General features: G+C 41.0%; 2 protein-coding genes and 1 long non-coding RNA gene across 13 annotated transcripts; 1 reads left to right on the top strand and 2 right to left on the bottom strand.

The window, feature by feature from the left end:
- Positions 1-97,629: 97,629 nt before the first annotated feature.
- On the bottom strand, positions 97,630-190,090 carry PHF2 (PHD finger protein 2). Of its 6 annotated transcripts, none has more exons than XM_075096668.1 (23): positions 189,986-190,090; positions 189,407-189,599; positions 144,593-144,678; positions 139,399-139,513; positions 136,273-136,433; positions 133,858-133,999; positions 130,852-131,038; positions 130,106-130,268; positions 128,664-128,751; positions 127,953-128,059; positions 126,656-126,747; positions 125,299-125,388; positions 123,652-124,023; positions 122,608-122,727; positions 121,126-121,244; positions 120,336-120,514; positions 120,036-120,109; positions 118,160-118,317; positions 105,475-105,752; positions 103,645-103,740; positions 102,612-102,721; positions 101,136-101,397; positions 97,630-98,581 (listed from the first exon to the last, which is right to left on the bottom strand). In XM_075096668.1, exons 2-23 carry the CDS (start codon positions 189,502-189,504, stop codon positions 98,493-98,495), a joined length of 3,186 nt encoding a protein of 1,061 aa, XP_074952769.1. In that variant the 5' UTR covers positions 189,505-189,599; positions 189,986-190,090; the 3' UTR covers positions 97,630-98,492. The 6 variants fall into 6 exon arrangements, with proteins under 6 accessions (XP_074952769.1, XP_074952770.1, XP_074952768.1 ...); XM_075096669.1 differs by lacking the exon at positions 189,986-190,090 and adding an exon at positions 189,737-189,964; XM_075096667.1 differs by lacking the exons at positions 189,407-189,599; positions 189,986-190,090 and adding an exon at positions 187,678-188,202 and having other exon boundaries at positions 103,645-103,719.
- A 13,271-nt stretch (positions 190,091-203,361) lies between these two features.
- FAM120A (family with sequence similarity 120 member A) lies at positions 203,362-258,630 on the bottom strand. Of its 3 annotated transcripts, XM_075096663.1 has the most exons (18): positions 257,596-258,626; positions 251,608-251,854; positions 246,715-246,797; positions 237,747-237,875; positions 237,162-237,258; positions 236,007-236,107; positions 235,435-235,718; positions 233,923-234,010; positions 230,389-230,613; positions 227,594-227,768; positions 221,724-221,973; positions 220,228-220,342; positions 215,879-216,088; positions 214,604-214,787; positions 213,485-213,622; positions 211,862-212,003; positions 207,985-208,081; positions 203,362-205,260 (listed from the first exon to the last, which is right to left on the bottom strand). In XM_075096663.1, exons 1-18 carry the CDS (start codon positions 258,067-258,069, stop codon positions 204,949-204,951), a joined length of 3,351 nt encoding a protein of 1,116 aa, XP_074952764.1. In that variant the 5' UTR covers positions 258,070-258,626; the 3' UTR covers positions 203,362-204,948. The 3 variants fall into 3 exon arrangements, with proteins under 3 accessions (XP_074952764.1, XP_074952765.1, XP_074952766.1); XM_075096664.1 differs by lacking the exon at positions 213,485-213,622; XM_075096665.1 differs by lacking the exons at positions 203,362-205,260; positions 207,985-208,081; positions 213,485-213,622 and having other exon boundaries at positions 211,858-212,003; positions 257,596-258,630.
- Positions 258,631-258,717: 87 nt separating this feature from the next.
- Positions 258,718-281,962, top strand: LOC142058808 (uncharacterized). Of its 4 annotated transcripts, none has more exons than XR_012661114.1 (4): positions 258,718-268,943; positions 277,207-277,339; positions 278,648-279,011; positions 280,121-281,962. It is a non-coding gene; the product is annotated as an uncharacterized LOC142058808 (long non-coding RNA). The 4 variants fall into 4 exon arrangements; XR_012661115.1 differs by having other exon boundaries at positions 278,648-279,637; XR_012661112.1 differs by having other exon boundaries at positions 278,648-281,962.
- The last annotated feature ends 6,396 nt before the right edge of the window (positions 281,963-288,358 follow it).

Raw genomic sequence — 288,358 nt, 5'->3', positions numbered from 1 at the left:
CAATTCCTAAATCTTCAGAAGACAGAAAAAAAATCAGGTGCTATAGATTTTTTCAAGTAGAAATAATTTACATTAAGAAAAAGGGCAAACCCATATTTAATTTTGAAAATAGTCCAGATAGTTAACTTTTTTCAGTTAAATAATAATTTTTTCTTTTACACAAATAATTGTACAGTATTTATAGAACAAACAAGATACCAAGTGCTGATCAGTTTTTGTAACTACTAAAGAAACCATTTCATTTCAGGGGTTGCAAAACATTCATAAATGGGCTGGACATAGTCACAAATTGCTTTTAAGTTGTGATTAGCCTTTTCTAATGAATTTGGACTTCCTAAAACTTCTCAAATTGAGTTTGTATGCATAATGTTTCTATGAACTTCTCAAATTCTCACAAATAATTACACTTGGCAATGGATCCTTTGAAAAAGGATTGTATTACCTTTTAGAAAAACTTGACTTGAACTATGCAAACTTATTGCTGAAGTAAGTAATGGTCCTACACAAGATTTTGTTTCTTGAGAATCTCGGCCTTCTGGTATTCAAACTTGTGATGTAAGTTTTCACTTTGGGTACCTCTCTGCAGCTAGCCTTTGTGAAACTAATGGTATATTTTTGATTTAGAGAAGTTTACAAATCACAGAAAAGGTTCTACCACCACCTTCCAGATTCTTTATTATATACTGCTCTTAGGTGAGCGGTACTCTGTGGAACTACAAAAAATAACTCATCATCAGCCTTCTCTCTGTTTCAAGGACTGGATGACTTGCTTCATACTTACCTTAGTGCTCTCAAAATAATATCCTTGCATACTGCTATGTTTCAGATTATTCCGCTCTGGTTGACCTTTTAGTAATTTATTTGAATAAAACAGAAAGCATTTAAATAACAGAATAGAATAAATATGCCTTCTGTTACTGTGCCATCTTTTAGGAGAAGACAGTGTGGTGGTGGAGGGTCTGAGAAGACTGTCTTTCTTATTGACCACCAGTTGGGCTGAAAACTGTCTGCGAGGCACATTCCTCTAATAGATTGGCTTAGAATATACTAGATTAAATGTTAAATAAATTGATATTAAATCCTTGCAGTATACTTGCCATATTAAATACTGTATCCTCATCTCTGGGCATTAACAAATTCAGTAGCTTAAGCTAAAGACGTTCTGTAAATACACCCCATAAATTACACATGGGCTTTTGAGAATAATCCAGACTGCACTGTGGGATACACTGCCAGTCAGGGATGGTCAACGTGTGGCTTTTCTATTGCCTGTGGATCTTGGGAATGCTCTCAGGTATGTGTCTGAGGCCGGGGCTCCATCATCCTGCGGGCATGTGCTGGCCTGGGGGCCATCCAAAGTTCTCGTTCTCCTGATTTTTCAGTCCTTACAGCTTTCTTTTTACTGATGTACCATAGCAGAGGTAAAATCTTTCTTTCTTATCATTAATCCTGAGCATGCATTTCTTCATGAGGACCACCTTCATTCTCTGCTGCCAACGTCTTGGTATGTCTTTTCTACACTGAGTTGCATCACCAAGGACTGTGCCACTACAAAGAGGATTCAGGAATCAAGAAACAATTTTAAATATTAAATTGGGAAAGCCTGCTCTAATAAAGCAGCATGTCGCTTTTTCCCCTCTCCTTTCTAATATAACTAAATTCAAACTAATGCTCTCAACTTACTGTATGTTGGCATAGCTTACATAATGGATAAATATCAATCTTCATTCAGTGTTGTGATTCGATATACATTGCCACATGCATGTGCTACACATTATGAATAAAGCTTTAAAAAGCCTCCTTTTATAGCTGTTTATGTTATGTGATTGAGTTCTTGCAGAGAGAAAATTTGCCAGGACTAAAGGTTATTACTGGCTGTTCTGCCACTAGTATTGCCTAGAACTAAAGCAATTAGGCTTGACAAAATATGAGCTGCTTAAAAAAATGCACTTTTGAAAGTTGGGTTTGTAATGGAACTTGATTTAATACATGCTACTGACATTAAGATTTTAATTAAAAGAAAGAAAAATATCTGCTCTGCTAAGATGGGAAGTTAAGAGAGATTGTTCTGCAGGTGACTAGATTGGAGGTAGCTTTGTAGCAAAATGCTATATAAACCCTGAGGGGATAGGATGGATGTTAGAGCATGAATGTATTCTGAATTGAACAGTAATGATTAACATAAAATTGTGAAAAATAACCTGTTTTGTCATTGCATTTTTCCCTCCTAGGACACCATAAATGTTCTTTTTTAGTGGATTACCTTTATTATGTGTAGCAAATCCTAGAGGTTTTAGCCATGAGTTGTTGCCATGCATCAAGAAATATTAATTTCCATGCTTTATTACATGGCTGTCAAAAAGAAGGTGAAAAAAATCCTGTAGGATTGTCCAGAAGATTCTCACTCATCATTCTGCAAATAAGCAGACCTTTTTGATTACACCAGCTGTATCTAAAATACAGATGTGTGAATACTTTATTCTTTTGATTTTCTGGCCAAGCCCAAAAATTTTGGGCCAAGTTGGATCATTCTGAGACATCATAAAATGAAATCCATTTTGTTTTCTCAGCAAAATGAATAACAAAACAAAAAAACATGAATCAAACCAAACCAGAATGCTTAGTTCAAAAAAATAACACAATCAGATTACATTTAAATTTTTTTAATTTTAAATTAAATAAACTTAGTCTTGAGACATTGTGCTGAAACAAAAACCAGTACTTGACTAAGCATGCTTCCTGGCCCACCACCACCACCACCCAGCTCCCCCACCCCTATGCCACCCCAAATTCTGGAGGCTTTTATTTTTGGCACAAACTGTTGCTTGAGTTTTGTAATCCTTCTATCTGGCTTAAGATTTGGAAGGATTTTGCCAGCTCCATTGACACAATGGGGGGATATTCCCTCATTAAGGTGTTCCATATTGGTGGTGGTATTTTTGAAATTATATTTTACCGGTGTTATTTTTTCTTGTGATTCTCTCAGTCCTCTGGGATTTAATTTTCAGTCATCAGCCACTGATAAACTGGGGCAGATTCAATATTTCTGATTGTCTATTTTTTTTCTATGCTGTGAATAAGCCAAATGTGGTCTTAGAAATAAGTATTAGTTTAAGTGCTTTGAGTTCTACATTCTCCATTAGAAGGTAATTTAGCACAGCTAGATTAAATGCAATTGCAATATAGTTGTACTTATCTATGTAGAGTCTATTTATTAATTTACTGATCAGAAGTTTTGTGTGGAAGTGGCTTCTTTATGTATTCAGTGAGAAGCAAAACTATGACTGTTCACATCTCAAAAAAAAAACCCCTCAGTTATTGAATATCTGTGATTAGCCCATAAAGAAAAAGTACTGACAGGTTGACTTTTTTCCATGCATCTTTGAGTCTTTATTGGAAAAATGCCATTCAACTTAATGATGTAAGACTATCCTAATGGTTAATAAATGCTAATAAATCTATGTATACATAGACTAATACATATATTAATAAATACTGACCTGGGGAGGAAAACAATGGACCAAAAGCAACTAAAAACTCACGTACACTGAATAAAATTTAAAAGAGTGGAGATGTCTTAAGAGTAACATAACCAAGGAAACTGTAAAATATCAAAGCGAGTCTTGTAGAACCTTCTCAATATTTTCTGCTCTGACACATTTTGTGATTTTTGTATTTCAGGGTTTTCAATCAAATATAGCTGTTTAACAACAACAAAAAGCATTATATATACACTGTTAAATAATATTGCTGTGAGATGTTTCTAGGAAAAACTTTATTTAGAATACCTGTCACAATTGCCTATGGAGATTGCCCATATAATGATGAAAAAATCTAGTTTACTTAAAGTATTTTAAAGTGTTTGACAGACACTTCCAAAAAGTTGGAAGACTGAAAATAATGTGAATTACTTCACAGGAGGAAGGCCATAGAAAGCTTCAAGTTTTTTTAAATTTAGAATTCTAGTGAAGCATAAAGAGTAGAATTATTTTTATTTTTCTGCATTTTCTATACTGCATAATACAGTCATTCTTCTAGATCTTAAAGTTGTAATTTTACAGTACAGTTCAGGACTGCAGTGGTAACATATTTTCCAAAGGTCAGTTTTCCAATTATAATCCAAAATTTGACATTAATATTTTTTCTTATAGCCATGTTGTAACCACATTCTGTTAATTTCATAAAGATACCATTTAGCTGAGGTAGGTGGTATTCTGGGCATGCGAACAGTCACCTAATGTCAACAGCAAGCAGTAAGTGTAACTACTGACTTCCCATCATTTGCAAAAAAATATTTTCCCAAAAATTATAGCATGTAGAACTAGACAGCATTCAAGTCTCTCACTGGGAAATGACAGAGATTTTCTTATTGCTTTATATACTCCAGGTTACTTTTAAGTCTCATTAGATTTTGCAGGCAAACTTATATGCTCTTCAGTTAGTATCTGACATAAACTTGTTTGCCAAGTCCTAAAAACTGAAGCTAGTAGCAACTGTTTAATATTTTTGTTTATTTCCTTTACATCTTTCTGAACTAAAGACTACCTTCAGATAGGGTCAAAATAGCTAATGTAAATATTAGAATTGGAATAAAATATAGTACTTCTTATTGTTGTTTTTCAGGTTCTTCTGTTTTCTTTACATTGTTTGGAATAAACTCATTATTTATACACTTTGGTATATTTAAATATAAGCTTCCATGCTACATGCCCAAAACCACCAAGATGCAACCCAGGCACAAGAGAAAATTCCATAATCGGCTTTGGGATAAGGAAAGATACCAAAAGCTTTCTTGTTCTCCTTGGTTTTTATTTGGTTTTAAAGCACAACCTATAAGATCCTGCTCTTTCATATTGTCCTAAAGCCAGTGCCCATAAACTGAACAAAGGTAGGCACCGTTTTGTTCCGTGATAAAGCAGGCAAACTAGCTGACACCTCTGTGGTCTATACAAGGCAAGAGTTAGTTTTACACTAGTAAAATATGCATCATGTTTCCCTCACTATAAATAAACAGGCAGTTGCTCAAACACATTTCAGCTGAAAGGTTTGCTTTCTTGCAGATTTTAGGGGAGTTAAATTCAAATTAACAAATATTTGCAGAAACAAATATTTAGGAGGGAAGGAGGCAGGTGAGAGTAGCCAACCGTCTCACAGAGAAGTGGAAAGCATCCTGTTGTATAGGCACTCCTCATGTCAGTTGTGTTAGTCACTGAAAAAAAAAAATCACCAAAGAACCTTTAATTGCTTGGTTTATTTTTCCAGTTTTGAACCACTCTGATATTGGAGAGAAAGAATAAAGAATGGTGAAGGGTGGAGAAAGTCTTAGGAATTTTTGTCTTTTTGGTCACTTGCTTAAGCATATTTTAAATGTACCACAGAAGGCTGCAGGAGAATTTAGGTGTATTTGTTCTTAAGGGGAGTCAAATGCCTCTCTGGCCCCTCCATGCCATATGTCTGAGAGCAGAATTTTCAAGAATTAAATGTTTCAAAAGAATTCAGTTCTGTTGTTTTGTTTGACCTTCACATAATTTATTTTAGTAATTCCAATAAATTTCTGAATTTCAGGAGAAGTAATTACTTTCTGGTAATTTCATCTGGTATAATCTCATATTTCAGATGTAACTAGTGTCTGACAAGGAAGAAAAAAATCCTTAATCCTGTCCAGTTACCCAGTATTTAATTTGAGTACCGGGATTTTTAAAGAAATATATTTTCAATAGGTATATAACCTAACATTTTTACATTAATTCTTATTTTTAATACATACTCTACAGCTGTTTCTTGAAACACTTTTTAACAAAAAAAAGACTGGTTTCCTCTTTGCTTGTTATATCTTCTATCAGTTTGGAGTAATAAAGACTCTCATGGAAAATGTGACAAAATAAAATTATTCCAATGAAACCCCAAGCTCAATGAAATTAATGAAAAAGCTAAAGTGAAAACACTTCAGTCAGAGCTTCGCCTTTTGATTTTTTTTTACATTTTAAAAGTACCTTTTCAAAGATACTCTGAAAAACCTGAGCATTTCAGCTGCCAAAACATTTCCAAAATCTTCTGAAAACAAGCAGAATCTTACAAAAAGCAATACTTCTCCTACAAAAGCATGATTTATTTACTTGCTAATTAATAGGGTAGAGATTCATGGTGATGAGATACGTGAGCCTGGTACCCCTATGAGATCTATTGGCAGAGCAGGGCAAGTGCTAATGTTTTCCCACATACTCCCGCCGGCACACCGCAGAGCTGACCTGCAGCATTCCAGCTAGCTCAGCTCTGCTCTTCGGAGCAAAAACATTCAATGGAGCAGACATGTGCCAAATTACGCGGTGGTTTTGTAGCATACGGACAAATGTGTTTTGCTTTGAGACCACCAAACTCATTTTCACTTGTGACTTGAACTAAATTTGAACCCAGGCCTCCTGAAGGAGAGAAGGAATATATTAACCCCCTCAGCCCCTGCTATATTTAATGTCAGTGGCACTATGTCATCATAAACATACAAATATCATATGTCTGCCATAAGTAATAATGTATTCCAGAAAATATTTTTATGTGAACACCTATGTAAAATTGTAATAAGTACTGAAGTAATGACATGTCAGTTTAACATTTATTTTGCTTCTCAAATGGTGTCATTTCTCATTTTATACCTGCAGGTAGGTACTGTTTCTTTTCAAGTAATATTTTGAGAGAGAGTTACACATCGAAATGTTAAATTCTTTCTCTTGATATGCACTGACAAAGCTTCTTCTAATATGTTAACAACTTCTGCATTGTATTTAGTAAATAAATATTTGACTCGGTAGGCCAAATTCCATTTCCCACCATACTCTGTGTTTTCATTTATCCTACAGCCAAATGAACATAAAAAGTGACTAGCCTGAAATAGTAATCACTGGAACCAAGTACATCTGATACAAGAAAGGGGTGTGGAGTTCTTTCATTTGTGCAGTGCATGACAAATCCTGCATATAATTGCAGAAATTATAGATAAATAAATGACTACTTTTAAGTAAGAAACAGTGCATTCAATAGTGAAATATTGAATATTACGCTTACAAGCATTTCAGAAAAATAATTCTGAATCAACACATAACAGAAATTTTTAAAGGTAGTATAGCCTATATTTTATACATTCATCCTTCCTAACTTTACTCAGTCATATAATAAAATACAACTTTCATTTAATTTCTGCTGATATTCAGCTGTGGTTTCCAAAAGCTGTTAAGATTTTTACAAAATAAATTACCATGTGCTTTCTGCATAATTGATTTTCAGTCTTCCATGACTGTTAAATGCAATCCTGGGTAAATAGAATTGAGTAAAGGAGAGGTTTCTTAAGGACCTAATTTTACACTTTCACTCTCACGATCCTAGAAATTGTCTGCAAATCACAACTGAAAAGTTGGCACCTGCATTTTAATTTTAGCTACTTTGTTCATGTGATGTTATTTCAGCAGCTGTTATCAGCTGTTATCAGGCAGCAGAGCTGCCTGAGATAATGTAATTATAGGAGCATTCTAGAGTTAGAATTTCTGAAATGCTTGCTATTGCAAGAATTTTTGTTTAACACGAGGTTTATGTGGTTCAGAATTTATTACAAGGAGGAACTACCTTTTTATCCACTAGGACACACCCATTGGTTGAAACAGTGTGAGAGGCAGTAACTACTGCTGCCTTTACAGGGGGAACTTAATTCCTGAAAGCTAAAATGAGAGCTACATCTTCCCTGATATGACAAAAAAGTAAACTATCCAGGAAGATGTTCTAGATCAATGCTTGCAGTTTGACAGTGGTTATTTTGTTTGTTTGTTTTAGCCACATAACTGTGCATCTGACACCAGTGCAGGTTGTCCTGTGCCCTGATTTCATGCCTAGCTGGGATTAAGTGTGAAGATGGTAGATGTCTGCTACTGGGAGTGGGGAACCCTCCTTCACTATCAAATCAAACCTGGCAGAAAATAAAAGCTCCTGACAGAAGAGGTTCTCACCTCTTTTTGACCCTCATCAATTATGCTCTCAAGTTCTTTTACCCATCAGTCAAGCTCGTGTTTGCTCTCTGCCCTTGCCATTAACCCCTCAGACTGGTGTGTATTTCTGATGCCCCCTCGGTTCTCCATGCGGGCACTGTTCACTCAGAAATGGCACTTGGTGGTTCAGCCAACTCTGTTCTGCCAGACAGTGTCCATCTCCTGCTAAGCAAGCTTGCTATCCATCTCTGCCAGCTTCAAGAGCGATAAGCAATTCCCCATGAGACTGATCCTAAGAAAGTATTGTGGTACTGCTGTTATGGTGGTGCATTTTGAATTCCTGGTATAAGGCATTGCCGCATCCAACTGCAAAGTGGTTGTGGTGAAAATTGTCTGAGCATAACTACACAAAGAAAGCTAAATATATGGATGGAAATATCTTTTTCGCCTCAAAATAATGGATTTTATAGATTTGCTATCAGCTCAAAAAAAGACCTTTTGAAGTCTGCAAGATTCAGTCACTACTAAGCGTCAGTGAGCATACACAGACCAGAAATTTTTATTAAAAATGGTTTCTCTACTCAGGTTCCTGAAGATGAAGAATAAGAGGAATTCCAGAGAGCAACTCAGTGATTACTGGCAAAGAGAAATCTTGTCAGGAAGATGTATTCATGCTAAAGTCTTCAAGAACATTTTTTAGGTCTAACTGGGTTTTGAACAACAGGAAGCAATAAAATAGTGGTCTGATTCGTCTAATTTCTTAAGTATGCTATTTAAAAAGAAAGCTGTGAGGTGTTCAGATAGGCTTGTGAAATCAAGTTAATTTGTCACCATCAATAATACTTTTTTAAAAGCCAAGGAAATACATTTCTCTTTAGGTTTTCAGAAGACAAACAAAAGCAAACCCCTTCATCTTCAGGATATATCCACACAAAACCTTTCTAGCATTCTTCCTGATCAGCTCAGCAATCAGCAGTGTTGCTAAAAAAGCTACTCTGCATTGGCCAGCGTCAACCTGCACTTACGAGTTGCTAATTAATCCAGCACACATCGATATTTCCAGTCAGGTTGGTTTGCAGCTAGTCACTGTCAAACAGGCTTGTATATGTAATACATATTTTGAATGATCATAAGCAGAATAATTAAAATCGATGTGTGGACTCTAATACAACATTGCTTATTGGTGGCTGTTGTGTTGTTTGTTAATGCTGTGTTATTATACATCATGTCACTTGCTCATGAGTGATACAAGGACACATGTACATGTATATGGGTTTATGTCTGTAAATTGTACGCAAATAATCCTTAATACAATTGTTACTTTTGTAGCGCTCAGATTCTGGCAAATGTAACAAACTTAGCTAAATATTTCTTACACGTGTTGTCAGATAATTGGAAAGTCTGACTTATAATATTATAAGAAATATTATAATAAGCAACATGACATATTATGAGAAATATTATAATAAACAATATCTAAATATAAAAATAAATAATAAAAACTGTACATTAGGTAGAGGTATCTTCAGTATATTTTGAAAGTTAAAACTAGTAGAATAAGGGAATCTGAGAATTTGAACACCATGTGTTATACTCCATACAGGAAATTTAACTGCGGGTTTAACAACTAATCTAGTAAAACCAATTAAAGAAATTGGACACTTAAGTTCATCCCCTGGATTTTCATTGGATTCTTTCCCTCTGCACTCTGTTCTAGAAAGCTGCCTGCTACCCTGCAAAATGAAAGAAAACCCAGAGCTTCTGAGCAGGTTCCCTGCAAAGGTGAAAATGTGCTATGGTATCAATTCAAGGGAAGAAATGCCAACGCTGTTAAAAGATGGCTGGAAGGTTAACGTTTTGCTCACAGAGTGACTGTGGGAGAGACAATGTGGCAAAAGTAGTTGAGCTTTGCTTTGCTTTGTTGGTCTGACAGAGATTCTGTTAATTGCTTTTGGACAGACAGTAACTGCCATCATAGGATGAAGCCATCTGTCACAGGTCTGCTAACGAATAGGAATCCATGAGCAAATACAGGTGTAAATCCCAAATAGATTTCTCTGGTTTAGTTCTTTCATAAGGGTCATTATTCTTATAAAAGCCAAATTATGTACATTCCTTTGACATTATTTGCTAATAAAGAACTATATGGTGATTCCAAAGCATATTATATGTGGTTTGAGGTAAGGGCCATTAATCTTTTCCTAGAAATAGTTCAGGAGGAGAGAGGTGTCTACAAATTTCAATAGATTTGAATTTTAATCCTTGATAAACAGCCCTCTATTTCATTTAAGTTTTGTTAAAAATTACCATTGTACTACTTTTGTCCCAGTAGTATGAAAAGACCTCAAACAGCTTAAAGTAATTTATAATCTGCACTAAATTGAGAATACTTGCATACCTGTGAATAACAAAGAAAAGATCCTGCTTGAAAACGTGTCTGTAAAAGTTATTTGTATTCTATATTTTTATTACTAAATGGAAGGGTGTGTTTAATAGATGTAAATTAATTAAGACATGAATGCATTGCAATAATTACTAATATAATAATGACATTAGTAATATTTATGAACAATAATGCTAATAAGTAATAATAAATAATTACAATACCCACAAGATTTAACAGAATGTGTCAATTGAATAAAAATTTTGGTCTACATTGACAGTATGTCAGAACGCTTATGTGAACAGAATTTGTTGCCCTCTGCAGAGCATGTCTGCCTCTTTTTGAGCGTAATTAGCACCTTTGCAACCAAATGTTCTCAAAGTGTTTCAATATAGTGTTAAGAACAGCAATGAAGAGGAAGGCAACTGGGATCTTATACATTTACAAAATTTGTCAATTAGCATATGGCTGTACAGCTACAGATGGCATAGGAACATCATATGTTTTCATTTCACTGCCAAAACACATAGTAAATAAGTAACTGGCATTGCCAAATTCAGCTGAGAATCACAAATCTAGGCTTTGAGTGGGCAAGCGAAAAATATTGTGTTTTCCTCTCTGAAATAACTACACAGAAAGCCTACTTCTGTCGCATGGAAGTGTGGATCAATCTTAGCATTTTGGTTTTAATAAATACAGAATTCTAGAAACACAAGGTAATGCTGCACAACAGCATCACTCACGCACTACATCAACATACATTTGCTTTATTTTTGTCAACATTGTTTTGCACATTTTCTCCCATAAGCTCTACTGTACCTGTCTGGCAGATCTCTAGGTGACCAAAACTTTGTCTGTGTGTCTGGATTTGTCTGCTGGGCAAGTTTGTGTTAAGTTTGCAAAGAATGGCTAAGCAAAGTATTGCCACAGCTTTCTCTATAGGCCAACAACTTGCAAAGGAGCTTTCAAAGTCTTGCTAAAACATTTTCTTCATCCATTTGTTTGATGCTAATAGACAGGAGAATGTAACTAATAATTCCCTAATTTGGAAATTCATCAGATTCCACAGACATAAATTTGTGCCCATTGTGAAGGAGCAATTCATTTGGATTTCCTTCATGGCTGAAAATGAGTCCTCGATTACTGTTCTGGAAGTAACCTGGGAAGTAAAGGCTGCTCTAGCCATTACTGGAGTCATCAGCTGTAGTAATAGCATAATTGTAGCCTGCTGGTAGCATTTCAGAGGGCTTTACTCTAGTTATGTCCGTCCCCATCTATTTTCCCTGCCAGTTGAATTCCAGTGAATACCACTAAGCTACAAAACAGAAACGCAACCCCTGTCATTGCAGATAGCATCAATTTTATATGTCTAACAATTTCTTCACAAGATAGAATAATAACAGACCTGAGTGACTGGAATGAATGTGCAATGCTAAACGTCCTCCCACTCATTCAAGGTGTCCAAGTCATTTCAAAGCGTGTTGGACTGTTATAAAAGCATCCCATGAGAATAGTTTTCTGGTACTACTGGCTTCTGATAGAGTTGACCTTGTGACTTAAACCTGAAAAACTGCATATCTTATTAGAAATCATTTGAGTCATTGAAACGCGTGGGTTTTGTTTGTTTGTTTTAATTAGGAGGATTATAGACAAGTTTAGTTCTAGAAACATTTGAAGAAAGTTTAACATATTAAATCCAGAATAATTTCTCAATTTATTTAGTGGTAGACATTCCATTTATCCATAAGGCTGTTGAATATCAATGGGAATTCTATACAAAATATGGCTACAATATGCAGGTCACAGTATTGAATAAACCTTAAGCATAACATGCTTCTGATAAAAATATTTTTAAAATAAAATACAAAATTGAAATTCTTTTCTGAAGTTACAAACTTTATCTGGAATGGTAACTGCTTGATTTGACAACTCAGCAATGTGTTGGATTCAAAATACCACCAAAAACTCTCCAGAAATCTCCAAGGGAGAGCTAATTACCGCAAAAATATGTTGGAGTTGTATAAACAGTAGGGTGCAATGGGTGGAGAGGTGCACAATTCATTCTTGGTTTTCTTAATCAAGAATTAACAATATATTACAGCTGAACTCCAGGGAGCCCCACAGCCTGTGAGGGCTGCAAGCAGCCCGAAAATATTACCTGGAGCCTGGAAAGAGCTCCTATGATTCTGTGTTAGATTCTGACACCTAATTCCATGTCTAAAATCATGAAACATTATTTCCAGACTCAGAGGACAAAGACCAGGTATATAAATATATAAAGTTTTTGAGGCAGGGGTGGGAGAGAGAGCTTGTCCCTCTGTTTGTGTCTTACTTTTTTTTTTTAGCATACCTTCAAAATGATAGTCCAGCACTACAGATACTCTAACAGTCTCCTCCAAAGTTAGTTGCAGTTATCTGAAAAAATCAAGGTTTCACCTGAGATAAATCACTGAAATGCCAGTTAACCAATAAAGTTCATATTTGCTGATAGTCTGGTCCACAAAAAAAGTCTGTGAATGAATTATGCAGTTCCACTAGAGAATAGGAAATGGACCCTATACAGTAGTATGCCAGTGTATGTTTTGGTTGCATCTGCTGCTCATTTCACAGGAAAAGTGATGATTAAAATTATGGAATTATGTTAAGGTATTGGCTCTGCAGCATGAGCTTACTGAAGAAAACACTAGCGAAAGAGAAAACAAAAAGAAAACTTCCTTGTTGTTGTTTCTTCTTGTTAAACAAGCAAACAGTGAACAGGCATTGATAATATTGTCAGTGATTTATGTTGTTCAGGCATTAAAGCCTGACCTTGACTATGAACTAGCTGAAAAAAATGCATGGTAGGGGAAAAATATGTATTAAGTTTTAGAAACCTTTGAATGATTTGCCTTTCCTTTGTCCACAGACAAGTAGAGTTCCTTTGCTTCAGTAGCTTAAAGAGGGATTTAACGCTGAGAAATGTATGCAGGAGGGGCATGGCATGAAGATGATTTCATGTGAAAAAGTGACTGGCTTTCCCACAGAACCCCCGAAACAGAGATAGGCAAGGCACAGGTTGGTGTGGTAAGCAGGCAGAGTGTGAAGTCCTGATTGAAACCGTATTGCAGTGGTCCCTGAGCTGTTTGTGTGCTGACAAGGGCTGTGGAGATAGGAGGCTGATCTGGGGTGCATTCTTCCTCCCCCTCTCTCTCACTTGTCCCACAAAAAGAAGTTAAGTGTCTTAAATAGATAGCACCTCTTGTCCTGGGTGTGTAAATAATGCAAGTATGGGATGTGTTGTCCCTGTTTCCAATAGATTAGTTGTAAACCAATGCCTCGTACCTTGTTTATTAACTTGGAATGATGTTGTGAGGATTAGAAAGGATTTTGTGGAGTACTATAAATTAAATTGTTTGGTTCAGCTGGCTTTGCTAAAACTGTGCTTTAAATCATGCATATAATACATCTGAAGTTACCACAAAGTTTGTATTTGGAGTTAATATTATCTATGCCTATATTAACATCGAGACGGCTTTAGTTAAGCCAGTGAGAATACTTAGATTTAATTAAAAAAAATATTATGAGAGCTATAGTTTTTGATTCCTTGTTCTAAAAATAAATAAAAAGTCCTTCATCACCCATGTAGCACTGAAGACAAATCAAGAGTTTCTTGATTAGCTTTTAGTCACTGCCATATGCTTTTTTCCTTAGCAAAGGGCAGTAGGAAATAATTGCATTATACAAGTGGAATTCAAAATGTTGCTGATGTACTTAAGGATGCTCTTTCCTGAGAAGAATCATTATGTATGACCATGTTCTTTAAAAATGTGATTACAACAGTTGAGCAGATGGTAGACACTTGGGGTCAACTCTAAGGAGATCTGTATTTACAGTGTATTAATAATGGTTTAAACTTTCTCATAAATAGATGTTGATTAATTTTAAATCCATTTGTAGAAACCTAGCATTGCCAGACTATTTCCTGAAACCACAATACAAAGTATGATAAACACCATCCGTTAATCCAGACTAATGTACTCCACACTTTAAAAAAATTCACTAAAAGGATTAATGTAACTTTTCAAATATAAAAAAAACAGATTGTATATTTCATATGTACTTTGTGTGCTGAATTTTTGACAGTCAGCTCTTTTCGTTGATAGAATTATGTGGTTTTATCTTTTGCTCTAACATACCTTCAAATAATTTATACTTAATTTTATATTCTGTTTGGGATTTCTTTTCACTTTGTCACACAGCTATTTCATACCATTGAGTGGAAAATAGATTAATCCAATCAGGTGAAACAACAGGAGGAAAATTTAGGAAAAGCCTATTTTAAAGGCAAGGTGCCATAATTTTGCTGGAAATAAATAGCATTAAACAGTGATTCTTAATTTTTGGCATGTTTTGACCCTGTATTCTGGTTTTGGACCATATAACAGTATAGGGTCCTTCTACAATGCTGACACCTGTTTGGAAGCTCCAACCTAAAAGTTGATGGGCTGAAATCTTGATCAGTTGATGTCAGTAAGAGTTTTGTCATGCTTTCAAGGGAGTGAAGAGGTGCAGCGTCTATAGGTATCTAAAATATCTATGTACATACATAGATACTTATGTAGTTTGGATCTAGAATATAAATACATACAGGGCATGTATATAAGTTTTTATGCCTGTGTATGCAGCATGCAAGCAAGCAAATGCAGGAGCATGCAATGACTTTAACTTTCTGAAATTTAAAAGCAATTATGTTAAAAATTCAACCAACAGCTGATACCACTTCATAATCAACAAAAATATAAAAACAGGGTCATTTTATTTTCTTCATAAAAGCTTATTTAAGAGAGATACTCCTCATCGTAGCAAATGTAAGCACTGGAGAATTTATAGGCCAAAAAGAAAAAATAAGTTGAACTTCAATTGGTATGAGTCAGTTATCACAGTCTTGAAATTTGATGCTGTGACATGTGTTAATACTGGAGCTAGAGGGTGAAGAATTTATGTTGAGCTTTCAGCTTGGCTTGCATCTACAAACTTTTGTGCATAATTTTTTGCATAAAGATGTATAATTGCAGATAAAACCTAGAAATTGCCCTTAGAGCAGCAAATGTAGGAACTACAAATTTTGGCATGAGATGTTTTCACAAAGGCCATAGAATTGTGGCACCTTTACCAAGATCCTTTAAGCAGCGAGAAAATTATTCTTTTCCATGTTTGGTTGAAATCTTTGTAATTGTGGACTGGATTTAATGTTCCAAGATCACATGTAAACTTTTATCATATGTGTGTCCTCCTACTGAAATGGATAAAACCTAAGAATGAGGGAAAGCTCAAAATGTGTGTAAATATCATGGCATAGTTCAAAGAAAGCAGCCGTAGATGCCAAAAAAGTCTAAGGCCGACAGGAAGACCAAACCTTTGTCATTGTGAAGCTATTGCTTTTATGCTGTAGAACATATTAATCCCAATCAGTAAGCATCTAAGGCACATTTTAAAATCCCACTGAACTTAAGAACATGCATAGTTCAAATAGGGTGGACTTCAGATTATGTTTACGTCCTTTTGCTGCGTTAGGGAGAAAGGGCTGGTTATGATATTCTTGTGAGGTGACTTCATTTTTCTGCCCATGGTCCAGTCTGTTTTTCAGCTCAGCATGCTTTAACTTGCTACTCTGATCTTTGTCTTCGATTTCTACATGCTTATGCATACTCTTTTTTGGATGGCTAATGTAACTCATCTGAATTTGGATGCTTTGAAGAAATTGCCATTCTGATATCAATAATTCCTCCTACTTTTCAAATTCTTTATAAATTGAACAAAATTCTGGCAATCTTTGCACCCTGCACACCTCAAAAAATAAATGGTGTGTATACCTCATAATGTAGTCGTACTTTCTAAAGCATGATTTTATAAGCTCTACGAAAGGTTTGCAATGCCCCAATATTCTTCCTTATATCTTAGCAGGATTTTTTTTACTAATGTCTCTCCGTGTCACTAATGACACTCCATTGTCTTACCCATGCATTGCTAGCATAATAGCCCTTTCCCCATCTCTCTCTTCACTATCCAGTTGTCCTTTCTCAAAATGTTTTCCTACATTGTTGCCAAAAATTTCCTTCTGTTTTCTGGCCATTGCTCTTTGTCTGCTTTATCTTCTGTATCTATAACTGAGAATCTGCCAGCTGACCAGCTTCTGAGCCCATGATGCCATAGCAGAAAAAGGACCGCTTCCTGAGTCAGTAAGTTATTTGGGACAGGCAAGCAGCAATAATCAGTATCTTTGAGGTACATTTAAGGTCTTCAAAATTCTTTTTGAATTGGGAAAGTTGAACTCTTCCTGTCTCACTGTCATGAGACTTGTTCTTTGTATCCAGTCTTCTAAAAGTTTCTCTAGAAACTAGAACTGTGAACTGCCTTGCACATCCAATAAATGCCTTTTGCAATACTGGCTTTATACTTCATATAGATGAGTTCTTTGTGATATATGCAAGAGAAAGACTGCTTTGGGTTCATTCCCAGACATGCCATGTGTAAATACTGAGAGTTCCTATTTACCCAAATATGCTATTTCCTAATACTCCCAACTTCATTTTTCCCCCAAGCCTGTGCTTACTTAGCAGTCCAAATTGTCTTTTTTTAAAAACTGTACTTAATTTATACATAGAACCCACTGCCCTAAACCTTTTAGGTTAAATTTGAGTAGATAAGTTGGAAGTCAGTTTTTCAGTCCTTATAAAACCGAAATTATTTTTACACTTTGTAAGGATATTCATATCCTCTTAAATATTTTGTGAAATATTTAGAATGGTTTTAGCGTTTCAAGAAATGTCTTATTTTGAACACTTTCTGAATGCTTTGCCTTAAGTGATTCTATTCCTTTTTTTTAACCAATTACTAATCACAATGCTGGCCTTTCTGTTTGATTTATCAACTGACACGCTAAAACACATTCCCATACTTTAATTTTCCCAGAATGTTTTGGTGTTCTGCACAGTATCTTCATTATTGCTTGATATTCCTAAGTTCATTACTACATAAACCAGTTATATTAAAACAGTGTGATTTTATTTTTGGAAGCAAAGAAAAAGAGCGTCAAGTACACTAGTGAAACACTTCATAATGACTGCTGTTATACTTCTTTTGGATCCATTAAATCTGTTCTTGCATAATAATAGAATAGAATAATAGGCAGCCCATGGTAGCTCAGAATATGCTTGATGCTAAAGAAATTCATTTGCACCTGTCCTTGAACCTTGACTGCTTATTGGCTGATGGTACTAAGAAGTCCTTGACTGAAGTGTCCATCTGTTGTTCATGTTTATAAAGTAGATATTTTAGCAGTGCTGAGGAGCACTTACTCTTGCTTTCTCAATGTAAGAGTAGCAAGAGCGTGAGAAGTTTCAGTAATTCGCATCTGCTGCAGTAAAAAGGAAATGTTTGACTTTCTGCCCAGCATTGCTAAATACAGAAACCTGGAAAATAGGAATGTAAAAATAGTCTTTTCCCTGAAAATGGTCTGTGATGATATTTCCCAGGATATATGGGTTGATTTTTTATTTTAATAACACGGGGATGGGATTTTCTTTGTGCTAAAATATATGCGTGTTAGAATTGTTTCATTTAGTCAGATGTAAATTGTAACTAGGAAGTGCAGAGACTTGGGTAACTTCCTGGAGACCCAGCAATTCGAGAGTGCCATAAAGGTATTTTGATCTTAGTTTGTGTTCCCTACTTTCTTAATTCACAAAATTTTGGTGAACATGTCTTTCTAGACCTTTAGAATGCTGAATATTACAGATATCCTAAGTAACATCTTATGCTGGCTGTTTAATGCAGTAAGCAAAAATTACATTTTCATGGACTTAGGCTTCAGTTCAGCAAAACCCTTCAGTTCCTTTTTAACTTGATTCACATGATAAAATACTCTCTATATCAAATCAAGAGTAAGGGTAATACATTTTGAGGGAATGCACAGTGACTGAATTATATGTCTGAGTCAACTCTGTATTTCAGCTAAGTTATTAAACTTTACTAAAATATTTCAGTAATGTTATTGAAATTTTAAACATTTGTGAGTCATGCTATAATCGCATGTCATAACACTGAGTAATTGTGCTGGTCTGGGGTTACCCGCACCACCCTTCACCAATAAGGGTCAGTAAATTCCCCATAAACAAGGTGGAAATGTCATAGTCTGAGTAAAGGACAACTGAGAATAACTTGAACAGTCCTTAAGTGGTATGCACCAGGTTCTTGTGTCTTCTGTTTTTTAATCATGGTCGGTATTATGGGTGTTCTCAAACCCTGTAGGTATCTATAACTTTTTAAAGTTATACTGCTCAGTCTGCTATTTAACATGTGATAGAGGTGTATGGCTGCATGCTGTGTTTGGGGATGAGGTCAGGACTGTGGCATAAAGCCGGCGCTGCGTTATACAGGATTTTTTTCTGTATTTCTTTGAGCCCCAAAACTGAGTCAGGAAGCATTTAAGCATTTGTCACTTCTGAAGACCTGAGCTTCATATTGTCACAAAATAGTTTGGTGTGGTTCCTATTCATGTGTGTGTGTTAGGAAACCTCTGATTCAATAGAAAGGAACATCTTTGTAGGGAGGGTCTATAGACAAGAAAAGTAATGCTGCACATCTGCAAAGTCTACAGGGCATAAGTAGCAATTCTCCTTGTCTAATAACTGGCTGTTCGGTGCTACCTTTGGTTTTTATAGCAAATAAGCTTTGGCAGAATAAAGTTGGCTGCTCTGTGGTAGTATACACACATACTATATATAGCACAGTTCTTTTAGTTGCTCATTAGTAATTTCCTGCATGGTAGATGCAGCATTCGGATGAAACTAAGGCACATAAATCTGACTCTGATCACTTGCTTTATTAGGATAGGAAAAATCCCGAGTATGTTGTAGCAGAAATTCCACCTAATGCAGGTAACAGCTGAAAGTGTTCTTTAAACTCCATGGAGATTTGTTTTTTAGAACAATTTTGGGGGGATCAGAGGACCATGTAGTCTGAAAGCAAAGGCAAAGTATATGAGTGCCTTCATTGTTGGCCTAGATGGCATGACTTAATTAAATAAAATATCTGTGCTGCTTATGTGTTGATGTCTGACACTAGCCCTGGGCCAGGCTTGCAAATAACTGTGGTTTGCTAACGTGTGGCTTTTCAAACAAAATCTATATTAGCACTCATGAACCATGAGTAGTAATGTGGCCTGGGCTTGAGGCACAAGCAGGGTACTGAGCAATGAACAGAGCGAGGCTTGAAGGAAGAATTAAACAGCCTTTCAGAGACAGTACATTTGGGATGGAATGTGCTTACCCTGAAATCCTAGAAATCAGCCTGATGAAAAAAATTGAGTGTCGTTGGTAATTGTTTTTAACTTCTTTCAGGTATACTAAGAGCTTGGTTACCAGCTGTTCTGTTTCAGTGGGGAGCACAGGACAAGAGAAAGGTAGGAATAAGCTAACCTTGTCCTTCAGCAGTCTTAGTACCAAGGTGGGTGGGTGTGTAGGGTACAAAGGTGGCACCAAGGCACCCTTCCACCTCCGGCCTCCAGGTTTGCCTCAAACTCCTGACTTCACTGTGCTACTGCAGCTCCCAGCAGGACCCTGCTGTCACTCAGAGAAAGCATTCCAGCCTCCCTCATTTCTGGTGTCTGTGAGGGATTGCTAGAAGTTTCTCACTGGGAGCTGCTGAGGAAATTTCTCTGCTCTACTGCAATATGATGTCTTCTTCCCTACAGTGGCATTCCTTGGTGGCAAATGCTGCTGTGTCTGTGGCCCCTTGTTCACCACCAGAATTTGGGAATTCTGCACCCAGGGAAGCAGAGACTTGGACTGCCAAAGTGGTGGTGTGTTTTCCTCCATTCCCCCAATGGTAAATATCGAGGCTCCACTTTCAGCTATAATGTGTGAAGTTTCTGTGAAAAGATGCTGTCTAAGAAGCAAAAACAGACAGTGTATTCGTGTCTAGACTAAAGCATGTGCAAGTTTCCAGGATGCAAAAAGGGTCCAAAGAAAAGTGCTGAAAGAAGACTAAGTAAAAGTTATCCTTCCCAGTTGAGAACTTGAATGATGTACCTAGAGCAGATGGGGGTGGGAAGAAGTCCATGGAGGGGAGGTAGAAGAATGGGTAGGTGAAGTCAGTCACCACAGACAGCAACTGGGATCCAGCTGTGATTCCTGGAGAGGTTTGTTTTCCCATGGAACTATTATATCTATGTTTTTATTAGAGCAAATAATTTTAGGTAATAAATGGGGTTATAATCTTGAGTTAGCAGAGATACATTGGCTGTTACTAGAATGGCTTTTGGCTTTGCAAATTAATCTTTTATCAGGCATACATCCTTGCAACAAAAAGATGTGGAAAAAAGTCCTTTACATTCAGTTTGTTTTTTTCACATTTTGGTTTCCTTCATATTAACTCCAAGAAAGGCTTTATCTTTCCATTAACTCTGCAGAACTGAAACTTGGCCTATCAGTACTTGCAGATGTATCCTTGCAAACTGAAGGACAAGCATACCTGTGGTTCAGAATGGATTTTGCTAATAGATCTGACCTAAATACTTATAATATTTGCTAGGTGGCTTTCTATATCTCTTGGGGAATATGAGTAGGCAGATATCTGACCTATCCAAACTGAGTCAAAAGTCTAAAAACACTCTTTCATTTAAAGTAATCTAATATAAAGTGCTGGTGCATGTTGTTTCAACAGTATCCTTAAGGGATGTCTCTGAATTTTAATTTCTACTTAAAAGTTGTACATATCTTTCATTAAACAGAGATGATTGCCATCATGCCTTCTGGAAATTCAGACATTATTCTTTGGTACTCCAGCATTTATATAATTTGTAAAGAATATTGAAAAATCTAGAATATTTCATCCTTCAGTACATTACCCTCTTAGCTAATAATGCCCTTTTATTCAGACAAATAAATAAATATCTGGTTACATTTTGTAGTTGATAAAAAATAAAAAACCCAGGTCTTCAGTTGGGAGAGAAAACAGCATTTACGATGGGTTTTCCTGCACTCTTCCCAGCTTTGCCCATTTTCACCGAAGGTCACTCAAATTGCAGTCTCTCATTGAGTAAAGCCTGGACACATGTACCCAGCTTAACATGTTTGCCTAAGTTGCGTTTACTTAAATAATGTTTAACTCTAGACTTAAAGGACTATTAAAGTTGTTTGGGGTTTTTTTGTTTGGGTTTTGTTGTGTTTTTTTTAACAATATACTTCTAACCTTAGAATCAATTAAGGAAGAAATGGGTTATGCTTCAGTGCTTAAACTATGTGGATTAAGAAGAAATTCTGACATAGAGGAAAACACGCAAGTGAAGGCTACCCTGAGGCAGCCTTAATGTAAAAGCTGACAAGTCTATGCATACTTTCTTACTTACTAATTTACTTTTTTCAGCAAAAAGGCAACTCCCTTATCACACAGCATACATGGATAATCTTGTGAATAAAATAAAATATGCCTTGTCCTCCTGCACTTTTTGTCAACTCTAGTTCCTGAAAAAATGAGTAATGAAGTGTTTTATAGCAGTGCATATCTCCTCATTGTTAGTTAATGGCAGTAAAATGGAATCTAGTTTAGCAGTATTGAAGAGGTAGCGCAAGTATCCTGTAGTGATGTGTGCCATATATAAGAACGTACTATACTAAAGATGTAATAGTAGCATCTCTAAATACTCTGTAAATAATTACAAAAGGGTCTGTGCATACAGAAGTTTATCCACTTTTTCCACCTGAGTTTGGTTTACTTTCTTCTCTACAAACTCTGTCCCTGTCATTCTTTTCTAACTAGTACAGCTACAGCATCCACTATTTCACTCTAGTCCCAATAATATTGAAACTTGGTGAAAGAAGGACACCAGTGGGATTTTACATGGATTGGTAGCCATTTATTCTTCCATTTAAGTATGTGGATAGTATTACTCTGATCATTTTGAAAGTTAAAGAGAAAATAAATAGCTGAACTGATAGAAAAAAACTCCTGCACTTCACATTTTATATTATTAAATTTGTAATGTAATATTACATAGTTCAGCTGAGCCAGAATAGTACCTTGTTTCTGCTATGAGGCTTTGACAATAATTATAACACTATCATATCTCTGCTTAACAAAGAATGAGCAAGATACTGTGAGACCGCTCTGGACATTTTTTGCAGGGAAAGAACCTGCTAGCATCAGATGCAGATCATCAGGGTACCAGGAGCTACCTATCTACATCTTCAGAAGACCAGTGAACTGCTAAAACAATTCTCACCAAAGATTTTGCAGTCTGGAAACCCAATCTCTAAACACATAAACTGGCTTTTTTTTCTTTTTTTTCTTTCTTTTATATTTTTGGGTTTTTTTCCCCCAGAGATATCAAGGTAGTGCGGTATGGTTCTATTTAACTACTGAGGGGTGGAAACTGGCTGTCAAAATCAGTGAACTGCCATTTCATGCATAGTAATCTCCAGAATTTTAGCTGCATAAAAGTAGATTTCATCACGCTTCTGAAGCCTGTTTCCATGACATTGAGCTACAAAGGTCTTCAAGTATTCAGCAAGTGAGGGTAGGTGGTATATTGCATGTAACTAGTAGTGCTAGTAGTGAAAAATTCTGCAGAGTTTGGGAAGTGATAGGGGTTTGGCTTTTTTTGCCTGGTCATCTTTGATGTTTAGTAAGAAATATTGAAAAGAGGCCCAACATTAACTAGATTATTCTAGAAAAATAGTAATGTGCAAACAGAAGCTTGCAGCATGGAAAGAATACAGCAGAGAAGAAATAGAAGCACTGAACCCAGAACTAGTTTTCTTTGTTTGGTCTAAAACACTAACTAATGAATATATTTGCAATATGGTTAACAGGATAGTGACTCAGATTTGGATCTGCTCCAAGGGTGCAGTTGTAGGGCATGTATCTAGATTATAGCTCATCTGCCCCAGCCTGGGTACTTACGTACCAAAAGCAGTGTCACTTTGGAGCGCAAGGTCTGGTGTGGACTGTACAAACACAGGAGGGACCATGGATGACTAGCCTGTGTGTGCTGCTGCACTGACACTGCTGTGGACACTAGACCTAGTAAAATGAAAGCTGGTTTGTACTTGATTAAAGCAAGCTCAGATTTGTTGCGGTTGCACAATTTATTTCAGTGTTGACATGGAAACCTTTGCTTTTAAGGATCGTTGTTTCAGCTAGCTCTGAGATGGCTTATCAATTTGGGAGCAGCTTGTGATAGTCTTCCATTTTATTAAACTTCAGAAAAAGCTTTATTGACTTTGATGCATCTTTTTGCCCTCTTCAGACTAAATAAGGCTATCTCAGTTAGACCCGTACTGACAGAAGTTATTAAAGCCCTTCTAAAGCTGTAATAGGCCTGGTGGGGACTCTTCCTGTTTTCTTCGTAGCTGCCAGCTTAGCCCTGGCAATGACAGTTTAATCACATATACCCACCAATGCCACCACCTTGTTTAGCCAGACCAAGAAACTATAACTATGGTCATTATATTCATTGCTCTTCATAATAAAACATTTGTACTCAAGCTGTCAGTAAATGTTTCTGTTTAACAAGTGATTTAGTGTCCTAGATTATGGTGAAAATACTTTGAACTGATGGTTTTCTTAAAAGGCCAAACTGCTTCTTACATTGCATCCAGTATTACTTTGAATACACTGGGAAGACTTATCCAGCACTGAATGTTTCTGCAGACTTCTAATAATACGTTGGGAACAAACTCAGAGAATGAAAAATTGCTTTGAAAGTTCTCACATATGAGGGAAGACAAAGTAGATATTATTATCCTTCCTCAGGATTAACAGTGCCCTTAATAGCAGTGGATATCCCTATGTGAAAGCAAGGAGAGCCTGTCTCTTAGCAAGTATTTACTTGCTTTTTAGGAAACATTTTCCAGGAGATTTGTGGAGTTTTCACAATGTGCTTTCCATTAATCTTGGGGTGAGTGTTGTGCAAATCCCTAGTCAGCACTTTGAATATCTCCAATTATTTTTTAAAAGCACAGAATTCTTAGTAACTAGAGCTGTACTACGTGGTAGAAAATAATTTATTTATGCTAATTGTGAAGAAATGTCTTAATTCTCAGAAAACAGATCCCAAAATATTTATACAAAGTAATATTTTATTGCTATTTACCACCATCACCACCTCCCCCCCCCCAAAAAAAAAAAAAAAAAAAAAAAACACAAAGAAATATTCCCATCTCTTTTAGAACAAGTATAGGTAATGTGGGCATCCAGCTCTGGGAACCTTTTCCTCAAAAAAATGTACCAGATTTTAATTCATGAAAGGTCTGTACTGCTCCACTCACTGCAGCCTATTGATGACCATTTGCATTTTATAAAAATACACATATTTGTCCAAATACTACAGGAGCAGATTCTACTGTAAAGCAACATAGAAATGGAAAGTGCATCTTCTAAAGACTGATAGTTGAAGATTAGACTTCATTATTGTTGACATTCTTAAGAGATAAATATTCTGCAAATTATTAAATGTTCTGAAAAGGAACTGTTTTCATTAGCAAGCAACTGCTGGGAGCCAGGTTTTCTGACTGTGAAGTTGCCATTAAGATGAAGACACTAGTAGGGTTTGAAAGTATTGGGAAGTCCCAGCTTTAGATGTGTTAGAGAATAAACCCAAACTGTCTAAAGATGCAGATTAGTACCTAGTGTCCCAGGAAATTACTGTGTTTGACTAGGTTTCAATAAATTCACTTATGTGATTAAAGTATTTAGGCATTTCTGAAAAGTCCTGCTACACTTCAGTCTACAGCTTTAGGTATAGGTGCTGTATTTAGGTCCAAATACTCTTGGCATTTTTCACCTGAGGCCTTGATTTTGCATTCTTCTACAGAAAATCAGCCTACATAGCATATCAAACTTGTCTTTCATTTCAGATGGCTGGAAACAAGAGCTAATTAAATAAGAAGAGTAGCTGATTATGGTTTCTTGGTATGTGAGTTTAGTAACGACCCAAAGGTTATTCAAATTGTTAAGTTTTTGTCTTGAGCTTGCTGTGCTTTAGGTCCAGGTCCTAATATCTTCATGGATATATGTGATCATCATAAAGTGCTGGTCCAGTTCAAAAGTTGTATCTAGAAAGACTTTGAAATGCTGTTGTTTATATTGTTGCTTCAAGGTTGTTCAGAAGACTGAAGATACATGCCCCGAAGCAGTATTTTATACTGCTAAAGGACTTCCTCAGAAAGAGATTCCTGGCACTATCTGCAAAAATATGAGAGATAATAAGAGAGATTTCAAATACAAATGATTCTTAAAAAATTCCCTTTAGAGAACAGTTAGTGGATATGACATGCTTCTTTATTCCCCTAAATGGTTTTATAAATGTGGGTTTACTTTAGAATTTGTTATTTTTGATGTGTTTGCATGTGTAGCTCTAATCCCAAGCAAAATTTCAGCAGTAATGAAAACAAAAATTGAAATAACCTGAGTACTAATTCTAACTGTGAAACGGAAAACTTCTAAAGGCTACTTGTATAACACAGTATAAGCATTTTATTAGTCTTTCCTTTATATCACTTGTTGCAAAACTTTGCGTGTAAATTAATTGGTTGTTCATAGTGTAGGCTGCAGTGATAAAAAATCACATCTGGAATTTTGGTAAATGTGAAATGTATGCTTTGCTACTTAAGACCTGTTCTTGCAGTCTGCAGATGATACCAGGGCTTCTAATAATAGCAATAACAGAACTGCTCAGAAATCAAAGAATTATCTATTTCAAACTGTTTTATGAAGACAAAAACTGTCAAATATCTAGCAGGTTCTGCTGTATTTTACTGCTCCTTCTCCCGGGATACTTGCACTTAAGTAATTTATTCAGTTCCCAAATTATAATAAACCCTTATTGTATCATGAAACAGTATTTGTAACTCCTTCTCAAGAAATACATGGAGCACCACAAAAGGAAAGCTCTTGGGTTTGGTACTGTTACAACAAATGCTTCACCAACACAACATATGTAAAATCAATATTACTTCTTTTTCACTATGCATTGCCATCTAGTGGCATGCAGCACCTCTTGTGTCTCAGCAGACAGGGTCTAACCATGGAAATCAGCTAACTCTTGAAGGTCATTTGTTCTGGTTGCATTTTTATTTATTATTTTCTTTACAGAAAATGGAGGCCCGGTTGCAAGGATCTGCTAATTAAATTGGCTATCATGTGCCTATGCTCTAACATTTCCCCTTCCTTTATTTTGAATAAAGATTCATGGGGTGAAAAGAACTTGGGGGAAATGCAGGGTTGAGCTATGAGCAGAGCCATTGGCTTTCAGTTGCTGTATGGTAACCCACTCGGTTCAATCAGTGAAAAGAGAAATATTTGCTGCAGGGTTTGCATGTTGGCATGATTTCCTTCCAAGTACAGTAAAAGATTATCAAGGATTGGATCACAATTCTTGGCCAAAATTCCTTCTACTGGAAGCTCAGATGACACCATGTCTTGGTCGGTATTAGTGCTGATTGAATGTTCCCTATGACCTGTGGAGTAGTGATAGCCAGTTTGTTCCTGGAGCTATCCTTTGTGTTAACATGGACCAAATCATGCTTCCTTGCACCGATGAAAGTCCAAAGTAACTACACCAACCTCAGTGAAATTCCTCTGCATTTTTATTGGTATCACCAAGAATTGGCCATTTGTTTAATTTCCACCATACTTTGTACCCAAATGTTCATATTTTCCAATAAAGAGAAATTAAGTTAATAGCAGCTGTAGCAGTGCTCCAAGGGGGTGGCAGTTCATTGGAGATCATGTAAGTGGAGTACCACCTTCCAATTACATGGGAATCTGGACAAATTTTTTCAAAACTCTCCATCATTTCCTTCAGTACAAGTCAGTAATTAAATCCTTCAGTCATTTATGAAGTTATTATACCAAATTATTTCCCACAAAGCTCTATTTAGGCTAACAGGTATATTTAATTTTTGCCCACGTATATATTGGAAAGAAAAAGCTACTGAAGTGCAATTTTTCTTAAGCTCATTAAAAGTAATTGCAACAGTGACGGTTCAAAAATATTTCTGAAACACATTTGCTTAAAAATTCAGCCATACACAATTGTCTTACCTTTCTACCATTACAAAAGCTGTTCTAAAAAACCCAAATGTTTACATTTTATTGTTTTCTCATACTGAAATAAGAGTGTTGAAATCCTCTTTGTGCCATGCCTTTCCATCATTATATTGCATACTTCACAACTTGACGGCTGTTTTTTGAGAAGTACTAATGCTGTTGCTCTCAACAGTGTTTTCTGTGTCTCCATCAGGATTTTGGTGTAGGCTATCAAGGTGAGATGAAGGTAGAAGAAAATGCAGCCTTACTGGTGTGAAGTAGCAAATGTTGGGTGATTTTAGAGCTGTATATTGTGGTGATTTCTAACAGTAAAGTGTGTATGTATAGAAGAACCTCAAGGAGGATCATTGCCAGAAATTTTTAAAAAATATTGAAAAGTAGTAATAACATTAATGGGAGATAAATGTATAAGAGGCAAAGACAAATTTAGTTTTCAGCTATGTTACTCTATTAATTTTAGGTAGCTTTTTGGTCTTCTATTCAGCTTGATTTCATCACTAAGCAGGAGAAAACAAAAGAAAAAAATATACATAAAAAGAGATTTGAAGAATTCATTAATAAACTATACCTATCCATACAGAAGCATATACTGGCAGTGAAAATACAGAAGCTGTTTCAAACAGAAACCATTAGAAACAAAAAAATATGCTTTATTGCCATCAAAACAAAACTCTATGTTCTGATCTTGGCTGTAGTTCAGCATGTATTTTCACTAACTGAGGATTTTACTTTCTGACTAACCAAAGAAAACCTTTTAAATGAATATTCTGCAAGTCTTGTATTATAGAGTGAGTAAATATTGAGCATTTGAGACTTAACAGAAGAAAAACCCAAAAGCTGGAGATAGTAACGGAGAGGTTGTCATTAACAAGTAATGGATTCTCTAACCTCTGTATGTTTTAAGAGTAGGTATTTTACATTAGCTGCTGAACTGCTGTAGCTAAGGGTTTCATATTTTAAATTTTTAGTTTCAGAAATGATATAAAAATTGACATAATTTTCTGCTCACCTAAAGTTGAACGTGTGCTATCAGCAAAGGCAGAAATCTGAGTATTTAAATGTTGAACTAGGTTTTGGAAATATAAGAGTGGAAAGCTGATCCAAGCATCTGTCATTTAAAAGGCTTACATTTTTTTTCGGCAACTTTTATATTTGAATCAGACTTTTGTGGAAAACATCAGTGTAATTGCAGTGAAGTTATGACTTTATAGTAGTAGTATGTAGTAAACCTCTTACTTTAAACTAAACCAGTTGGTAGATGAGGTCTGATTTCTTTAAAATATAATTACTTTCTTAACTGACCAATCATGCAAACTAAAGCATCCCAACTTCGTCATTTAAATGTATGTATGTTACATATTTCTGGGTATTCTGCTCATGAAGTGACAAGCGTATTTGTGCTAACAGCAGCTCACGACAACAGTTGGGGTAGTTCAAAGAGATGATGTTGTAGTTCTGCTTGCACAACAGGATGTAAACTGGGCTAATCTTGTTTAAGGTTCATAATATTTTGTTGCTTGTGTCTTGGGCTCATTCGGCACTGCTCACGTATGTAAAAATTGTGGCTCTTGGAGAATAACCTTGATTGTGCTCTACACCTGCTTGCACTTAGGAAAAGAAACATTTGTCACTCTTATTTACGTAATTGCTTAAATTGCATTTTAATTTTAACAGCTTAAGTATGTTGGTGGAGTAAAATGTTTTCTGAATGAAAGTTTGATCAAATGCCCAGCCGGTGCAAGCCTTTCCTTTGACTCAAGAGATTTTGTTTCAGGCATTTTAAACAATACTCCTCTCAACCATACCGGAGTAAAGTTACATGCTTTTCTTTAAAAAAAACAAAAGAACAAAAATGTTTCAAAATTCAATATTTAATATAATGTTTTAAGGAAAATTACTGAAAATTAAATCTTTCTCTTTTATATTTTGAAGCCATTTTAAAATGTAAAGTTATTTCTTAAAAAAGCAATATATTTGCTTAAGTATTACAAAACTCAATTTCTTCTTGCTAAAATGGAAATTGGATTAGATTCTGTTGGAGTAAACTCAACAATTGCTTAACTTCTTTTGTGTTATTCTTCATTCCCATTAATAGAAATAACATGATACCTATACTCAGCTATTCCCATCACTGTGGTCTCTTAAACAAACATTAGGAAATATTAATCTCCATGTTAAAGACTCCATTTAGCACACTGCCCGACTATGCATTTTATATTTTCAAGTAGGAATGGCAGTCCAGATTTTTTTTGACTACTCATTACACTAATGCTTGCAGGCTTTCCTGGCAAGAGCTGAGCAGGTTCAAAATGTATCAGGAGGCCTTATCACTCAAAGTAAACATTCAAAGCATATTTCCCCTTTGCTGAAAGACTTATATTAGTTCCCTGTTAGACAGCATATCACTTACAGTGCTGCATTTCCTACATGTCGTAGGTAGGAGCTTCCCCCTTTCTGTCACCCCAACTGAAGTTTCAAGTACAGATCCCATAAAAGGAGGATCTGGCTACATTTATTTAACAAAACTCTTGTAGGTGAAATCTTACAGGTATTAAATCACACCCATGTTGTCATTCTGAGACGCAGGCTTTGATGTATTTGGTTGTGCCAAACAGCACAGTACACTATAAACTTTTCTGAAGACTTCATCGGTGCTACTGTGTAAACAGCACTTAGCTGATCTGATAAAGTCTGTCTGCTTTGTCTGTCCCTGAGGTACGTAATCCTGAGCTAATCTGAGTAATAATTCAGGCAATATGTTTACTGATGAGTGAGTGTGGAGGGAAGTTACATTTTAGATAGTTCATTCTCCAAAGAGTGAGTCTCAGCAGCAATTGCCCTGCTGTGTGTATCAGCAAGAATTGCTTCGCAGCTCCAGAATGTAACTGTGAACCCCGGGCTCCCTTCAGCTGGCACCAGCAGCCAAGGCGCTGTCTGCATGGGAATGTACAGGGAGGGTCATACACAGAATGGGGCTGAATGGATTTCAAACGCTGCAAATCCAGCATGAATGCTCTGTTTTATGTATGATGCAGCTTTAGATAAATGCACCATTAAACTTAATGTCTCTTTGTCAAATCTGTACTTGATTAATTCACATCACCCAGCTGAACACAGAAACATTGGTAATTTCTAGTGATATTAGATAAAACCACAGTTTTTGGTCCATGGACATTTTGTGGTTAGTTTTGTAGGTAAAAAAAAAAAGGAAAGAAGACTTCAGCAACCAAAATTTTAACTAAGACAAAAAAAGTTACTGTTAACACAAAGTTGCTATCCATTCTGTACTTATATTCCATACTTCCCAGCAAAGATTTCCTTGTTGCCCCATCTATTTATAAGCCATGATATTATATTTTTTATTCAGATAAGTTATAACAGGAACCAGATTATTCTAGACATCATGAAAAATAAAACACAATTAGGAATGAGAAAACAGAGTATGCTGAGAAAAAGCTGCTTGGGAAGTTGTCCTAGGGAAAGAGGAATCTTGTTTAGCAAGGGGCAAGATTCTTTCCCCTTTGTCAAACGCGGCATTTTCTCCAAATTCACTACTGGAAATATCCATTGCCTGTATATATAGTGATTTTTTAATTTGAAATACTTGCATGAAGACCGTCCATTTTTCTAACAGATGTGTTAGAAACAGATGTGAACAAAAGTTGTGTTCAGGTGATTAAAGTGTTAGAGGAAGTTCTATGAGAAAATTAAGTTCGATATAAGTAAGTCCTATATAAGAAGTAAGAAGGAAGTAAAAATAGATCATTGTAATGGTCCTTTCTTGTTTTAGCATCTGTGTCTCTGTTTTCTTCTTGTAATTTGCTTTGAGGATTCTAAAATAAAGACTTTTTATTACTCTATATATTCAAAGAAGTAGGATTTAGTTATATAGAAGTATGTAAGTTTACAAAAGTGCCTGTGTACATGGCTGATCATTATATGTTTTGCAGAGATGAATACAAAGGAACAAACCTAAAAGTATAAAGCCAGTGCAAGCATATCATGTGAACCTCTTTCAGCGGAACTGAAGTAGACCTAGTGCATGACTGAGTTAATCATTAGAGGGCTAAAAGTTTAGAGTAATTAATTTATTGAAAAGTCATATTTTTTTCCGCTCAGAGATGTTCCTAAATCTTGAAAAAAATCCAGTTTTTCTTTGAATGTAAAATAGAAGATTATTTTGAAACCTTAGCCCTTAGTCACCATGGGTTTTCTGGGTTTTTATGGGTACCAGAATCTTGTCTGTGTTGCTTGAAATTTAGTGTTCCATTTCAGTTTTCATTAATGTTATATGATCACCATTATTCTTATTAGAGAAAGATTAAAAAATGAGTGCTTGTACAATTAGACATTCCCACACAGCTATCTGTGCGCCTTAAGCCATTTATAAAACTGAGGCTCATAGGAAGAAGTAGGATAAAACCCATCAAAAGCAATTTCTTCCTGTGGCAGAATGTAATTTGTCACAAATAAACAAGTGGTGTGGGCAGGATGAGGATGACGAAACATGGACCAGTCCCCAGGACAACACTGTGATGAAAAGATGAGACAAGCCTCACAGTCTGTCCTGGCAGACATAAAGTGGTTCCTGCCAGACCGTGACTGTCTTGTCCGAAGTCCAATTCCACATGGAACAATTTTAAATGTATTCCAACTATTAAAGGACTGTAGTCCTTTAACTATTCAGTGAATTGAGAGTTTCTGTACTCTGTGTTTTGGAGTTCCCTGCTTTATAGCCTTTAAAATTCCCATTCTCTGTACTAAGCAAGTCTGCCACATTTTAAATAGCTGCTGTTTAAAATTCCAGTCAGTTGACTTTTGACATGATATTTTTGCTATGAAATTCCAGAATATAACTACTAACTGCATTTTATCAAGTAAATGCTCACTAGGCACTTCAAACCTACTAATTTTGATCTACTTTAATCAAAATTTCTGTCTAATCTGTCCAGTGCTTTGACAAATGCTGCAGCCAGCTATACTGATATGTTAATGTATGCTGTATGTGATGCTGTCCTAGTTTAGGATCTTCAAGAAAAATACAGGAAATAAACTGTGTGGTCTGACTTCTGTCTGTATTTTAACTCTGCTGGCTTCACTGAGGTTATCAGGCCAGGGTAGAAAACAGAATTTGTGCAAAGGGGAGTGGTGGCATAATACAAAATTTCACTTCTACAAAGATGGATAACAGAATGCTCCCCTGTGAAGCATCCATATATGAAAGAAATATGCCTAATTTTCACTCTTGGTTGTTCAGAAAGACCTCAAACAAGTTATTTTTGCAGGGATTTTGCCACTTTTACAAAGTCTGGAGATCTCTCAGAACAGAATACAGAAAGCATGAAACATGGAAGGGAATGGTATGCTTACATAGCAGGAAACACATTCAATTTTCACTCAGCTCATCATAGAAAACCTTGCAGACCCAGGTGCTATATACTTGCCAAAAGTGGTTTTGCGTTTCGTAATTCTTAAGTATGGATGTTTTATTGTCTATATACAAAGCTGTAAAAGATCCTAGTGGGGATTTTTTGGTTTGTTTTAGGGTTTTTTTTTTTGTAGTTTGGTTGTCTTTGGTTTCTGGTTTTTGGTTGTTTTTTTTTTTTTCCTTAAATGAGAACAAGTGCTTCTATTTGAAGTTCTGGATTAAATGTAAATCTTAGTCCAGTATTTTCCATTTTGACAAGTAATGATGTGACAGTGTAGTGTCTGCAGTATTCATATCTCAGGTGCCAACTGAACATTCATGGAATTAACCCCAGTTTGGGGCTGAATTAATTTTTCGTGTTGATAGCTATCTGCCACTTGAAAATATTTGTGTTGTAACAATTTGGCTTTAGCAAAATCTGAGTTAATAAAACTACAACATGACATTTTGGATTACAAGGACAGTTGTGAAAATATTTATTTCCATTTAGCTCTTCTGACATCAGACCCTGGGCTTAGCAGCAAAACATCTAATTGATTTTAAAAGGAGCAGGATTTTACCCTTGCAAATACACTTGGTCTTTCAATAAGCACATATTGAAGATAACCTTTTAATGTTGCTTTTGTTTATAGCATTCACTATGTTTCTGTGGCTGGTGAGCCATTGGGCCTAGTCTCTCAGAAGGTGTTGCAGAAATCGGAAGTCCTTTCTTCCAGTGGAGGTAGTGTCTAGCAAAATTTCGTTTAATTCGTGGCAGGCTGATTTATGGCAGCTGTTTTTTTCTCATTGTTGATTTTGGTAAAATTAAATGATGCATCATTGTTTATTATAGCTGTGTTATTTTTACTAATATCTGCAATTATTTCCTGTAAATCTTTGTACTTGCCTTTTGCTTTACTGTTATTTTTCTTGTACAGCAGTAGTGACCTTTAGTCACAGCTGACAGGGCAGATTTTTTACAAGAATAACATAACTAGTGTTCAAACCATATATGAGTACTTCTGTCAGGTGACACACAGTTAAAATTCTGTTTGCAAAAGCCATATTATATGGTATTGGTGATTCCTATACTGTAAACACGCTTCTTACGGGCAATAGGAGATTGAATGTGTTGCCCTGCTTATACTTGATGTAATTGTGAGCTAAAACCTTCAGATCCCTGAGTAGCAGGTTTGCCAGCAATGCTTAGAAATAGATGCCAGTATAGAAAGAGAATATTTGAGTTTTCAGCTTCCTGGTTGTACAGCAAAAATGTACACTCTGACAGTAAAAGCCAGCTGTTAGAAACACAGCATGAGAGGTGCTTCATCAGTATGAAGCAGAGATCCTACTAAATACAATTTGATTGTTTCATTACATGTAAACCATTGAGTATACTGTTTTAGTAAGAAACCATTCTGCAAAAGTCTATTCTTTCCTCACTGCTGAGGAGTGAGTGGAAATGATTCGATGAGATATGAAAAATGTTATTTAATGTTTTATTTATCATCCTATACATACATATACATGTACATATGTTTTGCATACTTGCTTAAAGAATCAGTCTGCATGAAACTAATATTTCATACGTTTGTGTAAAAATGCAGCCTCTTAGAGATGTTTACATTCTGTCAGGTAATAAACTGCTCTCTTATTTCCAGCTCTGCCATTTTATCCCAAGTGCACTTATGTGCAGCTTGTGTTTGCTTTTACATGAATTTGTTCATGCAAAAAAAATGGTAAAAAGTCACTCATTCATTTCCAGAGTCTGAAAACTTTTCCCATTAGCAGCAAAAAAAAGAACAATGCTGATACTTTCTTCACAGTGAATTCTGGGAGAGACTTAAAAATGTAAATTTAGATTAAACAGTCAGAACTTGTATAACTTGCTTATGTTCTCTGTCATAGCATAAAGGCCAAATATATCTGTGCTTTAATGGCTTTGAATGTGACTGCTTGGAACAAGGGATATATTTGGTCCAGTGACTGCATAAATGAAAAATCATGGATATGCAAGTTTTTCCTTTAATCCCTCATGCAAACCATTCCTAAAAACGTTTTATAGTACATGTCAGCCAATAAAGCAGTAATGTAATATACTGAGTAAAAGAATCTAGTCAGTACTTTGGGCTGGAACTGGCTTGTGTTAGATTTCACAGACTTCAGGGAAGCTTGCATTCTTATTACTAAAGATTTTGCATGTGATAAGCCAAATTCTCTTAATCAGATAATCACATCACAGATTTCAGTTAGTCAGCTCCCCTGATGAAGTCTAGCTAGTTTTTGGCACGTGGAGGGCTTTTCTGGTTATGAAAAGCAACAGCCTTAATATGACACAGCACTGGATTCCAGTTCGCAAAGGAGAGGAAGAAATGGACACAATAATACTTGGGTGTCTCAGCAGTGCTATTAGTAAGTGCTTTAAGATGTGAAAGTGTGAACTTGGAAACCAGGCCACCACATACTCAAATATAGACATGGATTTAATACAGCTCATTTATAACCAGTGATTGTTTAGAGGCATCATGGACAAAATCCTTAATGTAAGAGGAAAATGTGTAGGCTGTCACTTTCAGTTCCAGACTTTAATTTCAGTTCTATGAGCAGGAGCAGCTGCACATTGCTATCAGGCATATGAAGTTTTTAGTGCTAAAAAAGCAGCTGGACTGGAAATACCCCAGAAGTACATATCCATTTGTCTGGTTAACTTCAGCACTTAGACTATCAATCAGTTCAGCCTAAAGAAAAATGAATGACATCAGTCAAAACAATAGGATAGCTCTGTGCAGTGATTAGGTCCATGTAGTACAAAAACTTAAATAATTTGTTCTTTGAAAATGTGATGATTGATTGGCTTCCATTAGGCTTGGATTTTAAAACATTCCATGAACTCTCAGATAAAATGGCACTAAAATGTTATTGCAATAACCAAATAAATCATATTAGACTATAGTGTATATAAGTACTTTAAAACATTATAGATACTAGAATTCTGTGTATAATAAAAAGGTGAAGAATGTAATCCATGAATTTTTTTTATGCTCTCATCTCACACAAGCATTATCATGGGCTTTTTTCAAGGATAATGTTACTGAGGATACAAGTTTCTGGTTTTGTTTTAATATACTATATATACATATGTAGAAGATACACAGTTCTGCATATGTGTGGTCAAAGGGAGGTATTTTAAAGCTATCACAGTGCAGAACTTATCTAGGCTTTTGATGCTGATGCTGGCCATTTTAATTTGATCTCAGCCTTGCAATCAGCTTGCGGTTGAGAAATACACAGTTACCATTTAAACATGGTGCATTTTCCCTATTAGGTTTGTGGTTCAGTTCATGGTCTTGTAGTTCTGGCCAGAGAATCCCTGACATATAATAATGTTTAGCCTTGAATCTCATGTAGAGGAATAAAACAAGATCTTGGCCTGATATATAGGGTGGCAGTATGATTAACACTTGTAATTTATGTTCGTTCTCCTAATATTTCACTTTTGCCTAATGACCCAGTCTCTGCAGGCAAATAATTCTGTGAATCATCTCTTACTTGTAAACAAACTCTAGGACCAATGCATGCAAGGTTGCATAAATATGGTAAGCCCTATGGATCATAAATGAGAAGACAAGGAAAATAATCCCATCAAAAATGTTTTATTTCATGACTTTAGGATTTCACTCATGCATTTTAAGAATGGTGTTGAGCTTAAGTAATTGCTGACATTGTAAATCTTCAGAGAACCAAAGGCAAACAGCATGCATGCAGCATGCATGTGATTACCTTCGAAGTCGATTGGAAGTTCATGGCTTTTATACTGTTGACCAATGCTATTTTGTAATTTGTTTTCTAATGAGAGAAATTTTAGTGTAATGAGACAGTCCAGATATCTTCAAAATAGTCTTTGGAGGATTTATATTTTTGATTACATTGACTGTTGTCTAAACAATACACCTGTGAGCTAGGGTATTGCTTCATACTGGAAGTACTAATCACAGATTATCACATTTCTGCAATTAATGACAGGCTTCAGTGAAAGCATCTTGTTTGGGACTTTGTCTCACACTCCAGAGCCAAAGAAAGCTTTAGGTAGGTAGTGAAATAGCCATGGGTAAGATCTCAGGTCCATCTATACGCATTTATAAGTCATTGTTATTAAACAAACAGGTCAATTCAGCTTCCAGTTTCTGAATTTTGAGAAGGGAAGGCTCAGGGGGATCTCAGCAGTGCATGTAAACACCTGAAGGGACACAGTAAAAAATACGGAACCAGGCTTTTCTTGGTGGTGCTCAGTAACAGTGGTGCCAGTGACATGGGCATATGTTGAAATGGTGGAGATTTGGAATGGGAAAGGTCAGACACCGGAACAGGTTGCCCAAGGGGTCATGGGGTCTCGTCCTTGGAGATAATCAAAACCTGATTGGATGCATCCTTGAGCAACCTACTCAAGCAAAGCGTTTGGGCTGAATGATCTCCAGAGGTGCCTCAACAATTCTGTGATTATAATGTAGAAATTCTACTGAAATTATATCTTCAACAACAGATGACTAATTACTAGTGATTAACAGCTCTATGCATTTCCTGATTTAGACATATACAATGTGTACCATTACCAAGGTGGACATTTCTGTCTTTGTTTCATAAAATCATAATCAATATTTATTATTAGGCTGTCTGAATTAGGCTTGGATTGTCACCTGGGCATCAGGTTTAGAATTTGTACTAATATAAAAAGCAAGCACAAAGGCTGTATTGTCAAATTAGGTTGAAGTGGGATGTAATTGATGCATAGCCTCAACATTATATAGTAAAGTATTGTATTCTGAATTCACACTGTTAATTGAAAGGAGTAGATAAAATGTTAGCTCCTGTTTTAGAGCACCAATTTGGAGACAAATCTATATGTTATAAAAGTTAAAGAGTTTGGGGTTTTTTTTCAGTCTTTGTGAAATAGTCTATGTGGAAAAATGCTTGAATTTCTAGAAGGTGGTAAGGTCAAAGCTAGTGCTGGGCTGTGTTGAATTTCCTGGTGATGCCTGCTAATAACATCTATTGCTGCTGGACTACTTTTCAGATTTTTTTTCTTGGTAGATTATTTGCAATTGGGTGCTTTGAAGGGAAACAAGGGATTTGCTTGTGTATTTATCCAGTGCCTCACTCCATGAGGCTGCTGTGTCACGAACAGGCTTCCAGCACACTGGCTGGCTGCTCCTACCAATGGATCTCATTGCTTGTGGCTTAAGCAAAAAGCAGACTTTGGCTCCTGCTTGGAAAAAGATAGAGGAATGATTCTAACGCCTTGATAATCGGGCTGCCTCCTACCTTTCTCATCCAATTCTCAACCCCTCTTTACAGCAAACTTCCACTCTTCATATCTTACAGCAGAGTCAGGAATGCATTTATAAAGCAGTTCTTAAAAGCATCAATAAAAACCATGTGGATAATTACACTTGAAATATATTTGTAAGTGAAATTCTTCCTAGATAAATTTGCATCGCTATTTAGGCCCCAGTCTAAAGTTTAGTGTCAGGCCTACTGTCCATTTTACTATTTATCTGCAGACTGCCTCTTAGCATTTGGGCTGGGAGTCCAGGAGCCATGCAGATGGTATGTCCCTGGGAAGATGCCCAGACAGGAGCACAGGGGTCCTGGGCAGGGCACTCTACGGAGAGTGATGGGCAGCAGTTGTCATGTGTCTTTTGCTGCTTGCCCATACTTAGATTTAATGCATTCCAGTGCAAAGTAAATAGGCTTGTGTTAAGTGCTGACTTTTTGTTAATGTGTTTTATTTTGCAAACACACATATAGAGTTGAGAGGCAGATGAAGGACCCACTTCCTGTTAGGTGGTAGCTATTCCTTTCTGCTGTGGCCATGTGATAAATGACATTTTGCTCTAAGGTGGCAGTGAAGCTAGTTTAACCTAACTGTGCATTGGAATAGAGGAGGGTTGCTCACATTAGCATTACTGTACATCCACAAAGAGGGACTAACATCTGAAAGCCAAAAATAGCCTAAGCCCAAACTCTTTTACAAAGCTGAACCTGCTGAGGTATAACCCTGAAAAATTCTTTGTCGTAGAATTGCTGCTACAGGATATACCTGGGTGATTGCTTCTAGCTCCCCAGTTGACCTCCAACCCCACAGACTGCTGCACTGCCAGGTGGGATCAGCTACTGCAACAGGGCATGGCAGAGCTGCTTCAAGCACACCAGAGACTGCAAGCGCACTGTTGAATCTTTCCAGCCGAATGATTCAGGAATGCCTTCAAAGGGCTATGTGCATCATTTCTTCTGAGGGCAACCAGGGGGGCTTCTGTGCAGAGGGGACAGGATGCCAGACTTACTTCTTTGGAACATATGTAGGACTAGGCTTGACAAATCTTGATTCTTGAATGAGAAAAGTACATTTCAAGCAGTTTGCAAGAAAAAAAAATATAGAAAATTGATCTTGATTACAACCTGCTGATATAGAATACATGTACCAGAAAAATGTACTATTTTAAAATATACATTAAATCATTAGTTGCAAGTCATGCTGGTGGCATCTTAGCTTGCAGTTCAGTGTATTTCTGAGTGAGACATCCTCTTGGGTTGGTCACAAAAATATCATTGCTTATCCAGAAGAGATGCTGGTTATGCATCTGTTGTGCAAGAAATAAATATCATCTGAGATATGTTACTAAATTCTAAAGTAAGTCAGGACTTCTTTTTTCCCTGCATGAAAAGTATTTTTAGCTATAAAAAATGTACTACTTTAAAATTGACAACCTGGTGTTCAGATTCTATTACTAGCTTTCTTGTTATCTCAGGAATCACTCTACATAATTGTAGTCTGCCAAATGGCTGAAGTTCAGGGAAGTTTATATTTGGGTTTTCACTATTATCTTCCATTTTCTCATGCTTCATCTTTCTTCAAATATGTAACTCCTTTGGGATGAAAACGTTCATGTTTGTTCACAATGCAGAATGTTTGTGGGAGAGGTTGAAGGAGTATGGCAGCTTGTTCTAGCAGCCCTCAAATGTGAAGACTTTTTCTTCTTTATTATAGCATTTTACTTTTCCTAAAAGCTATTTCTCTATTAAATATATTAATATAATTTATGCCTTTACTTAGTGACCTTTAGAATTACTTTAATATCCTCCTTTTGTGATTAAGTAGATACGCAGTCTATTAAAAACTCCAAACTAACAAATTTGATTGTGTTTAATTGCATTGAACCTTTTTTGGTTTTATTTCTTTTGTATTCATATTTATATTCCACCACTCATTTCTATCCTAGGTTTGTGACTGAAAAAATGTATTTTTCTCTGGCACCCTTCTGGTCAATCTTTTAACTTCCATTTTTCCTTGTATGCTAAGGAAATTGTACTGAGTGAAGTATATTGTGCTAGACAGAAATATGACTCTAAATTTTTCTTATTAATCAACCTTTTTATTTCTAAAGTTATACCAATGCAGAAAGATTGGCTAAAAAGTTTGTAGCAAGCTACAAGAAGAATTAAAAAAAATCAAAAAAGCATCTATTCTTTTTCTTTCTGCTGAGTCCATTTTCTGCTTGACCTTTTCAATGTTGGCTTCTACAGTGTACTTTAACAGAAAGCATTTTGGTGATGTTGTCCTCCTGAACTAAATCCTGTATTACTTACAAAGGTGAATTCTTCTTTCATCCCTCTGATATACCCACATGGATACCACAAGCAATGCTCCTATCTAGAGTACTGCTTTGTAGCATAACCTCAATTTTGTGCTGGCCCTTGCACTTCAGCATGGTGAAGCCGACAGTCCCTTCATTTCTGAGCAGGAAGAAAATATCAAATGAAATGTATTTCCATTCCAGTCATTTGAGTTAGTCACAGATGATCATGTATGTGCTTCTGGATGTGGTTTTAGTTATCTCATTGACTTCAACAGCTCTGGAAATTATCCCTGTAGTGTCTTACCTGTTGAGACAGAGGTCCAACTTCTAGAAAGTTACTCCTGGACCACCTTCTGCAGTGCTCTTTCCAGTATGCAACTGGGACAGAAGAGCGGGATTTCAATGCATGGCATCTGCACAGCAGGGCAAAGTCCTGAGATGTACTTAGTTATGTATATGTGGCTGTTCAGGGTTTCACTTTACTATCTAATGCTTTTTTTCTAATGTGGCACTCTGTTGCTTGGTCTTATTCAAACCAATGAAAACTCCTAACATATGACTGTCCTACGCAGAAAAAAGGGTACTGAAATAAGACACAAAGCACTATATGATTCTTTGCAGTAACGTGTGTTTGGCTAGCGTGGCAAATTTATTTCATTAAAGCCCCTCTACCCATTTACATTGCATCATTTATTGCTGCTTGACTGCCCATTAACTACACAGCAGTTGTTAAAGGCTTATGCGAATCTTAGCCGGCTTTCATATGAGGTGTTTAGAACCTGCTGCATCTCTAAGCCCACTTCAGTTGGCGTCAAAGCACTATCAACCTTTTGTTTTGATGGAAAAACAATTTTGGGTTTGTCATATGGTTTTCTTCACTTACTGTGTTAATGTCTTGTAGATATTGCAAACAGAGTAAGAGGTTTGTTCTGTGACTTGTATACCTAAGTTTCCTGGACTAGACTCCAAAATCACCTAAATCATTGAGCTGTTTCTGGAACTTTTACCTGGAGAAAGAGTTATCTCACAACAGCATCAGCTTAGCTGCCTAGCCAACAGGTGGTTTCTGCTCCTGCTGAAATAGTTGAAATTGCCCATGAAGGAGTGGAAGCGTGGAAGACCTCAGTATTGCAAAGTCTTTTGCATGAAACCTCAGAATCTTTATTTTCCTCCAGTGACAAAGCGGCAAAGAAGAAAACCTGGAACAAACTCCAGAGCTGCCTAGCAAAATACTTCCCAAAAGCTCAGGTGGATAAGAAAGGGGTAAGAAACAGGAGGATTTTTATGCATTTTAGATTTGTTACATTATCTGTGTGTCCAATTCCATGCCTGAGCTTACAGAGGTACTCGGAATTTCAGCATAAAATTGTATGAGATTTGTCAGTAGTTAGTATTTAGCAGAACAGCTGGAAATTGTTTTTCACATTAAGGAACCCTGTTGCCCTTCAAGGGCAAGTGTTTTGTTTTCTATAGCAACCACAGACTTTCAAGATTTTCTTATGTACTCCTCTTTGTATTAGGACAGTAATGCAATCTAGTGAATTTGTTGGCCCTGACCTGATTAATCTGGGTAAAGAACCCTGCATAAGCATAATAATGGCTTTCCACCTCTGTCTTATTTTACCTAGAAGGAGAATCTAACTAATCCCAAGGTAAAGATGGAACCTGTTAAAGTACTGGGTAGGTTACTTTCTCAAGGAAATAGGAGCTCTTCTACAGATGAGGAAAAATTATACCAGTGATTACACATTTCCTCAAAAAGTTCACATTCTGCTATGGCTGTGGTTAGGTTACTATGAAGTTCATCAGAGGAGCCTGTTAGTATTTTGGTCGTGATGGACCAAGGCTGTCTACACAAAGTACACAGTATATAAGATAGTCGCAAATTCTGCTGAAATAATTTTTAAGAGTGAAAAAGTAAAATACTGGCCAAGCTGTTGGGGAGACAGAAATCAAAGAAACAAAACAGACTTGGGCAAGTCCTTCTGCATGCCTTCACATAAGAAAATTCACCTGGGATATCCACAGGTACTGATCTGTTCAATATCAGTCCTATAATTATCCCTTCTAAGGCTTTTCTTCCACTAAAGGCAGCTTCAACAAATGTAACAGCTTGGTTTTGCTGTGAGTTCTTTCCTGCTGGAGGGAGAGGTACAGTTTTTATATTAAACAGCATGCCAGCATACTTCATCACAACTTCAGGAAGAGTGTTATTCAGGAGTATGTAGCACAAATAGTACATGAAATACATTATACGTGGTAATATAAGGCAATAGTATAAGCAGATAATAATGTGCAGTACATTGTTACTTGAAAGTGAACACCCTTTATAAAAAACAATAGTGATAGAAACAACATTGCTTCTTAGTTCTTTGTGGTTTTCTTTACAGGATCTTTGTTTCTGTTTTAAATGATATGTGAATATTCTCCATTACTGTCGGTCTACTGGAGGCTGTGTCTTAAAGCTAAGTAATACACCACTTCTGCTTGGAATTAGCCAAATCTGTTCATAACAGATTACCATCGATAGCTTTTATAGAGGCGGTTATCAATTCCAATTGTCTGCCAAGTAGCATTAGGTTTAGTGTTTCCATCCGCCTAGTCATTAAGCACATGTCAAACTGAAAGTAACTGGTAATTTCTGCAATTAAGGCCACCATTATTGTTTCCTTTACTTAAACAGGGAGTCCAAATTACATGTTTAAGTATAACCACAGGTTGTTCCCACACACACTTAAGATCTGTGTTGCAGAATAGTGTTAATCCTATGAGAATACACAATTAATAAATTAACTGTAGATTAAGTTTGCTACAGTGAGCTCAAACCTTAAAAGATCACATCCTGCTGAAGGCATCTACTTTGAGGAAAAACCCAGAAAGCAGTCAAAGGAATGGCTTGGAACCTTAAGGACAGATAAATATAAGTTTAAAACTGTTGCTTAAAGTTATGTGTATGTGCAAGGATATAGAAATAGGATGAAATAGTTGCATACAGCCAGATCAAAACCCTTTTTTGTAGCTGTTGATATGAGGAACTCAATTTCTTATTTGAAAAAATGAAGAAGGATTCATTAGTATGCTCTGTGGGGAACAAGAAAAGCTGAGGAAAAACATTATAGGATGCTGCTGAGCAGGAAAGGGACAAAAACCATCTGAGAATTCCCTGGTCAGTTCTTACAGGACCTGACCCAAAGTCCATTTGCCTCCTACAGAAGGATTTCATACTGATTCTTTCATTAGCCTAGATTTTATTTCAGGTACTTAATTCTTACATTTGTGAGTGTTGGTGGTAGATGAAACCTATCACTGTAAAGGCATTCATCTGAAATGGCCCAGTTCCTCTGTCACCTTGCACAGTGAGTGAGGATGGACGGTAACAGGATAACTGATATTCCATTTACCGCTGGCTACCATTAATTAGGATGAATATTTGCAGAGGATAAATCACCTCAGAGACTGATAACTGTTTAATAACTTCTAAAATAAGTTCCATATTGTTTCACAACTCCAAGCATGGAAGTCTAATACAAAAAATGTGGTACTCGGAGCCAAGTGTTAGCAATGCAAAGCCACAGAGACTCCCAAAGTAAAATTGGTAAATTGTTTCTTTTTAACAGTGGTGCCCTTCTTTTTATAAAATAGGACTAGGAAGGAAGGTGGTATCGCTCCCTCGCTGCAACCTTTTCTGCTTGTTGGTTTAAGCCCAGCTGCAATGTTATTTAGATGTTGGTTTCTGGATTTGATTGAATGTGCCTTTATTGAGAGAAGCAATGTTCTTATATGATTGTGACACAGGGGGTTTTTTCCAAGGAAAAACAAACCTATTCAAGTCACTTAAAGAAAAGTACAAAAGCTACAGTGAATTTCATTTAATCTGAGTGTATGTTTAATCACCTTTAAGGCACTTAAGGGATTTTGTTGTTTTATGTATTTATTAACAGGAGTTCTTTTAGATCCTGCTCCACGAATATACAACCCCTTCAAATTAAGAATACTGTTTTGGGTCTATTCTCCTCTCTTTCGCAAAATCTAGTAATTCCTAGAATGGGCCATACAGCACATGTAAACTGATAAAGCACATGTAAAACTGATAAACCCTGCAGAGCTAGAAAATCACTGGGTAGGTAAAAATAGGACACCAAAATGGGAGGTGAAGTGTATTTACTTGGCTAGAGCAGAGCCATTTAAGGTTGAGCGGTTTATTCTCATTAGCCCGTGCCAATTAGCCTGTGCACCCTGCTTTCCTTCCCTCTCTAAGCACCTCTTTCCCACAGGAGCACTTGTTGTTCCTCCTTTCTCGCGATGCTATGGAGTTATAAATTTAGGTAGTGCTGTCTTCCACCAGGTGGACATTTTTTGAAGGATATAGATCACATTTTCAGCTGAATCTAGGCAATGTAATTTATTTCATTCAAGCATAGGTACGCACTCTTTAGCTTCCTATTTATAAGGAAAAAACCTAAAAACTCTATTACCTTCAAAGGAAAAAACCTAAAAAAGGAAAAAACCTAAAAACCCTATTACCTCCAAAATTTTGAAAATACATACTGGTTGTGTCCCTGCAACATGGCTGTCCAAAGCAGATATATTTCAAGGTAGTTCAAAGATTTATTCCAAACTTAAACCCTAAAGTTGTTCTGAAGCAGAGGAAAGATAACTGAACACAAACACCCACACTGTGCACACAGTCATCATTAACAGATGTCATGGGCCTGAGGTGGTCCTGTGAACAACTAGCATCTCCAGGTTTAAGCAAATTAAGGTATTTTAGACTTTAATTTGGTTTTACTGGTAATCTTGCCCGGTCCGATGCATCTGCGAGCAGTGTTAAGACATGAAAGAGGCTAGCGGTCTCCAAGTGAAGTGTACAGGGACCTCACTAATGTGCTTGTGCTCCACCTGAGGTAGATGGAACAAAGATGCTCCCACTGAAAGGGAGAATTTCTTCCAGTGAATTCTGCAGGAATTGGGAAAGCTGTCCTTGAAGAGGGATGAAATGCAGTCCCCTTGGCTTCGTAAAATACCCCTCTTCAGAACCAAGAGCTCATCTGATGTGATCAGATGAGCTATCAATCCCTGTGAGAGGAAAGAGCAGGCCCAGAAATGTCTCCACAGAAGTGAACCCAGCTTTACCAAGATATGAGCTAGGAAATGGTCCCTTTCCTCCCCACCTACCACCACAAGGTCTCATTTCCCCCTGAAATCACTGTTACATCTCTTTATCTTGGGGATAAATACTGATAAAGATGCTGTGTCAAGTAGAGCTGCATAAGGGAGCAGGAGCAGGCCACGTGAGAGCCATCCAGGCCCCTGACAAACCCCAGACATGGTGGCCCACTCAGGCACTTGTTACAAGCACATAAACACTTGCTGTTTCAAGATATGGGAGAAGGGCAGCAGCTGAAAACAAGCTAAATCAGAGGGTCTGTGTGACTCTGCTATTTATCAACTCCTAATTAACTGTTAATTTGCTGGTCTTTAGGTTCAAGCACAGCCTTAATTCATCACAGGCAGCAATGACAGTGTCAGGGGCTACTGGAAGGTGCTCTCCATAGCAGTTAAGTACTCTTCTCATTAACAAAAAAACATGACATGAAGCAATTCATACTGATGCCTGCAGCAGAGATAAGGCTTGTTGTAAAATTCAGGACTATTTTGAGGCAGATTGCACAGAACTGAAGCACCTGTGAGGTGGCTGCTACTGATGGGACTGCCACTGCGACCAGGGCAGTGGCCTCTGCTCTGCCATACCAGCCCTTGCAGGAGTGCAGAATGAGGGGGAACAGGCTGGGAAGTCTCCTAGTAATTTTAAACTACCATTTCTGGTTGTACCAGGAATTAGGAACCAAAGCAGTCTGTAAGAATTGCTATAAAATATTTGGCCCTAGCAGAGTGTTGGTTATTTTTCTTTATTCTTGCATTTTTATACATAGAAAATGGTAGGGCCAACTTCTACATGATTACAATCTTATCACATCATCTTTAACACATTATGTCTCCATCAAAATCATCTCTCAAACTCTCTCTCACACACACACTGTCCTTTTCTTTCTAGAAATGTTTCTCTTGTGATCTAATACAATCTCAGTATGGCTCCATTGCAGGGCTCTCTCTGTTGATACCTGCCTATAACAAAGTGTTAAGTACAGGGACTAGCTTCATTTGGGTGATGGGTTCAAGACTGGCTGGATTGGCTTTACAGCCCCCCAACCCTACAGACATTAATCCTTGGGAATAGTCCCATGGATTTAACAAGTGCATAAAGTTAAGAACATGCTTAAACATGAGGCTGTAAATGCTGGTGATAGGAAGCAGGGTTTTTGTTGTATCTCAAACCCTTGTGGCACTCTGTAAACAACTTTTAATAGTAATACATGTTTGCTTTTTGTTATTGTGCTACGTACTCCGTGTTTCTCCTCAGTGCTGTGATCTGTGCTGCCATCCCCACAAACCCGCCAGCATACATGCCGCTGAAGTAATCATTTTCATTCGTGTTATCAAAATATTTTAAAAGAAGCAGCAGCAGAAGGAAAATATTTTACCCAGCGGAGTTAAGAAGAGGAAGACTTTTAACATAGAGGCCTCATAGAGAGCTCATGACATTTACACAGTTTGTGCCACTTCATATCCCCTTGTTGTAACACCTAATTAAGGTTTTCACTTTATGGTCTTTCAGGCATAGAGCACCTTATTAATGTCAGGTCTCCAGCTCTCCCTGGCCAGGCTTGGCTGCTGTCTGCTTAAACGAGCCCTGCCTTCCAGGGAAAAATTATTTTGGGGGGGTGCCTTGAATTAAAGTTAAGGGGCAAGTTACACTAGTCAAGAGTGCTTTTTGTGCTCTGATAATAGAAAATGCTTTTTTGTTTACAGTGAAATTTGGCAGGAATCTCAAGTATTTATTACAATCTTGGGAGCTGGAGTGTTGCTTGGCAAAACCAGCTGCTTTATTAACACTTAAAAATTGCCTGCTGCACAACAGTAGCTTTTCACTGGGATTTCAGTAAACTCATCTGCATTAAGAGGTGACCTGCAAACACAACACCTCCCTTTTCTCTCTACTGACTCTTGGATTTGGGAAAAATGGCTCTAAGTCTAAATAGTCTAGCTTATGCTCAAATTTGCAGCCGGACTGGTTGCGAGCAAATACAAATGACTGGATCAAAAAGGGCGTTACTTCAGGATCAGAAGACTCAAAGGCAAAAATATTTCACGTAGGATTGACGGGGCTAATTCAGAAGGAAGGAGAGTCAGGGGTGTTGATTCATAAAGGCAAACAGAGAAAAGTAGGATGATTTTATGATTTACTGAATCACTTGGAATTATCCTCATCCTTTATTATATTTATTGTTTTTGAAGTATGGATGAATTGCATGCAAGGATCCCAGAAGTGCTGAGTTTTTTCAGCCTTGTGTATATAGCCTATTACTCATTGTGTGCTGGTCTGATTAGCATGATAAAGATATAATAATTGCATATATCAATTTCCTTAGGCTTCTGTTGAATTATTGTTTTTCATGTCATGTTCTTTTTTTTTTCTAGATTAGGGTAGTTTCTTAGGCCTAGCAGGTTGCATTCATTCCGCAACCAAAAGCACAAAATTAATTTCATAAATGCAGCCACATTCAGAAATGCAGACAGGTCTGAAGGCTGCAAAACACTGCAAAATGCATCAATTCAGCATTTTCTGCAACACTCCACAGCATCCAGATTGTACTGCTGAATGGTCCTGAGCTCTATGAAAGATGAGGTGGCACTGGCAGAGCACTGAGCTCTTGTCACCACACTGTGCACACAAACTTAAGGGTAATAGATGGGTAAGGGCTATAGGACTATGACTGATAGAGAAAAATCCTGTTCTCTCAGGTATTGTTTCCATATGGTGGTGTTGGTGAGCTCAGCCACAAGTTACTGAACAAGCAATTAAACTGTGCTAAGAGGTGGACCAATTTAGTAAGAAAAACTAGAAGGACAGTGTTGACTTATTTTTGTGATAGCATACGAGATACTTCCACTCAAGCCTTGTTATAGCTTTGTCTTCAAATCTCTGAAGTCAGAACGATTGAACTGAACTGCCCCACTTTCTACACAGGGAATTCACATTTTCAACACACAGCTGGTTGTATTAAGAAAAGTATGTGGGTGTTTTGTACTCTCATGAAAATGATGAACGGCTTTTCACCTTCACAGGAAGGAAATGTATTGCCTTTGTGGGATCACAGTCCTACAGCAAATTGCCAATGAGCTGTGAAGGTGAATACTTGTCCCCTGAGCTTGCAGACAGTACAGAGGCTGCTCTTTACCCATTCTGGGTGCTGCAATGTTTTACATTGATATAGTCAGTGAAGCTCAGCATTTTGGGACCAAAATGAACAAAGATATATATTCACCTAATAGGCACTTCCTCTTCTTGCGCCTCACCCCTCTTTCTTGCTAGTAAAATACCCACAGAAAATAAACCACTTTTTTCTCTGCTACGTTCTAAAATATTCATTATTCAAGCCTTAAAAATAAGTTTAAAATATGCATTTATTTCTTCTAAGTAGGCACCTTTCTCATGATCTTACTGTGTACTTGGGCATCTAGAGGGGAGATTCAAGCCAACACAGGGCAGCAGAAAATTTCCTGGTAAACATGAAACCTTTTTGGACAGTTTCCTTGATTTTGGTCCATCAAAGGAGGCAGGTAGCACACAGCGCTATTAACAGCAGTTGTGGGGGGAAGGACACCTGGACCCCAGGCAACCCATCCCCTTCTTTGCTGGTCCCTGTGTGAGCAATGCTTGCAGTAATTATTGCACATCTCCTTTGCTGGCGGCCTTGGGAAGAGCAGCAAGGTTTTCTTGTACTTGTAGAGTGCTGTCAAAGGTCCCTTGGCAGTGTTTCACCAATGAGCCCTGGGATATGGGTGTTTCTTCAGACTGTACTGTGAGACCGCTCACAGCTAATGCAGCTAATGTATTTGCATTTCCCAGCTACGTTTTATTAGCATGCCAGATAGACAATTGCCAGCAGAATATAAAATGCAACCATGGCCAAATGAGCCTGTAAGTAATTTTGATGACAGCTTCCATCCCTGTAATGGGTGCAGCCCTCTTTATGCAGCTGTTGACAACCATTATGAGAAGTGTAGAAACAACATGACTTCTGTGTCTTTTCATGTTCTATGAGAAAAATTCTTCATTCTCCCTCTCCCCTTCCACATGATATGTACGAAGATATCCTTCCCTGAAATAAATATTTGCATGAAGGCAAAAGATGTTAATGAATTCCTAGTTAATGAGTTTCAAGTGAAATGTTATGGGGTTTTCTCTATACAGTAGTGCCTCAACTATGTGCGTGTATCCTGAGGAATACTCTCTTCTGAAAAAGTACATGTAAAAAGAAATTTGTGTTCCCCTGTGTTCCCCTAAGCCTTGTATCTCTGTGATTTATGTCAGAAGATATGAAATTCAAACCTCAAATAGAACAGCACGATGTACTTTCTTTTGAGAATCATCTCAACTGAAATAATTATTTCAATTATTAGAGATGGAGACTGGCCCAAAAAGGGACTCTGGAGTCTGGATTCAGCTCTGGTATATGACTGGTTTGCTCCCCTGCAGCATCCCAGATGATCCTCTTGTTCCTGCTGTTCACTGTGGTAGCTGTGAAGGAGCATCTCTGCTCTCCTCCTGCCCCTCAGAGATTCAGCTGTCTGCCTGGCGATCCCATAAGCATCTCAGACAAACACCACACACCACTTACATAGAATATCAGTGTGTTTAATGCCCACCATACCTCAGCTAGGGACTTTGGGTACTACCATAATGCTGACTCCAGTGTTACTGTTGTAACTGGATCATATTCTGGTGCTGGAGTCCACATATCAAGCTCTGTCCTATGACAGAGACGAGGGAAGGACTTTGCTTCCCTTAGCAGGGGAAGCACCAGAGTCTCCACAACTGTTTGTAGATTCCTGGTTAAGCAGGACTTAACTCTCCCTGACCCTGTGACACTGTTCTGCCTGTGGAAAATAATATGCTTTTTATGAGACTCCTCCGTGAGAGAAATTAAATAATAAAACTGGATAAATAACAATCAAACAAAAGCTCTGTCACTTAAATGAACAATATAAAATGGACCCTTTAAAGTGATGAAAATTTTTACTGGAAAATCTACATATCCAACTGACATATTGCATCTTCAAATTCGTCTGATTATTTTGACTGATACTTTGTTTTCTCTCTACATCTCCAGATCTTCTTTAGAGTGACACTTAAATACATCAAAATGATGTAAGACCTACTTCATCACCACATTATCCCTTCCCTTTGACCAGAGCTGGAGCCTTTACTGCTAATTCATTCGTCTGCTGCAGGAGAGGAAGAGTCCCCTTAAGCTTCCTTATCTTTCCTTTCAAGTTGTCCTGAGACTAATCTAGACTTCCCAAAGGCCCTCTTTGTATATATGTACTCTATCTGGCTCTGTGATGTTCATGGGTTGTGAGTTGTTGAACACTGTAATTAGCAGACTCAGTTAACAGTGACTTGAAGATGTTAATCATCTTTACAGGATTGATCACTAACATTGGGAACAGAAAGGTGGCTTCTCCTAAATCACAAAATGCCTGTTTCCTTTAACTGTAGATAAAGTCAGGCATTTTCATCTGTGTTTTGGACAGCAAGAAGTTCAATCTTTGAGAGGCTGTTAGCTATGGCATGAGGTAGACTTCGATGACCTAAACTAGGTTGCTCTTCTTCCCTCTTCCTTTTCATGCCTGATTTCTTTCCGTATCAAGGTCAGAAGCCTTTGCTTTCTTTATCAAATTATATTCTGTATTGCTGGCAGGTAAGAAATTCAGTATGATGTGATCGCTTTTGACTACCCTGGAATTTGAACTGATACGTGGGAGTGTGGGAACTAGTGTGTCCTAAATCCAAGCAAGGTCTGTACCGCTTTGACTCTCAAGAACTGGGGAGCAAATACTGGTACATTTTGAACAGGGGTGAAGACCACATTGATTTTCTAGTTTTCATTAGCAAGCATGGGAAACAAAATAAATGGTAACAGGGTGTTAATCAGTACCTCCTTGAGCACAGTCCTAGTGTTCAGGCAGAGTTGTTCAACGGATGCTGCTGCCCATTTCATGTGCCATCCAAAGCAGCTTGTGTAACTGTAGCCTGGGACACCCGGGCCAAACTCATGCTTTGGTTTTGCTTTGTAGGTGTTTACTGAGGGCCAGTCGTAAGGGCAGGAGGAGTGACACTTCAGTAGCTTTGGTTAGTGCTTGTGAGCCTTTCCCCGGTGGGTTTATGTGGAAGAAAGACTGAGAAATCTGTAAAAGGATGATGCAGGGTGTAAAAGGATGAGGCATAAGTTTCTAGCGCCATTCTTGTCAGGCCTCCATATGCTGCCTAGAAGGGCACAGGGGTCCCGGTCTGTGCCTCCCTGGGGCAGCTCTGTAGCTGTATCAGGCTTCCTCTGGATTAGTGGAAATTAAGAGCTGCACCTGTGGGTGACTGATGTGTGTCCTGAAGGAACATCACCTGCAAAACACCCAAGTATAACAAGCAGGGCTTCTTCTGCCACTGTGTCTATTTTTCTCCTGTTACTGTAGCCTTTGGAAAAGAAAGAGACTAGGAAATGTTATATAAAAGAACTGACTCTTGAACCAAGGTGCTACAGGCAAATCTAGCTTGACTCAGGGGATGCTGGTTTGACTGATTCATGATGTGTTCTGCCTCTGTGGACTATGTAAAGCCCAGATCAGAGAGAAGGAGGGAGAAACATTTTATTTTAATTGCCTAGTTACACCTTTCTCCCCAGCCCAAGAAAGTCCTCTTAAATCTGTACGTCATGAGAAAACTGGAGGAGAAAACAGAATTTTCACCTGCCTTTCTCCAAAACCACACAATGCATCTGCAAAACTCTTCTTCCACCTATGTACCATGACAACTGTAAGCTTGGGACTCTGTGCTGCACAGCTCCAAATTTGAATAAGGGCATTGTGTCTGCATATGTGAAGTGTATTTAAAAACTATTGTTAGTAGGATCAGATTAGCAGTAATTTAATTTTAATGGGGATGTTTATGCTGAAACATCTACAAGTACAAAAAGCCACAAATCATATCTGCCTTTAGTTAATTCTCTTGATAAATCAGTTTCTCAGACTGCACCAAATTACCTTAATGAGGAAAAAGCCATGTTTATATCAACAACATTTAGCCAAATGTGGAATGTTTATAGCAATAATTCAACAATGTCCTTCAAGGAGCACAAACAACAATGATGAATGTTCAGGTTGTGCTGCTCTTTCTGTTCTCTTCCCTCCCATCAAATAAATAATATGTTTGATTTAAAAATAAATTAAGACATTTTGGGTAAGCAGTAGTATTGCTGAAGGGGAAATGGGCTAAATTATAGCACTAAATTATTTGCTTAGGTAGGTGAAGGTCCCACCTAGTTTGAAATAGGCTGTGCACAGACTGTATAAATCAGACTCACCCTGAAGTTTGGCTTTACGTTAGGGACAATTTGGTTAGTTTGTTACTTTAAAAACAAAGTAAACTTTGGGTAAAGCTTGATGGGTCTGAGGAATTCCCTCTCTCTTCCAGCACCACTTAAATGACCCCTTCCCCACTAGATACACCTGCTGGCACCAGGCAGCAGGCACTCCCCGTGGGTTTCCTGCACGGGCTCCTTGTAGTTATACGGGATCCACAGAAAAGACTGGAAGATTTAACCTGAGTTTTAGTATGTGCAACTGCCTTCATCCTCCAGGTCCTCAGTGCTGTTGCCTTTCCTAGAAAGGTTTAAAGTGTGCGTTGTGTGCAGCCTGCAATGGCAGCACCCAGGCAAATCAGTGGCTGCCAGATGAGATGGACACAAGGAGGTGGGCACCATGTGATGAAACACAACAGCTTTGCTGCCATGCTGTTGCTGGTGAAGTGCTGGTGTTTCTGGCTTATCCAAGTGCTGAATATGCTTTCAAGAGTGCATCAGGGCTGTTGGTCAAGATGTAACATTTCTGATGCTGAGCACAATGTTTTGCCCCCCTCCAGGCACAGATTTTCCTAAATTCAGTGACAACTCAGATTAGGGACAGAGCAGCAGGAAGATGCTTATAAAGAAGATGAAGAAATCGGTGTGGAAAAGAGACTTGTTCAGCTTCTGGTTTTTGCGAGAAGAACCGAGTCCTTCCTGACAGTGTAAGGCTGGGGCCACAGGGTTAACCCTTACAGAGATTTTAACTGTTTTTTTTTCATCTCTCATTTCTTCTTTTTCATTACAGCAAAGAAGCTATCCATGGATCTGTTCACGGTAAGGGCTAAGCAAGGTGTTCTCAACAGTTTTTTCTAATGAATTTTGTGGTTTTCTCAGAATTTTTGAAATTGCTTTTTCCAACATAATCGTTGGAAGCTTAATTTCTTTCAGCTTTTAATTTGTGACCATGTTTTACAAAGAGCTCAGAGTATTTTTCTTTAACTGGAAATCAGATATTTGGGGTTTATAGACAAGCTGTGGTTGGTTGTGTTTTTTTTTCCTTTGTTTGAGTTAGTGTCCTGCTGAAAAGACCTTGTAAGTATTTTCCTATATTTAAGAATTCAGTTTTTTCTTTCCGCAAATCTTTTCCCAGAATTCACTTTCAGGACAATCCTTGCCCATCATGGAGCTTACCCCAAGAGTTTCTGGAGGATGCCAACACAAAAAGAATGCAAATATATATTAGATTAATTAGGTAAAAAAAAAAAAAAGAATGGATGCATCAAATAAACATCTTTCATTCAGACTTGTTGATCATATCAAATAACACTGATTGTCAAAATGAAAATGGGACTCTTTCAGCTCTCCTTTCTGTCCTTTTAGTTGTACACCACAGTAGATTTGGCTTGTCTTTGCACATATTTATGTGTAGATGTGAAGAAAAGTTATATTAATCCTAGTGAACCGTAGGTGTTTCATAGTAAAAAGTCCATGTTTGAATCTTTTACATTCTTGTTGCAATATTATAAGATGTACAGGGAAAAATGCCCTTGTAAGAGCAGCGCTCACCACTGATGAGAATGATCTTTTTCCTTTCATTGCTATTTGCTGTCCCCTTCACTTTCCAAAGCAACTCAAATCATTCCTGGGGGGAAAAAAGGGGGCTTTTTAATCTAATAAATAAAAATTTAATATAAATAACACTTTGCAATTATGAGTCTTTAAATTCCAAATTTTTTAGGCTAATCACTTTCAGAAACAAAAAAGAGATTGAGTTTATATCGCCTGCAGTTGTTATTGGAAAGGTATGCCTAGAGATTGCTAAATGAAGTCAGTCCCAGTGCAATTATGATCACTCAAGCATGCTTTCAATGTATCGTGCCAAATTAGGTAGATTTGAGCAATTTGACTTCCTGTAACAAATCTCTAGGGCACTTTTGAGAAAGTACAGACTGTTTACAAACACTCTCAGGTTTCATGAGTAACTCAGCGCAACAGGAGTCCTAGCAGCACAAGCACACACCTGTCAAACTGTGACAGCACGGACTTCTCATGCCACATGTGCTGGAGAAAGACCTCACTCTCTAGGTTTTGTTATCCCTTATTTGCAATTTAAAAACTGAAACGCCACTAAAATTTTAATTACCTTGGACTCAGTCTTTTGAAAACCAAAATGCTACAATCTGTTAAATGTAAATATTGTCAGCTTTCTGTATTACATTTTTTCTTTGAATTATTTTTTTGTTGCCAGAGTTGAACTTTTTTCCTCCCTATAGCACAAAAAAGCAGACACTGTGTATCTGGACTATATAGGATGGAGGTGTAATAGTTCTAAAAACTGCTGTTGCCCTGTTCCTGATCCAATATAGATGGTCAGTACTTCTGAAAGCACAAGTTTCAGCAGATCCTTAGCTGACAGCAGAGGTCTCAAAACCGGAGCAGCCATTTTAAGACATATATTTCCCACTGAAAACAGAGCAAACTTCCTAAAAAGATAAAACTGAATCTTGCAGAATGTACTAAAGTTGCTCTAATATCATGATTACCAGCTTTGTAAAGTACTGTTCTTCCTGAGACAGGGATCGAGTTGCTGTAATGCAGTTAGTGAACAGCATATTTTTCTCCTGTTCAGTTACAACAACATAATGATAATAACTGTAATTTTTTAACAGTAATGACAATAGTTTCTGTTGCAGGACCTTGGGCCCAATTCTGTACCTGTGCCCAAGTAGCGCTTACTCCAGCAGTAAGTGTTCATGGGCCTGAAGGCTTGAAGGAATAGGGTTACTCTCTAGGTAGGCATGTGTTGAAATGCTTGGCCATGTCATGGCCAATATGCCCAGCACCTTGAAGGAGTGAGTTCTAAAGAGGTGTTAAAGTGTTTACTCTTCCCCTAAGCATTTTAATTTCAAAAAACTAAGTCTTTTTATTAATCACGTTCTTCAGCACAGCACTACTGCAGCCCCATCAGTGTAACCACGCTGAGCTTCTGATACTCTCCTGTTCATAACCATGTTGCAGTAAAATCCTTTAGGTGATAGTTTTATATAAATAAAATCAAAAGGCACTGCTTTGAAAAGTGCTCCTTTTGGGAGGAGGGAAAAGAGAGTGAGCGGGTGGATTAAGAGCAACCAAAGAGAGTGAAATATTTTTAAGCCTTTCCAAACTGCTGCACACACTTTCACTCACACAGGTCCATTGTGGGAGCAGAATCCCATTAGACTTTAGAGCTTTGCAATAGTTGCTTTTCTGCAGATACCTGTAAAAAATAAACATCAGTCCTGTGTGTAATGTTACAGGCTGGAAGTGGCACCACTGTGCAATGTGCTGACATTTTACTGCAACACCAAATCCCCAGTTAGGCTGGTAACTTCTGCACCTCTCCTGCAGTTTTCATGACATACATAGGGAAAAGGAGGGGTGAGAGACTTGCCACAGTTATCCCATCATGGGAACTCATTGTTCATCAGCTTATAATACCTCTCACTTATAAATGAGAACTAAAATCTCCCTGGAATGCCCTGGCAGCTGTTTTTTGCCTCAGTTCTGTTTGACAGCTGGAACAGCTTGGGCTGGTGGAGAAAATGGGGTCTCCCCATTTCAGTACTTTTCTGTCTTGTCCTTTCTTGCATCAAACTCCTTTTCTGCAATTTGTTTGTGTCATTGGGTTCTGTGCATTCCAGTTTTCTCTCAGCTGTGTCCATCCTTCCCATGGGATATGTAGCCCTGCTCTGGGGTCTGCGATTTTGCTGCTGTTGGGGTGTGTGCTTTGGGCCAGCTTTTCTCTTTCCACTTCAAGGAAGACAATCAGTTGTTCCACAAGAAAATGTAAACTAAATAAAATATCTTTGGCCTCCAGTCTGGGATGCTGCACTACAGATGTGCAGCATGTCAAGGTGTCATCATGGACTCAGGAGGTTGAATGTATGGAGCTGAAGAAATGCTGAAGAAATGCATGGACCCCCAAAAAGGATTAGTGTCCCATTTTCCAGACTGATACTGTGCTTATAGTATCAGAAAGACATATTTTTCAAATGGTCTAGTTTAAAGGTTATGGTTGGTTGGGGTTCGTCATGGTTTTTTGGACTCTGAAGCTGTAACATAACCTGCCTCCCCTTCTGTAACCTACCTAAATAGTGTGCAGTATCTTTGCCCTGTGGGCACAGGCATCTGAGTTTTCATCGAGCTACCACGTTACTTAAAAGTTTCTCCCACCTAACAAGTGTGTGGTCCTGAGCGAGCTGTGCTAGAGGCCTGGCACCCCTGAGTATATTGATCAATTAAAAGCTAATTATACTATCAAAGGTTTTTCATTCTGAAAGATAGCTGAGGCTGGTTTAACAGCTGACATTTTAGAGTTGCAGACCAAAACAAGCTACTTTGAGCTAACTTCGAGGTGGGGCTGGTAAAGTATTGCCAAAACAGCACATTTCCCACCAACTTCAGTGGGGAATCCAAACTTCAGAGTATTTGCCTGAACATGGGGGAGAATAGCCAGAGCCAGGTTATTTGTGAGTGTTGTAGCAGCCATATCCCCCTGTTGCACATCCACTGGCTGAAATGTGTTTGTTGTATATTAGCATGGGTGCTGGTTGGTACCAGGACTGAATGGCAGTGTGGGTTCTCCTCCCACAACTAAGAAGGGGAGCTGTGGTGCTGGTGCATGTGCAGCACAGGGACCTGTCCTGGCACTCAGGGACAGCCTCAGCCTCCATGTTTTGGCTGGCAAGAAGGGCTGTGCTCAGTCTGGCCTTTGAGACCAAACTGGATATGCCATAGGTTATAATCTGAGGTTGAACAGCAGTGGATTGTTAAAATTTTGCTCACCATAGTTTAAGCTTTGCAGTAAATCGGCAATAAAGAACAAACTTTATAGAAGTCTTAAATAAATGTGATTACAGCTCCTGCGCTATGCAAAATGGTGATGAAGAAACCTAAGAGAAAAGGACCATAAACCAAGGGGTATACCAAGGTGATTTTTCACACTTCTGTGATAATTCACTACATTGCAAACAACACCAGAGCAGGTGGGCAGGACTGTCTTGTTCTTGTTTGGAGGGCAAGAATACTTTATTGTTTATTGTTAATTTTTTCTGTTTGTGAATTTAGTTATTATAAAGAAGAAAATACAACTTAGCATGTTATGAAAAGGTATTTATTGTATAGTGCATCAACTAGATACAGTAATGTATTACAAGATAATTGCTATACATTGGATTGGGGCTTTTGCATCTACTATGTCATTGATCACTTGCACTGTTTGTTCCTATGATAAGAAACATTATGTTTTAGCAAAAATGCAGTAAGTTTTCTGCAAGGGCTGGCAATACATCATTATTTTTTCCTTTTCTTTTTTTAATATTTGAGGATTTTATAAGAGCCACCACTTGAAGAGTAGCCTGACTGTCCTTAATAATGATCACAGTGTCACTGTGATTGTCTGTCCTACTGGTAGCTTGCAGCTTTTCCCCCCACATCTTGTATCTCTCTGGGGCTCCTAAGCTCCAGCTCAAGTTTAGTATGCTGTGTATGGTAAATAAGCACTAACAGATAATGCCTTGAGTTATTTCTAACTTTGAATATTTTTCTGAGAAATACAAAGGTCAAGTGGAATGAAATTGGTTTTAAAAACAAACAGGCCAACAAAGAATTAATTGCAGGTTTGAAATAACATAATGGCATCAGAAAATAGCAAACTGGATTTGTAGCTTGAAATCTTATTTCAAATGATTTATGTTCATCATATTTCTGCTTGTAAACAAAGATTAGAGAATAAAGTTAATACATCTCCCAGTAAGGGATAAAAAGGTACATGTACATTGTTAATGTTTTAAAGGTTGCAGTTAAAGCTGTAGCTTTCACTAACAAGCAGACACATTTTTTGTAATGAAAGACGAGTAGAAAATACTTTCCTGTGAATTAATGAGCTAATTTTTGGATTACACTCACAGCTGTTACTACATGGGCTGGCTTTGGTCATTATAATATGTTCTGATAGTCCCCCTAGTAACAAGCAAAGCAGTCTCACAAGCTAGGAACTGTTCAAAGCTTTTGATTACACACTGGTCCTTGAAGCTCCCAGTCACCCACTCTGTACGATGCATGCTCTCCATCTGCTAGAGCATCCGCATGACAGAAGATTGTGAGAAGGCCTGCTTGAGCAATGCTTTCAAGATGTCAGTAATCAGCTAACAGCAGACATTAAGAGCAACTATTACAGCCCTTGCCATCCAGGTTTGGGGATTTCTGTGTTCCTTCAGGAATGATCAAACTCAATCTCAGTAATATAGAGCACAGACGGTCCAAAAGAGATCCAGGCTTGTCATGTGTCACACTGTTTTCTCACACCAAAAATATTTTTTTTTCCTTCAACTTCTATGTTTTGTCTGCTGAAGCATTTGAAATATAGCATGTGCACCGAACGGCTGCGCCAGTGAGCCTAACCTTGCTGCCTTTGCGCAGGCGAGGCTTTAAATGGGAATCATCTCCAAGAAACACTGACCTGTCATTACATTAACTTCAGAAACAGTCAGAATTCATCTTTCTGTTCCAAACTTTACTTCTATGAGCCCTCAGGTCCCCCTCATGCCTTGTGCATTATACACTTTCCATTAACAGATGCCACATGTTAACAGCTTTAATAGAACTTATTAGGTTTAATGGGACCATGGTAGGGAAGTAGTAAGCAGAATGATGAATAGTTGCAATTCATTCATTAAGAAAGCTTACTTTAAAAGTCTTTGTCGGTGCTTTACCTGTGTTTAAAGCGTCTCTAAAGTGATCAATTAGCCAAAAACTTTTAAACAAAATTTAAACCTCAGAGCTGACTTGCAGCCTAACAGAAAGGATGAAAGATAAACGACTTTTGTAGCGCCCCAGCATTTAAACTAATATATATGTGGAGGGTAATTGCATCGGTTTATAGGCTTTCATTTAGATAAAAAGGATATCAGAGCTCAACATGTAATAAAGTTATGTGAGAAATAACCACCATTTGCTGTACTGCACACTAATGAAATTCTGTCTGTTTAAAATGGTTTGTTCGTGAGACGGTTGTTTTCACAAACTGATAATATAAGCAAAGGAAAATACTTTATCATCTGTTTTTTTCTTGTTCACTCCAAATGCTGTGTATGCTGCAGTGAACTTTGTAGTAAAATACTTTGGGCTTATACATCTCATAAATAAAGTGGCTAGTAATCTGCCTTGTAACCAACTTTATTCACTGTGAAATTATAGGGAAATGGATCTTGTTACTGTATCTGAATGTAAAGCACCATACATTTTTTTTTGGAACCCTACAAAATGGTTATCAAAATGGTTATCAAATTGAACATTTTCTTTGTATTTCAGATTTTTAAAACGGTGTTTTTAAAACATTTGCCTGGGTTCCTTCTGGTGTTATTTGGAGGTGTTATCAAAGATGTGTAAATGTGCAATAATTCAGCTGCCTGTTGTCTAGTCAACTTAAAAAGTCATGAGCTACTTTCATTACAGGCTGTAACCCAAGCAGCAAAGCAAAACACGTAAACATGGGGCCATAATACTGTAATACCCATCGCCAGTAGACAGGTTCTGTAAGAAGACTGCTCACTGCAGGAGGGGTTGGACTAGATGACCTCTAAAGGTCCCTTCCAACCCAAAGCAGTCTATGACTATATGATTCTACGATTACTTCAGGGAGGGTCCATGTCCCCTGATCCTTGTTCATCTTTTTTGATTTTTAGCTAAGTTGTTTTGGGCAAACATGTATCCATGTTTCCATGTACCGCATGCTTCTTGCATTCTTGCTTTAGAGAGAGGCGATGCTAGTGCAAATTTAGGCAATACATGATTTTGCATTGGATGATGGTTATATTGTATAGACCATTTTAAGGAAACAGTACCTTTCATTAGACCACCAAAACTAAAAATTACCTTAGCTTGCATTCATTCATCCAATTCAGCCTTCTACTAAAATTTTGGGGACTTTCAGAGGAAGAGTTTTGAACTGAGTCACATTCCAGTTATGTGGTTTCAGTACACTGACAGCAAAAGCTTTGTTGCATAAGAGTTTAAGACTAATTCCTCAGGTATCTTCTTGAAAATAATTTTTATCTCTTATTTATCTGAAAAGGTGCAATTGTTACTCTGGGTAAGAATGATTATGTTATTTAAATCACAGAATATGAGTAAGGGTTTATTTATATCCAGGCAGTTCCTTAAATGGGAAACAATGCACTGCTGTTTGTTCTAATGCGTTATTAATTTGTCTGCTGGATTTCTGTTCTTCTAGTGTATGAACCTATTGTCAAGAAACAGCAGAATTTTGTATACATTTAAATATATACAGATTCCCAAAGTTTGAAATTATATGATTTGTGCTCTTTGCAATATATTTACCTAGAAAGGTTTGGCTTCTCTGGTTCTCAGTGTGTTCCCAGTTTTAAACTCAGTTTTGGTTTTGACATAAGAAGAACAAGTGACGGAAGGTCACATATTGAGCCTTTGACTCAGCTTGAATGGAGAACAAAGACCTTTCTCTCTGCCTGCCTTTTGCTCAACATTCTGCAGAGCAGCTCAAGTGCCTGTAGAGGAGAGGGTGCTTGTGCAGGTCACCTTCATGGAGATCAGCAGAACAACTCATGCTGATAACAGGTCACCAGCAACAGCAAGCCTGAATCAGAGAATAGTGCTCCAACCCCAGGTGTCTTTTGCAGTGGAAAGTAGCAATAACTTCTCTGTTCATAGATTTTCTGTTTACAACAGCCAGTCAGTTGCAGGTGGAACATAGGCATGACATTCATTTTCCTTTGATTTTTAAGATGTGCAAAGGTGCCAGTGGTTCTATGTGGACAGACAGTACAGGAGCATATGAAGTGAGTGATGGAGACATGATGGTCTTTGTGACCTTCCTATGTAGAAAAGGCCATGTATTAATGGTTAGAAAAAGCAGTGGGAGCTTCTAGGGGTTTTGTAGAGTGAATTTTAGTGTGTGTATCCTCACGAGTATGGTGCAGGGAGAAGGGAAGGCCTGTTCACAGGACTAGTCTGTCTGTAGACTAGATCTGAAGAGCTGCTCATGTGGTTCTAAGAAAAACTAAGTCCTGGTGACTGAATTGAATATAGTAACTGCTTTTTTATTTGTTTTAAATGGGAGACCAGCATGCTGGGACAGCTCTTCAGCTCTGGAAGTGCAGCTTCCATTCAAATGACTGCAAATGTACAGATCTGAGTAAGTTTGGGCTCTGAGTATTTATTTTTTAGCATATTGTTTCTATGCCATATCTGCAAACAATTAGTCAAAAATGGTACTTATTTGACCTGTAATCGTCTTGATCTTCCTAAGCTAGAAAATTCCTAAACCTTGAGCCAATATTGTTACAGTTAGTTTATTTTTTGATAACACAGGCATTCTGTATAACAACATTGCTCTGGATGCGGAGCATCCTTTAATCAAGTGCAGGGCTGGAAACAAATCATAGATGTATCAGTCTCATAAGTGATAGGAAGTCATCAACACTGATTTGCTCCACAGAAAGCATATAGTCAATGTAAAGTGTCTCTTTTTTTTCTTTTAGAAACTACCTAGAGTGCCCATACCAGCGGTTGGAGGAGCTTGCCTTTGCCCTGCCACTTCCTTTCTCCCCTTCTTTCCCTCTCTGAACGGGAGCAGATTTCCATAGTGCCTGATTAAGGTAAAATTTACATTTGTTTCTAGAATTACTAGAAACAGAGATGGTCCTTTAGGAAATACACATATGGACAAGACAGATATGTGTTAATTTTTGGTGCAGACCATGAAGTAAATTTGACATAACTCTAAAACAAAGCACAATCAGTGGACCAGTTAGTTGCTTCTCCAGTATTTGCCTTCCCTAAAATTTGTTCTAACCTCCCAGCCCGTGAGGAAATTTAGGTAGTTGCTGTTTCTTGACTATGGTACTGATGATGTTCATTTCTCAGCTAACAGCTTTGCTTTGCCTAAAGCTGTTAAACCTTACAAGACCGATGACCTATTCTCCTGAAGAAAATGGGATCCTCACATACCTCGGATCCTAACCATCTGAGCCAAAAAATGGCTGCCATGTGAATGAGGTCCACCTTTTGCAGTCACTAACAGCGATGTAAGCTGGTTGAAATGATTTTTCCTTTTCTTCTTTTAAAACAACAGTATTTCAAATTTATGCATAGTATTGTTGATGTAAATTGTACCAAAATTGTACCAAAAGCATGTCAATACATGCAATACTGTCCTCTAATGATAACTCATGGTGTGTGATATGTTTGGCATTTACTGGGAATGGCTTCCCTGAATTTATCAACACCACATCTCCAGGCTTCGCAGCGAGGGGTGCAGGAGCTGTGATGATAACTTTCAGGGAAGAAGAGGAAACCAAGACCTGAATGAATGCAGCATTGATTCTGCAGGACTCAGCTGTGACAATGCTACTGACAGATTCTCAGCTTCTCATAGGGAACCTGTTTCTCAGCAGCTGCTGGAGCCAGCAGAGATGTTGAGTGTGTCTGCACTTTTGCTCTGTTCTTCCTTTTCTTTTTGACATGAGTTTCTCAGCTCTTTTGGACACATCCAGCCATTTTTTTCAGGAAGGATTGGCCCTGTGGTGCCTGGGAGCTGTGCTTGATAGGACTGTGCTGAGCTGGGGCGGACATGTGGGTTTAAGGACCCCAGCTCATCACTGACCTAGCCAGGGGAAGGTAGCTTCTGGTTCAAGCTGTGTCTGAAATGGTCTTGAGCTTTGTCAGAAGTGCTGAGGCTGTGGCTGAACAGAGCTACCCACTCAGCCAGCAAAGGCTTTTTTGTGCGTGAGTTGGTGTGTGAGCTATCCTGCTGAGTTTTGGCAGAACTATCCAAGACATAAAATGAAACATTTACTGAGGAATGGTGGGGGGGGTTTTTTGGTCAAAGGCCTTAGGGTTAAAACAATTCAGTAAACAATTGCTAAAATAAAAGAACCACAAACTGAGTGTCCATCTTCCTTTCCTGAAGCCTGTTATCAAATCTGCTATTGCAACCAATATAGCATGCTGGAAATCCTTAAATGTTGGATACAAACACTGACAGTCCAAACAACCATCATCAACCCTAACGTTTGCAGCCTTTGGGATATGCACAGCATTTCTGCTCATCCTGAACTTCGTTAGCATGGAGAAGGTGGGATCCACACATGGTTAGTCCAGGTGGCACAGTACTGTACTGACATGGAACCTGCTAATTTGGTTTTTACAGACCTGGAAATTCCTTCTGATGAATTAAGTCTTGGGATTACATGGTGGGTCTAGGACATACCTCCACAGATAAGTTCTCAAATAACTGACCACACATTATTTTATATTTATACTTGTTCAGAAACTTATATTCTGTAGCTTTCACAGCAGTGTCTAAAAAAATTATTCTCTACTAAAATCCCTCATAAATTCTTATAGCACATTTATGCTCCAAATCTGTATTTAATTTAGGTTTAATAAGACATTTATAGTATAGCATATTCACTAAATACTAAAAGATTATTAAAACCTGTGGAGGATTAACAACTTCATAACTCATCCTGGAGATACCTACATCAGCTATTAACTTGCTTATAGATATACCACCGCTGCTGAGCTGGACTGAGACCCTTAAGCCAACACCTCCCCCAAAAGAGGGGCCCTGCACGCTGCACGTAATTTCCTTTCCCAACCAGAAGAGCCAATGCAACGGCCAGCTTCCACAGAAGCAATGTGAATTTTACCACTCAGTTGCAGAGAGCCAAGATTTCATCCCCCAGGTTTCCTCATTTTTCAAGGCACATTGCAAGATTGTTTTAGTTTTAAAGGAAACAGCCCAGACCAGTGCTATAATACTGACATGATTGTGATTGATAATTGTTTAAGAAACACATTCTGTGTTTTGTACCCCTGTAAGGTGTAGAGGACAGACAGAGCAGGGCAGAAATATCAGGGATCATGTGGACCTCTGGACTGTAGAATGGTCTCTGTGGTGAGAGCTTGCTGGGAAGCTTCCACCACCTCTCAGGAGATTACATATGACATTACATATATTTATAAATTAAGATAATACTGGAAATCTGTTAAGTGATGTAGGATACACCTGTAGCTGTTTCAACCAATGACTCATTCTGCCCTTTGTTTCTCCTCATGCTTGGTGAGCAACTGTCGGACTTGCTTTGCTTCTGCTGGAGGGTGCTCAAGGGTCTGGAATGGCCCTTGGTATACTAAGACAAGCAAAATTATTACAGGTAAATTATGTGGATCTGCCATGCCAAGCATAGATACAGGGTCTTCTGTCCCTTCAGGCAAGCAGGACAACTACAAGGCAGTGCTGGAATTCCCCAGGGAGGATGGGTGATGGGGAGGAGGACCAGGAGCACCCTGCTGACATGTGGCCATGTTTCTCCTTGATAACAGGAGGATACATGTGGCCTGGCCATTCAGCAGGGGGATTTAATAATTTTTATAGTCCTTGACTGAAATATTTATGATATAGCCAGGCTGAGCTGCTTCTCCCAACTGAGGGTCAGCAGGCGTGATCAAGGCTGGAATACGCATATTTGGTGTTAAAACTTCATTTTTTTCAGGGTTTGTGTTGAAATGTAAGAATATTTTCCTAAGCTGGAGTAGGTTTCTTCAACCCACAAGTATTGCCTAATAGAAAAATGAAGCGGACAGTACATTTTTATCTATGTATTTTGCACATTAGCTGCACTCCTCTTTTAACCAATTGGCAATACAATAGTCAAAACATGAGAAATATTAGACAAAATAGCAGAGGGAAAACTTAAATTTCCCTGTCAAAATATCTGTTTATGCAAGCCTGACAACACCTCCTGGAGTGTGGCATGAAAATAGGGGTTATATCTCTGGGTGCTGATGAGGGGACACTGCATCAGTTGATCAGATCTGTCCGAACACACCAAACTCTGCCCCATAGCCTGATAACACCAGGTTATTTAATCTGCAGGATACCTGCTAACAAGTCCGCAACAGGAAGCCAATGAAGTATAGACGAGCGATAGCATCATCTCACACTGTTCATAAAATAAAAATTATTTTTTTTCGTATGCGACCCAGGCACTAAGCAGCATTTTCCTAGCCAAGCTGGAAGAGAAGTCTTTGTTTAACAACTGGGAAAAGTGCTTAAATCACTCATAAAATACCACCCAGGTTTGACAAGTTTATCTAGTAGTACCATTGATATCCTCAGCAATAGTGTTTCTGAAGTGAAAAAAAGAGCATTTCATATGAGGATGGATATATAATTCTCATGCTCTTTGTCCTGAACTCTTAACCACACCTGTGTATTTATCAAGTTACTATAGCCTCTGTTTTGCCTGGGAATGCAGGTTGTGTTGAATGGGCCAGACACATATTTACAAGGTTGTAGCTTGGCTGGGATTAACAACAGACCAGAGGGATGGGCTGTGCTCAAAGACATGCAGAGAGCAGGTCTGTGATTGTGCAGGCAGTGTGGTGGGGACAGGGACCTGGGAAGCCGGGGGTCACAGCCTTTGGGCACAATGATCAACTCTGTGGGGTATGCAACCAGAACGAGTGTCTTTGGCCCATCTAGCCCCTCCATAAAGCTGCTCAAGTGTCTGCTACTTGTTATGATCCAGGGAAGTTGACACCATCTAACAAACACTGCATAGGTGGCAAGCAATGAGGTTTGCCTCCTAGCTCAGCCATGGGCTACCCCGATGAGCTAAGCTGGGCACTTATCTGTCCTGTCCTTTCCTGATAGGTCTGTAATAATGCACTTAATTTTTATGGTTTTATGAGGATATTGTGATGTAAAGGATTGTTTTTGAAGCTATAAACAACCAGAAGCCAAAAGCCAGGCAGTGCCATACTGGAACAGGTTCAGCACATCCGTGTGCAGGAACCTCACAGCATTTGGTCCTTGCTGAACTGAACACTTAATTTTTAAAAGCTAAATAGACAATTAAAATACTAGTGTTGGCAGATATGCATCTACTGGTAACAAAGTGGGTACCAGAGAACAGAATTTGGGGTGAAAGCCTAGGAAGGATGGTTGATGACTCAGTGCTGCTGCTGATGGGCTGAAGCAGAGCTGCTGTCACAGGTTTTTGGTTCCCCTGTCTGCTTTGTAGAATTTTGTCTGCAGTGAATTACGATTCACAGTTGCACCCATAACGAAATTGTAAGTCTGTTTTCATTTCAAACCATTGGAAACTCCCTGATCAGCTGTAACTAAAGCCGGAGGTCCCTTCCCAGGGTAGTGCATGTGAGTAATTCAATCGATTCATCGCAATGATCTTGGGTGAAGAGCTAATATTAAAGAAATTATTTTCATTATCAACTCTTTCTAGTCCATTAGGATTTATTCAGGCATTCAACTTTAATTACTGTCTATGGTTTCTGAAATTTCATTCTTGGATTTTCTGTCAACTGTTCTTGAACCCCTGGACAGGGGAAGAAAGGCTACGAAGAGGCATCCTTTACCCTGTCGAGTTTTTTCTTCTTTAAAGAGAGAATTACCATTGTGTAATATGCTCAAACCAGGAAGTCTGGGGGCTCGGGACAAGCCAGTTCAGCCAGTTAACAACAGATTGCTTTCATTGCTTCAGCATGTCAGTGATTACTCTAACGCTGAGCTCTGGTGGGGGCTGGATGATGATCATGAGTGCCTGAAAACTGGCCCCCAATTCATTATTCTCCACAAGCGCAAAGGTCAAGCACCCATGCCCCAGTGATTGGACACCTTACGCACAGTGGACGTACTGGGAGGAGCCCCTGACATCTTTGATTTTTCCCACACACAAACTGTTGCTACAAGATATGATCTGGGAAAGAAAGGGCTATGGACAGGATGATTGGGGACAGCTGCTCCCCAGAGGCCTCCAACTGCAGATCCTGAGCACTAAATGCCCTCCGTTTTCCATGGCCTCAGGATAGGAGAGGTGTCAGGCTACAAAGAGGCACAGATGGAAGTGAATAGGATTAAGCAGTGCTGATTAACTATAAGTATTTTTTCAGTAAGGTAATGACACTTAAAAAAAAAGAGAGGTGGGGATAAAATAAGGAGAATATGCCCTCACCAGCTTCTCCCATCCATCACCTGAGGATGACCAAGGGTGTGCCTGAGATGGGTCACCCATGTCTGTGGGATCATCCCTGCTGAACCACCACTTAGCTTCAAAGAAAATGAATCTTGAAGCAACCCTCCCTGCCCCGCCTCTGCTACTTTAATGATTAATAGAAGAAGACATGGTCCTTTGTTCAGATAGATCTCAAACCCTGTTGAGTTAGCACTGATGACTCTAGTAGGTTGTGGATCAAGCTTATGCAGTGCAAGAGCTTCTCAATTTTTTTTAACTAAAGTGCATGGGCATTTTTCATTTCTTCTGCAGGTAGAGGTGATTACAGAAGGTGTTCATTGCTTCCCTGCTAGCTGTCTTCTGGTGGTAGAGGCCATGTTCGGATAAATCCTGCTGACTTTTAAGTGGAAATACTGTTCACTACACAGTGTTCTCCTAATGTAATTTCTTTTATCAAATCTTAGATATAGTAAGGATGAATGAAGAATAAACATAGCTTTTCCTTGATTCCCTTCTGATATAAATGTAAATAATATTAAATTATTTTTATGATTAGTTACTATATTACTAAACTCATAGAATCATAGAATCATTAAGGTTGGAAAAGACCCTTAAGATCATCAAGACCAACTGCTAACCTGTCACTGCCAAGTCCACCACTAAACCATATCCTCAAGCACCACATCTACCCTTCTTTTAAATACCTCCAGGGATGGAGACCCCACCACCTCCCTGGGCAGCCTGTTCCAATGCTTGACAACCCTTTTGTTGAAGAAGTTTTTCCTAATATCCAACCTAAACTTCCCTTGGCGCAGCTTGAGGCCATTTCCTCTCATCCTATCGCTTGTTACTAGAGAGAAGAGACTGACCTCCTCCTCGCTACACCCTCCTTTCAGGTAGTTGTAGAGAGCGATAAGGTCTCCCCTCAGCCTCCTCTTCTCCAGACTAAACAACCCCAGCTCACTCAGCTGCTCCTCATAAGACTTGTTCTCTGGACCCTTCACCAACTTTGTTGCCCTTCTTTGGACACACTCCAGCACCTCAATGTCCTTCTTGTACTGAGGGGTGCAAAACTGAACACAGTACTCAAGGTGCAGCCTCACCAGTGCTGAGTACAGAGGCACGATCTCTTCCCTACTCCTGCTGGCCACACTATTCCTGATACAAGCCAGGGTGCCACTGGCCTTCTTGCCGCCTGAGTACACTGCTGGCTTACGTTCAGCCAGCTGTCAACCAACACCCCCAGGTCCTTTTCCTCCAGGCAGCTTTCCAGCCGCTCCTCTCCAAGCTTGTAGTGTTGCATGGGGTTGTTGTGACCCAAGTGCAGGACCCAGCACTTAGCCTTGTTAAATCTCATACCGTTGGCTCTGGCCCAACGATCCAGACTGTCCAGCTCCCTCTGTAGGGCCTTCCTGCCCTCCAGCAGATCAACACTTCCACCCAGCTTGGTGTCATCTGCAAACTTACTGAGGGTACACTCAATCACCTCATCTAGATCATCAATGAAGATCTTGAACAGGACCGGCCCCAACACTAAGCCCTGGGGAACACCACTCATGACCAGCCACCAACTGGATTTGACTCCATTAACCACCACTCTCTGGTCTCGGCCATCCAGCCAGTTTTTAACCCAGTGCAGAGTGCACTCGTCCAAGCCGTGAGCAGCCAGCTTCTCCACGAGAATGCTGTGGGAGACAGTGTCAAAGGCCTTACTATACTCCAAGTAGACAATGTCCACAGCCTTCCCATCATCCACTAAGCAGGTCACTTTATTGTAGAAGGAGACCAGGTTAGTGAGGCAGGACCTCCCTTTCATAAACCCATGCTGGCTGAGCCCCATCCACTGGGTGTCCTGCATGTGCTGCATAATGGCATTCAGGATGATCTGCTCCATGACCTTTCCTGGCACCGAGGTCATGCTGACAGGCCTGTAGTTCCCTGGATCCTCCTTCCAACCCTTCCTATAGAGGGGCGTCACATTCACTAGTTTCCAGTCATCTGGGACCTCCCTGGTTGACCAGGACTGCTGATAAATGATGGAGAGTGGCTTGGTGAGCTCCTGTGCCAGCTCCCTCAGTATCCTTGGGTGGATCCCATCTGGCCCTGTGGACTTGTGAACATCCAGGTGAAGGAGCAGGTCGGTGACTGCCACCTCTTCACCAACAGCTCTTAAATCTGAGCAGGCAGAAAGGTACATTTAAAAGTATGGTATGAAGAATCTATAATTTTGTGATGAGAGATCTACGGAAGCGATTCCTGACATGCAAAATAACTAGGCTGGTTTCTCATGTTTTGATTCATCTGTGTCACATAATGGACTTTGGCTCAGACCGGGTCAATTTTAATTAATATATAATGCATGTTTTCTATTGGCACATCTATGTTTTCTCTCTTCTCAAAAGCTTTTTCTGTGCTTATGAGCTTAATCATCAATCAAATCTGATATCACAGCGGTGATGTTTCATTTTGTTAAATTTCCATTGTTTATGTCAATTCTCCCACCCCCTTAAATAACCAGTTAGATCAGAATCAGCCTACAAGTGTTTTAATTTTCCTTTCAATTTACAGAGGCACTTGTGCGGGAGGTCTTGTGCTTTCATGCCCAGAGTAACTGGGAGCAGTGAGGAGCTCCTCGATCAGGGTTCCACGCTGCAGATCAGTTATACACTAACCAGTTGCTTCTGCTGCTATCAAAACCTTCCTTGCACTTCACCATATACTTAAAAGTTGCCTGAAAAAGGGTGAGCTAATCCAAAAGAGGAGGACTTTCCAACTCCTTTAACTTTACTGTAAACTGAGAAAACTTTTTCCAGATTGTGTGTGGCAAATTGCTATTACTAATGGCAGGATCAGAGCTGGCAATATTGCCTCTCCTATTGCCACCAACCTCCTGCCTATTCACATGTGGGCCTCGCTTTGCAGCCCTTATTCTTTCTAATTGAATGGTCAAAAGGAGCCAGAGCGGTGCTGCTAGTGAGATATTTAAACTTCTACAAGAAATGCGTTGGCTTTAACTAGGGTTTTCTCCTATAAATGCAGCATTTCTGTGCCCAGGATAGTGGAGTTCTACTTAGCAATAGGATACTTGTCGTTTGATAAAATGTAGTTTGGTTAAAAAAATAATTCCAAAACACTGCAAATACATAGATGCTGCTGTGCTAGCATGTCACTGAAATAGTGGTGAACTATTCTCTCAGCCATTTTTCCAACACTACCAACTTGTGCTGATGATTTTGGGGACAAAGTATGTATGGGAATTAGATTATGAATACATTTATCCTGCCTTCATTAGCAAATAGACATCAACCAATAATGACAGCCCATCTGTTCTCCTCTGTGCAAGAATATGGGACCCACTGAGGTGCATCTCTGAGCAACACACTGGATGCTGCCGGGGCTCAGGTGGACAGACAGCATCAACTGCTCTTGCTCATTCTGTGGCTCCTTTATGGTCAAAGTTTGGTTTGTCTGCCTCATGGTCAGAGAAGGCAGGACATACTTAGTGCTTTCCAAATACTTTCTTTTATAATTATTAATTTTGTGTTGACAAAGAATGTACAATTTTGTAACCAGGTAATCAACCTTTTTTTTTTTCTTTTTTTTTTTAAACTTACATGGAAAGAGCTAATCAAGTAAAACTGTAGTTTTTTTAACTGAGCAAATACAAGTTCATTTGTATCCTACAATCCCACTGCCAGTGATGCAGTGCTGGCTCTGTTGGCTTTCTATGAAGTATGACAGTGGTGTGAATCTCCAGCCAACATGATATCCTAGTGTGGGAGAAATTTCATTTTTCTCATTACACAGTAATACTATGGTTTTTGTACAAAATGCTTACACAGAAAATTAGTTGCTCTCTAGGGGATGTGACTGTATGATGAGAGAAACTTTCACAAGGGGGAGAAGAGTGCTGTTTTCATGAACTCAGGTGTTGCACTTGCGAGCATGTAATAGTGGCTGGTTTGATTCTGCATTTGCACATGAAGTTGAAAAGAGAGCAAATCTTTCATCCTGAAATTGTTCAGCCACCACATAAGCTTGGTTTCCTCCAAGTTCTGCTTTGTTAGGCACTGGGAAGCAACAATCTGCTCCTGTAATGCTGAAATGCAAGCACAGAAAATCTCAGCTGGCATAATTATCATCAAAGCCCTGGGTATCTGGCTTTGCTACATTCCAGGTGGAGGGAAGTAAAAATGGGGATTTTTATTTAAAATATACATCATGGATATAGCATGGAGGGAATGTGCCTGAACAGAAACTGGGAGAAAACCAACTCACACATGACTTCTGGGGAGGCTGGTCGGTGGTTTCAGACTCAAAGTTAGTAACTTTGATTCCGTTCTGTAAATAAACACGACAGACTCAGCGAGGCACCAAAGACCATTGCAGATGTAGGGGCAGTTACTTTTAAAGTCATATAAATGTTGAGGCGGGAATTTTGTCACCAAGTACACTGTTGTCCAAAGCAACATAGGATTTCCAATGGTTGTGGTACCAAAGCTGCAGGAAAAATGCAAGACCTCTATAAAAATCTGGGACTGAAGTACATTGCCCACTGTGTAATGAATCAACTTCCAATTTCTGGTTAAGCCAGGATGAGTTTGCATTTTGTTTCTTTGTACGTTCATAAATTCAGTGCAGGTGGAATCCCCCAAATACCATGCAATTCCCCAAGAATTAGCAGCCACTCCACTTAGAAAAAAAAAATTATTTTAGTTGGATTAGATGATAAGATTTCCATCTGGAATTGTGATTATTTTGTCTTTATTATAAGAGGCCCAATGATAATTTTCTCCTTACTTGAGAAGAGAAAAAGACCAGCAATTTCCATAGCTCTAACTCTCAAAGTATCTTTCACTTTACCTCCTTATTGGAAATGCCATTCCCCGATCAAGCAGATGATTTTAATGTAGGCTGGATTTTGAGAGGCAACAGTCTAATCGCTGGATCCACACAGTGTCTGGGTATGAGTCAGAGCAAGTGGAGGACTAGAGCACAGTAATTTAATAGGCTTAATAACATGATTATTTTTATATCATATTACATAGTGCTTATTTATTTATAGACAATTTAAGATCATGAAGTCATGTTTAATACAAAATCTGCTCCTTCAGCTCTACAAAAATACATCTTTTATTTATATAGGTATATATGGTGGACACATGGATGCCTTACTTCAGGGAAAGGAAACCTTCCACTATGTCTAATTTGTGATAAAGCATTCAACAGTTCATTAACATGTTTAATTTTGTAGTTTAGAAAGCAAAACGTCCCTAATCAGACAGTCAGGGACTGTTTGGAGCACAGTATTGTAACAGTCACAGTTATTTCTCTTGTGGATACTGTAAGACCAGTGGTTAAAGATGCTTGGAAAACATTGCTTAGCAATGGATTTGAGTGAAATACCAGTTTATCTATCTACATGGGCTCTCCAAATTTTGACTTCCCTTTGCTGAAAGGGTACTGTAGCCAGATCAATATATCATGGAAGTATAATTGCCAAGTTTTGAACAAGTCCAAGGTGTGAGCAAGTCTTCAGAAGTCTGAGGACTTTTCTATACCATCTTCAAGCTTTTTAAAGCTGAAAGGTTTTCTTGAACAAGTATTTTTATAATATATTAGCAATCATGAAGTTTACAGTCAGCATGAAGAACCTTTCTCACAGCAATAGTTTGGCTGCATCCGTACTTTGGATGGAATTATTAGATAAAGCTGGATTTAAAAGAGCCTCAATCATCTTTTTTGATAATTACACCTGCAAAAAAAACCCGTTTGAATCACATCTGCCATGGCTTTGAATATTTGCTAATTCTTTAGACTGTCATAGACTAGTAGAAAAGTGTTTCCCCTACAACATTAAGTCCTAACCTTGCTTCTTCATGTTTTGCTGTGACTTTGCACACCCCATGTACAAGATGGGTAGTGTAAAGGAAGTGGTACAATACAGGGTATTTCCATATCTTGTCCTCTTCGATTATTTCACTGAGAAACAAGGAGGTTTGATTTAGTTCCTTCAGTAGCTTTAACTTCTACCTGCAAATGAACAGAAAGGCTAGCTTGGGAGCAAGTGTTTATGAAGAGGAGCCTGGCTAACATCTATATGTTCACAGTACTGTCAGCTTGGATAACTGCAGTAAAATCTGGTCCCCAAACTGCCATGGTGAAAATGAGAACTTGGATGGCATCTCCTTGTGCCTGCTCTGCCCTTGAGGTGCAAGCAGAGCCAGCTCTGAGGGCTGGCTTTGGTTCTGCTCACAGGACCGCTCTTGCCTAAATACATAGTGGCAGGAAATGTTAAAAGTGGCAATGCTTTATCCACTGTCAAACATTAGTACAGAAAAGCTTACTCCTTTCTTCTGACAGAAAAATGTCTTTCTCCTGCCAGCAGTTCCCTCTGCTCTGCATGGATTCATCCCAGCATCACTGAAATGCCACTGGCAGTCAGTGTAGACAGACAAATTGTATGTAGATCAGGCTGTAAGCTAAGCTAGAGGTAAAAGAGAAACCTTTCAAATTCTGTATAATTCAGCACATTACATGTAGCAAACCTGGAGAAAATGGAGTAAAATGGAGTATATAATAAAAAAAAGTTTATTTCTGAAGTCATCACAACACAAGATCCCTGTGGTGTCCCACCTTTGCACATAGCAGCAATGAAACAGGAGTTGACAAAGTTTCCTAAAGGTGAATCTGAACACATCAGCCACCAGGAATCTGTCATTATATCTCAAAAAGGGCTTTTACTTTGCAGGTGGGTCCTGCACATTTCTCCATAGGTCACAGTGGAGATTATGTTTCAGGTCAGCAGCCTAATGAGAAGTTGCCCTGCCAGGCAAAGGAATGCCATATGGCTTTTTTCCCTTACTTAACACATTATGAAAGCTAAAAGAAACAGCATTAGGAGCTGTCTTGGATTGTGGAAAGTTCGTGGGGTAAACGGAACTAAACATGTTATGCAGTTTGTGAACAAATGCTGGTAAAATTAGTTTTGTACCAAGCAGTATTGTTTTTCTGCTATTTTAACAGATTCTGACAGTTATTGTTTAGCATAGCTTGGCAGCATATAAAAAGATTTGTTCTTTAAACAAGACCCAACTTAATTGTTTACCAGCATCCCCTTTTCTGTTTAAAATAAGTAGACGCAGCTTCCATGTTTGTTCTGTCAAAGGAAGAAGGCACTGATGTAAGTCTCATGGGTGGGTTGGCCTCTCAGATATTTCCACAGAAATCAGTCACTCACATACTGGCAGTTCCTTGCCCTGTAAATATATTGTGATCAAAAGGCTACAAATCTGGCACACAGGTGCTACACATTGCGGCTGCAGGAAGAACTACCTAAAGTTTGAAAGTGAGAGAAACTAATCTGGGAAGAATCAGGGATGGGTTTTTGAGACTGCCTTGAGTTCAGCTGGCAAATACTTGGCAAAAAAAATCAATATCCAAAAGGCTTAAAAATTTAGACATCATTATTATTTTTTTCAAATTTTGTCAAAGGTTTATGGGGCTCGCTCTGTCTGTGAGTCTGTCCATCTGTTTCCCTCATTTTATCTTTTTGAGTGGGGGGGTTGAGAGGTTGGCAAAGGGATAGAATCCAGATGTTGGGGGAAAAAAAAACCCCAGAACTGTTCCCAGCAGAGAATGTTCTGAATCAATGGACTCCATAGTCTAACAGCCCATGGACCCCAGCTCCATTCAACAAAGGCATTATCTGTGCCAGGAGCGATGCTGTCTTCTGACTGTATTTGTACTACAAGTTTATTCATATTCAGAGGAAGTGCCCTGGGTCGGTGTGTGTTCAGCTAGGTAACCCCAAGGTCAGGTTTAATTGCTCTAAAAGGTGGCACATGGAAATGAATGAGGTCTAATGATTTAGATAGTATCTATTTCACATCAAGAAGTTCCCATTCTGAACAGACCTAATCGAAAGTAATTAGAAAATTAGGGAAAATAAAAACCATGCCCACAATGACCTAAATACCTATTTCCTTGAATTTTATGCCCTAAATAACCTCATTCCTGGGAAGTTTAATTTTTCCCTTCTGCTAAATATACAATTGTCTGGCAGAAATGATTGTTCATAATCAAGCTTTTTAAAGCTGCAACTATTAAAATAGTATTGTTCTACCAAGAATTTTGGAGGGGAAAGCAGCCAGTATAGAGGGAGGGAGTGAATATCGCCAGGCTGTCAGAGCAAGCATCCATGGGAACTCTACTCATGCAGTATTTTTATCTCTGTGTGTATTTATATATTTATATATTATTTACATATTTATATATTTATGTATATATTTTTAGATAGATGTATATGTGTGTATATACACACATGGTGTGTATATATATGTATGCTCTGTGTGTATATTTATGTTTAGGTATGAGACATTGAGTATCCTTAGTTTCACTTTCTGGTTTCACAAATAAATAATGATTCACCTTATCAGAGAAAAGTGCGTTTCTTTCTCAGCCTCACTTAAAGAGGTAGAGTGAAAACTCTTGACGGTTGGACGTAGTGATCTTAGAAGTCTTTTCCAACTTTAATGATTCTATGAAAAACCAAAGTAGAAGGCAATGTGCACATGCAGAATATGACAGTGTGCTGGCCTGTGGTGTGATCAGGACTGGAACAATGCCCCATCAGGAATGACATCCTTGTGTCCACCATGCTCTGAGCCGTCATTATCTCACCATACATGTCTTATGCTTGTGCTTTACACTCCCTCCCTGGCCTCTGCACTTTTGCATCTTTAGGTAAAACAAGGATTGCACAGACTCTATGGTCAGGCAAGGGCTATTGTATGGCCACAGCCAGATGGGAAATGTTTGCTGAAGAGATGCTGAAGACTTCACAGATGTGTTCAGGTAACCTTGACAGGTTAGGCATCTCCAGCCCAGACATGTGCCAGCAGGGTCAGGATAGCTGCATTCTTTTTCCCAGTGCTTTGTTGCATGTCAGTTGCAAACCCATGGAAAGCAGAGGTTTTGCACTGTGTGCCCTGCACATACTCTATACATTTGGTCAGGTGTTCCCAGGTAAACATGTGACACTCTGGTGTTCAACCAAGCCATGCGGTCTGATACTTTTGGACTTTCTGTGCCCTGAGTAATTATGTGGTGCTTACATTTGTGCTGGGAAATCCCAGGCAGAAACACGTTAACCCCCTAGTCAGGCATTCAACCCTATATCCATAACTGAAGAGGTTGTTGGATTTGGTTTGCTAGCAATTAACATATTTAATTATTTGTTTGGAAAAGCTAGTGATTTCTTTATCACCTTGAGCCATCAAAGTCTAAGTACACAATTAGTTTTAGCTGCAGCAAGGCATTTAGAGTCAAGTATATGTTTCAGTGCTTTGATAAATCAGAGCGTAGCAGAAACAAATGCAAAAAATAAAAAATACGCAGAAAGTTGAGGGGAAAACCATTTCAGCTTGCAACTGTGCCATTTTTACAGGTTACTCATGTTACGTAGCTCTTTTGCTTGATGACAGTATTGCACACTCCAGTGATGTGATTTCCTGTATGTGGATAACGCTAAATCCTCTCAGCTGTATCGCAACATTGGCAGTCCAAGTTGCATTAATCCCCTGTTGTGCTCAGCCCAGAACTATGTAATTCAGAGTAGGGGAAGCTGAAGGGGTTTGAAGAATCAGAAGCCTGATCTTATTTTGCCTTCAGGTACAGATGGAACTCCATCTAGTTTAAATTTTAATAGCAATTTCAGCAGAGAAAAATTATACCCATAAAGATGGTTATAACCGTATAACCAGTATAATCATAAAGATGGCTATAACCATAACTATTATAACCACAAATGGCCTTAGGGGTACAAATAGTACCTTAGAACTTTCCTAAGAGAATTTCCTGGCTATTCATCTACAAATTAATAGGATTTAAACTTTCAACGATTTGTCCAGAAGACCCAACTGTGGGGAAGAAGGTGGTAATGGTTCATGCGTTAAATTAAAAAGACCTTGCCAGTCTCCATGGGGACACTGAAAATCAATAAATGGAAAACACAAAGAGCATTTTGGCTGGCTTCTGGGAGGAAGTAAAAGGGAAGTACACAGCGGTGGACCCTATGCACAGAAATGTGCTAGTGCACAATGGGAAACCAAAAAAATCCATTTATTTCAGTAGTGATTAAAAATCTTCTAACAGTCTTTTGTCATGTTGCATTTTACATTAGTTGTTATTTCTTTTCACATATGTAATGTCTTGGTGCTGTTGCTTATTTCTTTATAGCATTCCTAATGTAAAGTCTCCCAGGAAGCTCCTTCCTTCAGCTAATCCTGGGGTGATGATGGCAGTGCAGTCAATGACAGGATCCAACATGGCACAGCCATAGGCCTTGGGTGGCAGCAGCTGCTGAGGTCCAATCTGTAACAGCCTCCCACTGCTTGGAAAAAATGCAAGAAAAATGGACACACAAATGGGTGGAAGACATTGTCTTTTCTTTACAAAGAGAAAGAGGAATTTAGGGGACAATTTAGGGGACAGAGAGGTAAATGCCCTTTTCTGCCTGAAATTACACTTCTATGTCTGGATGTCTGTCCTACAGCCTGTGGACAAGTGATCCCTTGGTGTGGCATGCGTGGTGCTATCCTGGAACACAAAGGTGTGGAAAATGGGGCCATCCAACCACCCTTCTATGTTAAAATGCCTCTTTCTTCATTTCTCTGTTACCATCTAGGCATCTTGTTGCAAAACATGGACATTTTAAACTATAATTTGCCTTTGCTGAGCTATTGATCCTGATTGTGACTGAGATTCAGGAGTTTCCCAAATACAATAAGTGTGTTTACATGCAGTAGTCAGAGAGGAAATTACATGTGAAAGCACTCAATAAGGAGATGGTATTTTGTTGCAATTATACATAAGCCTTGTGTTTACATGGGGTTTTTAAGGAGAATTCAAAGCATATCTCCTTTTTGTGATACATCAATAAGCATATCAAATGATTGTTCAAAAAGCTTGTGCTTTTTGCAAAAATAGAAACCAAATGGCTGAGTAATTTCCAACAGAAAAAAGCTGCTATAGCAATTCCATGGTCTATTTAAAACTCCTTTATAAAACCTTTTAAATAATAAAACTCTACACTCCCAATTAAAAAAAAATCTATTGGCTCTTTTGGTTTCATGTTTCTAAACATTATACATTGTAGGGCCATTATATGAACTGCATATTTTCCCCCTCCAAAGGTCACGTATTCCACTCTTTCTCTTCCGCAGTTGCTTCTCTGGCCTGACTCTTACCCTGACGTGGTTACAATCCCACAGGGCACTCCACGTCTCATGTTGTTGGCACTGCTTGGAAGTGACTGAGTGTCTTTGAAGCAATTTTCTTTCATGGCACTTGGGCTTTGCTCTGTTGAGGACATGGTTACTATCACTGGCTGAGTCATCTGCCCTCAGCTGAGCTGGTGACTCTTGTGGGCAGAACCATGCAGGAGTGTTCCTTCTGAATCCAAGAAGCAATTGCTGGAAACCCTTACTCTGACCTGTTTGTACTGCCTGCTGCAGGAGATTTCACTGAACCTAATGGGACCATTCACAGAAACAACTGCAGGTGGGGAAGAAAGGGAAGGGAAGGGAAGATGTGAAGGTTGTAATCCTTCAGCTAAGCAGAACGGTCTCCTTTGGGAAGGGATGATTGCAAAACGGAGGTTGATGCCAAAGCTACTCAGGGGTCTTTTTTTTTTGCCCTATATATTTCTTTCACGGAGAAATACAAGTTTGCACAGCTGTGGGGTCCTGCAGTACTGCTGCAATATATCCCTCAGTTGTGTCGCCTGGCCAGCTTGAAGCCGAACCTTGTCTGCACAGCCTAAGCCAGGAGTGCTGAGCATGGGACAGTTCCTGCCATGGTGCATGGAGCACATGTTTGTCTGTGAGCGATGTAATGAATTAATACCTTTTAATTAAAACCTGCTTTGTCATATTAACTGCTTTTTTGGTGACCACTACAAATTCTCTTTCAGTGTCACATTCAAACCTCGGCTAGTCACAGGCTCCGTTCAAAGGACACATCTAACCTCTGGGTTCATGTTACAGAGGCCCCTTAAAAACAATTCTCTTTTTTCCTAACAGAAAGGTCTGGTAATTTAGCCTCAAAACAAACAAACTAAACCCATGATCTTTGCACGCCCATTACAGCAGCAGGCCAGCTAACATCATGCATAAACAGGCAGATTGGCTAATTCTCTCATACTGTAAACAGGATATGTTGTGCTGTGCATCAGCATGGCACCTCTGCTTTTGCATCTGTCCAGTTCAGCAAGCCAGGACATGGGGTGAGGGAGTGGTAGCATAGGTTGTTGAGAGTAAAGAGATAGGATAATATGCAGTTACATCACTTATGGGGGGTTAAGTTGATGGCCAGGTTTGTAACAGTGCATGCGCAAGCTGGGGTTTGCAAACAGCTGCCCCATGCAGCAGTGGATTTGCCTGTGCTCCCTCAGGAGCATTGCTACTGAGCTCAGGAAGGATGTCTGTTCCTGGCATGTCCCCATGCCCAGGTGGCAGCTCTGAAATGGAGTGCTCTGCATGTTGCTCTGTCTCCTTTGCCTGGCCTGATGGGATGCTTACCCCTCTCATAGCCTCCTAGTAAGTGAAATGGGGAGGTGAGTCACTAAGTCTGTTCCTGCTGGAGACCTAGACGTGGCCTGTGGGTAGTCAAGCATGTTAGACTGGAGCTGTTTTGTGGCAGAAAAGGTGATGAAAGCTTCTGTGGGCAACCACCCAGCAGGACAGCCTGGGCCTGAGTTCTTGCCCCTGTTTGCAGCTGCCAGACTTCTGCCAGGCTCAGGGGATCTGAGCACCTTTGGGAATGGAAGTGCCTTTACCATACCTGTCTGACCAGGGTGGACAGCCTGGGATGCTCTTCTGGCCCTCTGAGCTCTGCAAGCATTTTTCTTCCCTTCCAAGTTCTTTTCTAAAACCAGCCTGAGCCCAGACGTATGTACCAGCAATCAGCATCAGGCAGAAAACTGAGAGGAAATCCAAGGTGCGCTTACCTCTTTAGGTGCATATTTATTACAAAAGAATCAGTTTATAACTTCATTATGAAGATATAAATCAGTTTATATATTCACCAGATCTTGCATTGACAGCTGTCTCAAGCATATGAAGCATAAGAGCATATGACCTGCTCTTACAGGTCTTGCGGTTTCCCCCTGCGATGATGTCTTCTAGTGACTCAGCACTGATTTCTACTTGAGCAGCGAAGATCCACAATATTCAGTTGTCAGTCACCAAATCTGCAGCCCACGTCTCTTTTTTTGACTTCATCTCTTTGCTTGGAGGTATCAGTGCTGCATGCGAGCAAGACAAGCAAGGTACCATTCCATATACCCAGCACTGATTGTAGTAAATCAGAGGAAATGCTTGTGATTTAAATCTTCTGGCATATGTTTCTATGTTTAATGCTGTTTAATGAAAGCTGCTTTTCTTATGTGCATGTGTACACACACATTTTTAGCCATATTTTTCCAATTACTTTCGTACAGCGGATCACATTCAAAAGGGAGTTTGAGCCTAGACTGATGGTAGCTAAAAGCACATGGACTTCTTGCACGCACTTGCAATATGCTAAAATCTTTTAGTTATTAACAAAGCCATGTTGTTGATAATTTTCTTTTGCAAGGGAAGACTTAGAGGTCTGGTTGTTTAGATAAAGAGGAACTCCCATGTAGTCCCAGACCTAAAACCATAATATTTCCTTTGCTGTATATTGGGTGATTTGTCCTGGATGGCGCAGTGATCTGCCTGAAAATTAATGAATGATAATACCTCTACCCTTACTTGATTGAGGCATAGCTGACAGTGGAAGCCAAGACCTGGAGTGCACTTTCCAGAGGAGGCAGAGGAGACACAGTGCCATCTACTACCTCATTTGAAACTTGCGGTGAAGTGCAAGTTGCCCAGGTAGTCTTGGAGTGCCAGGCATTTTCTAGGATGGAGCAGTGCTCTTGTTTCTGGAGTCACTTTAGCAACCCTGAGCTCTAGAGGAAGTACCTCATGATGGTGCCTCTCCATACCTAAGTACCTGCAGAAGACAGCAAAGCAGCAACTCAGGGCGGCTGATGGAAGTAGGTTATCTGTGGGTGAAGACATGTCCTTTTCCAGATCTATTATGTTTCCTTACTTCCCTTCCCTCTTTCCTTTTCCCCAGCAGATCCCCAAGTTGTGGAGTCTGTCTCCAGAGAAGTATAAGTTACCAACTATGTATTTGATCCTCCATTTTTTTTAGATGTCTCTAGATTTACTGTCATTCACTCAATGTAGAGGTACAGCAGATAGAAGACATACTGGAATGGGCTGACAAGCATGACCTCACCCATCCTACCCCACCCTGTTGGCCAAGCAATGTTTTAATGCCAAGAGCTTGCTTTTCTTTGAACCTGAAATGAACAGAAATGTGCATGTGTTCAAAATAGCTGTGCATCTCAAAGGGAGAAACGTTTTTCTGATTAGTTTCAGCTTTATAACTTTCAAATTCAATCAGAGAAAGCATTTCTGCTTCTTAAAACCAGACTTTTCTGATCATCCTCTTCCTCCAGTCATGGTCATTTCCAAGCCTCCAGGAGCATGCTGGCAAGTGCTGCTGCTGCGGAAGAAAGGGCTTAGAAAGTGCTTGGCAGTGTGGTCTCAAGAAGAACCTCATATCAATTGCTTCTTCTTTTAATTTTTGTTACCTAAGAGTCCCTTCCCTGGCAGTCCTTAGAAATATGTCAACTTGCCCAGGGACAGATACTAGCCCATTCTGGTGGGGCAGGGGCAAGGGGGTGGCTGCACAGTGGAAAGGAACTAAAAGCTTTCTCTCCCTGCAAAAGTTCAACTGAACTGTGGTCTGGTGCCGAGGCCATCGGCTGGGGTCCCCTGGGTTTTTGCTCAAATACTGCCCTGGGCACACACCGGCTACTCTTCTGCTATACCTCATGGAGAAAACGATTGAAGTGTGGTTTCTTGTACACCAGACACAAGGAGAACTCTTTCCTGCTGGGGTTTTCATACTCTGTTTGCAGCTGAGACACTCTTCTCATATCCCATATTGTTGCAAAGTGCTCTTCTGAGCAGGCATGAGCAGCCGGGAAGCCAGCTCTGGGACTGTGAAATAACGCTGACCACAGCAGCACTTGCAGCCCACGCCTCTGCCAGCAGCACTCAGCTTCACAAATTCATCTTTCCCAACCTCCAAACCCACCAAAAGTGCAGGCGCAATGTGCTCCTTTCACATCCCCCAAACTCCCCAAAACAGAGTGCCATGTGCCAGGGTCAGGTTAATACCCCAGTTTTCCAGCCTGTTAGAGCTCCAGGAGCATCATTCTGACAGTCAAAGCAAGCTGCTCAGCCCATGCCATGTTTGTCTGCAAGGAAATGGGATGTTTATGTTTATTCAGATTGATACTGATGGATTACACTTTTGTTCCATGTAGCAGCTGTTTGGACCATTTTATACCACAAAAGGAGCTTAAGATCCAAAGTACTGTAGGGCTGTGTTATGAATAACAGCCATTTAATAGCAATAACAATGAATAAGAAATTGAAGTATGGCTTTTAGCTATTGTTATGTCTAAGGTTAGTTTGGTTTTCCTGTATACAAATACATATATATATATTATATATAAAATAGGAAAATACCTAAGGGCAAAGTGAGGTCTTTCTGGATAAAACACCCCAACTATTAGAGATTTCTCACCCTAATTACTCGTTATGGAGAATAATGTTTAAGAAGCAGCGTAACGTGTCTTGTGAACCTGTAGGTAGAGCTGAGCTCGGGAGTCCCACTGTGGAGCCATGCAGAAGGGCTACAGCCAAATCACACATGGGTCCATCAGTCACAAGCACATTGTCTCATAGCAAAAGTAAGCACATTTTTCAAAGACATATGCCTCTTAAATACTGTGTCCTGCCAGTCTGCCATTGGTACACAGAATTAGCTGCTTGTTCATGGGGTGCTGCCAAGAAAAATGCTCTAAGAAATAGCAAGCCCTTAACTAGCACTGACACTTCTCTCTATTGGAATTGCTACATAGACAACAACTTTTTTCTGTCTCTGCTCACCTCTTAGGGCTGTACCCTGTCAGAAGCCCTGTGTAACCTGTGAGAGATGCTGCAGATGCTGCTCAGATCTGGTGCCTAAGCTGGGGTCTGCCTTGGAAAAGATAACTGGGCCAAAACTTATCTCACCCAGCACAATGTGTAAAATAAGGAAAGATTTGAGGACTGGAAGCATGGAATAGTCTATTTATTTACACCTGTGCAAATCTACATTGTGCACACGTAGCAGGATTAACGTGTCTTTCTGGGACAGAGGTGGGCATATGAAGTGCCTCACTCAGCCAAGCAGTTACTGACCATTTAGGGCCAGAGTGGAGACAGTTTTCAGAAAGAAAACTCCCTTGACTTCTGCATATACATAAATTGCTGCTGACAGGAAATAACTGTAATAGAGTCTGGTTCCTTGTCATTATTGGCTAGCACAATGAAGAAGGTAATAGTTGAAAATATGGCTTTAAATGTGAGGCACCCTTTTAATTTGTACGAATACTCTAAAATTAGACCATATAGACAAGACTAAAACATATGACTCTTACATTTTAAATGACTGGTTAAATCCAAAGAAAAAAATCCTGGGTTCTTATCCTGTCTGACAGGTGGCTTACTTCTGATTCTACCTCTTAATCTTCAAAGTCATGTTTTCTTTCAAACTCAGTTATTCTGTTTTACAAGGAGGTTGGGTTATGTAGGACAACATATTATGAAGCATAGAGTGCACTGCTGGCAAATGAAATATTTTTTTTTAAAAGAAATTCAGGATCAATTTGTTGACCTGGTGACACTGCAAGACATATCCATTTCAGAGGTTTGCAATGTTGTGGTTGGATAGTTTTTATATATTTATGTATTTAACATGCATAGAATTGTGCACAATAATGAGCTACAAGATTTGTTGGTAACATCCCGAACATACCTCTTGCTACTTTCTCTGCAGCAGCATTCCTGGTAGCATGTCATACACCGTAGGGACATTGCACTCTGAGTGAATGCGACTGCGAGTGCTGCTGGAGTGGGCTGGCTTGAAGCATGTTAACAAATGAAGATGATGGTTGGGTGGGAATTTCCTGGAAAGCACCATGCCGATCATATAGAGTGGGGTCCTGGAATTTAGGCTGAAGCTCTACTCCTTACACACTCCCTTACCTGCCCATTTAGTATTGTATTTATCAAGTTCCTCCTTGCATGCATGGGGCAACTCAACCATCTGAAAGGGCTCTATATTGCCTTAGGTTAACAGGCCTTTCTCTTGTGCTGGCGGGGGCATGCCGTTCCACGGCAATGTAGGAATATGTGGCCTCCACTTGCCAGGGTTAAGTAGCAATCAACAATAAATTATTTTGATGCTGTAGCTTTTGTGGGCTTCTTCATCCTCAGTGTGCAGTTATATTGAACCCCTCCCAGCCCCTTCCCCCCTCTATTGCTGGAAAACGCTGCTGCAAAGGAGTACACGCTATAGAGGTACAGCCAATGCACGTACCCTTTCAGGGGAGGTGCAGCAGTAGGAAAGTGATGGTGGTGGTGGTGTCATGTGGCTGGCCGTCCACCTTCAGCAGCAGGTCTGATGGCAGCGATTGCATTACCACACTCTACCCTGACCAAGACAAAAAACCCTGCCAGGAACAAATGGAAGCAGATGCTCTTAGGCTTATAGTCAGTCCTCCAAAACCCAAGGATATCCATTTGCAGACACAGAAAGAGACATTCTAACATTGCCCTTGCTAACAGTTCACTAGCCTTTTTGGCTAGTGCAAGGTAAGCATGAATCAAAAAATCACTTGCTGCCCAAGTTTTACAGATTTATTTCTCCCCCTGCTCATCATTTAGCAAACCAAGATTGTTAAAACTCAGGAAAATATTTCATTAGGCTCCTGTTGGGTAATGATTGAGTTGGTGTTGGTCTTGAATAAAAATGATAGACGAGGGAGGTCAGAAGTGGCCTAGGAAGGGTACAGCTATTTTGCCATCTAGTTTTGTGAATTACAGGTTATCCAGCCTTGCCAAAGCAGGGGGGTTGGGGAAGATTAACTGTGGTCTTTGTGAAAAGTCAGCTGGTTATTAATGTTCCTTAATGTATTGCTGAGAGACTAGTGGAAGGCTTTGCAGTGAGCATGGTATGGATCTACAGTATCACTAGCACTACACAAACAGTGAGTTTTTTCTGACATCAAACACAAAACCTGTAGAAACAAAGAGTCTGGTCTTTTTAACTCTGCGCACCAAAATAACAAGGACTTTTTGTTTACTTGCTTGTTTGCTTTTATTATAGGTGACTTGATATTCTGCATAACAAGGAACATGCTCAGAAGAATGAGGCATATTTTCAGATATGGAGGAATTATTTGGAGAAGTGTCATCCTTCCTCCCATCTCTCTGGTCTCCTCCAGGCTCATAGCTCAATAGCTCTGGCCTGCCAGAAGAATTGACAAAGGCACCCAACTCTTTGTCAGACCTTGCAGAGTCCCAACACGCTCCATTCCCAGTAATTTCACTATATGTGACGAGATAATTTACCTTTAATGACCTGAAAATCTAAGCCCTTCCTCACATACCCAGTCTTGCCCCGTAACCAACCCAGCCTCTCACCTTGTGGTCCCATTCTGCAAATGACAACTACATTAATATCCTTGTGTTTCTTCTCCCAGGCAATCTTTTCTTTTTTTTTTTTTTCCTCCGTCTTCTTTTTTTTTTTTTTTCTTTCTTGCAAGCTCCCTTCTGTGCATGGAGTAATGTTCCTGTGACAGTCACAGAAGTAGTTATGTCCCGCCATCTGAAAGGTCTGTTTCGACATTCTTAACATATTGGACTCTTCATAAGGAAAGACTTTTGCAGACTTTTTGTAAATTATGTATCAAAACAGGCAGCACACCATCTATTACATGTGAGATTTGTAGGTGCTTGCTTTGTATCTCTCCCCTCTCCTTATTAATTACATGGTAGAACTATATCTACCTGGGGTGATGGCACCGGACCCTTACAATGCATGTGGGTGGTCTCCAGAGAGGTCTGGGTATTGTGGGAAGGTCTGTAACTAATAAGAACTTTTCTGTTGCAAGGATGAATAAGGTCAGTATCAGTCACTATAGGTGGCATTAGCACTGCGGTACCAGCTGGATAACTCCTGAGATTCTCCTCCTTCTGTGGGGAGATGCATGGTGAACTGAGCTGACCTCTGGAGAGCAAGAAGCCGACAGCTGGCAGCTTCCTTGATCCAAAGCCCGCTGAGGTTGATGGAAAGCCTCAGCACTGTGACACTGGCAATGTGGTGTCAGCACCCAACAATGAAAGTTTGGAGAGTACTTTGGGGAGTGCCTGCTTGGCCTGAATGTGAAGGGTGACTCTGAAGTGGAGCTTCTCCTGTAATTTGAATGGATTTAGAAAATTGTTGAGAAGGCAGCCCACACCACCATGGACACACAAGCAATCATCAGAAAGTTCACCACAACAGCATCTCCAGGAGAAGTATTTTATTACTTGTGTTCATATCATGTCCTGTGAAAAGTCAGTTTGGGGCTCTGACAATCTGCAGGTACAGTAATTGCACTTTCTCTCCTTTTCACCTAGAAAGCAATGTCAAGGGCCACTTTTATCAGGAGGGGAGCACTAAGTGCAGATCCAGGGCAGCTCTAGAACATGAGAGGCACTTAGGCTGCACCAAAAGGACACTTTTCACATGGCTTTTTCACACTGGAATTACACTTGGAAAGTACACAGAAACTGGCCAGAAGGAGAACTCATCATGCTGTGTGCACTACTAATAGTATGAAGGGTAAGTGTTCCTCCAGCATGGTGCAAACAGGACATCTGCTCCGGTCAGTAACAACACATGCAACACAGGATCCTACTGCCTGCAAGTCTGTGCCATCTAAACAGTTGAGATCTGTAGGAATCCAGTTAACCACATCGTTAGTCCTACCTGAAAAATACTCAACAGGGCTCTGGAAAGAATAAAAGTGCAAAGTGATATTTGGGAGCTTGGTGGAAATACAACTGCAATGGAGGGCAGTAAGTCACACTGTTTTGAGAAGCATCAGACATGAGGACTGACTCATTTTCATGAGATAAACCACCATACAAACAGACCCCATCTGATGTTGTTTTCTCTTCAATATGCTACTGTACCCAGCTAAAACATACTGAAAACAAATAGAAGAGTTTCTTAATTGAAGTTAATTGCTTTGCTTGGCTGTGTTTCATTTCCTGTTCAATTTTAAGCATTGGACAAACTCTAGCACTAATTTTTTTTTTATATAGCAAATGTTCCTTTCTGTTCCTCAAAACTTATTTGTGACATTGTGCAGAAAACAGAGAATCACAATGTCCTCAATGATTTACAGGATTTTTTCCCACTGCACATAGCTCAGAAGCTTATGAAAAGCTGTGACTCTTAAGGTCGCACATTACAAAGCAGAGTTACTTTCTCTTTGGACATTTATGGCCAGTGCAGGCCTAAGCAGCAAGAAGAACCTTCCTGAAACAGCCCTGGATCAAGCAGAAGCTTGTAGATGGAGATTTAGAAAAGCATTAATAAGCATCATGGATTAAATCTGCCTGGATGTTAGAGGGTCAAAAAGTCAATTTACAGTGGTTTTCAAATGGCTCTGTGATAGACAAGCTATGATGAAAGTGTCTGGCAATGAAACAGTGTCTTGGAGAAACTAAGGTGTGTAGCTAGAGAAAAAGAAAAGTTTCCTTTGTCTCAAGAGCAGAAAAGTCACCCTATGTGATGAAGGTTTAATCCCTGCAGATGGTCTGAAGCCACAGCATCTTTATTCTCTTCTCACTAGCATCTGTCAAAAAGTTATCATCGCTGCTTATGCCAAATGCTGGACAGGGAACAATTTGTGTAAAACCTGCTCAAGATAACAAGCTCACTAATAGCTTATATTCTCTGTAAGCAGCCAAGGTACACTTAGCTATGACAGTTTTCTTTCAGTGAGCTGGGGAGCTGTTATCAGCTGTGACAGGGCAGAACGGGTGGAATGTGGGGAACAAAAGCCCCACACAAAGGGAGCAATTTAGGTCTGGAGCATGTCTGGCTTCCTCTGGCTTCCTAGAGGCCACACAGTGATGGGGCACATGGTAAGATTCTTTCCTCTAATTAATATTTCATTCACAGAGCGAGTTTCAAGTTATCCCTTGAGAGAAGTTAAAGGTTTGCACATTTTGAGGCAAAGTAACAAGGTTGGTGAGCTTGAATTAAGAAAGTATGTTGAAAGGCTGTTACAGCCGTTAACCTTGGGCAAGGGACACGTAAACCATATGGTATTAGTGCGCTTTTTTATTGTATAACTTGTTCTATGTCCTATTTTACAGTCTGCTCCAATAAATTTATACATAAAATGCTGTTAGGAAACATTCGCCCCTTCTTCCCTTTCTACCTCCTCTGGACTGGGGTATCTGATATTCCATATTCTGTGGAGGTGTTTGTTTTCCAAACCAACCCACCAAATATATTTTATGACAGCAATAAAATAAAGTGGCTATGTGTCTGGAACTGCTGAGTTCAGCAAGGAAAGTGAAAAAAATGGCCAGTGGAGGAGAGTTTCTGCTGCCAGCAAGTGCAAGGAGTCTAGATAAAGCAACAGGCTGGTGGGTTATCCAGCCTTCCCAGTGAAAAGCTGTGTGACACATGGGTGTAGAGCTGTACAGATACGGCACATTGGGACTGCAGTAACAGAATCACATTGGTCATTACCACCAAGATTATAACCACCTACACAGCTAAAGGATGAAACTGTGTCACTCATCATGGGCCTCATCTTTAGGGTTCTCTATCCAAGAGAATGGGAAAAGAAAGGCTACTTACTGGCAAAACAGGCAGAACAGGCAGAAAAGATTCCTCTGAACTTCTGCAGCAAGCCACTGGCCAATCTGGGAATATCATCCAGCTTTCAGCCCGCCAGCCTGGAATGAGCCCACACTGTCAGAGCTGGGCTGTGCAGCAGCTCCCAACCTTTGCCTCACGTCAGTGCTCACTGGAGCCTGCTTAAGGCTGGCTAAGGGGAGTTGCACCGGCTGTGGTGGGGAGTTCTCCCCAGAGCTCAGCAAAAGAGGGTGGCCCTACATGTCTAGGTTGGTTGGAGCCGTCGGGTGGCTACAGCACTGTGTCAAAGCTGAGCTGCTCCATCCAGCATTTTCTAATTCTCTTCACCACAGGTTATTGTTAGGCCACAGTCTCTTAATCCAGCTGTAATTCCTCAGGATACAGCTTGCTTGAGAAAGCAAAGTAATTACAGATCTCAGACTTGTAAACTGGAGGTACAGTAGGAAAAATGATGCCACTATATTTTGAGTGGTTTACCTATGAGCTTATCAGGTGCAATTTGAAGAAAGCCCTCCCTGCCTGTGCACTGAGAGGGAGAGAGTCACTTAATCCATCTAATGGCTCCCATGACATTGATATACCACCCCTTTCATTGCTGTGTTAAGGACCTCTCAAGCATTCTGCTCATGCATCACTGGATGACATTATCCCAGCATGTTACCGCCACCAGCACACCTAGGTTGAAAAAAATGCCGTTGTTTCTCAGGGGAATCCAGTTAAATTATTATTGTTCATTAATCAAGACAAAACCTGGACCCTGTAGAGACTTCTTCTGTGAGGAGCTGTGCTTGCATTATTTGCCTAGTCTACCACAGTGGTGCACCTCACTTGCATGAACTGTCTCACCTTCATGCCCTATGTAGCACTGCACATTCTGCTTTGAGCAAGGTGTTCCTATAGAGCAGCATTTTGTTTGTTCAGCTTGCCAGCAAATGAGGGGGGTATTGGTCTGCTGGGGCTGGAGGTACATCATGGTGCTACAAAAGAAAGAGAAAGGGCAGAGAGGAAAGGAAATTAATTTTGTGGGTCAGAGACTTCTCAGTGGGTCTATGAGTAGCACCCCATCTCAGAGAGGGATCCAGCTCTGAGAAAAGGCCATTTGTTCCACAAATGCAGGGAAAATAAATCCTCTCTGAGATAGATGGTCTCTGTAGTGTAAAGTTGACCAAGAATGAAGATGAGTGGGAGGGAATACACAAATGGCCTTGTGCTAAAAGTCCTCCAGTTACATCGAAGAAACCAACACAGAGACTTTGTGCTACCTTCCTGATTGAACCATCACCATAAAACAAACACTACACACTCACGTGGTCCTTACAGAAGTCTGTGGCACAAGCGTGGAGTCTTTGTGAAGTGACGGCAGGTTTTGTGTGACCATGAAGCAATGTCTGCAAAAGGACTGCCATCACAGCAGAGGTCTGGCCCATGGTGCCCACTTCCCTCTCCCAGCCAACGGTGAGAAATGAGTGATGAACACCATTACCATACAGGCACAAGGCTTGTGTGCAGGATAGTGTGAGGAGCTGTACCAAAGATGCCCCAGTGACCTCAGGAAGAAAGGGTTCATCATGTTTTCCTTGGGCTGCCAAAGAAAGCTTTTTTTAAACAGTAAATGAAGGAGTAGTGTAAACACAAAGCCTTTTAAGACATGTCTCCTTGTCACTTAAGTGACTGCTAATTATTAATTTGATGGAGTTGAAGGTGAGAGGAAGACTCATGGTCTGCACATGGTCTGCAAATGCTTACCACTGTGTGAAGGGGTGAACCAAGGAGTGAGCTGAGCCCTGCCTGGCAGCTATAGGCTGTTATGGGCCTTCCTCCGAGAAGTGCGCCATGGAGCTAAATGTTTAGTAAATACAGCTAGCTGGGGGAAAGAAGTATGTAAAGCTTGACAGAATAGTGACATAAAAATGGGCCTCAAAGCATGTCTTCCCAGCAAACTGGAAACAGGGAAATTATAATTATTACACTTTTAAGAGACGAGGAGAGGCAGACTTTCTCTCATGATATACAGAGAACAACTTCAAAACTGTTTACACAAATGCTGTGAATTCTGTGGGTGGGTACTACAAATCCATGTCAGATGTTAATGGAAAGAATGGCATTTGTAGTGCAAGATGGCACTGCACCACTGTTTTAAGTAACAAATATACTCTCTGCGCTGCAGTCAGTCTGCCCTGATCAGAGATGAAAGATGAATGCAGGGTCTGCGAGATCAATGTGGGGCTGTGCCAAATGTCCATTTTTGAATGATACTTGTCAGTTTAAAGACAGAAACAGTAGAACCCCAAATGTTGTTAGCAATCATTTACCAGGAGCAGCCAACAGCCTCTCTGCCTATATGTGTACAGAAATTACCTCCTTGGCAATGGCATCCTTTGTATATTGAGCAGTAGATTTATGACTTTCCAGTTGCCTGTCACTGTAAAAGTAAAATGTAAGGTGCACTTACTGCCCCTCCTGCAGGTAACTCCACACTGGCAAAAAAAGAATGAAGAAGTGTTTCACCTGAGTCTGCAGCAGTGCCCAACACAGCTACAGCACACATTAAGCATAGTGAGACTAGCTGAAGGTGTCAGATGGCCTCAACCAGCTGAGCAGGAGTAAATGTGGAACACTCTTTAGCCTCTTCAAATACCTTTGGGGGTTGTAAAGTGTACCCTTGCTTCGTTTGGAGCCGGGCAGGTGGAAGGCAGCAGGATCTCAGCACAGCTGATCTTGGAATTGAGGTTTTACGGACACAAGTTGCTCTTGGGTAGATTCCAGCTGGACACAAGAGGAAAATTTTCCACAGTGAGGACAGTCAACCATTGGAATAATCTCCCCAGGGAAGTGGTTGACTCGGCCACGTTGGACACCTTCAAGAGTCGTCTGGACGGGGTGCTGGGCTGTCTTGTCTAGACTGCGCTCTTCCTAGAAAGGTTGGACTAGATGATCCTGAGGTCCTTTCCAACCTGTGATTCTGTGATTCTGTGTTTGAGGCAGCATTCGCCAAGCACAGAGGCAAGGCAGAGGGGGCTAGGACAGTCTCAGGGCTGCTGAAGGTATCCCATGTGGACTGCAATTATACAGGCTGTATTGTCATTGTGAGATATCGTACAGAAAAAAAAAGTTACTTTTTTGTCTCAGTGGCACCCAAACAGCTTCCACTTGAGCTTGCTCTGAGGCCTGCTGGAGAGCCCTGCTGAGGAGCTGGGGAGAGATCGGACCTGGGCCAGGCATCCTTTGTCTCTGCTGTCAGCATGAGGCTGCTGTGTTGATGGGAAGCACCAAGCCAGCCAGAGGGTAAGTTGGGCTGCTCCCCCCACCCCCCTTTTCCTGTCTATGCTCTAGTTTTTTGTATTACATTTGTGTAGCATAAGAACTCATCAAATGCAGAGCCCTCTGGAGTTTGTCCAAGAAGCGGTGGAGGAGTTGCCTGAAAATGTTATTCACTGCATAGGGTCAGCAGCCCATCTATAGAGACAAAGACACTATTACACTTCCACCAACCATGCACAGTGAATGCGAGGACTGAGCCACAGACCTGTGCGTAAGTACATGACTGAAAGGCATGGACTATTTGTGGGCACAGAGGAAGAGAAAAATCCATGCAGGCAAAGGTAATGGTAACAATTCAGGAAATAGGCAAGAGATTTGAAATGACAGGACAGAATAACGGACTGAGGAATGATTTATAACAAGCCACTACATGTTCTTCCTAGGGAGAAGACTGAAAAAGCCAAGACAAACCAGGAGAGAATGGCAAGAAGCCCTTAATAATCCAAGAGGCCAGCAAGGCAGTCCTTTCTGAAATGCCATCATGGAATTACCTGAGAAGCAGCGTGAGAAGGATGTTTGCAGCACTGGCCTTAAACCTTACTACTGGCTATGGGTAAGAGATGCTTTGGAAAGTGTAAAGACACCATTCAACCTTTGGATGGCCACGCTACATGTATTGGAAGCCACATCGTCCAACAGTTAAAATTGCCCATCTTGCTGCCCTATGGAGGTAGAGGTGTCTGGCACCCCAGGCCAGGAGGCTGACCAGTGTCCCGCAGCAGGAATGCACAGGGGCGATAGTGCCTGTGGACAGCCCTAGGCCTGTGGTGCTTGAAAAGCCTCTGTGCTTGTAAATGAGGCCAGCTCAAGTTATTGGTTAAGATGAAGCATTTGGGCTCTCCTGTCCATGCTTTCTAAAGGTGCCCAAAGGGGACTTTGTGAAAGGATCCTCCTGGCTGAATCTCAGGGACATGGGCAGTCAGGTTCTGCACTGCATCACCCCAAACCAGCCCTGGGCTGGGCAAATGGGAGCTGGAGCAGCAGCCTGTTACCTCTGGTCACTGGATGAGAGCTGCAGCTCTGTACTGATTTGTTAGTATCCTTTGGACTGTAGCAGCTATGCTCTCTCATTGCTTATTTCTGAGGGTGTTTTCTGCATGGACTGAAACAGAGCCTTGCAGTGGCCTCTTCGGGCTGCTGGTAGCTGTACACGGGAATGAGCCACAGGGCATCGTCAACTGCACTGTAATAAACCTGGTAAACAAAAGCTGTACGTGTCACCAAGCCTTAGGAGCTGCTAGGCGTTGTATTAATAGGACCTATTTTATAGGCTGTGGTTGTTTCTGAACTGTGAACTCCCCCAGCTGGTGAACGTCTGCTATTACCATCGGACACCTTCCCTCCAGTCCAAAATGCCTCTGTGAGGACGTATTACAAGACCAACCCCAAAAACTCACCAGCATTCGGGAAAATCTGAGCGATGCATAGCTGCAGGATGATGCACAGCTGCAGAATGATGTTCTGAGGTAGCCTACTGAAGCATGCAGTGCAGTAGCACGACTGTTTTGTCTGTCGTCTGTGAAGAGGAACAAGGTCAGCATGTGCTTACAGACGTCCAGCGCTTGGTGGGGTTTGTCCGTCTCACGAAGTCTGAGCACTGTGGGATGCTGGACAGGAATGCCCAGCAGCTGCAGGCACAGCAGTTTATTGATCAATGCTCTATCAATATCCATGAGGGAACATCATACTCACACCACTTCGAAGTGACTTCAGAGAAGACAACCGCAAAACCTGGCCCGTGTCACACATTTCAGGTGTTTTGGGCTTTGTACATAAGATTATCTATACATAACAGAACACTGATCATCCCTGATGGAGCTTAAAGCTTTATCTCTAACAGATAAAAGCATCAGGAACACTGCTGCACAGCATGCATCAAACTGCTGTTCACAGTCCTGATTGACTCTGTGTTCATGTGGGCACCAACGTGCTCTAGCACTTGTTGGAGATGGAGGTTGCTTAGAGCCAAAACACCCTTCCAAAAGGAAAATGAAACACCTCCTTTTTGGGCTCTAGGTGAGCTTCTCACCAGCCCAGTGAGCCAATGCAAGATGCTTGCTGGGAATACACAGGCAGAAGTGGGAAGGCATGGGGATGCAGGCAGGACACATCCCTGCTGGCAGTGCTTTCCCCACTCCTGGAGGGAAACCCTGAGTAAAGGTGGGAACTAGGTGGGATTGGGAGCTCACTTGGTGGGAAGCACCATCTATCGAAACCACTACTGGTTTTTCCTGTGACTTTGTAAGGAGTGATAGAGTTAGAACTGTTATGACTAAAACTTGTTGCTTTGGGAGAGTCAGAAAGGCTTCAAGACAAGAAGCGCCTAAACAAATTTACAACAACATTTGACCTTAGAAGAAGCAGATGTACAGAACCATAAAGCTAAGGAACTGTAGAGCAAAACACTAAACCAGAACAGACCATCCCTCAAGGACAGTAGATATGTAATCTCAGAACTCAGTTTGCGTGAAAGCAAAAGTTAGCTAGCAGACACAGTGAGAAAGAGTATATCCTTCATCCAGAGACCCCTGACGACCACCAACAGGCATGCGCAAAGGGATATTTGCGTATGATAATGAGTTACTGGAAAATAATGAATATGTATCCTTTTGGGGGCAAACTAATGAATATGAATGTAGGGCTTGTATAAATTATGCAACTAACCCTGTGCAGGCACGCACACTAGGAGGAGTGATCCCCTGTGCGTCCAGCACTGCAATAAAGAATACCTGCTTAATAGTCTTCCAGACTATTGAGTCCTGATTTCGGCTTTTCATGGCATCAGGAGCAAATGGCCAACATTTGACTAAGTTTTCTGCTGGATGGCAGTGAGAGAGGCCCCAGCTGCTGCCTCTTGTGGTACATCCACCCAGGGTCCACTGCCCTGCTCCCCTTGGGAACGCTCCCTCGGCCCCATATATACTTGCCATGCTGTCCTTGGCCAAAAACTTGCCCTTGGCTTAAAGTAACTTCTCAGCCTTCCTTCAGATCCCTCCAATCCAAATGGGTTCTCAGAGGTGTCCCCTGGGAAACACTGTCTTCATCCACTGACCACACGCCACCACTGCCTGCCTGGTTTGAAGGCTGATGACATCTAACTGGGATCAGTTTTGCAGTGCCTTATACTTGCCCGTAATATCAGGCAACCACCTCTCCTGTGCATGCATGGTCTTTGTGTTTGCCTGCTGTGCATCGCTGAGACCCAGGACAGACACATGGTGTAGGTATTCAGAGGCAAAGCCTCCCAAAAAGGAAGCAACCCTTCAACAGCACACCTGGCTTTCTGTTTTTCTTAAGGGATTACTTAAAATGAAGCTTCATCAAAAGGCAACCTGTTGGAAGAGACGTGACCAGTGAAAAGATCCATATTAGCCCACTGTGTCATTGTCATCGAGTAGCCAAATACAACATGATTGGGGTGTGAGACCACATCATGCTTACCTCTCCGTAGAGGGCTCTGCAACGCTAGCCTTGAGCCTCCTGGGGCTGTCAGAAGGGGTAATGGGTCACTCTGTCCAGGCCGTGGCTGGCTCACATTGCCACCAGCAGACTAGCCAAGTGCCAGGCAGCAGCCCAGGTGTGGGTAATGTGAATGGCCTTGTGTTAGGAAAGAGAACCGCAGCAGTGGTGGTTCATGGCTGTCGGTATCACGTTCAGCCTTGCTTGTGATAACCAATTACTATTTGGAAATGGCCCCAGGGACAGGAGTGTCAATCTGGAGAAATGGCTTAAAGTAAATGGTGAGATATCCGATTTTTCAGTGAGTGAAAAGAAGGGGAAAGCCTGCAGCACCTGGTGACCTCCATGATGGAGGGAGGAAGCAGAGGGAAACGAGTGTGTTGACTTGTCCAAGCGAGGTGGATGATGAGAGCAGTGCTGGGCAGACACGCCTGGGTGGACCACGGTGCATCTTACCAGGACACTCAAGGCCATGCCAAATTAGCCAGGGCTTCTTGTGGTGCTACAGCAAGCAGAGGTCTTGGTAAGGGTTTTGGGTAGCAGACAGGGCACTGGATTAGCACCCTATGGTGTGCTTGTAAAGTCCTTGTAAGCACTAAGTAAGGTGCTTGTAAAGCGTAAAGGTGGAGCCCCCACCTGCCTGCTCCTGCTGCGGAGGAGGGTGAACAGGGCAGAGCACCATGCCAGGCTGTCTGCCCTCCCCAACCCGCCGCAGGTCCCTGCCCACTCCTCCCACCCACCAAGAGGGACCCCACAGCTGTCCCTGCGCCCCCACGCACCACCCTCACCAACCCCACAAAAAGGCCAGGCCCAGGCAGTTGTGTACAAAACCTGAAATAGTTTACTTTGCTTTCTTTTTTTTTTTTCTTTTTTCCTTTTTTTAAACTTTGCTCTAGGTTTACTTAGATTTCGTGAACTCGATACAAGAGCATTTGATATGAATCGGTAAATAAAACACCGTCATAGATAGATAGCCACAATAAACTTTGTTAGAAATGTACATGTCGCGAAAAAATAATAATACTAATAATCATAATAAAAAAAGCCGACGCGACGCCCAGGCCGGCATGGCCCTGGCGGCCCTCACCCATGGCCGCGGGTGGCTCTGGTTCCCCGCAGGCGCCACGCCCCGGTAATGTGTGTATATAAACAAAGCCCATAAGAAATGTACAAATATAAAAAGCTACAAACATTAATAAATTACATCGTCACAAAACACGGAAACACTCCACAAGGTGCTAGTAAAATAACTGTCTCCCTCCTCGTACAAGAAGTTACGCAAAGAGCTGGTACCGGCGGGCGGCGCCCGGGAGAGACTTTCCCCTTATAAAAAACCGGTGGTGGTTATTCCAAAAGCTATGTACAAGCTACATTCTAGGAAAAGGATGCCTCGGGAAACGCAGCTACACAGGGCGGGGGGGGGGGGGGGGGGGGGGTTGCCTGAGAAACGCGCCCAACGGCCCCCGCCCCGCCCCACGGCTCGGCCCCACGGCTTCTCCGCCCAACACGGACCCCTCCCGCCCCCCGTGCCCGCCCGCTCGGCGGGAAGAGGCGCGGCCCGGCGAAGCGAAGCGCCTTCCCGCGGAGCCGCTGCCCGGAGCCGGGGCCGGGGGACCGGCCCGCTCCTCCGCGGCCGAAATTAGTATTAACTTTTTGCGGCTAGTCACTCTCAGCACTCTGAGAAATGACATCTATATTAAAAAATATTTATAGCAGGATTCTGTACACTCGACCGCTGAAAGTTAAAGGGGTTATTGTGGTGGTGGCAAAGAGCCGGGCGGCGACGTCCCCGGGAACGGCGCCGCCAGGCCGCCTGTCGGCCCCGCCGCTAGAGCAGAAGCTTCCCGTTGCGGTGGATCTTCAGGATCTTGCCGAGCCGCTGCTTGGCCGTGGCCATCCCCTTCTTCGTGCGCTTTCCTGGAAGGAAAGCCGAGGAGCGAGGTGAGGGCCCGCTCCCGCCTCACACCGCCCCACAGAAACGGCGCCTCCGGCCCCGCGCCGGCCGCCGCCGTCCTTCGGAGCCTCGCAGCCGGTCCAGTCCCCTGCCCAGCACCGCCAAGGCCACTACCACTCCCCGCAGGCGTGGGGGCGCCCCACAGCCGTAGGACGGGGAGCGCAGCCCATGCCGAACCGGCAGCCCCGCGGCCGGGGCGCAGAGCTCACCCGCACCCGGGGCCGCATCCCCTAGAGCACTCCCCGCTCAGGGCGCAGGCCCCTCTCATCCCCGGCCTGCTGGGGCTCCTTCTGCCCCGGCAGTGCCAGCTCTGCTGCCCCGTGGCCTCACCCGGCCTGACTTGCCGCTCGTGGGTGACACATCTGCCCACGGGGCGACAGTCCGAACGCAGCCACGCCCACGCCGTGCCGCTCCTCAGTGACCCACCAGAGCGACTGCACAGGCACAGGTACCCCACGGCTCCTCGCACCCGGCGGGCTGTTACAGCGCCTGCCTTCACCATCCACCTGCACACTCCCAAGCGACCTCTGGACTCCTCTCTGCCATCCTCCAAGGGAAACTTGCAGCACAGGGGCGCTGAGCTCACATGCCACCATGAGTCCTGGGCCAAGCACTGCCCTGAGGATGCCAGGCCCTTTGCCCACCTCCCTGAGACCAACCCATGTACCATCACAGCTCTGCATTTCTTCTTGCCCTCTCTTCCCCTAGCACTAGAGACCACCTCCACGCAGCCTTACCAGGAGGACACTGAAAAAATGGACACACAGACACGGACACACAGACACACATGCACACACGCTTCCTTCCTACAGATTCAGGCTAGCACCAAGGCACTACAACACACCCAAACCGGACAACATTCCCTGTCCCCATACCGGTGAGAGGACACCACCACGACGAGCCCAGGCCCTTGCTCAAGAGCTGTGTGGTTCGCTGAGGTCTGTGCTCCCTGTGTACTGGTCCTCACGGACTGGTGCAGCTACCGCAGCTTGCCAGCCACCACCTTTTGGCCAGAAACTCCCCTGGTCACCAAGGCACCTGGGACTGCCAGGCACCACACAAACTAACGCAGCCTTTCCTCTTCCCATCATGCCGCCATTGGTGCACTCTTTTGTGATACCTGCAGAGACTCAGCTCCTCTCCACTTTTCCCATCTCCATTAAGTGCCCCAACCTTAAAGACCATGACAACGTGGACGACACTTTCCATGGGAAGTTGCCTCATTTCTCTCCCTTTCACCTCCCTCTTTAAGACTCTTTAAGCCCCCAGCTGTCCGAGACCCTGTACGGGAGGCCCTGGAAGTGCTCCACTCTCTACGAGGTCAGCCACTTGCTTTCTTGGCACATGGCTCCTTCCCTCCTTTGAGGACTGAGCTATACCATGGGCAAGGTGTGATCCATGTGCCTGGTTAGGCTCCCTTCACGATGCCCTGACTGGGCCACCCAGCTTACCGGCCAGGCTAGGTTCGGCTCCATTCAGCACTCCCCATCACATCTTCCACTGGCTTGGACCTGTTTTACTAATGCCACCATTTCACCACTAAGACACAATTCCAGGCAAATATGTTCATTGCACTCCAGTTCTGCAGACAGCCTCAGTTATTACCAGCTCCTGGCAGGACCCTAGCACCTACCACAGGCTATACACGTCCTCCTCTATGGCCCGTTCAAGCTGCTCTGACGTTTTACTCTTTGGCAGGACACCGTGCACCGTTTCTAACTTGCTCTGCTCAAATATAGGGGAATGCAGAGAACATCTGCAGCGTTGCCTCACTGTTTACATCAGGGCATCTCCCAGTAGGATCGCACACTTAATCTTCATGCTACACGGTGCCTGTCCCACATGCCTGTCTCTGACACACTTTCTGAGCAAAGTTCAAGCAGAGAACAAGAGTTCCTAGCCCAGACTTCAGGACATCCTCAGCTTTATAACACTTTCCCTATGGCAGACATGAAGAAACCTCTTTCTCTCTCTTGGTTGCGTAGCTGTGTTACTCCCAAGGTTTGATATTCCTCCGCTCCCTTGTGGCAACTCTCAGGACAGGTTTGCAGATTTGCACTGCTCTACACCTGCTCAGTAGGATGTCCTTGTGTACATGTCAGCACACGTACCGGTATACAGACACCACCACACCACAGCAATGCCTGACCTAGCCCTGGGCAGAACAGCCTTCATGGATGCGTCTTTCCCTGGACAAGGCTTCACCTGACAGGCTGGACTGCGACGTGACCACTGCAGGTGTTCCTCAGAATCCTCAGGGCATGGTGGGGAGTACTTCCTAGCATGAGATGCCTTACACCTTGCAACAAACAGCCCAGCAGCAAAATGCATATTTGGGCCCACAGTGCCAGGACAGCCAAGGCCATGGGCCCTATTTCTGACCAGATCTAACCTGCTGAAGCACTTCTACATACATGTGACAGACACAACATGTGAGGGCCCTGCAAAAGGTATGGATTACATGACCAATTCACCCTTCCCCATTCCTACACCATAACCCCAGGCGCTTCCTGGTACCTTTGGTGGAGGCATTGTTCTGCGAGGATGATGAGGGTCTCCTCTGTGTGAGGAAAACACCGGGTGCCATCGGCTGCGATCCCCTGTTAGGCTGGGCGACCCCAAAGGTGCTGGCCCCTGCGGTGTACTCGTGATCTGTGAGGCTGCTGGCATGTGACTCCAGCTTCGGCTCTGGCGAGCTGCCTTCCTGAGCCGGTTTGTTCGCATTGTTGGTTGACAGCTTCTTTTTGGTATTTTTTTTCTTCTTGCCTTTTTGTTCCTCCTTTAAAATGACAAACATGAAGCTCAGATTAACCCCCAGAAGACCTTTAGCTATGGCAAGGGCCAGAAGCGTTGCTTAGGGTCCTGATACAACGAAACACATGAAGTTTGCCATGTACAAACTGCTCAGGGTCTGTTCTGATACCATCTCGCTCACAGCTCGCTCTGCTGCATGTATGCGCTTGCCTTTCTTGCATCTATGTGTGCGCTCTGTGCAGAGCCTCGTTTGTTAACTCTGCATACACTGCAGCGAGTGGAAGCCAGCCAGGACAAAAATGACCCTGCCTTGGGAGACCAGCGTGGTTTTGCACAAACAAACTTGTCGATGTTCCACAAAAACTGGCACCTCCTATCTTCAGGTATCTTCATACACTTTCACAATAGCATGGAGGATATTAAACATCCCACTGATTCACAGACTCTGATTCCTGCTCGGACACACACATTACCTCTCAACCTGTAACTGCACTTATACATACATACCATGAGAACTGTCACCATGGTGTTTCCCTTGCCTACCTTCAGTCCACTTCTTGATGAAACCCTGCTACTATTCTTAGTGCTCTTCTACTCAACCGCATGCATACCAGAAGCCCAATGCCACCAAAACCTGCATCTCCAGTGACTTGCCAAGGTGTCTCGCCAACCTTGCTCCAGCGGACCTTGTCACCTTTGTGCCTCATGGTGTCACATTTGTGGGGCCTATGTGCCTTAGGTGCTTAGTATCTATCTGACCTCTTCAGAGACCAGACAGTTATCAATACCCAAAGTGCCTCAGTATTTTTGCTTAAATCGACCCATAGTTACCCACAGTTTACCAAATCTTTCAAAGTCAATCCTTATGCTTCTCAGCAGCCGATTTCCACAGCCAAGGCAATCACACCAGCCAGACTCTCAAACACACCTCAATATGCAGTTCATGCACACTCCTTTTGGGTAGCCTCCTTCTATCTTAGCCTGGTAGCTATGCTCACTTGCTCACACTTCTCTACACTTCTGATACATCTCCGGCTCTGTGCTGCAGCGTTGTCAGACACAGTGTGGCACTACTGGACTTTCATCCCATTTATTACCCCTGAGATGGCTGAGCCTTGTGTCACTGGCATGAACAAACACTGAGAAGGACTGACACTGCTCTGCTGTTTGGGCATGACTCTGCTGCTGGGGGAGAGGGCTTTCCTTTCCTGCCAACTACTGCTTCTCAAGCAACCTCACCTGCTGTGACAACTTCGCGGCAGCAGCAGCGAGTCCAGTTTCAATGGAGGCGACTCTCGTGCCCTCTCGCACCGGTCTGTCTTGTCGAGGCACCGAGGGGCCAACTCGTGCTACAAGGAAAGCAGATGCAGGTAAGGCACGCAGAATGTGCCTGTGCAGCGTAATCACATATTGGGCAGCAAGGCTCTGCCCTCCTGAGCAGGGAGGGCCAGGGATGCCGCAGCCCCTGCCCTTCCTTCCCCAGGATGCATGTAAAAGCCAGGAGGTGTTGACAGCCACCAGTCACAATGGCTTGGGGAGAAGCTGCCAATAAAAAAGTAACACAGCTGAGCAACTTCACTGGCAGCTAAAGCTACCTGAAGCCAAAGCCACGGGATGTTTCTGTCTACACTACAGATATGAGCAACTCCAGCATCATTTCCAAATGGACAGTGTTCACTGCCCCATCGGCTGGGGGTGGACATGCAGTGCCACAAGCTGATGAGATATGGGCTCCTTGTCACACACACAACAAGCTGTGGAGACTCCCCTGTAAGTGGGCCACATCGAAGGGGTCTAAGGACCCTCTTGGCCTGTCACTGCCTCTGGTGAGCCAGAACAAAAACACCCTTCCAAACCACCAGCTTTGGCTGAACCTGGAAGGGACCATTCTTACACTCTCTCTCATTTCTCTTTACACAGTCAACACCTAAAAGCCATGGCTACTCAGCTGTCTGGGGTTTCACTGTTATACCACTGCTACAGTGGCTGCCAATTGTTCCATCACCAAGAGTGTGAAGAAAAATAAACCAACAACCTGCCCAGGAATGACTTTTTCCTGCCAGCTGATTGATGGAGAAAGGCTAGCATTGCTTGGCATGAGTCCCAGGGCATGATATCATCTCCCACTGCACTGGAAAGGATTAATCCTTCACATGATAAAGAAATTGCTAGTTGTGGTCGTACAATTGCCACACTCCTTGAAAAATGGCTGGTTTTTTAAGGGACCTGCACACTTAGCCTGAGTCTGGCAGCAAAGACCATATGGACTTACCTGTTGGACTGTAAGGGGCATCATCTGAACTTTTCCTTTTCTTTGATCGGGATTTGAATACTGGATTATCTTCATCTGATTCGAGAGAAGGGTAAACTACAGTAGGAAACAAAGGCAATAGCTTCAGTGTAGGAGACAGGTCTACTCTGCAGAGAGGTCCAGTTGCTCTGTACACGTGCGGTGACTACAGGAATCACAGCTGGAATACCAAGGTCCCCCAGATGTACCACCGAGTGCTGACACAGCTGCAACATTCAGGAGCCTTTCTCCTCCTCTCATCCACACACTACATTAGGGAGCTGCTGTCATTAAACTGTGACAAGCTACTTTTAGGATACACAGTGAAATTTCTCAGACAGGAAAAATGAGTCTTGTCTGTAGAGTGGCAGCACAGCCAGAAGAGGCATAAACAGGTTTCCTTATCGCAAGCAAGACTGGTACTGAAGACGCGTCAGCCAACTGCTCCATTCAGCACCACACCTTCCTGGCCTGCATGATTCCTGCACAGTTAGGCAGAGGGAAATGAGGCATGGTGTGCGTGTCCAAAAGATGAACGTGAATCATTCTACCAAAGGCCTCTGGGATAAACACCAACTTATCTGTCTGAATTTTGTCCCAGCCTTTACTATGAAGTTTTTGGATTTTGTTTTTACATGCATTTCATTTTCTTGCCAGTTGCCATTTGTTACATCATTACTGATTTTGGCATTACTGTGACATTCGGCCATTGATACTAGAAGTCTGCAGATCAGATGTGGCACGAACAGAGCCTCTGGAAACCAAGCCTGCTCACAACAAACACTCTCTGTTCACTGGCAGCACAGACACATAATGAGCAAATCCACCCTTCAGTAGAACACAGCCTTGTTCATGAGTGGCATCTGACTGTAAACCACACCCCTGTCCAACAGCTTCATGAAGGTGCTCTTTCCCAAAGCACCTTCCAGTGCTACCACTGCATCCCAGCGTGTGCAGTGCACTCTGAACGGCTGGGCAGCCTTCTACAACATGTCACAGCATCTCCATTTTTCCTTGGCGTCTCTGTTAATAATAATGTGAAAACACACACTCCATTTTTCCAATCATTAACAGATGATTTCTGATGGCTACGCTTGCCGGGGAGACTTAAACACACACATAGACTCTCCTGTTATGCAGCATAAGCCTCTACCAACTTCTTGCCCTCTTTGGGACTTCAGGCTTTCCAGCCCCTATCAGTCTTCACATGATTACTTTTCTTCATTTCCTCACTTCTTATATTCAAAAATACTTCTGCAGATTATTATGGCAGAACTGATAGAACTGGTGCAATTGGGCTTTGTGCCCATTTCTGCTTCAGATGCATGCACTCTCTACCAACATTCTAAATACCATTGGATCCCTTTTCCAAGCACAAATTAAACTTCTCATTCATCTTAGCTAGATATTTCATTGCTATTGTGCAGACGAGGACATTTCTGTCATAAATACCAGTAGCTGACACACATTTCTGGGACAGTTTCCTGTTCTTGGCTGACTGCTGCAGTTTCAGCGGGCTTCCACGCCTCTTAAGATCTTCTGATTGTGACATGCCTCAAATAGAGTCTACCTGGATGGCCATATCACCACTAGCTCTGTAGTCAGTCTACCTATCGTACAGTGTTTGCTTAATTTTGCCATGCAGACCTCTTGTTATTTGCACTCCTCCTTACCAAAATACCCAGTAGATTTCAATGGGACAGAAAGGGAGCAAGCCTATCGTGAGAAACATGGAAGGTATTTGCAAACACACACAAATCTGTATATGCACACCAGGAACACACTCACTCAGACTGCTTCCTTTGTACTTACCATAATCTGAATCTTTAAAACAGGCATCTAAGTGGTCCTGATCTTCATCGTAATCTTCAATGTCAATACTGTTCTTTGTGCTTTTCTTTAGTAAACGCTTGCCGGCATTTTTGTTGCTGCCACCACCTGTTTTTTTAGAGTTTTGTGTGGAGATGGAGTTATTCTTTGCCTGATTAGTACCCCATGATGTCTGGAGGCAGGACTCTGATGACTGGAGGTTTGCCATCGATAGCATACCCTGGATTGCTTCTTGTGTGCTGGGTGATGCAGGTGGCTGACTGTGGGGAAACATTGAGAAATACAAGAGCTATTAGCAACTCCAGAAAAACATGAACCCTCACAGTTGACTTCTTTCACTGTACAGTGTTGCTAGAAGAGATTTCCTGATTACTGTCCTTTGAGCAGCTGGGCATGCCACAAGTGACACCAGCTATTTTTCTGCTAACAGCAATATCACAGACAGCACATTAGATTTGGGGTTGGTGCCCCAGAAGCCAGGAAGCTGTGCACTGCGCAGCTGGGCATGTGATGGATAGCTCCCTGGGGGCTGTTGTCACTGGTGGGTGAGGATGGGGGTCAAGTAACTTTTCAAAGCCTGTAACAGCATTCCCAACAATCCAGTGTCTCTACTACCAACTCTGAAGACTTATGGGTCAGCACTGGAGAGGGATGTCATGCTTGGGCTTCTGCTACATACTGCCAAGTAAGCAGAGGAAGAACTAGAACAACTGGAAGGAAGCTCATGATCACAGTTCACACTGGGGGCTGTCACCACTCCAGGATCTGCTGGAAGAGCAACATGGTAGGGCACAAGCAATTCAAGAGATTTCTGCATTGCATTGGGAGGGTTTTCTGATGTGGATGTGGATTATGGGAGATGCTGGAGGGAGATACAGACTAGATGGGTGGACTACTGGGTGGGTGGAAACCTTGCTTTCATTGAACTTGCTTTTTGGTATTTTATTGCCAGTTGTCAACAGGCATGGCACATCTACGATAGAAAGAAACACACTCCTACAGACTAGGCTGAGGTGAAATGATGTGTACATTCTGACTGGCATGTACATTTGAGTTGGCGAGGCACGCGGCAGCAGCAACAGTAAGTCCTGCGACTGGGTGCTAGATTGGGGTAGAAAAGGAGGTTTCCTGTGCCAGGGAACCCGACAAAGAGCCCGGTGGGGCCCTCGCACCAAAAACAACAGCTGCTCTTGCGAGCGAGGCAGACGGGCTTGGGCGTTGCTGGGGCAAATGTGGGAGATTTAAACAGGCCCCTAGGGAGCGCGAGCAACCAGGAGTGCACAAACAGGGCGTGGTGCGTCAGAGAGGGCGCGGTGCAGCAGTTTGCACGGCAGTTTGCACAGGCAGAGCGAGCAGGCAGCTGGCGAGCTCTCCTCGTGGTCTACGCTCTCCCGGAAAAGACTTAGCCGTGGTCTCCGCTCGGACAACAGCTATCACCAGAAGGCATGTGGTGACGCAGACAGACCTCCCACTAAAACACGCAGCCACCCAGGTGTCTGGCTGCAATGAGTGCCAGAGCCTTGCTCCAGTCATGGAGGGCTCCCGAGACAGGACCTGCGTGAGGTGCGAGCAGGTGGAGGATCTGCTCAGCACGGTGGAAGAGCTGAAAGAAGTTGCAAGACTGAGGAGTATTAGGGAATGCGAGAGGGAGATAGACTGGTGGAGCCACTCCCTACCATCCCTGAGACAAGTGCACCAGATAGAAGGATCAAGAGGACGAGTGGCCCCCTGCCCTTGTGCTGCCAGGCAGAGGGAGGGGACCCAAGAGATGGAAGATGGATGCAGATCCCTGCTCGGCACAGTAGGCGAATCCTCTCCCGGCTGACTTTGCCCCCCGAGGTGCCCTTACACAATAGGTATGAGGCTCTGGAACCCGATATGCTGACCAGACCCATCCCATAGGGAAGTCTGCTGCCTCCCTGGGGCAAGGAGAAGAGACATTACCAGGAAGCTCTCTAGGCTAGTAAAAGCATCCAATTATCATCCGCTAGTGGTTGTTCAGGTCAGCAGTGATGAGGTAGCTGAGAGAGGTGCAAAGACAATCAAAAGGGACTTTAGAGAACTGGGGTGATTACTTGAAGGATCAGGAGCGGAGGTAGTGTTTTCCTACATCCCGCCAGGAGACATACGGAAAGGAACAGAAAGTCCCATCTCATTAACATGTGGCTCAGAGGCTGGTGCCAGTGGTGGAATTTTGGGGTTTTTTGGTCATGGGGCAGTTTACATGGCACCAGGCCTGCTGGAGACAGATGGGGTTCACCTGTCGCAAAGGGGGAAAAGGATTCTGGCTCAGGAGTTAGCAGGCCTTGTTGAGAGGGCTTAAAACTAGATATGAAGGGGGAAGGGGATAAAACCAGGCTTGCTAGGAATGAGCCTGGGCTGGCATGCCTGTGTTGGAGAAGAGATCAATAGATCAACTGAAGTGCATTTATACCAATGCATGCAGCATGGGCAATAAACAGGAGGAGCTGGAAGCCATTGCGCACCAGGGAAACTATGATGTGGTTGCCATCTGCATGGTGGGTCATGGTGGGATGACTCACACAACTGGAGCACTGCAATGGATAGCTACAAGCTCTTTAGAAGGGACAGGCAAGGAAGGAGAGGTGGAGGGGTAGCCTTGTATGTTAGAGAGTGTTTTGACTGTCTAGAACTCAACAACAGTAATGATAAGGTTGAGTGCTTATGGGTAAGGATCAAGGGGAAAGCCAATAAGGGAGACGTCCTGGTGGGAGTCTGTTATAGACCACACAATCAGGATGAGGAAACAGATGAAGTACTTGACAAATGGTTGGCTGAAGTCTCACAATCTCTAGCCCTTGTTCTTGTGGGAGACTTCAACTTATCAGATATCTGCTGGAAATACATCGCAGCAGAGAGAAAGCAGTCTCAGAGGTTCCTGGAGTGTGTGGGAGATAACTTCCTGATGCAGCTGGTAAGCGAGCCAACCGGGGGAGGTGCCCTGCTGGACCTGATATTTACGAACAGAGAAAGCCTGGTGGGTGATGTGGTGGTTGGAGGCTGTCTCAGGCTCAGCAACCATGACATGATAGAGTTCTTGATTCTTGGAGAAGTAAGGAAGCGGGTCAGCAAAACCACCACCCTGAACTTCAGAAGGGCAGGCTTTGGATTGTTAAACAGAGTCCCTTGGGAGGCAGTCCTGAAGGGCAAAGGAGTCCAGGAAGGCTGGATGTTATTAAAGAAGGAAGTCTCAAAGGCGCAGGAGCAGGCCATTCCCATGTGCCGTAAGTCGAGCAGGTGGGGGAGAAGACTGGCTTGGCTGAATAGGGAGCTTTGGCTGGAACTCAAGAGAAAAAGGAGAGTTTACCACCTTTGGAAGGAGGGGCAGGTGATTCAGGAGGACTACAAGGATGTTGTGAGGTTATGCAGGGAAAAGATTAGGAAGGTGAAGGCCCAGCTGGAACTTAAACTGGCCGCCACCGTTAAAGATAACAAAAAATGTTTTTATAAATGCATCAGTGACAAAAGGAGGGCCAGGGAGGATCTCCCTCCTTTGCTGGATGCGGAAGGTAACCTTGCCAGGAAAGGTGAGGAGAAGGCTGAGGTACTTAATGCTTTCTTTGCCTCAGTCTTTAATAGTCAGACTGGTCATCCTCAGGGTTGTCGGGCCCCTGTGCTGGGAAATGGAGATAGTATGCAGAATGAAGTCCCAGCTGTTGAAGAGGTGGCAGTCACCGACCTGCTCCTTCACCTGGATGTTCACAAGTCCACAGGGCCAGATGGGATCCACCCAAGGATACTGAGGGAGCTGGCACGGGAGCTCACCAAGCCACTCTCCATCATTTATCAGCAGTCCTGGTCAACCAGGGAGGTCCCAGATGACTGGAAACTAGTGAATGTGACGCCCCTCTATAGGAAGGGTTGGAAGGAGGATCCAGGGAACTACAGGCCTGTCAGCATGACCTCGGTGCCAGGAAAGGTCATGGAGCAGATCATCCTGAATGCCATTATGCAGCACATGCAGGACACCCAGTGGATGGGGCTCAGCCAGCATGGGTTTATGAAAGGGAGGTCCTGCCTCACTAACCTGGTCTCCTTCTACAATAAAGTGACCTGCTTAGTGGATGATGGGAAGGCTGTGGACATTGTCTACTTGGAGTATAGTAAGGCCTTTGACACTGTCTCCCACAGCATTCTCGTGGAGAAGCTGGCTGCTCACGGCTTGGACGAGTGCACTCTGCACTGGGTTAAAAACTGGCTGGATGGCCGAGACCAGAGAGTGGTGGTTAATGGAGTCAAATCCAGTTGGCGGCTGGTCATGAGTGGTGTTCCCCAGGGCTTAGTGTTGGGGCCGGTCCTGTTCAAGATCTTCATTGATGATCTGGATGAGGTGATTGAGTGTACCCTCAGTAAGTTTGCAGATGACACCAAGCTGGGTGGAAGTGTTGATCTGCTGGAGGGCAGGAAGGCCCTACAGAGGGAGCTGGACAGTCTGGATCGTTGGGCCAGAGCCAACGGTATGAGATTTAACAAGGCTAAGTGCTGGGTCCTGCACTTGGGTCACAACAACCCCATGCAACACTACAAGCTTGGAGAGGAGCGGCTGGAAAGCTGCCTGGAGGAAAAGGACCTGGGGGTGTTGGTTGACAGCTGGCTGAACGTAAGCCAGCAGTGTACTCAGGCGGCAAGAAGGCCAGTGGCACCCTGGCTTGTATCAGGAATAGTGTGGCCAGCAGGAGTAGGGAAGAGATCGTGCCTCTGTACTCAGCACTGGTGAGGCTGCACCTTGAGTACTGTGTTCAGTTTTGCACCCCTCAGTACAAGAAGGACATTGAGGTGCTGGAGTGTGTCCAAAGAAGGGCAACAAAGTTGGTGAAGGGTCCAGAGAACAAGTCTTATGAGGAGCGGCTGAGTGAGCTGGGGTTGTTTAGTCTGGAGAAGAGGAGGCTGAGGGGAGACCTTATCGCTCTCTACAACTACCTGAAAGGAGGTTGTAGCGAGGAGGAGGTCAGCCTCTTCTCCCTAGTAACAAGCGATAGGACGAGAGGAAATGGCCTCAAGCTGCGCCAAGGGAAGTTTAGGTTGGATATTAGGAAAAACTTCTTCAACAAAAGGGTTGTCAAGCATTGGAACAGGCTGCCCAGGGAGGTGGTGGGGTCTCCATCCCTGGAGGTATTTAAAAGAAGGGTCGATGTGGTGCTTGAGGATATGGTTTAGTGGTGGACTTGGCAGTGACAGGTTAGCAGTTGGTCTTGATGATCTTAAGGGTCTTTTCCAACCTTAATGATTCTATGATTCTATGATTTAGCGAGGTGGGAAAGCACGCTCCCTGCAATATAGAAGAACATAGAAGAACAATAATCGTGTCAGAGAATGCCAGACTAATTCTGCAACAGGCAGAACACATAATCAAATATTACCAGAACTTTGGAGTTTGGGCAAATAGTGAAATGCAAAAAACCTCACTGTGGTAATGATATTTTTTACAGTTATGCAAGAGAAGCCACTAACATACAGCATTTCCCAAGTAAATTAGCAGTACCACATTGCTTTGTCTTACTTGATCTTAATTTAATCCACTTTAAACCATTACAAGACTCCAGACAGAGTAACGTAAAAGACATAATGGCATTTTCTGGGCACTAATTGCATTTATAAATAATCCTGAAAATTAGTTAAGACTGGTGTTAGCAGCTAGCAACTCAGGGAATAGAAGAACATCGAAAAACTTATTTAGGAAAGAGATGTTTTAATCCCTTCATTATCATGCCAGGTGCCTTAGCTTTCTCCCTGTCAAAGGCATATTTTGCACTATCTATAAGAAATTAATATATTTTCTTTCAATTTTTCCCCCAACTGTTTTTGCAAACACCGGACACTTAAAACACCACAAATAGACCATCGAACACTGACCACTAAATGGGCAAATCAGAGAGGAACTGCCTTAAGCAACACAATCTTCAACAAATAAATTGTGGAATACGATCAAAACCAGTGGTTCTGAGAGTCAAACTACAACCTGAATGTGTGGGTGAAATGTCTCAAGGAGACAGAGCTACATACGGGGCAAAGTGTTTCTCATTAGGGCATGGGCTTGTGTGTTCTTCCATTAGAGTTATGTCAGCTTTCGAAGCCAAAAAAAGTTCAAGAAGAATCAGGAAGCAATTTTTAAGCTCTGGAAGGCCATATCCTCTTTCTGTAGATTCAGCAATGATTTCAAAAGAAACATCTATGAAAGTAAACTATCTGTGAGTTACAGCTATGACTTAAAAAACATTTTAAATGAACATGGGAGCAGGAGCAAAGGAGCCAGAGTGCTTCTGTCCCGGTGCTCCCTTCCCAGCAGCTGGCTGGCAAGGGCTCTTCGAACACACAGCAAGGTGGCACTTGGCGATAGCACAGACCCTGCCACTGCTCTGCAAATCCTGGAAGCCTTGCTTTCCTTTCCTCAAACTAAAAAATGATGTTGTGGATGAACAGAGAAAAGGGCACTTTAATAAACTGACCGGTAGCAGTTTGTGCCTTTTGTAGTGGGCTCCACTTCAGCATTTTGCACAGCCTCCCTTCTCAGGATTTTCTTGTTTCCTTTTACGCTTGTAAAGACAAGGACACGACTGAGAGATTAGTTTGCTGCAATAACCATTTGCTGCCTAGCAAGCATCTGGTAATTTTCAGCTGTGTACAGTGCAGGAACTGAAAGAGGTCCACACTGGAAACTGCCAGCTTCTCCTGTAACACCCAGCACCGCATGATAAACCTTGGTGCAACTGCCATACAGTCCACAGACAAAAGAACCACTCAGATGACCAAAAAGGCATGGCCAAAGCAGCACGGTGGCCACCTGAATGACCCACAGGGCTGAAATGCGGAGGACAAGGCTGAGGTATGCCAGGCCCAGCTCCCATCCGGAGCCCACGCTGAGTTGGTACAGAGCCCGACAGGTCGGGCTTGCACCGCACCGAGCAGCCTGAGCTCACCAGCCTGCTAATGAGCCACATGCATCACCATCACCAGCAACTGCCTTTCTGCTGCTGCTCCTGTGAGTTGAAACTGGCAGCATGTTTTCACATTATTAACAGAGAGAAGAAACAGAAAAGAAAATTTGCTGTTAAAACTCATCTCAAATAAAAGCTCCCCCAGGGTTGACCAGCCTGCAGCGCTGGTTGGGACAGCATGATGAGGGGCAGGGAAGGGCAACTCATCTCAGTGGGAACCTGAGGCAGAAGACATTGGTCTGTATGACACAGATGGCTTTGCGCCCTACACACAGTGCTCTCTGCAACTATTTATTGTGTTGGGTTTAAGCCTCTGGGCCTCAGTGTCCCAGAACAGCTTGCTGTTGCTAGCAGTATCTTTGCCAGGAAGGAGAGCATAAAGCATCCCTTCAGGCTACATTTTGGGGCTTTCACATTGCCTGTGTTACCCGCCTGGACTTGACAACAGCATCCTTTCCCTGACAGCATGTTCCAGTGCAGGTAACAATAGGCAAACAGCCATGATCATGACAAGAATACATGGAATTCAGCATAGACTAAGGTTTTACTTCCTTAGTTGAGGCTGGCCCCTGTGCTGCCTGGGCACTGGAATAATCCCAACACACTGAAGCTAGGAGAAGGTATCAGGCAGGGAGCTGGTGCCTCACTTTTCACAACCAATTCTACTACTGCCATCTCTCTCTGAGGGTTCAACATCTCTAGGCAGATCATCCCCTTCCTTTCATAAGCAATTACTGAGCCTTTCACTTGTATCCTCACATTTAGAAACTGAATTTATTAATTGCAGCAGAATATTACTCATTGAGGGGTGGCTTCTTCCACATCTTCCATGCTGCCTACACAGACAGCTGGAGGCACCAAAGAGCAAGACAGGTATGACAGACAGTAATCTCACTAATGTCTCACCTTGCCTCTGAATAACTATCACCCAGTCTCATCTAAAGATTAGGGGAAAAATAGATAAGGGCAAAGGGAAGTCACAGGAACCACTGAGCATTTTCTAAATGGCAATAAGAACTAACTTGAAACAAGAACTATCTCATGGGGTTACAGAGAAGCCAGAGCCAGACCCTTCTTGGCGGTGCATAGCAATAGGATGAGAGGCAGTGGTCACAAGCTGTAGCAGGGGAAATCCTAACCTGACCCAGGAAGAAAAGGTCCATATTGAGGGTGGCCAAGCAGCTCACACAGAGAGGCTGCAGAATCCCCACCCATTTTTATTTATCTATTTTTAGATTTGTTTTTGTTTATTTATCATTTTAAAACTCACCAGGGCAATGCCCTGAACAATCAGGTGAAACTTTGCAGCTGGATGTGCTGTGAGCAGGCAGCTGCATTAGGTGACTTCCTGAGGTCCCTTCCAACTGCTGTTACTCTGGAATACTTCAAATAAGAACCATTAAAAAACAGTTGTGCATATAAGGGGAAGGCAATAAATTGTTGTCCTCTCTCTGCAACAGTATTTCCCTGTCATTTCTGCACTCCCCCTCACTCTACCTGTGGCCAAATGCAAATGAACCACAAAAAGAAGTGGAGCCAAGACAGTAATGTCTTATCAATATTTTGAAGAAGTCATGGTTGTATAAAACTATGGAACTCAAATAATTTCAAATACAAAACCAGCATTACCTTCCCTTTTTGAATCAGACCTGGAAACAACAATGTTGCTCAGTTCAAGATCATGTGACTACCAGTCCCTCCAAGATTTTTCCATATTCCATTTCAATCCTTTCAGACTCTTTCCACATTTACAGCAGCCTTTATGCAGGACCTCTGTCATTATATCTCCCCATCTTGCAACCACTGACACAAGTATGGGAGATGCAGTTCTCTAGAGCAATCTAGGTAATGCCATCAGGGCATTCAGTTTGGTCAGCTGCAAATGACAATACGATATTTTACAAAATAAAGTTTCACACAATTCAGATAAGGTCATTATCACAAAAAGCCCTGACCTGGTTCCTCTGGTTCTGGTCTGACAGGGTTCCATGCTTCCCCCTTGAGAGCTGGCTCTCATCTGCACAGACTACTGTGTGGGCAAAGGAGATTCCACATAGACCTACCTACAGTGCTGCTACATGGAGTATCCAGAGCATACGTACATATATATATATGTATATATACAAATACATACATATGCCAACCTTTTATCTGCCTTACAAGTAGAGAAAGATGGAAATTGTTCCTGAGAGTCAGACACGACCATGTTGGCATTATGTTGCAACACATTATGTTTGAATATCATGTTTCCTCCATCTTTTTTTAAAAAGGCACGTTTTGGCCATTTAAAAAGCCTAGCATAATTATGAAACGAAACATAGTAATTTCATTTATGGGGAGCTTTTTTCAATCAAGCTGCAACACACACTGCCAAAGCCTAATTGTTTATACAAGAGGCAAAATTGATATGACACATTCCCACTAAACTACCACACACAGTGTAGTAATTCATGCAGAGTTTAGTTATGTGACTGCATTTGTGACTTTGATTTCAGAAACCGCAAAGTCTACAAATACACTGGGTACAGAGCCCAGGCTGAAGGGAGGAAAAATGAAAGGCCTGAGTTCGACTCCATTACTGAGTGGCAGTTTTAACCCACTGCAGATGACAAAAGGCATGTCCCAAGCAAGGTAGAGAATCTTTGAGGACCATTTCTTTAACCTGTTTTTTCCCACTTACCCCTGCATTTCTGCACATTCGTAAGCAGGCAGCTAACCATGTTATACAGAAAATGGTTAGTAGTGTAAACATGGCCAGGCAGATTTCTTTTAATTCTTACAACGGTTGATAAATTTTCTTATTTTATACCAAACTTCAAGCATGGGAGTCATATTACACTGGCAACTTTATTCCCAGAGTTAGATACAGCTAACTACCTGCCAACATGTCTAATTACCTGCCAAAATGAAAGTGTAAATTCAACATAAACACTAATTCCATTATGCAGCATAACACAGAATGGAAAACGAATGCACAGGAACCGTCAGATGGACAACAAATGTGAATGCGATTATTTCTTTTGAAGAGCAGGTGCAGAGTCGGGGCCAAATCTCAAGAGATCAGGAAAATCTAGAATCACAGACCCACTTGAACTCAGACAACAAAAAATATTCTATTTCCTGGGAGCTGCAGACGGATTGGTACCTCTCCCCATAACCTCTGCAACCACAGGAGGTGGTTGGCTGTTTTGATCAACCACTTCTTGCTAGGAAGAAGGCAGTAACAGGAAAACCAGGACTAAATTGAGATCACATCTCCTGTAGAAATAGCAGCCTTGTCAAGATAAACCTTCTACGGATATGTAGTGACTACGTTACTTGGTTTTAAAATCATTGGCATTTTTCACCCCACATTAGGAATGAAAAGAGAACTCTTACAGGAGAATCCACATGCACACCTCTGTTCCACCCAGAGATGACGATCCCTGTCACTGTGCTGCAACAAGTAATAAACTCTAAATGTTGATGCACAAAGGCAAGGCTGTCTCTCACAGAGGTGCCTGATACGTCACAGCTAATATACCCTGCATGAAGTCAGTCTATATAATATGCTTTAATCTCTTGCAACCATCTGAACTGTGAAAGAGGCAATTGCCTAATAAATTGAGAAGGTTGAACCAGAAGATGTTTCTGGTTCAGCAACACTCCCTGCTTTAGATTTCTCTGTAGCTCTGTCACCACACCACAACCTTAAAAAATTCCATCTTCTCTCTCAACATCAAAAAACCTATCTTTTTTTTTTTAAACTCACTGATAAAATTTGCTTCTATGGTTTCCTTTGGTAACTTATTCCATATGTTCCCTTCTGACCACGAGGCATCTCTTGGAATTCCCAGATACGGCTTTTAACTTCCAATCTTTCCCAGGTTTAGGTAATATCTTCCTCTCTGAGGGGACCTTCTTGTTCCACTTTAACAAGTCCTTTCAAATTTGCAGCTGCACTCTTCCTGGGTCACGCACACTCAACAGCCAGCAAGGGCATAGCACAGGTGAGGACAGCACCAGTCTCCCTGTCCAGTCTGTTCTCAATTCTCAGACCATTCCTATACCTATTTCTACTTCCCCCACAGGTTCTGTGGTTTTGTATAACCATGGCAGACCTAGAGAAAGCAAGGAGGAAAAAGATGCTGTTGAGGTACCCCAGCAACCACTGAATGTGGTATCTGGCTTTACCACTAAAGCAGATTGGTTTTGCTGCTTCGCATGTGTAAAATAGTGCAACACACCTCTTTGCTTCCATGCAACATCTGCTATATGAATCACAAGTAGGATTATCACTGCTTCAAGCAGCCTGCCTGGAGAACCAACACGTCCTTCCTGCCTGTCTGGTTGAGGTGTTTTTCAAATGAAGGCAGAGTGGAGATGGAACTGGCTTACTAAAATGCCAAACAAGAGCGGCCTTACTGCACGTTTCACATCATTTCCCACATCACCACCAACTTGTAATTCTCACCTTTCAGAGGATAATTCCTTTATTTGCACAACAGGCATATTTAGAGGCTAGAAACTTGTGCCCACAATTTACCAACAGCCCACAGCTTCCAGAAGTACCAAGGCTGTGGTCTCTGTGGAGCAGTGGCAAGTGCTTAGGTGAATACCTCTGGTTTTCTAAAGATGGGGGACAAATCATTCCGTTAAGACTGCAGCAGCAAAGATCTACTTAATCATCAGACTACTAGGGCATAAGACATAGCAGTTCCTGCTGCAGTGTCATTCTGTGCATGGAAGCCATAAACTCAACTGATATTCCCAAACCCCCTTCCTGATATTTGTTCCTAACGTTTGAGTCAAGCAAGACATTTCTGTATGTGAAGAGGCCCACTAGCTTCTTTTGAAACAACATGCATGCTTCTGTTACCTAATTCTGTATCAGTAGTTTAAGATCAGACTTGGCCTGTAAAGAGTGAAGGTAGTGAACCCATACATTTTATTGAGATGGCCCCAAGCAAAACCCTGTTCCAGACAGTCCTGAACTGCAGGATTTGAGTCTAGGAACCATATTTTCCAATTTTGCATTTCTTTTCACTGCTCACTGTTTGGATTGCTAAAAGATCTACTGCTGTACCTTATTAACCACATTCCAAAACATCCAGACATCCAGTGTCAACTTCAATGTTCACTGACAGCGGTCCCACATGAAACACAACCAAGCCTAGGCAAGCACTTCCAATTTAGGTACAAAAGTACCCATGAAAAAGTTTGGTTTTTTCCAAGCCATGTGTTTTGGCGGGGAGAAGAATGATGACCAGGGGTGTGAGGGAGGGTAGATGGTTTCCTATTTTCTTCTTTCAAACATTCAATGTTTGTGGAACTGTGCAGCACCTTACAATGCCTTATGGAAAGAATGCTGGCCATTTAGATTAGGTTACTACTACATTAAAAAACATTATTCATGCCCTCAAGCTGCATTCACTGAACTCTCACTTCCTTCTGAATGATTCATCTACTATAGTATTATTGCTAAAATGGATGTTCAGCCTCTACAGATGTGAAATGCCTCTATTTATTCAAATTATAGCACCAAAATCTTTCCCACACACTCTCCCACCTCTCCCTTCAGATCACAGTATAAAGGCAGAATTTGCTTACTGGAGAAAAAAAGCAGTTACTGACCTGCAAAATTCATTCTCTCTCTCACTCACATGCACACAACCACAAAAGAGTAATTTTTGTTTATGGATAAGAGGAAAAAAGCATCCATTGGTGCGTACCTGTTGGTGTTATACTCTAAACCCCCAACTTCCTTGCTTGCCTGCAAAAGATCAAGAATTCCTGCTGAACTTCCGCTCTCTTTCTTTACTTTGGAATTGCGCCCTGGCTTTGCCTCTGTGTCAATGTGAAGCAAATCTTCATCTGACGAGTCATCACTCTGCAAAAACAAGGAAAAGGCTCAAAAAAGCAGAAAGTCACCAAGTTAATCAATAAGAACAGCACAATAATTTCTGCACCCTGCTGCTCTTCCAAAGACACAGGGCTAGCATTTGAAACTTGCTTTAATTGAAGGGAAAAAAAAACCAACCAAACAAAACCAGGTATCCAGTAAAAATCGGTTTCCTGGCAGCCTGTAGGCACAGCAGGTTTTTCTCTCCCCTTCCAACCCTGGAGAACCAGCTTTGAGATCTGATCCTGTGCATAGGATCAAACCGCTGTAACAGTGGTGCTTCCAGGCGCTGTGCTATTCTCTTGGCCCCTGCTCCTACTCTTCAGACCATGACCCACGTAGCAAAAGAAGTGAACATGTGGCCGTATCTCTGTCAGCCCAGATATGCATCAGGACAGAGGCCTGTATCCCGCAAGACTATTAACAAAGCCAGTTCAGACACAGGGACAGACCCACTTCTGCCATCCTTACTGACAGAGAACAAGAAGATCTGACAGAGGAATGGGATATACACGTATAAACAGTGGCACGCGAGGCCACTGAAGGAAGCTACCTGCATCTCTCTTTCTGGGGTTGGTATCTGTATGCACTGTAGCTGAGTACAATAGAAGTACTTTTTTTCCCTATTCTTGCCCTGCTTTCAGGCCTCTGAAGTCCCAGCCCTTGTTTTTTAGACTGCCAATCATTGTCCTCTCCAGAAACTGGCCTACCTGCTTAAGCTTCTGTGCCGTGAGATACCAGTATGTTTTTCCCTGTTCTCTGTGCACCAGACATGAACTACTGACTCAGGCGAGGAGGGCTGCACTTGCTCTTGAACAAAACCAGGATGGAAAGGATTCCTTAGTTCTTAGGGCCAAACATTTCAGTCACCTACATGTCTATGTTAACAAGCTATTTTGCTTTCTTTGACTTATTCAGATATTATAATATGAATTTGTATTAACCACAGTTGGGCAAAACATTTCATTTTAATGCCATTTAATTTCCAGAACTGAGCTAACAGAAAGCAAACTTAGGCCTGTGCTATTCGGTTTCGTGAAGGTAAGCTGTTAACAGGCACATTGACACTGCCTCAAGTTAGGGACATGCTAAAGTATCACATCAAGTCAAGGGCATTCTAGATGTAAGCCCATAATCGGCAGAGGGAGACTCTGCTAAGTGATAGCAAACAAAACCTTTAATTGCTACATAATAGGTATTAAGGGCTTCTAGTAATGTGAAATGCCAAATGACATGGGTCCAGTTGTATTAGCATTACTCCAAGTTTCATCTGTCAAACGTGAGCAGGGAAATTTAATGATCAGTGTTCAAAGCACATGGAAATGGGAGAACAAACACAGGTAGGGAGCACAGCTGTGCCTGGCAGCAATGTAACATCAAGTGAGGTACAACAGAAAACTCCTTCTGACCCTTGCCGTTCCATCTTATGGCTTGCTCCTGTTCTTGTGTCATGATGCAACTGTCATGGTCTCCATGCACACTTCCCATCAGTCCTCATCATGTACAAGCAGTTCAAGCCACAGTACCCAATTATGCTTAGCCCTGGCAATGTCTGAATGCTACCTGTTCTGGGCAGACTGTGACTGCAGAATGAAGGAGATGATGTGGCAACAGCCTGTACAAAGGCTTTGCTACTATACTGCCCCACATACTGTTAGAGACAGACAATGAGTGCTTGCTTGTGCTAGGTACAATAATAACCATACCTTGTACGATACCGACTCCACCTTCGGCTTCTTAACAGGAGTGTGCTGCACAGTGTCTTTTTTATCTGATAAAACTGAATTTAAAAAAAGAAGAAAAACAAAGTCATGGTTCTTTTCCCTTCAAAAGATAGCATTCCTAAGCCATAACTTCTAAAGCAATTAAAATCCACTTATATTTCACTGACAGTTAAGAATTGGCTTTCTTTATTATAAATCACACAGATTTTAAAGACTAATTTTGGATAATCAACCCATAAGACTTTGTTGTGCAGATACAGATGAAACAGGAAAAATTCTTACAGGAGAGTTCTCTTTTTGTAGTGTTTTTCTTCCTTCTGATTGGAAACTCATCAATTTTTAGCTCACCATCATCTGACACATATTCATATTCATCTCGTACAGGTTTTGCTTTATCTTCTTTAAAATTCTGCAGTGACCCAAACACACTAGTATTCAGCTGAGTTTTGACTCCCTTTGAACTGAAGGGAAAAAAAATTACAAATCAGTAACAATACTTTGATTGGAAAGCATTTTGCAAATTGACAGAGAGGAAGACAATGATTATCTCTATGTAGAAATCTCAGTCAACTTGAATACTTTCAGATGTGCCACAGAAATTGGAATAATTTTACAAACACACTTCTATCCCTTCAATTCATATCTCAAAATATGATGCTGGCTAGAGTAGCCACAGCTGGCTTCAAATAAGGACTCTATTATTTAAAGCTGCCTCAAGGTATATCATGATACACAACATGCACACGTAGCATGGCATTTTGGTACACAGCATTCATTTAACAGTTTCTTAAAAATGTACCCTGAATAGGATCTGCACAAAACCCACTTAATATAACTCAACTAGTAAGAACATGAAGTGCCAAGACATGACAGACTGCCTGCTGCTATGGCCAGCTATGCTGCGTTCTAAGTAAAATCAAGTTCTAGAGTGAAGAACTTTTTTCATAAGTCTATTTTCTACATTGACCAGAAAGGCAGATTTTCACCTTCTTGTATAAAAAAACATAAATAATGGCAAGACTTTTTAATCCGCTTCCTTTAATTGATGTGTATTTTCATGTTTTTTACTTACCCAAGCAACTTCTTATTAGAGAAAGAGAATGTAAATTTGTTGTCCTTATTTCCTGATAAAGGCATCTTTTCTGATTTGTGTTCCTCTTCCATTTTTAGAAGTGAATCGGGTTTACTGTTCTGAAAGGCAAAAGACCCAAAACAAATCAATAAAATTAGTTGAATGAGTTGTTGACATTTCAGATTCCTAGGAATCAATTGATCTATATGCAGATATATATGTTACAATATGTTAATATGTATAATTATCATATAATATGTTCCCCAAAATGTGATAATAGAGGATTACACTCTTGGACTACATAGGGTTTAGTTCAGGGACTTGTCCACCACAAACACGATGCCAAATTTAAATATTGCTCTCTTAAATTGGCACAGACTGATGTGAAGTACTAAAAGCACATTTTGTGAATTAGAGCACTGGCTAAGCACATGGCTCATCAGCAACGTGCCTGTGTGGCTAAGGACAGAATCTAGCATAGTACCTGTAACCTTACAAATACAACTGCATTTTATTCCCAGGCTCCACTTGCTTCTTTTAGCTTGAAATATGAATTTAGTAATTTAATATCGAAGTCATTCAGTGCAAAGGAAACCTTTGATTATTTTTTAAGCATTGCCTTAATACTTTCCTAAGCTGTACCGGCTGTGGTACAGCTGGTACCACATGTACAATGAGTTGGTGCATATTGATCTAATCACATCAACCGTGACTTTAACACAAAAATTTTTGATTTCTCTAATGTTAATGATTCGTGATTCTTAGTAGTTTCCTCATATGAAAAAGCATGTACTTTTGTTTTGTTTTGGGAAATTTCTTTGCACCTTTGTCTTTAGAGTTCACAAAGCAGGTAAAATTCACACAGTTATTTCTGTGAGAAAGCCTAGTGTCACCTTGTTTTAAATGGTACCTAGAGAAAAAAAATGTATTATTCTATGAATGAATTTTACTCACATAGAATCATTAAGGTTGGAAAAGAACTCTAAGATCATCAAGTCCAGCCGTCAACCCAACACCACCATGCCTCCTAAACCATGCCCTGAAACCATGTCCTGTCACCCTACATTAGCCCCCCAGGAAGGCAAGCTTTTAATTCACATGGCATTATTCAGATTTCATTAACTCTACTTTTATGCCATCGTTAGTTATTGATTTCTCTGGAACTACTCCAGACTTAAAGTAGTACGACTATGTTAAAGTAAGAATCACAAAAGAAGTCAGCACTGAAAAATCTCACTATTAACAGTGTTCCCACTGGCTTCAGCAAGGATGAAGATGAGCAATTCAGCATATGCTTTTGAAGAATCTACCCCTCCTCCTCTGTCAGTGATTACTTGATTCTTTTCTGATTAAATTTTTTTCTTTGGGAACTGAAAATTGGTGCCTTGTACTCTCTGCTTAGGCAGACCTATGAACATTTTTCCACCCTTCACTTATCACTATGTGGTAGAATCAGCAGTAGAATTTAACAGCAGAAATTACCTTATATTTCCATTTGGCTTCTGTTTTGCTTTTATTTTGCTCTCGAAGTTCAAATTTCTCCACCTCACTCTGCTTACTAGCAGTTTCCTTATTGGGAACGCTTAAAACATTCTTTGCAGCCTAAGGAAAAAGTCAGCATGTACTCTTAATGAGGTGGGAGTGCTGGCATGTTACAGAAACACATTTTTTACATGGAATATAACATGCTATGTTTTTGAAAACCCCTCTTTTGATTCATTCTTTTTGAACCCAAATATGAGATTCAATCAAATATTGCTGCTTCAGAGAATGCAGAAGACTAGCTGCATTTCTCCTTGATATACCAACATACAAGATTACTGTAAAAACATACCGGTCTCCCTGCCTATTGCTCTGGACAGGTTTGATACACTGCATACAAACTACTAGGAAATTCAGAAGTGTTTTAGGAAAGCCTTATGGATACTTCTTAACAAACAGTGTACAACATGTTACTCCATCAGTGCCTCAATGAAATCCTGGCCCCTACCGAAGACAGCAGCAAAATGGAACTTGCCCTACATGGGCAAAAATGGAGGCAAGCTATTGCTTTATCTTCATTATCTTTATCTTCATTCACTCATTCTAGAGCAAAATATCAAGCAAATAAAGTGCTTTAGAAATTAGTTACTTCACCTTTGACAACCAATTATGGAAATGCACAAAGTGCTAACAACACTTGAAATAAGAATATAATAGTTCAAGGGCCATTAAAAATGTCTTTTAATTTTCATCTTGCCTCAACTTCGGCAGGGAACTGGAAGTAGTTTGCCAGACTCAGCTTGAATCAATAGATTTCTTGGAGACTCCATATCAAATGAATAACCAAGCAAACAGTCAAATCAAATCAATCAAATCAGTCAGTTAAAAAAAGGGTGAAAAGCTAGCATTTACAAAACTTTCATTTACTTCAGTGGAGACAGGGTTTTACACTGTGTTGCTCAAATTTTTATTTGCATGAGACCTAAGGAGTGATTTTATCCCTATTATGGCAAGAGAACAGGGAGAGGTTAAAATATGACCCACCTTCCCCTTCTTTGGTGTCTCGATCTTTGTCAAAGCCTCCTTTGTGTGTGCCTCCAGCAAGTCGAGATTCGGGATGGCTGGCGGTGGAGTCTCTTTTGCCTTCTTTCCTTTCTTTTTTCCTTCTCCCTTAACTTTTGGTGTTTTGGGAGGCTTAGGGGGTTTGGGTGGCTTAGGAGGTTTGGGGGGTTTGGATGGCTTGAGTTGTTTGGGAGTTTTCACAGTTTTGGGAGTCTTTTTTTTAGGGGGCTTTTCTACAGGTGGGGGCGGAGGCGTCACTTGGATGGGTGATGGTGCCTCCTCCTTCTCCACAGGACAGATCTCCTCAGCATTTGTGTTGGCACTCATGTCTGCTTTGCTGGCTTTCGAAGCACTCTGTAGTTTAGCACAAAATGGCAAGACATTCAGACCCACCTGACTCACGTTAGATATTCCCCCGCACCCTCCTTCCTCAGGAAAACAAACCCAAAGATCCTCCCTTCAAGAAAGGGGTAACTGCATTCACAGGTCAGGCTGGCCAAGGAATCAAAACCACATCACATGCCACAGAAATGCTCTGCTTACCACTAATTCCCACCCCTACATTGCTCAAGCACAAGTTTGGCCAGGAGAAACTCCAGTGGCTTTGTAACAAATATAACTCTCGTCAGGTAAGACTGTCCATACAAACAAATGTATAAAATTAATGGTCTTTTGTTTAAAATGCTAATCAGCTTGAGCACAAACCATTTCCATTTAATCCAGATGTGATAAATGTAGCAGAATCATGTTTCATGGCTTCAGGAAAAAGAAGCAGTAAAATAGCTGCCTGATTAAAATTAACACTGCCTGACTAATTAAAAAGAAATTATTTTCTGCTTAACTTGCCATTCTGACAATCAGAAAACTTACATACTACATGAAAGAGGATAAAAGGACAAGATAGATTTCAATTTTGAGGCCTTTGGATATAGTTAGAAAAGGGATGGAATGTAACACAATGTTTTCTTAAAACAACCAAACTAGTTATTGTGACAATAACTTGCACTGTCACATATCTCCACTAAGTGGAATATGATGCCAGACTCCATGCAACCTCCTTTTTTTGTTTTCTTGGGTTGGGTGTTTTTTTACAGGGGTAGGGTACAATTATTATTGCATTAACTATAGTAATTCTGCCTAGAATCCAGCCAAGAGCATGGCTTCCCATTGGGACAATGTGCAGAATAGTCCCAAGTTCAGACAATGTCATAGACAAGACTGACAAATATAAGAAAAAGGAGATATTACATAGGGAACATGATCACAGGGACGGCAACAATGTTGTTTGAGTTCTGTCATATTTTTGGGTAGGGAGTAGCTAAAGTGAAAGAGAAAATAAGGATGGAGAGGGGAATGTGGCCGGTCCAGGTAGGAGAAGGTGGAGGAGGAAGGATGTAGGACAGGCAGACACAGCGTAAAGCTGAGGAAAAAGGAAACAGTAGCCCAGAATATTTGGCAACTCAGCCATGGGCAGGAGTCCTGAGCAGTCCCCCTACTGCGAAACCTCACATGAATTCTTTTAATGAAAAGAGTGGGAAAAAAAGATTAATTTATTTCAAGTCATCCATTTTATAGCCCAGATTATTACAAGACCCACAATATAGCTAATATTACGAAAAGAGCACAAACCTCACTTAATCTTATTTCTTTGGCAAGGTCCTTGATAAGTTGTGCTGGTTTGAAGTTTTCTGGTAGTTCATCTTCATGCTCTGCTAAAGCCTAAAATGGAACAAAGCCAGACTGCTGTTTCTGTGCATGTTTTTTGCAAAAATATAAAAAAAGAAAACCTCATTAACTGACACATCAGTATTTTTCCTAGGTACTGAAATCAATACTGACTGCATCAGTAGTGCAAATAAGGAAAATATACTTTTTCCCCCTTCTGTATGTTCTTGTAAATAGTTTTCCTGGGAGAACAAGAAAGTCAATAGCCTTTGTCAGATATTATTGTGTTTTCACAACTGCAGCACCACTTCGCTCACCCCCTTATATGAGATTCTGTGAGAAATTCCTTTTCTACATCTACAAGGAGAGACTGTCTTAGGCTGCTGTCTTCAGTGAGTATAACAGGCATATACTTTATCAGCAGAGTGGTTTGGGAGCTCCCTGACAAGACTAACAACATTTCCTTTCACATGTCATGTTATAATATTCAAAGTTCAACTTCACCTAAATACCAACACAGTCTCACTTCCTTTGACTCATCTCTGTGGCAAGTGGAATAGTAAACAGGGTGACAGGGAGAAGAGAGCTTCCACACCAGTCATTCCTTCTGCAGGAAACCAGGGAGCAATTCTGAATGCAGGCTCAAGCACTGGCTTTTTGCAGTAGGGAGCAGCCAAGTCCCTGACTACGTTTGAATATGGGACAACTTAACTGTGTACGTAACATTGTGTACTCAGCTACTCATCCCTTCTTAAAATATCTGAAAATCCTAAAGCTGCTAGTTCCCCTGTTCACATTTTATGATTGAATGGCCTGTCTCCTGCAGCTAGTTCCCCAAAACTTTAGGAGCAACACACACAAGAATAGCACTTCTGAAATGACTGCAGCAGGAAATTCAAGCTCCAAATCCCTTTAAGCCTTCTCTCCAACCAATATGTATTTCCTGGCTCAACAAATGTGTTGATTTGCAGGAACTGGGCACCTTGTCCACACAAAAATGCAGGCGTGTTCTAGGCCTTGCCCGCATACACAATCTTTGCTTAATTGATTTGGCACATGAAAATGCTCAGACTCAGGGAGAACTTTCATTTAGTACCTTTTGGCTATGTCCTTGTAGTACGTTTTTTTCTGTCAACTCCTCATATGGCATTATGAAATCCCAGCTTTTGCCCTTTTCCCTGTTCTCCCAGTCCCTTCTGTCTAGAGTTTTAGTATTAGCTGTTTTGCTATGGAGATATTATTTGTTCTAGCATTTGGTCTCTGTTCCAGTGACTGACAAACCTGAGGAACACGCAATATTAAAACAGGCTGCTTCTCCTACCTGTTTTTTAGTCCATGACCTGAATGCACCATTGAGAATTTTTGCTCCTTGGAGTAAATGAGCAGGAGGCTGTTGCCCAGCTTTATGCAAACCTAAACAGAAAAAAAAAGACAATGACTTTCTAACACTGCTAGCTAAAGATGTTTTACATAAAGTCTTTAATTTGAAAAAGTTTAACTGTGAAAGTTAACTGTTTGAAAGTTGGTCACCACAAATGAATCCCTATTATAACTTGATGGTAATAAGTAGTATATTTACTGTGTCATAAATCCAACTCAGCCTTCCTACACTGTGCTCCTGTAAGTTATATCTACACTGGCAATCCTTCTGGTTCCTTTCTTGGTCCCATACTCAAGCTAGCTTCCATGTTCATACATCCTAGGCCGTGGGAATAAAAAAGTACCATCAGCAGTTCTTTTATTCTGACTGAAAAAGCAAGTACCAGTATGAGGAAACAAAGCTTATATTGGGCACAGCATTTCACTTCTGCATGAGTACAAGCTTGCCTAAATTTTTCCCCTCATTCCAGTTTTTGTTCAGTTGGTCACAAGGGGCCCCCCTTCCAGGCGACACTCAGAGGGACCCCTCACCTTGATTATAAATGAGACCTTTTTTTTTGTTATAAAAGGATCTCGTGGGTGTCTCTAGACACATTCTGTAATAAGAGAAATAGAGGCAAAGAGCAAAGTGAGACCGAATCTGTAAAGAACAAACACATGGTTGTTTGGATCATCTCTGAAGGAATCTGATTGGGAAGATTTTGAATTTCACAGAAAGCTTTGCTTTCATTCTCAGTGCTCCTGCTGGCCACATCTCTGATGCTCCTGTGGCCCCGTGTATATGCGACCTGCCCAAGTACTTCAACCGGTATCAGCAGAATGATGGGAGAAGGAAGTGCTACTCTATGCCTCGGGCTGACAGAGCATGTAGTTCATTAGCTTAAAACAGGAAATTAATCGAGACTTGGCAGGCAGCTAAAAGTTTTTTAAAAATATGTTACAGCACTATTTGCCTCTGAGGCAACTTAAATACATTTTGTAAAGAAGATGGAACCTTCCCTTAGGCATAGGTAAGAGGGACAGTTAAGGTCCTTCCAAGAGCAAGACGGCAGGATATTAAGGGGAGAGCTGGACCAGACCAGCATGTTCTGGTATGTTGAAAGCAGTTTTCAAATACAAACAAGACTGATTTTTGCCACCTGTCAACCTTCTATGTGACACATCAGCAGAAATTAAGACGAAGTATTTTAGGCCCCTAAATCTAAGCAATTAAGGCAGGCAAAGAAATGCATTTTTACCTTTGAATGTCTCTAGTAGATGCTTTCCCATATACCAACATGCAGTTTCAAAGTTTGGAAACTGGGTCAGACTAACAATTTTCAATCGCCTTTCTACTTCATATGCCCTGCAATACAAAGCAACATGAACTTAAAGCATAGCAGGTCACAAGTATGTCACACAGTGACAATCACTGCTCATAAATCCTGAGGTTCATTTCACAGTGCTTCATTTCTTCCTACTACTACCATATATTCTGGCATCAGACCAAATGAAAACATAAAAATAACACTAGTAAGAAAATGTGTGATACACATGTATGATAGTTATATTGCATTATTTGTCCAGCATCAGTAAAGAACTACTTGCATTATCTTACACTGGGCAAAGAACCCAGATGAGCAGGTGGGGGCTTATCCAGAAGGCGAATGGCACGTTTTAGGGTAAAACTCCTGACAGCTTTTAACAGTTCTTCCTTCAGGACTTGGCCACATCAATCCAAGCACCTCACATACCCTTCCACATGCTATGCAATAGATGTAAAGACAGCTTGGAATAACTCAGAACAGGAGAACACAGTCAAAGGGGACAAACGTGGGTACACTTTCCAAAATTCCTCAAAAGAGCTACATCAAAGTTACTGCAAACGTAGGCTAATTAATAGGAGAGAGGATGGCCAATTTATTAAAAACTGAGCCTCTACCTAACTTTAGATTCTACAGACAGATTACCTCATCTGCATTTCAACACTTAGACTATGTAGAAAATGTCCTGCAAAGGCCAGGCAGTCTACAGGTGTTAGAGTTGCATAAATCCAACCTAAAAGAGAAAGAGAAGGCTCCTGAGGAGAAAATCTGGAATCACAGTAACAAAGACTTTATTCACAACATATTGTTTATACTTTACTTAGCAGCCTACTTTCAAGGTACGAATAGAGCTCTTCAGTCCAAGTCAGCATCAGAACTGCATGAACTTTGAAAAAAGTTGTATCTGGTCCCTTGTCTGTTTTGCACGATAAAGGCCCAACCCAGGAAGGTCTATGCACCTTTGACTCCCAGTCCCAGGGCTACCTTCAAAGGTGGCAGGCAGGGAAAGGGGGCATACTGCTCACACTGACATTACCTTCTTGTTACTGTGAAAAGCAGCAGCAGCTACATAATGGTAGTTGCTTTCACATCACCATAAAAATCTGTGACAGCTCCTGATGCTGACTTTATTGTAGTGCCAGGAACAGGTATTTTCCAAACACTTATTTTTGCACAAAAATCTACTTAAATTAGTGAATCTCTATAAATTGCTCAATATTTATTCCACCATCTGCTCCACATATGGTCATGAGAGAAACACCTACTTTCCATGTTTTACAGTCAAAGTAAAAATCAAGTGTGTAAACATTATGTGCAAGAATATACTCACACACAGAAAAATGGCACTACTGGATGCTGCATCCAAAACTCAAGTACCAGTGCTGTTACTTACTAACACCGCCTAGAAGCCTCAACTCAGATTATGGATCGAGTGGGCGATGCATTGTTTAAAGGCACGTAGAGGGAAAGAAAATCCCTGTCCCAAAGAGATTACAGTTTCAACAGATAACAGGGAGTGCTGGAAACAGCAATGAAAATGAGGAAATAGTTTTTTATGGTGAGAGAAAGGTGAGGGACAGGGGCAGAAGTAGAACTGCATTCACTTAAAACTCTGCACTATCTGCTGATCAACTCCCTATCCTTATGAAGATCCTCCCAGGAACTGAGAAAAACAAAATCCACCATTCCTACCCTGCAATGAAAGCCTGAGTCTATGAAGTAACCCATAAAATTCTGTGACATCCAAGTCTTCAGCCTCATGTGAAACCATAAGTGCACACTCACGCTTGTGCAGGCACCTATAGTTCCTTAGTGTCACAGGGAATCAATGACCGTGAAAAGGATTTTGTGGGAAGTCATGGTCAGCAAGTAATTAAATGTGAATTCTCTCTTAGATGGCAAAAAGCACCTGTGTCATGGTTGGATTTTTGCCTTTTGCAAGCATACGAAATTATACTTCTACTGAGAATTAGAGTTCATACTTCATCAGAGAAAGTGGTCAAAATCACATCCCTGTAGTATTTTGGTCATGCTATTTCAGCAGCTCTAAAACATGCAGGAAACCTCACCCGCAACAACCTGCTCACCTGAAGGGATGAACAGTGTCTGTCCTTGTTTCACTGTGCATTTGTAACATTTATCTACTTGGTCTGCAAAAAACATCTCACTGTGGTTTGCTGCTGATCGCCAGCGTTCATAAAGAGAAATATTTGCAGAGGCTGGTTTGATGAGATAAAATATCTTTTCTCCCTGAATTAGAAAACAGAAAATTAACAACAAGCAGCCAAACCAAGCACTGCTGCACTGGCACAGACTCATGCACAAACACGCGCGCACGCACACATATTTATCTAAAGAAATACACAGCATTATGTATGTTAAGACTATTGAAATAAAATTTACTTGTCAGCTTTGCACAGAACAACTGAAATAATTACATCACCAGCTGCCCACATTTGCTCAGATTTGTGGGACTGATGTTGAAAGAAGTTTATGGTGCCAGATTCCATTATCCTGCAAAAGCAGGATGTAATATCTTTCAGGTCTTAGGCGATGTATATGCAGAAGGCACTAAACAAATATAAAAATCCAAATACAGTGAAGACACGCGGACAACTTCCACACTCCAAGTGGCTTCCTCACTCAGCAGACCCTGGCACTGCTGAGGGCATACCCACTCACTGCTGTTAAGGCTCTGTGTATTTCTTATGGATAGAACAGGACCATGGGGAAAGAAAAACTGAGACCTGAATCTCTGAGATAATTTTAGGATGGTCTTTGCATGTGAAATTTCGTTTGTTACTAGATATACCACAAAAACATGACTCCTCACCTTCAGCACATGGTACCATGCAGAAGCTCCTCCCGAATCTATGTGGAAATCCGTGTAGCTGTCCTTCACACAGATCAGGCAGTACTTGGTAACTTTTGGTTTAGCCAGAAGAGCATCATCAGGCCAATAGTTTTCCACCCAGGACAACTTCTTAACTATATCTGGAGGCTCTACAAAACTGGACATCCTTTACAGAGAGGATTGAAAACAAACACGCACCTTTTTAAAAACAAGCACAAGGACCCTGATACAACAAAAAGCGGAGTGTGACTCTAATACTTGTATGGCAAACTGAAGCAGCTCCTTACATGTCAGTGGAACTGCTCTTCATTCAGAAAAAATGTGAAAACTGTTTACAGGCAGAAATTTAAGGCTTTTTAAGTACGACGACATAGCAACAATCCTTTGACTTCTTTCAGTAGCAGTATTTATAACCAAGTATATGCTGTTTATAATTTTCTAGTCCATGCCTCTTGCGCTCTAGGCTCAGTTATCAATAGCACTCTTATCACAGCCACTTTTCCAGCCCCTTCAGAAGAGAAAGTAGAATGTGTGCTCTCTTACATAAATGGTCTGACAAATCTTAATAATTTGCAAGTTAAGCTTAGTATTAAAAATCCTAATAACAAAACATTAGTACTTAAGGACTGTATAAGTCTTGATCTGATGTTGAATCACAGTGATCTTTTTATTTAGACTGACTAAATCACATTAAAAGCTGAGGAGGAGGAAAAAGTCTAATTTGGGTTTATAATGTGAATATATTTAAAATATATAATATGTATATAATTTATATAAAGGAATATATTTCTTTACATCAAGCATATATTAATATTGTATATATTTGTTTATATAAATTTATATTATGTTTATATTAAATATATATTATAAACTATAAATCATAGCTTGGATGATGTAGTGGCATAATAAACAGGTATTAAAAGTGTTTTAACCCAGAATGTGCTAAATTTTGTATCTAAATAGTCCAAAATTTGTACTAATATTTGCAGAGGGTGGAGGTTCACCATTGGACGCTCTTAAATATCATGTCAGTAAGAGTATCTGCACTTCAAACTAAAATTAAACGCTCCAATGTGTCATTTATGCTCACTGTCAAACACTGATAACAATAGCTCCATTTAAAATGGCAGGAAAAGACGGAGAAGTGCATTCAATTAAAGTGTCACTGTCTACGTTAAGAAATAAAATATTTGCTCGTTAATGTCTAAATTAGCAGCATATGAGTGACAGCTCCAGCAGCCCTTCAGAACAAAAGACCTCCCATTATTCTGGGATAATGGCAGAAAGCTAAAAAAATCTCAACTGAAGATACTAGTAATCTTTAAAGCCTATAATTACCGGAGATGCCTTCTGCAGAAATGGGTGTGTACTACTAAAACACTAACTACAGGGCTAAAGGTAATTTTTTAAAAAATGAGCTTGTAATGATTCATCAGCCTTCTCTTTTTAAGGCTACTTTAAGCCTTCTTGCTAAAATGGAATGCTCCCCAAAACAATAAATCTTTATTTTTATGTTGACACTCATCATCATCTGTGTAGCATTTGTATACAAAGGAATCTTTTCCTTCTGTGACACTTCCCTTCTAGAAGTACTAGCTAACCCGGAGGACTACAAGAACTGTAAAAATTATCTGCACAGTTGCATGAAGTTCAATACATTATAGATGCATCTGCCTACCTCTGGAATAAAAGCACAGCTCAGGTGATGAATACAGCTATATAAAGCACAAAGCAATAACTTGAACTCTTAGGCATTTACATCAGCTAATTATCCTATATATAAAACATATAATATAAAATATGAGGAGAATAGTAGGCTTCCTGTCATTGAGGATTGGTGGTACTCACCTAGCCACCACCATTACCCCTGGCTCACTGCATCACTAAAGCACCTCAACCTCAAATTCAGAGCTAATCTGTATCATCACACCCTCCGGCATTCCATCAGGAAGTCAGCATCACTCTGGGTCTGAACTGCTGTCATACAGACCACAAGTTAACTCACAAAAGCACTGAAACTAAAAATATAATGCATGGTATAGGATTACAAAATTATAATAATTTTAAGCTTACTCTCATTCAAGGACATCCAGGAACATACCTAGAGCCACACTTCATCTATTTACTTACTCTGCTGCTTTAAATGGAAGATCTCAATAAGCAATACATGATGCACTCAAACCAGTGCTATACAATTAGGATGCTCACTGCTGTACAACACATTTTAAAAAATAATGCTCCAAGGAGATCACCATGTTTCAAGATGACTTATGCTGGAAGAAGGGCTGTCATTGCCTTATATCCATCAGGATTCCCATCTCACCAGAAAAATAATCAAAATATTAAAATAACCAAAACATTAAAAAATAAGCCCCCTTATGTCCATGTTCTCCCATGAACCCACATACAGTTTTATCATACCTCTGTGGTCATCTCTGTCCTCCTTTCTTTGGTTTTACCAGTATTTGTCAGGCTGTATCTAAGTACCTAAGACCATACTAGGAACATACTATGTTATCATTCACTCTACCAGGACAGCACAAAGAATTTACTCCCAGAGCATCAAGTTATGTCCTAGTTATAAATCACTAGTATCTAGTTGCAATGAATTAACTATACCTATACTACTAGAGTTAAAATAAAACTGAAAGGTGCCAAAATGTTCTGTTCTGATATGTGTATGCTGATGGCACACGACTGCTGATGATACAGAGGTGTGAATCACTATTCCTAATGCTGGCCCTTTAGTCCACTATGTACTGTTCTCATATAGAAACAGCACTTTCATTTCCATGCATTGCCTGAACCGGCTGCATACAGATGATGCAGCAGAGAGTCAGAGCAAGAAGAAGCTGCTACCCCATGGTTAAAGCAGTACCTCCTAAAGAGGGAACCAGGGGGAAGGCAGAGGCTGTTCAGACTGCCCCAGCCAAACCCCACCACGTATCCCAGACACTGCACGGTGCAGCAGGCTGGACTCTTTACCTTGTGTCTGAGAACTCCAGGTTGGTCACATTGAGGACCCTTTTCCTGTTTGTACTGTAGTAGTAATCCACAAATTCCTTGAGCTTCATCTTGCAGTCTTTCTGTTTGGTGACATCAGTGACATCAACACTCCTCTCTGGTCCTGCAAATTAATTCAATGAAAAAGAGAGATTGGACGGAAGCCTGACTTGCCCCATTTTGTATGCCTGGGGTGAGTTAACATCTCAAGAAACATCTAAATCTTTTGATTTTCTGATCATCTTAGCCTTTGTATTTTCCTTGTTGCTTATGCACGTATACACATGCATGTATAAAAGACGTTTATAAACATACAATGTATATGCATAAAATGGTGCTTTTGTATTCATGCCCCCGACATAATTATTTCTGTAGTTTTTATCTTTAAAGGATTAATGTTAATTTGAATCTATTAATTTCATTATGGATTTTATTTGCACAGTGCAAATTATATGCAGATACCTGTATATCCAAGGGTAAGCCCTACCCACCACGCTATAAAAGTCTCATGATTGTAGACAGAGTGTAATACTGTACATGTTATCTTGTCAAACCAATTTTCCAAAATTTTAAGTTCTCTTACGCTCTAGGTTAAATTTTTCCTTAAAAAATCTATAATCAAAGTTTTGCAGGAGAATTCCCATTTTTTCACATGCTATTTCAGGTGTGCCACAAAAAAAATTGACTTTTTGTTATTTTACCCAAAATTACACTTATCAAAAATCCATCCCCAATGTATTACAGTAGAGAATGAGCTGCTAGTACTTATACATTTCCTCTGACAGACCTTGTTGGATACAAATCTCCATGTTAATACTAACAGTATTAGTCAATTAGTGGAATTTAACAGTAGGTGCACCAGAGAACACATGGAGAAAGTCAGAGCTTTAAAAACCATGCCCATTTCTAAGCACACTCTCTTATCCTTTCTGCAAGAAAAGCATCTCTCCAGTCTTTCTTCCCTTCAATTTTAATTGGCCTTATTTCCTCTTCCAGCGTTTCATTCATAGCTTTTTTCACATTAGGAGAGGGAAAAAAATCAATTTGTTTTTTTCATGAAATGCCAGAACAGTAATGATGTATTTGGCAGCCTTGGTTGTGGTGTTTTGTCCTCCGCTATTTACTTTAGATTGTTTCTAAAAGACATTCTAGGTCCAATGTAATGAGATAAATCCCTGCCTGGGAAATCCCATTCAAGCAAACTAATCCCATGGAGGTTAGACCAGTGCATATTTTTTCCATGCACTTTCAAATCTGGTGCCAGCTCCAGATCAAACCCATGCTCTTCCCTCCAGCTTTTCACTAACTGTTTTGTTGGTAGGGTGGATTATTTCAGCTTGAGGCTGAAAGAAAGCCAGCAGATGCATAAGGAACACCTAGGTCATACAAAAAAATCTGCTAAGTGTAGCAGATGGGCAAGGAAAATATGTTTTCTGTAGAAGCAACAGGATAGAGAGAACAATAAAATCAGGGGTCTTGAATTCTTCTTTATTCATAGTTATCTCACCACACACAATCACTGCAAAACCAATAGATACAGTCAAGAACACCAGTGGCTGGTGATAGCACCCTCCAGTTTGGGGAACAGGTCTATGGCCTGGTGAAGAGAGTGCAGTAGGGGGTGGCTAGCAGACTATATAAGGAGATAAAGGGACCAGGAAATGCAGACAGATACATTGGAGCTGGAGTGATGGCTTCAAAAGGACGATGCCTTGCCAGAAGACTGGAAGAAGAGAGAATAGGACAGAAAGTGACACAGAGGAGTGACAAAGCAAGAGGGGACAAGAGACAAGATCACACATGCTAAAGGAAAAAGGATGCAGAGACAGGACAAGCGACTTCAGAGCACTTCCATGGCTCCTGGCCAAGGTACGTCTGCCAAGCTGGGATGACGTGGTGACTTGTGAGAAGATGCAGTACAATACCCTGCTCAGGTTAGAGACAGGAGGATGCCAAAATAAATCCAAATGACCAGCAGCAGTGAAAATAGCTCTCACTGACAGCAGTGTTAAAAAATGTACTGCCTTTGCAGAGTGGAAGTCTGAATCTAGTAATTCCTTCAATACAAAGAAAGATGTCAGTAATCAATTAAGACCTGGCCTGAAGAAACAAGTTTTTTATATTCCTATGACTGTTTCTTTTAATGCAGTGCTATGGAGTACACTGCAGTCTGGCTGAGGCTCACTGCAGGATACACAAGTTGGTACAAGAAACAAAAGTGAATTAATTGCTAATTACAAGCTACCACTACATAACAAATATTGAAGTTAGCATAGCTCAAGACACAGACAATATTTTACAATATATTTTACATTTTTCTATGCAAATAATATATTTTCTATTACAAAGCAGCTGAGCTCCAAACACTACAATGCCGTCTGCTTGCCAGATACCCACCAACGTAGTTTTCAACATCGCTGACATAGAAGGTGGGTGCGGGTACGGACAAACCCAGGCCGTCCTTCTTTGGGACGAGGATGGGCTCTGCAAAGCCATTTTCTTCCAAATACTCTGTTGTTAGTTGGATGCCTGGCACTTTCACAACTACATCTTCAGCACTGAAAAAGTAAACACAGATTCAGTGATGAGGTGCTTCCACCCAAAGTTTGGTATTTTCTGCATTTCACTACTGAAAGGAAAAGTTATAAATAAGCAATTATATGCACATTAGGTGCATAAGACAAAAGCCAAACCCCCATTTCTTGCACAGCATGCAGGGCACAATAAAATAATCCAGAATTGGTTTGCTCAAGCCTCATGCACCAACTGCTAGAAACTCCGAAAATAACAGCTTACAGAGGAAGACAGTTTTCCTCAACTATAGGGATCTGTCAAGTTACCAGTGATCAATGTTAAATAAATTAGTGTTAAATGTTCCACCCTAAACAAGGCAAGATTAAAAATGTTACATAATCTCAAATAAATTGTCCAGGAAACACTCTGCAAATCATTTTTAAGTAGTCAAATAAATAGCTTGGGAAATATTCTGCAAATCATTTTCAAGTCACTGGGAGGGCATCAAAGGGACTAAGGAAAGGGCAGCTTCATCAGGTGATGAGCTATTTGTGCCAACAACTCTCAAGGGGAATTCAAGTCAGATTTCTAGATCTTTTCAAGAGTAAAACACTTTATATTTGGAGTGAAAAGTGACTGTATATGAATGACCGTCAATCCCAAAAGCACCCTGCCGCCGTGTGTGGTTTCTCAGCTGGGCTCCAAAAACCATCCAGCAGGCCGGGGCCATGGCTGCCTGTGGTGGGGACAGCAAAACTGTCGTGTTCACCCCAAAAAGCACTACCTCTCTAGGCTGGTAAGGCTAATACATGACTGCCATCTCCTGCAGCAGCTCTGAACTACAGCTCACATCTTCATACAGCACCAAAAACCAGCGGGAAAGGGCACGAGGCTGTGAGCACCGCTATGGTGGCTGGCACATGTGGGCCTCTCCGCCTTTGCAGCCCCATGAAGCCCAACCTGTGGCAGAGCCCCTGACACCCTTTAACTGTGGGGGCTCCCCCACACCCTTTGCTGTGGGGGCTCCTCCTTTGACGCCACCACGCAAAGGGAACCCCTTGCCCTGGGCCTTCTCAGGCTGCCTGGGCAGGGATACACCTGGCAGATTTAAACCCCAGGGAGAACAAGGTGGCCGGACACAAAGAGGGATAAGCTGTAGAAACCCAGCTTATTTATGGGTCACCCCAGCCACAGTGCATCAGCAATGGCTGACCAGGAGGCAAATTTAATTAATAGTTAATTAAAAGGAGTGTTCCTCATTCATGTGAGCACTGGTACTGTACGCCAGCAACATGCAAAGAATGAAGCTGGAGATTTTAAGGAGCAAGAAGCAAAACATGATGTACCACTAAACCTCTGCACTTCCTTTACAGTGCCCATATATATCTCATGTAATTGTTCAAGTCTGATTTGCTTCTATATGTGCCAAAGAAACTTACACACAGTTGTAAAGCAAGATCAGTACCAGAGCATCTAGTAAGAATCATGCCAAAATGGAGAGTCTGGCACCTACACTGAAGTACCTGAACCGTCAATTTAATTATCATTACTACTACCTACTATTACTACTCTAATGCTATTTTGGTATTAAACATTCAGGAGAAGAATGACATTAATTATATTTTTTTCCTTTTTGCTCCCTTCACTGTTCTTTTTGATCCAGACCTCACCAAGTGACTAACCGTGGGTTATAATTTACTGTTGTGTGCTGTGAATTAGCAATGATGTTTCTGTCTCTGAACTGAGACCCCCTTTTTCCGTTCATCACATTCTGACTGACGAGTGTTGGGTTTTGTTCTGTGAACGTCTGGAGAATTTATTCGTTTTCTTCAGAAGAGAAAATTTCTCAACAAGACTTTGTTTTACTAATGGCACAAGCATATATGTCAGAGGACTGAATCTTGCAAGCACTCCTTTTGGCTATAGACCCTTCTTTCTGAGAAACTTGAATTTGGCAGCAGGATTTTCTTATGTGCACACTTATGTGAGAAACAAAAAAAATGGGGATCCATATTTTTTTTGCAATTTGGGAGTGACTTAGAGGTATTGCATATGCGAGTGCAATCTCAGAGGCCATGCAAGGTTACTGAAATCCTTCTGCCTAGGCCTTAAACCTTTTTGAAGAAACTAGCTTTGCAACCTGTCAAATTGCTCTGTTTAAAAACCAAAAATAAAAACCCCAACCCAAAAGAGGCTAAGACAAAAATCTAGCAGGTCCCAATAAAAATAGCCAAGCAACTAGAACTACTGGGTCCTGAGTTCCGTGAAACACATCTGTAGGTGCTGCAATCACTTTGCAGAGGTATTTTCAGCCTTTTACTTAACCAGTCTAAGGCCAGTATCTGAAATTAAATGTGAAATTAAATTGTCTGTAAAAAGGAAGAAGATTTGTGTTTACCAAGTACACTTTACCAGTCTCCAAGGATACTTCTAAAATAATTAGTTATTATTAATTAAGGATTTATTTGGCTAAGGCCTGCATTAGAGAACCAGAAGAAAATCATCACTCTTACAAATCGCTGTGAAGCAGCCTAATAAAGTGTGGAACATGTCACCTAACAATTAGCACTATTCATTACTCCAAATAAGTGAGCCTTTGTCACTGTAGCAACTGAGGATGTCATTGTTCTTCTTTTCAAAATGGAGACAGACTTCAGCAAAACCATGAGTATTTTTGAGAACTGGATAATTCTATGCAATTAATTGGTTAGTTTCTTATGCAAGGGCATGTTGTAGGGGCCAAGCACATTCTTGCTCTTGTCTTCACATATACTAGCTTCTATGGAAATCCCCAGGAACTGGGCTCAATCAAGAGTAGATTTTAATATAGCTGCACAACTACAAAAAAGGGAAGAGCCTGGGACATCTGCAGTGAAGCAGCACTCATTTAAACTTCATCGCTCTGTACCATATAATGTTTTCAGCAGGGATCATCATCAGTTTCATAGGAAACTGGCTACATATGCTTTACCTCAACAGCCTGCCCATGCATGCAGCTGAACAACGTACCTTGGAAAAGTACGACTTCGAAGTTCCTTTATAAAGACTTGGCTTCCGTTCTGTACAGGTTTGACCTCTGTCGTCTGGCCATTATCGTGTTTATGCCAATTTCTTTTCTTTTTCACTGAAAAAGAATGAATTGGACAGTACCATATGTTAAATAGAAGATAATTATTAAGACATTTGAAGGAAGGACAAATCTTCATTTGATTTCTTATGCAAGCAGAAAAGAGGGAACCCCTGCTATGCTGCACTGCAAATTTTAATATTGCTCTCAATTCACCATTAGACAATTATACTGTAGCCTGAAGATCTATTATATACTGAACAGTGTTCGTTTTGTAACATAAGGGCAACCAGACGGATAATTACTGAGCTGCACAGCTACCGCAGGCTTTATGCAAACACAGGCTCTGGACGTTTTGTACTTGCCAGACTACACGCTTAATCCTTATCATAAAACTCTTAGAAAGGCACTTTTCTGCCTTCTCAATTTGCAGTATAGATCTTTACAAATATATTTGTCATGAATTACCTTAATCTAAAGGTCTGTCCAGAAGTGGCAGATTTGACATCAATTTTGATGGGCTTTGAATTATGCCCTGCACACACCATGCATATAAAAGGAAAAATAAAAGAAATAAAAAAGATGCAAGGGCACCACAAACGCCATTTTTAGAACTCCTCTTATTCCTAGGTTTTGAAAGGCAAGCCAGGCTTAGGCCTTCAGTTGATGAGAGCAGACTGAAGGTCCCTTGACTGTGCTCCCAGTGGGTGAGACATATAGGCAAGTTCATCATGGAAAAAGGGTCAGAAGGAATAAACGCAAGTAAGTCAGTCAAATGTCAGTGTAGTTCTGCCTTGCCTCTTTGACAGCCAGATAATGCAGAGCAAGAAAAACTGGTCCATTTTTTTTTCTCAGTCAGCACTCTCTCTCTCAGCTGTTCTTACTTCCACAGTCTGTTCAAACATGCTTATTTCAGTAGTAAATTAATCCTGTCCCAAGTGAAGATTCATACCATTTCAAGCCTCCATTAGTAGAATTTTCATATGTCACAACTTACTTTTATTTTTCACCCTTGTTTTAAGTCATGAAACTCAGTATTGTACCCCAAAATCAGTATCTCAGGCTTTTCTTACTGTTCAAAACAGCTAGGGAAGGAAGGAAAGGAATGGATACTCCTCAGTATCCATGGACAGACAGCACCCTTTCCTCGCTCTTAGACACACACACACACACACACACACAGATCCACATACTTTTTAATTAAGAAAGGAATCTGGAAGCCACGGCTGTAAGATGTGAGGTTTGGGAAAAACTAACTTTGTTTTCCTGCCCACAACCCTGGAATAACTCAAGTAAAGACATCTCCCAACGAATCCATCCCAGGTTTTGCACAAAGCATGTTGGTTTTATTAGCTCCATGCAGCTCTCCAGCCTAGCTGGATATATTCATTAAAGCTGCTAGTTCTTTATCTTAATGACTCTCAGGCTTAGAGTATTAATTCACTTCTCCTGGTAACAAAGGAAACAAGCCCTACATTAATGCCAAACCTTTCTCCTCTCCTTCCTTTTCCAACAACTGCCTCCTCCCCCTCTCAGCAGATCCAAACCAACACTGGGACTCTTCGCACAAGTCCCAGTGAAACAGGTGTCACTTGCCACAGTGAAAATTAAAGAGCTTATCATATTAGTGTGTTCTTTTATTATACTTCAGATAGCATGCAGCGTCAAGAAATAAAAGTGGCAAATCGTGCTGAATTAAGAAACTCACTGCAACTCTTCAAAAAGCACTAGGGAGCTATTTCACTCAGCGGTGCCAGCGAGCATCCACCTCTCACATCCACCTCTCATGCAGAGGCAACAAAGATGCCTTCACTCCCAGAACACTCCCCAGGAGGTGCTGTTTCCTGGCCGGCAGCAAGCCGGCTGCTGGAGGCCATTATATTATATTAAACAATCAACATTTGGCCCATTTTCAGCCATTCTCTTTATGTTTCACCTTCACCATGAACACCACAGTAAAGATTAGGGGCCCATTAACAGTGCAACAAATAATAGCTTTGGCCAGAAAAGCCACTTTTTCTTATATGATTACAGATTTCTTTTTCTGCAGAACTTTCTGATCCAAATTTGACCATTGGAAAGTATAACCCACTTCTTCTCCAGAAAACCCTCTAGAGCAAAAAGGGAATGTATTTTACTGAAAACTGTATTTCAAAATGAGTAATTCTAGACTTCAAAGGTATACTTACATTATTTCAAATATATTTACGAAGAAGGGCTACCTAGAAGCACCCTCCTAGTTCTCTATTGATTTATATTAAAGGTTGTAACTACTTAAAAACAGTATCAGCCTGACTTTGGTTTGCATGCATTAATGTAACTTCACCAACTCCAAAGAATTTCTGATTTTCATGGCTGCAAATGAGAGAGCAATCAAATTGAACATATCAGATCATGTTATGAAAATGAGTCAAGTCTGCCTAAACAAAGCAATTATATTTTATATAAATGATGTCAGAAAATTTTGTGTGAATGTGTATGATTTTTCCCAAAGAGCAGTCCCTACAAATTTTATTAAACTGAAATGGTTTAAAATGTCATATGACAGGAAACAATCTTCTGAAATAGTAGCCACTAAGCCACATTAGTAAAGTGGAAAAATGTAAGAAGAGGAAAATTATTTTTAAATTTGACATCTGGAAAACATATATTGTGGAATGCACGCTCCAGAAATACACATATATTTTTAAATCCAGACGAGTTGCATAACAGACAATTGGTGTCTGTGTTCCCATTTGCTAATCTTGCAATAATTAAATCCTACTGGCTCTGGAACAACACTTACTCAGTTATTTCAAAACCAAATCTGCTAGATAACCCGTTTAAACTTATACTGAGCAGTTAATAAACAAATGAAAGCGATCATCTCAGTGAAGTCCCAGCAGAGCCCAAGTGCCATGGTGCAGGATGCCCTGCATACAAATGCCTGACAGAATGGATGCATTAAGCCAAGCTGTTCCTGCCTTCATTTAATCAGTCTTTTAATTTCCTGGCCTATTGCACTCCACAAGGAGGGGCTACAGGACAACAGCCTCATTTTTCACCAGGATCCACAATTCTACGAGTTAATGGTGACAATGGCTATGCAGCTTGAGAACCCATGATCTTGCAGTTCACCAAAACTCAAGGTAAGGTTATCAATAACTAATGTTTAAATGTTCCCAAAATTCTTACACGTAACTACTTTGATGATTGGTCTTGTATGTCATTAAACTTTCTGCAATGCATTTGAAGGGAGAAAACAAAGTTGTATTGCTCTACTGCAGAACTATACAATGTTCTGTATTCCTACCACCCTGATAACCTCATACATTGATAAGACTAGAGCTAGCAACAGCACTCCAGAAGTACTTTATGCTGTGATGCACGATGCACACGGAGGGACGTACTACCGAGTTGGATTTTTATTTGGATAAAAAGAATAGGTTAGTCAAAAACCTTCTTAAAGCATCAAAAGATGATTGTCAATTCAACTTTCCTTGTCTTAACTGGTATATTACACTTGTAATCTTTTTATCAAAACTGCCATTTCTTGAATTCTAAGATTACGCACCACAGTTTTTATAGAATTGATATTTAATTCCTGATTATAGACTTTTGCTGCTTCTGTCTGATTTTCTTCCCTTGCACTGAAAAGTAGATGCCTTTCATCATTCATAATTCAAAGCAAAGTGAAAGAAATCAAAGCATCAGACACATCTCTATGTTCTACAAAACTCACAGAGGCTGGAAATCCGGTGCTGCTGCTTCTATACTGGGTCAGTAACAGCCTAGGAGTATCTGCAGTCATATCCCCCTTTTCAACACAACCCATTCTAATATCAAATTGTTCACCTGAGATGGTTTGAGGTTATTTGACCAATTTCCAGTTAATTTGCCAGAAATCTGCCACCAAAACATTAGAAAGGTTGACTCTTTTAAATCAAAAACATTTTGTGGGGACATACTGATTTTGTTAAGTCTTTCAGAACAAGCATCCCAAGGGATTTTTTGCCAGCTAGCCCAATTTGTGGGTGCCCTGCTTGGGCCAAAGTTGTTAGCAGACCATCTGGGAGACAGGAAGAGCTGCAGGTCATTCAGGTTTCCAGTTCACACTTGGTACTGAAAAAGTCAAAGTGGAAAAATTATTCCCCTTTTTGCCCCCAAAACAAACATTTCAGGCTCCTCCGCCTTCCCCCTAGGAATTTTTTAAACTTAAGCTTCTAAGGCAGTGCAGAAATAATTGCTGGTTTTTAAAATTACTGAATTTTAACACAACAGAAGTCAGTTTCCAGCCATCCCTTATTTCGCCCTAAAGAAGGAACATTATGATTTGTTCAGCTCCTGGGAGATGAGCAGAGAGCTCTTCCTCTGTGTGTTGCTGCAAGGTTGCAAAGCAGTGAGAACCTCCACATCACTGTTGCTTATTTACAATAAATGGCTTTCGAGTAAAGCATTTCATCTTTTCCAGGGATTGGTTTCCTTTCTTTTTTCTCATTGTATAACAGAAAGAATTTGTGAATTAATCTGACCAAAGCAAACACATCCTACAGTTCTTTCCCAGACAAAACTCTCGCTGAGATCAACTGTCACTTTTACTCAGAATAACTTTTTCCTGTGAAAGAACTGCAAGAATTGGCACCCTCAGTGCATCCTACAATCTTGACTGCCACTGAAATTGCTACAGTTTTATATCCAGGCCAAGTATAACATACTGTTTCTTACTCTTCTCATCCAACGGAAAAAAAAATGCCCTGTAGTTTTCAAAAACTCACCTTATTAGAGCTAGCTGTATCTCTAGACTTTTTCTAGCCCACAGTACTAAGTGCCTTCACATTTCTTAACTCCATGCAAGGAAGGAGGATTCATTTTTGTTGCCGGGACTGGGGACTGAAGGTGTCCAGGTAAGCCGCCTTGCATTAGTTCATAGGCACTGCCTGAGGCCAGGTAGGGATCTGCATCCAAAGCTCCACAATCCAACCCATGGTTTCCTCCCCCTACCACCTTTTTTCACCTCATGGTTTGAATTCTAATATTTTTGACATGTGATATTTAGGTGTGTCTTTTTGTAATGAAAAAAAACCAAAAAACCCTTCTTTTGTTTAAACATGCAGAATCTGTTATGTATCTGAGGACCAGCTGTGCAAGTGTACTTACAAGTAGACTTTCCATGGGTCTTCTCACAATTTGGACAATGATAGATGTCGATATCTGGTGCCTCTTCTTCTTCAACACCCACACAGCTGGAATATATGAAGGCAAATATTACATTAGCTTGAGTCCATCGCCAAACATGCAAGCACGCCATTAATAATGAAAAAAACCAAACCCCAATAAGCTGTGCATTTACTATGCAGCTATGCTGAGTGCTAACGGCTATATCGAAGCCAAGCTTAGGTGCTTTTTACACTAGTCCTGTCAGACTGCATTTTTTGCAGCCTGCATTCCTGATGTGGTGCTAAAAAAGGCGTCAGTCAGAAGCCCACCACCACACAGAGTGTGGACCTCTGTGAAAATGTGGCAAAGAATTTTTTTTCCCAGGGAGACCATTTTGTATCTATATAGAGTTCCCCAAGCACCATCCCACATAAACCCAATTAACAAAACACATCTTCTTTACCAAGCATGTATGGACAGCTGCTAGGTACCAGAGTAATCTTGGCAAGGTATACCATATGCAAGACTTCTATAAGTTCCATCTCTATTACAATATACAAAGATGAGGAGGAAAGGAAGATACATAGCTCACAGCACTTCTGGCTGCCAAGAAGATGGATTGTGTCGTGGCAGCTGCTTAGAACACCCACCGAGATTATTTTGGATGGCACAACATATGCAACAATACAGCACAGCCTGCGGGCGCACCACATGAATGCAATCCAATGGCAGAGCACAGCACTGGGGAAAAACAAAACTAAACTGCAAAGGATTGAAGTACCCAAGATAAGAAGTCGTTGCGCAGTCAAAGCACCAAGCAGCCAGCCAAATAATCAAACTCCAGAATGGCACTGTTCCTTCTCACAGAAAGCAAACAGGATTCTGCTCCTGCCTGCTCAGTCTGAAGTGGCCCAGGCTGTAAGGCACATTTGCAACACAGAAAAAAGAGTTTCAGCTGGGTGCTGTGAGATACAGCCCTTGTGTCATGGCTTCATGAGAGCTCCACTAGGCAAGAGGATCCGCGAGAGGCAACAAAGGTAGCTTCAACTTAACCACCTGCACAAACAAGCCTAGATCACATTGCGATAAGAGCACTCCTGGAGATCCTCTACTTCACAGCCTGAAACGCCTTCTCACTGCTCTTCGCTTAGCAGAACACACCAATATCTCTCTTCTGCCAAAGAAAGGGTCTGGGCATGTGTCATGGCAATGCCATCTCCATGCATGTGGCCTCCTTGTATCCCACTGGCAGTGCAAAGTAGTGATTAGTGCAGGAAGATTAATTCAGAATTTTTAGCTAATGGTTCTGACCCGCAGGAAGCAGAGGAGAGGATGCTTGCTCCTCTCCCAGTGGCAAGGCAACAGGGTGGGTCTGTTCTGTCAAGTGACTTACAGAATCCCTCAAACCATTCTCACTGTGTTCAAGCTCTTCAGGACAATACCACAGTGTCCAAAATTACAAACAAGTTAAATAATTGGAGAAAGTCATGTAGGTTGGATACACCAGTAATTACTAAACATGATGGTCTAGATGCAGAAGGCCCTAAATTCCTGGTTGCTGGCAGACAGGAAGGTGTGTGGATAAAGGAAGGGCAAGGTATGATCATGCATTCCCATCATGTATGATCATCCATGCTCTCTTATGCTTTTTTAAGCCTTGCAAGTCACCGCTGTTGTGAACCAGCTACCTGGCTCCATGGAGCTCAGAGCTCTTTTGATGACTTTGGTGGGGGGTGAGCACGTGTGCACACACGGTGTACATGAGCACACACGCAAACACATGCACGCTTGGAGCAGAAGCAGTGTTAAAATACACTATGACCCTCTCTGTTTACAAAGGTGGGTTTGAAGCCACTTTTGAATCCAAGGCGCTCAGTGATGTGTAACTGTATACATCATGATTACAAAGTACAGATCGACTTGCTTTTAGAAAAGAGGATCAATAAAACCTACCCTGAGTCTGCAACCAAGCTGGAGAAAGCCAAACTAGCTAAGATATGGAAACAAATCTTTTTTATAACCATTGTAAATATTTTGTCAAAATAAGATTTTGCCAAAAACCTTAGTGGATATTTTCATCCTGTTGCAGCTGCCAGTGTGTGTATGGGACCCAGCTCCCTCCAAACCAAAGTGTACAGGGGGAGAGAAGCTTTGCAACCAAAGCCAGAGAAACTCTCCTTTTTGTGAGCTCAGCCTGTGAACAGGCCAGTAAGCAGGACATTAGTCTTGAATCGTGTAAAAGCAACTGCAGATTTGGCCAATATTTTTTTTTATTTAACAGTTACTTGAAAAAATACAAAATTATTGAGTCTCCCTGGGCAGACAGCATGGAAAACTGAGGGGTAAGTTTGCAGACAGGAAAAATCATCACAACAATCCAGTCCTCAGAGTCAACTATATACAGGCAATAAAATACCAGATTACGCGGTAGAAAATTTAAACAAACCCTGGCAGATTAGACCAAGCATAAGAGAATGTAGCAGGTTCCTCTACCCATAAAGCTGCATCAGCTGCTTCTGCCACTGGATTCAGCTTGTTAAGCTTAGTAAAGGTATGGATTAGGCTCTATAAAAGGGCTTGAAAAGTCTATATTTAGCTAAACTAAAGAGATGAGACCCTTGGGTGCTACACAGATTGCTACGAGAGGAGGTATGAAAAGCTACTGCACTGGCTTCAGTGTGGTGGGAGCTATTGTTCTGAGAGCAAGTAAAAATATTTAACTAGAACAAAACAGAAAAGTAAAAATAACTGACCTCAAATGCAAACCGTCTTCTAAAAGATGCAGTCATCTTTTCCAATGACAACATGGCTTTTGAATAAGGTTTGGCCATTTACAGCTACTCATAGGGAGAAGCTGCTATCCTCACTGTATGTGAAACTGCAAGTACAAACTTTCCAAGTGATCACCCTACTGAAATGTCTCAGGTGATCTTTAACCAAAATATGAACCAGGTCGAGTTTATGCCCCTTTTCTCAATGAAAAGAGCCAGGTACTACCGCCAGCAGAACTGTTTGTGGGTTTCCATGTCAATATGCACATAAAAAATTAAATTTCCACAGTTAAAGATAGACTGACAGAGACAACCCCTCACAAATGTTCTTGCCACAAGAACAAGGATTTCTTGCTGGGTGTATTGGTTTTATGTCGCAAGGTTTTGGTAGCAGGGGGTCCTTCAGCTCTTCAGCAGTGACCTACCCTTGAGTTGGTCTCCAGAGCGTTGAGAACCAGGGGATTGCCAGCCTTGGCAGAAGTCAGCGCAGAGTCCTGAATCAGCCTCCCACCTAATTTACAAATGTATTTTTCCTCAGAGTGGTTACTTAACAATATAATAGAATCAAATAATTTCTCCAGCTGAAGAAAACCAAGTCATCTATAGCAGCTGAACAGTGCTGTCCTTCACCTCAAGCCTCCAAATTTGAGCACAAATGGTGCTTTGTGTTTTACATTTACTTTTTTTTCATGAGAACACTCCACGTTGGTCCCTCCAGTTTCTTTTTTCAGCTCCATTTGCCTGAGAGAAATACAAGCATAAAAAAGACTCGAGCCAAGCATTTGACCCCCTACAATGATCAAACGGGTTCAGAGTCAGCCAGTGCAGGATCACAGGCGGCATGCTTGGGAGCAGCCTCCAGCAACAGGCCCTGCTGCAGCCAGTCCCACATTAATCTGTCAATATGAGCCCTGGGTGCGTTATCATTGGCAGAGAAGAACAGGAAAAAGCTCTCAGTGGCACTTTTGTGTGATTATTCAGGCCTGCTGATGAGATAAAAATGGGCATAAGAGGTTCAGCAAAGGAACTGCGAAGCATTTGGGAAGGCAGAGCTTGCAGAAGGATGGGCAGGGAGCAGAGGGCCAAATGGTAGGATGCAGGGCTAGAAGCAGCCTTTTGAATAACAACAGGAGCAGATTTGTTTCATTTGTATCAGCAGTCCAAGAATCCATTTCACAAAGCCCGGAGACACCCCAAAATAGCGTGCTAACATCCCAGCAACACCCCACTCTGCTGCATGAACGCACAAATCAAGCAGCACAGCATTTACATCTGAGAAAGAGGTCGCTAAACACATCCTGTTCACACAGCAAGGGTACCTCACAGATGCTGGTGATTTTGTACTTGGAGACGTGCGCAGGTACAAAGTGTGCCTTCCAATGAAGCATTTAGGGATGTCCCTGACTGTGAATTATCTCCAGCTGCTGCTTTTTAACTGTGTGACAATTAAGGCATACACGTTCTTGGGGAAAGCATCAGGTTCCCAAAGCAAATTAGAAGGAGAACACTTTTACTTGATGAAGGATAAGGAAGGAAGGAAAGAATACTCTCCCAGACATTCTGCAAAGCCTCATGCTCGCTGTCCCATCAGTATGAACACTGGAGAGGCTGCAAACATAATGAGCCAGCTGGGAACCAGGGATGCAGCCGGTGCACAAGGTAAGGATGCAGGACGCAGGAGCACCAGCCCTGCAGCAGCAGCCAGCACATACCAGTCTACCATCGTCCTCCACCTATAGAAAACTTGTTCCACTTTTTTGCCCAAATGAAGTAAAGATGGCATAAGAGATTAATTATTGTGCATCCATGAATATCTTGTTGGAACGATTTAAAACAACTTAATGGTTGATTTTTAAATGGTATTTAAGTCATTTAACTCAGGTTAAGGCAGTGAATAAAACTAATTTGATAATGACATAAAAGTGAAACATTATTACTGGTGCATTTCAATTTTACCAAAACTGTTACAAGAAAAAAAAATAATGAAAAGCAAAGCCTTTGATGTTGCAGCTGTTTAAGCTGATACATCACACATTTTACAGTGACTTAAATGAGAATTAGCACAAACAGAAGCATTTGCAGTCAGAGGCTACAAATCATATTTTTATTAGAAACTCTGCACTTTGCCACTTGAAAATGAAATTCTTTCTGTGTTCACAGTGAATACATGTTCAGATTTCAGTGTTCTGACAAAGTTAACAATAATTTTTTATGCAGGCAACAATAATAAAAGGTACATAAATCAGAATTGTTTTTATAGCACAAATGTTTACAAGGACCTTGCTTTGTCATCTTCAATGAGATGACATTTTAAGTAATTTTAGGAGAAAAATTAACCCACATAATAATATCCATTCTATCAAAACCATGTAATCTCCATTATCAACCAGAAGACAAGTAGAGAGAAATATAAAATAAAACAACCAAAAAAAGGGTATTTGGTGGGAAAGAAAATAAAATCTAGTAATACCTAAGAGAGCAGAAGGAAAATTAAAATCTTACCTTCTGAAAAAAAATAAAGCCATATATTTTGTTGACAGTTGGACTTGACGATCCTAGAGGTCTTTTCTAACCTTAATGATTCTATGATTTTATCTGTTCCCAAGAAGCACTCTTCAAACATAGCACAAACATGAAATAACAGGTCTTCAGACAGAGAATTGGGTTTGTAAGAAAGGTTTCAAGCCAGCACAGATGGGAGTCATGGCGTCTCCCCATGATGCTCGGCACCTGCACACTCCTGGGGGGTGATGCTGCATCCTTTGCTCTTTGCTAAACCGCCATGGACCACACTGACTTCAGATGGGAAGGGGCACCCTCACTCCCACCTCACACCCCTAATTACAGCTCCCAATTTCTGAGTGGGGAAAAGCCCACTTTTCCCCACATTTTACACTTTCTTGACCAAGAAGGTCAATACAATTGTACCTTTTTGCAGATGAGGAATTTGTCACTGGTGAGATTGGAGAGGTTTGCCCAGGTTACAAGCAGGCCAGCAGCACAGCCCAGTACCGTGCTGCCTGCCTCATCCATGGTCAAATATATTGTTCAGAATTTGTAACTAGCAAATAAATCACTGGACTAGTTGTTATATTCTCTGTATTTAACTTAAAATCTGTTTTCAACCTTTACCACTTCACCAGAAGCATGGTAAAGGCTTAGGGAATTTTAACACTGGTAAAAACCGACACTTTAACTCTTATTTCACACAACCACTTATCTGCTTCTCCTTCTCTCCCTGAATCAGTCCAAATCCAAGTAACTTTTATTTCCAGCCACAAAAGGGGGATACCACTCTTTCATTAAGTTTTGGAAAGTGGTGATCAATTTTGCGCTCCTCTCCCTTCTCTTAGAAGCTGGAGGCAGCGTTGATGGTCTATAAGCCAGGAGAGTGGAGGGTTGTGCTGATGGGCCCATCTTCCAGCATGCCCGGGGTCTGGCAAGGTTACAGGCAGCACAGGTGCTCAGCTGCTGGCTCTCAAGCATCAAGCGCCTGTTCCAGCCCAGCATATGAGGATAGAGCATCAAAGCCCTGTGTGGGGCAGCTATCACAGTGCATTGAGGCATTTTTATGGGTATCAAGAGGCATTCACAGCATTTTTATAGGTAATAAAGGTCAGAATTAGCAATTAACCTGAGCTTATTCCTATACCTTAACAACTGGTATAATTTCTTCATGTGTTGCACAATAATGCTTTTCCATAAGAACAAGGTGTCTTTTGTAAGGAAGATACCCACCCAATTTCAGAAGCCTCCACCATCTGAAAAAAACTGTAGGTACTGTGGGAAAATGAGGACTTCCCAGCAGCAGGGACACTCATGCTTCACATTTTGCTGCCAGGCCAGTCAAGTGACAGCAGTTTCTTGTGTACACATCACAGCATCCAGAAACGCAACAGCCAACACTGTCGTTGCAAGAGATGTTAAGGACAAGAAAAGTGAAAGAAAGAAGCTGTTCCAAGAGTGGTGAAACGAGCTGTTTCCTGGGTTTGAGCCTCATGTGCTGTTTTTCTGGTGGCTGTTACAGGGTGAACTCTGACAGGGCTCTTCCATGTACACTCTCTGGTGTCTAAGGAGCAAACAGACAAGCCTTTTCCTAAGCAGAAGGATTTGTCTCATCTAATCAGCCATGTATTTTCACAAAACAGGAATTTTTGAGACCTCAAGCCTGCTGTCAGATATGGTTAAAGCTGAACAACAAGTTCAAACATCATTTGGGAGAACAGAAAGACAGACACATCCGTGTCACTGCCTGGGGAGACCAAAGAGCAAGCAGTGGTAGGAGAAACCCCATGTGTGCTGGCTTGGGCACATGTGCAAGTGTCCGTACATGGGACTTGTTGAATTAGGGCCCTAAATGAGAGAGAACCCTAGCTATACTAGCTAGTATTTCATGTCACCTTATATACACCCACCCTCAGTGCACTAGAAACATAAATTTAGAGGGAAAGACGTTTTGAAACACAACTTCATCTGTTCAGTTCCCTTCAGGACCACAGCAGCTTCAGCAATGTGCAAACATAAAGGCAAGGAAAATGCACACTATTCATCAGATTGTTAGGACTGTCCTTAATCTCAACTAAATTACATAACTTCTTTGACTCAATTTCTCCACCTGTAATGCAATAATATTAATACCTGCCTGATAGCTTTGAAGGCTGCTCTAGTATAAATAATAAATATTTGCTCAGTGCTTTGAAGATGACAATCTCTGTGCAAGGTCTAGGTTGTGCTACCTACACAAAGAGCTTTTGCCTTAGAGGTTTGTCTCAACTGCCTGTAAATTCTTCTGTGGGAATTTACAAATACATGTTTTCCTTGTGACACAATCCTTTCCTGGGCTTCACAACTCCATGTATTTTCATGATTACTTTTTTAAACTAAAATTTATATTCAGGTTTCCACAACTCTGGGCCTAACGTTGGTGCCTGTTTAAAGCAAACACACTGTCTTTGAAACAGGAAGAATTAGCCTTCTCCAGCTCATAAAAATCTTGAAGGGGCTTCTTTTCTATTCTACACAATTTTGACCACATTCTTTCAATCTTAAGTGGTTGGGGGGAAAAAAACAGGAGAAGGTACAGGCACTTCAGCCAGCAGAGACTGACCCTTGGTGATTTCATACTGTCTAAGGGACGCTAGCTATGGACACACAACCTTAGATTGGGCCTTACTGGGGAAATGTCCACACAACTTTTGCCATCAGGCTACAAACAAGTACATACAGCATATATCAGGAATACTGTGCTAACACAGGATACATATTCAAGTAACTGAAGCATCAACTGTATTCTGAATAGTTGTCATACCCTTAAAAGCCACAAAATCATTCAAGATTCATGTGTCTCTCCTGCTCAGTACTTGGGGGCTGGAGACATGACATTAAAAAAGTTTTATTCCAGCAAAGAGTCACAAAAGTATTGGTGCTGCAACTTCCTCCTGGCTGTGTTGTTAAAAGCAGGTGCAGGGGGTGTAAAGGGCAGTTCAATACACTACAGCCCCCCAGACCAGGAGGGGACACTGGGGCATCAACCTTGGCCAGCTCCAGCTGCCCAGGCAGGATGCAAGATCAGTGCCAGCACCCCAGAGCAGTCCCGAACCAGCCTTTCCGAAGACACAGGTTCAAGTTCTGATGAGGAAAAGGGCATGAATGGGACTGCTGCTGAAATCAGGAAGGACTACAAGTGATGCTCTCCTTACTCAAGATACACTTCTCCTTTGCTGCGAAAAGCCTGGTTCAGCACCCAGAGAGAGAGACGTGCTGTCTTAGGGGCACAGGGTAGGATATATCTCCATTTCTACCTTATTTGTTATTTGGGAATTCCTTGGGGCATGGGGGCATTGCCCAATCTTTTTGATGTTTGCAGTTGTACTAGAAATTAATAGCTTGCTTATCAAGTAGGTGCCTTTTCCTTTTAAAAAGAGGAACAGAGTAAATCTTTGTTAAGGTTGAGAAACGCAAACAGGATTAAATCACAGCAAGGAGCTGCTCTCTCTTGCTTCTTCATCCCTGCACTTCAGACAGTTGTACGAATTTTTCTGTCTTGGATAAACTTTGCTCTTTAGTTGACTGAACCACGTTTTGTGATTTTTTTTAAACTTGTTTGCAGTTGTGGTATGCAGCAGGGAATTAGCCCTTTGGGAGAAAGCATGAATTACTTGACCTCTATAAAACTTTTGTAAAAGTGAGTAGAATCGGGACCTCCCTGAAATACAAATGTTAGGGCCAACTAAGCCAGCTGTAGAATATTTTTTTAATTGCAAATGGCTGAGGGACTTTGGACGTTACTGGCCAGCAGAGGCGCTTGGCACCTCCTTCATTAAGAGATAAAAATCTGCCCTGTTTCTGGTGTGAAGACCCTATCTCTGCAGTATAGTCATTCAAGTGTACATTCTACCTACATGTTTATCACAGCCGTATCTGCAAAGGTCTCAACATAAATCTCTGAAACCCCAAAAACATTAAATGATCGGCTGCTTAGAATAGGGGCTTGCTGCTCTTGCTGAAAGTAGCAAATCACACAGAGCCATCCGGAGAGCAAAAAGTCACAGGCAGAGTTTTAAAAACACAGATTGAACATTTTTCAGAAGGTGCACCCGAAATTGCAAGTAAACCTGAAATAAATATAAGCATAGAAACAAAATGCAGACATTGAGAACTTAAATTACATTCAGAGAATTACAGATTTTATGTAATCAACAATATCCAGACTGTTCAAGCCTGAGTCATAAAACAAGTTTAAAAAACACCAGAAACAAATCATATTTAGCAACTGAGGCTATTATTATAGGATATGTTTCCCTAAATTATAACAGTTTTGTCTCTATTACACTGAACACTATTAATAATAATCTGTCCTCAGTTGTTATTTTTGCGAGCAGGTTAGTTGTGGAAAAAGACATCCTGTTTTTTGAGTGCATTATATCTGATCCACTTGCTGAAGTCCCCAGTGATTTCTGTAATCTCAAGACATTACAAAGTAAACAAAAGTTTAGATCACTCTTCAGAGAGTTAGTATTTTTACATTGTTTCATTGCTACTATTCAAAGGCATAAAATGCTGAACTACTCCAGTGCCTTAGGTGCATAAAACCCATTTTCAGCCTCTACCTACATTCAGAATGCCTTAAGGGAGATTCTTTTGAGTTGATGGTAAGAAAGTGAGTCCTTAACATACATTGCACGCTACATCACTATTTCACCTTAAGGAGGAATGTGTAAGAAAAAGAATTGTAATTTTTCACCCCAAAAGAAGCAGTGAAGACTGATACGGATAAAAAAAGAAAGGAGAAAAGGGTTCTTTGCCTTGAAGTGAGCAGCTGAGTGAAGCTGAAGAAAGAGGTGTGATTTTTAAAAGCATCGCCAAAGCCACTTGGAAGCCCAGGTCTGATTTTCATGAGTGGTATTCACACTCAGAAGCCTCTGAGCTATGTTAGCTACTACATATTCTTGTTCGTGAATGAATTGCTTGAAGCGTTTCATGCTTACTAAATCACTAGTCCCAGTTATGCAGAGAGACAGTGAGCTCCACCATCCAGCCACCCGACCACAAGTCTCCATCCCTTAGTCTCACTCCTGACCTCTTTTAGGCTCTGCAGAGCCAAGTTTCTTGTAAAGCAGCACAGGTTTGGCTGTGTTTTTCTTTCCTTCAATTGTGCCATTTTATTTCAACTATGAGTCAGATTCTGGATGCTGTTCTAGTCTTTCTAGGCTCCTCTTGGGGCACAAATGACAAAAAAATTGCCCTAATTGCTCAGCTGGGAATTACTCCAGCACAGGGGAATGCCTGGGTGTCACAGAACCAGCCTGCATTGCCTAATTTCATATCAGGTAACAAAAGTCCTCAGTAACATATCAAATACAAGACTAATTTAATTTTCCTTTCTTAAAAGACATACAGTTCTCCCAGTTAGAGTAATGGAGAGAACCACAATCTTCACATATTTAACATACAGAAAGAGGACTGAAGCCCTGGTGAGTTGTTACAAAAACATCTCTTTATCTCTTTTACTATCATGTTTAGCCAATGTAATTACTTAAAAGTGGTTACCCAACCTTTGCTGGTCTGTGGAGTCCTATATATTTTCCTAACATCCTCCACGGAGCAAATTTAAGCATACTGACATCAGGCTTATTTCTTTAGAAGTCTATTGAAAATGGACAATGATTTCAAGGGGTCCCTGTAACAAGGTGAATTAGAAGACTTTTTCTTCTAACACCTGGAGAAACTCAAAGAGAGATGAAACAGTCTGGGTTTTAGCCAGCCAATGTTATAAGAAAGCAGAAGCAACCTAAAAGCTGTTTTATTTTAGAAAAGTCATCAGTGACCATACCAGCACATTCGTTAAGGCACAAACACACTTACACAGAGGCGGTGGTGCCTGAACCCAACAGTGTCAATTTTCCCTCAACTACTTAATTTGGATCCACAGTGGTGCTAATGTGACCCCTTTGTAGAATAAAATCATAGAATCACAGAATCATAGAATCATTACGTTTGGGAAAGACCTCTAGGATCATCAAGTCCAACCATCAACCCAACACTACCACGTCTCCTAAACCATGCCCTGAAGTGCCGTGACTACGCGTCTTTTAAATACCTCCAGGGATGGCAGCTCTACCACCTCCCTGGGCAGCCTGTTCCAATGCTTGATCACTCTTTCAGTAAATAAATTTTTCCTAATATCCAATCTAAACTACTTCTGATGCAGCTTGAAGACATTTCCTCTCATTCTATCACTAGTGACCTGGGAGAAGAGACCAACACCCACCTCACTACAACCTCCTTTCAGGTAGTTGTAGAGAGCGATAAGGTCTCTCCTCAGCCTCCTCTTCTCCAGACTAAACAACCCTGCTCACTCAGCCGCTCCTCATAAGACCTGCTCTCCAGACCCTTCACCAGCTTTGTTGCCCTTCTCTGGACATGCTCCATCACCTCAATGTCCTTCTTGTACTGAGGGGCCCAAAACAGAACACGATATTCAAGGTGCAGCCTCACCAGTGCTGAGTACAGGGGCACTATCACCTCCCTACTCCTGCTGACCAGACTATTCCTGATACAAGCCAGGATGCCACTGGCCTTCTTGTTGCCTGAGCACACTGCCGGCTCATGTTCAGGCAGCTGTCAACCAACACCCCCAGGTCCTTTTCCTCCAGGCAGCTTTCCAGCCACTCCTCCCCAAGCTCATAGTGTTGCATGGGGTTTTTGTGACCAAAGTGCAGAAACCTGCACTTGGCCTTGTTAAACCTCATACAATTGGCCTCAGCCCATCGATCCAGCCTATCCAGGTCCAAGTGAATACTTACTGATTATCAACAATCTGTCCCATTTACTTGACAACAACTTGATGGTTGTCAACAGCTTGATGGTATTGCAACTTGACACTGTAATACCATTTTCTCCCTTAACAAACTATCCCGATTTGAAGTTAGTAACTTCACTGTATTAGTTTTATTTGCAAAGTGTTTTCCTGGTGCATCCAAGACTGTTTCTTTATTGCAGCAGCTGTCTGGGATTTGAACACAAGTCAACATGCAGTCCACACCTTCCTCCTAGCCTTGCTATTTCTCCTTTGCATGCCAAATTCCTCTTTGTTGCAAGAGCTAGCCAACATCGCTGTTCTCACCCAGTTATCAAGAAAGCCTCCAGGAAGAGCTGAAAAAGTATTTTACACACATCAGCTTGCATAAGAATTCAATTTTCTTGGTTCTGTATTTAACCCCCCACCAAGCTTAGGAGCCACAAATCTTTATATGAGGTGTTTAGTGTCATGGAAACTCATGGAAAAAGCATATTCTAGATTTATGTTTGAGACTATCCCTAGAAAAGGCATTTTTAACTTGTAGACTAGAGGTTTTGTACAACCTGAATGTAAGACATTCGCCTACACCTAGGAGTTATACTTGTGCAATCATGATACATACACACGTGTAGAGACTTTATAACCTGCACAGTGTCGTCTTGCTGTAGTTACCAGGTGAAGTTATCTGGAGGTCTTCCTGACCTCCTCAGTGGACACTGGATTTCAAGAAAAGAGCTTCAACTATTGCTTCTCTGCAGAGGCGGGAATCAAATTACTCTCTTGGGTCTGTTTACAGAGCACCATGCAGCTTGTTCAAGTGCTAGAACACCACAGCTCCATTAGCAAATGCTCTGCCCAGGCTCATATAACCTCCTCCACCAGACCCATCACACTGGGGAGTGAGGCATACAGGGACAAACTCTACCATAATGTTCACGTTCCTGGGGAGGTGGAGCAGCAGATCATTGTCACTGCACCATGAAGCAAGGGTAGAAGAAGGAGGAAACCACAGCCTGCTTATCTCTTCAGTAAACTGCACCTGGCACTTCTGCAGCTGCACCACTTGCAGTACCCAAGCTAGCACAAGAGCCTGGCACTGTGCTCAGCCCCGGGACTTTGGCAGCACTGCCCTGTGAGCCATGATTAGCTCAGCTAGCTTCATGCATGCTGAGACCTGCAATTCTGTTCCCTCCAGGAGCAATGACAAACTGTAAGCAGTGGCCAAATAAAATCCTGGAAGCAAGTACTGGCAATTTAAAATAAACCTCCCTCCAAACCGACTGTACGCCTTTCTCCTAACTGTTCCTACCCTAGAGTAGTCTCCAAGAAGCCTTCTCCCTGTGTAACTTGAAAGCCACCGCTGTTCTACTCTTAAGAAGGTGTTTCAATGGGCTTAAAGTTCTTTTGATCTGTAAGTCCTCGGCTGGCAAACCATGGCCTGAGAGAAGAGAAGGATGCTTTGAGCAAACAGCTTGCCTCTTATTTTTCAAGGGTGCATTGGGGTGTGCCAGGGTGTCCCAGATTACTTTTCCACAGTCTTGTCTGAAGCTGAATTAGCACGGCTATTGAAAAATTCTGATAACCAAATAACTTCTCACTTATTCATACAATTATTAAAAGTAATTATTAATAAATCAATGCAGATCCACTTCTCATCTGTCAACATTCTGGGCAAACCAACCAGGATATGTTTAACTTGTATTGAGTATTGAACATGTTCGACATAATTGTTCAAAACCCACCAGCCTTTGAAGTTACTTTCCAGTAAGGAGCTCAAAGAATCACTAGGTATTCACTGAAAAGGCTAAGCTCAGCTTTTGAAGCCCTGACAATAACGGAGGATATGACTCCATCGCAACTGGGTGCCACACCAACCTAGGACTCTGTGCATCTACACAGGGCTCTAGGCTGTGGCGAAGCCTGTGATGCTTGCTACTCACACTGGTACTCACCCTGACCAACCTAAAACTTCGGCTGGTGAGCTTACATACAGTTCAGCCTGGCTGTAGCGCAGATGAACTGAAGCCAGTCCTGAGGGTCCATGCTCAGAAAAGCTTGTACTCTTGAAGACACAGGGAAGTTTCTAGACTTCCAAAGGCTAAACCCATCTCCTTCCCCATAGTACCCAAGAACCCCAGTATTTTATCAGGAAAATAACAGTTTTTTAAAGATGGATGTTCACTAAATTGCAGGCAGCAATATAAACACTGCGGATGCCCTTCCAGAGAAACAACCACCTTTATCATGAGCAGCATGCAAAGCCACCTACTGAATATAAAGCTCAACGTCCTGCCACAGATGTCTCCGTGCTCATTTCAACATGCTACAGGTCACTAATTCCTGCTTTAATTTTCCAAATATTCCATTAAAAATGGCAAGGAATTCACCAAGTAAATGGTGGTGGTCTTTCCTTAGGTGTGCATGGCAATGAATCATCTTGCTACACAGCCTGTGCTGACTCTGAAACCCTGACTCGGTTTGGATTCAGGTAACTTCTTCAATGCAGCTGGCTTTGATATTAGGAATGGGTGGCAAGGAACTGAGTCACAATCTTGGCTGTCATCCCTTGCCACTGAATACCTGAGCAGTTCCTTAGTTTTGCACTCCATGAGAAGCTGAGAGGCAGAGACACAATTCTGCTTTTCTGAAGCAACAATAAATAGGTCATGTACCAAGCAGAGATGTAATCTCACTCTCACTCTTGCTTTAAGCAGAACATGTACATTTACAAAATGAAAACAGTACCAGAAAGACAGGAAGCCCATGAAGAAGACAAAATATTAACATAAATAAACTGTGAAACATCTTTACTGAACATTTCTGGTCCAGTAACGTAAATGGCGATTCGGACGAAGAATCTGAGATGTGCACTTCCTGTTGTGCTCTGTCTTTTAGAGGCTGACACCAGTGTCATAGTACCATAGAAACAATAAATTTCCAATTACCAAAAAGGCGTTAAGTTAAAATGCCTTGCAAAATGTAAAGTCACACAAAAATTTTAGTCATCTGAGCCAATTTCTGCTCTTAGAGCCCATCCTCTTTTATGGATATGGGACTGAATTTGGATCTGCTTATGTCTTATTAATAGAAAGAAACCTAAATATGAATAATGAAATAAAAAAGGGGAAAACACATGTATTGAGACAAGTTAAAAGCATGCCAGTAATCCTAAGGCTGTTTTTCAAATATACACAGATTTACCCCAGGTCTTCTCATGACTGGATGTTTTATTCTGTGTCAGATATCTTTTTCTTGGGTTTCAGAGGAAGTCCCTTTTGCCATATTAATATTCAAAACAACTTTTTCCCTTCAGTTTAGCTTGTGATTAAGCCATATCTTTTTTTCTTCTTTTTTTTTTTTTTTTAATTCACTACAAGGCATTTGAGTTCCCAGGATAAAACCCTATAAACTTGGGTCCTCTGACAACAATAGTGAAACTTGTTGAATTTATCACCTATCTTCTCAGAATTAAAAAAACAAACAAACAAACAAACACCAAACCAAAAAACCCCACTTCTATACTTATGCACCACTGGAGAGACAGATACATCCATACATGTATAAATCTACACAGACAGACACAAAGAACATTTTCATGTAACCACAATCTTGACCCTAAACAGACTCCAAGAAGTCCAGCAGAGAATTACTACTGATTTTATCTGGGAGATGCTCAGAAGCTACCGTATTTGAAAGAAACCTAAAAGTCTAAGATGACTTATGTAGATGACTGACATTAAACTGTTTGCTGTGACCCATCTAGGGACAGGACTACAAACATTCACCCCAACACCTATTGAGCTGCACCACTGACAAGACTTGGAGGCAGAAGATACAAGGTCAACATATAGTCTATCATTTTTAGTCAGTAAAATTGCAAATATTAGCAACACACAGTGCTCACAGCTTAACATTAATGCTAGCAGCAGTCTGGGGGTAGCAACTGACACAGCAGAAGTGGCAGACAGAGGAGATCCAAGAATAAAGCATCAGATACATCAGTTATTGATAAACTAAGTCCCTGAGTCACACAGTCCTTCAACTGATTTCAAACAGGAGTTGAAATGTAGTTCTGTAAGAAAATTTTGCACAGTCTGGGCCTTCAACAACTGCATTTTTTCTACAGAGTAGCACTTGTACAAGGCATAACTCTAAGCGGCAATGCTTATGTCTTTGTTTAAAGCTCAGCTGTGCTCCCCTACCTCTTAAATAACTATACAGTAGGATTTGGATAAGGATGATGAAAATTCTCCTCACTGCGCTCAGTAAGGGGCTAAATATTGCAGATCACCATCATATTTAGGGAGAAAAATGAGTCTGCAGTACAGTAATTCAACCAAGCTGGACTAGATGGAAAGCTTAGCCACTGTGGTGTGAAATGCACCCCATTAAAGCTGAAACAATGAGCTGGCTGTGATGACTACCACACCCTAAGCCTCCTGTAAGAGAATGATTTGTGAGGGTCACAGGGGTCCACATAAACATACACTACCCCTTTTTTAACCTAATGTACCCTTAGGTCTCTTTGGCTCATTAATAACTGTCATTGGCATCACTTGAATTCCGATAACTTCACTGAAACACAGTTCAGGATGACAAAGGTTTTTAAGGAGTGAGCAGCCGTCCACCTTCAGTGTGTGTTGGAATCAATGCCTATGGAGAAAATCTGACAGCTAGTGTTTCTTAAAATCAAGCAGTTTTGATATCAGCATGCAATTAAATGATAAAAGCAGAGATGGGTATCTTCAACACTCTTCCAGATTCACCAAGAAAACAATGACGTCTTCCTTCAGTCATTATTATTGGGCCTTGATGAACCACTGTGGTCATTTCTGGACCTGATTAGAGAAGGGCTGGTCTTGATCCAGACAACTGAGACAACAAAGCCAAGGGTCCACCTGAAAGACTGGAACCTTAGACTGAAGGTTTCTCAAAGCAAGTGGTGCTTCAGCAAGGGCTATGCCTGTGGGTGGTCCCTGCCAGCCACCCACTGGGCAGGCACCGGCTGCTTGCAGCATGGCAGCAGTCCTTTGCAAATGGTGTGTGCTAAGGGCCCCTGAGCCAATTACAAAAATGTACAGCTGGTGATTTTGTGCTTTGCCTTGTTATAAAGAGTAAGATTACATTTTCTTCATAGATCTTTTGATTTCTTCCTTTGGGAGACTGACAGGCTTTAATGGCATTAATTCCTATTTGCCAACCTTGTCTGTATAAATGAGGATGTTCATTAAATTAATGTTAAGTGATGAGCGTTATAATTAGGACACATTTAAAATGCAGAGCATCTAAATCAAAGACTATCCAAGATGCTCTCTTTTTTATTAAGATATAATTCGAAGTAGGCTTACTGTCTAGTTTAAAATGAATAGTATTTCCCAACAACCTCTTCTCAGTAAGACAACATACAGACCAAGAAAATACAGATTGGCTCTTTCCAGTTGACATTTTTTCATACACTCGGGGATATGACGTCTTTCAGTAGCTATTATATTGAGCTTACTGCATAACTTTTTGCCACTTTTTTTAGCGGCATTTTGGCAGCAATATCACATTTTGATAGCAGTAAAGAAAGAAAGGAAAACAAACAAAATATTGGGCTGCATACAACTACTACAGCTGTGGCTTTGGGAAGCAAAATTTAACATCACAATTTTGATGAGAAGTTGCCCAGATTACAGCACTTGTAGTTTATTTTATTTCACAAGGAAGAGAGGCTCATGGAGGACACGTTAGTCAGACACACCACCCTTGAGCTATCAGCTAATGTAGACTTAAGTACACTGGAGCTGTTACAACTTCAAGCCAATGGCCAATTCATTCCTAGAGCATCTTTTGAGTTGTCCTGTGGAGACACCTCAGCAGTACACCAAGCCATCTGTTTGCCATTTTAGGCCAGACCATCCAGAGTTGCAGACTAGTTGAGTTTTAGTCTTTGAATACAAAAGTCACTCAGTGGGGCTCACGGAGTCATGCAGGAAGTCCATGCAGATGTAAGCAGCAAGTCCAGCTCTCCCAATTCCTACTGCTGAAAGACAACACTCTCATAAGAATAGATCAACCACAAATAAATTTAGGCTGAAAAGAAGGTTTCTAAATAGGGGGCAGGGGTAAAAAGCACCAGATGAGACTCTTGATATAAAATAACAAGGGAGACATCTAAATTCTATTTCATCTCACTGTCATATAATTTAAAATAATTAAAGGCTTAGAGATTGACCCTGATGTTTAGTCACACAATTCCAGCTGACTGCAATGTCTGTCATCTGGGTGTCATCAAAGGCAAAAAACACCTTGAAGAATGGCTTCTGAAATTTTTTGCACAGCAACATATTCCCATCTATATCCAAAATTCACCATCTTCCCATAACAACTGGATAATCAGAGCCTGATTCTGTTCTCAGCCACATCAGGCTGCCATATAGGACCATGCCAATGGGAATCGAGAGACTCATCCAAATACATCTGGATTAGAATTTAGATCTTACTATTTCACAGTTTCTTTCCCAAATTCATGCCCTAGTTACAAAGTTTGTCCTCAAGTTTCTTTGCTTGACTGTTGCCCTCTCACCTTGTTTTCTGAGTCAGCCTGGGTCAAACCCTCCACCCTCTGCCAGATGCAGTACTTGCACTTGGCACAGAACACCTGCGGAGATAATCTGTTACCATGCCAAGGATTCACCGCTGAAAACCGGGCTTTGCCAAACACAGCCTGTTTGGCAGAGAAGCTGCTTGGCCCCGTGTGATTACAACTGTTCTGATTCTTGTTCTGCCCCTTCTCCTTACTGGCTTTCCCAGAAGTAGATGGGAAATAAGCCAAGAGGGAAGGAATCAGAGAAAGAGGCAGTAGTAAAAAGCAGGAACAAAACAAAACTTGAGGAAAAAACTGCAAAGCTAGAGCAAATTAAAAGCGTAAAGGGCAAGAAGTACATCAAACAACACAGAGATAACCTCCTCTGAAAAGCGTTCTCTTTATTTTTCAATTTATTCCTTGTGTAACTTGACTGAAAGAAGTAGCACCAGTCCACAAAAGAATCTAGACACACACAGTAATTAAATTTGCATGTCCTTCTAGGCTGCGTGGACATAAGGAAATTGCAGGGAGCCTAGAAGTGCTCATCACGACCTGGTAGCTGGGGAAGGTTACAAAGCCCAGTGTGCTGGCTGGCAGACCACATCATTACACAAGCGTTCAAAAGCACTGCGTTGTATCTGAGATATGCAACAGAAGACGTTGGTGAGGGCAACGAAGCTCCCTGCTTTAAGGTGTAAGCTGATAGCCTGCAGGTGTGAAAAAAGAATTGGTATACACACATTTTTTCTGTTATTTGCTTTCTCTTTACCGCTCCTTTGACCAGTTACATTCTGTTCTTTACATACAGTTTCCCATTTCATGTTCAACTGATGTGCCAGGTGTTAGCTAATGACTGCAAAACAGACACCAGCCAAGACAGCAGTCTGACTCAGTGTGACAGCATCTAGGTTCCTCTGTTACAAAATATGAAGGAGATATAATATTCAAAATATATACCTGAATTGACCATTTTTGGCACCCTGCAGAAGAATTCAAAAGTAAATCGAAACGAGTGGGCTGCACACCTCACACCTCCCTTTGTACACACACTCCAGTGACAACCCGGTGCAGTGCATGGTCTCTTCCCCAAAATTCATCTCTCCGTCCTGGTGGCACTCAGCTCTGTGACCAAAACGACACTCCCTCCATGTAGGGAGGCACGTAGATCTCTTGACCCAGTAGTCAAGAGACTGATGCAATATCCTGAGTAACAGCAATGTGACAGGAACGGGTAAGGAAAATCTGAACTACATTTTAAATAGGCAAAAGTGGCCTGATCCAAAGTAGAAATTTTTCACTACAATAAACACGTTAGTGTTACCTGGAGTTTTAGATAATAGGCCCACAGATCATCAACAGAATGAACCGCTAACGTGATCACTCTTCATAAAGGTTCTCAGATTCAACTTTTCACATCTTTTAAAATTTACGTTAAGCAATACAGAGGAATACGGCATGAAAACCTCATGCATACTTCTATCTCTAATAGTGAAAAAAGGCTGAAAGCTCTGCAAATATATGTTATCTTGGTGAGCTTCTCTGGATGTTAAAGACTGAAATAGTTGTGAAATATAACCTTTATTAATAAAACTTGCATTCACAATCACTAAGTCAGCTTCCAAAGCCATAACACAAGGATGGGCCTTCTCTACTTAAATTTGTCCCTTCCAGTCCTGATCATGATCTTAGAGAAGTCACCAACCACTGCAAGACCTAGGATTAAAGCAGTAAGAAACTTATTTCCCATGTGTGTCTCTGAGACCTTTTTCAGTTTGTTCAGGTAAAAGAGCTTAGTGCTTGCCCATGAGCATCCCATGGGGTAAAAATGTTCTCCTGGTCTGCAATCTCTGAAAGCACCCAAGTGTTCCTGTTTATTTCTGCAGGCACCAAATTGTCTCTCCTGTGACAACACAAATTTCTTTCTCAATAGGCCCAGCCTACTTGTTTACAGACATGATAGCACACACTGTTTGAATGTAGGTTTTGTCATCTCTACATATATAAAATCAAAACACTTTTGCCTTTGTCTCCTACACATTGATCAAGTGTTTCTTGTTGGCAGCAGTGATGCATATACTCTTCCAGGTAACACAGAAAGAAGAAATGAACACTGTGGAAGAGAAAAACCTCTCATCCACAGCAAAATGGCCCGGTAGTCTGGAGATCTGCATTAATTGCATAAATCATTGTCATAAAATGACGTTAACATCTTCTATTTTGGTTCTATCTTACAGATGATAGGTAGGCACTGTTGAGGAGAGACTTGAGGAGAGTTTCAGACACCACTTAGCACAACAAACCTCAACCTCAGTTGAAGACTAGATGCAAGACAGTAAAAAAGTAAGCAATACACATATTTGTAGCATCTCATAAAGCTCTTCTCACATTTCAGTAGGTACCTCATTTGTGACCTACAATCACAATGCAATGCAAGACTTTAAACTACACCCTGCTATGGACGTTGAGTCTGAGCAGAAACAACTCAGCTCCCATGAATGACAGAGCAGAAAAGAACACAGGAATTCAGTCAAGAAAATACTTTTGAGAGTAAATATGCTTGAAGTAGAGCATTTTGCCCTGGAATTTGAAGAGTGTTTCTGTTGTGTACAGAGAAGGAGAGACTGGGCCTCTTTCAAGGACAGATCATTTCACGCAATTGCAGCCATTTTCAAATGACAGTTAACCCTTCTGCTTTGTCCTAAGGAAAGCAGCAGCTTCACACTCTTTAATGAAGTACATAGCTTTGGTGGTTGTTACCAGTTTACCACACAGACTAGCCTGATGTTCACCTCACAGGCACAATGCCTTCAAACCTGTCGTTCTCACAGGATACTTGTAATACGAGCCTCTTGTCAGCAGAATAACTCCTCACACTAAGTTTCTTGATGGCTGAGATCTAAAAATCAAATGGGGTAAATACTGAAGTTTTCCTACTGAAGTCACTGAGAGCTTTACATGAGTAAAGAGCACATGCAAGCTGAGTACTGGTCCTGGGGCTCAGTCTGGATTTAAACTCTGTTGTTTTCGTGGCAATAAATCAAAAAGTGGACTTACGCATAGAATATTCTTTTACCCTTCCTCCCTCAGGCTCCCAGCTCACAACCAGGCTACGCAGGCAACTGTCCAGATAGCTACAAATCCCCTATCTCCACACACGCTTCAAAACTTCTATGTGAAACTAGGTGCTGGGTTGATCAAAACAAGTCATTATTTATCAGGTGCAAATAATCAAGTGAAGTGTGTTCTCTAATAGACTCTGAGAGGCAAGTACAATAGTAAACAAAAAATAATAGCAACGTACTCATTTTCACGCACATGTTGGAAAATATGGACTAAACTTTGCCCAGTGCAGAAGGAGGTAAGAAAGGGAATTGTCTTGGGGAAAAATGCATCCTTGCTTTACTGTATGATCAACAAAACTCCATTATATTAGTGACTCAGCACTTCTTCCTCGCTCCATGTGCCACCCTTGCTATTTACCACTGCTCCACAAAAACCTCCAGGATGCAGCCCCTATAAAAGTTATTGTCAAAATAGTCTTGTAATACAACCACATTACAAAACCAGCACAAACTGTTCTCCACAAAGAAGCACTGCTATTTAGCCTTCATTTGTTTTCACTAATAAGACACTTTCTGTGTGAGTACAAGTCAAAACTGATTTAGAGAAGTGTCTATTATTAGCAAGTGCTTTCTGTTTCTCAGCAAAAACAAACTGGTATTGTTGTATAAATGAAATATTACATATCATGGAAAAAAGGAAATCAGTCAAACAGCAATAAATAAAGTTTCTAGATCACAGCAGTCTAAAGGTACTACACAATCAAAATCTCTGCCAGCATCATACTGCTAAGTGGCCTACCTAGAGCTGGTACATGCCAGCGACAAATGTATTTTCCAAAGCTGAAAGTGAGAAACCCAATTCAGCAGTACCACACTGCTTGGTTTCTTAAGACCCCACAGACAGGTCACAGTCTCAAGGTTTAATATAACACATCACACATCCATGACAGATGAGGAGGATGGGCACTTCCAGCTATCTAGCCCTGATGTATGCAAGACCCCACAGACTGCCACGGCTGACTCCAGTGGAAGACTGGCCTGAGTGAGACCTGGAAGACACCAGCCCACCACAGCAGCAGTCAGCACTGGGGACGATGCCTGATTTCACCCTCAGGCTTTCTTCGCCATCCCAAGGTTTCAAAGATGAAAAGCATCTCTACCAGGGATGCCACCTCACAAGTTGCTGAGTAGGCAGGCCACCTTCCTGGGAGAACCCTGAGGTTGCCCTCAAGGACATGAGGCAGAATGGACACCAACAGCTGGGCTGAAAGCAAGAACCAAGGAGTGGGAGCCGGGTTTAGCTGATCCAGCTGAACCAATTAATTTCGCCTGCAATGCAGCACTCAACATAAAACAACATAAGTACTACCTTGTAAAACATATTCCTTGTTTCTTGCCCCCTCTGACTCTAGGAATTGACTTTTAAAAATAAGCATATATCTATATTGGGAAATAAACCATTATGTAAAAACTTTATAAACTGACCACAGTTCTGCTATGACCCTGTCACTTCATTTCTCCTTACAACAGGAACGTTACTGCAAACACTACTGCAACAGTGCCCTGCCCCTACAGCAAAAATAGCCATGTGATATCCACAACTTACTAAAATATCTGTAACTCTGGCCTATTATAAAGTCACATCTGCAATCCAGTAGATCTCTCATTACTTTTTCATTTTGTAATTTGTCCTCCAAAAGCCATGGTACAACCATGAGCAACACTGTTCCCTCGCACTACAACTGTACCAGTGCTAAACCTGATCCTGACACAGCTCAGCTGGATAAGAACAGGGATATAGCACACACTGTCATTGGAGATGTCTGTTCCGCTGCTCGTGGGGTTAGCATTTACTCCTGCTTTCGGCTGACGCACTGCTAGCATCTCAAGATTGGCATTAGATCTTAGTGGGCTGTGGGCAATCAGGCTGGCTGGAAGGTTTCCATTGGTACTCTGTGATATGTCTCAAAGTAACTTCCTAGCTTTGGTAGACAGCAGGAAAATTTCCAGTTGATCTGCTCTGCCTAGTGATTAAGAGATCGGCATGAATTTAAAGGCAAATTCCAGATAGCTGAAAACAAAATTAGAAAAAATTTACTTGAACACTTAAATACTGAACTGTAATACAGTGCTATTTATTTATAAAAACAATGTACCGAAAGCAAACCAAACATGTTAGAATTATCAGCAAGATCATTACCATGTGCAAAAGCTATTTTACATTCCTGTCTTCCGAGCAGTAGGCAAGAGACCCATGCTTAAATGGCTCAGTCCCCTCCCTCGTGCACCTCTGCACTGTCAGCCCTCTGATATGACCAGTTGACTGCAAGTAATTTTGCAGTCTTCAGACCAAGAGAACTTAACAGAAGGTTTAGACAAAAACATCCAACTGTTCACAGGGAAACACTTGCATTCTCTCCTCTAAACACCTGTTTCCTTTGAAAGACACATGTATCACACCTTCAGCTAATGTAAATTGGCCCAGCTGCACTGAAGGCACCTGTAGCAATCTGCCTCCATAAAAAGCCAAGTCTGTATCTTTTGCCATCCCACATGCTTCAATTCTTATCCCTAACCCCTGCTGTATGCACACAAATCCTTCCAGCACCCTTCCCTTGGTTGCAAAGGGGCCAGCAGCCACTCCTGCAGCCAGCAGAGAGGTTGCACCTGGGCTGGGCAAGGAGACGCGCTCTCTGCACCACAAACCACTCTCTCACGCAGACAGTCCACTTGGAGTGCTACAGTAGAAACTCCGTCTGCCTACAGAAAGCATCACTACCGAATTTTAAATACATCTTACTCTTTCTGGATTGCAAGCTGTGGATATGCAAGAGAAGGAAGAGGGAAAGAGAAGGACCTGCCCAGGTGCTATAAGCACAGGTGTGTACATACTTGCTCCCTGGGCACAGCTAAAAAATGTCCAACGGACCTTGTTGTATGAAAAACTGCTGTGCTTGTCTATGATTTCAACACCCGCACTTGCAGTAGCGTAAAGCTCTGCCTCTGGCTGATCCTTCTCACTCTTGTTTTATTTTTGGGGAATAAGTTTCAGAGTCTGTGGATAGTTCAAGAAAAAAACTCCGTGCTGTTTGAATCAAGTATCAGGGAAGAAACAAGGCTTTCTCCCACAGCTAAGAGTTTCGATAATTTTCCTGTGCACAGACAACATAACGGGTTTGAATTTCAGCCTGGATGGACATATCTGCACTTAAGATTGGCAAAGATGGGTTTGCAAATAATCAAGCTCTGAAGAGGGGAAATATGTTTGAATCAGCTGTTTTTAAATTTAGGAAAAGTAAATTATGTCTTTGCCTTCCTGTACACCAGACTGAGGGCTCATTTATACACAGCAATGTATGAGTAATTTTAATGCTGAAGTTACACTGGCATATGGTCTTTTGGATTAAACATCTACATGGGAGGTCCATCAAGTCTTAGTACTTCAATTACTGAGGGTCCATAAATACTTTAAAATAAAACAACTGATGACTCTCATAGCTGCTCTGCCCGCTGAAGAAACCATTGAAAAGGCTCAGAAAACACTTCTTCCTCGACAAGACCACAGCACTATTTTCACACACATTTGTGCACAAATACGATCCCAGAAAAGGGACCACTTGACTTTGCCAACCCCATCACCAAGCCAGCCGCTCTTGAAATGACCAAACAAATGCTCACTTCTCCACCAGCCACCGCGCACCGTGATATGTGGACAAAACTACTACTTTAGGAAGGCAGAGTTTGATGTATTCCGTCTAATCACCAACCCACTGTGTCGACGACCTGGTCATTCTGCATGTCACATTCAAAGTCGCATGTACTGCAAGAGCATGCTGGAGATGTGCAATATACATACACGACTAAACTACAGATGAATGCAAATAAACACATCACAAAAACTAAACAGCAACAAAGTCCCAGGCAACATCATTAACTTTGTACAACAATAACCACTTGTGCCAAAATAATGCATAAATACAATTTTGAGTACTGCACGTATTTGGTTTGCTTTAATTGTGACATCATTTATATAACTTATTTTTAAATCTGAGGTAACTTATAACTGTAATTTGTGTAGGCATTGCTATGCTAAGGTCTCACTAAAATACACATCAATATTTCATTGCTTTCTCATTTTCATTCACAGTACCACTTTTATGTATTCTTTTGGTTTATATATATATACATACACATATATATATCTTTATAAACACACAGCAGTCCTGATAGCACATTGACATCACCTTTTCATGCTCTATTTTGCATGGCAAACAATCTGAGCCAACTGTAATGCTCACGGCAATGAACTCCAGCAATGAACCGATGGTATACCAAGGACAGAAGAAGGAAAAGGAATTATTTTCACTGTCATATTTTTGAAGAACTTACTACACTAAAACCATCAACAACACAATTTAAGAATGATAAATTATTAACAGAACCCCCCCAAACCATTCTTGACTATTTGCTGAGCGGTGTAACCTGCCTTCTATCTTCAATTCATTAGTTTTCAGCACTTCAAATACATTTTTCAAAAGATTAACACCAAATTTGAAATTATCTAATTACAGCTTTATAACATTTCATTCCTATTTCAAGATGTTAAGTCGGCTTTATACACATACGTGTACACCCATGCTGCTCTCTGAATGTCTTTCCCATGCAGTTCTCTGCAACTCTGGCCAACTCACCCCAACAATAATTAACCAGTGTGACAATATGGGATCCTTCTGCCCACACAATACTCTGCATTGTCTCATTGCTGATCACAGCCATCATGGAGACGGTACATCTTCTCCTTTGATACAGCAGATAGGATACGTGTCTCTGTATGACAGACACCATACATGACAGAAAGGGAAAAAGCACATTTAGAAAAAAACACACGGTAGTAATATTCATATTATCCAGAGGCGTAAGCCACATAGGTTTACTAGGATCAGGCATACAGACTAATCATTGGGCTGGTATAAACTGAAGTAGTGTCCTTTATGTCTGTGGTGTGATAATGATTTACTCTACCTGGTAATTCAACCCTGAATCACTGGCTAACTGGTACTACTGGTCTCCCTCCTGGCCTGCAAAGGGATCAATTTCACTTTTACAAGCTGTATGACATGACAGGTTGATGACAGCGGATCAGTCAATGGGGCTTGATCCTGGGGCCCCTTTTCTCCCTTTTGACTTCAGCGGAACCTCTGTTAACTGAAAGAGGTCCCAAGGCACTGCTGCTGAGAGGATTCCTTCTGTGTACAGCATTGTTTGGGGTTTATCACTGTTCATCAGCATTTTTAGATCGTGTACCTACACACCATATCAACACACGTTGCAGTAAGTTGTTTGTTACAGTTTTCATGACAGCATCTCATCTAAAGACATCATGCCTTGCAGAAACCAGTAGCCCATTAACTACTGCAAGCTCTCAGGGATTTGATAAGCAATTCCTATAAAAAGCATTTGCTATAAATTAATGCTACATTTTACAGAACTGTTCTTTTAAGCTCTATTTTGGGATGAAGTCTTAGAGCCTGACTCAGCAAACACACAAGTGCTACTCTCATGTGACACAGAGGTGAACTGGAGCTTACTCATGGGAGAAACATGGCTCGACTGCAGATGTGACAGCAGCAATTGGGATTTTCATCTCCCAAGGAGAGAACAGAGGTTCTCACTTACTGTAACCTAGGAAGACACGTGGTGGGATTTACAAAACTGTTCAGCATGTGATGGTCTACAAAACTTTTAGGATGTGAGGGTCTAACCAAAAGCCAAAAGGAATTGCTGGTCTCGTGGCTGCTTGTAGAGAAGCTGGGCAATACCAAACACTTGTGAAAGCCATGCATAAAGTGTAAAGCTGAAGCTCAAACAGACTTCCAGAATAACACACAAATACTCTATATAAGGTAAGTTTGCCTAAATTGAATGTAAGCTAAACCAAAGAAACAGCAGGGAGCAGATGGGGGTTTTAAACATTCTGGGCAAGACACTTGGCAGACCCAAACCTCCTCTGAATACATGGAAGAAAGAATTCAGAAACTCAGTAAGTATCAGGATTTCATTTAACCACGCATTTTAAATGAAACCACGTTCCCAGCTCCTTTTCTGGGAAACACGTGGCATCCTGCCCAGGATGGCAAAGATGGCCCCAGGCGGCAGCAGACCTGCCTAGCAGCCAAGATCACTACTCCCAGCGCACTCCCCCAGTTACACCTTTAACACTTCCCTATTAAAAAAAAAAAAACACAAATCACCGACTTGAATTCAGCTGAAACGGGCAAACAAAATAGTATCTCCAAGTATCTCTAAGCGACTCTTAAAACAGAAACTTCCTACTCCTCATTCCCCAGGGGCCAATTTACTTCTACGTCCTTTTTTTTTGTTTTTAATCTCCTTGTTAGATAATTTTTTGACATTGCTGCAAAAGCCTGCTGTGGCCAGCCAGAACAGACAAAATCTTGTAATAATTTCTGCAGACTGAGTGGAAAGCAAAAGAGAAGCTTCAAAAGTGGCTATTAGATTGCATCCATGGGCCATAATGGTCTTACTCGGGCAGCCAAACCAGACGCATTTAAGATGATGCTTTTCTTCTCAAATCTTTTATGTGGGTTTGTGTCATTTAAAAGTACAAAACGTTTAAAAGTTTAAAAAGTAAATTTGAAATCAAATATAAGCAGTAACATTCAAAGTAACCTGTCTAAAACAGATTTCCTTTAAGTTTCATATGATTCTATCACTAGTGAATAATAATGGAGACATTAATTTGTTTCCAACAGGAAACACACATCGCTGTCTCCTGTAATTTTTAGTCTGTTCTCAGATTACTCCAAATGTATTAGGAACTGCTAACTTCACATTTTTGCAACTAATTTGTTCCAAACTGACATGGAAACCCCTAAATATTTCTTAATAACACATTATTCTGAACTGCAGAGGAGCAGTAACAGAACCTAAAATACACAGCAACATTCAGTGTCATTAGTAACTAAATGTGCTCTCGAGATTGCCCATTGTTATGGGTGTAACGTTATACTGTTGTAAATTGCTATTTCCTTCAGCTGATTCAGATGTCTGCAAATCGACAAACACTTAGTGCACACAATTTATGAAGCAGATTTCCATTTACCAAAGAACTGTAGAAAAATGTAATCATGTTATGCTTTGAGACATGGATTAAAATGTCTCCATAAACACAGTGACTTGGTTTGATTGTTCATACACCTGGAGCCTCTGGGTCTTTCAGACTGCAATACTTAGCAGCTGGTACTGAGATTTGGCTATGCTTCTGCAGTCTTAGATGAAGTATTGTTTTCATTCTGACACATATTCCTAAGCACAATTAACATTATATCTATGTTTAAGATTATTATTAAAATTATAATTTAACAATTATGTTGCACATATCAAGACAGTACATTTACTGGAACTCATATATAAAAAGAGTAAGAAGATGCAAACTGTTACCAATGGAACTTATTTTCCAAGGTACTTAAGTTATTATATGGGAAGTAATAAACTTTCTCTTTTTCTCCAGACAGTTTTTACGCCTTTTTACAAATGCGACATGATGTGTTAATATTGTTTCCCTGCTTGTAGCTTATCAACACAAAATTAGAGTTCAGTCTTGCTCTCCTTGGAGGGAAAACCTTACCTAAAGAGCGAATGATTCCAGTATACACAGGCTGGCTTCCCTTTAAGATACTCCATTGTTCTTAAATGACCGTGAAATTTTCTGTGAAATTTCTGTCCCCTTGAAGACCTGTGGCATGAGCAAGACCTGGGATGGAGCCTGCCGCTTTTGCAGGCATTCTGACACAGACTTTGGTGGGAAGGCAGCAGGCCAGTGCAGCTGAACCTCCCCTACAGCAAGCCCTGCCAGCCATGGTTTGCATTTAAAGCAAACAGTTCTGCTTCGAGCAGAATTTCGGAGCTTCAAGAATGCAAAGGAACACAAAATTCAGAAAGAACAAAGAAAAAGCAGCAGCAGCCAGCACGTTTAGACTGTGACTGTCAGCACTCAGATGGGCTCTGAAAACATAATACATTCCCGCTCACTGCTAAATTCAGTTCAAGTGCTGTTCAGAAACACCTCCTTGAAGCCTACTTTTCTTCCTAACACCATTCGCCAACTCTCTCCCCATAAAAATACATAAAAAATTATTTTGAATAGCATTTGTAGCAAGTACTTAGTATCTGTGAATAAATTCCTTTTACCAAAGCAAAAAATGACAACTCTGCTTGTTCTGCCTCCAAAAAAATAACCCCAAGCAAACAAAAAAAATCAACCAAACAAAAAAATCGTCAGCCCCTCCCTGAGGAAAGTCTCCCAGGAAAAAGCATAGGCTTGATGAATTAAAAACTTCAAGGCTTGGCTTGTCATTTCTTTAACATAGTGGGTAAAAACATCCCTGATTAGAACTGATATGTTGAATTGATCAACTCCTACTGTCCCTTATTTTGGAAAAGTAAGGGAACAACTCCAGGTACTACTTACCCCAGCCCTTTGAGTATTTTTCAAATTTTCTTACCTACTCCCCACATTGTATAGCTTGCAAACATCAAAAGTGAATCTGAAACACAAACATCTACTTTATAGTAATACCCATGGTATCCAACAAGGACAATGGACCGCATGCAGCTTGAAAAATCAAAGGAGTAAAATCACAACACCTGAGAACCAGCTCGTGTATTTTTTCTCAGTTACAGTGAGCAGTGAACACACAGGAGGAAAACACAGCTGATCAAAACAAAACCTTTGGGTTACTTACGTTAGAAGTAAAATCAGGTAACTTTTGCTGAGAAAAAATGAAACCCAAAACAAAATCCAAAAAACCTCCAGAAGAGTGAGCAAATTATATTATCCGCCTTTCTGATAGCAGCGTTCCAGAAACAGCTACTTGTACACAGATTTATTGATTCAAATAACATGTATAACAAAAGCTAAATATTCTGACACACACTTAGAAAAACTCACAGTGGATTGTCACTTATCTGCTACACTGTATCATTGCCAAGCTGTAAAGGAGCGCAGTATGTTCAAGACAGACATTCTGCCATAAAGAAATAATTTTTAAGATTCCAAATAAGTGAGGAAGACTCCACGCAATTACAGGTTTGCTGGGCTTCTATCAAACAGAAATACTGCAAAGGTCGTTGATGCATACTTGCTGTATAGTGTAAGTCCATGCCAGGCAGAAAGGGAGCTAAGGGGATGCCTATGATGGCAAATTCAGTTGCAGAGGCAACTCAAGTGGTCAGCCAACTGTCAGGATGGGAAATCCAGCAAACCCAGACCACAGCATATCTACCAGACCTTCCTGGTCCTCTCGTGACTCTGGCTTCCAAAACAACTTTTACTCCCCTTCCTTTTCCAGACATAAACTATTTTCTTCGTTATGTTATGCATTGCATTTAAAATATTGATGTATTAATGTGCATGCATGAGAGAGAGTTAAACCAAACCACAGAGAGGTTAACTGATTTGACAAAAGCTCAGAAGGAGGAACAAAGCCAGTAATGAAACCCTGCAGTACTATCTCTCTGTCTGCTGCATTAATCTCTGTTTATAAGCAGTACATCTGAAAATATGAATGTCAAGTGTTTAACACAGAGTTCTGACCATAATACTTTACACAGCAACTTTACACCCAGAGTATCTTTACACTCGTGATTCTACGAAACACATAGCAACAACTGCAGCAAATCAGTGTAGGTCTGCATCATACTCTGCGTTTCAACCAGAACAGCAGGTGCGCTGCAACAACAGATGAAAATGCTGAAAACCAAGGAAAGCAGAAAGAAATGCGTAACTTTTCCCAAAAATAAATGTTTAGGCTATTGCATTGAACAGAACTTAGTATTACAAAATCCGGCCTGGGCAAATCACCACGAAGCACTAATGACTGCATGTGGCCACATCACCTGCCTCCTGCTCAGCATGGAGGATACCTGCTCAACACCACAGCTCTTCTAGCATGATGCTGGGTAATTGGTTCAATACCCACTGCAAGTCAGTATGTTATTTACTGAATCCTCATTACTAGTTTTGTCAACACTATGGGCCTCTCATCTGAGTACTGCTCAGCTTTCATTACTTCGTTCCCAAGATCTTTGAAGACAATAGCTATAGGTGCTGTGGAAGAAATGGGCACGTTTCAATGAATACAGCGATGTAATTAGTAATCTAGGATTGCTCGAAGATGTGGGAGTAAAACTGCAGGGGATGATGAATGATACCGCAGGGTGAAATGCAGCTGTGGATGAAAAAAAGTCACTAGTTCTGATACTATTCATAAAGCATAAACTGGAAGACAAAGTTGGTACAGAAGGCATGGTATGTTAGGACACACGCTGTTCTGAATGAATAACGAAGGCAATCAAGAAGTTACATACATTATTTCTCTTAATTCTTTGGAAGCCTAAACAATTGCTTACACAGGACTCTTACAAAATAAGCAAGTATTTCAGAGACATTTCACTTCCACTGTTCCAGCGTGCCTTTTGCAGGGCTTGGGAAGGATTATTCTCCTCTAGGACTGTTCAATGCCCTGCTCTATTTTGGAGCTCGATCATGAAGTTTTACCCTCTCTCAAACATCATACCAGACTGAGTAGAGAACATGAACCCTTGTAGCAGTAACATTAAATAATTTTCCCCAACTACCACAATATTTTACACCTGCAGAGAGTTGGTATGGCTTTTGACCCATGATACCTCCTCAGACAGCCTGAGAAATAGCAAGCTCTCCTGCAGAACTGATGATGAACTGTTCCCACAGCCACCAACTGATGAGAGCTATTGGTTTGTAGCACTGCTACAAGGACACTATGGTTGTAACTAAATCCAACAGGAGCCCACACTGTCAAGTGATTTCACTTTTCTTGAATATTCATAATTTGACCTATCAGTGCTAGTTCACCAGATAGAAGAGGGTTTTTCTTTCTGTGAACTCAAGAGCACAGTCTTCCACTATAATTCATGAGCTAATTCAAAAGGTAGAAAATTAACTTCAGAACTGAGTTGCTTAAAAAATAACTAGTAAACCCTTACTTGGCTTCTTTACAAGTTTAATGCAGATAACAAACATTTGCTGGGTATGCCTGATAAGTTACTGCAAATATAGACAAAGCAAAAGGGAAACGTTATTGTTGAGTGGAAGATATGTGATAAAACATTCACTGAAATATGGTCAAAGATTAAAAGGTGTCTGCACAGAACAAGAAAATTAAGCATATTTCTTGGACTGTAGAAGAAACATTCAACTACTTTCTCAGCAGAACTCAAATGAACAATTATATCATCTCACAGTTAAAGAAGATAACTCCCTTAGCAGAAGGGCATCAAAAAGTTGGTGGGAAAATTGGACTGAGAAAGAGGGCTTTTCAACTCAACTAACAAAATAATAAGATATAACACCTGGAAACTGAAAATAAGCAAACTTAGACTGGAAATACATGTGATTTTTCCAGTCGTGAACAACAACCCATTGGGACAACTCACTAGTGGATTTGTTGACTTTTCATCGAGAGTACATGTGCCTTCACTTGGCTGATATGTTTGTTCTGATGCAAAAAAAAGTTGGTTGATGATCTCTGTAAGAGTTCAGACTACTGTCAAGCACCATTTTGGCATTAAAATCTGTAAATTCATAGGATCTTCTCAGAACAAGCCTGAGTGTTTCAAGATCTCCTCAACCATCTAAGCAAGAGTAAGCTCACCCATTTTAGAACAGAAGCCTCGTATTCAGCTGTAAGGAAATGGCATCCTCATCTTTCTCAGATGCTCTCTAACACGCTCTACCATCTTTAAGCCTTTCAATAGTAAAGCTTAACTGAGAGGCCTTGTCCTTAGACCAGAAATTAGTCAAGTCTTTATAATGATTAATCCCTAGTCAGCAACTAAATGTGGAGTACAAGCTTTCGTGTCTCATACACAACACGCAGGGATGAGCAAGCCAAGACTGCCAAGAGGTTGCCTATGGACTTCTTTCCTAACTAGACTACACATAGTAGGAAAGCAGCCTTAAGTTGTTTTGTCATCCTGTGGGTCTTGCTGCTTTTATGGTACTTCTGAGACTTTGATTTCTGAAGTGACCGTGGAAAAAATACTTAATAGCCCTACAAGTTTACCATTCTTTGCTCAATTAGTATTAATTCGGGTATCCAGCAGGACTCCTCACCACTACAACATTCTTTAATTCCATAATAAATATTTCTGGGATAGGAGTTCATATGCTATACCTATAGTAGCCTGTAAGGAGCTAGATGTTCAAGTGGTCCTGCTCCCAATTAATTCCAGCCAATAAACTGCATGTTTTAAATATAAAAAAATAAAAGTACACTAGATACACTCTAATTTTACATTCCTTAGCAACCGCTGCAATTGTATTTAAGGGTATTTAGTGATCACGAAGGGAGAGAAAGAAAATCACAAACAGATAGCACAGTGATCCAGGAAATACTCTCCTCGTTCAGACACAGGCCAAACAGCAACAGAAGTCTAAGCCCTTCTGCATCCCCCTCCTGCCCCAATCCGGAGACTTTGGTGAGATGTTCAATAGAAGGGATTAAATATTGCTTATGTTCTGCCCATGGGGATTGTATTCCTGAATAATGATCACTGGCTGTTTCATGTGCTCCCATGTTATTCTGCGTTCATCCAAAAGCATAATGAAAACCATTTGCAGTCTTTGTTGTATCTGGCATCAAAAGGCAGAGGGGCGCGCAGTGCCCAGCACTAGGCATGTACAATGAGATACTCTTCCGCACCGGAGCAGTAACAATACAAATCCAAGCTGAAAGGGTAAATCACAACCACATGGCTCATATTTAATGAGTGTATTTTTATACACACGAACAATCACAAACGCATACTGTAATCATTCGTACTCCATGTACAAATCCCACGAAAATGAAAGATATCATCTAGTCATCCAGATTGCTCTGTTGTCCCCACATAGTGCAGACACAGGGTCATTGTGCCGAAGCAGCACAGGAAGATTACTTTTTAAAATAATGGGTATGTATTAACTAGGTTTTTTTTTAATCATTATAATTTGGCCATATCAAATTCAGCTTTTCCAAACCAGTGACATAGGAACAGTGTTCCTGCCAATTTTGACATTTCCATTGCCTTCCATTGAGATGTTTGTTAACAGCAAAAAAGGAGGTTTAACAAAAAATCACAACTAATGACTCCTAGCAGAAATACCTCACTTCTTTTTTTTTCCACTTGTTACATCCTTTCAGTCTGCCAGATGAAAACTTCAAGGAAAAATGCTCTCCCTGAGAGTTAATGTACTGTATTTTTTGCTAATAGAGGAAAACACAATGAAATCCATAAGCAATTCAATGAAAACATAAAGGCAACCATAACTCCAACTGCTCTCACATAGTTCTAGCTTATCAGATTAACAATTGCAAATACAAAATGTAAATATATTTTTGGTTTTACAATTCTGATTTTTTTTCCTGTCAAAACATACTATCGCTTAACTTTCTACTTGTCTCAACTACTTGCTAAGACTAATGGATAAAATACTAAAAATTGCTGAATATCCCATTAGAGGCCTACATCAGTTAGCTGTTCGACTTTAAGCACACAAATGCCACAGTGAAACTCAGTGTCCTCACATCTGCTCAGGTCTGTAAGCACATTATTAGAATCATAGAATCATTAAGGTTGGAAAAGATCTCTAGGATCGTCAAGTCCAACCATCAACCCACCACTATAACATCAGCCAGCTCTTTAAGACCCTTAGATGAATCTCATCAGGCTCCACCGACTTAAAAGGATCCAGCTGGAACAGCAAGGCCCACACAAGTTCAGTGTTGATAGGGAGTTTATAATTCCCAGTCTTGTTCTCCCAGAGCCCATCATCAATGTTGAAGACCGAGGAGAAGAAAGCATTAAACGTCTCTGCTTTGTCTATGTCCCTGTTTGTGAGGTGACCATGCTCATCAAGTAATGGGCCAATGTTATTTAAGCCATGGCCTCATCCAGGGAAGCAGCACCCATTGTTTTTGGGGATGTGCCTGGGAGGAACCCTGCAGACTGCTGGCTGGGTATCCTTCACACATTGTCAGCCTCTTTCACCAGCTCCACCCAAGGGCCAGGAGAACTCAACAAGGAAGGGTTCATGCTTTCCAAGACCAGAAAAAACTATCCCCTGGTGCCCTGGTTGTACCCTGGGCTGGGATTCCAGCTCTGGAGAGCACCAAGCACCAGATCAAAGCAGAAGATGTTGCAGGATGACCACACCATGCTCCCAGCGAGCATGGTCATGAGAACACCACTGCCCCTTGGAGACTGCTCTTCAAAAGGGGTTGAGCAACTCAGTCCTTACGTGGAGTGGTGGACAAACCCCTCAGCAATGAGTCCACATGAGAGACTTTGTGATATTTGCTAAAAACCTTGTTATTGCCAATATATTTTCTCTGGAAGTTATCTGGATGTAAAAAACAGCTAGGTAACATCGTAAAACAGATTGTGCATAATGCCCTAAAATAGACTGTGCACAGTCTTACTGTTTTCAAATAAAAATCTAGAAAGGCGTTACTATTCATATGACTCAGCAAGTCTAAGGTTTTCTAATACACACCCATATTACAGTGTTCCAAGCCACAGATAAGATGCATAAAATGGTTACCATGAAAAATCCAGTTGATTTCAAGGAGATAGCTCACCTATATCACAAACAAGACTTGAGTGCTGCTGCAGTACAACTTTATATGATACTTTTAATGCCACAAAAGACGTTTAATAAAATGTTTTGAGGAACTGTAAAGTATTTTAAATATACAAATTTCTGATTAAGAGGACAGTAAGTCATTACAACTAGAAAGTTACTACCATTTAGCTGATGGAGTCTTGTTCATCGGAATAATACTGTAATAAGAGTGTAACACTAGAGATAGGATTTTATATATGCTGTCACCCCAGCATTCCAATATATTTTTAAGAAAATTTTGCTAATAAAGCTGTGAGCAAAAAAGATCATTTGCTTTCAAGAGTGAAAGGATATTCTGTTCATGCTGGACAAAAGGCTGGCAGCCTCAGCAGACCGCTCACGCACAGTGCATGGCTTGTTGCAGCCCCTGCACATGCCCACAGTGCAATCCAAAAGCGTAACCCAAATTCATGACGGCAGACCAAAGCTGACTTTAAACTCAGGGTGGTTGCACAGCTCCAGGCACCAAGTATTTACTGACAGTCCTTGTACAACTGCACAAACCGTCCCTTTGGCTGAAGCCCACGCTTGCATTATTTCAGGCTGCCATATAGGAGACAGCTCTCCAGGCTAGAAAAATACCCTTAGATATACTACACTACTACTATAAAACCTATATTCATCAGAAAGAAGAAAATATATTCAGGTAATATTAAAGATTATGGGTTTTAGAAAGCCTTATAGTGATTCTAGAACACTTTTTCTCTTCACCAGTTCTTCCCCATATGTACTTACACTGCTTTGATCATTTTCTTCAAGATGTTTTTAACCATTTCCTTTATTGTACAGCTATTTAGCAATATGGAAAAAGCAGTGGGTAACCAAGCCCCACTTTGCTTGCAGAACAGATTTTTTGTTACCTGAAAAATTACATTGCTTTAACTTTTCTGATTAAAACCCAGCACTTGCTAAGGGTGCAGTCCCACTACTATGGAACTGGGCGTTTGCAGGACTGCTTACTAAACACAGTCAAGCTAAAGGTTCAGGATGCTGAAAAGCACTCATTAATTCATGTTCTTTTTAAAATGTTTCTTTTTAAATTAAACATTAATTGTGCTTAATATCCATAACATTTTATCCTTTCAGAGGTAAAGTCTGAATCATTTCAGAGGTAAAACCCTCTGAAATTAAGCAAATCTTGATATATAACACCCTTCTGTGATCTATACTTACTCTCAGGTACCAGTGTACCAGACAATGTTCTTGTAGGGCAGCTCTTCCCTCATTACTGTGCACACTTAGTAGTACTTAAGACTTGGATTTTCTAAAGCATACTTTAATTTGGAGAATAATTCCATGATTTCTGAGCTGAGACATCAAAGCCTGGACATTCGGACCAGCTAAACCGTCATGATACCTAAATTCTAATTTGCTTAAACTGGAGCAATCAGTTCTTTTCACAATTAGACTTAATGTCTGAGTTAAACCCTTTCTAAAATTGAAACCTCACAGTTTTCTAACAAGCAAGTTTAAATACAAGGCACCGAGGCACTGTACACCTAGAGGTGTCTAATAACGATGGTCAGTCCTACAGCAAAGAACCGATCAAGAGAGAAATGTCCTCTCTGCTTCAAAGTCAACTTTGTAGACCTAGGTGCTGCATGGACATCCACAGAAAACATGTCCAGTACTTATGCAGCGGTCCGGAAGAAAGCAGAGGACTCAGAAATGGGGAAGCTGATGCACCTTTTGCATGCATATTTAAATATGAGCCTCTCCTACCATTTAGCAACAGAGTGCTGTGCCAAGTGCTTTTCCTGGGGACGCCAGCATTACAATACCACCGTGGAAAATTTCAGGGTGAACCTCAATTTCCATGCAAACTTCTTGAGTAAGACATTCAACCCTTTCAATTTACACCAAATACAAGCTTTGAACCCTAAAGCGTATGTTCTCTGCAAGACAAAACTGCAGATAAAACTTCGTATTTGGAAATCTACTACACAAACTGAGACTGTACTTTCAACAAATAGTTGCAAAGTATTCTTGCAGCTGTGATTGATACTGCAACGGCTCAAGAGACTCTGAGGTCAACTGATAGTTTTAATGGCATACTAAAACTCTGACATATTTTCATTCTGAATCTTAGGCGCTTTCTCAGAGCACAAATGGATGCAAAATTGTAAGATGAGAAGTTTATTTAGCCATGCGAAAGGACCAAGAACAGGACACTGACTGGCAACATGCAAAACCAACTTGCTTTATCATCTGACCAGACTCCTGATGTTGTGAAAGTTGGTGTTAATCATCACTGTGGGACCACCCAATAGTACAAGGCAATGAGTCCAGCATCAGTCCTGGGACAAGCGTGCCACATGTTTCTGTCCCCATGAAGCCCTGGACATTTAAAAATAATTTTTAGAAAAAGATATAAAATGGGTCTGAAATGAAAAAAACTTCTTAAGTCCTCTGAACAGCTTTCAACTTACAGAATAAATAATACTATGTTACTGAAAGGACGATTAAAATGACAGTGATTTCAACCTGAAAACAAGGATTTTAACAGTTTTAAGTTCAAATCATCTTCACATTCTGTACTGACAACTCTTTTAAAAAAAAAAAAATAAAAAAGTAGGTGTTTTCATTTGTTTGGGTTGTCTTCCTTCTAAGGCAAACAATATCCACTAAAGTGTCCATGTGGACACTTTGTCCAGAATAATTAGTGTGTTTTGTGGGCCTTATAAAATAATTTCTAAATGACCTAGTTTTCTTTTTTTTTTGCTGGAATAGAGCATCAACAAGGGAAAGCATATAGGTATTAGCAGGGCTGACTCACAGTAGCTGCTCTGGTCAATCTCCCAGCATAACTGAGGCTGCAATGTTGACTAACTCTTCAGGAAAACTTGAAATAATCTTAAATATGTGGTTATTGGAAAGGCTTACATACCTCATTCCTATCTGAACTCCACACACTAAAGGAAATCATTCTGTGCACAGCAGAATTAACCTTAGTAATTCCCTCTGCTGTGATAATACTAAGGCAAACCACACTGTATTTTTAAGACTCTCTTAATCTTAACATTTTACCCAAATTTCCAAATTTGGCCACCACTAGTGATACGCCTATATAAAAAGAGAGGAGCTAGACGCTGCCATGCAAAACTAGACTTATTTTGAAAAGGGACAATGTTGAACACTCCAGTGGGAGAATAAAATCTCCCCATACACAGGATTTTTAGCTTTGCAATGTAACAGACAAATGCATTTCTTAATCCAGCTCGAGTTCATTCTCTCTATGGAGGCACCTTGATTAGCACCGATCATAATTTTCTGCTGCCAGGGTAACTGCATGAACTACTTTTAGGTAACCAAACCTTTTGTGATTTTAGTAAGTTATTTACTTCAGCTATGCCTGGGGCAATAAATTTCAAAGTTTAAATATACATGGTGTAGAAAAATAAATGCAAAAATACTTGTTATTTTATTTAGCAAGCAACTGTATGATCCCATCCTACAACACCAGGTGCATGTTATAAGAACTGGTAACAAAATATCCACTGCAGAGAAAATAAATAATTTACCTTCCTTCACCCACAGCTGTAATAAATAACCCAGTGGAGATTTCTAGTTGAACAAACTTGTACAAAAGGACTTGCCTTGCCTTGAATATTAGGTTCTGTAATGCTCCCGTAATATATTTAACAACAGGTCTCTAAGTATCTCATCTGACTTTTTCCAACCCTCAGCAGTTTACATTCACAATCTGTGAGCAAACCTACTGTAGCTGCTTTCAACCACAGCAAAGGCACAGAGGGTGTCCCTGAGGCAGGCAGTTCCTAAACCACACATAACTTCATAGATCGTGACCAACATCATCACTTAGAAGAAGAGGAGAAGGCAGCACAGAAGTAGCATGCTTTGGCCAAACCGCTCCACCAAGCCAGTAAGCCATCTTGTCCCAAATCATCTAAAGCAAGCCTGCACAGTATGTGGCACAGAAAACATCTCCTTCAGCCTGCAGCACTGCTGGCACAAAGCCATTTGTCTGGCCAGGCCTACAGAGGAGGTAGCAGAGTGACTACCCGGGCACCTGCTGATTCTCCCCTTCTTCAACCATCAGCACACGATGCAAGTCCCTCCTCCTCCTCTCCTTGCCCTACCCAAGTCCAAAGAGCCATCACCCATGCCAACAGGCTTTACAGCTGCGGGGTATCTACAACCCCAGCTATTGCTACTGCCTGCAGTCCTGCTGCGGCGTAACACACAGAACAATGCCAGGAACTCCTCATCAGGTGGGACACAACACAGGACATAACATAGACATACTATGACAGAGCAATGGAAGAGCCAGGAAAGCATGCAGCACCGAGGCTGGGTTTCTGCAGGAAAGCAAAGAACTAGAAGCAGTCAAGGTTTGTGCGACTTCATTAGACCAAACATCCACATCAGATGACAAAGAATGTATGGTCTTCACAAACAGAGCAGTCAAACAACCCCACTTCCTGCTTTACTGTTATTTTCCTTTTGCCTACAAAACCATCTCCATCCTCTCCAGACAGAGCTTGAAGCTGCTTGTCTCAAGCTGCTCAGGCAAACAGAAAGCACAGAAATGACTGAAACTTAGTCTAACAAGAAGTCACAAAGAGCATTCTGTGAACATACTGTTGGCTCCATAGCTCAACACACTTCATAAACAGTGTCCAAGGGTCTCCGATGATGGCAAAGATATGGACTCATGGCAGAGGGGCTCCAAAAGCTTTCAGAAAGAAAGGAACAGAGCTAACAATGACAAGTTCTTTACTCTTGTTTCCTAAAGACCAGAAACACCACACAGGCAAGATTACCAAAGGCTACCGACCTACAAAATCAAGGCAAATGCCTAATCTTCATCTAGCAAAACAAACCTGTCAGGCGTATGTATCAATTCAGCCATACAGTCTAATGCAACAACTCCACTGTGTGAGGGTCTAAGACCATGATGATGACAGGCACCCAAGCAAGAGCAGTGAGCACTCTGAGGTTCTGCCCTCCCCGTCACGCAGAAACTCAGGTCCAGCAGTGAGGGAGCACCTGGACGCTCCTCAGGATTAAGTAATGATTTCTATGGAAAGATCTAACACCATTTCACAAGAGAAATCCTCCCTGAAAAAGATAATAAAAACAGTCAGTGAAATCTAAACGCCCCAGAGAACCCCAAATCCATCCCTCTGGCACTTGTACCAGGAAGCGATATGGTGCAGTGATTTCAAAACTGGAGCCAAACTGCTGAGTACTGGGCAGTGGTCTAGAGAGCATTCGTCTGACATGTGCCAAAGGCTCCATCTCCCCGTTTCCAACTTCTGAACTGTGTGAAATAAGTTTAACACACATTTGATATTTTTATAGTATAAATTTACCATCGGAACTGCTGAAGTTGGCTCAGATGTTACCCAACCTCAGATGTGAGGAAGACCTTGACTGCTAGGTGAATAAAACCATGAAGAACATTTCTTTAAATATTTGGAAACTATCATCAGAAAGGACGCATGAAAACACCTGATCTGCTTCTACAAAACCAAAACAGAAATGACACTTTTTATTCTGAAATGCACGCTGTAGGTCATACTAAAAAGAGGCATGATTAAACAATTAAAAAACTAGGGAAGCATCTGTAACAGTATGCAGCTTTGCACACTTGCTTATTTTTGGTTGTAGTACAGCTAAGACTACGAGTGCTTTGAGTGTCTAGGAGAGAGACAGGACAATTCTATACAACTAAATCCTGATTTTGATTTTTCTTTGTTGAATATTTATTTGTTCACATAACACCAAGAAAAGCAAATAGGGACAGATATAAGCTGTTTTCTACTAAATCACTCAACGTACTGCTCCAATACAATTATCTTACACTCTGACTTGGTGAGAAGCCTCCTCCTTCTCAGTTTTCTTTACTTTAAAATCCACCTCTGGATGTTACCATGAGTGACGCAAGAAGGGCCCAACACCCCCATGACAGAGCTACAATTTGTTTCTGTCCCTTTATACCACAAAACGAAATACCTCTCCTTGGGCATGCACAAGATACTGCCCCTGAGCTGTTCACAAAACGATAATTTTCTTATCAGTTACAACTAATCACCTTTCATCAGTTTTAATTAAAATTCACAACCACATACAGGCAGCTTAACTCCTTTTGGTGTTCAGCTTTTTACCAGCCCATTCTATCCCCACTTTGCACAAAAATCTTAGTTTTTTCACATTCTTAAGTTTTCCAGCAACACTTGCAGTTTGTCTTCAGCCTCTAAATCAGCCTCCCCTTGTCATCAGTGCCTAAATCTTAACCAACACAGGTGAGTGTGCATCCTTTAAGCCTCATATCCAGAACCACATGTGTGGAGTACCCCAACATCACCACTGGCACTCAAGCTATTTATTTCAGTATTTTGCTTCATGCTTCTACATAACTTTTTAAATCAATGCTGGAACATCACCCATAATGCCACAGCAAAGTTTCTTTAACAGCTTTTTGTGCACACAGGTAGTCCTGGGGAAGCCTGCAGCTGACCCAGGGCCTACTCGGGCATTGGTGAACCACCACAGCAGCAGGCAGTACCTCTTGCCTTCACCTCCTCCACCAACTAATTTGAGGCAATTATTGGAGCTGGTTAAAATGAAAGAGTTACAGTTTAACCTTACTGAATACCTGTCATAAAAAGCACTCATCCAGGTGATTTACCGGATTTTGATTTCACTTTTTACACTTGTATCGCTTATGGAGAATTGCTGCACTGCTGGTAACGCTCCATCATCCTCCCCCGTAACACCCAACGCAAGGAAAACATGCCGGCAGGACTGCCCTCCTCTTCCACCTTCCCCTCCATCACAGGGGCCTTCCAGTACCACTGTGTGGAGTGGCCCGGCCAGGCGAGGGTCTCGCAGGTGCGGTACACCTCCGATCATTTAGTCTTTGAGCCTCCTCTGGCCGACAGCCCCCCAAAGACGCCCTGCTTCTCCAGCATCTCCCACCGCGCTCGGGACATGGCACCTTCCCCTTCGCCCCCGGCGCTGATCTCCGGGCCCCGCAGTGGGCCCGCTGGACGGTGCCGGGCCGACCTCCCGCGTAATTCGGTGAATTTTGGTGTTCTCGCCTTTCCAGTCACCAACTTCCCTATTTCTCACAGAGGAGGAAAATAATAATACACGCTCCTGAACTTGCGCCTTAACTCCAACGCGGCCACCCTCCCATTGTCTGCCGCACCGCCGCTCCGAGAGGACAGTTTGGGGAGAAACGAGCCGAAAAGAGGAGTCCTCCGCTCCGGCCCGCCCCGTTCTCAGGCTCTCCCCTCCCCCTCCCCCGCCGCCCGCCGCTTCCCCCCGCCCGGCGGCCGCCGCCGCTACGGCAGGCCCCGGCCCCGGCCGGTCCGGCGGCGGCATCAGGGCCGGCCCCGGGCGGCGGTGGCGGCCGGGGGCAGCCGCCCCCCTGCCCGGGCCGCCGGGGAGGCGCCCATTCTGAGGCGCAGCGGAGGTCCCCGGCAGTCGCTCCCCGCCGGGCGGCGATGCCCTGCCCGGGCTCGGGGCGGGCTCTGGGCCAGCGGGGTCTCCCCCGCCCGGCCTTCCCCGCCCCGGGGCACGGCGCTCTCCCGCCCCGCCCGGCGCCGAGGGGCTTCCCCCAGTCCGCCGACCCTCCGCAAGGGCGGGCACGGCGCTGGGCCCCGCTGTGCTCCCCTCAGCCCGCCACCCGCCCCGCCAAGGGTTAAGCCACAAGGCTTGGCGCGGCGATGGTCGCCCTGTCATGCGGGAAACACCCCGGCCGCCCCCCGCCCCGCTCCTCCCCGCTCCCGCCGCCCCAGGGAGCCGCGGCGGGCTGGGGAGGGGGGGTGCCCGGGGTAGCCCTTTCGTACCCCGGCCGGGAGGCCGGCCTGGCCCGCCGCGTCCGGTGCTGGAGCCCGCTGACAGGGCGGCGGAACCCCGTCTTCCGCTGCCGCGGCCCCCCGCCGCCCCTGCCCGCCTCGGGCCCCCCGTCGCCCGGCTCCCTGAGGGAAGCGGCGGGGAGCCTAGGGGAGGGCAGCGTGGGACACACACACGACATCCCGGCCGTGAAAGCCCGCTGCCGCGCTGCCATCGCCCAGCCGGCCGGCGGGAACGATCCCCTCCAGAGGAAAGCACAATGGCCCCCCCCACCCCGGTGACACCGGAGCCCCGGGGATGGGGGGGAGCTTTGTGCGGGGAATGTAGCAAAATTTACAAAACAAAACACACACAAAACAAATACAACAGGGAGAGAGCGAGCGGGAGACGGGGGCAGAGTGGCTCCTCCTCCTCCTCCTCTCCAAAAAGGCCTGTTGGAAAACTGCACACGGCGGCGGCGGCTCCGGCAGCGCCGCTCCCCGCGCTGCCCGGCGGAGAAAAAGCGGCGGGACCGCGGCGAAAGGGGGGGGGGGAAAGGCCCGATCTCTTTGTGTTACCTGCCGTGAAACCAGTCCTTGCAGGCATCGCACTCGATCATGAAGCGGGTTACGTCGTAGGGCAGCCTACAGATGCAATAGACGGGCACCGTCGCCATGTTAGCTCCCTTCAAAACAAGGCTGGACGCCCGGAGGAGCGGAGCGAGTGGGGCTGGCGGCGGCTCCTGCCGCGGGGTCGCGCCGGCGGCTGCTCCTGCCGAAACGAAACGAAACGCCGGCGAATTCACGATGTCGAGGAGACGGGGTGGGGGAGAGGGGAGAAGGGGGGGGGAAGAGGGGAGAAGGGGGGGGAAGGGGGGGAGAAAAAAAAAAATCAGATAATGCAATTACGGCTCCTCAAGGGCGGGCGAGCAATGTCAGAAAAATAATAAAGGGCTTCCCAAAGTTTGGCTGCATGGTTCCTCCGGCTTTGCGAGCGCCGACCGGACTGGGGCTTTTTTTGTTGTTGTTGTTGTTAAATTATTATTATTCAAAATGTTTGGCGAAATGCATTCTATTGCGTGCCCCCTGGTGACAGTACAGTACCGAGGCTTTTCATAAACACTCTGAAATGTAGCCCTTTCCTTCTAATGTCCTTACGTCAGCTCGCAACATCGCAATATTTCCTCTGCCGGGGCCGGGGCGGGCGGCGGTGAGGCTCGGCGGAGCGGCCGGCGGGAGGGTGAGCGCTGCCGCCGGGGGCTCGGGGGGGTTTAAGGGGGTGTTACCTCCTGGCTGCCAGGAGGGAGTTTTTTTAAAGAAACGGGCTCTACCCACCCTCCCCGCTGCGGGGGGGGGGGGGGGGGTGGCTGTGTGGGGCGAGGGTGTCCGGCAGCGGGAGCGACGGGGACTGACGGACGGACTGACAGACGGTGGCGGGGGTACCGCTGCTCGCACACACACACACACCCGCCCTCCCCCGGCGTAAACACAGCGCGGGGTGATCCTAAATGTGTGTCTGCAAAAGCGAAACACAAAAGCCCTCTTTTCATTACAAGCCATCAGGGAGCAGGCATGCTTAAAAGTAAGGATCGTGCTGCCCTGCCAGCAGAAATAACGCCCTGATGGTCTGGTGTTCGGGCGGCTGTGGTGTTTAAGGGCCTCTCAACATGCACGGGTGTTCATTTACCTTAAGAAATTTTTTTAAATTACCTTCTTTTTAGTTGGTAGAACTATATCACTGCTTTTAAAGTTACCTACCTCAGACCGAGGCAGCTTTTTCACTATTGTGAGTAGGGCTGCTACGCCAAAGAGGTGAAAATAAACTGGTGTCCATGAAGCACCAAGTCAAAGCGGGAGGGTGCTGAATACATGCCACAAAGGACCACTTCAACACATAATGTCCGTGTAGCCCAAGACTGCACATACCCATGGACACCGGCTTCCTCTCAGACAGAGATGGGGAGGCAGTGGCGAGGCCAAAAGAGGAACCCTCAAGTTTGAACTGAGATTGAGGATGCAGAACCTCTCTCCCCCACAGCTCTGAAGAGCTGTTAGGGTGGGTAAAACAATCATACCATGGGGCATTTTGGTGGGATCCATGTCCCCAGAGCGTTCAGAAGCCACTGGCACACTTCCCTGAGAAGTGCAAGAGCTTCCTGTGATGTGCTTACAAAGGAAGTCCCAACAGAGACATTATTTTAATTCCAGTTATGATGGATTCAGCGTCCTGAATCCATCTCTTATGCGGGGGGGAATCTTCTATTTCTGTTACAGCAGAAAGAGAAAATGGACATTCTTCTGCCTTTTTTGATCAGTCTGCAAAGATCCTCAGAAATTGCCTGTGAAGGACTAGGGAAATTCAAGGGACCAAATAACTTCAATTCTAGATTTTTCTACAGAGGTATATACATTGTCAGTATAGGCAGAACCTGCCTAGCACAACCGGAGAGGGACTGTCAAAATTGTTTACCTGGCCCATTGGATTTACGTACCACAGAAATGACTTTCAGCCAGTGCTCGTGCAGAGCTACCTTTGAACAAGTCAGAAATGGCATGCCTTGGTCCACGGTGGACATTTATGAGAGTGAAATTAAATTTTTGACATAGCTCAAGGTGTGGTAATGCGGGGGGAAGATTATAGACCTGCATTTTAAATCGTGAGTCAGTTGTTTTGAATGACGTGTTTTGAATGTCTTGAGACACACAAAGGGGCCTATTTTCTTCATCGTGCTGAACAGCATAAGTATCTGCCCTCTAAAAATCAGACCTCTTTTAAGTTTAAATTGATCTATCATGATTTTAATTGCTCAGAACTTCAACCAGGAAGTAGAAGAACAAGTCTAGGTAGTAAAGCAGGATGAGGAGGAAAGGCTTGGGAACCATCACAAGAGTTACACACACCTTTACAGCATCTGTTCTCTGCTCGTCAAAGCCAAGTGCATCTATTGGCATCTCTTTGCTCTGCAGGATGGCTTTGAGCAGAGTATGAAGCTATTTTGATGCCCTTTGGTATGTGACAGTCACGCGGAAATTGGGCTTCTTGCCTCTGCACTCCTGAAATGCATGCCAGAGTGCCTTCTGCCTTTTGTAAAATCCGTATTTTAATTTTTAAGGAGTATAGAATCACTTGCAAGCGTAGTAGCTCATCACACCACATACTGTGCTCGTCTCCCTCTCCCAGTCGTTTTATGGGCTTTGCTCACACCAAGCCCTTACAATCTGTGAAAAACTATATCCTTGTTGCCATCCCTCAAGTCCCAGAGCACCTCCATGAAAACAGCCCTATTTCCACAGCACTGCCCGAAATTCTAGTGTCTGCATGTCTCCACTGCAGCCACTGGTGAGCTAAACCCTCTTAATGCCCCAGGGAATTTGGTGACCACAACAAAGGGCAGCTGGGACATACAAGGGTGTAGCCAGACACTCCTCTGTAAATGGGGCTGGAGCAGCTTAAGGCCCCTCAGCTGTCCTGTGCTGCTCCTCGGGTGATGGTTATATCCAACAGCAGAGCTGTGCTCACAGTGTTGGTATTTTTACTCCTTTCCTCTGGAAAGTCAGTTGGATTATTTCAAGTGGTGCTGGAGGCTGCGAAAGCCGACATTGCCAATGTTGCATGGAAACAAATTATGGGTGACTCGGTGGATATCTTTCTGCCAGGGATTAGCAGATAAAGAAACTAATCGGTGAGGTTGTCTCATTGTCCTGACTTTTCCATGAGTGTTTCGATCTAGAAGCCCCACAGCAGGGTGCTTGACTGCTCTCAGACAGGGAGGACTGAGTGGTGGAGCTATGCTGAGAAGCCTTTGCAAAACATAATTTGATCATTGAGATAACTTTTTTTAAATTTTGAAGTGAGGTTTTAATACATACTTTTAAACCAATTGGAAAAAAGTCAGCAACGTAGGCCCAAACAGATAACCCAAAAACATCTGCATGGTGGTCACATGCCCCGCAGGCAGTAAGCAGTTGGATGTTCACACAGCTGATGCAACACTAGGAGTCCAGGGACTGCACAAAGAGATCTTGTGCTATCTTGGAGCTCATGGGAGAGGATGGGATTTTTCAGGAGTATTTAAATGACCTGGGAGGAGAAGTCTCACCATGGTGACATCCTGAAGCAGGCACTTTGGAAGAGCTCCTTTAGTTTGAACAGTGATGGCTCACAGTACTGAACTCTCCGGTCCCACCTCTCGTGTGGTGTTCAGAAAGGGCTCAGACTCAGTCATCAGCACAGAGGGAAGGATTGCTATAATTTTTTTAGATTCCCAGTTTTCCGTACCATTTTGTGGTGTTCTTCCTATAGATTTCCTCTGCAGTGGTGTAGATCCTGAAAGGAGGTTGTAGTGAGGTGGGTGTTGGTCTCTTCTCCCAAGTCACTAGTGATAGGACAAGAGGAAATGGCCTCAAGCTGTGTCAGGGGAGGTTTAAATTGCATATTAGGAAAAATTTCTTTACTGAAAAGAGTGGTCAGACATTGGAACAGGCTGCCCAGAGAGGTGGTGGAGTCACCATCCCTGGTGTTCAAAAAACCTGTGGACGTGAACACTTCAGGGCATGGTTTGGGATGCATGGTGGTGTTGGGTTGGCAGGTGGACTTGATGATCTTAGAGGTCTTTTCCAGCCTTAATGATTCTATGATGCTATATACAAGGTCCTTCTATTTTATGATGCCCTGTAACTTTAGACACATTGTCCCCATTTTCCCCAACTGTCCCCCCCAGTTATTTCCATGTAGAGAAGTAAACAAAGTTATCTTTTTTTCCTCTTGACCATATCTACTCTTTAAGTAAATGTTTGTGAAGAAGGTATCTATGAAACCAACCTTGAAAGAACAGGGATCACTGTGCTGCAGGAGGAGAGGGGTCAGCAGATGACAACTTACATCCCTTCCAGCTTTCCCCTCTGACACCAAATTTCCCCACTGTGGTAACTGGATAGATCTCACACCACACCATACTGTCCTATTTCAGTCGGCACAAATGGTCAAGTAACACCCATCAGCCCATGGCCGTAGGACTATGGGGAACTCTATACAGTAAATACACAAAAGGGGTAGTTTCAATGCTGTAAGAAAGTGCCCCAAAAAACCCAAGCAGGGCATTTGAGGAGGTAAAGGGCATTTTAAATTTAAAATGGTTAGCGTCATAAAAGGAGACTGGTTTAAAAGGGCCTTTCATGTAGCAAATCAGTTTAAAGACCTAGTTAAATAATTTATTTGGTATTTATAACTCTTAATGCAGTTTGCATTTATCAGTTCATGCATGTACCTTCTCACTCAAACGCTTCTCTCTTGCCTTATGTTTCAGCACACAATATAATGTCACAAACCATCTTGACATGGAGAAGTTAGTTCACTGGGTATCGGCATCATACTGACATTAAAATCTTGTATTTGCTGTGGGTCACCAGAATCTGTACAGAGTACACAGACAAAATCTGAATTTTCACCATCTTATCAGGTGTCAATAAAAATTTATCCGTTTCTCTTATGCGATTTTAAATTTTTAGATATTTTGTTTTATTTTTATTGTTTAGGGAAAACAATTGTAATAACTCAGAAAATTGACAGCAGCCCTCCCATCCTGCTGTGCTGTAGCCTCAGGGGCACACATGGAGAGGAGGTGTGGGAAGAGGCAGGAGCACAAGCAGAAGGCTGTCTTGGGAAGCAGCTGGCAGTGCAGTAGAAAGCAGCATCATCAGTAACTCTACCTGGGCACCAGTTCAACTTGGTGGATATTAGGCAGGGTAACTGGTTGAGGTAAGCAAGCAGGGCCAAAGTCTTCCTTTCTGCTAGTGGACTCATAGTTTCTTCATGGTACATCTTTGTCATTTTGGTTCTATTTTTGGGGGAAAAGAGGACCAGGAACAACATGTCTGCACTCCCTCATGTTATGGCAGTGGGAAAAAAACACTCGTGGTGTGGGGATGAGCCAAGAGATGCACCTTACTCATAGTTCACTGCATGTGAGCGAGCAGTTGGAAAGAATAGTGCAAATGGGTCCGAGTCTAAAACATTGATGTTGCATTTAATATTGAAAACATTTAATGTGTTACTTGTTCCACAGCTGCGTGGGCTGTATTAAATAGTCCTATATTAAAGCCTTTAGGAGGCCTCGCAGCATCTCCCAGACCATGCCCTGCAGCCTTTCAGGTCGGCAGGAGTGTCAGTAGGTGCTTTCCACAGGAAGCCCTGTGTGAGCAAAGCCAGCCTGCTTTATTGCACAGCACTGCCACATGCAGGGGCTGGACATGATATTGCCAAGACCTGACAACCAAAGCCACCTCCAATTTAATGAACATTGAGTACATAAATATTTTTGAAGCAGTTTTCGCCTGTATTTTACAGCAGGGTGTAAAGCAGTGAAATGACTGTCACATTTTACCAAGCTCAGTGACAGAAGCAGATGCTTATTTCAGCAGCAGAAATATTTCTATTAAATGTGGTCCTGAAGTTCAATGCCCACGTGGCAGGAGGGATCATGCTGGCTACGTGTTTTTAGTCACCATTCATGTTATGTGTGCAGTTCTTCATGTAATGTAACCTTCAGGAGAATGACTTAAATTAATAATAATAAGAAGAAAAAAGACCCAAGAAGCACTGCATGCCCTCCATGCTGGGGGCCAGGGAAAAAAAGCAAAACATCTTTATGCCTCCTGGCTCCACCCAAGAAGTTAAAAGGGTAGTAGACCCTCATCTGAAAGAGGAAAAACAAGGCAGGAGTAGGATGGCAGGAGGTTTGCACAACGGTGACGCAAGTGGCAGGGAGCAGAAGACATGGGCTGCCACAGATGGTGGGAGCTGGGGCACGCCTGGACCCAGTTTACATCATGGCCCATGGTTAGGGAGCACTGAGTGGTTCGATGGGACTGCTTTTATTTTTGGGGTCATCCCTGCGGGGTCATCACCATGGCAGGCTGGTGTGGGGGGAGCTCTGCAAAGACCCCCAGGCCTGCTGGCTGGGTCTGCCCCTTGCTCTCCTTGACCTAAATAATTGCCTGCATTGGGTGGCATCAAGTGGGAACCACTCACACCCTGAGAATCACTTGCACTCACAGAAACCAGCACCTGCATGGCATCCCCAGCTGCAGCGCTCGGACCCCTTCATAACCTTTTGTCATTGAATCAGCTCTACTTTGTGCAAGGTGCTCCTGGGCTAGAGTTTCCATACATGCTTCAAGAGTCATGCTGTTTCCCAGCATGCATATTATACTATCCTTGTCATTTGCTCATTGTCTGAGTTTCATACACACTAGAAGACCCCCAGTGGTTAGGAAGTGTTTTGATAGAGGTTGTGGGGGGAAAAAAAAAAGAAAGAGAAAGAAAAGTACGTGTTCCTTTCTGCCGACCCAGTCCAGTCTCCCTCCCCATTGCCACCAGCTCCTCCCCATCAAGCACGATCAGGTTAGGCTCGGCAGCCCTCTTCAGGCTCTGCGAGCAAATGTAACATCTGAAGCACTAGTATTCACATTCATTTACATTAAAAAAATAAAAACCCCAAAACATGATATTCCAGCACATCCCTCTCATGCCACACTCAGTTATTGCCTCTTTCTTAAGTCCTGATTAAACTCTTCTATTTTATATAACAGTGGCCATATTAGGCAGTACCCAGCAGCTATAAATCCAGATTAGCGGGTACAATAACCCCCTGAGTGTAACAACCTCTGCCACTGGCCTGATGGAGCTGGCAGGGCTGCAGCATTACCCCAGGCAGCAGGAGCCGCCAGACTGCAGGCAGAGCTACGACCTATGTAGAGGTGGCAGCAGCACCAACGAGTAGACCTCCCACAAAACTAAGCTGCTGGAGGAGAGCAGAGGTGATCTGCTCCACTCCTCTGCAAAGGCCTCGCTTCATCTGCTGCATGGTACATCTGAGCTCTCAAACAATGTCTGTGCCCCCCAACTATGCACGAGCCCCCCCAAACCACATGTGAGCCCCCAGGAATGATGGCCTGAATACACCAGCACCAATGCAAAGTTAAAACCCAAGAAAAGTCCCCAGGCAGCACTGCAGATAAAAAGAATTAAAAGGCAGAAAGAAGGAAAAAAATATGTTAGTATGTATTAAAATATGTTTTAATAATCCTTTCTCTTATGGTTGGATCTTGGAGCAGGGCCAGCCAGACTGCTCATCACTGCCATCATAAGACCAGGGGTCACCAACCAGGTACAAAGGCTGAGATGCACCAAGTAGAAAAACTGTTAGAAGAGATTCAGTTGCAGTCTGTGGAAGTCAGTACTTGGTTACCACATTCATGTCCTGAGGGGGGAAAATACCAGGCTCCTCCGGGGCTCGCTCCACAGTGCTGGGCACAGGAGCATCGATACTGGCTCAGTCGCCATGGCTCTCCCTAGACTATTCTGGTTGCCAACCCAGGCAACACCTTTCAAAAAATGCTATTTAAAAAAGGATTTTGGCCACTGTTACTCAAGTAATGTGGCCACCATGGTGCTTCATGTAAAATGTTTTTTTATAACAGTTAAACCATTTGTAAACAGATTTCATAGCTTGGCAGTTGGACTTGATTTTTGTTATTTTTCACCCAGAGCACACTGCTGTGCGGGAGCTGCCTTCTGTCTTCATCTCTTACGTGGTATAGTCCAAGTGGGACCAGAAGCATTTTCTAGTCTGAAACTTCATAAAGGAGGAAGAGGTGCACGGGCCCATTGCTGTCATCAGTCAAATTCACATTTATTTCGCCTCTCCCCGCTGTGTTTTATTAGGGATCAGGAAGCTCATTTTTTTAGAAAGCCAAAGAAGCCAGAAGTTTATCAAGAGAGAGTTTCAAAGTGATTGTAAGTTTTCTCTTTCAATTTGCTGAGAGCCCATTAAAGAACAGAAGAGAGAGTATAAATAAAGCAGAATTAAATGTTAGATGAACATGACTCTGACAGGGAGAAACAAAGCAAAAGAACATTTGCTTTGACAAGGTTTACTAGAAATGACGCTTGGTGACATGCTTCTTGGAGCTTTGCAGGGAAGGTGCTGCCTGGCCTGAAGCAAGTGGCAAAATCCACTGCTGACAGCAGACCCTCTGACACTTCGCCCGAGGAGACAGCCTTGATGCATCCTCTGAAAAGGCAGATGAAAACCAAGTGTGATCTGCCTACTTCCAGCCCAGCAGCAGCAAGCGAGCTCACCCAGCCTGACCTGTGGGCCAGGGTTTCTGCCCTCGCCCTTGTCCCCTCTGTGGAGCTCCAGGCACCTGTGGGTGCTGTGCATCCAGGCTGACACCCCTGGGAGCCGTCTGTCTCCAATGCCACCCTCCAGCAGCTGCTTAGCATCCTGCCAGCTGGCCCTTTGCTCCATCCCATCCCATCCACGCAGTGGTAGTTGCACAGGTCCTCATTCTTCTGCCTTCCCCTTTCCCTTGGTTTGTTCTTCACCTGCATCCTTCATTCTTTGCACTCACCAGCTGCACCCAGCAGTCATTTAATAAGTCAGAGAGCAGGGCACTAAATGTTATGCTTTATTACAAATACTGTAATAGAACCACTATGAATTAAGCTGAATGTTGTCAGCATCTTATGATACTCCTGCTTTTCTGCAGTACCTTGCCCAACTTTTACTTAATATTTTTGTTTCCCTCCTTCACCCATGTTTTTTTTTTAATTGCTCTATCAGTTCATGTAGCCATGTGTGAACAGTCATGATTTCAACCAGAAAACAGGGCACACCCCAGCCATTTACCTCACTAAATACACCAGCAAGCACCAGACCTAAATGCCAAACCAAGGACAGATTACAATCCCATAGTACTTTCAGAAATACACCTTTTCCTGCCAAAACCCCTGAATCCCTCACGGCATTAGCGTCCTCAGCTTCGGTATTAAATGAAAAGAAACAGTATTTAGTCTTGTCTGCGGCTTTGCCGTGGGAAGGCAAAACTCCCAGGGAAGAGCTCAGGAGCTTCTCACTCCTCTGTCTGGTCCAAGGAGAGCTGTTGCAGGGCAAAACTCAGGATGGGGGCTCTGGGCTGTGCAGGGACCATGGGTTTGCCCTCAGCTGGTCTGCGCTGGCATATGCTGCATCCTCCCCTGCCACTGCATGTCCTCCTGCCTCTGTACCCTCCCCTGCCACAGCGTGCTGGACCAGGGCATGGCAGGTTGAGCAGAGCATGGGCCTGTGGGTCAGGTCAAGGTCTAGGATGAGGCATGAGTGAGGATCAGGCAGCAGATGAGTGTCAGGTGAGAGACCCATGGCCCCTTCACATTTGGAAGAGGAGATTGCAGGAGCAGCTGCAGGTACTCACACTGGCCCGGAGGAAAGGAGGGTGCAGCTCCCATAACTCATCAGATAAGGAGGAAAAGGGGTCACGAAGAACTCCCCAAGCTCGGGGCAGTGCCCAGAGGGAAGCTGAGCAAAACCTGCTATAACCACAGGTAAAAAGGAATTACACGCTTGCATGGATACTGCCACTGGCTTAATTAAAGTTATTGAGCAGATTTATGCAACATTTTCTTTTAAACAACAGTCTTTTAGGGAATGATTAATGCAAAACTACTTCATCCTTTTTATTCATTTATAGTAGTCACAGTTAGAGATGGGTCTACTAAACTCTGCAAAACGCAGCCTGAGGGTTCATGTGGCTGTGGCGCTGTATCCCTGCAGCTGGTCCACTCCCGGCCCTTCATGCCACCCCAGGGAGCTGCTGCTGTTGAGTGATTGCACTCATAGGTGGGTCGGATGTCTTGGGCCAGGGTACACCAGTGGGGCACTGACACTGGGAACCATCCCACTCCAACCTGCTGCACGACCCTGCTGGCTCCCAGGGGAGAGCAGTACCCGATGGGGACTGGGCTTCCCTGGGGGGAGAGAGGGCAGCAGCTGCTGGGGATCTCACCTTACCCCAGGGCTGTGCATCTGCCAGCTCCCACCTGTATCCTCTTACCCAGTGGTTAGGCATGACAGGACTCGGCTCTGGCTGTTTCATGGGCTTTCAGCACAATAAAAAGGATTATACAAACTTTCACTGAGGGAGCTGTAATCTGCCTCAGGTCTGGATAATTACGCTTTTAAGCACTGTCTGCATTGAAAAATGTGCCCACGATCTCACTTTTCATCCCTTCACAGCATGGAAGTGATGGCTGCACTGTCCCATTCCGTGTCCTTGCTGTGACCGGGTGCTGGGGCTCCATCCTGCACACTGGCATGAGGGACCATCAAAACCTTTTACAGACAGGTGTAGGAACAGCCCCTGAGCTGCTGGTTGCTGCAGGATTCTGCTGGTCACAGGGCTTGCCCCAACCCTGAAAAACTCACCCCTTCAAGACTTTTCAAAGAGGATCTGGAAGGTAGCGCAGCAGCTTACACCCCCCTCACCGATGATGCAACCTTCCAATGTTGCAATGCAACAAGGTAGCAATGCAACCGCTACCTTAAATAGCACAACTGCAAGCACGGGAAATAAAATGGTTGCAGCTCTTCTTTGCCCCTGCTGCTTGCCATCCCTGCTGGGCAGGGGGCTCTTTGGCCACTTATCATCCAGAAGATTGCTTAAATCTCATCTTCCTCTGTCCGTAACACAATGCTGCACTTAACGTGCAAGAGCTGAGACTGAAAAACACTCTGGATTGCCTGTGCTGGGCCCCTGCTGCACTGGCACCCCCAGCCCCTAAATATTCTCTGCTGTCAGTAATTACCCACCTGCCTGCGTTTAGGACTCACCGAAGATTGGATGTGAAAAAATGCACTAAAAGTGATTGACTGTGGTGCACATAGATCATTATTAGTCATTAACACACAGTTAAACAATTAGCGAGGCCAGCCCAGGGAGGAGCATTGATGCTTTAGTTGCTTGCAAGCCACGCAGGGCTCTGCTCTCAGCTGACAGCTAAGCCCATCGGCATGGGATGGACAGTGGCCACGCATCCCCACCAAAATTGCCGATTCTCCCAGTTTAACTCTTGTCTTGGAGATGGATAATGAGATACTGGTCACATAGGAAGCATTTCTTTACCAAGAGGGTGGTCAAACCATGGCACGGGTTTACTGGAGAGGCGGTTGATGCCCCAAGCCTGCCAGTGTTTGAGTCATTTGGACAATGCCCTTAATAATTTGCTTTAACTTTTGGTCAGCCCTGAAGTGGTCAGGCAGTTGGACTAGATGATCACTGTAGGTCCCTTCCAACTAAAATAGTCTATTCTATTCTACTCTATTCTATTCATTCTGATTCTAAGACAAGAGGTCTGAGAGCCATCATCTTTATTCTTATCAGTTTTCACTTTAGAAATAAAAAGGCTCAGTTCTCATAGAGCCCTTTGGCCTTTATAAATAACAATAAGCCCCTCCACCCTTGTGCACCTATTCCAGATGCTGCATCTGCAGGGGCATGCACTTAGCTGCAAAGACCTTCTGCATGGCAAAGAGCTGGCTTCAACGTCTACATTCGGTGCCTGAAGCATTTTTCTGGGTCACTAACAGGAAACTTTCAGGCAATGCATGGAAAGCCTAACACCCCATTCCCCCACTACAGCAGGCATGCTGCAGCCCTCTGTGCTTCCAGCATAATAAGCAGAGATGAACGCAGCTAGAGGGGACCAGCAGCAAGACACAAGTCAGCCACATAAACACCTCAGGGCTGAGCTGCTGTCAAAGAGGAGTCCACAGTATTGTTACAGGAGATGCAGACAACCTGTCTGCATGTGGGTAATAATTATTGTTGACTGTTTTAATTAACACATTAAAAAGGTCCATGTAGCACAGCGTATAACAGAACATAGCAAACTTGCTGATGTATAAACCCACATGTGAAAGGCATTCTTCAGGAGCAAGCCCAGGCAATACCGATCATTCCGTAGGATCACTGATTCCAGAGTCAGTTTAACTCTTTGGAAGAGGCCTAAATTAATTAGAAATGCATCGTGTTTCCTGCAGGAAGCTACTCAAGAGAAGAGGGAAGACAGGCACTCCCCCACTACCCCCATGGAGTGTAGATCCACAGAGTATCGTTTGGTTTCCCCAGCCTGCCAGTCCCTGCTCCACCCCAGCGCGCCCACCGTGCCACCACCCGAACCACCCTCCGCTGCTGAACTGCACGCACCCATTGCAGAGGGAAAAAAACACCAACTTGGTGTTGGTTCTGGGTTTGACACTGATGTTCCCAGTCAGGGACCAGGGAGCTCTGGTACCTCTGAGATGTCCCCACTGCTAATTCCACTATTATCTACCAACAGCTGAGGGCTCACCCTCCTCCCACCCCAGCGCAGCTTCTGGCCAGGGAGCTGGGTTTCGGCCTCTCTGGGGCAATGGCAGGGGTTTAAACGGGCCACTAATAAAATCTGTGCTCCAGGCCAAATACACATATGCCATGCAAGCCATACTTTTTCACTGTAATTTCTGGAGAAAAGTAAATACAACACCTTACATGCTGGCCAATGAACTAAATCTGCTGTACTTTCACATCCTAATTTCAGTCACACTTGTGCAGATAGCGTGGCACCCTTTGGCTGCCCATGAAAAATCTTGCTGGCGTAGTTACACTGAGGAAAGGAGTGAAGTCATCACACCTGCAGTACGCGGCACATTAGTGAAATTTCCCATGCACCTTTATTTCTGTTGCTATTTCTTATTCCATGCCAGTGACAAGGTTATGCTAGAAAAGTGAAACACACCCTCTGTACTGCTGGGAAAGAGGGCAACTGGTGCCTTGAACCTTCACCAGAACAAGAGGTTGGATAATGTTTCCAGAATAGATAAGCTCTGACATGGGGTGAGTAACACGGCATCAGTGCAGGGGAGGAAGGGACACAATCCCGCCCAAGTGCAACAGTGGGATCCCCCCATCACTGCCTTTACACCAGCACAACTGCTCCTCTCCAGCCTGTTTGACTTCAGGAAGAGAGGGGAAGACTGCCATCATTTGCACAGAACACAGCTGCACTGCTATAAACTGCATCTATACTGGGAGCACAGAGCTGTTAACACCACTCATGTAGTCACAACACGAGATCAAAAATGCTCAGGGCAAGCTCATTTTCAACAGTGTGTCAGGCACTAAACAGATTAACATTCAGATAGAGACATCAGACAATAAGGGTGTGCCCAGACAAAAACACTCTCCTGATACCAACCAAGGTATAATTATATAACCCCTCATGTTAGTCATGTCAATATGATCCATGATGCAGAGAAAACTCCCGTGTAACAGAAAAATTTATTCTCAGCTACGAGGAGCTGAGATACAGGCTTTGTTGATCATCTGATATTTCAAGCCTGGCGAGCAGCTGGGGTTGGTCTTTTTCTTCTTTAAACAACTGCCCCTGTTATTTGTCTTATTTGCATCTTATTAACCATCTCACATTTAAATGTCGACATCTGAAGCAGCTGCATAAAATAAAATGGACAAAGCATTGCTCTGATCAAGTGTGGTATTCCCCAACAGCAGCAGCGTGTAAACGCTGCGTTCTCCTTCCCCGTCTTTTGGGAGGACATAATGCAGTCTGCTAACTCACTCGTTTTATTTGGGCATAGGAAAACTTTTATTTACAACATGTTAATTAAAAAAATATTTGACAAAAAAGGCATACAGTATTTTATACTAAAAGAATAAAGATTTTTATTAAGCACTGTAAGTTGCATTCAATAGCCTTCAAATACACCACACCACAATCCATCTACAACCAATCAAACCCAACAGTAGTTCATTCTTGCACAATCCATGAGTTGGGGCAGAACTCCCTTCAACTTACATTAAGATACCTACTTAGCTCTTGCGGGCAGGGAATGGGGAATTACACCTCATTTCTGATCACTAATGTGTGATGAAGAGCATCAGGAGAATTATATGAAAACGAATATAAAGAAATGATTCTGATTTTGAAGTACATTAAGTTTGGAAACACTAACAAAAACATCAAAATGATACAGGTATATTTGCTTATACTAAATTCTTGATGGGAAAGTTCTCAAGAACAAGCCATTTTTTCCTGCTACAGAAGGGGGGTACTTTTTTTTTTTTGAAGATCAAAGCTTTTTTTTTTTGTTTTTCACAGAATTTCATATTTGCTAATATGAAGGCATAAAACAGCAACAGAGAACAATAATGCATACAGCAATGAGTACACCAGGGTAACGTTGATATTCAAAACGGCTAGATAATTTTTTTTTTTTAAGTTTTAGAATAAATGCAACAGAGGTCAATAATCACAAAATTTTAAGGTTAGAGCAAGATCAGTCAATGACTAAACATAGTTAACATCTTTTATAGGACTATTACTGATTATTAGCTTTTTGTTTTGCAAATGGGCACAGTACTTGTAAGAATGGAAGAAAGAGGACAATAACATGCATAATATTAACTACACACTTTAAAAATTATGAACCATGCAGAAGTTTAGCTCAAATAGTAGTACTAATGGTCTACGTCTGATTCAAAACCACATAGTTCATTGATCACGGATGCATGGTATTAGTCACAAAAAGTTTCAGAACACATTGTGTTTATTTTGAAAGGTCATTTGCATCTTCTATGATTTCAACTTTATCTCCATTTAACTTGCTTGTAAAGTATGTATGATGTATATTTAAAATCAGCAGAACTGCAATATTACTCTATAATTTTTAGTTTCGATAGTTTGCACATTTTAACACAAAAGAACCACATCAACAGTGATGAAATTTAAGAAAAAAAAACTGTGGTTGTGCCTTTTTCCCCCCATAATCATGAAATCAAAGCCTTAAAGAAAGCTTTATTGTGACACAGTAATGCAAAATCAAATATAATGGCATACATATGGTGCCAAGTACTAAAAATTATATTTTAAGCTATATATACTTAAAGACTGCCAAAATTTGTTGTCTTTATATTTCAAAAAAACAAAACTACAAGCTTTTGTCATAACCAGTTTAAACTTTATGTATACTTCATTTTAAGTGCGGGAGTCAAATGCTCTTCATTCTCTTTCTTTTTTGTTTTATTGTAGCATTTTGACTACAACTGGTTAAAACTAAAAATGTGTTGTTTAAATCTCTGACATCAAAGAGGGATCCGAATTTCCAAAGTCCTCATTTTTCTCTTACGGAAAGGAAAAAATGTACATAACTGTAGGCTCTCTTTCTTTCCAGATATTCCTAATCCTGACCCTTCCCAACATCCTTCACCCTCTATAAAAAATAAGTTTACTCTTCTTTTTTTAAGACAGTGGCCTCAAGAGTATCATCTTTATGGCAAACACTGTCTGCATTTAGTGCATTTAAGTGAGGATTTGTATTGCACATTTTAGAGTCATTGCTCAAGGCACTTTCAGACTGATTGGAAGCCCTGATGTCTCCTGTATTCCCATTCATCTGGGAAGCTGGTTTTTCCTCATTCACAACTCCATTTTCAGCCAGGGATCCATCTGAAGACACAAGTGAGGATTTAGATTCCTCTGATTTTGACTTAAGTTCTTTGGCTACTTCTTCTGCTGAAGCAGCATAAGGAGGTTTGCCCTAGTTTTTAAAAAAAGAAGAAAATTACTGAAGAACCACTGCTATATATTTACAATCTGTTACAAAGTCACTATTAATAAGCAGCATGCAGTGTGCACAAGTATCACACGCAAATACCAAATATTACATACTACTGAAATAAGAAGTGGCACACAAAATAAACGGCACAGCACAGATGAGAAATAATTTTCAGTGTTTCTGGGCACTTCCTAGCCATGCCTTCTGATGCTCCTGTGGTAAAATGCCCTTTCTAACTTTGACGTCTCAGTTATTTCACAATGTAAGCGCTACATAAATGTCTGGAAACACCAAAATTGAGAATCAATATACATCTTAACTCTGCTTCTTGGTCCATATACATTATAATTTAATGGTAGGATTACATGTTATTCAAATACAGACCAAAACTTTTTCAGACAAATTTTAAAGAAGTGCAAAAGTACCATGCAATATGATCTATACTAGTCTATATGCTTCTGAGATTAGGAAAGTGACTTTATATGAAGAGCATATAGTAGAATCTTACAAGACTGAGTATAGCAATCAAAAACAGATTTCTGCAGCGTTAGAATGTATATTTAGTTTTTAAGCATCTGCAACAATTATCCCAGTATTCCATAAGCATAACAGGCTTCAAACAACAAAACAAAATCAGTAGGTTGGGTTGCGAAGAAGCAACATTCCTATCTATCGCATTGTTAACAAAGTACTAAGAAATGACTTAATATACAGACATCTTACACAGCTCAAACAATAGCAACAGTTTCAGTGTAATAATCTTAATTTTGACATACTAGAAACAGAATGGTTAGTACTTTTTTCAATTGCTGAAAGATTTTGCAGGTGAGTAAGAACTGTTCTCTAGCATCAGGATCATAAACCTTGTTTTCCAGAAAATCACAAAAAATTCTGCAGTAACACTGCATAGGTGTATGACTGGCATATGAGGACAATGAATATTTATCACAGTAAATGTACTTCTTTACAGGGTTCACTAATTTTAGATTAAATACATGCTTTTCTTTCTTTCCAGATCAAGAGTGAAAGGTCTCATCTTTTGAAAAAAATAGGCATATCTAACCTTTGCTAACTACAAATTGCTTATTTCAGTCAGACTCTCCAACCTTTGTTCGTATCACCTCACAATGAGTATCAATAAAGTCAGTGCAGGGAGTATCTTTCTTGGTGTAAATACGCATGTCTGAATCTGGCCCTACATAGGCACTCTTTCCTTAACTGCCCAGGCTTGTAAGACTGGGAAGTACACTGTTGCCAGTTAATCTTAACTGGGTATCAAAATCTACTTGTTACACATTAGGTTTCCCATTTTAATTCACCTTTTTTCTCTTCCTGAAAAAGGAATATATACACTGTAGTGACTGATGACTGTAAAATCCAATGAGCTCAGGACCAGTCAGAAGAAAATGCCACCATTTATCTTTCTTCTTCTGCAGGCACAATTTTAGACCAAGATCCTTGTGATCACACGTATTTACCATGCAAATTACATACCATTAATAAAAATATGAATACCCAAACTTGCTGACTGTCAAGACTATCTACCATCCACCTACAGGTACTATCTGAACTACATTTATATATGTAAACCTCTAGTAAGCCCAAAATATTTGGGAGCTCCTTCTCAGTGCTTCCTTTATTTCCCAGGTTAAAGTACTTGGAAATTAGATACTATATAATTAACATAGTGGTTTCTCTTCTATTTAAAGTAAAAGATGTAAAGCTTTAAATACATAGGTACATTTGCAGACTTATATAATCTGCATACTCAGAAATTTAACAAGGAAGAAAAATTTTTGAATTTTTACACCTAGAACCACAGCAAGTTTTACTTGAAGTTAATAGTGTCTTCATTATCCACTGGAGAACTTCCCTTCTCTTACTCTCTGATACCTGCAACCCCCTCCCCCCCATCTCTTATATCCTAATGCCTCCAGACAAATTGCAGATCCGTATGATATATTTATTGTGACAGTTTTCCACCTATTTACTACCCACTCGTCCACTACCATTGGGACTTGCATCAACATTTAAAACTGCATAGCAGCAAGAACAATGGAAAAAGGAGGAAAACATAACTCTGAAGCAATTGGCCTTTAATATGAAACAGCAGTTTGCTTCAGCCATGTTTAAAGGATGCATGGAAAAGACAAAAACCATGCTCTGTAGACACTCCATACATTGTCACCGAAAATGTAACTCTCTGCTCATGAGGCGAAAGACTGGTGTGTTATTTTCTAGAAGTTTAGACTAAGTTCTTATATTTGGAGACATACAGCAGCAAAGATCCTTCTACTGCTACTCATTTTTCTTCATGAGGTTGGACTGCGGTCCCAGAAAAGAAACTGGGAAAGAGTGAGGGCGGGAACAGAAACGGCTAATTTGTTTCAGCTTTGTATTTCTCCCATGTTCCTAAATTTTCTTCTACTCCCACGGCTGGTTAGAGCTGTGGAGGCACAGCCTTCCTATCAAAATACATTCTTCCACATCTGCCTTTATAGCCAAAGTTTGCTTATAATTGAGATGCAACACTAGCCTGTCATCCATTACTGGTTGTGCAGCTTACAGCAACACGCAGGCAAGATCACTGTAAGAAACGCTTCTACCTTTTAAAGTCGTGCTTGTCAATATTAGCAGGTCTGGAAGTCCATACCATACTAGCCTGTAAACTAGAGTGTTTTCAAGTCAGGCACACGGCTTTATTACCTGAATTGCTCCCTGGCTTTTATAACCTCTCCCATAGTACCTTCCGCCTCTTCCAAAAGTTCTTATCACTGGAGTGGAAATAACTCCTCTAGGACGCCTGTAAATTTTTGAGGAAAAGGAAGAAAGAAAAATACATATCAGCTTTGTTTAAAACTCTTTAAATTTTATTTTGCTGGAAGGTTTTTTTTCTAGCTTTACTGCATAGTGACCAACATCTACATTTCTTTAAAGCAGCAATATGACTAAATGATTCAGAATTACAGGTTTCTACTGCTGGCAAGTGTATGAAACCTAACAAATCTTCTGTTTTCCTAGCAATAAAATGTCTATTTTTGTATTTCACTTCTCGAGAAACAATAAATGAGTACTTTCAAGCTTTGCACAAACTTTTTCAAAGTTTCAAATTATCCTTACAGCACTTTAAAAGCAGAGATCAAAATACTTTCACCTTAAAAAATATGCAAGAAATTGGAACCATTTATAAAGCCATTTCTCCCATTTAATAACACTTCCCACATATAAACAAGCTAGACAGAAGAAATCAGATAGAAGAAAGGAAGGCAAAATATGAAATTGCTTCGGTTTTGTTGGGAGAATACAAAATTATCTAAGAACACTGAGGAAAATAAAAGGCTTCGGCCATATCTGACACATAGCAATTTATCAAGTTTGGATGCTTTCAAATGGAGGTTTCCAACCAGGACACATCAGGTGGTGGCTTTTTCATTTGATTCAATAAAGATTAGATCAGATCCAAACAAACTTTCACTCAGCTAAACTACTTTAATGCCATCAATTGCAGAAACTCAATTTCCTTATCATTATGTCGAGGACTACTTCTCACCTAAAAATTCTTGTTTCTCTACTAGAAATACATGATTGCTCTACTTCTCCAAATCCATTGCCCCATAGTGGGAGGTCCCAGAATGAAGAGTGATGCCTCTAAAGCTGGCACAGAGCAGCCAGGTGCTGCTCAGGTCTAGGCCTGCAACCAGCCCACTTTCTAAGATGCATGGGCTGCAATTGCCCTGTTTGCTATTCTGGAAACAAATGACAGCTGCAATTCAACTGCATCTTATTTTCAATATACCTGAGAATCCCCATATGCCAGCAAGGCCCTGGCGAGCTGTACAAAAAACCACCTGAAGAGGAGGCAAACTTTTCTTTAGGGCTCCTACTTCCTCTGTGGCTCTGCTGCAAAAACTAAGTTACGCTGAACTGACTCCGTGGAGAAACACTGACCTGTGCCATGCAAGTCTTTTCACACACACTGCAAATTCCCACACTGAGCAATAAGACATTAAATACTGGGATTTAAATACAACAGCAGAGAATAAAAAGAGGAAAGAGCTGTGTTTGGTAAGTGAGTAACTCCGTGCATTCTCTCCGAAGATTTTAACAGGGCTTACCTATCCCATTTGCTAATTTTTTCACAAGGTGAAAGCGTACCCTTCAGGGAGCTGAGTAAGATTTTTCCTACTCAGAAAATAACATTAAATATATTGATGGATCGAGGCCAATAAAAAGCAGCTGGTATAATTTTACATAGTAAGAATATCCAAGTTCAGTGCTGCATATGAGACAATGGTGTACACAAGCCTGACATTATCCCCTCTGCTGAAAGAGATTAAAAAATTATATAGAAGTGTGCCGGACTAGGTGATAAATTACTGACAATGTACTGTGTAGTGTTTTCCTAGCAGTGTTCTTTAGTACGAAGCAGCATCTGCTAACACAGACCCCAAAATACCTGTCTTTAGACAGAACACTAACATTAGCGTGTTTTCCTGCTAGGTTTTATTTTTCTCTCAACTGACACAACAAACAGATAAGCTGCCTGCGATAGTTTTTCCCTCTCTGACTAATTCTAGTAACTCCATATGAAAGAATGTAACATCAGTTATGACTTGATGGAGACAGGAAGATCTGGTATTGACTGTTTTCTAGTCTTTTTGAGGTGACAACTTGCACCCAAACTGATTGCCCAAAGATAGTACCTCTGCCAGAAAGAAAATGTTAGATATTTTATCTCCTAACTCAAAAGCCTCTATTGGAAAACAGTATTTCTCTGTCATAAAGGTACTTACAGGAGGAATACCACCCTTTCAGTGATTTGACTGCTTCCCAGATAAGTATGGCTCTCAGTTTAGGACTTGCCAATGTTAGTTCCTGGCTACTGGTGTTTTGCATAAATTGACATATTTGGTTCTTCATAAAATGGAGGAACTGCTATTCTCTGAAGGAAGTCCATCGTATATACAAATGTAAGCCAGATCTGAGCCTGAAGGTGCCTCCAGATCATCACTCAGGGTGCCTCAGTCAGACAGCAGCCTGAGTAATCCACTATAAATTACCCAGATGTTTACCACAGAGAGTACTGCAGTCAGTACATTTAACTGAAGAAAAGGGACAAGCTCTGTAGTGAGCCAGATTCTTCTGTTCATGGATCTTCATGAAAAGCAGAAGTTAGGACCACACACTAGCCTGATTTAAATGGTGAAAAATGCTTTTTTTTGTCCACTAAAATGGAGGAGTAAGATTAAAATACCCAAAGGAGCCTAGTGCCTCCTCATCACACACCTCAGCTTATCCCCCTGGTCTCCTGCTGCTACTCCAGAAGAGCACAGGTGTGCCATGGACCCTGCTAGCCCACACAGCACGTAGCATGTAGCATGTAGAACAGCACTAGATGCTTATGTGTTGGCAACTGAATCATATTCTAGAGAATTAAATGGTCACACCTAATTTTGCTCCCCTAAAACCATCAAGCTCTGCTCTTACACCAATGCTGTTTGCTGCTGCTGAACTTTTAAATCTTTGTTTCTGCTGTCCTCCCAGCAGCTCTTGCTTCTCCTTCTCCCCCTGCTCCCACTCTCCCAGGGCTTCAGATCCAACCATTTCCTCACTCAGTCCAACACCACAGGCATTCCAACAGCTCTTGCTGGCTTTAGCACGATGCTTTATAGTGCACATTTGATTAAATTAAAGAATAGAGAGGAATTAATGCAGTTCAGACTTGTTCTTTCAGACTGCTGCTTCCAGGCTCAAGATGGCATAAATACACCTGCTTTACTCCATTGCTTTAATATAGTTGAAGACAGACATATAAATCACATTACTTTGGTATTATCTCCTGTAACAGACACAGGCTTAATTAAATATGATACAGTTCTGTAAAGCATAGAACAATTAAGCCTATGCAAAAGAAATATAATCCTAAAAGTAAAGTCCTAGATATGTTTGTAGCAAAGTATTTCTTTTTCAGAAACGTTGTGTACCTGTAATTTCAGCTATAGTGAAATGAAGTGGAAGAGCTAAAGAAATTAATATTCTTTTCAGCACATCTCCCATCATGACTGTAGCAGAGAACTATTAAACCTAGAAATGTCCTTCAGGTGTTTTCTGCTTCGCAGAAGAATTACATAATTAAGTTATTAAAAATTTTATCACACTTCTTAATAAATGTTCTACCATGACAAAGAAAGTAATTGAGTGCTAATAGTTTTGATCAGGTAGAATGTATTTATTGATTTCATGTAAGACAAAGCCCCCAAGTCACTTCCTCATGCAAAGCAATCCCATGTGTGTATTTTTTTTTAAATATAAGTATCTACCTATATGTGTGTGTATATATGTCAGATGCAGAGTAAAAATTTTATTTGCAAATAAAGATGCTTATACTCATCTGAATAACAGATTAAAAACACCTCAAAATGAATGCACATGCTTTTCTTGAAAACTCAGTGGGTATAATTCACCTAATGTGTCCTAAAATGTGTTGTGTGAAATTTCTAATGCCTCCGGCTTTTCCCTGTTTTACTTTTTTCCCAGTCGTTGAATTACATATGAAAAGCATGCTCCAGAAGATTGCACTTACCCTCTCGCTGGTCCTCCCACAGAAACAACCTGCAGAGGAAATGGCCCTCTACCCCCTCGTCCACGTCTGCTTCCAGCCCAATGGCCGACTACAGTGCCGGCAATTTCAAGTTTCCCTCCCTGAGAAGGAATAGGTTGGACTCCTGCACATAAAAGTAAAACCGAACCTTGATCTTCACAATCATAATGTTAAAGTTACAAATGAATGGAAAACTGGTTTGCCCAGATTTTATCACATATACAGTTTCCTCTTTTGATACTCGGATATTATTTCTCATTTTGCTGTCTTTCAGAAGTATTGTAACTCCAAGAGTTTTTCTTTCCCCCCTTTTTAAAAAATAGATACGAATTCTGAAAGGAAAAATGATCTTATGTGAGTACTTCAGTTTCAGTAATTAAATATACACTTCAGATAAACATTAAGAAACTGAAGTGAAATTTTACAAGCTATTTGAAAATTTTTTTCCCTGCATTCCTAATGAAGTAGTAATTTTTGCAGATTTAAATGCACTTTTTAGTGAACACCAAATATCAGCATAAGACACACAGATTGTAACTGCTATAAACAACTTACTAGGCAGAAATTATCTGTACTAACACTAAGTTGTAATAAAAACATGGCATTTAAACTGATCTGGATGTACAAGATAGGTTTATCCCTCCCCTACCAAGAAAGCAGCTAAAATTGCAATTGTCTGAAATAAGAATGAAATTAAAGTTGCTCATATCTTTATGCCTGTGTTTTGCCCTTAAAAATCAACAGTGGGGCATAACATATATTTCAAAAATCTAGGTAAGTGCAACTGAGCCAGATGTTACTGGTAAGACCATCAGCACTGAAAGGGTTACAAAACACAGTATTTTGCAGCCACGATTAGTCTTCGAACATTAATATGCTAGGAACTAAATTACTGATTAAATTAAAAAAGGTTCATACTTCCCTGTGCAAGTCTTTCAGCTTCAAATGCACATTTATTTATGGAGGAAAAGTTATTCACACAACGAAGCATCAGAGGAATGTTCACTCTTAGGATAAAAGCTCAGAGGCCAGAAAGAACAGCTAAATATATGGAAAAATGTTACCCTAAATGGGGATTCGTAATGAACTGCATTGTCCCACCTCATACAGGAGACGAGCGACGGGCACACAGGGAGGTAAGTAAATCTCATACCTGTGTCCATGCTGACATCAATGCCAGCGAAGAACAGGTTAGCAGTAACACTGAAATCAGTCATGTTTACGTCGGGTTGTTTTTGCAAAAAGCTCAACTGCCCCCAAATTTCAGAAAGTAACTATTAATACATTCAAGCAAAGTTCAGCTGATTACAGATTCCACTCTTGCATTTTGAAGCACAGGAGACAGACTGTCTCGTAAGGTTTTTACAGCTATCTTGTGTTTGGAGGAGGGTTTCTAGGCATGAGAGAGGCTGATGCCGAGGGGCTTGTGGCAGGGACCTGGGGAGAGCAGAGCAGACAGCAGCCTAGGCAGGCTCTAGAGAGGGAGAGCTGAGACAGTTAGGGAGAAAGGGAGACTGGCAGTCAGTAGGAAAGCCTCAGACCAAACCGTAAAGTGAAGGAAGCCATTGCCAGAAGCTCTAAGAAAAGGGTTTGGGGTATAATTACCGCCCTGAAACTTGCTAGTCCTGTTGCTGTCATTGCCAGAGAAGGCTCCGGAGTGTCCTGCCGCTGCCGCCACCCGGAAGGCCCGGTAAGTGCCTGTGGCTACTGTTTCCCCATAAGGGCCTCCAAAGCCATAGACTCCTGTTAGACCCAGGGTAAAGAAAGACAGGGGAAAAGCTGTGAGGGGGCCAGGCATCTGGGAAGACCCCTAGCAGAGATGCTGCTGGCTCTTCCATCCTTCTGGAGTCAGCAGGGAGGGCTGTGCTCCTGGAGGCTGGGCAGGAGCAGCCCACAGCTGGCCTAGGTGACACTGCACGGGAGCAAGCCACCACCGCTGAGAAATCCCTGGCCAAAGATGTCCTGCTGCCTTAGGGAGCACGGGGTCTCTTAACCAAATAGTAGGCCTTAAACCTGGGTTTGGAACGGGCACTTCGACTTCTACAGCATCAAAATGAGCATTGAAAGGCTTGCAATGATTTTTTTGGCAATGAGCTCCGATAGCTACAGTTGTGGCACCCCAAGAATGTCTTACTCCCAGTGTCCAGTATCAGTACACCTATGGGCCTTGGTACCAGAGAGGTTTTCAGAAAGGGAATAATTCTAGAAATGACCTGGAATGGTTATAGCAGTATTTACGCTCAATGGTGCCAATGGTTAAATGACTGTAGCAAAATATAGAGGGGTGGGGAGGAGGAAAGGTTGTCTTCAACCCTGACAGGTAAGCTGTGTCCATTAATTTAGGCATTCTTAATATTTATAATTATAAAGGTTTTGAAGCAAGGTACAACGCACATAAGAGCCTTTTCATATCATCCAGTGTTGAACCATTCCTCTTTTTTCTATTTCGTAAGATAGCAGTAAAAATATTTTGATCTGGCACAGTTACTAAAACTCCTGATGGAAATATGCAGCAGTACAACACATTCCATACTGCTAGGCTATGGCTAATAAAATTAACAACAAAATACGGTGATTGGCACATGACGGCACATGCCAAACACTTGCTTTTATGCATTTTTTCCTATGAAATTGAACATGTAAATGAGTTCATAGTTTTGGGAATGTGAAAGGCAAGGTAATGCTTCACACCAATATATTTTGCACTGCTGTCCCATCACTTACCAGCAAAGCCTCTCCCCCTGCCCTGAGGTGGTGGGACTGGCCCAAAGTGTCGAGGATACATAGAAGCTGGATAGAAAGGCATGGCAGGTGGAGGTGGGAAAGGGAGAGGATGGTTCTGCCTGGAGAAATTTAATCCTTCTAGGATGCTCTGACGCATCTTTTCAACCTTGGCTGCCTGCTCAGCCTATGAATAAAGACAAAGTCACAGAAAGATGTCAAAATTCTGATTTCAGTTGTATAAAGCTACATTTACAGAAAAAATTCAAAGAAGAAAGCAAAATAATAGAATAGTAGATAACTACTGCAAACAAATTCCATGAAGCTAGCTAGAAAAATTACAATAATCTGTGTTGCATATCTACCTCAATGATATTTGGATTGCAAAAAAATCTTTACATATCAGTAGAGAGATGGGAGTCTAAATACTAAGATGGTTTGGAAGTCAGTAACACAGAAACAGTTTAAAAGTTAAAATGGGTTTTCCAGAAAGGAACTGAGAAACCTCTGTCTACAGTTTCCTGAACACTTAATGCAGCCCTTTACTTTAAACAGAATCATCGTCATAAACCTGGAGCACAAACCAAAATTTATATGAACAGACTAAAGCATGCCTGGAGGCTAACAAGCCTGAGAGGGACCACAGCCATCATTGAGATTTGATCTATGATCAGTTTCCCTTGAGTCAGAAATTAGAAGAGGTAAAGTGTTTTGTTAAGGTTTCATACCTCCTAAAAAGTTAGAGAAAAGTTGTGGCCATTCAGTAAACTGATTTTTATCAGTTTCCTCTTTTTATATTTAGATAATAACTTTGTATGATTTGGATACAACAAAAAACTAATTCATTTGAAGATGGTCAAAAGAAACGTGAAAAGATTTTGAGCTTAAGGACCATATTAATGACTTCACAGTCTGTAAAATAAGTTAGAAATCACAAATTTTCTTTCACTGTGAAACCATTGCAGCTTAGTCCTTTGTGACAGCCTTGCTAGCCTAACCCAAAAAGATAGTACCTGAGCAAATGAACAGAGAAGTTTTCAACTCAGTCCTTCATTACATCACAATTGCAGTCAAGTTTCCATAGCCAGAGAGAAAAAAATTAAATTGAAATTTATGCCAGTTTGCTTTTTCCAAATCTACCAAAATATTCTACTTCATATTTCCCTTTTAAAAGTAGAGAGATGATATATGAAGTAAATGACTGACAAACCAACCACACCTAACACTTCTGAAAATTTGGCACACTTGATACTCTGTCACACTTCTGAAACTACACACCTGACCATCACAGAGGTCAATGAGCGGAACTTTCTCCCGGCTTGCTTTGATGAGCTTGGTCTGGAATAATTTTCCATCAAAATACATCCACGGACAGCAGTGCTCCCATGGAATTGGCTGTCCGCAAGCATCGTTTGCAAAAAGTGCCATATCAACACCACTCATAAATAAAGCAGACAGCTGAATTCCTCGGGGATCAAGATTCTCAATCTGTTCAAAAAAAAAAAAGGTAAATTTAGTAAGGTAATAATGAGATGTAATTCAAAGTTATTCAAATAGTTACATTATTTTCAAAACTCTTGAAAACAGAGAAATTTTAAAAGGTCATCCGGACTTCTCTCACGTAATTGCCAGTTTCACTAGAAAAAAGTACCAGAATCTATTGCCTGCATATGCAAACCTGCAATGCTTAGGAAGGTTGTTGTTCCCATCCATCCACTCTAGAGGTGAACCTGAGATAAAATGAAAGAACTCTATTTTCTCAACAACAAAGCACAGGCAATTGCTTCTAGTATTTTAATGTTTTAACTCAATTCATTATCAAGACGACAATCAAAAGTGTTAAGTAAAATACTCATCTTTAATTTGTGGCACGTGGTATCTGAACCGTGTAAGATGGATACTTTAGGTGCATTAATCATTGATAAATACGCAGTACGGAGTTTTTCAAACAATGATAAAGCGTGTTATAGCAAGGAAAAGCATTAAAGACACTTATAGGAAATTAGCAGTAGAAAATTTAATTTTAAAAAATTATTTCAAATAATCTTGTGCTTCTGATATTTTGTAGAAAGTTTCAGGAATAAGCTCAACATCAGCATTCAATTTTTCATCCCACATACCCCGTTTTCCTTCCAACTCCTTTATAACTGTTTTCCTATTAGCTTGATTCCAGATTTTGCTGTTAGAACGTGTCTCATTAATGAAGTAATGTTTATGCATACAACAGCTTTATCTAGAATGCAGGATAGATACACAAAGGTAGAATTAAATAGTGAATAATAGCCAGTGGTAAAAGCAAAAAGGATTTGCTCGCAGCAAATACACTTTTAGCTCTGGCATAAGAAAATCATAGCATCACAGAGTGCTTTGGGTTGGAAGAGACCTTTAGAGGTCATCTAGTCCAACCCCTCTGCAATGAGCAGGGACATCTTCAACTAGATCAGGTTGCTCAGAGCCCTATCCAACCTGACCTTCAATGTTTCCAGGGGCGGGGCCTCCACTACCTCTTCTGGACAACCTGTTCCAGTGTTTCACCACCCTCAATGTAAAAAAATTTTTTTCCTTATATCCAGTCTAAATCTACTCTCCTTTAGTTTAAAACCATTACCCCTTGTCGAATCAAAACAGGCCTTGCTAAAGAGATTGCCCCATCTTTCCTATAGACCCTCTTTTAAGTACTGGAAGGCTGCAATAAAATCTCCCCGCAGCCTTCTCTTCGCCAGGCTGAACAACCCAACTCCCTCGGCCTTTCCTCATAGGAGAGCTGCTCCAGCCCTCTGATCACTTTTGTGGCCCTCCTCTGGACCCGCTCCAACAGGTCCATGCCTTCCCTGTGCTGAGGGCTCCAGAGCTGGACACAGTACTCCAAGTGGGGTCTCACCAGAGCGGAGCGGAGGGGCAGAATCACCTCCCTCCACCTGCTGCCCACACTTCTTTTGATGCAGCCCAGGATAAGGTTGACCTTCTGGGCTGCAAGCGCACATTGCCTTGACATGTTGAGGTTTTCATTCACCAGTACCCCCAAGTCTTCCTCCGCAGGGTTGCTCTCCATTCCTTCATCCCCCAGCCTGTATTGATACTGGGAGTTGCCCCAACCCCAGTACAGAACCTTGCACTTGGCCTTGTTGAACCTCATGAGGTTCTCACAGGCCCGCCTCTCCAGCTTGTCCAGGTCTCTCTGGATGGCATCCTGTCCTTCTGGCATGTTCACTACTAGTGTTCTCTAAAATAATTCTGAAAACATCAGCCCTTTCTTGGAAAAAATATTGTACAGTTTAATGTAAAATTTACAGTTTAATGTAAAAAATATTGGAAAAACATATTTTACAGTTTAACTACGTTACCTTCCTTGTACATAAGCAACCTTTAAGATACAAAAGACTACCCTCAGATCACTTTGAAGATATGCCGCTGGGTTCAAACTCAGCTGCTCTTTCTGTCTGCCTTCAAGAAAGATAGAAGCAGCTGCTTCATATGAAGACAGGAACAACACTGCATCTTTCACTTAACCAACATATATTATGGAAATGATCCATATTACTCTTCATGTATGATTTAAAATTAAAACTTGGAGAACAACGTCTATCAAACAAAAACACTGTTTATCACTTGCCTTGCCTCTGCCTTTCATTTTGTGTTGGAATGGAAAAAATATTTTCTCTGGGAACGCCCTTCTTAGATCTCTAAGACCAGCAATTTCCACAGTGGGGTTTCTTCCTCTTTGCAACAAATCTTAAGCCAGAGGCAAGACTCTGGTAATTCTTATAGATACCTTTGCCAAAATCTCTACCCCTAGATGTCATTTATTTATTTATTTAGTTGTGTTTTGAAAACAGACATTGAAGACTAAGTGGCTGACACACTGCTGTTCTTTGATGCATCCAGCCTTGCCTACAAACCTGTCCTTCAAATTTCCACCAATACCCACATGTACAATTACTCAGCTCCAGGAGAGCTTGGGGTCTTGAATCATGGTTTCATGGTCCCCATGAAACTTTAAAAGGCTCTACACTATATTCCACAGAGTCCAACATTTGTCACCTCAGATAGGCTACATACATTTCTTCCTAACATACAAGACAACTCATTGTCCATTCATTCCTTTGGCAGAGGTTGGCCACATGCTTCCCTGAAGACCAAGTACTGCTCTTCATACAACACAAACAACTGTCATCATCTTTGGACCAGAATCTCTGGAAAGGCCCGCTAAGCATACAGGGCTTCCAGCATGAACGTCTACTAAACACCTTGAAAGGGAGTTCCATCAGTCACCTGAATGATTCTCCTTGGACATGTAGATCATGGACATGATCTACATTTACGGTGCTTTTAGGTAGTTAGCCACAATGAGGAGTACTCAAAAATGTTTTTCTCAGGAGTTTAATACACTTATCATCCATGTCAGCAGCAATCCAGTCCTAAGTGCTGAAGCAAACAAGCAGTCTTGCATGAACTCATCAGGTGTTCACGACAGCTGTCTTCATCCTGTGATTTTCACATTTTTTGCAGCAATAAGGGAAAGGCCAAATTAACTTTCTCCCTGTTGGATTTTATTTATTATTTGAGCTGTTGGCATTCATTCTTTGGTATATGGGAGGAGGATTTTGTTTTTCTGTAACTCTGCCATTAAGATTACTAGCACATGGATTCTCTGCTTACTATGTGGCAAGTTCAAATAGATTCTGAAGTGGATTCAGCTGTTTTCTTCCCCTTACATTTATTAGGACTTCTGTGGCTTAGCACTGGGTTCCCATGAGCAGACTGATTTGGTTTACAGATTGAGACTGAGAAGTCCTTGTTAGCGTGTAACATGCAGGAATGCAAGCCAGATTCTGGTTGTTGCCCACAGAAGAGAAATACTCACTTGCTGGCTTTGAGAATGCTCTTGCAGGCTTGCAAAGCCACTTTTATTAGTCGCAAGATATTCCTTAGAAGAGCCTAATAGCTGAAGTCTGTGTGAGCTTAATTACTGTTTCTTCTAAGAACAGTGCTAGGATTGCTGCTTTTGTCTGTGTACCCCTGCAGTGTGTACCTGTGAATGTGAACTGACTAGGGAAACAAGTATCACCTTCTCCTTGCTGATTTACCTAAGGACACCATGTGTCCAGGCACTGCTAGGAGCCGAACCGGTCACTAGACTTTCCTGACTTCAGCCCTACACTACCTGAAAGACTGTCTGAAATTACTTCTTCAGTATGAGGCTGCATGACAAAGAGGTGAGCAGCATCTCAGCTCCTTTGCTACGTTGATCATCAGTGCAGACAGGAGATAAGATGGATCACTTCCAGTGATGCACTCCTTATATATCCCAATACCTCCCATAGCTTCCAGGTATCAAATACACTATTGGGCGTATTCCAAGAGACAATTACTTAACAAAACTGTGAGGAAAGTTTCTGCAGTATAGAATACTTTTAAGATTTTAGTTATCCATCCAACCAGTGAAACAGAACTGATTATCAATCTTTGCAGCACTTTAGAATACTAAGATTAATATTTTGGAAAGTACAATTAATTATGGAAGGCTTTTAGTGAGACAGGCACATACACATCATCAACTAGAGTTAACAATATGGATCAGCTCAGAATAAATCTCTTAAATTATCAAAGTTATAGTTAAGAATTACCTTGAGTTCCTGAAGCTGGTCAGGTTCATAGAGCTTTGGAGACAATGCTTGGGCAAGAAAAGCATCAAGTTCCTGGCGACGAAGTATACGAACCCCCGGCCACTGTACCATATACCTACAGAGGAAGCCCATAATTTTTCAGAAGCTTCCTTTAGTAGGTAAATCAAGTAGTATTTTAATCAGAAGTCACAAGAATGTAATAACAAAATTTTTTTGTCGTTGTTGTCTAGGCTTGGATAGTTAAAAAGGCTAAAACACTAAATAGATTTGAAGTTTAAATTTGTTTAAATTCATATGGAAGAGCTTCTGACTGTGAATCAGTTGTGCAAAAGCCTGCTTCCAGTGAAAAAGGGGAGGGACAGGACCCCAAAATAGAATTTAAAACAGAAGTGGACTCTGATACATCTCAAAATATAATAATGTAAAGATTAATGGTCTTTATAAAAGACCAATGGTAAAGGACTTTGTGAACATGGTTTTCAGATAACACATTACTCAGAAATTAACTAGTCAGTGAATTTTATGCTTATCATGTCTTAATGAACAACAATTTAAGTGTGCCATGTGTCATAGGAGAGAAACATGCTGTGCAAATGAATGAGGAACTCTGCTTTAAGATACTATTTGGGATATTTTTTGTATACTTACTATTGTATAAGGACAAAACCAAAGGGCTTTTAGTGCTCAAAAGGCAAGACGAAGTACAATAGAACAGAAGACAAATTTACATTTATTGCTCTCAAAAATTGCTTAAAATTTTCCTGTGCAATATGCTAACCTTGGGTTCTGCCTAGGTTTATTCTACCTAGATTTATTACCTACCTTGATTCTACCTAGATTTATAAGCTAGTAATATTAAAATAATAGTCCCTTTCCAAAAAGGTAAGCATCTCTCAATTCCTTGGTGATTTTCAATCTGAAAATTAAACAGGTATTTTTGACCTTGTGACTTTCTCTTTGAAACACTGATGTATTGAATTAATACATCAGCTGCTGGTTAGCATCCTCTCAACTAGATGAGCAATTCTAAGGCAGGGAATCTAACCCATCATAGGCAAGAGTATAATTCACGTGAACTTTGCATCCTGATAAGCTGCTATGCAGCTGTTCTCTGAAGAACTCTTCTCTTTTGCTTTACAACTTGACCAACGCAGCTGCTGAGACCCCAAATGTTAATTTTTTGTAAGTTGAAGCCTAGAGTATAGTAAATGTAAACTAATTCAAATGCTACGGTGGCCTGTATGCAACACAACTTTTTTTTTTTCTCCTCCCTTCAGTCCTCTAGAGACTGAAGGAATGTGGAATATACAGCAAGCTTTTAAGACTCACAGCAGCGATGTTCTAAAAACAAAACAAACTCCTCCTCCTCCTAGTGACATTGTAAATATGAATTAACAATTTCTATACTCATGGTTTAATACAAAGTTAAATATGTCAGAAGGATTATGCAGTAAAACCTTTCCATCATTCTGCTTTTACCTTAAGGTAACACTGACCTTAGTACACAACAGAGCACCATAAGATGAGTGGGCACATTAGTTGGATTGAGCATTGCTGGTGTATCTGATCTCATACAGGCCAAAAATGCCCTCATTCTTCGGTTCTTGTCTTCTACTGCTTTTCCCAGCCACAGCTTCTTCAGATTAGGACAGGTCCATTCCCTGAATGCAAGTGCTTCCACCAGCTCAGGGGTTTGAGGAGATTTTCCTTTGTAAGCAGCCCATTCTTTAATTATCACTGGTGAAACTACAAAATGACAACAGTTGAAAGAAAAAATTCAGAGTTAAAAAGCAGCGTATATTTAAGAATTTGTACGCAGATTTTGATCCAAAAAGCATCACTTTGAGATTGCGACAGATATTGAGGTTCTGGTTTACATTGCCAGATTGGTAAATCTTTCAACTCTGATCACTTACAAAGAAAGTGCATGCAACCAAGTGTACACTAGGAACAGTATATTAATATTTTCAAATTAATGTACAACGTACAGGAACTACATATATTTTTCTAAAACAAACAGCATAATTTGAAAGTGCAATTTCCCCCTAAAAATCTGTCATTGATCAAAAACCTTGTGATAAATAAAAAGAGTACATAAATACAAATATATTCCATATGTGTTGTTCTAAGAACAATATGATCCTAGTGATTTTATTCAAACCAGATTTAAAACTTACGTTATACTTGTTCGCAGTTGCTCAACTACTGCAATGGGACAAGATCTCAAATATGGGTGAGTTTGGGTTTTGGGTTTTTTTTTTTTTTGCCTAAAAATTTTACAAAACATTACATAAACCTTTCAATTTACTACACTACACTGATTTCTATGAAGAGGTTAGTATTTTTGTGTCTGCTAAGCTCCCCTTTCTCCACATCAAAACAAACTCTACAATGCTGCTAAATCATCTCCCTTTTTTATGTTTGAAGGCAACCAAAACAGGCACAAGACTGAGAAATGATACCTTTGGTCTTGGAATGACCCTAAGTTTGACACAGCTCAAAATCTGTTTGCACCCTTCTTAACTCAGAGCCCAGTTACACAGTGTGGAAAAAGATTCAAGGAACTTGTTAGTGAAGCTTCAGGTTACAGCCCAGAGACATTCACTGCAGGAGCACAGACCTGATCCTTCTGCTAGAAACCTTTCCGTTACAGATCAAGAAGAGTGTACCACTGGTGCCAGGAAAGCCCTTACAGCTCTTACAAAGTCTCCATCAGAAATCAGGCATCAGTCTTACAAGAAATTTTATATTTAGGGGCACACAAACCAAGGCAGAGGTGATGACTGAGATTAAAAAACAAGCTCCAGAACATCCCAAAGCACTCTTGTGCTTTTCTGGAATCAAACTACTCTAGCATTATAGCTGCATTTCACAGAGCTCAGGGTAAGTTGTACAAAGATAATGTACAGCAATGAAAATAAAAATTCTGATATATTTAGTTGGTAGTCTCACTACAAAATCATGTTCTATTTTGGTTGCTACCAGTTTTTATGTGCCACCAAGCTATACAGGATGGGCTTTAACAGCCAGCAGAGCTCATCCATTATTTGTGCACAGCGTATGACACCAGTTTTCTCTTCTTGTTTAGGCCTGGGACAATAAACATGAACAAATAAAAGGATGTATATTATGTAGGCTTTAAAAGACTTGTTTAATTGCTTAAGGTCTCAGAAGCAAGAGATACTTTTGGACCAAAACTTCTTAGTTTTGAGGCTACCATAGAACAGTTTAATCTGTTAGCAATAAAAAAAACCCAAACTGTTGACAACTGACATAAAATAGTTTGTGTTTTGGAGTTCTTTCTTTTCTTTCCTTCAACCTCCTTTGGACAATAAGAGGCGATATTCCTAGCTACACTCAAAGCTTCTCGGTTTGGATGTCCCTCCAGAGACAATCAGATGCAAACTCCATATGCACACTGCATTTAAGCACCCTCAGATGACCGCTTCCTCAGCTTCTACAAATCCTGGTAACAGCAGACAACAGCAAGGAAGCAGAGCTGTGCAGAACACGAATGTTTCACTTTTGTTTCTGTCACATGTATTACACACATAAAACCCTCAAGCTTAGAAGAAGGGACCATTTCATGTCTGTATTTTCTACCTGCAATCCTATGCTTCAACATTCAAATTTGGTTCAAAGCTTTTAATCTGGGGATGACAACTTCCATGACCCTATGATATTAAGGCCACAGGAAGAGTACCTCAGTTTGCCCTCCAAACATACCATCTTCATAACATGCTACCTGTAGAGATCACACTGGAGGTCCACCCTGGCTTCAAAATTTTGGGAAGTAATGGTTATTATGGGAAAGGTAACCATGCTTCTTGCAGCATGGTTTAATATGAAGGTCACTCTAATGGACTGGCAAATAGTATCTTCTCTGAATGATAGGGATGAGGAATTACAGCTCTATCAGTTGACAGGTAACTGTAGGACTCTTCACCCTAATATAGCATTTAATGTAACAGACGAATCCAGGACTTGTGCATATCCACTTATTTCTCCAGGGCATTTCTTACACCTTTGACAACTCTGTACTGGGACTGCTGCCAAAAACACTGTCTTCCTGAGCTGCTGGGGATCTCTGACCTCAGAGGAACATTTTATGTTTTCCTCCCAGGACTTCCACTTGGAAATACACAACATCTACCCTGAAGACTACATTAGCTACAGTGAACACTCGGGATCAAGGGTGTGTTCAGCCACAATATCACAGTGCTAATTATACTGGTTTTCGTACTAAACTTCCTCCTGCTGCTCATCAGCAGATCTGAATGCTCAAAGTAGCCTATGCAACTGCACAACATATTGACATCTGCTTTGAACATTACTCTCATGACACTCCAAGGTCAATCCAAGTAAAAAGGGTTAGTATCAGTCTGCATCAGGGTAACCTGCTTGATAAACATGTGTATGCTGTTATAGGATCTAAAGTCATTAGCAACAGCATCCTGCACGCTCAAGCTGTCTGTTGGAGCCCTTGCTGCTAACTACAGCTCAGGTGGTTTTGGTATTCTCTTTGCTTTTTTTTTCCACGAACTGAACATGAGGTGTGAGGTACCTAATACCACTAGAAGACGAGTTAGCTAATGCAGATTAATCAAGCCTCATTTTTAACCTTATAATCTTTACTGACAGCACAGCTTGAGCTAAGTGTGCTTGATTTTGCAAAAGGGCTACTGCCCAAGATAGAGCCTTCCTTTCAGCAGAAACAGCATCAGCTGAATACACCCTTGATGGAGAACAGTACATCACAAGGTGGCTAGGCTTAAAATAACAAACCTTTGGATCTAACCAGGAGTTATGACAGCTTGGACAAGTGTGCATTTTTTCACAGAGTGGAAAAGGCAGATGGTTTCATCTACACATACATATTTATCAGAACATGAGAAATAACCTGTTCCAGAGCTTGAAAAGAGAGCAAGTCAGACACTAAGTTTCCATCTCCTCAGAAGGAAGTAGAGCACAGCCAATGCTGTGCCCTTGGCAGTAAAAGCACAGTCAAGAACTCTGTGATTCAGCTTTTTGTATCCTCTGGGGGCAGACATGAGGACATGTACAGCAAAGGCGTTACTTAGCAGACAATTATCACTGAAAAACCTTACTGACTCCCTCTTCCAACAGATCAGGGTTTTTTATTGGCTTTTCAACTACATAAAAATAATAATGATTTAAAAGACAGGAAGTCATCCATTTTATGAAAGATCCAATATCTTGCTAAGTATTTAGTAATAATACTGACGTGTCAGTTTATTACATATTTTTTCATAGCCTCCTATAACCCTCACATGCAACATACTTGCAAATTATTCATGAAAAATTATTATGTTGCCAGTGTGGCTCAAAGATGTGGCTGAAAATGAAAATTAGATATAAATATATTCATTAACTTTCTACATAAATCTTAAGGACAATATACATTTTTAAAAGAAATTTATTTCTTCATTCTCTTAATGTCTCTCAATTCTTAAATTTGGTCTTAATTATTTTAATTACTGTGTTTCATAACTTACTCATTTTTGAGAGCAGCATAAAAAATTAAAACACTGATGGACAATCAGCATCACTAGTTCGTTATAGCCTGGGTCTTCCAAAAATTCAGCAAGGGCTAACAAGTGTGCCTAACTGATCCGAGAAATCTGCTCTTGCTGCTTAAGACACTATTCTCTCTTTCCATCTTGCATAGCCTGCCCAATTCTTGGTACTTTGTAGGAGAAGTGACCAAAATAAATGTGTTCCTGCAGCATAGCCCTTTCAAACCATATGCTTGCCTCTCAGCTCAAATCCTCCTTTACTAGCAACTATTGGGCAGATGTTTATATTTTTTTTTAAGAATGTGGTCAGCCCTAAGATAGAAGTAGGTCAGTAGCTGAATGCATCCTGCAGCAAGATTTGCCAGAGCTCCTGTAACTAAACCAAGACAGCAGTAGCACCCTTAGCCTCCACTGAGAATAATCCTCAGGAAAGCAGCATAAATGAAAGAAAATAAGTGGTTCTATAGGTAGCCCCAGTAGCCTAGAGAGAACATTCCAGGTTTACAAGATGAAAATATCCTGAAAACTGAAGCAAACTTTCAGCACTCAGCTACTTCACCACTACAAATGTTGTAGTACACTTTTAAGGACAGAAGTCTAATGAGGATAAATGAATCCTGCAAATAACTTTACTATTTTAATCCTAGAATAACCTTGTAAGCTCAAGTACTACTGTGTTGTGCGAGTTTAAAGAATTAAGAAGTTTGTTACAATATGTGTGCTGAGATATTATTGTGGCAGGGTAAATATTAATTCCCACAAAATAACTGGCTAAGACAAAGAGTTTTTCAAACGTTGTTGGAAGGTTATTTTCACTGTGAATGTACAAAAACATTTCACAATTAAAAATGGAAAGAGAAAAGGGAATGAACATGAAGTTTACAACTGATTCTTACCTTTATGTTTTTACACATGAAGACCATGAATGATGCTTTCATACATTCTAAATATCTGATTCTTAAATTTAGTCTAGTGACAGCAAACTCCTATATATAAATACTTCTACTGCCATCCACTTAATGCTTTAGCATTCCTTTAACCTTTATAAGATGCTATTGTAAAGTTCACTCATTTCCTTGTGTACATTTCATTATAAGAAAAATACTCATAGGATGAGGAGGTTGAATTTTCTGGAATGACAGCAATTCCTGGAAGCAGAAGACTTAAAATGACAACTTCCAGATTAAGATGAAGATTAAGATTCATCCCTCTGAATTAGCAAAAAGATCTTCTAACAAGTCTGTTTGCAAAAGTTTAATCTGTCTTCACCCAGGTCTACCTTCACTTTCATTACACCTGACTTCTGCAGATTTTAAATCAAATTTTTATATGCCAATACCTGAAAGATATGAGAGACATGCCCATTTCACTGACGTACATTTAATTACACTGGAGAAGACAGAGACGAAGACAGGGTAAAGTAACATATGCACCTTTCATTTTGAAAAACGTATGCAAATTGGTATGCATATGCTCAGAATAGAAGTTTTCTATAATCAGGTTCTGCCATATACTTTGAAAATTACATCACAAACTGACATTACTTGCTACAAGCCTGATAGCAGCTTGACCATACATTTTAAAAAACAAACCCCAGAGCTTGCTTCGAAATGGTAACATTTATAGTTCTTAAACTACTACAGGAAATAACATTTCAAATTAACATAATCTTTTTCTATTACCCATGGGATCAAATAAGCCATAAATTCCTCCAGCATAGGCTACACCGATGAAATCTTAGTAACTATTCTCATTCAAAACGCAGTACAAATGGATATGAAAACACAGCAAAGGGAAGAGAAATAAAGACTGGATTCTGTAGTACATACATTCTGGTGGAAGTCTGTTCTTTCTAAAAGCAAGTCTTTCAGTTTTCTTTCTGCTTTCTGCCAAACTAAACAGGACCCCGTAAACATACTGACGAACTGGCCTATAAAGGAGAGCAGCAGGAGGCAGGTCTTTGTTGGCTTCATCTTCTATAGAAACAGCAATTTTGATTTCACCCTTTTGCATGAAAGAAAGCAGAAAAATATGACACATTATAGTGAACAGAAAGTATTTAGATATGCATGGTAACTCAAGCCAGCTCTGCTATAAATCTCATCTAGTCAAGAAAAATGTGATTCAGTAATGTGGATCCTATGTGTGTGAAGGTAACAACAGAGGAAGATTACCCTACAATCAACTTGCTTTCCTCCAGTAAGTCTCCAGGCTCTGATTATCCCTGTTGCTCTCCTCTTTCTCTTCTCCATCACACACCATTTTGGGTTTGGTGGTGGTAGTTTGGTTTTTTGTTTTGTTTGGGTTTTTTTTTAATTAGTTTTTTTGTTTGTGGGTTTTTTTTTGTTCTGGACTCTCTGCAGGTGAGGATTACCTATATATAATCTTCATATATGGATGTTTTGAGGAGTGAAACAATACGCATGAAAATACACTAACATGCTTATAGACAGTCAAAGCACATTTGAAGCTGATCTAGGTTTCAGACAGCTATTTTAAAAAATATTCATGCTGTTTAAAAACACTGGTCTCATTTTCTGATGCAATGATTTGAAATAGTATTGGGGACTAACTGTAAAAAACAACATTATGAGAAGTTCCGGTCAAAAAAATTTAACTAGGAATTACATAAGTAAGGTTGTTTTTGAATGTATATAAAACTTTAGCATTTTATACTTTTTCAGAAAAAAGCGTGAAAGAACCTTGCAACATTCTCAAAACAGCAGCAACATTCTATGTTCTCGGTGTCTGCACATCCAACCATGTTAAAATTTTTTGGAAAACAACTGACTTTACTGCATCGCTCCCAAATACCAGCCTTTATTTTCAACACTGACAAGCAAGCACTTCATTTTGCTACTTTCAATTAAAAACACATTTAAACTGTCCCAGTAATGAATACTGCAGGTGACATCTTGGAGTGATTATATTAGATTATTGTCAGGTTTAACTCAGAAACTACTTTAGACACTTTAACTTAGACACTTAGACTGCTACTTTAGGTATGTCTGAAAGGTCTCTCTCTACACATAACAGCAACATAATCTGGAACACATCTACATGCCAATTTCTAAAGAATCCCATAATTATCCAACAAGGTATCTGTTGGTGTACCTATGGTATACTTTAGGTGCCCTGTACATACTTGTTCAAAAGCATTTCAGATAGTGGGGAAAGAAAAACAGTGTCAAGTAGTACTGATTTATTTTTGATGCAGCTATCTCTAGCTTGGCGTTTTTCCTCTGTTGGAAGTGGATTTCTCAAATGCAGGCATTGAATTAATTTCTTCCCATTGTGAGATATGATATTAAATATCAAGTAGTATTTAAATGTACTAAGAGTATTTGGCTATGCAAAGTATGAATCAAAACTGGCATCAATGGTCTTCATATGCCTTTTGGTTCTTCCCCACTTTTCTTCAATAAAGAAGGGAAGTGTAAGAACACAACAGCAATGCAAGCTATGGTGCAAAACAAACACATGGGAAATAGGTAATCCAAAACTCAGCCTTGGTGCAGAAACTTCTCTTTCCATGGACTTCAGATCCCTGCCTACAGTCCTTATTGTTCTGAAACAGATTTTTAAGATGAATGCAAGCTAACAGGAATGTGGACAGTACCATTTTGCCAGGTGTTGTACAAATATGCACATTTAATGGGCTTGATGTATGAGAACCAGTACCAAGCATTCTGAACACCGAGAAGGAAGAAGATTAAAGTTGTCTTGTTCTGGGACTCATCTGTTTGTACTTAGAAGGAACAGTGAACTTATGTCTTTTGAGACTGGATAAAGTCAAATACAGAGCTGTGCAGGAACACCACTGCTCTGGCTCCTTCCCAGTTCAACACAAAGCAGGCTTCAACAGCTTCCAGACACACTGAAGCAGGTTATCACTGCCTATTTTTGTAAGAAGATCTCCCATTGCTTTTCAAGGTGTCCTCATGAGGCCATTCACACAGATTTTTTTCTGGACACACTGAGCATACAGAGTCCTAGGCTGTGTGAAAATGCTTGCAGCTCACCTGGGATTTGAAGGCTAACATAAAATAGCCAAACCAAAAAAAAAAAGCGCCATCAGAAATGTTCTGCCAAACTAAAATGAAGAAAAATTCAGAACGTTGAGTTCATCTATGATTACATTTTGGGATTATACAAAAAGGATTTCTTAGAGCTGCTCTGGTTCTATCAGGGCTAGCTACCAGGGATGGGAGGGATCGAATTATTTTTGAAAGCTGAAAATAAAAAAGACTTGGCACGGACGCCAAAAGCAGGAGGTTTTAGATGGAAATAGACTCTCTATAGTTACACACACATATATACATGCAAACACGAACATACACACACATGCGTAGAGATATAAAAATATCTACGCCTTATCAGGAAAAATGAATAATTTTGTAAATAAACACTTATAATTACAGTCATCTTGTATTTATTGGAACAATGTACCAAACCAGGTAAGTGTTTAGAAAACAGGGGAAAAATTGTTAGAAGCACAAAAAATGGACCAAAACTCAAAGCATTAAAAAGGACGTAAATTTATGATACTCTTTAGCCAGAAATATAAGTGAAATTATCTTTACAGAATCATTATTTCACAGCACATAATTTTTAAATGTCATACCTTGGTTAGGACATGAAAGATGTAGGGATACATTAACCCCTTCTTGTGCCTGTGTTCTGCCACTCTTAATACTTCAGGTGCTACAGGAGGTAATGGCGGGGTAGTAATATCCATGTGGTTTCTGGTGGGCATTGACAGCAGGCATGGGATTTGTGGATTACTGGTTTGATTCCCTTTGACATCAGCTGCCTGACTTCCTGAAGAAGTACTAGAGGAACCTTCTGCCTATAACAGAATATACAAAATAAAGTGCTTTTGAATGTGTACGGAAACGTACCAGGAGATCAGCCAAGAGAAACAGCAAATTTCCACTTCACACACAATGAAAACAGTAAATCTTCACATTATGTTTTATCAGTATGTAGGATAAGTTCTCCAAAGCTAGCTAAGAGTTTTTCAGCAAGTGTAAACTTTCAGCCATTGTTTGCTAGCAGAAGCAAATTACTGAAAAGATAAATATTATGGTAAAGCTTTAACTTATTAACAGCAACAGTAATTATTATTTTCTTTAATTTTTAATCGCACAATACAGAAAGGGGACTGATGACCTCTTAATGAAATGTGAATGACCCCTCAACTAGGTATTTCCAAGATACTGCCAACTAAATGGGTTAACTGACAGTCACAACATCTATAATTTATCTAGACTTCCATTAACACATCCCTTCACAGTTTGCATTTCTTATTGAAACAGGAGAAACTACATAGTTCAATTTAAAGACATTTAAAATATATAGTGTTTGAACATAAAAGTCTTGTAAATGTTTTGTTTTGTTTTTAAACAAAATTCTTTTATCTGAGAAGATTGTAAGAGAAAATGGCAACGTTCTCTGACTGCAAGATTAAGGTGGCATTTTATTCCATTTCTAGAAATGTAGCTCACAAATTCATTGGAAAAACATGACACACAAAAACATACTGTAAACCTCCTGGGTAATAAGCCTTTTGTAAGCATTTATGTTGTGTGTCTCATAGATACTACCAAAAAATGTAGAGTTCATTCCTAAAAATCCTCGTCTCCAAAGCTGAAAGCTGTTTTTAGCTTAAGAGTTCATACTAGTTTTGTGCCTATAAACTATTATAGTAATATTTAAAACTTGAGACCAAAATTTAATTTGTTCACGTGATGATATATCATGCATGAGTATTTTCACAATTTGTGTAGAAAATTTCACATGCTTCTTAAGAATTTAAAAGCAAAGCTGAAGCAAATGGCCAAAGCCATTATAATGCCACAGAACAAGTAACAAAAAATAGGCCCAAACAAGTTCAGTTTGTTCACTTCAGGCTTTTGTGAAAAATACAAACCTGCATGTAAAACCAAAACAAATCAGAAACCCCACACAACCTCCAAAAACCTTCCATAGGAAGGTATGCATTAGTAAAAACACACTCTAGAAAAATATCAAAGGGGAACATTATTTTCACATTGCATTTTAAGCACAGAATCAAAGAGAACATTACTGAAAGATTATAATTTAAGGTTGGTAATCCAGACTTCATTTTAGTTATAAAAATAATATACAGAAGAAATGGTTAAAATCTGTAAACAAGAACATTTCTAACACAATATATTAATACAGAATGTTTTATAAACAGGTGAGCTATCACAGCTATATTAGATCTGTGTTATATTGTCACATATATTTCTTTATCAATTTAAAGATTTTTGCCTGTCTTCTACTACCCTAAGTGAAAGTCAGTGATACTGGACCACGAAGGGAAGTTTGCAGAACTGCCCATTACTTGGGGGCATGGAGGGAGGACAAAAACCTCCAAATGATAGCAACGCTTTTCTTGTTTGCACTACCCAGGTTCTTCCTGGGTCTGCTCCAGTGGTATTCAAACACCTCAGCTGAGGAACTACCACAGTTAAAAGTATTTTTTTTGTCTTTAGTAATACACATCCACCCAAGTGAGACGAGCATACCTTTGTCATGTATAATCATGCAATGAGACAACTATAAGCAGGGAATTTTGACATATAAGTCAACTGAAAGGAGCATCAGGATCATTGCTGTCTAATCTATGCTAGGTTTTCAGCACTTTAAATTACCTCAGAAAGTCACATAGTTCATTCAGTTGAAATCTTCAGGAAAGATTTCCTTTTTTTAACCATTAATATATACCTCTCTAGGAAATGAGTTCATCTACAAAATGTACTCATAACCCTCCCTGTCATGCTCAACAGATGCAACTGTCTTCTCATGCTACTGCAGGCTGAAGTGGCTTGATATTAAAAAAAAAAAAATAGACAAGTGAAATTTAAAAGCATTTATACATTAAATTGGATGCACTTAAGTAGGACTACGTGCATACATCTATTGGAAAGTTTAATCACTGCTCCAATTCTGTGTGCATGAAGCCAGGCAGGCAGACACGCTGTGCAGGATGTCCCACCATCTATCGCCCTGCTCCAGAAGCAGCACCACCGCTGCTCTGCCTGCTCCCCCCCCCCCCACCCTCTGCAGGACACCAGGCTGCGCAGCACACACACAGGGCTGCAGCGGGGCGCACTGGGCTTCATACATGGCCCACAACACAGAGAAGGAGTGTAATAGGTCCAATTAACATTTGCATATGGTGACTAATCTGCAGGCAGAAACAGTTATCATACAGGGTGCAATCTGCAAAAATAATAACCACTTATGGATGAAGTCATCGGCTTGATATTTTAAGCACAAAGCCCAAGTTTACTGGAGGTTTCTATGCCAGAGGTACAGGAGAAAATATTCTGTTTATCTACAGCATAACTTGCTCATGACTGGGTTTTTTGGACACAAAATTAACAGTTCCATCACAAAGACACAGAGATATTAAGTGCAAATGCTTTGAACATTCTTTCTAAGCATGGTTCAAGCTTGGAATACAGAACACCATACTCTTGACTTGACAACCTTTTTAAATCTTGAAGAAATGTAATAGGATAATGTTACATCTTTATCAAGGGCTTAGTTATCTCATCCTTACTTAGTTAAGTAGCAATATTCTAACTGGTCCCACGGAGCTACTTTAAGATGTATTACGTGAAATTCATCCCAGGTGGTTATAAAGGACTTCTAGTCCCCAGCTGAGATTTAATACACCTATAATGGGCTGTGGCTAACACTGAAATGCACGTTAGAGCTGTTCTCGCTACACCATAGGCTGTATGACACAGCCCCTGAACCCACAGGCACTTAAGACTGCTATACTCCTCAGTAAAAACATCAAAATAACTCACTACTGTAAACACGGCTAGCAACATCCAAGGATGAGATTTCTAGTTAAGGAGTGAACAAGTTTATTGGTTTCTTTCTATTTTATATCTAGTATTTTCTACTGCATTCTATTTAATTTTCATCCTTGTCTATATGCTACAATATTCCTTGGAAAATGTCTTACTGTACTTTAAAGCTGTTTTTCATAATTTACAAAAAGTTGTAAAAGTTTACACTGAATCCTACTGATCAATATTGAAAATTCTACTCAGGGTTTGCTGTAAAGCTCTGATACAAAAGAATAAATTGTGATGTTTGGAACTTAAGGAATTACCTTTGTTTGGTCTCCCAGATCCCCACGCGTTTGACTTTCTGACTGGGTTCCTGTTTTTTCCCAGCCTATTTTGTTCCCACTGACATGGCTGAAGAACAACATAAAGAAAAACATAGTATTAAAGTGCTGTTTAAGATACAGTGGGATAAATCCTTGGTGACTGTTATTGGAACTACGAGCCAGAGAGGACTCTGAGTTTAAGGGATGCTGTGTATTAGAAATGTCAATTTGTAGGAGTCTTGAAGAGACTTTAATACCAACATTTATTCATTCACACTATGTCAACATTTGGATTGTATATCCAGCTTTTTTTTAAAAAGCTGGATATTACAATGACTAAATATGTTCATGCAAGAAAAATTCTTGATTGAACTTTAAATAGTTGTCACTATGCCAAGTAATTTCCCTCAGAACACTAATTCTACAAACTGTGATATAAATGACACTGTCTAGATTTCAGTTTCTAAGTTTATTCAAAATTTATTGCATAAAATGCATAAGGCAACACTATAAAAATGCTGAAAAATATTCTTTCTAAAGCAGGTACATTTCCCATTCTACACTGCATGGAAGCCACGTAAACTTAATTGATTTACTAAGCAAAACAAATGATAAAATTTCAAGTTGACAGATTGCATCAAAAAAATGAAGTACAAGCCATCATGCACAACTAGACACATTCAGAATTGAATACCAAGTAGTACCATACTTACGCTATTATACACAACCCCAAACTTCTAGAGGCAATCACAGACCTGCTAAAGCCCCAGACTTTGATTCTCACACAGTAAGCCACTACACTTAACAAGACAAAGGTAAACACAACTGCCTCTGTTCAAATTTCCTTTTTGTAGGTCAGCAAGCAGTAATTAAATGAAACTCTGCACAACTTTATTGCCAAGGACAGACATTTGATCTAGCGGAAGTCGGAAATGCTTCTGCAGTAAACAAGGCACATTAGTACAAGAAAGCAAAACCAACTTCACTGCTGCTTTATTCCACGCATAGCCTGTCGATGAGGGCTCTTAAGTCACTGTCCTAAATGGTGAATTTCTGACATTCACACCAGGTTTCTTTGCAAAGCCACATTATGCCAAAATTTTAGAAGTGTAAACACTACAAATTCAGTGAAGTTTCATGGGTTTTAGCTACTCAAATTTTAATGAATTATACTGTGAAGCAGGAATATTTCTTTCATACAGTGTAAAGAACTTGAAGGCTTTATGACATTTACCAAGATCCCACACTCTCCTCCTTTCAATAAAACATAAGGGCAGAAGTGGAAAAACACCCAGTATTATTTGGGTTTGGATTTCTGTTTGTTAAGGATCACAGCAACTAGAGTGAACCATGGATATGTTTGCAGTCATAGTGACCTAAAACTATTTTTATGAAGGGCTATCATATCACTAATATGCAGATTTCTTACTTTCAGGATACTGGCGAATGATTTTGAAAATAAATTTATTTTAACAGAAGCCAAGTAAGAAAACATCCTCATGAAAAACTTACTTCACTGCACCTCCACTGCCTTCATCATTGTCAGAGGACGAAGATGTAGAAGAGGCAGGAAAATAGGTTGAATCCACATGATTAGGGCTCCCACTCTGAGCTGGATTTATTGGAGAAGATCGTTCATACAATGGTGTATGTTTTCCTTCATGAGGAATGTTACTGTAGTTGTTCTGCTCAGAAAGACTTTTTCCACCTGTTTCCAGGGTGATGGCTGGCTCAGAGAGGCTATATGGGTATGGACCCTGACCTTGGGCCCCACCCTGATTGGACATCTGCTGGGCCTAAAACAAAGTGATCTTTCTTAAGTGAAGGTAACAAAAAGGCCTTTCTATTAAAATAAAATACATTATTTAATCAAGTGGCATTTTCCAGATGTACACATTTATATTCTCAGCCATCTTGGACATCCACAAAAATTGTTCTACCAGAGTCTGGACCATCACTGTACTTACAGACTTAATCAGTGAACATCCATTCTAAAAAAGTTAGATATACCTTTCCCACCCAGATTTTGATTTGATGAGTACAGCAGGTTTCTCCCAAGGAGGAGAGCAGAGGGCTATACTTACCACAGGTTTTGCTTGTAGTGAGGTCTGTGGAATGTTAAGCATCTGAGAAGGAACATATGGTGGTACTATCCCAGGCATACCAAACTGATTTGGTCTGGCTGCTGTATTACAAATGGGAAGGAAGGGAAAAAAAAGAAAAAAATCCAAACACTCATTAAAATGCTCAATATTTGACAAAAATGTTATCCTGTTTATCCTTTTGCTTCTATGGTTTATTTATTCTTGTTCCATTACCACTACTGTTTTCTATATGCTTTTATGTCAGTTTTATGCATTTTTGCTTTTTAATAAAAATACTCTGTAGCTTGTGAATTCTATTTTACCTGTCTCACCTTCTCTCTGTTCTTGGTATCTCTCATTACTACACATTGCCATTCTACCTGGGAATCAAAGGAAGCTTAGAAGAAAAAAGCCCAAGAGATATCATAACGAAGAAGCTGGCCAAAACAATGTCACACAGACACATAATGCTGGCGCTTTCTATTATTTGGATATTTGACCTAGAGTAGCCTTAATGCCCTTTAATGAAGGCCTCTGAATATAAAGACACCCCACCCCAAAAAAAGGGAAGGAAAAATCTGTTAGTATTCCAGTATGGATACTGAAATTATTTAGAAAATTTCAGCTCAAATTATGTTTTTGTGTTAAGAATCAGGTGTATGTGGTAAATCCTGTCATCATATAGTTAATTTGTAAGCCTTGAAAATAATCTGCAATGCCAGGACAATTCATGGCTGCAATTTAAGCAGGTATGTTATGACATCAAAAAATCAAAGACTATAAAGGGATTTCTAAAATACATCAGGTAAGTCCAAGTGAGAAACAGGAAATATGTTTTATGGAACAGAAAGAGAAACTGTCTTTATGATTGGAACCGGTCATCAGATTTCAGTTGTTTCCAGCATCACACTCAAGTGTTCTAATGCAGCAAGAGCTAAATGGACAATCAGTCCAGGTTGCCCTCCTCTTTTTTGGGAAAGAACACCACCTCTGCACATATCCTATGCAAATCTTTTGAAACCTCATAATCAAAGGTCAATGAAAATTGCCAGAAAATACAAAAATTTGTAAGATCCTACTAATAATACTAGTTCTGATTTAGGGTTATGCCAGGTTTTAGTTAAAAAGAAAATCCTTACTTCTTTAATTACTTACCTAGGTAATGTGGTGGATGAAATGGCATAGGTTTGTTAGTTGCTGAGTAATAAGCAACTGCTCTCTTGAATCGAGTAACTTTGTCATCTGTTCTAGACTAAAGTAAAAAAAAAAAAGATCTGTCAGAAGGAAATCCAGGCATGCCATATATAAGTCAGCACTGTACTGTAAAGTAGTTAACATATACCATATCGCATACAGGATTAACGCCTATGGACCTTTGAGGACTATAGCACTACTCCAGGACAAGAAATATTATGTCAATCCATGCAAGAATAAAGCTTTACATTTCTATCTTCATGTACCACTAATTCTCAATGACAGTACACAAAGCCAGACTACAAAACCCCTTTGGTTATCAAGAATTTAACTTTAAAGCACTGAGGGTATATGCAGTATTTTTACCTTCAGAAAGTGTGGAAAGTGAAATTGGGGTATCTAAGACATTACATATACCCACAGATTCCTATTATCAGCTGATGCAAAGCACTGTTTTTATAGAATGCAATTCTTCAACACAAATGTATAGCACCATAGGTTAAAAAAAACCCAAACCCAAACCCATATTTTTGCTTTATGCTTTACCTGTGAATGTTGAAAAACATCTTTTGCTATGGCATCCAAATCAGTGGTGTCCTGAATATTACGGACGTAGTCAGCTACGGCTTTGATTACTACGTCACAAGGTGGTAAAACTAACTGATGAGCACGTACCTAAACAAACAAACATACATGCCAGTATGAAATAACAGGGTAGCCCAAGATATTTCAGTTACACAGTAGAGAATTAAACTGCTTATTTATTGAAAATATATTAAACAAATTCCATGTTGCCAGATTTATATCTAAATATTTTTGGGCCTTCCACCTTATTTTTAAGACTTCACCTTAAACATGACTCATGTTTTTTATCTACAGTGTTTATATATATGTGAAACCTCACCTCTATGTAAATCTTTGCTAGTTAAGTATCAGCTCCAACAACAAACAAGGTCAACAATAGTAATTATTTTACTGCTTTCTAGTTGGACATTTCCTCTAGGCCAAAATGCTTTGTCTAATGTGGATACATCCATTTTGTATCTATACATATATATACATGCCAGAAAATATTTTGACAGTTTATATTCTGAATGTAAAGTGGTATCAGAACTGATGAGAGAGATCCACTCAGAAGAAGATCTCTATGTACACAGAAAAGGGAGGATTTGAAAAACAAATGGAGAAAATCAGTATCTCAAGGAAACTTATTTTCAAGATTCTACAGAAATTGGTCTAAAAAGCATTATTTGAAGATTACAGTTTAATAATTAGTGTTTTCAAATTTTGTATATTTCAGTATCTGTAGTAGAATATACTCATACAACTTCTCATGATATATAACAACTCAGGCAAGAAATTATTTTTATACATAGACATAGAATGATGTATGGATTTCTCTTGTTCCTATGATGTGAGCATAGTTACTTTCTCTTTCAGGCATTTCAATATCAACACGGTTATAGGGCTGGTTACTCTTTTTGCAGACACAGAGGAAATTCTTAAGATAGTTCCATTGATAAAGTAGTTCAAATATTCCAGCATTTAAAAAATTGATGTTTCACCATCCAATGATAGATATGTCTGACCTCCCATATTCACCGTTTTAAATGGATGAGAAACACACGTTTAAATGCATGCTAAAAATTTCCCCTGAGTTAATGACCTGAACCCATACAGACCACAGATTTGTTTACAAATTACAGTCCATGGCACAACCTGCTCAAGGTGTTAGGAAAATGATGAATTCCCATTGATTCACTGGTCACTGACTCAGGGGTTTGAAAAGATAAGGATCATTTTGGACTTTGTAGCAAAAGACTTCTCTTTGTAGCAAGAAGAAAGAGCTGGAAGAACTTTGTGGGACGACGTCCAAAGTCCCTACAGGCGAAGCTCCCGCAGCTCAGCGACTGGCAGCTGCAGATGGATGTGCTGTACCAGGAAGTTCTAGACTCAGTTCTTTGGCCTGATCCCTTCTCGTGTCCACATGGAGAAAGGAGGGGAACTGGATAGTCCTGGAAACCCTGGACTTCCATCTCAACACTCCCAATAGGCTCCTCCTGAAAATAAACTGAGGATTATTCAGCATATGATTACGGGAATTACTGCTCTTACATGCAGTGCGTGATTCTATATGGGGTATAGAAACTTGAGGTCAAGCAACCATCATGGACCATTGCAAAATTAAAAGCAGTGACCGGTGCTGCTAGCTGGGTCTGAAAAACTACTGAACCATAGGCAGCTTCTGCTACTTTCCCTCTGTGCTGCACAATGAGCACACTCAGAGGGGCAGGAAAGAGGTCTCCAACTACATGTCCTAAATTTTAGAGGATGCCTGAGGAATTCCTAAAAATTCTGTCTGGAACCTCTGTACAATTCTGGAGCACTCCCTCCATGCCTATGGGGCAGCTAGGTTTTAGCTTTTAGCATATTTTATCTGCCTGTTTGCAAAATTCAGTGATTGAAGACTTAAGAGATCATTATTATTTAACAGTCCTATTTTTTAAGATATGAGAACACACGAAAAATCTTTATGCTTGCATTCTACACAAAGGTATCATACTCTACTAGAAAATATTACAATTCAGCCTTGTCAGAAATGTTTATGTAAAATTCTGATTAATACTTCATTAGTTTTATCTTCACAACTTTAAAATCTGTATTACAACCCCTTTTTATTTTATATTGAGTCTGCCTTTCCTGCCCTTATTTGATCCACTGATTATGCAATTTCTTAGACTGCCTCCTTCATATTTAGACCATGGGATTTTTGCCCAGATTCCCATTTTTATTAATTTTCTTCTCTTCATGTCTATGTTTTACAAATATGAGGATATTGATTCTATATGTGGTCATTCTCTACCAGAGATGAGCTCCACATTTAATGAGCCTAAATTAAAAACAGTTCTGTTTAGTGTAGTCAGTGGCACAGTAATTATTTCTATTTCAGAGAGTAAATTCTAGATTTTGACTAGTGTGTGTTCTGAATATATACAACAATACTAAATATAGATCACATTTGCGTGTAAGCTACAGTCACAAATATTGATGACAAAATTTTGCACCCAATACGCAAAGAGAAGCAACATATTTACAGTGGATAAAAGGAGTAAGCAATCTATCATTACTTTTATGCGATCTCCAAGACAGTAATACTTAATAAACTGTAAGCAGTTTGCATCAAGAGAAGACATCACATCACTCTAGGGCTAATATTCAGCTCAGACCCTAGAACTATGAAGCTCAACTGAGACATAATAAGGGCTTATTACGTGTATCGCCCCCAGTTTAGCTGCTTTTAAACAAACAGCCTGGACATAAACAAACATTGGAGCATATTTTTAATTCCTGAAGTGAGACCTTCTGAAAGTATCTATTACAGATTTAGATGCATTTCAGACATTTGGATTTTATTTCATTCTGTTTCAAAGACATCCAGTCCAGATGTGAGAACATTCTCAAAACTGAAAATGTCATGACCTACACAGAAGTCAGAAATAAAAAGTGGAGATGTACTTTACTGATATTAAAGAAGAAAAGATTTCTATTCATTTTAGAACTTTCCAGAAATCCAAAATTGTACATTTTGTAATGAATCATAAATAATGTTTCTAATGCTGTGTGCATTAAAATAGGCTAAGTCTTTGTAAGTGTTAGGTATGGGAAAAATTAAGACTTATCAGCAAACGTTACAGAAAACATATTCGTGATTCAAACTTCCTTTTAGTTGCACACAAAGCATTTCAGAGCAAAATCAGCATCCTATTTTACCAATTTCTCATTATAAGCTATTTCTTCCTAGAAGCTTTTTTCTTCCCCCTTATCCGCTACAGAAGAGTTTCAGACAAGCCGCAACACAGAAAATCAATTCTAGAAAGGCAAACATGGAGGTGGATCACACATGGAGGCGATCAGGTTAGAAAGCATGACATCTGAAAACAGCATGTTTCTTTGCTAATTGTGAAAGGACTACTTCAATCTCCCAACAGACCACTGACAAAAATCACAAGCAACCTATTAATGCACTCTGAAAAGATTATGTGGGGAAAGGACATTAATTCTACATAGGTATTTGTCAAAACGAAAGACAGAGAGGAACAGTAGAAGCCCAGAAGCTACAAGATAAAAATGTCTTAGTTTTGACAAATGAACTTGCATAATGCTTTATTAAAGGAGAATAAACTCACATATGCATAACTCCACGGGCTTATTAGGATACTGTGGAAGGTACCTAAGCTACTGTTGTAGTTCAGCCTCAGTTGGAAACTAAACACCACGTGGCCACTCACTCTTGGGAAAAGCTCCCCAATACTGGGACAACTCCAGTTGCCCACTGTCTCCAGTAAGTGAAGCCTTTAAAAAAGCTGATCACCACAATCACCAGCATTTATTATTGTGCCTGGTGGAAACAGATAATCAGTTTAGTTTTATTTTCAAACCATTAAAAAAGAGACCTTGCACATTGAGTTACTGTGAGGTGACACATAGGGAACATTTTTTTTTTCCACTAGCAAGAGAAAAGGCTGAAGATACGAAGAAAACTACAATAAATTGCTTGGGTTTTGTTATTTTGGCTAGTAATTTCTATTAGAAATTGCATCCAAACTGTATACAACTTGTATCAGCCTTTCAATGTTAAAAACATTTAATCTTAATGAGCTTGTAGTGCATCTGATCTAATGACAAGCTTTCTGAAGAGGCAAGAAGTTCCCTGGATGATTTAAAATGCTTTCCAAGCAGCAAAACTCAGCTTTTCCCTGAAGATCGGGTTATTAAATTAGAAATTCCCTCTCCCCCTCCCTCCATCCTGGTAGGGAAGCTGACCTCCTTCTACTTCTGCATGTCTTGATGGTAACAAGTATACACACAACATGGAGATCATTTGCTAACAATTTATACTCAGAGAGGACTCTAAGAAAACCAGTTCTAAACAGAGGAACAAAAATAATATCAAAAAGAAAAGCAGAGAGTAAAAAAACAAGCCAAATATGTGATACAGACAGACTTCATCTGAGATAACCTGTGTGACAATCCTGCATGCTACCATGAACTTGAGGGCTGGGCTGCCATTCAGAAAGAACTAGACAAGCTAGAGGAATGATCCAATGGGAACCTTAATAAATTCAACAAGTACAAAAGTAAAGTCTTGCACCTGAGCAGGAATAAGCCCTGACTACCCTACAGACTGGAGCTGTGCCAAAAAGGACCTGGGCCTCTTGGAAGACAGCAAACTGAACATGAGCCAACAGGGTGCCCTGGCAGCAGGGAAGGCCAGCTGCACCCTGGCTTGTGTAGCAGGAGCACAGCTAGCAGACCGAGGGATCTTGCTCCTTACCCCTAATTAGATCACCTTTAGAGCACTGCATTGAGTTTTGGGCTCAAGCCAGATGCCAAAAAAGTTGAGCTAGTTCCGCAGAAGGCCGTCAAGATTGTTAAAGAGTTGGAACACTTGGTCTATGAGAAAAAGCTGACTGAATGGGGCTTATTTGGCCTGGCAAAGACAAGGCTTTGGAGATACCTAACAGCAGTCTTCCAATACCTACAAAAAGATTATCAAGCACATGGAGACAGGCTCTTGACAGTAGTGCACTGTGGAAGACCAAGAGACAACAGACATAGCCTGAAACAAGATGGGTTCAGACTGTATGCAAGGCAAAATATTTTCACTGTTGGGACTGTCAAACCATGGAGTAGGCTGCCCAGACAGGTTGTGCAGTCTCCAACCTTGAAGATTTTCAAGACTAGTTTAGGCAAAGCCCTGAGCAACCTGTTCTGACCTCAAGCTGACCATGCTTTCAGCAGGAGGTTGAACTAGATGACTTCCTGAGGTCCTTTCTGACCTGCATCATCATATGATGACCCTCAGCACACACAAGAAAAAAAGACACTTACTTTAAGCATATCGTAAGAGTACCACCTTTGTTATCTGAGCAGCAGCAAATTATCTATGGACCTACTTAGCATATTAGTCTCCCTCTGGCAGACACCCTCTGAAGTCAGAGGAAGATGGAAATTTCCTAGAGCAATTCAGAGAAGGAGCCTAACCTGCATATTTTGGATTGCTTTCTGAAGCATCTCTCTTTGCCTCTCTACTGAGAGGAAACAACCAAGGAGATTAGCTAACTAATTTTGCCAGGTGAATACAGGTGTGGAATATTGTATGGCAGGCATATCAAAAGTTTGCCAAGGACAGTCCAATGAATTAATCCTTTCAAAACCACCCTAATGGGAAGATAATCCATCACAAAATGAAGACAAAGTTTCCCTGTGTACTTTTTCGAAAGGGAGGTTGCATTAAGACTTGTTTCTAAGGTTACCTTGTGAATAAGGAGTTAGCACTTTTTCGGTAGTATGTGCTCCCAAATAGGTATTAATGTATTCCAGAGATAAGAAACTGCCCTCCTAATATCATTCTGATGGTATTATACGTTGATCTTGAAGCTCCATACTGTAACAAGCTTTCCCAGAATAAGAACCAAATTGTCTTTGTCTTACGATAAATCCCAAAGCGCATAAATAAGAAGTAGTATAATGTTAGTTTCCAAACAAGGTCTAGTGGTCAAATTATTTCTCAGGAACTCTACCAACCCTTTTCTTGTTTCAACTTCTGGTTCAGGTGGTCATGGTCATTTCCGTGAACTCTGCTCTCGGCCAAGTAACAGGATAAAAGCACAGGTCTACACATCTATTAGATGCATTATTTGTTTACACAGGGACATTTAGACAGATGAGATCCTAAACTCAGAACAGCTTGCAGTGTCAGCGTTTGATTCTTTCTCCTGTTTGCAGCAATAGGAATTCAAATATCTTAATTTAAATTTGTCCATGGAAGTTTAACAGTTCTGCTGAGCTGATGGTCATTGTTGGTGTATTCTGAAAGGCACAGCTTTTTATCCACCATGTAAAGATCTTGTCCTGACTGCTAGATTAATTTCCTTCTAGATGTGAAATAGGGATTCTTTGTTCAGGTTTCCATTTCCCTCCCTTTTTCCAGCTAGGAACTCAGCTGTTCCTAGATGAATGCACCACCCTCATGTTCCTCTTTAAAACAGAGGTGTAGGTTCCTCAGTTTTGCTTTTTTCCACCTCATTATGTTGACACCTGAGCAAATACCCTGATTTTCTATCAGCAAAGACTGGCAGTGTCTTTTCTAAGTTACCCTTTTTAATTGATTGTCGTACTAAGAGTAACCATTTTGCTACATCAGATTGAGAAAGAATGCAGAAAATAAATTGTACAGTATTAACTGTCATAGTTCTCACTGAAAAGCAACAAATCAGGCCATTGGGAACTGAATACGTTAACTCTGATGTTCAAGACTGTACTGGCTTAGATACAAAAGATTAAAATCTTTACACAGTGAAAAAGTTTTCTAAATCCTCAGTTCAATGAGGTGTGGAGTTAGAGCCCTTGGTTCCTGAGTATGAAGAATACTTGATAGTAACTCTAAATAGATGCAACAAAGCAAAGGTTTTAAGTATAACCCAGGGATGACATCCTGGGTAACCACAACAACTTCTCCCCTGACTTCCAGTTTTCATGACAGCTTGCACTTTTTTTAACTGTTCTGAAACTACTTCTTGCTATCAAGCTTTGGCTAATATAGACATGTCTTTTAGGGTTTTTTTTTAAGCATTCATAAAATCTACAAGAAATATTGCTTTCTGCACATCTACAATTAACAGAAGAGGTCTCTACAGAGAGAGCTGTAATGACATCATTGACATACTAGTATGTCAAATGAAATTACGGTGAATTAATGAGCTACTGAAAAGTTATAATTTCAACCCACGAGCAGTGTTGAAACTGAAGATAAAAAAAAGTTGTTCCATGACCAGTAACTAATGAAGATTGGTTTCCTGCAGGCTTGTGTCCTTGTTGCTTTAGCCCTTCTTCTTTCTTTCCCTTTGACATCATTATCAGCCAGGACACAAACATTGTGGTTAGTTTGGGGCTACGTACTTAACGACTGGCCAGCAAGCTGCTGTGAAATTAAACAAATTGTGTTGTGTTAGCCTTTTCCCTCAGTAAGGGGACTAATTTGGGTCTTCTTCACTGATAACAGTGTCCCAGTTTTCACAGAGCCTGTAACAGCCGACTGGGAACTGCTTTCAAATCTGATTAACACTGGCCAACAGATTAAATAAATACAGGGAGGGCTACGTAAGGCAGCCCAGAGATGCTCTAAGGAAAGAAGTTTCATTTCCTTAGGATGCCAGCCCAATTGGTGTTTCCACTGAAGATGTAAGTCTAGAAGCAAATATGACTAATACTTAATTTTCCTTCTAGTCAAGTAATTCAGTCTATACTTAGAAGGCTTTTTAGAAGGTCTAGGTGCCTAAAGTCGTATTTTGAACTGGCTGTAAAACAAGTCTACTCAGCTTAAAACACAGAAGAGTATTCTGAACATCAGAAAGTTATCAACCACTTTGAAAGACGTCCTACATTTTAACTTTTTTAGTAAAAAATGAAAATATAGGCACATTCTTCCAGTCTTTCATTTTTTAATCTCAGTAGCAAACATACATGCATGCATATTTTGTTTTGCCACTACAATGTGCTGACACTTACCTTTCTAAGCACAGGAGCGGCAGCAAAATAGGGGATGAGCGCAACATCAAATTGTCACAGCTGTTCGCTAAGCAATACACATGCAAGCCTTAAAACTCTGCTGAAAATCTTGAATCTGTTTTTAAATTCTACCTTCAGCAAAATTAGTTACAAGTTTTTAATGCTTAATAAACTTTTGGAACAGAAGAGAAAAAAACCCACCTATTTTTGTTGCGGATATAACAAAACAGTCTTACAGAACTTATTACAAGCAAATTGATTTGCTTCATGGTACACCTTAGGAGAAGGGAAAGAGATATGTCTATTGTGGCAGGGAGAAAGAAAGGTCACTCTTATCCCATTCTCTGATGTGTCCTGTTTCCCTTTTATAGCTGTCTGCTTGGCAGATGCACAAAGCAAGTGTGATGAAGCAGCAGAACAGACATACTGTAAACTAAGAGCATCAGACACAAGTTACTTGTCTCAAAAAAAAAACCCCTCTACTGAAGGCCACGTTAGCTTCCTTGTGTAACCTATTCTCTAGCACATTTACACTTTAAGTAGTACAGAAAACTGACTGTGACACACAAACTCAGATCAGTAGAAAATAAAACATGGTAGGAAGATATCCAGCTAATTATTCTTGTCAGCTGAAGAACATGACTAAACAAGAAATTCTTCTCTTAAAAACAGAAGAGAGTAAGAAGCTACTCAAAGCCAAACCACACTGAAGCTGTATGGCTCATGTAACTCAAGGGCACTGAGGGGGATCACAAAGGCTAAGTTTAGCCTTGTAAAGCTAATTGCCCCAGGTATCCTCTGCAGTCAACAGAGAGAGACTGAGACACCAGAGGGTGACCAAGAACAAGAGACCTGCATAGCTGCTGTGAATTAACCTATTACACTGCTCTAACCATTATGATTGATTTTAGCTTAATTGCTCATAGTTGTGTTCAATTTGTACCTTAAGTGAAGCTAGCGGATGCTCTGGACCAAGTAAACTCCAATGAAAGGAAGCCAAATCTTCATCAGGTAGAATATGATTACCTAAAACATAATGCAGAACTTTATTTAAGTACACCATCAAATGTTACACACTGTTTCTACATGCAGCAAAACAGATTTGCAGTAAGTCCTCAATTCCTGATCATTAGGATTAAAAAAAGAGAGATTAAACTTGCAGATATCTTTGTGTTATTCCAGAAAAAGCTAATTAGCATGCTGCTGCTGCAGCAAGATATACTTTCCTCTGTTTGAGGAGCACTTTTCCATGAATCCCAGCTCACTTAGAGAAGAAACAGAGCCAGTCATGACACAGGGTGTCAACCTTGACCTGGCATATCCTGTTAGGGGATCCTCAACAGGATTCAGTAATGCAGATGCAACAGTGTAAGAACACACTCTATTGCTCTCCGACACAAGCTGGTAAGCCCTTCCTGCATCCAGCATGTGTCATTACTGATCTACATCAGAGCTGCCTCTGGAGTATGCGCTCTGCTCCATCACACAGCCTAGGTCAAGCAGCAAGCCACAAGGCAGATTTATGTAACCCTCAGAAATGCGGGCAGCTCCAACAACATGTAGCAGGTTCCCAATTCCTGACATTTCTTTTGCTGACCTGACCAGGTCAGACAGGAGCCTGGGCTAGCAGCATCAAGATAATTGGGAAATTATGTAGTTGTTTCAATGAATAGAGATAGCGGCTATGTTTACCAAGCTGTTCATACCAAATGGAAGATCGCTGAAATTTGGGAGGTTTTTTTGTGGTGTTTTTTTTTGTTTTGCTTTGTTTGGGGTTGGTTAGGGTTTTTTGGGTGGGGTGGGGGGTGGTTTTTTTTCCCAAACCACATCACACTCAGAAAAAACACCTAAAAAATTCTTACTAGGAAACATTTGAAATATTTGAATTAATCAAAGACTAACTAATCAACCACTGACAGAGTTCAGTGTCTGTGGTTCCAAACTGTATTACTACAATTCTGGTAGAAAACTTAAGGATATTTTCAATATCTGGTTTTATAGAGCAGCAGCTTAGCAGTGAATGCGTAGTTCTCACTGCTGTTAATATATGTACAGATTTTTTTTTTTTAATTTCACAGTTTGGACTATTATCTTGAACTCTCACCTACTCATGAAGACTATGACAAGGTTCTCTGACTATGACAATTCTTTATTTTCATAATATTTTGCTTGTAAAATAGTTTAGTTTGCTTTTAATGCTCTTTAACATGTGAAAACCAAGAAAGCTGTCCATTGCCTGGCGACTAGTAGATGCCCTCTTAGAAAGAGAAGTCTTTGTGTCCAATCAATACTTCACCCACTGCTGAAATCTCCAGCAAGGAGACATTATAATGTTTCTTCATTAAGAGCCAAACTTTAAACTCACATCAGAAACATTTATCAAGTTTGTATATAACAGCTACACTCTTACTAATCTAATCAAGGTAGGATTAGACAGCCTTTAAAATACAGGTCTGAAAAAAATCAATTACAGCCAGACCACTGAACGGTTTTGTGATAACTAACAATAACTCCTGCAGATGCTAAGATTACGTTTTAAAATAGTCAGAGCTTCTCTCCCTTCCACCAAAACCTCAATCTTGTTTGGTCTCCATTTGTCATTTCAGTTAATTCCATCCCCTTGAACACACACATAAGCCAGTCTCACCATTTGATCAATTCTCACCACATACTGAATCGTAGAATTTAGGATGTTGCAGTGCAGCAGTGTCTTCTGTAGTCCAAATAAGAAGTAATTCCTGAACTTACCTGATGTAGTTCTAAACTTTTACTGAGAAACAGAATGAGACTACATAACTAAACACGTTACAAAGTACTGTCACAGTGGGAAAGAGATCAACGTTACATAAGTAACCTCTAGTTCTTGACCTGGCTGAACAACCTCAACAAGTATTGATCTTTCCCATTTTAATGGCTTATTACAGCGGGTGCCTTTGCTTTTAAAAAAAACTAAAACCTATTAGATACTAATTGAAGCCACTGCCCTTTCTAAAGAGTTCAATGAATTACAGCCCTATACCTCGCACTGTGTGTGCTTTTCTACTGATGAAGCTTGGTTTTTTTCTTTTTTTAATCATTCTGAAGTATTTGAGTCACAATTTACAGAAGAACCCAAATCAACTCCCTGTTTACATCAACAGCAATTAGGATAGAACTTTTTAAGAGCACATTCTCAGAGGACACAGTATCTTGGCCACATGTTAACTACCCATGACAAGGATACTCCTTACGTTATAAAGCTAGAACTACAAAACCCTTCTGCATGAAAAGCTGTAAGAAGGAAAAAGTTACAATACAAACCAAAAAGCCACGGTGTATACATAACCTTCCCAGAAAGTAATCTTTAAAACTTTGCCTAGTTGGTATAGTCAGAAAAATATTTTGCTGGAATATTTCAATAGAGACTTTATCCCTGAACATAACTCCATCCCAAATAATTTGCCATTGAGAACATTTTTTAAATTAACCATTTAGGTGTCATTCCTCAGGCTCCTCCAACTGGTGAATGTTCAGCTGAATCATTCAAGATTTTTTATTCCTTTCAGCATCCCAAAATTGACCCTTGAAGTTATAACAAGAAAGCTTCTGAAAACAAAGACATTTAAGTTTTCCATACACAGGGAAACAGATTTGCAGACCTAAAGCTGAATACTTATACAGCTATTGTGATAGCTTTGTCTTTCTGTAATTGAAAACATTAAACCAGCAGTTTAACTGCAATTATTTCAGAATACAGTAATTTATTCCTAAACAAGGTACTAGTATGGGGGGTTACACTGATGTACTCAGAACAGAAGAGCAGTGTAACAGATTCATATGCCTTCCCATGTAATCAAGTGCTCACTTTTTCTTTCCCATTGTGATTTTCCTCATTCTACTTATCAGGTTCAAAAGACACCCAAAAAGGCCACAGGAACAAAGGCAGAATAACCTGTGAACCCAGACAAGCCCTCAGATATTAAATAAAAAATATAAAAATTCAGATCTGAATGAGCTACCCTAGTTTAAACATATGCCACACTACATAGAATTATGTGCCTCCATGCAGTTAGTATTTTACTAAAAAAATTGAAGTTCTTGTATTCCTAAGGTTGCAAAAGTTAAAAAATGTTGCCAGTACTTTAAGTCAAACAGTATCTGTTTGTTGTAAGCATTGTTTATATCACCAAATACCTAGGTTTCATAATATTCACTAATATATATATAAAAAAAAATAATAAAAACCACCTCCCAACACCCTCATTGCAGGAAGACCTCCAAAGTATCTTCTCTTCTAACCCTGACTTCTATAAACTTTATTCTGCTTACTGATACTGAATACACACACACAAAAGAAATGCAAAAGAATACACAAAACTAAACTTGTAGTTGAACTGTGTTTTTTAACGTTAGTACCAATTCAGAAAAAAAAAAAAGGCGCTACCAAACATCTCTCTAGTAATCATGTGAAATGACCTCAAGTTTTTCTCCTAAGAGCAAGTTGAGAAGTATTTTCTCACGTAAGATATCAAGAGAGAAAAATATTCAAGAGCTTCTTGCATAAAATTACACCACCTTAAGAAACTATACCAGAATATTTTTCATGTACTATTTAATATAACCAAGCAATGCCTCAACTTGCCATGCAGCTGTAATTCTGTGACAAGTTAAAATGATGTCATTCACATGTACTTCTCGTTAATTCCATAACTGAAACTGTGAAACTGCTTTTCAAGCAGTAATTCTTACTCACTGAATTGGCATGCAACAACTTATTTATAGACTCCAAAACAAAGCCTCCCAATAGTAGTCTGTCATGCAATTTACACAGCTTTTGTTTTAAATTACAGCTTAACCAATCATCTGCCGTTCCTCCATACAGCCATGCAGGCAGGTAACCACTCTGGATATTAAAAAACATACACTAATAAAAAGCAACTTCAACTTGTCAAACACTTGTGGCTTTCCACTGTAAGATGCATTGGTTCTTTCCTTCTTAACATGGAAGGTACCTGCCTGGACTAGAAACAATTTAATATTAAAGGCTACTAAAATATTAGTATGCTGAAGCATACATATACATAGCCTCTCTCATTCACAGCTTTCAAATGAGAAGTTTTATTCTTCTACCATGTACCCATACTAAAACACAAAGTCAGTGAGAAAATAGAAAATCTAGTTTTCTTCATTTGTTTTCTCAGTACAACAAAATCAAGAACATGGCTGCTCCATGCTCATTTACCCAAAAAGAAGTTAGAATGCTGTTCTAAGTAGATCATATTCACTGGAGTCAACTGTATTAGTAATTAATTCACTTTTCCATCTAAGAGAGTATGACAGCTATTCTCTACAGCTGATGTGCTGTCATGTTTGCTCAATACTCATTTCTGAGGGAAAAACAAGCCCTTCCACTCCAAACATCTTCACTCCATATATGTAATTTTTAGGTAGAATACAGAACAAGACAGAGGTATGCTTTCCCAGTCTGGGAAGTGTATTGTTAAGAGTAGACCTCATATACTATGTAAGACCAAAGCTAGTAGAACCACAATTGTCCCAATTACCCCCACCCACTGAGAACATTTTGGCTAGGTAGAGCTTTGCAGAATTCTTACTTTCTACTCTTGTTCCTACACAGCCAAAATTTGCATCGCTTGCAGGTCTCTGCAAATTTGGCATGTCTGGCCTCATAAAGATGCACCCGTCCTACCTCAAGTATAACAGGAATGTCTGAAACAATGGAGTGTCTTTCCCAAGGTGCTTTGTCAAATTATACACACATATTTTAAAATGGTTAAGAGAAACTGAAATCATAAGTCTGACTAGCAGCATCGAGTCCTTTTATTACTTCACTTACCTAAAAGAGCAGCAAAAATAGGAAAGCGATTTGGATTCAGGTCCAGTTGCTTGGCAACTTCATGCATTAGGTATTGGCTTGTTGTGAGACTTTTCCCATTACGGCTCAGTTTTAGGGCATGGGCACTGAAATAGTAAGGGATGTTGCACAATGCATAATCGGAGTCATATGCGACCAAACCATGGAAACCTTTTTCTCTGCAGAAAGCAATTACTTCTTGATGATGATCCTCAATGCTCTGTGCAACCTATAATGGAAGACAGAGTAATTAGCTACAGTGCTAAATCACAGTACTAATTTATCATATGTATTACGATATATTGTGTCTTTCTGACACTATATACATGCATTTGAAACGCTTGCAATATATTTAAAGTAATTTTTAATATCCAATGACATAGCACATACAGACAGGATGTAAGAAGCACTCAAACACAATAAAAAGTTCTGGAAGCCTATGCACTGAAGTGGCATTATGTATTACTGAACTAATCTGAAGTAACTATTTATTAACCTTAAGGCTGTGGATACTTAAGCAGTTCAGCAAGCCAAGATGCTCCCTTAAAAAGCAATCATATGATCACTAAGTTTTGCAGCCCTGTTTTAAAAGAAACAAACATAACCCTAGATGAACAGGGGTAACTTTCTTGACCTTTCAAATGTCTATCTCGCTGTGTTAAGCCAAATCTTTTCCTCCTTCCACTTTCAGACTATTCATTTATGCACAGCTGTCTCTGATGGTACCATATTACTTCAAGTTTATAGCCCAAACTTCACCTCTCCACTCACGTTGCCTAGCAAAGCACATATTTTGGGCTACGGCAATCAGATGACTAGAACAGCCATGTTGTGCAGGGGAGACGTGGGCCAATCCCTAACATTGGAAATATAAAACCAACCCTTTCTTATCAAGAAGATTATACTAAAACAAAAAACACCCACAATGACAGGTTAGTACCTACAGCCCCACACACCATCAGGAACCACTACAACTACGGTATGCACACAAGCGCGCAAAAACAAAGCGAGCTGACTGTTTTTGATGTCTAATCCTTTTAACTATCTACATGATAATGTAATAAACATTCAGTGATTCAGAAAACCCCACAGAAGTTGGGTGTTGGTATAACCTACCCTCACCAGATATTCAATTTTAACGACATAGCAAGCTATCCCAAAAAAGAATAGTACAAAACTATTAGCTTCAGTCTCCACATAATGCATAACTACAGCGTTAGTGCCAGTGATGATATTTATTTCCTTGCAGCCGAAGCCCTGCAGAACAGGAGTGAGAGAGTCCTACACCTCTACAGCCCACTCCCATGGTCCCAGAGTCATCTGCAAAATTACTCTCAGCAAAGTCTCTCAGGAGAGTTTTTGTTCAACAGCAAATTTGCAGTGACCTTTCCTTCTCTACTCCTGCCTTACCTGACACTGAATTACAGTCTCCCAGTGAGGTATGTAAAATTTTGCTTTTCCTATATAGCTTCAACAGATGTTCCCTTTCAAGCAAAATCCTGGGAAGCTGAACAGCCAGCACCTCACTCTCTGACACATTCCTACAATCAATAACCAGCTCGCTAAGGTCTAACTACTCCTACTGCCACCTTAAGAGTCTTAAGAAAATGTTACTCCTTCAGAAATGTGCTTGATGGACTGTATCAGAGTATTCCAGAAATTTACTTTTGTATGTGAGAAAAAAAAGCATATTTACTTTTTCTAATAGTGATACTGTTGCCTAGCATAACGTGTGCCTGCTGTACACAAAATTGGAAGTGACTGTAAACATCTTTGGAAAATTTTAAAGATATTTCAAGGAGGGCAATTTAGGCTTCGTGCACACACCACCTCTCCCAGTGTTTACATGTTTTAAATTAGGAAAATCCCCAGAGGTTTCTTTTTTTTTATTAAGGGTAGATATATGTACATAATTTAAATCTATCTAGAATCAACATCTCTCCATGCATGACAACAACAGGTCGTCTATAAAAACCAAAGTAAGAACTCTTTTTGCAGCATTAGGGGTGTCATGGGTGTGCAGGTAATACAAGAGGAAACTGTGCAGCTCTGATCTCCTATAAACTATTTCCTCTACCTCCACAGCCTCCAGTTCCCTCCCTTCCCATTTTATAGAGCTATCCAACACAGCAAGCTACCAGCATGAAGCTGCAGTACGTTTAGGTAATACCAGAATCCATGTTCAAATAATTGAACTCTCATAGGAAAGAGAGCTGTATTTACCAAGGTACAATTAGCCCGCAGCATAAAACTCTAACAAGTTGAGAGTCAGGGAAATAGCTTACAGCTCTCACAAAAGGAGAGAGTCCGAAGATGCAACTATACCCAGGCAACACACACACTTCAAAATGAACCCAGGGAGGGGGGATACAGGGGGAATCACAGCCAGGAGTTTGGGATAATTTTCAAGTCTAAAACTTGTGTAAACATTAATGATGCTGGATCATAAAGAGAAAATCCTGTCCAAGTAAACAGGCACATGCACATTTTGATACTGAGAACAAAACAAAGTTTCACCAAAGTATTAAAGCTGTTAAAATCTCTGCTGCTTAAACATTTAAATTTTAGAAAACCTGCTTTGCATGAAAATTTCTTTTAAGAATTATTTCTCCCTCCCCCAAACAGAAAAATACCAGGTCACAATTAAGCTAAAAACCAGTCGGATATTCGTTATAACGTGGAGGAACCTGGTATTTTTACATCCTGCTGAAATCCTCTGCAAGTGATTTATAATTGTTCTGGATGGAAGGCATTACTCTTTCTCCCCTCTAATTACCAAAATAGATTAAATTCACAGCCAGTCCCTAGCTCTGCACAGAAACCTTTACTCAAGGCTCAAACGTTTCCTGAAAATATGGAAATCAGTTTCATATTTAAAGTTAATCGGTATTCTCAAACCCAACTTCTCAAAACAAAGTGAGAAAACACTAGAATTTGGCAGCATATGTAAATAAATAAAATCACCCATACACGCAAATAAAAATCACACCTTCAAGATGCATTTGCTCTTTGCCCACCAGGAGGGTTGCTAGAAAGTGTGCATGAGGGAGAACGTCAATAAAACTGGATTAAGGTTTACAGAAAAAACGATGTATGTGACAGAGCAGAGGTAGAAAGATAATAAGTTTTGAAAGAGAAGGAGAAAAGCAGAAAAGGAATGTGATTTAAGTACAGCAGTATCTTTGATGTGTATATGATGACTGTTACCCCTGTAACGGTGAAATATACTTCCCAACCTAAAGATGAATCAATTAAAACCAGAGCTATCCACAGTTTCTCAACAGCTGTACAAATGAAGCATCAAATGGGAATTGCCAATATCCTTCCCGTCCCCAAGACAGCTGACCAGTTCAGAGGATCAGTGCAGTTTGGACACGCACATGGGTGGCACAGCGATACGAACGTTCTCAAGAGCAACAAACTGTCCCTGCTGCCCCCTGCACCAGCATTTGGTAATGAGCACTTGCCAACTCACAGTGCTAACCTTCAGCAGACAAATACCCACCCCGCAAACCTTCCCCATCGAAATAGTGGGCGTTTTGTCTTCGATTCATTGTTTCGGGTTGTTTGTTGTTTGTTTTTTTTTTAAGTGATAGAAAAGGGACTCAGTCTGATGTGTCCTCTCACTCCTAGAACTGTTTCCAGAGATTAAGAATAAGGCCTATTACTCAGAAACTGTAAAGGAGCTAAGCTGCAGCTAAGCTTGAAAGTAAACAAAGTGCTACAGGTGACACCCTTGTAAAATGTGGCAACTTTATTCGGATATAATGTACTTCAACAGAAACAAACCAGGTCTGAAACAAAATGCATTTAAAGGATTAACAGATGGTTCAGCATGCCACAAGACTACTACAAATACCAAAATCCTATCAATATCAAAACTGCTGACTTCCTGTTGCATACTATGCATTTCAATCTTGCATTAAACAAAGTAACCAGTTTAACATTTTAGAAAAAAAAAACCCGTATTTTACCCCATTCATTGCTTTTACGAATGATCGCTAAGTCTCAATAACAAATTAAGGAAGGTTTATAATGCACCCACAAACAGATCAAGGTAAATACCATGGTCCCTAAAACTTTTTGCTTAGAGAACAAAAGTACTTCCTAGCTAAAAAAAAAAAGAGTTCAAATGAGAGGACGTTTTTGCTGCCATTCAAATTCCCACCATCATTCGTATCCAGAACATGTACATGACTTTGCTTCTATGCTGACCAGGAAAACACGCTACTACAGCAGACATGGCCCTAACCTCTTCACTTTAACCAAGCATCAAGCCCAAGACATCACGTTTGGCAGAGCTCGACGTGCCCTGCAAGAACAAGCTTCACCTCCGCTTCCAGTTTGTTCCACACACACTTTGCCCAGCACGGTGGCCCCAGCGGGCCAATCCCTGCCACAGCAGGGACTGGCCTGCCAGGGCCGAGCACGGCCAGGGCCACCGCAGGGTGAGACTTCCACCTCCAACCGGGCTGGGTGCCCGCTGCCTGCCCGGGGCGGGGTGCCTTCACACCAGCCCCTTGAGCAGAGAGCTGAAGGGAACGCGCTCTCCAAGGATGGCTCTGGCCGAGCAAGCAGGGCGCTAAGAGAGAATAACAGCAATTCTCACCCCATTGGCAGAACTAGGAGAAACTTCACCCAAAGTCACCTTTTGGGTGAGCTCCTTCGAGAGAGCCATCTTTACCCCAGGGCTGCAACCCGTCCAGAATTTTTCTAATCCGACTAAAGGGCAGTACAGAAGCCAGATAACGTTAAGCTGCTGCTAGTGATCAAGCATGCAACTCTAAAGGTTGCATAATATTTTTCTACACACAAAAGTAAATTACGATAATAAAGCCTACAAGTATGCACCTCACTCCTGCTGCTCTTTCTTCCCTAGCAGGAAAGCCAGCAAGCAACTCTTAAAATTGCAGCTCATCCCAGAGCTTGTTTTTCTAGCATCTTGTGTTTCAATATATACAATTGCTCGTAAATCATGAATGCTGTACAGAGAGATGGGACACGTTAATAGTCTGCAGCCTTTGAAATTGCGGTCTTGGTGTCAGTGCGAGATCATCACGGACCCCAGCTCCTGCCTGAAGTTTTATGTTATCAGAAAACAGGAGCTCCCCCTTAAAATAAGTTTAACCGAGGAACTGTCAGACCGGTGCTCCTGACCCCACAGCGTTTGCTCTTACAGAGTAAGGAATGAGTTATTCTATGCTTGATCAAAAGCCCATTAATACATTTGGGCAATGCTGGGCAAAACCCTCGCCTTCGTAAACACGAAACTCAAACCTCTCTATTTTGGAGCGAGCCATTTCACCTTCGGCGCAAGCTAGAACACTTCGCCTCAGTAAGGAACTTGTTGCAAATCCACCCTGAGCGATAACTAAACCCATTTTTAATTTTTATTCCCTTCGTCTTAATAATTAATTAGATTACGATCTTTTCGGCCCACCTGCGGCATCAAAGTCCCAGCCTCCCGAGCGGGGGGGGGGCGGCCTGGGCAAAGAAGGGACATTTTGAGTCAACGGTGCGGCGGCCCCGAAAGAACATGGAGGCAAAAACCTCCCTTGCTGCTGGGCCTGGCTTCACAGCCAGAGGAATCAGGGAGGCCGTGGGCGCTGCCGCTCGCCCCGCCGACCCGCGCAGACCGGAGGCCTGCGCGAGTCGGCGGGGCGAGCAGCAGCACCGTATAAATAGCAAAAATCCCCCTGGGATTGAGGCCGCCGAAACGTGGGCCGCCCCCGCGGGCCTCGACGACATTTTGAGGCGCTGAGGGGAAAGGCAGGGTACCCGCCCCCCCCACTTCCCCTGCCGCGCTGGGCACTGGCAAGGCCCAGGGAAGCCCCCGCTGCCATCTTAGAGCGGCGGCGGCCTTAGAGGTGAGAGGCGGGGGCGCAAAAGAGCGGCGGTGAGGGAGGCGCTGTTGTCCCCCTGGGGGGCCGGGGCGCCGCGGGTCGGGCGGGAGGCCCGTCTCCTCCTCACCTTGATGTGGAAGCGGATGAGGGCCAGGCGGATGCAGTGCGCCATGCAGACGGGCGGTAGGAACCAGACCTTGGGCGGCGGGGTGCCCTTGTTCTGGACGTGGCTGACGATCTGCTGCGCCGTCTGGCGCTCGTTGCCCTGGCGCTTCACCCACTCGTGGAGCCGGGCCTTCTCCAGCGCGCCGTTGAAGAAGACGAAGAGCTCGATGTTGCCGTTGAAGCAGGCCTTGGCCAGGGCCGCAAGGTAGCCCAGCATGTGGTTCCACTGCCCGCCGCTCACCCAGTCCGTGTAGAAGCCGCCGTAGAGCCGGTGCAGGCAGTTGTCGGCGTCGATGAGGAGGCGCAGCGGGGTCTGGGGGGGCCGCTGGCGGCCCCCACCCACGAGGCTGCCCCGCGCCAGCTTCTGCAGCTCGACGGGCACCACGGCGCTGGGGCAGTGCTTCTCGATGTAGTCCTGGAACCCCTGCACTCCCATGGTGAGGACAGGGCGGCGGCGGCGGGCGGGCGAGCGGGGGCCCGGCGGCGACGGGGTCCGGGCTGGGGCCGGGCGGCGCGGCAGCGGCGGCTGTAGTTGCGGGTGGGCGGTGGGAGCGGTGGAGCCGGGTGGGAGCGCTGGCTGCCGTCGGTGGCCGTTCAGGGGGGAGTTGAATGGATTAGTGGGGGGCTCATGGCTGCTGCGGCCGCCATGTGCTGCTCTCACAGAGCCATAGCTCGGGGATCCGGGCTGCTGCTGCTGCGGCTCCGACTGCCGGGGGGAGGGGGAGCGACACAGCGCGCAGGAAGCCAACCCGCCGCCGCCGCCGCCTGCGGCAGGGAGAGCGGAACAGGCGGGACTTGGCGGCGGCCGCCGCCGCCGCCACTCACAGGCAGCGCGGGGCGCGCACACGGGCACTGGAGGGAGGAAAGGAGCGGGGCGGGGGGAACGCGGCCCAAGCACCGCACCGAACACTGCACCCCGGCCCACCGCCTTGACGGCCCCCCGCGCTGCGCTGCTCTGCCCTGCGGCACTGGGACGGCGGGGCCGGCACAGCCCGCCCGCCCGGCGCGGCGGTTGCATAACCCGAGCATGCGCGGGCGGAAGCGGGTGGCGGGGAAGGGGAGGGGGCTCGAGGGGCGGCGGGGTTGTGGCGGAGGGAGGCGAGTGGCGGTCTGATCGGGACGGGACTGAAGGGATGAGGCAGACCCGGCCGTGGCCCCCGCCATCGCCTGCCCTCCCACCGCGGCGCCTCTCGGGGGCCGCGAGTTCCCCTCAGCCCTGCCGCCATGGCGAGCCCGAGCCGGGAAGGCGGCCCCCCCGGGCACCTGTTGCCCCGCTGCTCGGGGGTTCTCTGGCCGTGGCGGGGTCCCGGCCAGCAGCGGCCGCGCTGCCGGTCAGAGCAGAAAGCCCCCGCGGCGGCTTGGCTCGCTTCGGCCCGGCGTGCTGCAGCGGTAGCGCCCGGCCCTATAGCCAGGCCGCGTAGGCCTGGGGCTGGCTGAGCGGCTCTGCTCGCCCAGAGCTCCGTCCTCTCCTGACAGAAGGGGCAGTCGTGGCCGTTATTTACCAATAATAATTACAGGCTGCTGTCGTCTCTCCCGCAGCTGAATATTTACTACTGCCGGTAGAACTTGCAGGTGGTTTTGGTGGCCTTTCCAAAATGAATAGGTGTAAAGTGTTTGCTTGCACTTCCGTATGGTGCAGGCCTGCTGTCCACAGGTTAGCTCTTTCTGTGACTGGTAAATGAGCATAAATATAAGCTCTTGGGAAAAAGAACCCTGTTCTTTTCTGCACAGGTGGTGAGGAATTATCTTTCTTCAGTTTTAGCTGGGTGAACTTATTTTTTAAAAGGCTACGGCTAGGACTGTGCTCAAACTTCAGAAGTTGCATGCAGTTTGTCATCGAAGTAATAACATAGTGTCCAAGTAGTTCCCTGCCTTGTAGGGATTGAGAAATTGTCAGGCTGTGCATGCTATAAATTCACACTAGTATTTTATTAATCAGGAAAAAATGTATTGTTAATGAGATTTCAGTCAGGCTGGATTGGCACCTAGAGTAAATATTCCCACTGGGGAATAGCTGTTTCTTAGGGGTTGGGCAGGTTCCCTCACAGGCAGTGCAGCGCTAATGCAAGGCTGCTCGGGGGATGTTTGTATCCAAGACTGTCTGATACAGCACAGGGATGGTGAAATAAAGAGTACTGAAAAAGCTATGGAAATAGTCAATGGGAAATACCTGTTTCTTCCTAGAAACTTCTTTATGTAATAATCTGAGAGTGTGGCTTCCTAAATAATAATTGGATCTCTTTCCAAATGACTTTTCTCTTAGTCTTCCTAGATTTAAGAGTAGGCACGTGTTATGATACCATCAAAATAACAAAACACTGTAGAATGCTTTGAAAGACACAAAAAACGTGGTAGCAGACCAACAGTGCTAATGCAAAGAAAGAGGTTCAAGGAGAAAGAACTTCAGAATTCCAAATATCCTAAAACACACCAAGTTTTGGTCCAAAGAACAGGTACCACCGTACATAAAGTGCACAAAAAGCAGGTGATCAGGCATACCTCTGTGTAGTCAGCGCACTAAGCAAGCAGAGTTTAGAGTTTGATGAAAAACAGGACAGGCTTTTCTCTAATTAGTCTTAGGAGGAAGTGAGCAATAGCTGATGGAAGAAGAATTCAATACCTGAGTCAGTAATTGTCTCACAGGATATTTAGGTTCCATAGTCTTAGGAATGGCAAATAATGTATAAATAAAATATCTCCTAGGTTTACTTCTTTTTTGTTTTGTTTTAAGAAGGAAAACTAGTCAAAAGTATCTCCCACTGCAAACCTAGGTAGTAACGCCTGGACACTTCCCATAGTAGACACAGCAGAACTGAATGCTGCTGGGCTCAGGTACCCATCCACAAACAAGCCTCTGTCCGCAGAAGAAAAGAGAGAGAGAAAAACAGAAAGCTAGACAAGGTGCTTCAAGAAGTTATTTGACACAAGTAGCTGTTCTGCTGCAACAAAACCTTTGGCAAGGCAACAGGAAAGAAGAGTAATGTATGGAAAGCAAAATTACACAGGAAAACAGGTAGGCTAAGATAGACTTAAAGAGCAATTAACCAAAGGCACGAGGACAAACAAGGTAGTTTTTCATCAGCCAGTGGCAGAAAGCCTGCAGGAAACATCGGGTTATTTGCATGTAAGAAGATGGCACAATGGAAGAAAAGGCATTGAAGAGTTTGCTTTCTCAGCACTGAGATGTTTCACTGTTCCCGGATACTAGCTGTGTAAGGGAAGGGTTAATAAAGATTAACGTTAAAGTCAGTGACTCATTATCCAAGAGAATTAGGAGTGGCTCTCTAGAAGGAAGGAACTGAACAGTCATTAGGAAGAACTCCTAATGAATAACCATGTCAGGGCAAGAATATGGAGATGAATGTTATCAGTTGAGTCTTGATTCCTCTGTTAATGAAATTCGGTCCCACTGTGGATGAATATGTGAGGCGCAGGCTGTGGGATAGGCTAGCCGTGGTAACCTTGATAGGTACGTTTGCCTGGCAATAATTGATACATATATTATCTATGGGAAACACTTGCTTTACATTATTTCCCTTAATATTTGTTCTCCTTTCTCACACTGGTGTGAGAGAGCTCACTGTGGAGCTCTTGCCCCAGAATTTCCCAGTTCTTGCTGCAGGAGAAAAACTCCCCGCCCTCCTCCCTACTGCCAGGTCTGTGAGCAGCCATGGGCTCATCCTGTGGGCAAGATACTCCTCTGTGTTATTACTACAGTGCTCAAAAGTGTAATATGTCTCATATTATTATTTCAGTACTGAATTTAAATGCAGACCATTGCAAATAAACATCCAATAAATGTTAACATTCTGCTGTTAGCTACAACTATTAGCCGCCACTGCCCTGTTTCCTGTTATCTGGAGCATTTGACTGTAGTGGGGTAAATAGCACACAACAATAGAGCTGACCCCTGTTTCTTTCATGGTATATTGCTTGTATAGCTACTTATTAAAAATTTTGCTTACAGAAACTTGCAGAATCTTCATGCGATTTATATAAAACAGAAAAATTGTGTTGGGACACTTCTGCAGGTTGATTTATCTACATCCTCAGTATGTATGTTAGCTTAAGTGAATTCCATTTGTTTGTTTGGGGTTTTTTTAAGTTACAGGCACGCCTGCCACTTAGTCTAAAATAGTTGCGAAAATAGTAGACATTGAAGAAAGATAATTTAGGTTTAAAACAATTTTTTGGGAATGAAATTTGTCACTCACTGTAGTCTTCCTCTAATTTTGTGTCATAGTACTTGCTACCAGGTGAGACATCCCTTCCTCATAGCTTAGGATGGTGATACTAAACCATATGCAAACACAAAATTTATACAGGTAAAGAATTCCTGTGTTCAGGTACCTCTCCGTAGCCTTTCGAACTATCTACAAACATCATCTCGCTTGAGCATAAAAAAACTTTTTTTCAAATGTGGATGATACCTATGATGGAACATTTTTCTTTTAGGACAGAAAAATGTGCATATGGGAGACATCTGAGTCATTTAAATGCTTATCAGTCTCTCCAACAGCATCAGCTCTTAAAGGAGTTCCAGTCTGTTTCTAGAACTTCTTCCTTTTTCAGGTTTCTGCAAGACAAGATTGCAGAAACCCATAGGTGATTGGTCATCTTAAATAGATTGCTTGCTACCAGTTAAATTTTTTCTTAGTCTACAAGACAGAATATTATTCTTCCAGCAACAGTTGGGTAGTACATGTTGTATGGTTTCTTCTGTAAAACTTTGTCTTTGAAAAGAAGAGTTTGCTGAAATTTTTAGTTTTGGCTGATCTGCTCTCACCCATCAAGTGTTACTCTGTTCTAACATCTCAACTTAATCTAAAATTCAGCTTCCACCATAACTTCGAATCGTGCGAAACTAGTTGCACTGATATCTGGTGAGTACAATTAGCATCTTTTCACTGCAATTAAGCATTTTCTGTTGGCTGTGTACACTTCCATTTTGTTTTGGTACAGCATGGAGCTTCCACAGGAGACTGGTACTAGGGAGCAGAATATTCTTCTGCGCTTTCTCCCTGGCCGCTATGAACTTTGGTGACTAATCACTTTACAGCATTTTGATTTACTTTTCAGTGCTGTTCTTGTATCGGCCATGTAGGATTTGTGCCTTTCTCAAGCTTGTGTAAGAGACGCACAAGAAACTGCAGTCCACTGATTTTTTTCTTTTTTCATTCTCCCTTACCAGCTGGCCTAATAGACCTTTAATGTTTTGTGAGAGTTGACAGTAAATCCTACTTCTTCTTTGCCTGTCTAAGATAGGAGTACTACCTGGGCACTCAGGAAGTCTGCTCTCCTAGCACGTGCCTCATGCAAGTATGCACCAGTGGTGACCATACAGTCTTTTCTTTTTTTTTCCTCTCCTACTAGCATTTGCTTTTTTATTTACCTTAATGGAATGTAGAATTATCTAACGTGTGTTCTTCCTCATTACATTGCTCACTCTTAGTCAAAAGCCATTTTGTGGTAAACTGTTTAATTTCACGTTTCTGCCTTTACTCTCAAGACAAACTGTTGTTGATTCTTGATTAATTCTTCAGAGATTTTCTCGTATTTCTGGCCCATCACTAATTGCACTAAGTTACTTAAGAACTGTCAGTCTTTCCCAAAATTGCTAAATCCTCCTGAGTTCTTGCATGTTCAGTGTTTTCTGTATGCTGTCCTTGATAGCTCCCTGTGAAGAGGAGGCTAATCCAAATGGCTGACACAAGGGCAGAAGCCCAGCAAAGACACCAGTGGTGGAACAGACTCTTTTTTCAGTGTTTTCATATTATTTGGGAATTTCACTTGGCAGCTTAATTTTGCTGTGAACTTCTTGCAATGCTTTCTCTTTTATGGCTGTTGGCCTGTGTTTTGGTGTATTGTACATTATCCAGCAGACAGACTATTATTTTAGTATCATTAACAATCACCTGTGCAAAACACTAGCAAATGGCTTCACTGGAGCACCTTTTCTAAGAGTTGTGGCTATGACAAACCCCGCATCATGTTTTTGAGTACCTGGTCTCTTGTTCCTCCTGAGACAATACCTATTATTTTGTGTGTTTGAAAAAAGCAGATTTAGGAAGTGTGTTGTATTTGAATGAACTCAGCAACAGTTTGCATTTCTTGTATAGAATGGTGAATGCAGAGAGAGGGAGTGGAGGCGTGACACCACAAAAGTGGGATCACGAGGAGCTGTGTTATCTTCCAGGGTGGATAGTACAGGACTGCTGTTGGCAACCACTTCTGAGTTGCACTTTTTTTCTATTTTCTTGGGTCAGTTGACCCATTAATAACCTCTTCAAGTGTATTTTTATCTGCTTTTCCCCTTTTCCAAAGGCATCTGCTGCTTTCCAAATGATTTTTTTTTTAGGCCATTCAAATACTAGGAAAACATGCCAGGCCAACACTGAAATCCTTTGTAGACAGGACCTATCTGAAAGCACACCACTTGCTATGTGAATGGCAGAGGAGGAGAAAAGAACTTATCCCAAAGCCTGCTGTGAAGCCCACGTTAAGGTGAAGCAATACGTAGTCCAAGGACAAATCCAAAGAAAAGATTATTAAAAAACCAGCGTACTTCAACAGAGCAACTGCTACACGCAAGTGCAAAACTTCTGATTGCACTTAGAGGCTGACCTGTTAGGAGCTAGGCCCTGTACAAACATCGAGTAAGTGACAGTATTGCTCCAGCAAACTTTTAGGGCAAGAAAATAACTGGCAGCGAGTCCTCTGAGTGTATGGGAAAAGTGGCCTCGCAGAAGAGGGGGCAAGTGACGCTGTCTGAAATAATTCCTCCTTTCAGAGAACAAGCAGTGCTTTCACAGCAGTGGATACTTAGCCGTGGCACACAGTATACGGATTACATCAGGTCCATTTGCCACCTTTAATTATTTTTGAAAAAGAAAAGCATGAAAATTTTCAGTTTAAATTTGAATTTTTAAGCGTAAAAGCATAAATAATAAAGGCATTATGAAGCAGGCAACAGGAGCTGGTGGAGAGCAATAGCACTGGCTCTTAGAAAACCTGGAACAGTAGCATGCTGTTCCCTTGGTATTAATGAATAGTTGTATGAGACGTACAAAAAGCTAGTATTTAAAGTATATTCTACAGCTCTTTATGCAGGAGAATCAATAGTATTGCAGACAGATACTAATACATTACTATAGCTAGCTACTACAGCAAATACGATGCATTTGCATGTGGTGTCATGAGAAGAGTACATAGGAGCTAAAAATATGGACTGTGGCCATTTCAGAAAAGCAGCTATTTACACTTCTAACACTTTAAAAACATGTCATTTTTGATGGCATTATGCAATTAACACAAGTATCTAAAGCATGTAAGTGACAGGTTTAGCTACCTAAATGTAGGATATGGGTGCCAGGTTTGGGAACACCATCTAAGCCAGAACTGCACTTTCAGTCTGCTAGAGTAACTAAATTCTTCATCTTACCCAAACACATGGCAGCATGGTCTACCAGTGTGCCATCCATAGATGTAGATAGCTCAGTTATTTGTCCTACTGCATACTGCCCTTATTTCATCCCTATGACTCTTGCTATACAACTCTACTCTAAAAGTCAAGTAAAAAAAAAAATTAATTTGAATTGCATCATATAAAGTTGTGGGGCCATGTCTGCTTGAATCCACACACAGGCTGAAATGAGCTCTACAAAATCCAGGCTTTTCAATGCGGTGGGCTGGACACAAGGGGTACTTTGTGCCGTTGCCTTTCCAGTCGCATAATGGCTCTCCGTGTCTGTCCTGTGGGCACAGCTACCACTCCTGGGACGAGGTGCTCCTTGAGTTGGTGCAGTTAGAGAAAATGAAAAGCAGAAACAATCCTCCTGTTGTCCAGATCTGGCCCACGAGCTACCAATTAGACTGCTCTGAACTACAGCGCACAGTTCAAAGGGTGGCTAATTGTATTTTAATGACAATCTAAATGATACTGCTGATCATTTCAGAAGCGTCCAGATCACTAATTGCTAGTAGCCTATGTAGTGCTGTAAGCAGGCAAAGCACTGTAAAAATGTGAAGTAAGATTATTAATGTTCCAAATGGCCTTCAGTGCCCTCCCACATATCAAAAGCATCATCCCTTGTTCATAGGCCCAAACTTCTGCCCTGGCTGCTCACACCTGTGATGCAGCTGCCCAGCTGCAGCAGGTGTTGTTACAACATCCTGGAAATAAGAGAAAAAGTGCAGCAATTCAAACACACTTATATTCATTAACCAAAAATTCTACAAATGTTAATAAAATACACTAGTAATAAATATTAATTAAAATCCTTATACCATCCCTGCTTCAGAACATTTTTATCTTAAATACTTGCTTGATTGAACTGAATCTCTGAACAAAGCATGGTCAGGATGTTTAAATACACTCACCAGAAATGCAAATACTAACAAGCCACATGCCTGTTTGTAGCAGGCGTTATTTCTTTCCTTGTTGTTGCAGTCACGCAGGAGGAGCGGTGGCGCAGTGGGGGGACCCAGCCAGTCCATGGAGCACACGATGCCGGAGCTGTGCTTGTGCTGCAGGTCACGGGGATTTTGGATTCCAAGGCTGGCAAGTCAGCACCCACCAAACACATTAAATTCCTTTCCAAATGTTTATTTGTATTTTGTACAAGATGCCCATAGGCTGTTGAGGAATCCATCCTCCAAAAAAAATATTTAGAGTGCAAGTCACGGTTTTTCCCTTTAGAAATTCAGCCAAAACACACCGAATCTGCTAACCACTGACAACATAGTGGTGGTTGAGATGTTTATACATAAAACACTATATCAGTGAGAGTAAACTGCACATCTTGCCTGTGTAATAGATATCTCTAGTAATGAAATTGAAAAGCTGGCTAAGCCCTTTATGAGAATATAGGTTAACTGTAGTACAGTGGATTTTAAATGCCAAATCTAAGCAATTAGAATTTTGAAGAGACTTTTACTGGTGCAGGAAAAGAAAGAGGCTTGTTTTCTCATTGGAAAATAAAATGCATGTAAATAAATACTAATTTTTTTGTTGTTGTTGTGAAGATTTATATAAGCTTAATCCCTTCACAGCCCTAGAGTATATTAGGTTTCACTAATCTAGTCTCAATTTTATGTGGGATTGCAGGCATAGGGTGAGAGTGAGGACCTAGCTCTGCTCTGTGACCAGGTGTGCTGCGAAGAGAGTGAGATGATCTGTGTACCCTTTACACCTGAAGCCAGTGATTTTGTGCCTATAGTTGCATGAGCACCTGTTTGTGTGAAGAAGCTCCTGAAACTGCTTTAAGAGAGACATTTGTTTATGCAGATAAGGTGGCTGGTTACAAAACAACGAGATTTGCACGTGGGAATAATTTTGCATGTGATTTTCAAGATTCCTTTCTTGCAGCCATTTGACCTGGAGTTTTGCTTTCCATGTAAATGATCTGTCTTGCTTGCTTGGTTAATGCTTTAAGCATGCTATTTGTGTTCCTCTGCTTTTTCTTAAGGCTGTGCAGTGGTGGTGTCTCTGGCAATGAAAGTACTGTAATATTCTTGCGCTTTGTTACTAAGTGCAGGTTTTTTCTTTTACAACGTCAATGGTGTTTGAAACTGAGAAGGTCTGATGGCACCTAATTCCTCCCTTCTGTTTCAGGAACACTTGCCTTAACAGCCAGTACTCTCTTACAGATCTCACAGTCTCTACAGAATAGCACACCTGAGCTGATGCCAGATAAGTGCTGGTCTGGTAAGAGGTAATGTTTAAACTTCTGTATCCCCAGATTTTTTCATTAAAGGTAATTCACTTGGTTTTCATTCTTTCTAGAAAGGTCTGAGATATTGGTCTCTTAGGTTTTTTTTTGTCTGATTTACACAGATTACTTTCTCATCTTTGTTAATTCTTTTAAATAAATATCACTTGAAATTTACCGTGTGGTTTTCTTGCCCTTCATATAAGTCAGGAAAGCATTTAAAATTTAGAGAATGAAATATTTTTGAATAATGGCAACTCTTTTGCGAGAGGTGAAAAGAGTTAAAAAACCAGCAAGCTTGTCACTTGATGACAGAAAACCTTACTTTTGAAAGTCATACAAACATGCAGCCTGGCCTGTGTTCAGTGTCTTGACTGCAATAAAACAAGAAACGTTAATTAGCATAAATTAATGGTCTAGTCCTGAAAAAGAAAAAAAAAAGGTAAATATTACATAGTTCTCAATAATGAAAGCATTTTTGTTTTCCAGAAGGCATCAGTTATATACTGACCTCTCAGTATATAGAGCAACTTTTGATTTCCCCCTACCTAATACAGCACAGAAGAGTGTCTCTTTAAATTCATTTATAAAATAATTCAGGACTGTGGGTGTCTTTGATCTGTTCCTCTCTGCTAAAGTACAGAAGAGAAGAACATGTCGCTTAGCAACCCTGTGCTGGAATCGGGGTGGGGGTGTAGGGGGAGGGGAGGCAGGGAGGGATGGATGGTCCAGAGTCACAAAAGGGGAAGATTAATCCCCATCAGAACTAAACTTCTGACATTGCATCTCTGAAACGAAGCAAGCAAATAAACAAACATGGGTGTTTGCAGAATTAGGTAATCTCACTTTTTTGTTGTTGTTTTACACCACTTCTGGTCTATTAATAGTAATTTTACCACCAAATCAGGCACGGGATAAGCAACACAGGCTTAAATAGCTTCAGGACTGGGTTGCAGTCAAAGGGAATCTGAAGTTTTATTTTTAAGCCTGTTAAGCATATTTTAAATTGAATTAGTGTTGTCAAGGCTATTAATAATTTCATACCGCAATTTTCATCTGAGGACTTCAAGTAAATTTTGTGTGGCATCTCATCCTGTTTTACAGTTGGACAGTTTAAGCATCAGCAGACTGATTTGTTTAGGGTCACTTAACTTGTCATAAATAAAAATCTGGATTTCTCTAAACAGTTACCAGGCTGTGATTAGCTGATAACTAGGTAACATCTTAGTAACTTTGAAAAAAATATCAATTAGGAAAGTAACTTTGCACTGAAGTAGATGAGCAGCACTCAGACAACCTCTACCACTTCTGCAGCTGCAGGTTGTTAATGTCCCGCAAGGCAGTGGCAGTTCCATCTCAAACCAACGGCTCCTGCTCTTCCTGTTTCTGACCAGTGATGTCCTAGAGCAGTCCTTTTTCCTAATTTACCTTTTTCTTTTGCATGAAAACTCAGACATCAGATCCCACAGCACTGCATGGCTGAGTAATGGAAAACTGCTGCAAAAAACTGTTTAAGAGGAAGAATGACAGACCTAGATTAATTGTAGCCCACTTCAACATGTTTCACAAAGATTTAAAAATATCTCATAATTTAATAAAGGTAAATTGTTATGCCTGGTCTTATATTAATGGTCATAAACATTATTTAAAATCTTCATTTTTAAACCACTTTCATGTCCTAATCACCTATAACTTATTAGTGAACATACCACTGTACAGTAAAGAGAATTCCTAGATGGTAATGGTTCATATTTCTCCCAAAGCTCGGTACAGCTTTATTATTTTATATTTTTATTATTTTACAGCTTTATTATTTTGTGCTCAAATTTGTAGTAAAATTGCAGATGATTAGAGCAAATGCTTACCTACATCCACAGGCTAGAAGCTTATCTAAACTGGCATCTGTTGCATATTCCAGCAATTACAAACATACTTGAAACTAGACATCATTGAACTCTGAAGTAATGCTTGTTTTTATCTAGTAATGGAAATGGCAAATGATAGCATGGACCTCATTAAGATCTAAGTTTCTTAGAATAGTGTACCTAATAACTTAATACATAAATAAAAAGAAAATTTTTTATTACCCATGTATAGTAAAGACCTAAAGAGTAGAATCCTGTCTCCAGTGAGATTGCTGAGAATTTTACTAGTTACTGCTGGGGTGCCCAGGATTTCCAAGAGTGTGCTTTTTTGTATTGGCAAATGCTTATGTAATGTGATTCTTTGGAGAAATTTAATTAAAGAGAAATGTGTAAAGCACTTGGCATTAAGTGGTCTAAGTTAACATACAGTATTTAGAATGAAACTCAAATTAGAAGCAAATAATGCTAACTCAACTGTGAGCATTTCAGTAAAAATTACTTTATGGAGAAGCTCGTGTGTTTTTAGCAAGTATTTTCTATATGCTTTTATTTTTATGATCCAAACAAATTTAGAGGCTTTATTTGAAATGTTGCAAGCAGAAGCAAACCCCATTGACTTGACTTTATCTTTGCTCTCAATTACACCAGGGTCAAGAATTCTTTATTGTAACTTACTACTGAATAAGTATTTTTGCTAACTGCCTAAATTAAGTGGGAGGAGGAGTCCAGCAACAGTAGAACTCTTTTACTTGCACTTGTGTTTACAGTACCAGTTCATATACTTAGTGGTTTTTATTTTTAGGAAAAAGAAATATGTAATATCCATGTGGCTAAGATTATTTTGGTTGGAAATTCTTGTAGTTATAAAAAAATTTATGTGATTCCTCTAATGGAGATGGAGCATCTCCAGCTTCTCAAACAGGCAAGCAGACTTTGTGAGGTTGATAAGTTTTGAGGAATATGTTTTGGACTACACTGATTTAAAAACATGTACAATTAACATAGCTTTCTGGTTATGGCATTCAAGTTACCAGATCAGAATGATACATGAAAAAAGCGTAAAGATAAGGCATCGTTTGCCCAAACATGTAATCAGAAACTGACTACCTAAAGGTATGTCTTAATCTGGAGAATTAGAACATAGATATGTGATATTTTTCCATTTCAGAGCAATCATTGTAATATCACTATGATTCAGACTACCTTCACGACTTCTTAATCCCAGTACTGACAGAGGGAGAGCAATCTAAATTCCCATAAGCATTGTGTTGGAGAACTCTCAGTTTACTGCAGAAATTCTTGCAAATATGTTTGGTGGAGAACTGGGCCCAGCCTGTTCTGTTCTGTGGAACAGAAGATTTTCGTTGGCGCAGGACACCACACTGTGACAGCCTCTGTTCTTAGGGAAGAATCTCTAATCTAAAATGTATCAGACTATTTCTCTCTCATAATCTCCTACTAAATGAAAATAGAAGTGTTCAGCTTTTTTCATGGTGCATAGGGAAGTTTGAAGTTAAAAATAAATCTCAGATCCTTCTCGGTAGAGGGACAATGGCTGTCTTTTCTCTTTAAGAAAAAAGCATGCTGGTCCCGTTGCCCTCTGCAAAAACAGTAGGTCATTACAGAAAGGTTTTTTTGGTATTTGAGGCTCAGGTTCCCTGTGATCAGCACTTACAGCAATGAGAACTGCAGCAGGTTCAGAGCAGCTGGACATCTTTACTGCTTGCAGTATTACCGCAACATGTCTGACTCCAGCACCAGAGAGCTGGAATATAAATGGCATGAAGAATTCATTGAAATGCTTTGATGTTGCATATAAGTGGAATTTGAAAGGAATAGGCGAGTTCATTTTTAAAAGGAAATTAATAAAAGACATAAGGCTATACAAAACAATGGGTGGTATAAAGGAAGGTCTGGTAATTCTTGCCATTTAAGGAACATGGACATTCGCAGAGGGAGATACTTTATGCAAAAAAAAAAAAAGAAAAAAAAGAAAACAAACCCAAAAGAATCCTTTCCGTGTTTGATTTCACAAGGTGCCCTTGCTACCAAATCTGTCCCCTGACCAGCCCAGCCAGGTGGGGATTGTAGCATCCTAAGGTGTTGTAGTGCTGAAAATTTGTGACTCGAAGTGAAAGGTTTTGCAGAAAAGGAAAAAAAAAATTGTGCGAAGGGGTCCTTGTCCTCGGAAAGCCTGCTGAAAGATACCTTTTTCCTTGGAAGAAGTCCTATTTAGATGGGGAATTTAGATGTATCAATGACTGTGGCAGACTATTTCTGAGGAAGCCCCTAGTTAATGTTTTGGCAGCATGAGAGTGTTTTTTCCCAATTGCAAATGTTGCTCCATCTGCCACAAAGCCATTGGTTCCAACAGTCTGTCCGTCCCCATTAAAGGGGCATCACAGAAACATTATGTTTGCTGTTGGGATATCAGAAGAGGAAAGCAATATGAATGTGTAGCCTGCAACAGTAGTGTGCCCTGTTGGTGAAGAGTTTGCCATGAGATAACAAGCCAGCTGAGGATGTATGTCTTCCTTCTTATTTACTGATGAGTGAACTTTTCATTTGGTTGTATTTAATGCTATTTAGGTAAACTTTTGATAATGCCACTGGCTTAGGTCTGAGTTATATCATAGAAATATTGCTTGGAAGTGTCCCCTATATCAAATCCTACCTTCCACTCAAAGCAGGATTGTCACCAACACTGGATCAGGTCCGCTGTGATTTTACATAGCCATATCTTGGGTGTCCCCCTCTGAGTAAACTCTTCCAGTACTGCAGCACTCTACCAATGAAGCAGTTCTTCCTCATGTCCAGTCTGCCTCCAAGGCTAGAATGTGTGGCCATTACCCTTCATGTGAGACAGAACTGAAGGAAGAGCTGGTTTTCTGTTTGGTACCTTAACTGGTAATGTATTCTTAAAGTGTTTTAGCAGATGGTAGTGGGCTACATAGTGTGCAATAGTAGCAAAGGTAAACCATTTTTTAAATTTAGTAGAATTCTGTAAATAGGCTTCTAAATTATCACAGTAAACAAGAAATGGTTCTTACCATGTAGACTTTCTACATTTTTCAATACCTAGCCTAGCATTTTGTTGTATACAAAAGCTCTTTTGCAATTTAAAAAAAATTAATATTTGTCTTTCATTCTGCATTGGAATCAAACCAAACTCTCACCATTCATGGGAGGCAGGAGGAAGAGGTCTCCATGCCAGGAGGTGTGGAGATGATCAGGTGGCATACTGATCATCTGCATCCCATCACTGCTTCAGTTCAGGCCTCGATCTCCTAAATCTCAGGCACATCTCCCAACTGCTGCGTTATTGGCATACCTAGGATACGTGGATGGTACTACCTGTCTGTGGTCCCCAACATTTTAAGAGTTTAACATCATAATAGATCTGTCTCTGTAAAACACGTAATTTTTAGCCAACTATCACATTTCCACAAAAATACCTTCCTGATTTGTTTTTTGAACCCTGAATTATAACAAGGCAAAAAAGTATGTGATTCCTTAAACCCAAAAGAGACATCCACCAGAAAAAAAACCAAACATCTCAATTCTAAAATGACTGTTTCAGTAATGACTTGTAATCTGTGCAGTTTCATCTACTCAATAATACCCAGCTTAGTGTTAGATCTAAAAAAAGAATGAAATGAGAAAATCGTTCCTTTGATATGCATTAAATTATTTGGTTAGTAAATTGGTGAATCTTATTGAGTGTTACTAGCTATTAGCATGTTACACTTCTTGATGTTGCTCATGAAGAATGCATATGAAAATGAGGAAAAGATTTCCCTTTTGAAGTTGCTGCCGCTTGTTGACATTTCTTTTAACTGGTGGCTGTCCTCTTGAATGCAGTATTCTGATGTCTGTTTTTAGGAGATTCTTCATTTTCAAATTGTTCTTTTATTGGTTAGACTTTTTTTGAATGGGTAACTCTCAAAATAATTAGCCTTTCAAGGGAACCATGTTTTCACAAATGGTTATTAATTAGTATCTCCCCCATTCAATATACTTAGGCCTTTTTCATTAGAATTTCAAGCTTACATCTGGCCTGGTCAAACCGTGCCTGGTATCACTGAAGACAGAAGGAATCTCATTGCAGATTTCAGGAAGAACAAGATCAGTCCCTAGGAGTGAAGAAAGATCATTTGCATTCACTTTGTCGTAGGAAGATGTCTCTTTTCTAGGAGAACCTACAAACGCTTCTTCAGACTCTGGGGTAGGACTGAGGAGGGAGCAAAAATGAGTGAAGGAAAACAAGGTAACTCCATCTGAACAAGAATACCATCTTCAAAGACACTATCAGCTTCAGCATCTGGGCTAATAAGCCTCAATTATACTGCCAGTTTTACAGTGCTGGAAACATACAGCTCCCTTTTTTTAAAGTCAATGTAAGTTACATAAAAATAAACCCATTGAAACCAACAATCATTCTGCATATGAAGTTATTTTCCCACTAAGGAGCCAAGGATCTTCAATAAGAACATACGTTGTTTTAGAAATTATTGCCTGTATTACACTCACAAATAAAAAGCACAGTGGATAATAAAAAGTACTCCAGCACATCATGCATTGCTGCAATGATCTAATCCCATTCTGGTTCCTGTTTGGCTTCTCTAAGCCAGTTTTTGCCCCTTCTGTTAGTCTTGTCTTTAACCTTAAAATCTGCCTTGAACATTGCCATTGTTTTCCTGCTGAAATAACAGTCTTTCTTTTGTATGTCAGGCTTTCAAAACAGACTGGAATGTCATCTTTATCCTTTCTCTACCTCCCTGTAAGCTCGGCTGCTCTCACATGCAGCTTCCTCCGCACTTAGTCATTAAGGAGCCTCTACCACAAACATGAATTCACCTATCATTCCTGGGCAGACTTTTCTTCTATCCAAACCAGAACCTCAGCCCATATCACTGACATTTCTTCATGAAGAAAGTTATCTGTTTAAGGTCAGTCTCTTCCATGCTTGTCCCATCAATTTCGCAGGTTCTGTGAACAGTGTGATCACATTGCTTTTTTGTCATGCCCATCCATTGTCTCATCTTCGGCAGAGGTTACTCTGTGGGTTAGCCCATACAGACTGTATCTAAACCTGGCAGTTATTTCTCCATGACAGAAATGGCATTTAAGATAAGTCTTTTTCTGTTCCAACTGAAAACTAAAGCTTTGAACCAGACTCTGATGATCTTACGGCTCACATAACACATTCCTGCTTTCTGGGCTTGACCAACCTTTTAGAACGATAAAACGATTTTATCTAATCTATGGGTTTACATCCTTACTAGTCTCTTCAGCTTCCTTTTGTTTCCTGCTCCTCTGTCATTGCAAGTAAATTACTGCTCTTTGCTTTCCCAATACCCTCCCTGAACACCTCGCCTAGCCATCTCTTTCCCTAGGAGATGACTGACTCATCCCTCCAATGGGTAATAATTCCAAAATTTCCTCTGTGGCTGAGAAGTCACTTTATCCACAAAGCTGTCTCCAGACCTTCCTCAGAACACTGTCAAAAGATCCATGTTTTCCTCTCTTGTGCACAGATGTGGTGGCAGGGGCTGAAGGTGTTACCCATCAGCAGGACCAATGTTGCGCTCTCATTGCTTCCATTGTCTGTATTTGTCTGGTTCATCCCCAGCATGTCACCTCCCTCCCTAGGGCTGCCATTTTCATCCACATTTATGCACAGCCAATTACAGCAGGTTTTTAGTCGATACTTAAAATTTTCATAAGTAACATAATAATACCTGGCTATTTTGCTTCTGCTAGTACTAAATCTGCAATACCTAAAGACTAACATTTACACTTCCTTGAAATAAATGCTAGTCATTTTTTAGAAGAAATAGCCCAACAAATACAATAGAAAAAACAGTCAGAAACATCAACATCACCTTTCAGATTGAAAATCAATATGAAAATAATGAAATTTTAAAAAAAACAAACCAAGGTAAGCCAACATGGGTTGTAAAAGTCGGTATAAATGGCTGCCCAAACCATTACGGAGTCATAACTTGAAGCTTCACTCTGGAGAAGAGCAATGTTTACAGAGAGAGTAATTTTATTTTATTGAATACTATTAAAATACCTATTAAAAGTTGGATTCTAAAATACTGCAGAGTGGCTCTTAGAAGACGTAGCATGGACTGTGAAATGGTCTTACATGGTGATATAGTTATGACATAATAGAATATAAGCTATTTCAAGAACCCATTTACAAGTAAGCTGTCTGGGTAGAGCCCTGCCCTCTCCGAAATCAATAGTTTTGCTAGTGACATCAGGGATATGAGGTTTCCCTCTCATTTTTAGCCTGTGCAAGATTAAATATTGGGTCAGGAAAACAGCATTAGTTCTACTGCAAGTACCAGTGATTTTAAGTATAGCATTTGCTTAGGAGGATTACTAAATGGAATTTGGAAAGTGATTTATTAATGGAAATTATTTTTTGTTAATTTGTCCAGATTTTGTTACTGGTAGAAGTGTCATGTTATTTTGTATGGTGGTGTACCACTGCTGTAGCAATAAGAAATATGCACTTAAGCTATAGGCCTTCGAGCGTGAGAGGTGGATTGGTTCCCTTCTGTATTCCAATGGAAAACCAAGAAAAGCAAGCATTTAGTAGCATGAATTCTATGATTACACAGCTTAGCAAGCACCTAAATGCTGCAAGTGCTATGATAATTTATCTTTGAACTTGTTAGTAACAATGCATAATTAATAAGTAAGCTGTAGGAACATGCAATTGCTATCTATTTTCAGGGTATTTGCCATGTGGTTGTGGTATAATTACAGAGATTATACCTGCTCTGTAGAACAAGAGTACACAGTGTACAGTGTACTTTATTTTGTGTTATTTCGCATCACTTGGTCCAGTGAGGCAGGGCACAGTGCAATGGAGTTTAACAAACTATTTCATTCTGTTGTAGGTGGAAGCAAGCCACAGGTATGAAACTGGGCATGAATCTGCAGAGTGCTGTTATTTAAATGATCACCATTGTTTCTGGCTGTTCAGGGTGGCAACCTTGCTTTTTGAGCTCAAGTTATTTATATTTTGGACTACTGCCCTTTCAGTGGTATAAATGGACTTGAATATGCAAATTCAAAATAATAAAGGCAAGGGGTTTGGGTTTTTATAGTATAGCAACTCCTTCGTCTCATGTATAATATTGTAGATCTCTCAAATAATTACAGGTGAAAGAATGCATGGAAAGAATCTACCTTCCAACAAAGTTTTTAAAAAACTATATGCTGGCACATTACCATTTCTTTGCCCTAAAACTCCATTAGTATCAGAATACCAAATGTGAAGTTGCATAACAGAGGCACTGGGAAAAAAATACCTGCTCATGGTGAAAAGTGGAAAGGCATATGCTGTGTCTCTGAGTTAGTCACGTTTTATGTGATTCAGCATAAACTATAAGTAAAACTAAATTAAAAGATGCTGTTATGTTTGAGATCCACATCTAGCAGGAAGAGGAATATTGTGCATATCATTTGATGCAGGAATTGCGGTGCCATTTCTCTAAATGATGATATCAGCCTTTAAACTGATGCATGTAGTATTACCCACTCCAAGGAGAAAATGCAGACCTTTCTCAAGAGTAGATAACACACTGCACTGGTTGAGTAACTTAACAGAAACATGGATTTATTTGCTGTTGCTGAAGATGCAAAAATTTAACTTCGGCATGGAAGAAAACAATCTAAGAGAAGTCTATTCTGGTCTAGGTGGAAGAAAAAGTAGGATGCTCTTCTAAGTGTAAGTTGTTATTGTTCAGCTTCATAATAATTTTCTTGTCTTGAGGAGCTTGATTTATGAGTATAGCATTAAAAAAAGATTCTTGCTCAGAAAGGCCAGCAGTGTGACATGACAGGGCATGAATCGTGCTGTATTAATTTCCAGTTACTATGTTGGCTGTGTACAACTACATCACAAAATGAGATGCAAATTAACACGATACAATTGCCTTGTTTGAGCTCATGGTGATATTACTCTCTGTGTTACAGCCAGTGTACTCATGGTTCGTACCAGCTGCCCCAGGCCCACTGACGTTAGGAAGGTGGCCGCAGCTCCCTGCAGAGGATCACGTGGAGCATATGGCTCTCCTGTCCCCGCAGCTGGGCTGGATTCAGCACTCAGGTTGGTAGACAAGCCTAAATGGCTTGTTTGAAAGTTGGTTTCAGGGAACTTTGATGCTTAGCATCAAGAACTTATTTCTGTAGCAGACCAAATGAAGCAGACTAAATTATCCCAAGAGTTATTTATGAGCACCAAGTGTTAAAATTTGAGTCCATCTCAAATGATGCAGCTTAAGGATATTAATAAGGTGCACTAAGTCTTTTTTGCACTGACAAAGTTAAAAATATTTTCAGAAGAAGTTGGTTTGAAAGCAAAATATAACTTCCCTTTGCAAAATTCATATTTGAAAGAAATGTTAATTGGTTTAATGACTTGCATTCTTCAGTATTTCTACTGAAATAATCAGTGGGTTTTGTTTTAAATTGTTTTTCAAAGTTTTTGTATTTTCATAGAGTGGACCCTTTGTAAGGGACAAGGGAAGAGACACCCATACTTGTCCCAGTTAGAATCATAGACATCATCATCCATGAATTTAAGGACTTTTTCATTTTCATTTCTCTTAGTTAACGTCATAAAGTGCTTGGGTGACAGCTGCAGCAACTGTTTATGTTTTCTAAAATACCAGCAAAGTACTTCAATTGCATACCAACAAGAGCCAAGGCCTATATTTTATAAATGTCTTTAAAGCAATCATTTAAGGCCCACTACAAGACATAGATGTGAAATTTTCACTCTGGTGTTTGAGAGAATATTTACCTCCTTTTCAGTACTGTGGAGTCTAATACATTCTAATACATTTTTTTCTTTTAAGACGACATGTTGTAAAGTACCCAAATCCCTCTGAAAAGGCAATAATTCTTTTAAACTTTTGTCTAAAAAGATGTTGTTTTACAGTCTGAGAAGGACAGTTTCCACCATTTAGATAACTGACAAAGGGAGGCTTTCCACTGACTCCAGCAGGGTCAGGATCAGGCTCTTCTGCTAGTGTTTTGGTACAGTATTGTTTTTCATTAAGCTGCAACAATAACCAGGAGAATCCTGTAATTATTTATGGGAATTAAGTAATTTTTAAATAGTGAAATTATGCATAATTTCAGTTGTAGTTTGGAACTCAACCACTCTCTATGCTGTCGAAAGCCTCATCTCTCACAAGTGATATTTTGCGACACAGAAAATGTAATTAATTGGGGTGAGACAAAAGCTCTGGCGAGGAGCAGATTCAAGTTGTGAAGTGGGTAAAATAATGTTCTCTTTAGGGTTGGAAAAGCTATCTTCTAGTTAGCATGAAAATTACAAGTGCCTGTAAACTGCAGAATATGCATCCCTAAGTCTTAAATAATTTTCAGTAAAATGTACTTTCTATGTTAGTTTTCTAGGTTCAGAAGTGGGATTGTTCTCAGGAAGACTACTCAAAACCAGCTCTTTTTAATGTTATGTTCGCAAAACAGACACCATGTGACGCAAAGTCATATAGAACAAGGAGAATTATGACAAATGTTTGAAGACTTCTCACAACAAATTGCTCACAAACCATTCACAGCAAGAATTACTTGCAGAGTGATTACAGCACATGTTCTTGAAAAAAAGTTCAAGAAAATCAATCTGCTCATGGACAAATGATGAAGAGAGGAAGAAGAAAATTTCCTCTAACAAATACGAAACTGCACATTATTCACTCAGATCAGTTGGCAACAGCCAATTTTTATGGTAGTAGGAGCTTGTGGAGTAGGAGGTAACTGTACAAAGAATGATTGATTCAGTATGTTATATTGCAATTCTGGAAGGGGTTCAACATCTAATTTAAAAGCCATTTTCTTCCTTTTCCCCAGAAAAGAAAACAAAATGATAGTCAATGTCTGTGAGGTGTTTTGGGCAGATAGACTCTATTTCATGTCCATGCAGTCCTGTGCTCACTAACAATGGCTAGCTCATAAGAAAGAGCAGTTTTTAATTAGGAAAGATCTCTCTTGCCAGAAAAAACCCAAAACCTGCCTGAGGAAGGATATTGCCATCATAATCTTCTTTGCATCTTCCCATTAGACTATAAAGGATTTGCTCTTCCAGAACAGACACATAATGTGTCTTAAACTCAGTGCATCTTTTCAGCCTTTGAGTTGTGTAGTCTTGTCTAAAACTCCTTCTCTACCAGCCCATCCTTCATGCCACAGTAATGAAATGAATGGTGATTTAGTTTCATCTTGGAAGAATACAATGCACACTTTAGGCATCTGTCTCCTAAGACCACCTTTTGTCTCATTTTCCCCACTGCCAGGGAGGAAGCCAGCCACCTTTTGGGCAAGAGGCTCTGGGATGTCACACCGGGATGCTGGCAGAGTTGTCTTCTGCCCAGGATAGAGGGTGACTATAGCGTGTTCTGTTTATGTCTGTGGTGTGGTGGATATGAGTTCAGCATTAAGATCTCCTTAACTCCTTACACATGTATTCTTGATTTAATATTTAATTCCTAACTTAATTCCTGAGCAGGCACATGCTAGCTTTCAAAGGCATAGCAGATGCAAGGAGTCCACTTGATCCCTACTGCTTTACTTCACAAAAAACTTAAAATGGTAATGCCATAAATGAGCATTACAGGACAATATTTGGGTGAATGATGTTCAACATTACTCCAGATTTTAGTCATAGTGAAAGATTTCAGAAGTTACTTTGAGCTAATGGAAGAATAGTTTTCATTTAAAACAGTGATGTGTTCATTTCCATAAATGCTGATTGCTGTAATTCTAGTGTATGTTCTTGGCTCAGTTATACTGAACTGAGTTAGCTTGTTATGACTTAATGCTAACCATTGATTATAAATTAATTTTACTATTACTATGTTTTTAGCGAGATGGCTACCAGGACTGATACATTTCCACATCCACTGAAGGGAACAATGAAAAGAAGGTGTATTTCTGCAAGAACGTTCTAGGCAACATTTTCAACAAAGAAAGGTTGTGCTGCAGAATATTATGCCCAGGAGCTGTTACATCAGCCTATTAGCATACAGGGTGAGGATATCTGTATCCAGTTGAGCTGTGCTGAAACCGCCTTTAATTCCTGCCCTTTATGCCTTTCCTCCCATGCTAGAAATTGATGTTAGATTCAAGACTGCTTGAAACATCTTTGGGTGGTAATGACACTCCACCGTGGGTGAGTGCTCAGCCCACCGTTCTGTGCTCTAGGAGCCCTTTCTGAATCACCTGTCTGCGCTTCGGACAGGAGCTCAGAGCACACTAGCTCATCGCCTGCAGAATACTTGTCAGATGACTGCTGATATGTTGGTGGACCAACTCCAACATTTCACTACAAAAGAGCTTTAATTCTGTCTATAATCTGTATGGATGGATTTCTCAGCCTACCTCAGTCTGCTAGCTGCAGATAGGTTGGTTGATCCAGGTGAAATAAAACACACTGCCTTTTGGCTTGACCCTCCGCATATGCAATTTTGGAAAGTTTGCCTAGAAAAGATAACAAAATGTTCAGCTGCTGCAGCCCCCCCCACTCCCCCCAAAGCCTACCAGCTTTTTTGCTTTTGTGTAATTTGCTGCATGTGATTAACTCCACTGTGTTTCTGCCTGGCAGAATCTGTGACTAAAAATATCCTGTGAGTATACGTAGTATGCTGCAATACTGGCAGAAAGTAAATAAGACCATAGTCTTCATAATCACTGTTTTTCCAAGGAACTGCTCCCAGCAGACAGGCTATTTTAGACTGTAAATGGAAATCAGAAAATGAGATTTTTCTTTCCCTGCTAGCTCTTCTCCTGGGAATCTTAGTGTTTTTCTCTGTGCACCTACTTTGGGTGTTGGTGGCAGCATATTGATAATACCGGTCTCTTGGAGGATTGATCATTGGAGCCTATTCTGAAATACTCCAGTGAACATGGGAAATAATTTCCACTGGTACCAGTGTATTATTTGTTGATATAAAATCAAGTGTTAGATCAAACACAGAGCTGGATAGCCTGATTTACTTCATGATTCAGGTGACAGTTCACTCAAAATTCATGCTTGCAAAGTAAGTAGAGGTATTTCCTACCTACCTGCACTTTCTGTTCTAATATTGCTAATACATTTGCATACTTAGCTCATCAAATAAGAGGTAAAAGGCGGTTTGCAAAGTCCAGTCATGAATGTAGACATCCTTGGTTTGTAGTCCTGTCGAAACCAGTGATGTTTGCCTTGCCTCCAGTTTACAGCACAGATGCTATCATCTAAATCATATGTATCATATGGATCTAATACAAGATCTTTGCATGGTCTTTAAATCTGAGAAGTTCTAATTATCATTCTTAATACTTCATGTATTATGCATTTTTTTTTTCTGGAAAAAAGCTTTGTGTTATTTGGAATTCAAAAGATTAGGCTTTGCTACAGCAACATGCAAATCTGAGAACTTGAGAACAAGTCATAATCTTTAGCATTGGGTGCACTTTCCTGATGCCCCAAATGGCATTGAGAAGGATTTTCTGTGCTAGGAAATACCCTATTATTTCTTGGCATGGGTACTGCTGTGATATTACATCTGTATCCCCCCCCCCATTTGACTGAATACTACTCACAAGCATCCTTTGACCTGCTGAGTAGTCGGTAATGTGTTTTAGTCAATTGTAGCAGTACTGAGAAGCACTCTCTCTTTCTGACTATATAAATAAAAAAACCCCACTTTTTAACTTTGGAAAAACATTAATCATGCTGTCGTCTTCACTGAGGGAGGAGGAGTGGAGTCTTCAGAGAGCAAATCTACTGAGTGAAGGAATATCTCAAACAACAAGGCTCAGCTCTGGCACTGAGCAGGTAAAAGATTTTTCAGAAAATATGTGAAAAATACAGATGGCTTTAAATAAATGCATAGAAAAACCACGGTGTGTTGTACCCAGACATCACATGCGATAATACAGCCATCACATTGTTGTTGTAATCATAATTTGTCCTTCTCATAGTCTTCCTCTTTGCTTTGTCATTTACAACATCCATATGCTTGACTTCAAGCAGCTTGCTGCTGTTCACTGGTTGCTTGGTTTGACCTTAAAAGTATTAAAATTGCAAAAATATTTAGGAAGTTGGAAAACTGTTATCCAGGAAGGAGTCTCAGAGGACAGAGAAAGATGTGAAGTGACTAAACAACTCACCCTTCAATTTACTCTGAAAAGGTCCTGCCTCTCCTTGCACATGACCAGCTGCAATTGCCCTTGCTGATGGTGCTTCCTCCTACCTTTTCATGGCAGGCTGTCTTCCCTTTATATGATTTATTCAGGTGTCTTCATCCTCATCCCTTTCTATTCCTCTTTCTGAAACAGCACAAGACCCAGCTACTACCTATTGCCCACCTTCTTGCTCTGTTATCAACACCAGACTTTCTGTTTTACTATTAACCTTAGTTACTTATCTGGACATGTTTTACCTCTGTCCTTCACTCCTTCAATCCCATAGTTTTCTATGTAATGTTCCTCATCCCAGGACTCCCTCCTTCTTCTTGAACCACTACAGCTCCTCAAAATCAGAGGAACAGTGATACAGCTCATTAGAAACACAGCACACACTGTAACGTGGTTAGCCATCACCAGATCTACCATTAATTTTGTAGCCTTTTCTCCAGAGACCCCTTTGTCTTTTCATGTACCGAGCAGCTGGAAGTAAGGAGTGTTTTTCTTCCCTTTGCTTGGCACCTGGCAGCATAGATTTAAGGCCCTGTACTTTCATTTTCCAAGTCTTTATCTCCTATGCTGCAGACTTACTCTCTCTGCCTTCCTCATTCGTAGACCTTCAGCCTACAGATAATCCAAAGATAGGTATTTCAATAAAATGGAGAAGATCTCATGTCCACTAACTTAGTCACCTGAGAAGTACCTTCAAGATGACAGGATTCCACCACTTGGTATTACCCAGTACTGATTCACCCTAACCACATCAATTGGTAATTTCACTTCGTGTATTCTGCAGAACGGACAGCCAAGCTCCTAATAGTTCAGTTTCTTTCTAAGAAATGGGGCATAACTATTTCCCATCAAGAGAATGAATGCAAGTAGACGTCATTGGAGAAATAGCTCCTTTCACTTAAGAGTCCACAGAAATACAATGGCTGTGATATAATGGACAGAAATAGTTTAACCAGGCCTGAAGTTCCTAGCAGGGGACTGAGGAAATCAATAAAGCAAATGGGAGAGATGGACAGTTTATGATGCCTCAGCTACTCTATAATGCCACACAGACTTTTATTAGGAAAATAAATGTATTTTAATGAATGAAATATCAACTTGTGATGCCTTCTATGTTGCAAAAAGAAGGTGATTATATTATTTATTGGGGTGGTCTAGATATTCTCCATTTGTTCACGCACCATGTCCAGTGTGTTCAATCAGAAATACAGGGTGTAGTCCTGACAGATGTGAAGCTTCTCGTGCCAAGCCAGCGAGTGGGATAGCAGACAACATGCCCATTGTGCCTCCTAGCACTGAGGCACATGTCCCAGCACCTTCTTCACCCACAGTTCAGAAAATCAGAATTTTACACACCTGTTTTTCACTGAAAGACCACTGAGTACTGGGATGGCCTGTTGCTTACAACTGATCTGTAGAGACCACGGGACACTGCTATATGCTTGGGTAATAAAAGAACCCATGGCTGGAAGGGAGACCAGGGTTACATAGCTGAGGCTCCAACATCTGCATGCCACTGGGCAATAGATGTCTTGAGCAAAACGGTATGAAGGATATCTGCTTATGTGCCACAGGCACACTACCACCAGAGCCTGTAGCAAAAGACCAAGCAGTGACATGTACTAAGACCAGAGTTAGTAGTAGTCATCAATAGCATTGGTTCTTGATGTGTATTTGCATCCTGATGCAAATTTGTTTAGTGAAAATTGGTGGTGATCTTTAGGAAGTGAGCGATGTTTCCTACTACGCAGGAGGACAAGGAATACCAGCTCTTGGCCATCTCTGCTGCCTTGGCAGGGAGAGGAGCTTCCATCCAAACCAGAATTTGAGTAATCTGACTGTGAGAAACACCAGCCAGACCCCCATGAATTTAATGTTACTTAGCAAATCTCACTTATATCCAGTTTCTGGCTGTGACTAATCTTCAGTGGTTGAGAGGATGGGGAAAAAATAACAACTCAAACTCCCATCTAACTAAACAAGTTAGATGATATACCAACAGGAATTTTTTCTTGTCCCCACAGACAACCAGCAGAAACCTTAGGACTCGTAGACTATGAATCTAGTGTGTGAAGGGGGGGAAACAGCAATCCCATTTCTTTCAACTACAGCAGCATACCAAATCCTGAAGGACTCACAACAAAAAGCCATTTTCTGTATTCAGGAATTTCTCCTTTGTTGCACGAGCCTTCCACGAGCTTCTCAGACCACCTCTGCAATCACAGGGTGCTCCAGAATTTTGCTCCTCACATTACTGTTAACTGTCTCCTAATTTCCAGTCTGCCTTTATTCATGACTAATTTATATCCATTTGATCCCAGGCTAGCATTAACCTTTAACTCATGCAGTACTTCCTGCTTGATATTTACCCTTAAGGGTATTTATAAATAGTTGCCTTCTATCATGCTTAGTTTGGTGGGGCTAAAAAAGATAAACTGATATTTATCAGTCATGGAAATCCTTCCTGCATGAGAATGAATGTGTCCCTTCATCCGGTAGATCAGCCCAAAATAGGTCCTCAGTTTGTAAAAATACAGCAGTCTCAGTAACATGTAAAAGTTGTTTATTGTTTTTTTTTGTAGTTAAAGTTATCAGGTATTAGGTGCAAGTCCCAGCCATGTATTGAATGAAGATAACACTGCACTTTCCAGTTATGGTCTTGCTCTGCTGTGCTGCTCTCATCCCTGACAGCTCTACTGGTGATGCCCAGCAAGCCAGAAAGGTCCATGCAGGGACCTACGGACACCTTTACTGAGCAGTGCAGGAAGAACAGTCCCATCACCTTCTGCGATGCTCTTCCCAGCTGGGCTCTCCTGGCTGGTTGAGAACAGGACCATAGTGACGATGTGCACCAGGAGGGGAAGATGTTGCATTCAAGAGTGCTGATATTTGACAAGCCTGGTAATGCTTGGAGTCCAAGTCATTTTCTTCCACTAAGATCCTTTGGGCTGGTCAAAGATCAGCTGGCAGCCTCAAAAATACATAAAATGGGTTTGAAACTATCAGGGATTTCCAGCACAGGAGCAGAGCGTTGCTGACAGCAGCACGTTTTCAGAAAGCACCTTGTTTGTAAGGTTGGCTCAGCCTTACCTGAATGTTAGGTGCACGTTGTGTAAGTATCCCCTCAGCAGCAAAGAATTATTAATTGTTCTAATTGTTATCTCCCTCTACCAAACTCTCTCTGCTGCTTTGCCTCAAGATTATTGCTTTTTTTTAAAAAAAAAGCTTACCCTAGCAGAATTTTACTAGCAAAGAGCAGAGCCTTTGGGAGAACTTCCTTCAGTTTTGGTTAAATTCTCCATGGTGTTTTCTGACGACCATTTGCACTCTTCATTTCCCACAGAGGCAGAGGCTGTTACCTTCATTCCATGCACTGGTGTCCTCTTCCCACCTTCTCGCTGTTCCCTCATTCAGCCTCTCATGGAGCTGTTGCTATAGATCGCTTTGCATTCCTACAGGTTTTGAGCTCTGCTGAGCAGGACACGGTCTCTGCCCCAGCCTAGCTGGTTCCTTCCCTCCTCCCACCCCTCCTTCTGTCCCCAGTCCCAAATCTCAGACACATACCATACCAGGACAATGACGGTGGTGGGACCTGGGACATCTGGAAAGGCAGTGTTAAACACTAACAGTCCCCAGGCGGGGGCTGGAGAAGAACATATACCACCCATATATTTGTTATACGTGTCCTCCATTGTGTTTACTCCCCACAAGTATCTGGCAAAGTAAGTTTAACAGTAAAAATATTTGCTAAGAAAGCAACCAAAGCAATTATTCCTGCATGTTTGTGGAGTGGGAAAGAGTCCCTGCCACTGCAGGTGCAACAGCACAGCCCTCAGGCAGCAATGGCCCTTCTGTTTGCCCCATCCCCGAGATGCCTGCCTGGGAGCAGTGCCAGAGAGCAAAACAGTGCTGTGAACGTGTTCAGCAAATAACTTTAAATAATACTGAAAAGGCTGCCTCTACACCAAAATGCATGTCCTTTGATGTGCAGAACTTCATCATCTGTAGAAAATATTTCTACAAAACCCCTACCTGCCCAGAACTGTATCACTTGTAGCAGAACAATGCTTTGCTTCCATGTTCACCTGTTTTGCATTCTGCAATACAATTCAATAGGCTGGACTCTGATGAAGCACCTGGACCCGGTGTTTTGCACTGGTAATGAATTACAAGGTTGAAAATGTTCCTGAAAAGCTGAAGGTCACATTTTTGACGGTAATGCCTATCAAGTTACTTTTCTTCTAAACATGCAAAGTTGCAAAATTCAATGTAAACAGAATCCTCCAAAAGAAACAAGTACTCCAACTTAAGAAAAACCAAATATTGAATGTTTTTAAGGAATGGCAACAAAAATATTGAGAAACTCTTGACACGCCTTCAAAGGAAATTCCCTTTCTGTATTACAGAACTGTTTTTTAGATCACTATGCTGAAACTAGCAATATTGAAACATGTTTCTAGCCATCCCTTAAAGAAATCAAAAGGGATCCCTTTATCTTTCCCTGCAAGACAGGGATTAACTAAATTTAAAATGCTCAATGCTAAACTTTGAAAACGTGACTTTAGGTACCTGAAGTTACACTGGATCATGCTGCCTTAATTAAATTAGTTTTCAAAGCAAGAGGCAGCATTGAAAAATTCACTCCTTAGAGACAAAATATTTTCTGTTTTCATTACTACCAACAATCAGGAGTCAGATCAGTGGCTTGAGATTAGGAATGACCTTTTAGGAAAGCATCTCCCAGCAAAGACTATCCGGATGTACAAGGAAGCGATCCCACATACGTGGCTGATTTTCTGTTACGCCTGCAGCCCGGTTCCTGGTGTGTGCAAGGAAATCTCTCTCTCTGCTAATAAAGAGGGAAAAAGCAGCATTTGCAGAATGAGATGGTACTTTCTGGGCATAAGGGGAGCTGCAGGCTCTGAAACACTGCTTTGCTAAATTTTTTAAAAAAGTGGAACACAGTTAATTTTCTTAACTTTCACCTAATTAAGCCTTTTTTGAACAGCACTTTGTTAAAAGCTGTCAAACTAAGAGTTGTCATGCAGTGACTGAGCTGGCGAGAGGTGGCTCATGGCTACCTGCTGGCACAGGCAAGGCTGCAGCAAATACAGCCTGCTCTGGATTGAGCAGCACCAGGTTAGACCTGAAAAAGTGCACATGGTTACCGTGGTCTAGTCCAGGCGAAACCAGCTGTGCTGCTCCAGCTGCTGGCCTTGGCCTTCAGGAAAGCTGACCCAGCGTCACAACGTGGACACCCCCAGCCATGTTGCAGCAAAGGGCATGTTGCTTCCCTGGGTGTCCTGGTGGTCCAGCAGCCAACGTCAGCCCAACCAGTGCTCAGCACCTCCTGGCATTTGCCACGGGTACATCTCAGCCCTCCCAGAAGCAAAGGTACCTCATGTCCTGCTGGCAGCAGGATGGACCCCATTGCCCTCAGCACCCAGGAGCACCCAGGAGCAGCCACCCAGGGCTGGGGACAGTGCACAGATGTTGCTCACATTAACAACCACATTGCGCTTCCAACTGCAGCTTAAGGACTTTACACTCCCTGAAGATTAGGGCCGTGTGCACCCACCTCAGCCAGAGGGGGTAAAGGGAAGGGGCAGAAAGCAGGGGATGCCATCACTGGTGGTGGCAAATGGGCTGTGGCTGTGTTGGGGGGCCCCTCCCTCAGCCCCCAGCGACATTCCTGCTGCCACACAAAATAAATCTCTGCCTCCCAAAAGCGATGAGAGTGAAGCATGGAGAAAGCTATTTTCCCTCTCTGGGTCAGGAGACAGCACTGCTTCCTGGGCTAATGGAGAAGGAGCCCTCCTTTTTTACTGCAAATTATTTCTCTTTAAGCACTGCCAAGATTCCTTATTTATTTGGCAGACAATCAAATAACACCCCCTCCACAGTGTGCTGCTAACACAAGCGG

This window comes from Phalacrocorax aristotelis, chromosome 6 (assembly GCF_949628215.1).
Source record: "Phalacrocorax aristotelis chromosome 6, bGulAri2.1, whole genome shotgun sequence".
NCBI classification, from domain to species: Eukaryota; Metazoa; Chordata; class Aves; order Suliformes; family Phalacrocoracidae; genus Phalacrocorax; species Phalacrocorax aristotelis.
Note: the sequence above shows the minus strand (reverse complement) of the source record. Positions and strands in the feature narration are given on the sequence as shown.

Bases quoted from the DNA above. Each gene is read 5' to 3' on its own strand.
- PHF2 (XM_075096666.1), bottom strand. From the start codon at position 187,901: ATGATCGGAGGTGTACCGCACCTGCGAGACCCTCGCCTGGCCGGGCCA. The intron at 144,679-187,677 runs GTAAATCACCTG...CATATATTCCAG, and splicing joins AAAAGTGAAATCAAAATCCG to CTGTGTGGGTGTTGAAGAAG. The intron at 131,039-133,857 runs GTAAAGAGTCCA...CTCTCTGTAAAG, and splicing joins CTGGAGTTCTCAGACACAAG to GATGTCCAGTTTTGTAGAGC.
- FAM120A (XM_075096663.1), bottom strand. From the start codon at position 258,069: ATGGGAGTGCAGGGGTTCCAGGACTACATCGAGAAGCACTGCCCCAGC. The intron at 221,974-227,593 runs GTATGTACTACA...GTCATTTTGTAG, and splicing joins GAACAGACTTCCACCAGAAT to TTTCACCAGTGATAATTAAA. The intron at 214,788-215,878 runs GTGTGTAGTTTC...CTTTATTCATAG, and splicing joins TTGACCTCTGTGATGGTCAG to GCTGAGCAGGCAGCCAAGGT.